The 242,565-nt window shown below is 39.5% G+C and overlaps 3 protein-coding genes, 2 long non-coding RNA genes and 1 other non-coding gene across 18 annotated transcripts in view; 3 read left to right on the plus strand and 3 right to left on the minus strand.

The window, feature by feature from the left end:
- CISD2 (CDGSH iron sulfur domain 2) overlaps nucleotides 1-12,834 on the minus strand; it is a 13,246-nt gene extending 412 nt beyond the window's left edge. Inside the window, exons 1-3 of the mRNA XM_019962368.2 lie at nucleotides 12,648-12,834; nucleotides 2,157-2,371; nucleotides 1-682 (exon numbers count right to left, since the gene is read on the minus strand). The exon at nucleotides 1-682 is cut by the window's left edge and continues 412 nt beyond it. Of these exons, the coding sequence (XP_019817927.1) occupies nucleotides 593-682; nucleotides 2,157-2,371; nucleotides 12,648-12,750 (408 nt within the window). The 5' untranslated portion in view covers nucleotides 12,751-12,834 and the 3' untranslated portion in view covers nucleotides 1-592. The remainder of the gene's footprint in view (nucleotides 683-2,156; nucleotides 2,372-12,647) is intronic.
- Nucleotides 12,835-20,316: 7,482 nt separating this feature from the next.
- Nucleotides 20,317-51,462, minus strand: LOC139183515 (uncharacterized). Its single transcript, XR_011567011.1, has 2 exons — nucleotides 23,095-51,462; nucleotides 20,317-22,960 (listed from the first exon to the last, which is right to left on the minus strand). It is a non-coding gene; the product is annotated as an uncharacterized lncRNA (long non-coding RNA).
- A 141-nt stretch (nucleotides 51,463-51,603) lies between these two features.
- On the plus strand, nucleotides 51,604-79,541 carry UBE2D3 (ubiquitin conjugating enzyme E2 D3). 12 transcript variants are annotated; one of them, XM_070790836.1, is made up of 10 exons: nucleotides 51,604-51,733; nucleotides 53,022-53,176; nucleotides 62,706-62,749; nucleotides 67,236-67,299; nucleotides 67,390-67,421; nucleotides 73,188-73,265; nucleotides 74,232-74,337; nucleotides 76,592-76,685; nucleotides 77,114-77,163; nucleotides 78,670-79,541. In XM_070790836.1, coding segments are annotated over exons 4-9 (360 nt in total). In that variant the 5' UTR covers nucleotides 51,604-51,733; nucleotides 53,022-53,176; nucleotides 62,706-62,749; nucleotides 67,236-67,298; the 3' UTR covers nucleotide 77,163; nucleotides 78,670-79,541. The 12 variants fall into 12 exon arrangements, with proteins under 12 accessions (XP_070646937.1, XP_070646940.1, XP_070646939.1 ...); XM_070790839.1 differs by lacking the exon at nucleotides 67,390-67,421; XM_070790831.1 differs by lacking the exons at nucleotides 51,604-51,733; nucleotides 62,706-62,749 and adding an exon at nucleotides 51,801-51,944 and having other exon boundaries at nucleotides 67,372-67,421.
- TRNAG-UCC (transfer RNA glycine (anticodon UCC)) lies at nucleotides 76,191-76,263 on the plus strand. Its single transcript has one exon. It is a non-coding gene; the product is annotated as a tRNA-Gly (tRNA).
- LOC139183516 (uncharacterized) lies at nucleotides 78,818-99,374 on the minus strand. Its single transcript, XR_011567012.1, has 2 exons — nucleotides 98,731-99,374; nucleotides 78,818-90,354 (listed from the first exon to the last, which is right to left on the minus strand). It is a non-coding gene; the product is annotated as an uncharacterized lncRNA (long non-coding RNA).
- On the plus strand, nucleotides 99,237-226,902 carry MANBA (mannosidase beta). 2 transcript variants are annotated; one of them, XM_019962379.2, is made up of 17 exons: nucleotides 99,237-99,551; nucleotides 110,412-110,506; nucleotides 113,072-113,177; nucleotides 115,161-115,331; nucleotides 120,106-120,229; nucleotides 131,008-131,183; nucleotides 132,246-132,356; nucleotides 153,613-153,764; nucleotides 156,620-156,737; nucleotides 158,571-158,657; nucleotides 162,592-162,759; nucleotides 184,398-184,616; nucleotides 190,687-190,851; nucleotides 208,568-208,712; nucleotides 220,436-220,578; nucleotides 221,436-221,693; nucleotides 225,548-226,902. In XM_019962379.2, the coding sequence occupies exons 1-17, from the start codon at nucleotides 99,324-99,326 to the stop codon at nucleotides 225,770-225,772; spliced, it is 2,691 nt and encodes an 896-aa protein (XP_019817938.2). In that variant the 5' UTR covers nucleotides 99,237-99,323; the 3' UTR covers nucleotides 225,773-226,902. The 2 variants fall into 2 exon arrangements, with proteins under 2 accessions (XP_019817938.2, XP_019817940.2); XM_019962381.2 differs by having other exon boundaries at nucleotides 99,237-99,500.
- Nucleotides 226,903-242,565: the final 15,663 nt, after the last annotated feature.

Here is a 242,565-nt window from a genome sequence, read left to right on the forward strand (position 1 = left end):
CCTGGTTGAAACTTTATACCCAGTTCCTGTTTTTTCTGAAATTCGGGTATTCACATTTATAGAGAACAATATTTTAAAAGCAAAGAGTTTTTCTCTTTGAAAACTCAAGCAATTCTGACAGCAATATTTTTCTTACTGACCTAAAAAGAATGAAATATGGAAGGGGAAAAAAATCACTGCAAATGATCAAAACAGAAGGGTACTAACTATATACATATTTAATAGTGGAGGCAGACATTTATAAAGTATAGATTCCGTTGAAAATATTGATGTTCAAACAGCTATGCACTCATTGCCAAAACCTTCTCAATTAAAATTAAATATGTTGATTTTTTTTGTAGGAAGATACATTAATTCTTTGAAGTCAGAATGAAAGAACTGTCATTTAATTTCTATATAAAGACTGCTTGAATATACAAAGTATCAAATATAAACAGTAGTGTAAAAAGAAAATAAATTGGCAGAAATAATTATTCAACCAGTAGCAATAATTAAGACCACCATTTGAAAGATCTTCTATAAACAAAGAATGCAAAAATATTGTTCTAACTTTTTACAGCACAGAATTGAATTCCATCCTAATTCATTACTATTACACTTCTTTCTTCTTCAGTATTAGTGGACCCACATTATCTCCTGTCAATTCATTGTGTTTATTATGTGAACCATCACAGGCAGGAAACTAGAAAGGAAAAAATTGCAGATGTTATTTTTCAAATGAGTCAGTAAGTAGAAATATTTTTGACATGCTCTTATAAAGAAAGTCCATTACTTTGGGAGAAAAAAAAACAGATAGCTTTTCTGAGCAACAGATATATTCTATAGCTAACTACCTTCCAATACTATGGCAAACCTAACATTTAAGTATTTCATTATTTGGCAGATTTTAAAAGCTTTGGAAGATTCCATACAAGTCAATATGATAGTCTTAAAGGGATATCAAAATAAGCTCCTATTTTTTATACAGCTCTAACTCTGAGCTCACCTTTTCAATTATTTTAAATTTTTAAAGGATGTAATTTAAATTCAAATTAAGTTCTTTCATGTTTTCTCACTATAAAACTTATGCACACTATAATACTTTAAAAAACATTATAAAATATATTTTTAAAAACTTACTCATAAGTAATAATTAACAATTTGGTATCTTTTTTCCTCTATTTACTATGTGCACTCTTGTATTATACCATACTGTAATCATTCCTCTATTATCAGATATCTAGATTGTTTCTAAGATTTTGTTATTATAAATGATGCTATGATGAACATTATTGTTCTTAAAGTCTCAAATAGCCTATGACCAAAGTAGCAGAAGAAAACAGATCTCATCAACTACTTACAATGTATCATTCCAAACTCCTCCTCCTTGTCTATTTATTTGTTCTTAATTGAAATATAATTGATTTACAAATTGTCGAAAATACTGCTGTATAGCAAAGTGATTCAGTTATACACATATATACACTCTTTTTTTAAAAAATATTATTTTCCATTACGGTTTATCATAGGATACTGAATAGTTTTCTATGCTGTACAGTAGGACCTTGTTGTTTACCCATTCTATATATAAAATCTTTATCTGCTAACCCTCACCTCGAACTCCACCCTTCCCCACCCCCCACCCCCTTGGCAATCACCAGTCTGTTCTCTGCCTTGATTCTCTGTTTCATAAGTAGGTTCATCTGTGTCTTATTTTAGATTCCATATATGATATTATATGGTATTTTTCTGTCTGACTTAATTCACATCATATGATAATCTAGTTGCATCTACCAAATTCCTTTTTAATTTCCATATTCAAAATCATCCATAATTACAGCTGCCATTCACTAGCTCATACTACATAGAAGGCACTGTACTATACATACATCATCTCACTAAATCCTCAAACATTTCTGTGATATTATCAGATTAAAAAAAACTGACAGAGATTAAGGATTAAGTAACTTGCTCAATTAAGTTTCCGTGGTGCTCTAACTTTCCTAATGTAGGAAGTATATTGATCAGAAGAGGCAAACTTTAATTTATAACAGATTTTCAGTGCTGAATACTATGGAAAATTCTCTCATCTCACAGAACCTCAAAACCGGGGATTTAAGAAGCAAAACCATGTTAACTGCACAAAATTTTAGTGTACGTGTAAATGGACATCTTACCGTCTTAGAACGCCAACACCTACAATAAGCTGCTTTAGTAAGGCACAAATCTTCGATGTTTATTTCATTCACCACTTTGGGATTTTCCTTTTGTATTTTAAGATTAATCAAGCTATCCTTCTGTTGCTTTTTCTTCGGGAGGAATGGACGAACTGCAAGGTAGCCAAGTAGTGCGAGTACGCCAAGGAAAGGCAACAACCGAAGCCATTCTGAAACTAAAATTACAGATTTGTTAAGAGTCTGAAAAAGGACTCAAATAGGGATGGACTGGGAGTTTGGGGCTGACATGTACAGACTGCTATGCTGTGACCAACAAAGAGCTACTGTAGTCTAGTTAAAAATGAAACATAAATATTTTAAAATTAAATAATACATGTAAATTACCTAGGTCAATACCTGTTGCATATAAGTACCAAATAACTGCTTATTCCAATTGCTAATGATAAATTAATAAACTTTCATTGATTCCCCCCCAAAAAAGGACCTATTGTAAATAAATTTTTTTTCCAGTTTTTAAAAAAATTTTTTTTATTTTTTATTTTTTTTGTGAATTTTTAAAAAATTTTTATTTAACTTTACAATATTGTATTGGTTTTGCCATATATCAAAATGAATCTGTCACAGGTATATATGTGTTCCCCATCCTGAACCCTCCTCCCTCCTCCCTCCCCATACCATCCTTCTGGGTCGTCCCAGCGCACCAGCCCCAAGCATCCAGTATCGTGCATTGAACCTGGACTGGCAACTCGTTTCATATATGATATTATACATATTTCAATGCCATTCTCCCAAATCATCCCACCCTCTCCCTCTCCCACAGAGTCCAAAAGACTGTTCTATACATCAGTGTCTCTTCTGCTGTCTCGTATACAGGGTTATTGTTACCATCTTTCTAAATTCCATATATATGCGTTAGTATACTGTATTGGTGTTTTTCTTTCTGGCTTACTTCACTCTGTATAATAGGCTCCAGTTTCATCCACCTCATTAGAACTAAAAAAAAATTTTTAAAGAACTTAAATAGCATGTCTCACCCTTCAGCTAATTCTTTACTTCTCACTCTAATTTCTTACCTTATTTGTAAAACTGTGAATAAATATCAAGGAACCAGTACCTAGGACCACTTCATTTTATTTGTGGACTGCCTTGAGACTTTTGAAACTGGAAAACAAAGTTTTCAGAAATAAACCCTCTATCCAATACCCTATCTCATTATCCTAAGTATATTTGTGTTTAGTTTTATTTCAGGAATTACAATCACCATAATTATAAATAAAACTCAATTTTATATGTTTAGAAAACATTTCCACCATGTCTAAAATCACACAACAGAATTTCCTGTAAACTATTTACCACTGATTTATAATTTCAGACAGAATATGTCTTCAGTGCTTTAATTTACATTTTTTTGTAAGGCATAGTGTGATTCCTATAGAAAAACCTAAATGTTGTGTTGTGTAAAAGCTATTTTAAAGAGCTAGGTGAAATTTTCACATACTAAATAATCTCATTATTAGATACATCTTACTTCATAAGTATTCATTAAAGCCTCTTGTACTCAGCACTGTTTTGGGGGATAGGAAATATAAGTGACATAAATGAAATGTTCTCTATGTCTGCAGAGAGAAACACACCAAGGAGGCAAAATATTTATATTTCAGCATGCATTTATCAAATGTTGGCTAGTACACTGCCTCTGCTGGGTTCCATAGGGAATCCCTTCTGACCTTAAGAGTTATCACTTGTCATCATTCACTGAGTGCTAACCTGACACCTTGCTAATAAGCACTGTAGCTTAATGGAGAAAAAGAAAAATTGAAGGTCATATGCTAAGGCATGCTAATAACTGTTAATAATAAATGAACAGATCATGCTAAGAGTGCAACTATAATACCTCAGTTAACATTGTGTTAACTGAATTTAGTAGGCACCATTATTATTCCCATTTTTCATGTGGGTAAACTGGAGCTTAACCCAGGAGAGTAAGTACAAAGCCTATTCTCAGTCACTATGAATGAAATTCAACAGAGCCAAAATTTTATCTGTTCTTCTCTCAGTAAAACTACTCTCCAGAGATAACTGTTCTTACTATTCAACTATTAAAAGGCTGGCTTAATACTAACTCTTCCAAAACAAAGCTATTTTTGATATAACACCATGCCAAAGGTTTGTTATGAGCTCTAGATGAAACAACCTATTTACATATGTGCAGCACCTATAAGAGTGCCTGGCACAGAGAAGGTAAAAGTGAATGGTAGTTTTTATTAAGATTATGAAAAAACATTTTGCCGACTCAACCTGACAATACTACATGGCAGAAATCTTTGGGGATATAATCTTTCAGTCACCAGAATGAAATTCTGTAAGGGTAAGATCTTGCCAGTCAGGCTGATCTGTTCTAGTCTCTTAACAAAAGTGCAGACACTCCACAGAAACACTCTGAGTGAATTAACATTCTGAAAATGACAAAGAACTGCTTCCTGGGGTGAAGGGTCTATTTATAGATCTTTGCTATCCAAGACCGTAACCACTAGCCACACTGTTTTGTTTGCACCCAGGATTTTGTTATAATCAGATATGGTAAGACAACAGATATGGAGACAACTGCCTTGAAAGAAAAGTTTACTTACAATTCACAAGAGGAGGGAGCACAACAGGCCACCCATGACCATATAGGTAAGTATGAGGCTTGGTCAGGAGCAAGGTGAGAGAAAAGGGCACAAGCCTTTATTGTGGTTTACAGAAAAGGCAAGGTAAAGCACAGTGAACAGTTTAGTATTGGCCTGAATAATTTCAGTGGGCTTTGGGCTAGAGAGGTAGTCCCTAACTGTCTCATATCTGGCCTTGGGTGATTTAGGGCAGGGTGAATACTGCTTGGTAAGTGAGAGTTAGATAAAGGTGTTTGGAGTGTAGGCTTTGGATTGGTTGGTTTGCATATCAAAAATATGCTCACAAGCAAGTAGTTTACTATTTTTTGGCATCAGCTAGTCCGGGGAGTGGGCAAACCTCCCTGGCCAGCAAGGTCCCCAAGATGTCCAATTATCATAAAAAATAGAACATAAAAAACATGATTAATACATGTGGCTATTTAAATAAAATTAAGTAGAATTCATAATTTAGTTTCTGAGACACACTAGTCACATTTTAATAGCGCCAGAGCTATTATGTGTGGCTATGCTATGCTATGCTAAGTCACTTCAGTCGTGTCCGACTCTGTGCAACCCCATAGACGGCAGCCTTCCAGGCTCCCCCATCCCTGGGATTTTCCAGGCAAGAGAACTGGAGTGGGGTGCCATTGCCTTCTCCATATGTGTGGCTAGTGGCTACTATGTTTGATAGCACGGAAAACATTTCCATCATCACCAAAAGGCTTTTGGATGGTGCTGCTGTAGACCAAGTTTCCACAAAGTACCATGTCTATGACATGGGAAGGCTACTTTGACAGTGTCAACACCCACAAATATCCCATCCCTCTTGTACTTAGAGCCAGCCAAAGCTACTGATTACCTAGTGGCAGGTTTCTTGTGTCCTTTGCATGAGGGATTCCTTCTGTCTGCCGTGCCTTTCTACTTGTGGTCTACCTGACTCATTTATGTGGACCCTTTAAAACTAGGGTCAAATACTGCTTCCTCCAGAAAATTAAAGTGAAGTTGCTCAGTCCTGTCTGACTCTTCGGGACCCCATGGACTGTAGCCTATGAGGCTCCTCCATCCATGGGATTTTCCAGGCAATAGTACTGGAGTGGATTGCTATTTGCTTTTCCAGGGGATCTTCCCAACCCAGGGATGGAACCCAGGTCTCCTGCATTGTAGACAGACGCTTTACCATCTGAGCCACCAGGGAAATCTTTCTCAATTTCACAAAGCAAATCAATCGCTCCTTCCTCTGCTTTCAAGCCCCTTTTCTTCATTTTCTTTTATCATACAAAGTTTACAAAGTTGATTCCTCCATAATCCTACAGGAAAAGGAGCTCCACTTCCTGGCACCAAGTAGAACCTCATAAATGTTTTATGAGTGACTTAACGAATGAATGAATTTAAGTGACTTAATGAACGAATAAATGACATCTAGAGTGTAAATGTCAGTCCCTTTCTCACTCACATTGTACTGTAATTATTTATTTACACTTATCTTACAGATCAGGCAATAAATGTCTTAGACTGTTATTGGCCCCAACATCCAGTACAATATTTTGAACCAGTACTTATTCAATAAATGTTTTTGAATGTAGTATAACATTAAGTATTATTATGTATACTACGAAATTTAAAAGTCTCAAGAGGTTGAGTAAATCAAAGTCAAAAAGTTAAGAGAATGAACATGTAAAGATGATAACCTCAACTTAGATTCTTAAGTTTAACATTCCCTATCTTAACCTACAAATCTCAGGGAATAAATAGAATGCTGTTTTAAAATTTACTTCAGAAAATTTTCTTCTTTCAACACTTAATTCCTCGGTAAAACATCATAGGAATACAGTGATGAAAGGTACTATTATTTCCTACAACAAAATAATTTATACAACAGTCTTATGTGGGAAAATTTACTTTTAAAGATGACAAACTTCAATTTAAGTACAGGAAAAATTATACAGGAAAATAATACAGCCTATAAAGCTCAATTAAATCATTTAAATTATATGTTAGAGCTGATTTTTGGTAAATATGAAATACAGAATAAACAAGAAATTTTTTTAAAAAATTTAAGATTGGCTATTTCTTATGAACCTGTTTAATATATATTGAGCTACGGCAGATATATTAGGTCTGTAAAGGGAAATCTACTACCCACTAATTGTTAGGTTTAATGTGTATTTTGTACAGTACATTCTAAAAATGTTTAAGGATTACCAGAAATAGCATTTAATTTATAAAATCTGAAAATTTTTAAAAAGTATAAAAAATAAAATAACTTGTAATCCCACCAGTCAAGAATTGGTAACACTGTTCATTTCTATTTTGCTCTGTTTTTTCTTACTTTTCAAAAGGTTGCATATAATGATCCCATAAAAATAACACTGGTAACTTGATTGCTGATAATTTCATAAATATTTTCTAATGTTTTCTAATGTATCAACATGGGTAAAACATAGAAATGACTTCACTTCTGAACTATAGAAAGATGAAAATAAAATATTTTTAATGGATGGCTTTACTATTACCACGTAAAGACTACTTAGGACCAAAGGGCCAATAAAATGAAATTAATAATCAATTTTTCCACTCACTGCTATAAACAGAACAGTGTCCCAGTATCTAGAACATTGCCTGTCCCACAGTAAGTGCTCAACAAATACTTGATGACACGAGGAATTCTAAATTGCAGAGTGGTTACATGGAAGAAAATGTTTTAAATGACATCAAAATTGTTCTTCATAAAAGCTTTTTAATTACACTGACTTTTAAATTTAGTTGGTCTACCTCGGAAGAGGGGAAAAAACTTTTTTTTTCTTTAAAAAGGGGAAAAAACTTTTACAACTTACAGTATGTAAATATTTTCCCAAAGTCTCAAAAATAAGTTTTCTGAAATAAAATTCTTTAATCTTTTAAAAATAAACTTTATTATTTACATGTTAATAAATGCAACTCTTTAGCTTGAACTTAATCATTTATTACACTTTCCTGTTAAGAAAATTCATCTTTTGTTCCATTTCTTAAAAAAAAAAAAAAGGTAAATTTACATACAATAAAACAAACAGATCTCAGGTGTTCAGCTCTGAGCTGTGACAACTAAAGACACTGTTTAGCCTCCACTGAGGGGCTTCCAAAGTGGCGCTAGTGGTAAAGAACCCTCCTGCCAATGCAGGAGACATAAGCATTTGATCCCAACTAGTTGCTTCAGTCATGTCCAACTCTTTGGGACCTTATGGACTGTAGCTTGCCAGGCTCCTCTGTTCATGGGATTCTCCAAGCAAGAATACTGGAGTGGGTCTAGGCTTCTGGGGTAGCTCAGCTGGAAACCCCAGTTCAATTTCTGGGTTGGGAAGTTCCCCTGGAGAAGGAGTGAGTAGGCTACCCACTCTACTCAAGTTTTCTTGGGCTTCCCTTGTGGCTCAGACAGTAAAGAATTCACCCACCATGCGGGAGACCTGGGTTTGATCCCTGGGTTGGGAAGATCCCCTGGAAGAGGAAATGGCAACCCACTCCAGTATTCTTGCCTGGAGAATCCCCATGGACAGAGGAGCCTGGCAGGCTACAGTCCATGGGGTCACAAAGGGTCAGACACAACTGAGCAACTAAGCACAGCACACAGCCACCTTCAGTCTATTTCCTCGACACTGATTCCTACAGACAAAGGCTTTCTATAAAATTTTTGAGATTCATGCAGTAGATCAGTAAATCATTCTTTTTTATTACTAATCAGTACTCCATTCCATGAATACACCATAATTTGTGTATCCACTCTCCTGATGGTGGGTACCTGGGCTGCTTCCAACTTGGGATTATTATGAATAAGGCTGCTATGAACATGCTTGTATAAGTCTTTCTGTGGATATATGTTTTCAATTCTGTTCCACTTCTTTAATTCTTTGCTCAAAACTGGTACTTTCTAGAGTTAATCCTCTTGAAAGTGTCAGCTCTGACATATTTGTGTTACTCTGGGAAAAATATTACAGTCCAAGGATTCATAGCTGTAAGAGTAAAACCATTACATTTCAAAGAAACTAGCTTTTTAAGTGGGGAAGAACTACTATATTCAGTTTCACAACTAGCTTTTCAATCTAGAAGTAAACTTTTTTGACTTTTGAATGGGAAGCTTTTTGTTATTCTATTTTAAAAGGTTGTATGACAGGGAAAGCTTTTTTAAAGGTTAATATATTTGAATACAATATACTTTCAAAGGGGGAATTATACTAATTTACCTTAAAAGCCTCACTGTTAACAATGTAACCCAAACAAAGACAGGTTTTTGACAAAGTTGTCTTGACAGGTAAGGGCTGTCTATAAATACTGTACAGTAATGAAGGATCTCCAAGTGTTTACTAAGAATGCAGAGTCATCATGAGAGAGTCAATTGCTTTAAAACACCACTGGATCCAAATAGGGAAGGAAAAACAGGCAACAATAATGTGAACTGTAACTTTTTTTTTGCTCTAATTATCATAGAGAAGAAATGAAAATATTTTTGATCTGGTAGACATTTTAAACAATTTATTTTGAAAAGTTATCTTCCAGGTTTTTATTTCAACCAAAAAAAGGTCTAAGATGGATTCTAAAAGTAGTTCATTCAAGACATCCAAATGTCATTAGCTAATACAATCTAATCAAGAGACGCAGCTCAGAGAGGAAATTGGTCTTTGAAGTTTTTCTTCCATAGTGCTCCACAATAGATTCTGCAACTGTCATATTATCATTGTCCAGTGCAAAGCAGACTGTCTCATTTTTTGTAATTATTACAAACATCATTTCCTAAACAAATGGACATTACAATGAGAACTAAAATGTAGACACACTGTAATGCAACAGGTTAAATACGCACTATAAAGATATTTATCAGAATTGTCATTATTTCTGAGAATCATTCTTCACATTAAGTATTTAAGAGCGTCAAAGAAGAAACTACTATATATTATTTATTCAAGAGGGAAAAGGTTTAGGTTGAGTTTCCTTAATGCCTTAATAGGAATTAAATATTCGTTGACAGAATTTCTTGAGAGGGAAAAAAAAAGTTTGAAAGTCTTCTAGTCATTAAGTCAAATATCATACCTTCCAGTCTCCTTCATCTACACTCTATTTATGGAAAACTTTAATATAAAACCAGCCACATTCAGAATCAACACACATAATTAAGGTTAAACTGGGTTCACCCTGGTGGCTCAGGGTAAAGAATCCACCTGCAGTGCAGGAGCTGCAGGAGACCTGGGTTTGATCCCTGGGTTGGAAAGATCCCCTGGAGAAGGAAATGGCAACCCACTCTTGCCTGGAGAATCCCACGGACAGAGAAGCCTGGCAGGCTACAGTCCATAGGGTGGCAAAGAGTTGACTTAGCATGCACAGGTTGGCATGGGAGTAAGGGGATTTTTTTTCTTTCTTGACTGCTAAAAACTCATCAGTTAATTTACACAAATTATTAAGAAAGTAAGTTGGCAACTGGGAACAAATGTCACAAAATGATTGTATCTTTTTGATGTATTATTACCATTTAATGAATACATTTAAAGGTGTAATTTAAAGAGGGAAAAAATAATTGGTATAGGGCTACTTACCCACTGAACATTAAGAATAAAATATATATATTAAAAACATTCAAAACTTCCAGCTGCAGGGAAATGGTTAGGCCTGCTGCTGCTGCTAAGTCGCTTCAGTCGTGTCCAACTCTGCGCGACCCCAGAGACGGCAACCCACCAGGCTCCCCTGTCCCTGGGATTCTCCAGGCAAGAACACTGGAGTGGGTTGCCATTTCCTTCTCCAATGCATGAAAGTGAAAAGTGAAAGTGAAGTCGCTCAGTCGTGTCGGACTCTTAGCGACCCCATGGACTGCAGCCTACCAGGCTCCTCGGTCCATGGGATTTTCCAGGCAAGAGTACTGGAGTGGGGTGCCATTGCCTTCTCCGATGGTTAGGCCTACTGTGATGTTAAAAAAAGGGGAGAAAAAGTCAAAATTTTACATAATTGCTGTAATCCATCAGAATAAAATAGTAAAATCAAAAGAGGACTAAGATGTTTACAAACTCTTGATCTGCAAGCATTTTCATCTTATGTTACTTTTATGTTTCTCCTTATGTATAGATTTTTTTTAGTGTTTATTACTTAGTTACCTGGTGGTTCAGACAGTAAAGCGTCTGCCCTCAATGCGGGAGACCTGGGTTCAATCCCTGGGTCGGGAAGATCCCTTGGAGAAGGAAATGGCACCCCACTCCAGTACTCTTGCCTGGAAAATCCCATGGACGGAGGAGCCTGGTAGGCTGCAGTCCATGGGGTTGCAAAGAGTCGGACACAACAGAGCGACTTCACTTTCACTTTCACTCAGTTACCACTCTTTCTATTCAATTACATGCTTTCTGTCAAACCTTTTAACACCTAAAAATGTTAAATTTTCACAATCCATTTGTCAACAAACCAAATGTCTGTGATTATTATTTAAAGAATCTCTAGATTTAGACTAGATTTAGACCTAGTTTACCACATCTTACCTATCCACCACCAGACACCGCCTTTTGTTTTTTTTAAATCTCTGAGAGGGGATAGCTCTCACAGCACCCTATTAAGGTAAAGTATTCTCTAATTAAAAAAAAAAAAAAAAAATTCCTTTAACATGCAACTAAAACCCATGTTCAAATAACAATCACTAACTTGGCCCTAGTTGTCTTCTGGTCTACACAAAATACATCTTAGTTTTCTTCTACCTGTCAGCCTTCCAAATACTGCGTTTTAAGTCAGCTACCATAGATGTCTAAACTGTTCCAGAAGCAGCCCTATTTACCTCAAAATTATCTTAATTCATGCTTACATTCCCTGGTAATCAGTCAGAACATATGAGTTCAATGTTTGCTTTATCAATAACCGGCTTCCCCTTCCTCCTCCCCCACCATCATCCTAATCAGTCCCTGAGTCTGGTTTACCCATATGTCACTTGCATTGTAAAACTCAGAACCCAACAATATCTTCCAAGTTTTGGCAGCATTCGGGAAATGTTCATCTTTTAGATATGAAATCCCGCGCTGTGGGTTGTATTTTGTAAAGGAGGGAACTTAAGTGCAAATGTTACATGTCATCAGTAAATTTCACTTTCTAATTTTTGGTCTGTCATGCCAGCAAAAGTATCTTTCCTCCAACTCAAGTAAACTAAATTGCTTCCAGGCCCATAGTTACGATGATGACCTCAAATGACCCCATGACAGGTTGACACTCCCCCATGGAACTGGAATTGTCTAATTTTGTTAGTAAATAAAGCCACCAAATACATGTGTATGTGTGTTTCTCTCTCACACAGACACACCCACACTATGTGGGTCAAACTCAGCCAAGAGCTGGGACGGCCTGATACACAGAGCCTTTGAGCCTTGGATAACGACTTTTCCTACTTTAAAATAAACCAGCAACCTTGCAGGGAGCGACGGAGATGAAAAAAATGGGCCTGTTCCCAACTCAGCACCTTCTCTGCAAAAACCTGGTCTCTCAACACGGAAGGACACTGCAGACAGACACGAAGATAAGCTCAGGGGGCCGCCAAGTCCCAGGATGTGGCCTCACACGCACTCTGAGGATGCAGTGCCGACGCGTGCCCACCTACTCCGCGACTGCAGTGAGAGTGGCAGTGGGGGTGCTGTGCTCAGTCCTGTCCGACTCCTTGCGAAACCACGGATTGTAGCTCACCAGTCTCCTCTGTCCACGGGATTATCCAGGCGAGAATACTGGAGTGGGATCCCAGGTCACGCGCCACCCGCCAGGCTCCGCCCCGCCCCTCGGCCGAAGGACTTTCAGATGCCCGCCCCCACCCTCCGCGTGGAGAAGCCTGCAAGGATGGGGACTGGCTGAAGGCCAGGATTACCTGTGAGTCGGGCGAACCCTGTAATACTCTCGGGCACTGGAAGCCGCTTCAGATACGCGGGGAGCTGCACCTTTACGATGCGGGCCACGCTCTCCAGCACCATCCTGGCCAGCGGCGTCCGCTCCTCGCCCGACTCCCGCGGCTCTCCGGCGGAGCTGCTGCGCCTGCGCCCAGAGCGGAAGCGGCCTACCGGCGCTCTCTGCCGGGGCCAGGCCGGGGCGGGGCTGGGCGCCTGCACTGAGAGGTGAGCTGCCGGGCGCCGATTGGCAGCGGGCGGGTGACGTGCGCGCCCCGCGGAGGCCGAAGGGGCGCGGGCGGCGGTCGGGCAGCGAGGCCCGCTTCTGAGTCTTGAGGGGAAGAGGGCCTTCACGGTGGGCCTTTCACGTCCGGAGGTCCAAGAAAGGATACTGTGTCCAAGGAAGTAAAGCACGTGAGAGCACTGTGTAACCGGAAGGTGCCTTTCAAAAGTGAGTTTCTCCTGGCGTCGCTTTTTACCTCGGGCCCTCTTGTCCCAGCCACGACCCCAGAATTGAAAATTCTCCTTAGAGCAGCCTTTCCCTCGAACCCCCGCAGTGCCTAATTTCGCTGTCTCCCCTCTACAAATCTTTTTTTTTTTTTTTTAAAGAAAGAAGATACCTAAACTAGGCACTGCTCACAGCCTTGCTCTTTGGCTATTTAGTGCCATCTTGCTCCGAGGCCTTGACTCAGACCAGACCCGTTAGAGTCCTTACTTAGATATCTGTTTTCAGTAGATAATTCTTCTTTCCTACTGTAGATCAATTTTTTTTTTTCGGTTAACTAAAACTGGGAACGTGGTAAAAGAATATGAAGATTTAGGGTTTCCTTTATTTCATGTTGTAGGGCTTCTGCTACAAACTAAAGTATCCTTGGAGAGCTTTAATTTTTATTTAGGTTTATTAACACCGAAAAAACAGAGAAAGGAGATAGCTTCAGTCCCTTGAAGCACCTTCCTTGACATGACTGTTTCATGTTTTTAAAGTAAAGTATCCGAAGTAATGCACTTGCTGATTGCATGCTGTGTATTTGTATCTTAATAACCCAGCCTCATTTCCTTTCTGAACCCTGCTTGACCAATAACATAGAACAATGAACTGCAGAAGGGCCAGTATTTCACCTTGTATGATTTAAAATGTAACAACCAATTGTTAACATGTAAGTTTAAAAAATTTTTTCTCTTGGTATTTCATCTTAAAGTGAAAAGGAATTTTTTTTAAGCAACTTTTCATTCTCTGGACTGTTTAAATTTAATATTTGTTATCGTCCTTCACTAAAAAAATAATCATCAGTAAGATAATTAATTGGAATCTAGATAAATCGGTTTTCTGTCATTTTACCCTGGTCAAAATTGTCAAAGTAAAATTATAATGGAAATTTCTTCCAAGATGTTTAGAACAGATTCATATTCATGAGCTAGGGTAGTATAGAAGATGATAGACTACGTGATGATTGAAAGGTTGGTGTTTACATTCAGATTACTTTCAGTTTACTCCTGGGAGCTTACTTTTGATTTAGTGAAAGAAGGACCCTGGAGCTTGTTTATCCTGAAAATGATGATCTCAACGGCCTTGTCCTTAAGACTGTTCTGTTGGGAGGTGGTTGAGGCAGGGTGGTTTGAGGGAGTGGGGCCATTAGGGGAAGAAAGCTTAGAGAGGCCACTAAATATTCGTTTCTTATTTAGAGGCTTTGTTGTCCTGACAGGAGCAAAGCAAGCTGTGTTGAGTGAGATCCCTAAGGCCTCTAAGAAGTTTTTCTTTAAAGGATTAAGAGATACATACCTCAGTTAAAAGGTATGTAATAAAATGCTCAGGTGCCAAATGACCAATTCAATGTAACCAGCAGCCAGATCCACATACACAGAATACACCAAACACACCATAGAGTCTCTCTATGTCCCTACTAATCACATCCCCTTACCACCACCACCACTGTTCTTCCTCTACATGTTCTTACATCATATAAAAGAAATTATCCTCTGTGTAGTTAAATTATCCTCTATGTAGTTCTTTTGTGACTGACTGCTTTGAGCAGTAGATAGCTGTTTTACTATTTCCAAGTATAAGAAATGCAGTGAATAGAAGTCTATATGGATGAAGCATTTTTCTTTTTTTGTCTTAAAATTTCAAGATGTGTAGACATATATTCGGAGAAGGCGATGGCACCCCACTCCAATACTCTTGCCAGAAAAATCCCATGGACGGAGGAGCCTGGTAGGCTGCAGTCCATGGGGTCTCGAAAAGTCGGACACGACTGAGTGACTTCACTTTCACTTTTCACCTTCATGCATTGGAGAAGGAAATGGCAGCCCACTCCAGTGTTGTTGCCTGGAGAATCCCAGGGACGGAGGACCCTGGTGGGCTGCCATCTGTGGGGTCGCACAGAGGTGGACACAACTGAAGCAACTTAGCAGCAGCAGCAGCAGCAGACATATATTAGCTATTTCTGATGCATTAAATAATTACATATATGTATATATATAACGTATAAGAGGAGATAGTTCCTAACCCCACCAATTAAAAAAAAAACCCTTATTGTGCATTTTAGGGAACATTTTCTTACATTCTCTTTGCTTTAAATTTTAAGTCCTGTTTGGCTTTATTTTTTAATTTGCATTTCATTTCCACCACCCCACCTTCTTGGCAGAACATAAAGTAGAGGAGCTGAAGGTAATTGTTACAAACAGGAGTGGCAGGTTTATCTGACCACCTTCTGATGTTGTTGTTAAGTTTCTAAGTCACCTCCAACTCTGTGACCCCATGGATTGCAACACACCAGGCTTTCCTGTCCTTCACTATCTCCTGGAGTTTGCTCAAACTCATCTCCATTGAGTCGGTGATGCCATCCAACCATCTCATCCTCTGTCGCCCCGTTCTCCTCCTGCTCTTAATCTTCCCCAGTATCATCTTCTGATGTAATACCCAACAAAATGTGGGGTTCTAAAAATTAATTAATTTGGCCATGTCACATGGTGTGAGGGATCCCCAACCAGAGATGAGACCCACACACCCTAAAGAAACTTGGAGGCTTAACCACTGGACCACCAGGGACATCCCCAAATCAGGTTTTATTATAAGTGTTTATTTCTTATATTTAGATCTCATCTTTTTGCCTGGAAAATCCCATGGATGGAGGAGCCTGGTAGGCTGCAGTCCATGGGATCGCTAAGAGTCAGACACGACTGAGCGACTTCATTTTTACTTTTCACTTTCATGCATTGGAGAAGGATATGGCAACCCACTCCAGTGTTCTTGCCTGGAGAATCCCAGGGACAGAGGAGCCTGGTAGGAGGCCGTCTATGGGATCGCACACAGTTGGACATGACTGAAGCGACTTAGCAGCAGCAGCATCTGTAAAAGACTTAGTTATGATCAGAAAAAGCCAGAGAAAATAGTATGTCGATAAGGTTAAAGCAGTTATTAGTATTAAGAATTTGAGTGAGCAGACTTCCCTGATGGTCCAGTGGCTGAGACTCTGTGCTTCCACTGCAGGGGGCATGGGTTCCATCTCTGGTTGGGGAACTGGGATCCCTCATGCTGTACAGCCCCAGGTTGGATAGGGGAACAGTGAGGATTGGTAATCCTTTGCTTGCTTTATGTCCTAGCTAGGCCCAAATTTCTATTTGCCTTACATGCTGTCCTGGAAACTCATCTAGTTCTGTGAATTCATATATAAGTAAGTTGATACAGCCCAAATCTCTATTTCCAGCCCAGATTCTCTAGTACTAATCCCAAATGCCTCCTGGGCATCTTTGGGCATCTTTGTCCATTTTTTCTATTGCTTTGCTCATCTTTTTCATTGATATATGTTTTCTGGATAATAATACATTGTAGGTTGTATTAGTTGCATGTCATCCTCCAGTCCATGCCTTTTCTCTGGCGTTTGTTATGGTGTCTTTCTTTACACTGAAATTTAGTTTGAATTAATCAGATTTGTCCATCTTTTCCTGTATATTTTTTGCTTTGGGTGTCTGATTTAAGAAATCCTCTCCTAAAGAAAAGAAGTCATTTCCTATCTCCGAATCACAAAGATATTCATCTTTTTGCTAAAAATTGTAAACTTTTATTCTTCGTATTTTATTCTTTTTTAACTCAAACTACTATTTTTGTGCATAAGGTAGAGATCTAATTTATTTATTTCATATATAAACAACTAATTTTTCTAGCAGCAACTATTAAATAGTGTGACTTTTCTTAAGTTTGTAATGTCATTGATTTCAAATCAGGTTTCCACACATCCATGGATTGTTTTTTCTTTACCATTGGTCAATGTGTATGACCTCTACTATATTACCACACTATCATAATTGCTGCAGCCTTATTATAAGTGTTAATACCCAGCAAGATATTAACAATGGTTAATATTCACGTATTTCCTTGGAAATGCCAGATTCTTTCCTACTGTATATGAATTTCAGAATCATTTTATTAAGTTTTATGAAAAACTTTAATTTTACTGAAAATTTCACTAGGGCCTCAGTTTCTCTTCTGTAATATGCTGATAGTAATGGTTGTTATGACTGAATTAATTTTTTTTAGTGTGTGTGCTTAATAAATGGTTATTATCACCAGTATCATCATCAATGAATGAGCATTATTCTGGCTGTGAGATCTTAAATTCAGAAATCCTAGCTTCTAACCACAACTTGCTGTATTTGTTTATACATTGTCCACTCTGTTACTCCCTCTAACCTTATTCTTTGACTTCTTCAATATATTTAGTGTTGAAACCATTTCTGTTTTTCTAGCTGTCAGTTCATTCCTGGCTTTATTTATTTTTTTTCCCATTCCGCACAAAAGTTGCTCCAAATCTTCACCGTTCTTTTATTTTATTTTTTTTTACCGTTCTTTATTAATTACTTATTAAGCCTTCTAAGTTGATGCTACCAGTCTTATTTTGTGCTTAGATGACCTTGATTTTGAGTTACTGGAGATTTTTTCCTCACCATCATCTCTGAATGTAGCTATAATTCCTCCTGCACTTAGCATCTTCCCAGTCCTTCAGGTCTACCAGCTCCCTATGTTCTAGAACTGATCCTCTAAGATCTTGTTCCATCAGTTATCTTGCCTCAAATGTTCATTTTCTTTCTCTCTACTGGTCCTATAAATCGGTGATTTCCAGGTTTTCACATTTCACCAGCCAATACATTTTTAAATTATGGAAATAAACATGGGTTTGCCAACTTTTTATTTTGTCAAGAAAAGATATTTTAAAATAGTATAGTAAACAGCAAAAACTGACTAGCATCTACTACTGGAAAGTAGTATAGCATAATAGTTAAGATCCCAAGATTCTGGAGCTAGACTGTTTGGACTAGAATTCTGGCTGTGCCAGGGCAGATTATGTAACCTATAAAATGAAGATAATACTTACCTCTTAAGGTTGTATGCTATATACTAATTCAGTGAGTTAATATGTACGAGGCAATTGAAACAGTACCCGGCACATAGACGTGTACGATACTGTTAGCATTTATTTTCATCATAATTATTATTTTTACATCACCATCAACACATCTTTTTCTCTTGCAGCTGCATCTTGTTTTGTTTTTTACGGTGGTTGCTCTAGGGTTGCACAGTGTGTGTGATAGTACAGTGTGCCGGTGCTAATCACATGTGGCTCTTGTGGCGGGGGTGGGTAATTAAGATTGCTCTAAGTATAAAATGCTGAAGGGGACCCCATGCTGATTTCTGGAGCTTTTTTCCTGTGTATCTCCCGCCTTTCTCTTCTCTGTAAAGATAACAAGTAGAGAGACAAAGAGTAGATTGTTCAAGTTTATAGAGAGAAAAAACAGATTTCATATGATTCGTACAGAGATGAATGTGTTAGACTTCTCAGTAACAATTCTGGAAGCAAAAGGGTAATGGAGCAATGCTCCAAAATTCTGAAGGAAAATTACTTATAATTTAGAGTTCTGTACAGGCCATGCTAAAATAAATTATTTTCAATCCTAAAAGGTCTCAGATATGCAGTTCACACATCCTTTCTAAAGAAACTAATGAAGGATGTGTACCACTTACATGACAAACCAAGAAGAAGTAGGACATGTGATCAAGGGAATAAGCCCAAAGTAAAAGAAAAGTAAAAGGAATTGCAGATTGACAGACTGGAACAGTAAGATGAAATTAATGGGATACTTAATATGCTTGAATAGATTGAGAGGAGACTTACCCTCCTGGGCTCAAATGGATGATTATTACATGAACAACTAACCAAATCTTTTTTAAAAAATAATTTAAACCTGTCAGTTTATGTGTTAAAAAAATTTTAAGAGATAAACAAAACTTTTTTTAAAAGAGGATTTTGATTTTGGTGTTTGGCATTTTTATACTTCCCCTTTCTTTTGAGGAACCACGTTTTAACTGCCCTCCCTTACCCACAGCGTTAAGAGGAAGAGGAAATGCAGCAAACTGGAAATAAAAGCAAAACTAGAGAAACAAAACTGGTATTTTAAAATTAATAACAACTGGTAAAACTTTAAAAATCATTTTCCGAAATACTTGTGGTGCTTAAAACAAACAATATACACAAGCACCTAATAGAAAATTCCTAGAGACATGGTAGAGTGAACTTGGAAAAAAGGCTTTTTATCCTGTAATAGAATCTATGAGTGTGTATTGAGATGCCACTTTTTCAGTCATTAACTAGGAAAAGATTATAATTTAAAAGTAAATACTGGAGAAGGAAATGGCAAACCACTCCAGTATTCTTGCCTGGAGAATTCCATGGACAGAGGAGCCTGGCTGGCTACAGTCCATGGGCTCGCAAAGAGTTGGACACAGCTACAATACACACACACATAGAGATCAAAATAACAGTGGCTTAAATAAAGTACATTACTTTGTTTAAAAACATACAAAATCTATGTATGCAGATATAATAAAGAGTTTTATTCTATATAGATCTTTGAAGTTTTTTTTAGAAGCCACCTTTTCGCCTTAGAAACTCCATGCTTACTGTAATCTTACTTATTTGGCAGCATCGTGTCTTAGCTGTGGCACGCGCTTGGGCTTCCCTAGTTGTGGTACGAAGGCATTTCTCTAGTTGTGGCATGCTCCCTGCACTGGAAGCTTGAAGTCTTAACCACTGAACTGTCAAGGAAGTCCCAAGAAATCCACTTGAAATATAAAGACACAGACAGGTTAAAGTAAAAGAATGGAGAAAGATCTACTATGCTAATACTAATCAAAAGAAAACTGTAGTTGCTGTATTCAGACAAAACAGACTTCAAAACAAGGAAAATTATCAGCGATAGGAAAGGGCATTACATAAAGAGGTCAGTGCTTCCAAAAGATATACCGGCCTTTAATGTGTGTATGTCTGACAACAGAGCATTAAAGCAGCTAAGGCAAAACCTGATAGAACTGCAAGGGGAAACAGACAAATGCACTATTATACCTTGAGAATTCATCACCCCTCTTTTAATAAATAATAGATCTAGCAGGCAGAAAATCAGTGAGGATATATTCATTAGTTGAACTGTGTAGTACCATCAGTCAATTGGATCTAATTGACAGCTATAGAGTATTTTACACAGCAGCAGCAGAACACACGTTCTTCTTTAGAAAGATAGACATTTGTCAGTATAAAAGACAACTTGTATGCAAAAGATATAAACATAGTTAAAATTAATAGACATAGACTAAAAAAAATATGAGGTTTAACATCTTTAATATTAAAAGAGCTCTTTAAAATTCACATCAAGGGAACAAGCAATTCTGTAGAAAATGGCTGGGCAAAGAATATGAATTCAGCAAAGAATAAATCCAAATATGAAAAGTCACTCAAAATCAGAAGAAATCACGATAACGCAAGTAAAAGTAATAAGACGCCAAATTCAGGCCTATGTAACAGATTGGCAAGCCATTCATTAACTAGTCTTTATTAAGTGCCTGTTGTGTGACGGGCTCTTGGCTAAGCACAGACCTACTGTAGTGCTCACCAGATCATTGTGAAGCAGATCTTATCCCTGTTTTACAGTTGAAGAAAGAGGATCAGATAGGTGAATCGACTAGACAGAAATCACATAAAGGAATCTGGGGAAATACTAGAACTATTTTTCTTTTTCTTTTTGAGGAGTAATTCATTCAAATGGTAATGTGTGTGTATGTGTGTGTATCTAGATAGATAGGTATTTATGTTTTGAGTTGAAGCTTCCCCCCACTTATCTGTCATACACCCATTTCCTGTGCCAATACTACCTGTCTCACAACCACTTTATTAGTTTCTCATGTAGTTCTCATAGCTTTTTTTATATGAGTTTATTCTCCTTTTTATTTAAAAAAAAAAAAACAAAGGTTATAATAATGTGCTATATTTGATAACTCAGTTATTTAAGTAGCTCATAATGAGAGTCCTCATCCTTTTAACAGCTGCATAGTATTCGACTATGAATAAATTCCACTACAGGAATGCCAGAATTTATTTTACCAAGCCTTTACGATGGATGTTTGCTTTGATTTCAGTCTTTTGCCTTTGAAAACAACGTGGTAATGGATAATACTGTGTACACTTTTGCCTCACATGTTCAACATTTCACAGAAATAAGATTGTTCCATCAGAGGGTTTGTATATATGTGTGATTTTGCTAGATACTGCCAGATTTCCCTGTGTTATATAAACAAGTAACTGCACCCACAGCATTTTCATTACAGTATGTTATTGAACTTTTGGTTGTGGGACTGATAAGTGAAAGTGTTTAATCTTGCTGTAGTTTTACTGGGCATTTCTTCTATTATGAAATTAAGTGAGAATCTTTTCAGACTGGGCAAACGTTAAATGACCAATAGCACCTGTTGCCAGTTGGATCCAAGTGAAAAGTTTTGTTATACGGTGCTGGTATAAATGGGCTTCCCAGGTGGCGCTAGTGGTAAAGAACCCTCCTGCCAATGCAGGGGACATAAGGATGCGAGTTTGATCCCTGTATTGGGAAGATCCCCTGGAGGAGGGCACGACAACCAACTCCAGTATTCTTGCCTGGAGAATCCCCATGGACAGAGGAGCCTGGCGGGCCACAGTCCATAGGGTCGCAAAGAGAAGGACATGACTGAAGTGACTTAGCATGCATGCACGCTGGTATAAATGTGAACTTTTTCAACCTGTTTGCAAAACGGTCTGGCAACCTGTGTTAAATGTTTTAAACTGGAAATATCTTTTGTCCTAGCTATTTCTTTCTTGGGAATCTGTCCAATAGGTATAAAATATGTAAGTGAAAGTCGCTCAGTTGTGTCCTACTCTTTGTGACTGCATGGATATATAGTCCATGGAATTCTCTAGGCCAGAATACTGGAGTGGGTAGCCATTCCCTTCTCTAGGGGATCTTCTCAAGCCAGGGATCGAACCCAAGTCTCCCGAATTGTGGGTGGATTCTTTGCCAGCTGAGCCACCAGAATACTGAAGTGGGTAGCCTATCCCTTCTGCAGCAGATCTTCCCGACCCAAGAATCAAACCAGGGTCTCCTGCATTGCAGGTGGATTCTTTACCAGCTGAGCTACAAGGGAAGCCCTTAAAATATGTAAGGATCTAACTATAAGAATATTCACTGTAGCATCATCCATAGTATCTAAAAACAAGTAGCAAAGTGAAAGCTCATTATTAAGAAAATGGTTGAGTGAATTACAGTTTTTGTATCCAACAAAAGGAATAAATTAAAGCAGTATTAGTTGAATTGTGATTTCCACAAGATACTACTACTAAATGAGAAAAAGCAAGATGAAGAAAAGTGTGTATAATGTGATCCCAGTCTATAAGTCAGCAGCAGCAGCACACATAAATGTTTACATATTTGTGTGTGTGTATGTTTACACTCAAAATATTTATATTTGTAGATATACATATATACATGTGTATTTGTATATAACTATATGGGGGAAATAATGGAAAATACATATTACTTGGGATATAGGTTTGGTTGCTTAAAGGCCAACATAATAACTTAAGATGAAAGTTTATTTTTTTTCTCTTGTAACATTTCAGAGATAATCAGTTCACGATTGATACAGCAGCATTAGGTGTTAGAGATCCACCCTCATTCTAGCTTGTTAATCTGCTATACTCAATATGTGGCTTCTATTTCATGGCCTAAGATGGTGGTTTCACCTCCTGCCAAGATATATCTGAGAATGGGAAATGGAAAAACAGTATACCTCTTCTTTTTAAGGGCATGTCACAGAAGTTGCAGCCATCATTTCCTCTTTTGGCCAAAATGTAGTCGCACGGCCAGACTTCCAAGGGAGGCTAGGAAATACAGTCCTTGCCTGTGTGGCAAAGTCCTAAGTCAAAACTTGGGAGTTGTAATACTAAAGGAAGAAAAGAAGAAGGGACATTGAGAGACAAGATCAGTCTCTGCCACAGCAGACTAGATTATCTTCCTGCGCTATGAGTCAATCACAAACTTAATGGCTAAAGTCAATAATGATTTATTATTTCTCACCATTCTTTGTTTTGACTAGAAAGTTTTTCTGTTGTTTCTTCAGGGCTCATTCACGTGGCTCTCTTCACATGGTCTTTCATTCCAGACTTACAACATAGAGGCCCAGGGCAGTGTTCTAGAAGGTGACAAAGGAAGCTGTAGAGCCTCTCTAGGCCTCATCCACAGAAGTTGCACTAAGTCACAGCTACTGCATTCGGCGGTCAAAATAAGTCACAAGGAAGGCTAGCCTAGACTCAAGAAGTGGGGAAATAAAGTACCTTTTGATAGTTAAAGTGGCAAAGGCACATTGCAAAGAGGCACAAACAAAAGAGGCATGATACACTGGGAACAAATATTGTAACAATCAAACATATGACATTTTTATACTTACATGTATATGTAAATTTTTGTTTGTCCACATAGTCAAAGAAATATAAATAAGTATAATTAGTTAAGCAAATTCATGGTGTGCAGATATGACAAACAGGACCACATCACTCCCTTATTATTGCTTTACAGATTAAAGCCCAAGCCCCTTGGCCTGTACCATTTCTCCTATATTACAGTATCTCCCATGAGATGTAATGAAAACCAAGCAGAAAGATAAGTCATTTCTAGCTGAAGTGGTTGGACTTCAAGTTAGTTGTGGAATCTGAACCAGGCCTTGAAAGAAGTGTCTGAATTGATGGCGAGGGGCAAGTAGGCATAACTGGTAGTTCCCAGTCTTATTAGCACTAGCCTTTTAAAAAACTGAAATACAGCATACTGCAGAAATAAATGCAGTATCTATCAGAGGTAAAAATATCCCTCTATCCACCACCCAAGAAATAGAATATTACAAGTTACATAGAAACCTTTTATGTGACATCCCAATAATTACACTGCCCAACCTCTTCCCCAGATGTTACCACTCATACTAACTTATAACCATAGATCTGTTTTGAATCATACATGAATGAAATTATATGTGTATTTCAACCATTATATTTGTAAGGTTTATCTAAGTTGCTTGTAGAAGTAGTTTGTTCATGTTCATTGTTATATTCCGCTTGTGGACAAGCTGCTCTGTCCATTCTGTTGTAGCTATTTGAGTTGTTTCTACTTTGGGGCTGTGTGTGCATGCGTGTGTGCTAAGTTGCTTCAGTTATGACCGACTGTGCGATACTATGGACAGTGGGCAGATAAAGTAGATTTGTAGTACCAATTAAATGCTCAGTTCTTCCAGTTTTCTTACACTAAGGTTAGGATTGATGAGAAAGGAGTGGGACCCTGAGACATTGAATGGGGACAGTTGGGCAGACAAGAATGAAGCTTTGGGGCAGCTCTGTCTCGTAAGTTGATTCCTACTGTCCTCAGAATTTACCCTCGCCACCTCCCAGTTCCTCCAGGCAAATCCCGACATAGCATCCCCATCAGAGGAGTACACAGCTTGCTCTGGCAAGTGATAACCTACAGAAGAATTAAAGATCTTGCTGTTTTGACCAGTGAGAACCTGAGGAATTAAATTTGAAGCATCTCATCCAAGTCACAGACTTGGTACTTCTTGATGGGGAGAGATTTGGCTCCTTCAAGGAAGAATCCTGCAATGCAGCCACAGCAGTATAATCATTGATCTTCTCTAGACCCAGTGGTCTCCAAACTTGTCTGGACATAAGAACACCTTAGAATTCTAAAGCCAAGGATACACCCCAGGCCAGTTAACTCATCATTTCTGGGGGTAAGACAGGCCTTTCTTTGTATTTTTTAAGCTCCCCCAGTAATTCCAGTGAGCAAGTTAGGCAATCATTGTCCTAATCCTTCTCCAGTGGCTATTTATTGGTTAGAATAGGGGCCCCCAAGAAAGTCGAGTGACAGATGGAGTCCAGGCCTGAGTCTGGCTAACAGCCCAGAGAGACCCATACTGGTTACTTCTCCAACCCCAGATGTGTGGTAAGAATGAATACATTTTAATAACTGACACAATCTTCATTTTCATTTCCTGACCAATGGAATGAGTGTTGTTATGGTAGGTAGGACTAGATAGAAGTTCAGAACTGATCGATACCACTCCCTCTCAAGACAGTAAAAGAAAAGCAGTACAGAAGTTAGTGCCCCTGTGCTGGCATGACAACTGATAGCATATTCCCATTTAAATTCCGTGTGTGATCACCAGGTGGATCATGGAGATGACAGTGTAAAAACCAGATGGGTAGTGAAAGATGACAATGGATTATTGCAGAGCTTAATCAGGTGTGGGTGGAGGTGGGGGGCAACTGCAGTTGTTCTAGCTGTGGTATCTTCATTGGAAGAAATTAATATAGACTTTGACATGATACATAGGTATTGATCTGGAAATGTGCCCTGCCCCCACTCCCACCTCCTTTCTAATCAGTAAAGAAAATCAAAAGCATATTGCACTTAAATGACAGCGACAACGGTAAACCCTAACTGTCTTGTCTCAGGGCTATGTCAACATTCCTGTTGTTTCTGTGGTGTAAAGGGACCTTGATCATATCACTATGCCACAGAATATCATACTAGTCTATTATAGCAATGAAATTATGTTAAATGAACCTAATGAGAACGGAGTAGCAAGCATTCTGCATGATTTGATAAGACATATACCTGCCAGAAGATGCGGCAATAAACCCAGGACTGCACCAAGTTTCTAGGGTTGCAGTGGCCGGAGACATGTTTGAGTATCTGTTCAAATAATTAATGGGTAGTTGTGTTTCCTACCACTACAACAAAGAGAAAGGAAAAAAGGTGTAGCAGACTTCTGGGGGTTCTGTAGGCAACAAAATAAAGCACATTTGGGTGACCTGCTCTAACCTGTTTTCTGGGTAACCGTAAGATTGCAAGTTTTGATGGGGGGTGGCCTTGTGATTAGGCAGGTCGATTGGTACTGGAAGTTCACGTGGTAAGAAATATTAAATGAAGACTTCGGTAAGTTCCCATAGGGGAATTACAACACAGACCCTTCGGTTTGGAAATAAGGACATATCTTCCTCAGCCAACAACATTTTCTTTTGTTTCTTTGAAAGGCTGCTCCAGATTTGCTCCTGCTACCTAGTAGGATGGAACACCTGACCATGGGACATCAAGTGACTGCGTGAATAATCAAACCACCTGTCGTGAACTGATGTTATCTGATTCACCAAACCATACAGCTGGATGAGCACAGAAGCAGTCCACTCCCTGTTAGACTGGGAACTGGCTACAGCTAAACTAAATGAGCAGGTGACTCAGACTCCTGTAGTCCCTGACCCTGCTCCTTCAGCATTTCTCCCCCAACCCATATAAATTGGCTTCAGGAGGAGTTCCTTCTGACCAATTAATGGAAGAGAAAAAAAGTGTGGGTCCTATTCATTCTTGAAAGAATCTGCAGTGAGCTGGCCACAGCTGGATGTGAATGGTCAGTAAAACCACCACTCATCAGTGGCCCCAACACATAACAGTAAAGGGAATCTTTCCATAGGGAATAACTTTAGGAGACATGGCCTGAGGTAAGGGTATATACTTGTCACTGGCTTATGAGTTGACAGACTAGACGAGAACTCAGAACAAATCAGAGAACTGGCCAGTTATGATACAATAACCTGCAAATTAGGGATGCTGGCCTAAACAATGAAGTATATGCTTAGAATCCATAATCAATATATGGTGCTACCTTCCCCAGAAGGTGTATAGAGTGGGGATGAGAGTAGTCCCTCTATTTTTCAGTATGATTAATTTTGTAAAAAAAAAAAAAATAAAAAATCAGGTGGCATGTTTTCCAAATTTGGTGAAAAGCATAGAACTATAAATCCACAAAGCTCAGTAAATAGCAAACAGAAAAGTTACAATGAAAGTCACACCTATGCATGTTATAGTCAAACTGATAAAATACAGAAAAACAAAAGCATCCAGAGAAATTATACATTATATGCAAGATGACAGTTGTATTTTTTTTAAATAAGCTTTTTAATGGAAGCATAACATATGTATAGAAAACCACAAATATAGTTGTTTAGCATGACATCACAAAATGAAGGTAACTATAGTCACCACCCACATCAATAACTATGTCCATTCTTAGTCATTACTCTTCATCCTTCCCAAGGGTAATCACCATCCTGAATTCTAACACCAAAGATTAGGTTTGATAGTGGTTAACCTTTATATAAATTGAATGCATAATGTATCTTTAGTTTTTGGCTTCTTTTATCTAACATTGTAAGATTTATCCATGTTGTTACCTGGAGCAGGTAACATTCATTCATTCATTTTCATTGCTATTCAGTATTCTACTTTATATCACATTTATTTATCCATTCTATTCCTGATAGATATTAGAGATGTTTCTAGTCTTTGGCTATTAGGAGAGCTTCTATGAACATTGTTGTGTATGTCTTTTGGTGTACACACATACGCATTTGTGCTGCATTCTCTTATTATGCCTAGTAAACCACTAGAGGAATTTTTTGGTCCGTGAAGCATCAGTCTTAGTGGCTTTGGAGGCTTTAGTACTCAAGGGAGGAATGATTCCTAGGAAACATGGTTTCAGTGAATTAGAAGTGGACATGGCTTGCTGGCAGGACTTTTTCCTATCATTAACCAACGAGGGGGTGGGGGTGGGGTGCAGGGGGAACACTACTGACAGAAGGGAAAGAGTCCTTTTAAAAGGGGGAGCTTCGATTGCTGTTGCTTAGTGGAGTGAGTAGGACTTTATATGGAATGTCTGATGTTCACCAGTATTCTCTTGGCCAACAGTCAGTGAAAACACTAGGGTAACCCAAAAAGGACCTCCACTTGGTTTCATCTTCTAAGAATGAATGTTTGGATCACCCTACCTGGCTCAGACGGTAAAGCGTCTGCCTGCAATGCGGGAGACCCGGATTTGATCCCTGGGTCGGGAAGATCCCCTGGAGAAGGAAATGGCAACCCACTCCAGTACTCTTGCCTGGAAAATTCCATGGATGGAGGAGCCTGGTGGGCTACAGTCCATGGGGTCGCAAAGAGTCGGACACAACTGAGCGACTTCTTTTACCTGATAAAGAATTCCATTAAGCTTAGGTGCAAGCAAGGAGTGAGAGAAACCTAGATGGGTGGTGATAGAAAGCAGCTATGCTCACAAACCTAGTCTTCATGACCAGCTAAAACACTGTTTTATGAAACTATAAATTACGTTTTGTTACTTATTTCTTTTCTCCCTTACCATATATGAAGAAGTCTGGGGTGGATGTTTTTGGCTTCAGATGAGAGTGTGACTGAATTGATACCACCCCATGATCAGCTATCACCCGTAGCTGATAGAAGGAGTGTATGGTGGAAAAGAGTTGAGATAAGTGCTTATATTCCCCCTGGCTCCCTCCATTAGAGGTTGCTCTGAACTGAATGTGTACCGTGACCAAAGAGCTTTGCCTCTCTCACCTTGAACTCTTGACAGTTCTCTCTCCCTCAAGACTTTGGTTAATTTCTTCTGTCTCTTGGAGCTTAAGAGAGGTACAGTTCCCCTGTTGTTAGCCCTGGATTACAGAACTACCCTTGTAATTCTCTTATACCCCATACACACATTTGTAATTAGTCCCTCTGTTTAAAACAAACAATCCTGATTGTGTTACTTGTTTCCTGTTAGGGCTCTTGACACGTGAGCTTTATATCTCCTGTATTGTGTCTTGGATATTAGCATAGCCAGTCTTTCTTTTAGTTTTTGCATATCTCTTCACTTTAAACTTTTCTGTATTCTAATATTTACCTCTTGAAAACAGCTTAAAGGTGTATCTTTATAAATCCAAGGCAACAGTCTTATCTTTTAATTGGGATAGTCAATTTAATGTTATTACTGATATATGAGGCTTTAAAGCTGCTATCCTACTGTTTCTTGTCTCCCGTGCTCTTCACTCTTTTTTCTCTGCTTTCTTCATCCTTTGTGATGCGTCAGATTTATTTATTCCCCTTTTCCTTATAGTTATGTATTTTTGTTGTTGTTTAGTCGCTAAGTCATGTCTGACTCTTTTGTAGCCCCACGGACTACAATCCACCAGGCTCTTCTGTCCATGGGATTTCCCAAGCAAGAATACTGGAGTGGGTTGCCATTTCCTTCCAGGGGATCTTCCTGACCCAGGTGTCAAACCTGCGTCTCCTGCACTGGCAGACAGATTCTTTACCGCTGAGCCGCCAAGGAGGCCTGCATGTCTTTTTACTATAGTTTAATTGCTCTAGAAATTAGACTGTGCATCCTTGACATCTAAAAGTCTAGTATAGGCACTTCTCTGGTAGTCCAGTGGTACAGACTTCAGTGCTGTGCAGGATCAATGATAACAGCACTTATCAATGCTGATCCTGGTACAGGATCAATGCTGGGGACCCAGGTTTGATCCCTGGTCAGGGAACTAGATCCCACTTGCAAAACTAGAAGTTTGCATGCTGATATAGAGTTCACATGGCGCAACGAAGACCCATCGCAGCCAAATAAATTAAAAATAAGAATAAAAAAATAAAAGTCTAGTATACTTTAGTACTTTATCCACTTCCTGGACAACGTGAATACCCTTGACCACTTTATCCCCTCTTCTCAATTTATGTGTTGTTAATGTTAAAATCTGTATGTTTTAAATACCACAATAAGTCAGCATTGTTTTATAAAAGTAATTATTTGTTGACATTTACCCATATATTTTCTTTACTGTTCTTCATCCCTTTCAAAATCTAAGAACTTCCATCTGAGAACATTTCTCTCTACGCAAAGGTTACTCTTTCCTCCAAGGCAGAGGTGAAAAAAGTGAAAGTGAAAGTCTGGCAGTTGTGTCCGATTCTTTTCGACCCCATACATGGAATTCTCCAGGCCAGAATACTGGAGTGGGTAGCTGTTCCCTTCTCCAGGCGATCTTCCCAACCCAGGGATTGAACCCAGGTCTCCTGCAATGTAGATTCTTTACCAGCTGAGCCACCAGAGAAGCCCAATTTTCAGTTTCTGTTTGTTTGAAAATAGCTTTATAGTGTCTTAACTTTTGAAAGTTATATCATCTGAATATGAATTCTGTTTTCTTTTAGTACTCTAAAGATAGCATCATTTGGTTCCAAAGGAGCTGTCTTATTGTCATTCATTTGATAGCATAATTTTCTTATCTACGGATGCTCAACATTTCCCCCTCTTTGAATATCAGCAGTTAGCATCTTTCACTTTTAGCATAGTTAACATAGTTCACTTTTAACATGAAGTGCTTAGGTGTTATTTTCTTTGCCTTTTCCTTAAAGGTTTATAATGCTTCTTGAATCTAAAGCATGATGCTTTTTGTTTATTTGAGACAGCTCTTTCAGTATTGCTTTGTTACAGTCCCTCATGCTTCTCCTTCTGGGTTCTAATTATATACCTATGTGGGACTTTTTTTTTTTTTTTTTACTCTGTATCTCCTACCTTTTAAATTTTTTCCATTTTTCATCTTTTAGTCTTTTTGTTAATCTGTCTGCAGATTCTTCTGAATTTTCTTCCAGTTCCCTAATTTTGTCTTCAACTCTGTATAATTGGCTATTAAATCCATTCACTGGGTTTTTGTTGTATCTTTCAATAATAGAATTCCATTTGGTTGTGTTTCCATTCTCCACATACTTACTCATATTTTAAGTTCCTGAACAGATTAATCATAGTATTTTGGGGAATTTGGGGGAGGGCTGTGCCACATATCTTGTGGGGTCTTAGTTCTCCCCAGCCAGGGATTGAACCTGGGCCACCTCAGTAAAAGCCCTGAGTCCTATCCAGTGGACCACCAGGGAACTCCCTAATTACACTGTTTTAAAGTCTTCATTTCATAATCCCTGTGAGTCCTGTTTCTATGGTTGCTTCTCTGTCTTGTCATGTCATCTCATATACCTGATTATTGTTTTATGTGTGCTGGATATTGTATATAAACAATTGTAAAGATATTTTGAGGCTTGGGATAGCATGAGTTTCTTTTAGAGAGGATTTTTTTACTTCTTTAGGTAGCGAGGGCCATTAGCATCCTCAGATCACTGCAATCCAGTTGAGAATGGAGATGATTCAGTTCCAATCTATTTTTGGTTCACTCTGACTTGTAGGGTGCAGCACGTTAGAATCTCAACAGAAAGACTGAGGTGCTTGTCTCTTGGTGAGCCCAACTCTAGTTTTTCTCCTCTTCTACCCTCATCTAGGTCTGTGAGCTTGCAAAAGGCTTTGTTCTTAGTTGCTTCTGGAAGAGACAGAGGCCTCCATCAGAGAGGCTGTAAGCGCCTCTCCAACCTGTCTGCCTCTGCTAGGTCTTAGCCGCGAAATCCTCACAGTTTTGAGAGCTTTCCAATGCCTTCAGACAGATATATTTCTTTGTTTTGTCTCAGCTTTCCTAGTTGTTCTCAGCAGAAACGTGATCAAAACCACATAGTCCTTCATTACCAGAAGTGGAACGGCAGCGGTCTCATTTTTTTTTTTTAATTACGGTATAGCTGATGCACAATATTGTACTAGTTTCAGATATACAACACAATGATTCACAATTTTTAAAGGTTATAGTCAGTTTATAGTTATAAATAAAATAACCATATTCCCTGTGCTGTACATCCTTGGAGCTGATTTATTTTATGCCTAGTTGTTTGTATCTCTTGATCCTCTACTCCTATTTTGCCCCTTCCCCAGTCCCTGTCCCCTTTGGTAACCACTAGTTTGTTCTTTGTACCTGTGAGTCTGTTTCTTTTTTGTTATATTCACTAATTTATTTTTTATATTCAACATATATATGAGATCATACAGTATTTGTCCCTGACCTATTTTACTGAGCGTAATACCCTCCAAGTCCCACTGTGTTGTTTGCAAATGGTAAGATTTCATTCTTTTTAATGAAATAGTATTCCAGTGTGTGTGTGTGTGTGTGTGTGTGTGTGTGTGTGTGTGTGTGTGTGTGTGTATATATATATATCTATATATCTCACATCTTCTTTAACCATTCATGCACTGATGGACATTTCTGTTGCGAAGACTTTTTTTTTAATGTCAAAAATTTTACCGCTGCTTCCTGCCCCCTCTCCATCAAAACACACAAGGTAGTAGTTATACATATACATGGTCTATAAACTATATATAAATAATGCATATATATATAATAAATGTTGAGGTCCCTGAAATAATTGTTACTCAGGGATATGTAACTCAGAGAAGGGAAACACTGCTAAAAGCAAAGGCAGTCTCAGGAAAGTTAAAAGTTATGTTCAAAGAAACAAGAGAAGCCCGGTATGATTAGAGATTTCACATATGAAACAGAGATAAGATTCTGATCTTTACTGTCTGCATAATAGGAAACCATTGGCAGCTTCTTTATTGAGATATCTTTCAGTAAAAGCTGTGTTTAATCTGATACTGATACGCAAGATAGAGGTAAGAGTAAAGGCAGAGAAAATCACTACAAATCTAGAGTAATGGACCAAATATGAGTTGATGAGAGGCACCATAGTGTAATGAAAAGAATGGTGACATTAAGATCACAGGACTTGTAATTACTGGTCCTGTCAACTTAGGCAAGTAATTTAACTTCTTACTCTGCTTCCTGTTTACATGCCAGTCACCTTGTAGGCCCTTCAACAGGATGATGAACTGTTTATAACTTCTGCGTTACTCACAGAAGTATACAAATACAATGATGAAAATATTTTAAAATGTATATTAAAATGTATGCATTTGAAGGCCCAACACAGAGACTGATAAAAGAAAGATAAAAGAAAAAAAAATTAACTCCAATATTGAATCTTGAAGACTAGAAAATACATTCATCTAAATATGTCAGTTAGAAGAGGAGCTGATTTTGGAAATCAGGAAAAGGGTTTGTGAAAAAATAGTGATTTACTTAATTTTAATTGTGGAAATGTTCAGCAGGTAGTTGTTAGTTACATTTACTAGTTTCATGTATTATTAGGTATTTTTCATGTGAGGTCATTTCATTCAGTCTCCTTCATAAATTTTTAAGTTCTTAGAGAAAGAAATTATTTCCTTGGGAATTTGTATTCCTCTTCATTTTTAACTTCAAAAAAAGTTTGTACCTACCAACTAATTTGATAAAGTTTGATTAATTTTGTCCAATTCATTGGTAAAGTGATTATATAGGGCATTGACTGGTTTAAAGATTGTTTGGTCCTCTCAGTTGAATACCAAACTGTAACTCTTTATGTACCTCACTCTACAAAGTTGTCATGCTAGTACCTTACCATAATCCAGGCAAACAGTTTCTTTAACCTGTATTTGAATTCCATGTGAGACATAAAAATGTCTTATAGAAAGTCATATGTATATGTTTCTTTTATATTTTAAATGTATATGCTTTTCATTTGGATCCTGAAATTTAAGATGGTTTCTATTCCTCCTGAAATCCTTCGTTTCTCTTAATACTTTTAAGTTGAGGTACAGTTGATTTATAATGTTGTGTCAGTTTCATTTGTACAGCAAAGTGAGTCAGTTGTACACATACATATATTCACTGTTTTTTAGATTCTTTTCCCGTATAGAGGCCATTACACAGCACTGAGTTCCCTGGCCCATACAGTAGGTCCCTATCAGTTATCTGTTTTATACACCCATGTTGTATGCATGCGTGCTAAGTTGTTTCACTCACGTGTAACTCTGTGCAACCCTATGGACTGTGGCCCGCCAGGCTCCTCTGTCCATGGCATTCTCCAGGCAGGAATAGTGGAACGGGTTGCCACACCCTCCTCCAAGGCATCTTCCTAACCCAGGGACTGAACCTGCATCTGTCTCCTGCATTGGCAGGCGTGTTCTTTACCTGTGGCACCACCTGGGAAGCCCTATTTTATACATAGTATAATGTGTGTATGTCAATCAATTTTTCCCTCTAGAACTTTAAAAAAATAAATTGTAATGAACACTCAACTGTATCAGTCACTTACTATCTTTTGTGCTTTAAGAATTTGCCTCTCCTGCCCAGTTTGGCATCTCTAGACTGCTGTACTGTGTCACCAAATCTGTAACTTTAAATTTCTGATGGCATCCGGAATCTTGGTTAAGTTTGGACTTCCTCTCGTATCATGGTTTGCTCCTTCTCATTGTAGTCTAGTTTCCTCTATTCCTACATGAATAGAAATTTGGTAATATAGAGCTGTTTACCTTTCCTATTTTTTGCCCATTATAATTTTCTGAGTTTAACATCCTTTGTAGTAATTCTTCTACAAAAAATATTTTATGTATTTTTTTATTTCAGATCACGAAAATAATACATTAGCACCCTTCCTTACCCATTACTCAAACTTTGGCATTCTCAACCTTAGGAAACTTGGAAGTAAGAAAAAAACTGAGCAGCAAGGAAAATAGGTGTTGTAAGCTTTGTTCTGTAACAAAAATATTGATCTGTTCTTGAGGAATTGTTTCACAAAGGTGAATTCTCCATGTAACTGAAGCTTCATTATCCATCATGGACAGTAAGTTAGTGTAGTTTGAAGGGTCTTTACCAGTATGCTGTAAGTTTAACAACTAGCCTCTCCAGGGTTAAAAAAAAAGTTCTGATGTGATGTTTGCTAATTCCAGTGGGGTTAAATACTCCCACTGTGACTCTCACTTCAAGCTAACACAGGACATCATTGAACACAGAGTTGGAAAGAGGGGTGGACTATCAGATTATAAGATTTCCCTCATGTGCACACAACAGACATAATCATAAAAACATGGATAATAATGAAATAGTAAACTAAAAATGAGTTTTGAGTATTTATTATTCAGTAATATTGGATTTTACTATATTGACTCATTGGAAAAGACTCTGATGCTGGGAGGGATTGGGGGCAAGAGGAGAAGGGGACAACAGAGGATGAGATGACTGGATGGCATCAGTGACTCGATGGACGTGAATCTGAACTCTGGGAGTTGGTGATGGACAGGGAGGCCTGGCGTGCTGCGATTCATGGGGTCGCAAAGAGTCGGACATGACTGAGCGACTGATCTGATCTGATCTGATCAGTTTATATAATTTCTGATAATGGCTGTGTTTAAATTCTGCAGAATTCTTAAACTTTTTTTTATTTCATTTATTTTTAAACTGAAGGATAATTGCTTTATAGTATTGTGTTGGTGTCTACCAAACATCAGCATGAGTCAGCCATAGGTTTAACCCTTCTGAATCAGCACTACTGAGGCAGCGTGAGCCAGCCCTAGCACACTGCTGTCGATGCTCTTAGCTGTGAAGTGACAAGGACTGACCAGTATGAGTTGAAGTGGTTCTGCTAGCTAAAGCTAAACCAGATTTAATACTCAGATTTATATAGTGAACCCTGAAATTCCACTGTCACACAAAGTAAAGTCCTTGATAAAAATAAAGTCTTCATATTCTTCGATGTATATGCTACCTTGTTGTGTGACTTGGTTACTTCTTAAAATCTTGGCTGCTGTAAATGTTTAATCTGTGTTGCCTGTAAATAAATACTGACTAAAGGAACCCAACAAGCAGTGGGCGAAAAAATGGACATAGACATTTCTTCAAAGAAGGTATATGAATGGCAGAGCAGCACATGAAAGGATGCTGAACATTGTCAGTCACCAGAGAAATGCAAATTAAAAGGACAATGAGATACTACTACATACCTATTAGAATGACTAAGATTGAAGACAAATCATAAGAAGGCAGGAGGAATTGGAATCCTCATACACAGCAGGAAGGAATGTAAAAATGTATAGTCACCTGAGAAAGTGTAGCAGATACTTAACGAGTTAAACACATGCCTACCATATGATCCAGCGATTCCACTTCTAGCTATTTACTCAAGACAAATGAAAGCACATGTCCATATGAACAATCATACAAGAATGTTCATAGCAGTTGTATTTGTAACAGACAAAAACTGGAAACAACCCAAATGTCCACAGGTGAATGGATAAAATAATTGTGGCATATCCATAAAATGGAATACTACTCAGCAACTTTAAAAAAAATGAACTATTAAGAGACACAACATAGATAAATCTCAAAACAATTATGCCAAGTGTAAAAAGCCAGAGAAGAGAATAGGACATACTCTTATGACTCTATTTAAATAAAATTCTAGAAAGTACTAATCAGAAAACAGACCAGTGGTTTCCTGTGTATGAGGGATAGGACGAATGAGGGGGAGAGAGTTCACACAGGAGTACAAGGACACTTGTAGTGTCATTTTGATTTTGGTGATAATTTCACAGGTGTATACATATGTCAACTCATCAAACTGCATACTTTATATGCAGCTTAGTTTATTGTCAATTATATTTCAATAAAGCTATTAAAAAACACAGTCTACTCTCATATGACCAGGAGACATGAGCAAAAAAGGAAATTGCTTTGTTGTGCATAACTTAGTTGCATCTTTCATGGTAAAAATGTATAGGTCCTTTGGGCAGCCCTAGGCATATCGCTGTTGTCTTTATCACATGCTGTTAGGCCAGATTCTCTTCATCTGAGTGCCTGTCTTCACATTTATCTCTAATTAAACTTCATATTGTTTTTGTTGTTTAGTCGGTAAGTCGTGTCTGACTCTTTTGTGACCCATGGACTGTGTAACCTGCCAGGCCCCTCTGTTCATGGGACTTCCCAGGCAAGAATACTGGAATGGGTTGACATTTCCTTATCCAGGGGATCTTCCCGATCTGGGGATCGAACCCACATCTCCTGCATTATTTGTTTTACATGTGACTGTTACAGTGAGGCTTCAGTATTAATATTCATTAGATCTTTGGTTTTTCAGACCGTGTTTAATGAACACTAGGGATACCCACAGAACCATCTGAGGTATCCTGAGTGGAAATGGGGAGTGAAGATGGAAGGAAAGTGATGATCTGAATGGACAAGGCTTCAGATGTCAACCCAGGCACATTCTTTGTTTTACAGACTTAAGGACTACTGGGGAGAAAAATAAAATATGAAAACAATGTAAATTTTACAAGCCAAGCTCAGAGCTTGATACTTGGTAGATGTTCAGTAAATATCCACTAAGTGAATTTTGATTAAATGTAAACTGCCTCTCCTTTCTACACACCCTCTTTCTCAATTTGGCATAAAAAGTTTTATTCTGTCATTTGAGTTTCTTGAGATGGGAACAAACATTTATTTTTGAGAAGAACTGTTGATTTTATACTTTAAAAACAATTATACAACAACATGGAAAACTTTGCTAACAAATTCATGATCTTCTACGTTACGCCCTTAAGGAGGCCTTTTTTTTCCTTTCTTCAGTTCTTCAGTTTCCCTCTTCAGTAGTCCCACACTTACCTCCTTTTCTCATGCCCAATTCAGTCATCACATAGCTCTCCTTCCTATTTTACCAAGAAAGCTGAGAACGTTGATCATTAATGGCCAACCTCCTGCCTCCTCACACCTAAAATTTATCTTCATTTTTATGAAGATAAAATTTATAGAAAATTTTATCTTCATTCTAATCTTCTTGACTGTAGTCCCTGATAGGTTGCAGTGCTAAGTCTTGTCCAACTCTTTGCAACCCCATAGACTATAACCCACCAGATACCTCTGTCCATGGGATTTTTCAGGCCAGAATACTGGAGTCATTGCCATTCCCTTTTCCAGAGGATCTTCCTGACCCAGGGATCAAACCTGCATCTCTTGCATATGCTGCTTTGGTAGGTGGATTCTTTACCACTAGCACTGTCTGAGCAGCCCAGATACATTTATCCCTTTTATAGAATCAAATACTGTTTGACCTCCTGTCATGTCTTCTGAAGAAACTAATTAATTAATCTTGCCATTCTGTTCTGTCTCATTGGAAAAGACCCTGATGCTGGGAAAGATTGAGGGGAGGAAGAGATGGAGGCAACAGAGGATGAGATGGTTGGATGCATCACCAATTCAATTGACAAGAATTTGAGCAAATTCCAGGAGCTAACGAAGGACAGGGAAGTCTAGCTGCAGCCCATGGGGTTACAAAGAGTCAGACATGACTTAGTGACTAAATAACAACAAAAACCACCTTTGATCCTGAGTTCCTCTTACCTAATACATGGGAGAAATATCAATAGCCTCAGATATGCAGATGACACCACCCTTATGGCAGAAAGTGAAGAGGAACTAAAGAGCCTCTTGATGAAAGTGAAAATGCAGAGTGAAAAAGTTGGCTTAAAGCTCAACATTCAGAAAACGAAGATCATGGCATCCGGTCCCATCACTTCATGGGAAATAGATGGGGAAACAGTGGAAACAGTGTCAGACTTTATTTTTTGGGGCTCCAAAATCACTGCAGATGGTGACTGCAGCCATGAAATTAAAAGACGCTTACTCCTTGGAAGGAAAGTTTTGACCAACCTAGATAGCATATTCAAAAGCAGAGACATTACTTTGCCAACAAAGGTCTGTCTAGTCAAGGCTATGGTTTTTCCTGTGGTCATGTATGGATGTGAGAGTTGGACTGTGAAGAAGGCTGAGCGCCGAAGGATTGATGCTTTTGAACTGTGGTGTTGGAGAAGACTCTTGAGAGTCCCTTGGACTGCAAGGAGATCCAACCAGTCCATTCTGAAGGAGATCAGCCCTGGGATTTCTTTGGAAGGAATGATGCTAAAGCTGAAACTCCAGTACTTTGGCCACCTCATGCGAAGAGTTGACTCATTGGAAAAGACTCCGATGCTGGGAGGGACTGGGGGCAGGAGGAGAAGGGGACGACAGAGGATGAGATGGCTGGATGGCATCAGTGACTCGATGGACGTGAGTCTGAGTGAACTCCGGGAGTTGGTGATGGACAGGGAGGCCTGGCGTGATTCGATTCATGGGGTCGCAAAGAGTTGGACACGACTGAGTGAGTGAACTGAACTGAACTGCAATATCCTATTTCTAATTCCCTGTTGTGGCCAAGCTCTCCGTTTTTTCTCTTTCCATTCAGTTCCCAACACCTCCCTAGTATATATGTAACTTCTATACCATGTGACACTTGATATTTGGAGTAGGTGGTCAAATACTTTTTAGTTGAATAAACTGGAATCTGTGGAGGAAAAAGTCACAAGGTGAGACCCGAAAAATCCAACATTAGGTATGTGACAAAAGGATTTTTATAACCTCTATATAAAAGTTTCTCAAACTAGAATATTTGAATTCTTTACCAGATACTTTTCCTCATGTTGCGATTTATTTCATTAATCTACAGAAAGAAATATAAATATTGTCCAGATCACCTGGATCCCACTTACAACTTAGTACTACCGTGTGATTCCAGAGCCTGTGTCATGTTTAGGATTATGATCTTGTTAGTACCATGTAACAGTACTTTGTCTTAGGCAAACGAGAACAGACATAGATAACAGTTGCTTATTTCTGGCCATCAGTGGAATGACATCAGTGAAAGAATGAACAAGGTCTCCTAAAGTGTCTAGTAGAGAAAGCTGGTCACTATATATAGAACACAGCAGTTAGTTATGCCAAATATAAAAGAACCTAAATTGTAGCAGTCAGCTCTATATTTGTTTCTAGAGGTGATTTAATTTGTAAAGAATAAAAAATCAAGTAGCACATAAATATTAATTTTATTAGTTTACATTTTCCCACATTTAATATATAAACTTAAGAGCATAAAGTTTATATCAAGTATTTTATTTTTATTATAGTATTATATGTTATTGTCATCTTAGATATGTGTGTGTGCGTATATATATATATATATATATATATATGATTTTATTACATTCTAATAAATAACTGGAGGGGAAACCTCAAAAATTTTTTTTTCTTAACGTCAGCTCTACCCATTAAATACCCTGTACTATGTGTCTTTACTGCAGTTTAGTTCAGTTAAGTCGCTCAGTCACGTCTGACTCTTTGAGATACCATGGCCTGCCGCACTCCAGGCTTCCCTGTCCATCACCAACTCCCAGAGCTTGCTCAAACTCAGTGTCCATTGAGTTGGTGATGCCATCCAACCATCTCATCCTCTGTCGTCCCCTTCTCCTGCCTTCAGTCTTTCCCAGCATCAGGGTCTTTTCCCAGTGAGTCAGTTCTTTGCATCAGGTGGCCAAATATTAGTTTCAGCTTCAGCATCAGTCCTTCCAATGAATATTCTGGACTGATTTCCTTTAGGATGGACTGGTTGGATCTCCTTGCAATCCATGGGACTCTCAAGACTCTTCTCCAGCACCAGAGTTCAAAAGCATCAATTCTTCATCACTCAGCTTTCTTTATAGTCCAACTGTCACATCCATACATGACTGCTGGAAAAACCATAGCTTTGACTATATGGACCTTTGTCAGCAAAGTTATGTTTCTGCTTTTTAATATGCTGTCTAGTTTGGTCATAGCTTTTCTGTCAAGGAGTAAGTGTCTTTTTTAATTTCATGGCTGCAGTCACCATCTGCAGTGATTTTGGAGCCCAAGAAAATAAAGAATCTCACTGTTTCCATTGTTTCCCCATCTATTTCCCATGAAGTGATGGGACTAGATGCCATGATCTTAGTTTTTTGAATATTGAGTTTTAAGCCAACTTTTTCACTCTCCTCTTTCACTTTCATCAAGAGGCTCTTTAGTTCTTTGCTTTCTGCCATAAGGGTGGTGTTATCTGTGTATCTGAGGTTATTGATATTTCTCCTGGCAATCTTGATTCCCGCTTGTGCTTCATCTACCCTGGCATTTCACATGATAAGTTAAACAAGCAGGGTGACAGTATACAGCCCTGACGTACTCCTTTCCCAATTTGGAATCAGTCTGTTGTTCCATGTTCAGTTCTAACTGTTGCTTCTTGACCTGCATATGGATTTCTAAGGAGGCAGGTAAGGTGGTCTGGTATTCCCATCTCTTGAAGAATTTTCCAGTTTGTCGTGATCCACACAGTCAAAGGCTTAGGCATAGTCAATAAAGCAGATGTAGATGTTTTTCTGGAACTCCTGATTTTTCGATGATCTAACGAATGTTGGCAATTTTGATCTCTGGTTCCTCTGCCTTTCCTAAATCCAGCTTGAACATCTGGAAGTTCACAGTTCACATACTCTGGAAGCCTGGCTTGGAGAATTTTGAGCATTTCTTTGCTAGTGTGTGAGATGAGTGCAATTGTGCAGTAGTTTGAACATTGTATGGCATTGCTTTTCTTTGGGATTGGAATGAAAACTGACTTTTTCCAGTCCTGTGGCCACTGCTGAGTTTTCCCAATTTGCTGGCATATTGAGTGCAGCACTTTAACAGCAATTATTACAACTATTTTAGGTCTTTCTCACAATCACAACTCATCTAGATTATTTCAATACCACCTCAATTGGTCTCTTTAATCTCTATCCTAACACTTTTGCTAAATCTTTCACATTACTATCATAGTTATCTTCTCATGATTAAAATATGATCATGACTTTATGCTAAAAATTTAATTCCCTCGTCCCATACCCTTCACAATTAAATCTGAGCTCATTAACATGGCTTATAAGGCCCTCAAGATATCCAGGCTTGTCTTGGCCAAGTTTTGTCTCTTTTCATCTTTGCTCATTCATCTCTCCCACCCATACACACACCACCACTACTCCTCCTGTAGTCAAAGTACGTTCTAAACTACCAAAGTACCTTGGAAACTTACTTTCCAAAGTTTTGGAAACTTGTAATTCCCAAAACTTATCAGGCCAAGTTCTCTGATTGTTTTGCACGATGTTCCCTCTGCCTAGGAGCATTCCTTTTTTTTTTTTTTCCTGGCATGACCTTCTTTTTATTTGTTTAAATACAACTCCCTTCTGAAGATGGCCTCCCCATCTCCAGCTGGCTTGGGCATATCAGTATTACTCTATGATCCCAGGTGGCACAGTGGTAAAGAATCTCCCTGCCACTGCAGGAGACACAAGAGTCTCAGGTTTAATCCCTGTCAGGAAGATCCCCTGGAGAAGGAAATGGCAACCCACTTCAGTATTCTTGCCTGGGGAAATCCACAGACAGAGGAGCTTGGTGGGCTACAATCCATGGGGTCGAAAAGAGTCAGACATGCCTGCTGCTAAGTTGCTTCAGTTGTGTCCGACTCTGTGTGACCCCATAGACGGCAGCCCACCAGGCTCCCCCGTCCCTGGGATTCTCCGGGCAAGAACACTGGAGTGGGTTGCCATTTCCTTCTCCAATGCGTGAAAGTGAAAAGTGAAAGTGAAATCGCTCAGTTGTGTCCGACTCTTAGCGACCCCATGAAGTGCGGCCTACTGGGCTGCTCCATCCATGGGATTTTCCAGGCAAGAGTACTGGAGTGGGGTGCCATTGCCTTCTCCAGTCAGACATGACTAAGTGAGCACAATATTACTCTATATATGCACTTATAGCATTGTATACACCCTAATGGTGAGCTCATAATTAATGGGCTCCCTACATAAAAATTTTTCCTAAAGGTGACAGCTGGCTTTCGTCTGTGTATCTTCAACATCTAGCTCAGTGCCTAGTACATAACAGGCACTCTATTTTTTTTAAATGAACACTTAAGATGGGAGTGATTATCATCAACAAATCTCTGTTACATTAACATCCTTTGGCCTAAATCTGAAGATACCACCTAGCCTGCTGCTGCTAAGTCGCTTCAGTTGTGTCCCGACTCTGTACGACCCCATAGATGGCAGCCCACCTAGCCTACTTAGACCTAAATATCAGGGTTTTTTTTTTTTTTTGAAGAATGTTTTAAATTAGTTTTTGGCTGCGCTGGTTGGTTGTTGCTTTGTGTGGGCTTCCTCTAGTAGCCATGAGTGGGGCTACTCTTCACCGCAGTGTGCCGGCTTCTTATTGTGCCGGCTTCTCTAATGGCAGAGCACCGGCTGTAGTCTCGTGGGCTTCAGTAGTTGCAGCATGTGAGCTCAGCAATTGCAGTTCATGGGCTGTAGAGCACAGGCTCAGGAATTTTGGCACACAGGCTTCACTGCTCCGAGACATGTGGAATCTTCCCGAACCAGGGATCAAACCCGTGTCCCCTGCATTGGCAGGCAGATTCTTATCCAGTGCACCACCAGGGACGTCCTGAGTATCACTGACAACTCACCTCGAAAGCAGTCCCATTTTATAAATCCACATTTTAAAAACTGTAAATAAGGAATTTTGGGGGGAAGGCAAAACAATTATATATGAACATGTTACAGGGACCAGATTTTTAAGCTAGCAAGTATTAATACAAAAAAAAGGCAACTAAGTTATGTAAAACTGAACCACTGTAAATAATGGTGGTACCCTGAATTCTGTTCTTCCAGCTAGAGTAGGAGACCTTGTAGTGCTTGAGTAAAGAGGAAGAGGAAAAGGTTGCCTCTTCACTTCCAGTTCCCTCAAGGGAAGTCTACCTTTGACAGTTTCCTTCCTACTTCTTTCTGTAAATCTCTCCATCTAGTTTCCAGTGTCCTTAACCATCCCTTTTGTCCCTAATCATAGCCCTGTCCAAGCCAGGGGTACCCATTTAGCCCTACCCTGAAAATACTCCAGGGTAATCTTCCCCTTCTCTCCATTTGCACAGAATAGAAACAAGGAATGGCTAAATTTATATAAACCTTCAAATATCTAGTTATGTCTTAACTCTTGGCCTTTGTGTCTAAATTACTGTTGGAGAATTGATCAAGCATTGTAGCAACCATGTTCTTTCTTGTATAGGTCTTTTTGTAAGATGGGGAACCTGTATCATGGTATCATGCTGTTCTTACTGTATATGATAAAGTCCATTCACATTATTACTTAATCATTGAGATTTAATACATTTTGATGATGGGATATCTCTGAAATTGTCATACTTCAACATCAAATGAGCCAAATTCTTAAAAGTTTTTAGTTTTTAGATGTAGTAGAATGTTTCTTAATAAGTTTCAGTCTTTCTTACTGTGCCATGTGTTAAATCATTACTTCCCTGCAATGAAAAAAATCAACAGGTACTAGATAGTATTAATGGAGAAGGCAATGGTACCCCACTCCAGTACTCTTGCCTGGAAAATCCCATGGACAGAGGAGCCTGGTAGGCTGAAGTCCATGGGGTCGTTGAGAGTCAGACACGACTGAGCAGCTTCACTTTCACTTTCCACTTTCATGCATTGGAGAAGGAAATGGCAACCCACTCCAGTGTTCTTGCCTGGAGAATCCCAGGGCCGGGGGAGCCTGGTGGGCTGCCGTCTATGGGGTCACATAGGGTCGGACACGATTGAAGCAACGCAGCAGCAGATAGTATTAAAGACTAAAAGCCTCTCATATGTGGCTCCATTAAGCCACTCAGATACTATATAGATCGATTCTTTAGAACCACACAGTACAACATTCCCATAATCACACCTAATTTAAAATTCTCTAATGGAAGAATTTTACATTTATCATCACTGTCTTATACATTCTCACCTATATACTTAAATAGTCAAATTCAGTATGGGTTAAATGATAATTTTGGTCTAAATTACAACACATCTCTGTTTAGATTTTGTAGATTGTTATTGAAACAAGAAACACTGTCATTAATGTTGGGAAGTAATTCTAATTTGAATTCCTTACTTTTAGTTAAGTACGTTTAAAGTTAATTTGTATTTTGGAACCCAAAATTACGGCAGCCACCCCAGTGGCTTCAGCCCATGCCACAAACCTAAATGTCAGTCAGCTTGCACTTACATGAAACACCTAACTTAGAAACCTAACATATACCAATCACAAACTTCCAACTCAGCTTAAATAGCTCACCTGACCCTAGAAAACAGGACCTGCTGGCCTTACAAGAAAATCCCTGACCTCCGAGGCAACCGTGCTCTGTTTTGGTGTTGCTGCTTCTAATGATCTATAAAACTCTCTCTTGCCTAAAATCCCTGGAGAAGGGAAAGAGTGTTCCACTGCTTACACCCTCAATCTATGGATTGTTTTTCCTTGAATAAAGGACATCAAGGGACATCAAACTCATTACTAAGTTGTTTTAATTTTGTCATTTGATAGCACCTAATCCTCAAATTTCTTATCTAGATGATTTACCCCCAATTTTCAACTACTTGATTTTATTTGAAATTTTAAAGAAAGATTTCTATATTTAGAGTACACCAAAATCAGATGTATTCTATTTCTGATCATAATCAAGAACTTTAACTTTCAATAAAATATGCTATTTAAAATTAATGTTAATCACTATGTTTTATGCAAATACTGATAAAAATACCTCCAAACTTAAGACTGACAGCAAATGATTATTATGTTAAAACCAAATCTAAATTACATTGTTGTATGTATTGAAGGAAAAATCTCTTACTGGATATAAACATCAGGTTATCATCAATAACCTGAGAAGTATGAGATATTGAAAATATTCAGTAATAAGAATATTCTTATTTCAGACTGATCTCATGTTTTTGTTCTAATTCATTAGTTTTTAAAAATCTACATTGAGGTAATTCACATACCATAATACCCAGTCTTTTTAAAGTGCACAGTTTAGTGAATTTCAGAATATTCACAGAGTATTATGTAATCATCATCATTATCTAACTTTCATCACTTCCCCATAAAAGACCACATACTCCTAAGCTGCCACTCCCCATTCTCCCTGCCCCTAGTCATCTACTAGTCATTTCATATGAATGGAACCATACAGTATATGGCCTTTCATGTCTGCCTTTTTTCATTTAGCAGAATGTTTTCAAGCTTCTAGATACATGTTGTAGCAATATCAGTGTTTTGTTCTTTCTTATTAATTAAAAATATTCCATCATATAGAGACACCATATTTTATTTATCCATTTATTAGCTGATGGACATTTGAGCTGTTTCCACTTTTTGGCAGCTATGAATAATACTCTGAACATTCATGTATACAACTCTTTACATGGAAAGTGCTCAGATTTAATTTTTAGCTTTACATTTGGGCATGGTTCATTATGTGCCAAAAACCATCTTATTTTAAGGTCAAACGATGTTCTCAGCATGAAAATAAGTCTCCTAAACCACACTAACTTGTCTTGCTTACAAAATAAAATTGTGAACTGGAAAGATATAAAGACTAATTTGATTTTTATGCAAAAAATATCAAATAACATTTGAGTTGGGGTCCATATTACCTATTCCAAGTAGAATTTGGAAACATCCAGTTTACATATTTATAACTTTATATTAAATCTGGACCATAACATTTGTAATTTAATCAATAAAATGGCATAAATTGTGTTAGAGCCAGTGTCCTTAGCAAGCTATAAAACTATGACAACACAAGTCAGAATGGCCATCATTAAAAAATTTGCAAATAACAAATGCTGCAGAGGGTGTAGAGAAAAGGGAACCCTCCTGCACTGCTGGTGGGAATGCAAATTGATGCAGCCACTGGAAGACAGTATGGAGATTACTTAAAAAGCTAAAAATAGACGAGCCATATGATCCAGCAACCCCACTGCTGGGTATATATTCAGGGAAAACTAATTTGAAAAGATAAAACTCAGCGTTCATAGCAGCACTATTTACAATAGCCAAGACATGGAAGCAACCTAAATGTCCATCAACAGATGAATGGATAAAGATGGAATACTACTCAGTTGTAAAAAATGAATGCAATAATGCCATTCGCAGCAACATGGATGGGCCTAGAGATTATCATACTGAGTTAAAGACAAATACCTAACAAACCATGATGAAGAAGAGGATCTAAGTATACATATAACTGAATCACTTTACCGTGCACCATAAACTAACACTGTAAACCAAGTATACTTCAATTAAAAAAAAAATTCTGTAACAAAGATACAAAGATCTGAAAATACAGATGTAATATTAATAACGTAAGTATATGTACTAATCTGTGTTAACTACATTTTAACTAACCCCTGTACTCACATTATTACAATAATGTGGCTACACCGACGCATTCGTATAATATTAGGACTTCATAATTTGGATTCGTTATTCTGTTGCCCCTTTTAGAAGAATATAAAGAATGAAGAAAATTAGCATAAAAGTGGCAACAGAATAACGAATCCAAATTATGGAGTCCTAATATACGAATGCGTCGGTGTAGCCACATTATTGTAATAATGTGAGTACAGGGGTTAGTTAAAATGTAGTTAACACAGACTAGTTATTAATACTATTAATATTACGTCTATATTTTCAGATCTTTGTAACTCACAGAATTTTTTTTTTAATTGAAGTATACTTGATTTACAGTGTTAGTTTATGGTACACAGTAAAGTGATTCAGTTATACATATACTTAGATCGTCTTCTTCATCATGTTTATTAGGTATTTGTCTTTAACGTACTTAGTATGATAATATAAATGGCATTATTGCGTTCATTTTTTACAACTGAGTAGTATTCCATCATGTACATATACTACATCTTTATCCATTCATCTGTTGATGGACATTTAGGTTGCTTCCATGTCTTGGCTATTGTAAACAGTGCTGCTAAAGAATAGCAAGAAGAGATAAGAAAGCCTTCTTCAGCGATCAATGCAAAGATTCATGGGGTCGCAAAGAGTCGGACACGAATGAGCGACTGATCTGATCTGATCTGATTCATTAAGAAGGAAGACTGTGTCAGTTCTTCAGCATTTTTGTATGTTTTTAATTTCTGAATGTAACCATTTATTTCAATATATAAAACTGTAATCTTTTTTAGCACATTGCACACTACAATATAAAAAATGATTATTTTCTGTTTGTCAGATGGGGACATTTCTATCATTGTAACTCAAATAGGTTAAATGCAACTGTCAAGTGGGTTCTGTATATTACCAGATATGTGAATGGTGTTTTAAAATCTGAGCTACTCCTAAACTGCTTCCTAAAACATCAAAATACTTGTAGGCCATGGTCCTTTTCATTTTAACCTTAGCAAAACTGAGTAGAAATACGTTTGTTAGTGTAAATACAAACAGAAAGCATAATCAGCCAATAAATCTACTCTAATGACAAATAAAAATGAATTTGGGATGACATAATCAGTTCTCTCCATTAAGCATGGATAATCTAGAACTTCATATATTAGGATTTATTTACATGCAGTAATTTCTTGGATACAACCCTGATAGTAATCAATATAAAAAATACAGTAGCACTATTATAATACAGAGGTTTAATTTCAGATATGAAAGCATGTTTCTAGGGCGTGGAAAGACATGAGTGGATTTCTTCATCTTCTAAGCAAAATTCCATTACAAAAATTTCTGTAAAACAAACCCTCTTCTAGCCTCAACCGATAGCCCACTTATTTTAAAGGTGATGTTGGATATAAGCAATATAACAGCAAAGGGAGAATTTAGAAAATTCCTTTTATAACACAACATTGTAAATCAGCTATATACCAGTGAAAGCATTTTGAGGCAGTGAATATGTATTTGTTACACTAGTGGGCAAATTAAAGTTGGCTAATAGTCAAAGGGTAAAAAAATAAACACCTTAGTAGTTGAGAGAGCGAGCTTTTCAACTATATTTCAAGTTAAAAAAAAAAAAAAGAGCTTGGAGATCAGACTGCCTAGGTTTAAATCCTGGCTTTATTAGTAACTGTAAGACCTTGAATGTTTCCTCTGTGCAATGGGGGTTTGATGAGATAAAGAATTCAAGCGCCCAGCACATAGTACTTCAAATAATTGTTAACACCTATTATTAAGAATTTTAAATATATATTACTTTTAATATATTTCATCTTTGCTTATTATTTTCATTTTGCAGTTCTTCCACCATGACTTATGTGTAAAGGCGTGTAATAATTAAGAGTGATACAGTAAAACCTAAATTATCTGGAATGCTTGAGAAACCCAAAGAATATATTTATAGGTATCAAAAAATAAAACAAATGGGATAAATTTATTTCCTATCCTATAACATGCTTCCATGTCTTCTAAACAGGAGTATACCAGTGGTAAACTTTTTATTAATAAATCACTATTATTATGGATATCAATTATATTTCTATGTTAAAATTTCATAATCTCTTAAAAGATTACCAACAGGAATATGCCTGTTTGATTCCACCCAAGGATTTTTTAACATTAAGTCAATGAATACAATTCAGGGAGTGTGTGAAATTGAATTTAAAAAATTACATCTTTATATTCACTAAATCTCCCAAGTGAAAATTAGTATTTCCTTCAATTATGAATGAAAGCAGCAAACAGCTGTACCTACATATGTATCTCCAACAGGAATCACAGATCCTTTGTATCACATTACAACTGTTGCAAACTCTGGAAATTTTATGTTTATTATTATTTCAAAAATTTGATATTAGAGCCGCCAGTAGATCTTACTGTATTAATAATAAAGGACATATATTCCCATATCAAAAGTTTATTTTTCTTGGGACTTCCCTGAAGGTCCAGTGGCTAAGGCTCTGCTCCCAGTACAGGTGCCCCAGTTTGATCCCTGATCAGGTAGCTGGATCCCACATACTGTAATTAGGAGTTTGTGTAATGCAAGTAAAAATTCTGCATGCCACAAATAAGACCCGGCACACATAAATAAATAAAAGTTTGTTTTACTTTAATATTCTGAGATTCTGTTTCAAGTTGTTTTATTTTGTAATGCTATGAATTCTGTTTTATACATTTAAAGGCATAAATGTAAGAAGAGTCCATGGTTTCACCAGACCGCTAAAGTAGTTTGTGGCTCAAAAAAGTTAAGAAAGCTGACTTCAAATTCGTCCCAGTCTGCTGTGCTCTGTTAATTTAGAACACTAACATGGTCCATTATATTTTCATACCAAAGTTTGTTTAGATTAGGGTAGTACAAATTAGCTTCTCTGGGACTTTTCTTCATGGACCCCTTGGATATCATGCGTTCCCACTGAGTAGGTAGGAATATTTCCTGCCTTGTACCTTGGCTTCAAAGAGCAAAACAAGAGGGAGAAATAAGTTAAATAAAAGTAGCTTGAGATACACTGAAAGTAGAAATATAAAACATTCTACTCTTCCACTTTCTAAATTAAGAGATAATAAATACTCTATTCAATAATTTACTCTGGCATTAACTGCATGGGTTCAAATTCTACATCTATTTATCAGCTGTGTGACCTTGGGACAGTAACTTAATCTCTCTGTGCATCAGTCTCTCTATTTGTACAAGGAGGTTAATAAGCACTGTACCTGGTACATTATAAATGTTCCATAATGTTATAGATTTGTTTCACTCTATGGCCAGTTAATGTTTGAGCAATTAATAACATTTATACAGCACTGTAGTCTACAGTGCCCTTTCACATGCATTATGACATCTGAAGCACATAATAACCCTGTGAGAAAGGACAGCTATTATTACACCTACTTTAGTGTTGAAGGAACTAAGACAAGTAACCTTACCAATATCACACAAATAGGAAGCAAAGGAACAAGAACTCAAACCTGGATTTCTTCTCTCACTCCAATTGCCAAATCCTTTGTATCTACCACATTAGACTGGTTACAAGAGAGAACAAAAGAAAGCTTTATTCAGGGAAGAGGGAGGGGGCAGAGGTGTCAGCAGGCCATGAGGTAAGCACTTCTGTGCTCTGGAACTCACAGGGTGGTCCTCTGAGTAATCTATATCACCTAGGACAGTGTTAGAATTATAGAATCTCAGGCTCCACCCTGGCCTACTAAATCAAAATCAGCATTTTTGAACAAGTCTCTAGTGACTGAAGATACTAGTTTGAAAAGCAGTTTCACTAATTGTTCTAGTTATGCTATTATGATCACTTGAATAATATACATTTATCACATACCTAAGAAGTGTTTATTAGGTAATACTCTAGCTTACTGCTTTCCTTTTTTAAAACAGGAATTTTTTGAAAACAAATTTTTATATCCATTTAATTCTTAAAGACCTTCACACTGTGAGACCATTAAGGAGCGTTAGAAAACTTTAAGCAGGTCAGTGTTTTATCTTTCAATTCCTTTTAAAAATTAGCGTCTTGCTACCCTTTGCCTGAGGTATGATATACCGGAAAGCAAAACCACCTGTCCTTTGTTTTCACCGGCAGAATAAAACCGTACGTTTCTCCCCCTGGATATTTCAGATACTTTCAGTAAGTATTCAGTTTCTCGGACTCCAAACTCTGATTTCTTTAATGAGTTTTGTAACTTTCTGGCTCTAGGGACTGAAACAGAGCAACAGGAAGAAAAAGGTATTAGGCCTACTCCCATACCTAAACTTTGGCGATGGTGACCATTGATTATAAAGGCAAGTAAACAGCCTGCCCCAATCCCTATTCCCCATCCTAATCATTCACAGTTGAGCTTAATTTCTAGGCTGCTCTAATTCCGGGGATTGGTCAATCGGCACTCTCTTCTCAGCGTTGATCCTCGAGGCCCTGGGTCAGAACAGCACTGACTTTCCGCACGTGGGAGCGCTGATCAGTGACCTGCCAGGTTCTATTTAAAATAACTGTTCCCATTTTGAGGGGCGACTCCTCCCAGAGGTTAATCAGTCCTGGCCAACAGGCGAGCCAATGTCCCTCACCTGCTCCACCAGAAATTTCAAACGCAGACTCAATCTAGACTAAAGGTATCCAGTAATTAACGCATAGTTCCTCCCACCGCAACATTCCTGATTGGGCGCGTGAGAGAGGGATGTGTCGGCTCGCGCTCTTACCAGTCCGGGGAATTCCATTTCCTCTCCCTCCCACCAACATAAGCATTCAGGGGCGGTGCTTCCCGGTCGACGGCCCGCCCCAGCTCGAGCCTGTGGCCCATCGGCATCTCGCGAGAATTTGTGGATTTGGGGGCGGGCCCCTACCAGGAAGAGTGCACAAAACTGCCCTTAAGTCATTGCAGCGCTACAGCTCCTGTTACCAGCCTCGAGGTTCTCGCGAGATCCGCCTCCTCAATACCAAGTGAGGAAACTGGGGGACACTTTCGGGAGGGGCGTGGGGCGCGATCGCGCAGCTGCCGCTTCCATTACCTTCCTGCCATGGTCTCCTTCCGGTTCTCGATGCTTCTCTGAGTCTGAGGGTTTCCGCCGGTCGTCTACCCTTCCCCCCCAGCCCATGACCCGCCTCCGGCCCCCGCCCTCCAAGTCCAACCTCCGATCTGTTTAATAAGAAGGTGCTGTTCCGAAAAGGAGAAAGGGGTTGGCACAGATACGCTCGGCCCCTGACGTGGGGAGCAAACCGTCCGCCTTCAGCCTTAGATTCGTCCTGTGCTCGCGACGGCGGCGTTGGCGGACTGATACGCGGCGGTGAAGAGGCAGGAGGAGGGGGGAGGGGCGGAGCGTGGCAGCTGGCAGTAGTTCCGTCAGAGCGGACATCTTGTGGCTGTGTCGTGCGCGTGAGCCCCGTAGGGCCGGGGAGGCACCAGCTGCCGCGCGGGGAGGAGGCCGAGGCCGCAGCGTGAGGGAGGCCCCGGCCCCTCTGTACGCGTGGGTGTGGACGGCTAGGGGAAGGGAAGGGAGGCTGGCCCACTGGCTGGCCGGGTAAGGGGAAATGCAGGCCTTCGGTGGCTTCAGGGACCAGCCTGTTGGGTGGGGTAGGGTGGGAAGGCTAGAGAAGCCGGGGCCTCTTCTGCTTAAGAGGGAGGGGGAATGGGCGCGTCCTCGCGCCTAAGCCGGAGCTTCAGGGGCAGCTCGGGCGCGTGGGGGCTGGCGGTGGCTGGGCGGGCGCGCGCGGGAGCGCGCTGGAAGGCGGAGTGTACGGTGGCGTCAGGGGCGACACAGAATAGCTCTAGCTGCGGGGACAGCAGCACACTTCAAGCCTGTTTCCTTCCCCTCCCCGGCCGCATCTTTGAGCAGAAACCGAAAGGAGCCGGGCGTCTGTCCGGAGTCTCCTGTTTCCCCCTCCCCCCTTGCCTTTCTTTGCCCTACTGACGCCGGCATAGCGCCGACTAGGCCCCGGCTCCTCCTCTGCTGCGCCCCGGACCCTGCCCCGCACCCACCCCTTTCTCCTCCGCCTCTTCCTTTCCCACCCGGGTCTCTTCCTTTCTAGAGGCCGGGAAGTCAAACTTGTAGCCACCCCTCCGCTCTTCCCGTCACCCTGGCCCCCTCTTCGGGCCGGAGCACGACATAGAGGCTGGCGGTGGCTCTGCCACCCCACCCACCCCGGATCGCGACCGTTTTTGAGGGACTTGGATTCGTCCGGGTCTCTGCGGGGCCTGTGCGAGTGCTGATTTGCTCCGTTTTTGCAAAAGGCGCCTGTGTCTGGCAGAGCCGGTGTGAGACGAAGAGACAATCCTTCCCAGCCGCCAGGATAATCAAGAGTTTTGGCCGGACCTTCGAGCACACACCGAGATAGTGAGGAGCCAGACGAAAAGCACAGACTATGGCGCTGAAACGGATTAATAAGGTAACCCTGGGGTTGAGGGGAATGGGGTCGTGCGATGAAAGGGAGGCTCAGCCTGGAGGAAAGCCTTGAGGAGGGGCAGTATAATATGGAAATATCCCTCCTTGGGTCACTTCCATTGGGGGATGGGGAATGCGGATATACTTTATGAAGAACGCGATTTGGAAAGAACGGAACACTTCTGGCGAGTGAGGAGTGTTGTCTTGAGTGTGTTTCAATGGAATCGGTGCAAATTCGGGATGGAGAGTGATTTCAGGCGCCTCGGTTCTTCTGTAAGAAGTGTTAGTCTCCTCTGGGAGTCAGACTTGGCCAGAGACGCTCCCGCAGATGTCATGGCGTTCCTATTCTCATTGCTTGAAAACTTTGTTGTTATGTGAAGGCTCTGTGCCTTCTGGAGTAAGAAACATGGGAAACTCAGAGGAGAGAAAATCCAAGAAATCGGCAGGTCCCAAACTTGATAAAGGGGTCAGCGTAGAAGTCTTGGCAGCTGAAGAGTAGTGAGTGAGTCTTCATCAGAAAGTGATCGTCGATTCTGGGCAGGTTACACAAGCATAAGTTGGGTTGGGAGAAGATGGGCTGACAACAGTGTTGCCACTTCCTATGTTTTGTAGTTGGGCTTTTCACCCGAAGCTATTTATCAGAGGCACACCGGGAACTGATGTAAAACCCTTCTGGAAGCTCCGTTTTTCTTTGGCATGGGAAGAGGGGGAGGGTAAAGAGTGAGATGGCAGCAGGAGAAGGCTAGTACCTATTTTTGCCTCTGTCCATTTAATAACATTCTCTGGGGAAATTGCTTCGCCATATACAACGAGGTTTGATGCTCAACTGTGGCTCCAAGTTGAAAAAAATAGGGTTTTTTGAGGTTTTGGGGGTGAACGGAACCTCTACCTCCGGTAGTTTAGTCTCATTTTCTTGCTCTAACTTCTGTCCCGCATTTTAAGATGGCGGCTGCTTTAACTGGTTCAGGCTCTTTCCGGCATCTCTTCTTGTAATATGAAATAATAATCTTTGTTTAATGTTATCTTTTATATCAGACTGTACACTGCTCTAAGACCTCCTACTTAAGACTTAGCTATATTCAAACTCTCAGACTGTATTTTCCTTTTTTGTAACGTGTGTGTGTGAGAGATGTTTGGTTCTTGCACAATCAAGGAGGGTGGAGTATTTCCAGCTTATTTGAAAAAAATGCTGTGGAGTAAATTCAGTCTTAATAAAACTAGGAAACAGAGAAGGTTGTGGGTTGCAAACTTTGGTCTTGATAGGTTACTTCTTTTAAGAGTTTACATGGAAGGAATGGCTAGGACTTGGCTTTACTAAAAATAGACCTGATTCTGCTTAATTTTACCTTTAATGTGTGACTTTGGAATATATTTGGCAAACTGCTGTTTTATGAAAGATAAAAGTTTAGATCTTCAATGTATTGATGTTGAAATGGTGAATTTTATTTCAGGGCATCATTGTCATTGTGGGTCTTTGTGAAATATAAATTTTTTATTTTTGAGACAGTGGGAAAGGAGTTTAGGAGTTAAGGCTTTTTAAAGTAAAAAGGATTATCAGACCTCTTTCTGTGACCACTTTGAAGGCCAGCAACACATTGGCGAAGCATGGTTATGTTTTGCAGTATAGTTAATACAAAGAACGTAGCATTCATTGCAGGTCAACACCTTTTTTCTATAGGAATTCATCCAGGCCACTAAGATGTGGAATGATTTCAGAACCATAGATTTTTATGCATGTGAAACAGAATACTTTAAAGGAAGGTCTCATTGGTTTTTTTTCTTTTACAGGTGATACCCAGCTGCTGTGACACCACTTTAATCATTTAAAAGCTCTAGAGAGGCAATATAATGGTTAAGGGTGTGAACTTTGGAGCAATAAAATGCTCCAGTTAGAATTTTAAGACTGGGAAAGTTTGTATTTGTGTGCCTCTGTGTTATGTATGAGCTGTGAATAATTGAGTGTTGAGTATGTACCAGGCACTATTCTAGATCGTACTAAGGATGCATCAGTGAGCAAAACGAATAGAGTCCCCAGGATTTTTTTTTTTTTTGGAATTAAATCAGTTCATGTGTGGCTTTAAACAGACTCCCAGCACCTGGTACTCATACTATTACTGCAACTTTAATATTACTGTTTTTAATTTGCAAGAGCTTTTATTAAAGAACTTTTCTAGTCTAGTACTCTTCATCAATACCAGACTCTTCTTTTATAAATACTTAGAAGGTCTGTATAATACAGAAACTGGACGTACGTGGGACATTATTGATTCAGTCTGTAGAAAAGTTGTGTTATTTTTGGTTTTTAGCTATTTAGTGTCAGAATCACATGGTCAAACTTAAAAAACCAAAAACTCAAAATTTTAGCAAATGGACAGCTCTGATGGGAGATACTCTTTATTTTAGGCACTTTTTTTATTTTTGAATTTTTTCTTTCCTGCAGCTGCCCAGATTCTAAATAGATAGATCTAAATGATAGATCTGTATCCTTTGTTGATATTTTATTGAAATGCTTATTTTGGGTATATTTTTAATCAATAGTTCATTTGATTAAGTTTTTGAATTTCTTTCCTGAAGCTTATGTTACAATTTTGTTTATTTCTTGGACCAAGCAACCTTATCAATCAACTCTGTTATTTTTCCTCTTGTCTTCTTTGTTTGGACACACTGTGATCTTACAAGGCTGTTAAACAAGAATCAAAAAATGGGAACTCCCACAATGGTTGGTGCTGTTTTGGGGGCCATAGGCAATTTTACTACTCTTATTAAACAAAATAACCACTGTCCATGTATTTTGAGGAAGTATAAAGAGAACTTTACATAAAATATAATATGAACCAAACCTGAAAAGCTCAGGCTTTGAGTGTTTGCAATGTGTCAGAACTGTTTGAAGCACTTGTATTAACTCATTTAATTTTAAGACAGTCCAAGGAAGTAGGTATAATTGTTACCTCCATTTTTGAGATTAGTAAACCTGAGGCACAGAGAGATTTTAAAAATCTACCTAGGGTCATAGCATGGGAAAGTTAAGATTAGAACCTAGGCTGTTGGACTCCAAAGTGTGTGCTCTTAACCACTACATTTTCATGTTATCTTTTTAGGGGGTTGGTATTCAAAAAGGTTTCTTTTGCATGTATCTTTCTGCTAATAGCTAGGTTTTAGCATCTACTGTGTATTGAACACTGTTTCTAAGCCCTTTATGAGTATCTACTCATTTTATCCTCACAACAACCATATGAGATGGATGCTCTTACCATTCCATTTTACACATCAGGAAATGGGCATGGAGTAAGTTACTTGTCTTATGCTCAGATGGCTAGGAAGGGACTGAGATTCAAACTAGTCTGCTGCAAGAATTCAGACTCCTAAACTCATTGTGAACTGCTACTTTGAACAATTTCAATTCCTAAATTAAATTTTGCTTCCTGAAATAACCTCTCCTCTTACTGAACATTTAGATAATTGGGATTTAACTTTATCCTTAGGTTATAGCTAATTCTTGAGTTTAGATCTGAACTGATACAAGTTTTGGAAGTAGAAGTGAATTTCTTTTTTGGTTAGTATCTTCAAGGACTAAGGGAACTACTGTGCTGATTTTGCTGACTAATCACTAGGGGGATCATAAACTGGTTGCCAGTGAATGTACAGGCTGTATACGCCATGTGTCAAGGCTTGTCTATAACCAGCTAAGTTTGCAGGGCATTCGTTGAGAAATGCTGATCATAAAATTACCTGTTTTTATTTTATTTATTTGAATAAGGTTAACTGATACTTGCTTTGGTTTCATCATGATCCTCTGCATTGTTAATTCTGATAGTTAAACAAAAGGGAAGTTGAATACTCTTGCTTTAACTCTGGGGAAAAGCATCACTGGCTTATCTCTATCATATTGTATGTTAACTCGTGGGTTCAGGTGTCCTTTGATACCTCAATTTTTGAGGATTTTCCAAAGCATTTCACTATAATCTCTTTATTAAAGATGACAGACACCAAGTTCCTAGAACTGAGATTGTGTTAATTAAATCCTAAATTAGGTTTTGCATTCTATTACATACTATGTATGTGGATTTTGACAGGGGTTACATTTATGTATTAGAATGTTAAAAACAGTTTTTAGAGAGTATAAGTACATGAGGTCTTAGCAGACTTACTGAATCATAAATCATTTCTCTGGGATCAGGCATAATTTTGAAATGTCCCCTAGGTGATTCCGAAGCCTCCTCTGGTTAAGAACCTCAGACATAAGCAGGGGGATGTGTGTGTTTTCGGTCATGTCTGAGTCTTTGTGACCCCATGGACGATAGCCCACCAGGTGGCTCTGTCTGGATTTTCCAGGCAAGAATACTGGAGTGGATTGCCATTTCCTTTTCCAGAGGATCTTCCCGACCCAAGGATCAAACCCATGGCCCTGGTGTCTCCTGCATTGGCAGGCAGATTCTTTACCACTGCACCACCTGGGAAGCCCTAAGACATAAGGAATAATCATTGAATCTTACTGAGGTCTTAATGTTTGGCACAGTAGTCTAGTCCCAGGGGACAAAATACAGGGAAACCTGTTATTACCTGTGGGACTCTGTTTTGAGTGAAGGAAGCAAGCATATAAATACATAAATTGATATTTGTCACCCTGTATAACTTTTCAAAGTTACTATAAATCAACAAACATTTATTTAAGATAAAGGGAATTGTTATTTAAATATCAGATTTATCCATTATTAAAACTAGATTTGTCTAAATATCTTTCTCCACTATATTTTGTTATTGTTGAGTATGTTTTTTCATTTATAACTACTTTAGCCCCCCCTTCCAGAGACAAGCTAGTATTGACAAAATTAATTTTATTTCACTGGAAATTTTGTGCTCTTGATCTAGTTTTGCTATCCAGTTATATAGTGTAACTAAGAATGGATGCGTTTAGTGAGTTTATTATTTGCCAATCTATGTTAGATGAGGTTTGGTCTCAAAATGGTACCCTTGGCCCTGTTATGTGGGGAGGGTAAAAGTTCAAAGAAGTATTTTATACTTGCTCAAACATCTGATTTTTATCTCCAACTATACTGTGAACATGATATATCATTTAGAGACCTCGAACCAGCTTTGTTTAAATTTGTTGTTTTTAACTTTTAGATCTCCTTGTGTTTTACCACTCCTTGGTTACTTGTTCATGCAATACTTCACATTAATTCTAGTCTTGTTATAATTTCATGGCTAATGTATAACTGGATGTTTTCAACTAGTGGGCTGATGTTAATTTTGTCTTCCCTGTCTTTGAAATGCCTTATTTGCTTTCGTAGTTCAAAGCGTAGAAACTAGATTTGGTTCTGTGTCTTTACCCCCATTTAGAGATAATGCTTACAAAAGAATAGCTTTGAGTAATCTTAAGTGAGCTACTTTAATGGTGATTGAAAGAAAGAAAATTATAGTATTATTCACTCAAGCCATTCTTTGTACTTTGTCTGAATGAATAAGCATACTTGTCTCATAATTATAACTAAACAGGAAGTTAATTTCTTGTCAGTGATGTAATGAGACATGGTATGCAGCACTTATCTCTTAATCCTTAAAGTAAAAGAAACTTTTCAGAATTTCTCAGAAGTTACAAATCCCAAGCTAAATTGACTTTTAAAAGGGCTACTCCTTCCATATATGAAATTGTTCAGACCTGAAAATCTTTTTGCCAAACTCCCTTCTTTTGAAATCACTTCCAGTAGCCATGCATTTCTGAAATATTTGTTTTTCTTCCTTACTGTTTGTTTCTATGTACAGTATTTAAATTTCACAACATTGAAGTTTAAAAATTTTTTGTTTACTTCATAGCAGACTTGATGTTTATAAGAATTAGAGCAATTATTGTCTTACTAGTTGGGCAATTAATACTTCATGTTGACCTTTATCATTGGTCTGAGGATATACCTTTATATTTGCTAGATTGTAAAGCCTCTTTGAGGGTGATTCTTATCTCAAAATTTCTTAAGGCACTTATTCTCTTTGCTTCCTACATCATGCCCTCATCTTATCCATCTCCTAGGGTAATATTTTATGTTGGTCAGTATAGGTTTAAGAGGCAAGATCTGTCTTTATCGTGTGGATTTCCATGGTCATACAAATCTTCAAGTGAAAGTGTTGAAAGAAATTGGCTCTTAAATAAAATACAAGAAATAGCTTATACTAAGGGAATGAACTTTGTTTTCCCCAAATTGATGATACAAAATGTGTCTGTGCTACTTGAGTCATTATGACTTTGATGCAAAATGGATGGCAGAGATTGGAATAACATGATTGTGGAATGTGGTGGTAATTATTATACTTAGTATCATAATTATTGTACTTGACCTTACCACAGTAGTCATCTGAGTTAAGTTTTGCCAAGTCCTTGAGAGAATGATGGAACTAGACAAACTAGAAAAGGTTATTTAGAAAGTTACACCTCAACAGCAGAATTGATTAAATAGGAACTTTGTTTTTGTAAATGTTGGCTTTGGTTATGTTGCTCTAATGAGTAAGTAGTGGTGGTCATTAAAAGAATGTTTAGTGGAATGCATAAATAATAGTTACTGGAGGTTTTGAATCTTACTAATAACTCATCCACCCATATGTCTGGTCTATAATTTGGTTATTCATAATCTTATTTTTTCAATTTATAAGCTAGAGAAACAAAAGCAAATATTTAGCATTATGTTTAGACTTCTGCTCTTAGCCAGTATCTCTCATCCTTCTCATGTTTTACCTCTAATAGTCAATTGTCAAAAATACTGTGTCCCATGATGATAGAAGCAAAGATCTTCCTCAAAATAAACTGTAGGCTTTTGAGTCCCACATAAACAATGGTCAGACTCATTACTGTTTAATCATGTACCTCCAGATGAAAACACTCACTGGCTTAAGCTATACCTGTTGGTTGGCTGTTAGAGAAAAGTCATTGACTTATTTTTCTGTGGGTCTATTTAGGCTTTTAAGGGAAAGGAGAAGCATATTTCCCAGTGGGAGAAGGCCTGGATTCTCACACTGCCAGGTGTTCAGGAGGTCTCAGGAGAAGCAATTCAAAGGGAAGTGATCCTCAAAGGAGATTTCCCCACAAGAGCACATCATGGTGAAAAAGTGTCTTTTTTTTTTTAATGGACAATACAGTTTTCAGCATTGTGCCCTAGTTATATTAGGGGCTTCCCAGGTGGCATAGTGGTAAAGAATCTGCCTGCCGATGCACGAGATGCGAGTTCGATTCCTGGGTTGGGAAGATCCCCTGGAGTAGGAGATGGCAACCCACTCCAGTTTTCTTGCCTGGAAAATTCCACAGACAGGAGCCTGACAGGCTGCGGTCTATGGGGTCGCGAAGAGTCAGAAGCAGCTGAGTACACACACGTAAGCATACGTAGTTAATATGTTGTTGATCCATCTTAGTGCCCTTTCAAGGTGAGTGAAGCCTTTAGCTAATGTGTGCCAAACTCCCTGCCCCCTATTTTCTATTTCAGTGATCTTGATAGTTGGTAAAGAACCCACCTAAGTAGTGCTTTTCTCTATGGTCTGGAGGTATGGTCAAAGTACGAAGACTTCGTTGGTTATATATATGAGCTGTTCTTTCTGATTCTTGCCGCTGTTCCTCTTAAACTACTAAGAAGCAAAAAGCTGACAATTGAAGTTTTTCGTATAATTTTATAAGTTGTTTTTGTCTCTAAAGCCTTTGAAACCTTTAGGTTCTAAAGTCATTTTGTAAGGTGAACAGCAAAGACAAAATAGCTTTTGAAAATTCTTTGAATAGATGCTACATTGGAAACTGATCTCAAATCCAATAAATACAGTTCTTGCAGTGCCACAAATAATTGTTTTCTTACTTGACTTTAAAGTCCACATAACTTGAAAAATGGGTAACCTAGGCTCAATCTGAGTATAGTGAGATACAAACCAACGGTGAAGAAGGAGAAACAAGAAAACACCAATTTTCTGTGTCTTGTTTAATTTGTGGCATTTATTCCTTGAGTAAAATGAAGAGTTGGGTTGGTGGGATTGAAATTTTTGTCTCCAGTTTGCAAAATACCGTGTCAAAGTAGTCATTAACTTTAAATACATCTTTGGAGCAAGGACACTTGAGAAGGTAGCCTTAAATGTATCTCTAGACCTATCTTTTAGGTTGTCTAGTAGATAACACTGCTTTGCTCTCCAACCAGTCCTGAAGCTCAGCGTGTCTTACATTTGGTTTGATTCAGTCTTTGCTTTCCCCTCTTAAGGGGGCACTAATGTAAAATGGATAGAAGACCTATTTCCATAAGATTGTAAGGGTAAAGTGATCAGTGTGTTAAGATAATTTTCATCCTTGGTGACTTAAGTTTATGTTCCTAATGTAGTTATCTATTCATCTATCCTTTGTAGCAGGAGTTCCTACAATATGTGGGTGAGGATGGTCTTTGATATCCCGTAAGTTAAGTAAAAGTTATTGTGTGGGCATCTGTATTAGGGATAGAGGGTCAGCAGTTCATCAGATTATTAGAATTCCTAGTCTTTGTCACAAATAATGCCATGTACATGGCTAGGAGTGTATGAAAATGTGAAGAAACTACAGAAACCAAATTTAGGATGGTCAAAAAAATTTAGGATAGTCTTGTTAACTTGTCAGGGAAAGGGATGGGTATGTGGGGAGTACATGAAACATCTGCAACACTTAAAATCTGAAGATCTAGAAAGTCAGTCATTTCTAGTATACTATTGCTGCTGCTGCTGCTAAGTCACTTCAGTCGTGTCGGACTCTGTGCGACCCCATAGACGGCAGCCCACCAGGCTCCCCTGTCCCTGGGATTCTCCAGGCAAGAACACTGGAGTGGGTTGCCATTTCCTTCTCTAGTGCAGGAGAGTAGAAAGTGAAAGTGAAGTCGCTCAGTTGTGTCTGACTCTTAGCGACCCCATGGACTGCAGCCCACGAGACTCCTCGGTCCATGGGATTTTCCAGGCAAGGGTACTGGTGTGGGGTGCCATTGCCTTCTCCAATACTATTGCTGGTACATCAAAAAATTCAACCATTTGTCTTGCTCAGAAAGCGATCAATGGCTTCGCATTGCCTGTGGAATAGGCTTTGCCATAGTATTCAAGACTCGAAAGATCCAGCCCTGATTAACCTTTCTAGCCATATCTGCTACTCTCTTAACCTGTACCCCACTGTGTGTCTGGTATACCAAACTACAAGCAAGTTTTTTAACATCCTGTTTTCTTTCACTCCCCTGGATTTTAATTTCTCTATCTTGAATGCTTATCCCTCTATCAAGACCGAGCTCAAATATCACTGGTTTAAACTCAGGCAAGGTTAATGATAACCGTTTCAAAATTCACAAAGCAGTTGAATGCCTTTTAAGTATTCAGGTTGTTTGAAACGTAATTTTTTAATTTTTTTATATTATGTCTGCTTTCTATTAGTCTATTGGGGAAGGCATTCATGGTCTATCTTGTTATTTTCAGATGTAATATGCTTGACACCAAAAAGGCAATCTCCATATAAATGAATAAATGCTTTGGTGAAATGTGCTAATATTACGCTTTTTATTTAAAAATAGATTTTACTTAAGCTTCTGTCACTGAAAGTTTAGCTCTTTACCAGGTAAGACACATGATTTCTTTCTGGTTCTCTAGTTTGATTTTTCAACTTGGCTTCATTTATGTTTCTTACACATGTTACAGCCAGATTAAAGCAGTACATTGTATTTTCATGGGATAAATGTGTATAATAGTAATAGAACCCAGGTAACACTCTGCTTAAGATGGTTATCTCTATTTTTTTGTCCCCCTACTTATTGGATTTGTTAGGAGAAAACTGGAATAGTTAACAATCAAAGCAGTAACTGTAGGAATTAGAGCAGGCTACAGCCTTAGGAACTGAAATTGCGTATCTGTATGCCAAGTATGTCTTTTTTAATCTCTGCTGCCCAATGTGGCCTCTTTTTCTTTGGATTCATCATGTAATTTCAGGGCTTGTGCCTGCCAATAGCTCTGGGTCACATCCCTGCAGCTCCTGATTAGAGAAGGAAGGAAATGACCTTTCCAGTTTTTAGCTTCAATTTGAAAAATCTCCGGTAGGGATAGAGGGACAGACTGATACAATCAGGTTCTAGCTTGCGTTATTTCCAGCTCTGAGCTAACCACTGAAGCTGAAGGTATGAAATTCTATGATTATCCTTTCTGAATAGTTGGTTAATGGTAACTAACAATCACCCAACACTACAGTCATACGTTGAGAGTAAGAGAAAAACATTTCCAGAAAGGGAAGGTGGTTTGAGCACACTTCAAAATGCTGCATAGAAGAGCACCTGAGATGACTTCTTAAGCTTTTCTCATGTTTTTTCACTGCTCAGATATTTTTATGTTTTGGTGTCATGAGAATTATTTGGTATCTTTGAAGTAAGTCTTTGTATTTATATAAAAGGTATTTTGATCCTCAAAGTTCAGATGTTAAAGTGGATTTTGGTACATAAGTTAATTGGCCAAATAATAGATCTTTGAGTATTAAGAGATGTCTTAGTTATGGAGAACTTGGAACATAAAGCATTTACAAATTATCTGAGGGGAAGAAGATCCTGAAATTATGGGAGTGAAGAGCTGAAATTCAGTGCTAACTTTTCCTGAAATTGTTCATTAACTCTAAAGGAGTGAATACTAACACATAAAGGCTTGGTGATTCAAAGATGTCCCTGTGCAGGAAAACTGTTTCAAAATATCTAATTAGTCTTTTTTCATAAAATGTGCAACTTTTAACAGGATATAGATATATTCCAGGTCAACTGTAGATTCCTGAATTTTATTATGAAGGGGTTTCAGCATCACTTCTGTAATGTGTTTAAGTACATAAAAGTACATGATTTGGGGTAGATCTGTGTAAGAAACTAATGTTAGTAATATTTGAATGCAAATGCTTACTAGACATTTTTAGATAGAACTGCATGAAATTGCAGTTTCTGTAGTTCAGAAAAGGTCAAGTATTAACAATTTTGTGTGATTCAACCTGGGCTTCCAGGTGGCACTAGTAGTAAAGAATCTGCCTGCCAGTGTAAGAGGCATAAGAAACTGGGGGTTCGATCCTCTGGGTTGAGAAGATCCCCTGGAGAAGGAAATGGCAGCTCACTCCAGTATTCTTTCCTGGAGAATCCCCATGGACAGTGGAGCCTGGCAGGCTACAGTTCATGGGGTCACAAAGAATCAGACACGACTGAAGTGACTTAGCACACACGCACGCAGTCTGGTAAAATGGTTTCTTTAAAACCACATCCACAAATAGTCCCTGAATTGCTGACCTGTTATTACTAATGTATATTGTAGCATGAGCCAGACAGTTGCTAGATGATTATGTTATAGACAACTAAGCATAATCACACAGGCAAAAGATTTAAATGAGCTAAGGCTATAATAATGTAGCCTATTTATAAAGCAGATTGATTTTGTTTAATAAATGAGCCACCTATCCAAGAAATCTTGCCTTCCAGATGGGTAGTCTGCTTGCTAAGTACCTAATACATTAAATACCAGATAGTGTGCTAGCATACTTTTACCTCATTCATCCCTTCAAAACTTCTGTAAAATAGGCATTTCTATTTTAGAGTGAGGAAATAACGCTAGGACATAGTGGGTCTAAATTGGATTAAAAGTGAGACTCCACTATGATCATGTTGAGGGAGGAACATATTCATCGTCCTTATTTCATGTTGCTGTGTTTGAGCATTTGAGTTGTATGCACAAGTTTGTATTTGGTTTTAGTAGCATTTTTGTGTTAATTTATTGTCGTATAGGAAAGCAGTGAGGGTGGTTCAGAATAGGTACATTTTTAACCTTAAAATAGACTTTTTTGGACCCTTATGATCTTTAAGAGGAAATCAGACTGCCTAGGTTTCTGATTTATCTTTTTTTCATTGAACCAGTTAAACAAAAGAACTTGTTAAAGAAGTTTGAGACATGGAAAAAAATTCTCTTTGTATCAGTTAGACTGTACTGGATTCTTAACTACAGTGCTTTATGGGAGTTAATCTGGCCTATGACAGAGTCATCTGGATAGTTGATTAGTTCAAGTTGCCAGCATTATTTAATTTTCTCAAAAAAAAAAAAACTGTGGTTCAGTTCTAAGCTAAAGGGGTGTGTGTGCGCGTGTACTCGGTTGTGTCTGACTCTTCAACCAGTTGACTGTATAGCCCACTAGGCTCCTCTTTCTGTGCTTAGTTTCACTTGTGGGGTTTTTTGTTTTGTCTTGCTTTAGCTATTTGCTTAACTCTGGGATAAGGGCTTCTGTGGTTCCTACCCTTCAGAATCAAAGTGTTTAGAATTAATTTTCTCTAATATGTTGAACATATGAAATAAATTTACATAGGCAACTGTAAAGGTCTGATCTGAACTTCTCATCCATCTTCTTAAAGTTGGCTCCTGGCATTCCCTGGCTGTCTTGATAAACTTAAAAGTAGTTTAAGTTTCAGAAGCAAATTGGCAAAGTGTCTATCAAGGCACTTTTCTGTATAACTTAATACATGTACAGCACAATAATTCTGCATGTATAGTGCAAAATGATTACTCTTAAGGACAATTCTTTATTGACACTTTTTTTTAAACTGGAATGAATCTAAACTCACATTTCTAAACAGTTGACTGTTTTCTGAAGTGCATTATTTTGACCGCGTAGTAAAGGCACATACTTCTCGTTATCTTCCTAAAGTGTATTCCCTGCCTTTTCTTTGAAGTCCATTATTGTCCATGTGTGCTCAGTCACTAAGTCGTGTCCCACTCTTTGTGACTCCATGGACTGTAGCTTGCCAGGCTTCTCTGTCCATGGAATTTTTCAGGCAGGAATACTGGAGTGAGTTGCCATTTCCTCCTCCAGGGGATCTTAACAGGGTCTATAAATTGCTATGCTGTAGAAATTTACATACTGGTATTTAGAGATAAGGCTGTATCATAAATTTTTTAAAAACTTGTAAAAAAGCAGCTTTGTTTTCTTACAAGATTATCCCTATGGGTTATACACAAGTCATGGAAGGGTTAGATACACTTTGGGAATTAAGGTCAAATGGAATTGTGGAAGCTCTGTATTTTGCTATGTGCAAACCACTTTTCTACCTAGAAAGATGGATTGTTCCAGAGTTATACTCAATGTTGAGTGAAAGACAAGGTGTTGAGTATAGGGATAAGGAGATCAAACCAAAAAGGATACTTACCTGGCCCCATGAGAGATTTTTTAAGGAGAAAATGAGGTCACTGGGTAGTGTGCTTCAGAACAGTATTTAAGAAAGTAAGGGCCTGTGAGATGGTCTGAAAGTTCAGCAATAATATGAATGTTGAAAACTGCCCTAAGTTCTTAACCTAGGGAAGTATCAGATTACAACATTTTCATTTTGTAGGACAGCTTTTGTTCATGTACAGGCACACCTTGAAGATAATGAGGGTTTGGTTCCAGATGACTAAAATAAAGCGAATATCACAATAAAGCAAGTCACACGTATTTTTTATTTTTGGTTTCCCATTGCACATAAAAGTTATGTTTACTATAGTCTGTTAGGTGTATAGTAGCATTATGTCTTTAAAAATGTACATACGTTCATTTAAAAATACTGTATTACTAAAAAACACTAATCATCTGAACCTTGAGCAGGTTGTAATCTTTTTTCTTTAACTGACATAGGGTTTGAAATAGTGCAAGAAATTATCAAAATATGGTATAAAGACAGAAAATGAGCAAGTGCTTTTAGAAAGAGGGCCCTGATAGCCACAAACCTTCAATTTGTTTAAAAACAAAACACCCTCCCAACCCCCACACAGTATCCATGAAGCATACAACAAAACAAGGTATGCCTGTGATGGAAATTCATATCAGTGTGTGTGTATGCTTTCATGACCCTTAGCCAAGATGATTGTTCTGCTATGCGTCTATAAAATAACTATGCCTAGTGTGTCCCAGGAACTGGACTAGGGTTGGTTATGTTTTCATTTCTTATGAAATGTATTGTTGATGTAAATTGTGATTATATGTCCCTTAAAGAATGGTGTGAAAATAACAAAGCAGATGACTCTTTCTGTTACGGTCTTATGACCCAGCGTTTTCTATCTTGGTGTAGGAACTTAGTGATTTGGCCCGTGACCCTCCAGCACAATGTTCTGCAGGTCCAGTTGGGGATGATAGTAAGTAATTTTCAAGTTTGATTTTTTACCATTAGTTTCAAAAAAGCTTGTATATTTTTAGACAATAACAAGAGTATTTTCTTTTTCTAGTGTTTCATTGGCAAGCCACAATTATGGGACCTGTAAGTACTGATAATGAAAAGCAAAGATTTAATTAAAAACGCAGCATTAATCTAGTTTGTAGTTTTTAACTAACTCTTTATAGCTTTATTTCATTACATTGTAATTCTATTTGGGATATGCCATAATTGTATTGCTTTTGAAAGAAACTAGTCATTTGTTAAGTACAGTATTCCCTGGGTTCTATGTTTAGCATTTCTGTGACCTGTCAAATATCTCTTCTAATTTTCCCTCATAGCAGTGTAAAGTATTGTCACAGAACTTGCTGATTTACAGAGCCAATTAGTTTTCTGACCATATCATGGTGTTACTCAGAGACTCTGAATGTGTAACTGCCTAAAATCTAGCTTAATTGTATTATTTTGATATTTTGAGTTTTTCTAGAACTTTAGTTTCATATAAAATTTGAATATTTTTAGGTAGAAAGTGATATTTTGAATACAGCAAAATTCCTTTCTATCCTGGGTAGATAAGAAACTGTATTGCTGGATAATTGAATATTCAGAATTATGGATACCATCTAAGAATTTCACAGAATTAGAGCGCAGTAAAACATCTTGGGGTAAGACTGTATCTTGCACAATACTTAACATTTTTTTTTTAACTTGGAAGGCACGTGAGGATTTCTGTTCTGAGTTGTGTGTTTGTTACTGAATTTTCTGCTTTCTTACCCCTTTTGTATTTTAATTTCAATATAAATGGCAATAATGTACTAGGTGAGATAATAAGTAGTTCATAATTATAAAAGAGGAAATACCCTTGAAAAGTTAGCCAGAGGGTGGGTTGGATTAGCACATGTTTATTTAACAGTTCTGATTATAAATAAGATGGAAGGGGATATTTTTAATAGTTCAAAGTATGTCTGGATTATCCTAATGAAAACTACAGAGTCAGGATTGTTTCCAGTTACCTCCAGGTATATTTTTACTGTTTTAAGTGCTTGCTTTTGTCTAATTGGTAACAAAACTGTGATCTGCCACTGCTTTATGCTTCCCACCCCCTTTAAATATACATATTTATGTGACTCATGGCTGACCCAGTTTGGCAGTGTTTTATTTTTTCTCTGCACTGCATGACTTGGGGGATTTTATGATTTCCCCAGCTAGGGATTGAACCCGTGCCTCACTTCAGTGGAAGTACTGTGTCTTACCACTGAACCACCAGAGAATTCCTGACCCACACAGTGTTTTAAAAGTTGACAGTCTTCGCATAAAAACCTTCTGACTAGGCTTAGGATGGAATAGCAAGTGCTTCCTTTTTTTCAGATGAGATGTGTGTATCTGCCACAGTCTACCAAGTCCACTTAGGCACTTAAATTTGCAACTTGTAGAATTTTCCCATTATAGATCACCAGTTTTCAAAGCACAGAATTCAGTACAATGCCTTGCCATATCTGAACCAAATAAAACTCATCTTTGATTCGGAGGTGCTTTAAGATACTCTCATGAAAATGAGTTGTCAGTACTAATAAAGCATGAAAGAGTTGGTAGTCAAGACTTGTGATTGGATGGTGTGTGTAATAAACCAGTTATTTTAAAACAGTGTTATGTTTTTCTGCTTGATTTTTGAAACTGCTTTTTTTATTTATTCCCTTCCAAAAGTTCACCTTTAGTAAATCAAAGTGAAGCATAATTGAGGAGCTCATTAGTAGTCTTCCATAGAATAGGAAATTGCTTATCTGAAAAAATTTTGGGGTGTTTGATTTGCTTTTATTTTCAGGAAACATTTTTCATTTATTTCATATATATATTTCAGATTATGGTTATTTTTTGCTAATTTTTTTTCCAGCAACCTGTTAATATAAAGGATAGCAATTTTCTTCTTTCAAAAACAAATATTTTATTTTCAGAACTCTACCCCTGATTAACAAGAGCAAAAATTATGTTTATACCATAATAACATAGTTCTGCTTTCGTAACATTAGCCTCTGAAATTTACTGGTTTTCTACGGAAGTTAATTCTCATTTTTTGACAATATCAGGAATGAGTCAAAAGTTATAAAAACTCACCCAAAATGCAGATCTTAATCGCGTTTCATAAGTAAGCACCTAAGTTTCGATGTCAGCTTGTACATGGTTAACAGTTACCCTTACTATTAAGTATATCAATGAAACAAACCATGTTACTTTGACTTTTGACTGCATCTTTGTGACAAAACATCACAGTTTGATTAGATAATTTTATTTTGTTAGTAGAGTTACTGTTGGATTTTGGTGGAGTATAGTAAGGAAGTGCTCTTGATGATGGAGCAAAAACACATGATTCTTAAAACCTGTGTGCTACCTTATTCTTTCTGAAGACAAGATACTTTGGATCACACATGCTGATAAAGCTTTGAAAGAATTGGCAGACCATTGCGAGTTACGTGGTGTTTAAATTTTGTTGGTTATTTTGTACTAAGGGAAATTTCTGTAACAAATTGATGCAGTGAGAAGCTGCTTAATTTCCTTACCTGTTTCTGATATTTCTGTGCTTACTTTTTAAAATTGGAAATGGAGCTGTTAGAAGGAATTTTGAAATTATTTTGAGAACCACAATAACTTCATTCCACCTAATCTAAGATAAATAGTCATTCACATATTGTGTGTGTGAATAATGTAATTGTTGGCAGCCTGAGCAGAATCAGCTACAAAAACTATCTGAAGTAAAATATTTGGTCCATATGAAATGTTTTATTGTTACACAGGGGTGAATTTTTCAGTTTATGTTGACTATTACGTTTTCCCTGCAAAGGCTAATAATACATGAAAACTCATCTTTAGTACACTTACTCTTTAAGGAGCTGTATAGTGTAAGAGGAAAATTAAATGTTAAATTTTTGTTGAATAATAGTAACTATACAGAGCAAGATATTTTAAAAGGGCAGCCAGCAGTTTGGACTCAGGGAGGACTGTATTATTTACCTTTTAAAAAACATTTAAGCATCAGATGGACCCTACAATATAGGTAGAATCCTGTGGGTAAGGAAGAATATTCCAAGTGTAGGGGAAAGAAATATGAGAAAAATGTGAAGCATTATTTACTGTGAAGTAAGAAACGTATTCTGGAGAGGAGGTGAAAGATGAGACTAGATTGTTGGAAACCAGATCATTAAAGCACAGGAATTTGAACTTCAGTCTTGGCAAGCTGTGCTTGATTTCAAGCTGGAGTTAACTTTTATCTTGAAAAGACCACTTCAGCATTAGGGTGAGGCATAAATTGGAGGGGAAAACCAGAGTGAAGGCAGGAATACCAGTAGTAAACCATTGCCATAATGTAGACAAAAGTTAGTAAGATTTTGAGCTAAAGCAGTGGATACAAAGGAGAGGACTCCAGTTCAGAAGACTATTACGGATTTTTGAGATTTGGTATCTACTATGAGAAGATGGGAAAGAATCAATGATGAGATCCTAGTTTGTGGCTTGACTATTGTGGTTTCAGTTTGAGACATCCGAGTAGAACATACTCAATAGGCATTTGAATATATGTCCTAGAAGGAATAACTATACTAAAGATAGATCCTAGAATTACCAAAATAAGTGTGGGACAGGAGATAGAAGCAGAATATCAGTATATCATTGTTGCCTTAGGGGAAGAGTACAGACAGACACTGAGGGAGGAGCAGTTTGGACTAATTGTAGCAAAACCAGGGTAGAAGGTTTCTTAAGAAGAGATCCGTTATGTATTATTCTTCATTTCTAAGATTGGCTCAGTTTGTTTATCAAAGTATTCCTTTTTGTTTTTCTTGGTATATTTGTTTGATTTATGGTAAATTCAAATGTAGAGCCTTAGTTTTTAGGTGACATGTTTTGGTTATCTTTAGATCGTGTATTGTTTTTACCAGTTTTTCCTCTTTGCTGGAGTTTTGGTGTTAATTTATAACATTGAAATATTTTCATTCTATAAGTTTTTTTTTTTTCTTGAACAAGTGAGATGAAATTTGATTTTGACTAAATCTATTGTTAGACTACCTTTAAGAAGCAGTCAGATATAATGCTTGATTGTATGAAACTTGGAATGAAAGCTTAAACAGAATTTTTGAAATTAAGCTTAACGAAAACATGTTTTCATTAAAACAGTTTACCCTTAAATTGTTAACTGTACTCAGTAAAAATGTATCTTCCATATGAGCCTATTTTATAAAAGTGTTTGCTATTTGAAGCATCTATTTCCAATGAATAGTCATTATTCAACAATGATATGTTAATCTAATAAATTTGGATCACATTCTTGTGTCTTTGATTTTTCTGTACTTCTCAGATGCTATTTTGCAGTCTTAATTTTCTTGAATTAGAGTTTTGTAGGCATTATGAAGCAGAGGGACATGGAAGTAGGAAAGACATTCAAATAGTAGCTCTCCCATTAAGTAGTATGTATCTTTTAACTTGATGGTCAGTAAACTGACCATGCTCCTTTAAACGCCAGGTATATACCCTTGTTCATTTCTTCATAATAGCTTATAAAATTTCACTATATATCTCTACCAGACTGTAGACTTACCAAGATGAGAAATTATTCTGTGTCCCTTTCACTTACCTAGTAAGTAGAATGGAGTTAGTAATTCAACTAATGTTTATTAATTTTACAGAGGGGTGGGATTAAATGAGCTGTACTACAGTGTCAGCCCTGCCAAGGTTATTTGCCTCGCATAAGGAGTGGGCATAATACAATAAAAGGTTCATGATAGCACTGTATACATCCTCACTCAAATGGAGAGGAATAGGTATTGAGATTTTCAAACACATTTGCAGGTTGACTCTGCATATCCAGAGGCAATTATGCAATTCCATTAAAAAAAAAAAAAAACTCTTTGACCTTAAAATCCTTGACCATATCACTTTCTTTTTATTCTTTGATATGTTGGTTTTCAGAATACCTGGGTTTGAATCCTGGTTTTATCTTGAACAAATTGTATAGTTCACTAAGTTACTTTAAGTCCTATTTTATTTACTCATGAAATGGCAACAGTGATATCTTTTTCTTGGTATTGGTTAAATTAAATGTGGAATACTAGTAAGTTTCTCCCAAATGTTACTTCATACTAATGTTATATGATGTTTATTTACTGAGGAGTTTTTCATACTCAAATTACAATGAGCAAAACATTTAAGGAGAAAAAGTACTGCTGTAGCTTGAAATTTTATATCTTCTGTTTCAAGTGTGCAAAGCAAACATCCCAAGTCTTCCAAATCTAGTAATTTTATGTATTGACTTACTATAAAGAATTTAGTGGTGTGATTTTGAAGAAAAGACTATCATGGTTTTATTAAATGAGAATTTTGAGGGGCCAATTGGGAACGAAACTTCTTAGAAACTTCCTTTATTTCTATTCTACTTCCCTTACTGAGGGGAGTTTTTCTGGTTTGGCAGTGACCAGAATAGCCTGTTAAGGTACAAAGTTGTTTGTGTATATGTGACTGTCATTAGAAGAAATACTCAACAAATACATGTACACTGTATTTTCAGATTATAATTTGATACATTATTATGTAGACTTCATTGTTAACTGTACTTTATGAGAACTAGGATCTAGAACCTTGTGTTTCTGAATAGTTTTTCTAAAATTCTTAGACTTCATGTAAAACAGGATCTAAATTACAATTCCTTATTCTATAGTAAATATTGTGATTTTTCACTAATAAGAACTTTATCATGGAATAATTTAGACTATTTTCGTGTAAATAGGTAATTTTGCTTCATATTAGAGAAATGCTTAGAAAATAAATGTTAACATGAATTATTTAGCATCATTTTAAATAGCAGAGTTAAGCATATTTTTCTTTTCACAGAATGACAGCCCATATCAAGGCGGTGTATTCTTTTTGACAATTCATTTTCCTACAGACTACCCCTTCAAACCACCTAAGGCAAGTATTTCCCCCCCACTCCGAAGTCTGTAAGTAAAGATTTGTATTTTATTCCAGAGGAATAGAACATTCCTAGACATTAGGGTTCTGATTAAGTTAAGGCTAAACTAGTGTGAGTGTATAATGAATAAGAATAATTGGGGCTTGAATGCATATACTGAATTAAATCACTGATGTTGAATGCTATTAGCCTTAGTTAAAAGAAGAGCTAAACCTGGATTTGAACTTTGTAACTGAAGTTAAGAATTGCCTTATCCTTTATGTTGCAAGGCTCAAATACACCATGTGGAAGCATTTTTCCCACTTTATTGTGCTTACACAGATTTGGATCAGTAACTCTAGTGTCTTAAATACTAGCCTTCCAAATACTCACCTTCATTGTGCGTTTTCACATGTTGCTAAAAAGTATACCATATTTGTGTTGGGATTTAAGACTACAATATATTTTGGGCTTTGAGTTTGCACACATAAACTATCTTCACAATTCTGTTACAGGTACAATATGACAGTTACTTTAAATGAAGATACTTTTGTGATATTCAAATGTGTGTTTTATGTACAGTTGGAAATGGAGGTTCTAATACATGCCTTTGTACCTTGATGCCTTAAATGAGCTAGTCTGTATGCTTCGGTCTACATCGGAAAGTTTCTAATTTGTTAGTGAATCCTGAATTCCCTTCAAGTTGCTCCTTTGATACTCATGCTATGGTAGGGCCAAAGTTAACCTTCGAAAAAACCCACCATACCACTGATAATAAAATTTTTGCCACATGGTTATATTTTCCATTTTAATTAAAAAGAAGCCCCTGAAGGATCTTGGTCAGAATATAGGTGCTTTTATGTGTATAACTTTTAGCTATTATATTTTTAAAATTTTTAACTATTTTAAGTGTAGCTACAGTTTTTTGTCAAAGTTTACAATGCTTGTTTTTATTTGGGAAAAATAAAGTTGTTTTTTTATTTTAGGTTGCATTTACAACAAGAATTTATCATCCAAATATTAACAGTAATGGCAGCATTTGTCTCGATATTCTAAGATCACAGTGGTCTCCTGCTTTAACTATTTCTAAAGGTAAAATACTAGCGGCTTTGATTTTTCTAATAGTTAAAGGAGTTTCATTTTTGAGCTGACTTACCTAAGTATTTTTATAATGCCAGCTTTTTTATAAAGATGGAGAAAAGAACAAGAAGTACATGCTTTTTGCTTTTAGCAGTATTGATTAAAGATTTTGTGGGAAGAAGTTAACATTCAGATGGAGGGGGCCATTATTTGCAAATAACAATAGCAGCATTTAATAGCTTTCTTAGTATATTTTTCAATCCCAAGCCACTTGTACATCTCACTCACTTGTTGCCATTTAGCAAAAGTGGTATACCTAAAGTTAACAGAGCTTTTGAACTTGAGGTTTCTTATGGGAAAATTCTGATTTCATTTTCCTGTGTTTCTTATTTTTTAGATAAAAAACCTTTTTAAGAAACCTTTAGTTAAGTTTTCATGTATCATGGTAGGTTGTTTCCTACCTAATAATAGTCTAAAATGCATAGTCTTGGGAAAGGTCTCTAGATATCTGCTCTTCTACTATAATAGGGATCTGTTGTGTGGCATCTTTAATAGGTTGTCTGGTTTCCACATTGGTGTTCCAGATGGAGATGGAATATCTCTCCATCTCTTTCAAACAACTCTGGTGGCTTTTATGTCACTTTTACCCTACAAATAAAAATCACCTACCACAAAGCTACTTAATGAGAAGGAAGTCTGCCTTTTAGTGATTTTCAGTTTTTGATGCTGGCTTATTAGGATTCCTTAGTACACAAAATGAGTTTTTAATGTTGCTAATTATGACTGTATTTCAGAAATTTGAGGATAGCAGCTAACTCTAAGCATTCTTATTTTTTGGCTGAATACTTAATGTAGCATTCCCCAGATTATTTCTTGAAATAGTTAATAGTGTTTTACAAAAAGTTTTATTTTTAGAAGTATGGTAAATGCCAAGTGAAACAGGTTTTGTTTGTTTATTCATTTGTTAAGTCAGGACATCAAGCCTTTTGTGTCCTTGTACAGTGCATTTGAATCTCTTTGAAGGGACTGTCTAGCATTCCCAAAATTTTGTTTGATTAATCAGAAACACTTGTGTGAGGAGTGGGGACAATTTGGGTAAATGCTGCTGTCGTTCTTTTAGGTGCAGCATTATTTTAGGCCCATTTTTCACCCCCCTGGATACATTCAAGTTTCTTTTCAGGTCTTTTCTTTTCTCTTAACACCAGGCACCTGGTATGAAGAAGACTTTAATACTATTTTCCAGGTTTGTTTGGTTTTACCATCATTGGGAATGCACTGTAATACTGAACACTGTTTCTGTAAGTGCAGATTTAGTTTTATTTCTGATCCTGCACTTGAGTGTAAAGTTCTATTTTCTGTAATTATTTTTTTTCATGGTATTGCTATTATCTTCAAGGATTGTCGTAACCACATTAAGCTTTTATATCATAAACTTTTTATAAAACTTTGCACAGTGGCACATAATTTGTATTCACAATGAATTAGATACATATTCCTAATGATGCTTTACATCTTTTAAGTTAATGTTTTGAATAGGTCAGAGTGAGAGCTATAGCTGAAGAGCTACTCAGTAGTAGATCTTGGTGTTTTTTTTGTTTGTTTTTTAATTTAACCAAAATTCTTGGATATGGTCTCTACCTTATAAATTCTGGGAGATAAAACCTGTAGTCATTGGGGCAGTTGGGTGTTTTTGTGAAACTCCTCCGAGAGTAGGACAGAAAATGGATTATTTTATCAAGCTAAACAGCTAAGCATGTATTGCATAGCTGTACTCTAATTCAGAGTCCCCACCACCACCCCCCACCTCCCTCCAGCCATTACCAAGAAACTCCACTTCACTATTTGAGAAGGTTCATATAGAGAAGTCCCTGGTGGTCCAGTGGTTAGGACTCTACACTTCCACTGTAGAGGATACAGGTTCCGTCCCTGGTCAGGGAACTAAGATCCCGCATTCAACGTGGCGTAGCAAAAGAAAAGGTAATATAAATTAATACGGCATCATTTCACGATCTCAGAACTTCTGAATTTGGCAGATTTTTGTATCTAGTCAGTAAACTAGCTAACAAATATCTATTTTTAGGATCTCTCAACTACCAGGAACTTGTCTTGTATGAATCAAAATCTCTATAAAGCTTTGTCTTATGGAAATTAAGATAGAAACTAATCCTCTTTTGAGGATTGAGGTTTATATTATAATACTTGTTTTTAAATACTTTTATTCAACCAAATTCCCAGTGGTGGGTAACAGACATTTGTTTTCTTCCAGTTCTTTTATCCATTTGTTCACTGCTATGTGATCCAAACCCAGATGACCCCCTAGTGCCAGAGATTGCACGGATCTATAAAACAGACAGAGATAAGTAAGTATGTAGTAATTTGAGAAAACAATATAAAAAGTGGCTTTTCTTAATGAGTTAGTATTATATACTTTGCTGTAAGTTGTGGCATGATGCCAAGGAGACTTGACGCTTATTTCTGGTAAGATGGTAGTTGAAATGTGCAGAAGCTAGTTATTGAAATGTAATTGGTTTTTTGTTGGTTTTTTTTTTTTTTTTTTAATTTCCTAGGTTATGTTTTCTTTTTCTAACATGTTCAGCAGTTTATCACGTTTAAGTTTGAGGAAGAAAGGTGTTTTTTCTTCACCCCAATCACATTTAAAATGAGAAAAATATTGGTACTATTGTAAAAATTTAGTCTAAATATTTTATATATTGAATTCTTTATGTACAACTTTACCATTATAATTTCCGTATGTTATAATTAATGCTCAGTATACTTGTTCAATTAGGTACAATAGGTTAGCAAGAGAGTGGACAGAGAAATACGCTATGTTGTAGGGTAAGAGGATCTGCACAATATGGTGCGCTTATTCATGGTACTGCCAGCACATGAGTGCTGCATGCGTTAAGGCACTATATTAACTAACCAAAGGTAACTGATGTGGCAGTTTCTGAAAACTGTACACTTAACTGCTTGTTTAGCGTGAAAGTATACCCAGCAGTCATTATTGCTTGAGAGTATTTTTGCATGGCAAAGCAGAGTTTATATAGCACCAGTAAGAAATGAAAATTTTAGTATCTTTTTCAAACTACTATAGTATTTAAATTTTAACTTTTAAAGTTGGTATATTTTAAACTTCAATACTATATGGAATGTGGTAACTTAGTTAAAATTTTGCCAAGAGATAATAATGTAAGGGATAAACACTTTTTAAAGCCTCACTATCTATACTAAATGTTCATTACTGACAAGCATGCATTAGTGATAGCTATACTTTGTGGCTACCTGTATGCTAAGTGAAACCTTTGCTTTAAAGTGCTGGCTTTACGAGAGGTATCCTTAAGTGAGGTAACCACGAATTGGTAGAGAAAGAACTTAAAGTTAGAAAAATGGTTGAACTATGTTTAGTTCTCGGTTTGAAACGAAGTTAGTACTTTTATAGAGGTCAAACTGTAAATATAAATCAGTTCTATGTCCTTTTAGATATTCCTTTCTTAAGGTTATCACTATAATTTTTGTTCTGTGGCATGGTAGTAATAGGGAGAAATTGATAGCATTTTATCAATATTTGTGATCTTCCTCAGCAGGAAATATCCTTGCTTGTGTATGAATTACTGTTGATCATGTTAAACAAAGATGCCCCTACTTGTACTCCTCCTAGTTTCATCCATCAGGTCTCAGGTGGGGTTTGTTCATTGCCAGCCGCCACCCTTTAAAAGTAACAGATGATTTTGATTAGCACATATAACTCACAGCCCACCTCCTCTTAAACATTACTGCTTTTTTATCATCTTCCCTAGTGTCTTAATCTTCTACCTATGCTGAAGTCTCAAAGGCATTTTCTCTTTTAGGTAATATCCAGGGTGAAGTAAATTATCATGAAGTCCAGGATTCAGATAAAAATGTTTATTAGTTCATTGCCCAGTCTGGCTTTCATGGGAGTTTCTATAGATCTACAGATAAGTGCACTATTCTGATAATAGGTCCATGGCAAATTGTGAGAAAAAGTTAACATTTGTTGGAATGTATACTAATTGTAAAATTTCTAATAGACCAGTAGCTCAGTAGTAGGAGAGAAAAAAGGTCTTTGATTTTTGCTAGCCTATCTGTATGTTTATTATAATATTACTTTGAGTGATTAGGACACTCACCATATTGAAGCATAAGGGTCTTGTTTCCTACAGTGCTTTGAGTACCAGTGTTTTTTCTTCCTTCTTGGCTTTATCCTAATCGTAGCCATTAAAGATGACTCCATGATAAGTCTAGAAATAAAATACTCTTTCCTTACCTTTTAAGTGTTAAGAATTATTTTAAATTTTTAAATAACATCTTTTTTATTTACAGGTACAACAGAATATCTCGGGAATGGACTCAGAAGTATGCCATGTGATGCTACCTTAAAGTCAGAATAACCTGCATTATAGCTGGAATAAACTTTAAATTACTGTTCCTTTTTTGATTTTCTTATCCGGCTGCTCCCCTATCAGACCTCATCTTTTTTAATTTTATTTTTTGTTTACCTCCCTCCATTCATTCACATGCTCATCTGAGAAGACTTAAGTTCTTCCAGCTTTGGACAATAACTGCTTTTAGAAACTGTAAAGTAGTTACAAGAGAACAGTTGCCCAAGATTCAGAATTTTTAAAAAAAAATGGAGCATGTGTATTATGTGGCCAATGTCTTCACTCTAACTTGGTTATGAGACTAAAACCATTCCTCACTGCTCTAACATGCTGAAGAATCATCTGAGAGGGAGGGAGATGGATGCTGAGTTGTCACATCAAAGGAAGCAGCATTATTCTAGCAGCATCCATTCTTGTTTAAGCCTTCCACTGTTAGAGATTTGAGGTTACATGATATACTTTATGCTCATAACTGATATGGCTGGAGAATTGGTATTGAATTTATAGCATCAGCAGAACAGAAAATGTGATGTATTTTATGCATGTCAATAAAGGAATGACCTGTTCTTGTTCTACAGAGAATGGAAATTGGAAGTCAAACACCCTTTGTATTCCAAAATAGGGTCTCAAAACATTTTGTAATTTTCATTTAAATTGTTAGGAGGCTTGGAGCTATTAGTTAATCTATCTTCCAATACACTGTTTAATATAGCACTGAATAAATGATGCAAGTTGTCAATGGATGAGTGATCAACTAATAGCTCTGCTAGTAATTGATTTATTTTTCTTCAATAAAGTTGCATAAACCAATGAGTTAGCTGCCTGGATTAATCAGTATGGGAAACAATCTTTTGTAAACGCAAAGCTGTTTTTTGTATATACTGTTGGGATTTGCCTCATTGTTTGACATCAAAGATGATGTAAAGTTCAAGAGAGTGAATATTTTGCCATGTTCAGTTAAAAATGCGCAGTCTGTTACAGGTTGACACATTGGTTGACCTGATTTATGCAGAATTAATAAGCTATTCAGATAGTGTAGCTTTAGTATGCTGCACATGATACTGGCAGCCTGGGAGTTCATAGATGGACTTGGGACCCAGCAGATTTGAAACATGTATATGGAGTTTAAGAAATTTATTTTCCAGGTGCAACCCCCATCTAACTAAATTTTTTCTTCACCTTGTACGCTTGACAGCTGAAAAGACCATAACATGGGAGTAATAATGGGTCAAAATTTACAAAATAAAGTACTGTTTTGGTGTGGGAGTTGTCATGAGGCTATGTTGAAGTGACTTTAACCATGTGGGATATTGAGTTTTTTTAATGGATTGAATATCCATTAAAATGGATTTGTTCAGCCATTTACATTAATGAGCATTTAAATGCAACAGATACCATTTCAGGTGACTTAACGTGAATGAATAAAAGTCAATGCTATTGGATTATTTTTTGTTTGACAAGTGCAATCTGTGCCACTTAATGTAACTTCTGTAGTAACAAGGGCATTATCATTCTTCACCCTTTCTAATTCTGACCCTATAGTTTTATTACTTTTTCCTAGTTTCTTTGATTTGTCCATTGCTTTCTTATGGTCCTGTATTCAATTTCTAGCACATCTGTGATTTTTCTCCACTTACACATATTTGCACTGCTTACACTTATGTGCAATCTTACTCCTTGTCTGCACACAGATGTGGAAAGCTAGATATAAAATAAATGTTAAAGCTTGATTTTTATAAACATTTTAATATGTAGTTTGGACATGATTTATTGAATTAAGGTTCTTTAAACTGAAAGTGAAATGCATGCCTTCCGAAAATGTTTTGGCTTTGTTAATTCTGTAATAAGCATTTCATTGAGAAATATCAATCCAGTTATACCATTTTCCAACGAGTGAATTTTTCATTCTATCTTTGCTTTAAAAATAACTCAAGGGTACATATTATACTGTTAAAACTGTGTTGGATTCAAAGTACAAATAAGTAAGATACCTCCACAAGGTAAGAAACTTTTTGGCTCTATTTTTAGGATAATTACGAGATTCCCTCAAAATAATAGCTTTTATAGTAGGCATATCATTTCTTGAAAACCAGCAATGAATAAAATATTTGTCAGAGCTGGATTCTACTTGGCTTTCAAATTGACCTTTTTAGCTATAGATAACCCTTAAGTTTTTATAGAGATGACTTCCTAAAGCTATTGTCATAATGATTAATAGATGTGTCCAGTTCTCTGTATCTTTGACTTGATGCTTTCTATTTTTCCTATGTCACTTCTAAGGGAACAAGCCATAAAGGCTTCTCCAGGTTTAACAGAACAGTAAAAGTACCTGGAAAACCAACATTTTTGAATGTATGAACACTGGACTTGAGATCATCTGCAGTGAAACCTTCTAAAGAATCCAAGAATTTGTCCTTTCCCCCATATATACTAATAGTGCCATGTATAGCACTGAAATGATGATTAACATTAAAAATTGATTTTGGTTCTTCCTGTTTCTTACATCTTTTAATGCATAATTAAGTTTTAAATTATGTTGTTTATCTTAACCTGTGAGGATTATAGTCCAGTTGACGTAATGGTAAATTACATTTTAAGTGACTCATTCCTGGGCAAGTTTGCAATGTGATAATCAGATTTAAAAGAAACTACTTGGCTTTCTTGTGTGGGTGTACTCACAATTTTTTAAAAGTATGAACCACAGTTAACTGGTGGTCTCAGGGGTAGTGAAACACTCACTTTTTTTTTTTAATGGTTTAGTTGACATACTTCAGATATTGACCATCCTGTGTTAGTGATTTTCGAAGTGACTCAGATTAGCCATGGTTTGTGTTGGCGTAACAAAACTGTTAAATGATTGTTGATTATAGTTTTAAGTGAATTTGTCTCTATTTTATGAGGAACCCAGTGCAAGTCACTAAATATTGTCTAATAGTGACGGCATAACACTTGTAATAGCTAAGGTTAATTGAGCTTCAAGAATTGTTACCATTAAAGTCTGTGTTTAAAGACACTCTGGTCTTACTTGGTAATTCCAGCTAACATGAAATTCACACTTAATGTCCTGTGTGAGTTCTGTTTTGAACTTAAAGTTGTAACAAAAACTGGTCTATAAAGAATTTAGGATTCTGAAAGTGTGACCCCAAGACCAGCAATATCACTATCATTTGAGAAGTTCTTTAAAATGGAAATGATCAAATCCCAACTCCAGGCCTACTGATTCAGAAACTATGGAATGACACAGTGGCCTCTTTGAAGAAGCCATTAAAGTGGTCTTGGAAGTCTGTTCTTCGCTCTCCCTTGTATAGACTACAGCAGTAGTACTTTGACCCTCTGATTATTTTACTCTTCTTTCATGGCTGTAGGAACACATATGCTCAAGTGTTAAATTTCTAACATACTTCATACTACTTTGAATTATGCCATAGGTTGATTGACATGTTTACTTAATGTATTATTAACATCCCACAAGGAACTAATTTAAGTAGCAGTCTTAACAGATAGAACTTTATTCTGGGAAATGTGATTCAACTAATAGCCAAGTAGTGTTTAAAAAGAGTAACCAGGTGCTAGAGTTTTCTGCTAAGGATTGGCTAGATAGCTAGCTGAACATGGATTTGAGCCCTGGTCATACTCTCTGGCTGAAGCAACTTTTGGGAGAATGAGAGGGTTGAAAGGTAAGATTTCATGGTAAGGGTGTTTGGAGTCTGAATTGAACAGATTCTAAACATACCATAAGGTAACTTAAAACTTTTTGTACTCCCCTGGTGCAATGGAAAAATAAAAGGTAGAGATATTTGGACCAGAATTTTGAAAGGTGACAGCCTCTCCCACTCCCGAAGTGTTCTATGTTAAAAGATGAAAAAGTTCACAAAAGGCTAGGAAGCTTGCAGTTGGCTGTCCCCACCCCCTGCCTCCAGGTTCCCAGTAAACCACTATTTCACATGCTTTCCTGCTACCCTGCTAACTACTCATTCCTTTCTTGGCCTCATTTTGAAAAAAAAAATTCTGATACAGTGTTCCTCATAGTTGCTTTTTTACATGGAATATGTTATTTAACATTCCATTGTTAATTCTCTCTTGCCAGGTTGTGCACGTTCTGGATGAAATAATGTGTTTTTTAAGAGTCCTCTTAATTTTTTTCTGTATTGTAGAAAATGGTTTTATGAAATAACTACTTTTCATTCTTATATACTAGTGTCTGAGCCTCTGTGTAAACTTGGTTTCTTGTTTACCCTGTCAAATTTGAAAATTATCAAGTAAGGCCAAACAGTGAAATACTTTGATATCCCTAGTTGCTTAAGAACAGTTGAACACTACCGTATGATTACCAGCCATCACTCCTGGACACTTGTGTAGCTTCCTATTCATCCACCTCACTTTCTAAAGAATGATCGGCTTGACTGCTATACACAGACACATATTTCTACCTCTTGGCCTCCGTAAGTGTAAACATTTCAGTTGCACTTGCCCCAAACCTAGGCATCGTTTCTCAAACTTAAAAATTAAACGTCTCTGTCAGTTCTACCTAAAACTTTTCTCAGAATCTACCTGTTTACCACATTTCACTGCTGCCATGATGGTCTGTCTATGTGGTCTAAATCTATATTGTTTCTTCGGTTATTGTAAAAGCCTAAGTGGTCTCCCTTCTTTTCATTTCATAGCAATTTATCATCCATGCAACACCAGGCATATTCCTTTTAAACCATATTGGATCATGTCATCACTTTGCTCCAAACCTAATGGTTTCTCATCTCATTCAGAATAAAGGCCAAATCCTAAAAGCAGTTTACAGGCTGGAAGTGACTTCCCACCACTTCATCCCTAATAACTTCCCCACCAGCTTTCTCAGCTCAGTCACACAGGCCTCTGCTGAGGCTTGAACACAGTGGGCTTTTTCTTACCTCAAGATGTTTGCCATCATTCTTTACCTGGGATTATCAAAGATAAAATACGGCTCGCTCTTTCTTAATTGTTAGGTTTCAAATGTCAATCTATCAGTGATTTTTCTCAACTATTCTACATAAAATACCAACAGCACTGCCACAGTAGAGTGCACCATGGTATGTTAAGTAATAACCACCTTAACATGGGGGCTCCCCCAATGTTAAGGGGCTTCATCTGGCTCAGCAGATGAAGAGTCCACCTTGCAATGCAGAAGACGTGGGTTCGATCCCTGGGTTGAGAGGATCCCCTGGATAAGGAAACTAGCCCAACTAATATTGCCTGAAAAATTTCATGGACGGAGGAGCCTGACAGGCTACAATTGATGGATGCTTCTTGACTCAAGTATCTCAGTGAGTGGATGGACGTTTCCGTTTCTGTCAGTATAGATGATTACACTGACCAACTCTTAGGTGAAAAAGCAACGAAACGCTGGGGGGAAAGCACTTTTTTTAAAAAAACATAAATGTTACTAATCTCTCAAGCCCAAACCAAATTGAAACCAGGAATCCAAAAGAAGCAGGCTATAATCAGAAACTAGCTAGCATCTTAAGAAGACCTGAAGAATCAAATGAAGACTCGTATATTTTCATTTTCATGACCCTGGCAAAGCCCAGAATACATCCAAAGAGTGGTGTCAATTAGGATAAACCCATCCCAAATACAGACAGATGAGTTTGCGTGTCTTGAATCTTTATTCTTTGTGGCAGGAGAATGTTCTCTCAGAATATGTAATAATGGTTTGACTTTGTGAAAATTTGCAGCTCTAAATCTTACTACGTGGATAGTCTGAAAACTCAAGCAGAACATTTTAAAAAGTTGTTCCAAATCAGCAACCTGGTACTGGTGGAAGTAAACAAATACTCTGTAGGGACGCAATAACAGCTCACAGTTAAAAACCAGAAAATAAAGAACAACAGAACTTAGTACTGTACCATGAGTAGGAACTGATGTGCAAAAGTTTCAGACATTAAAAACATCAGGTCATACAAACTAAAATTTTCTTCCTTTCCAGATGACAGAAAAATCAATATAAATTATTGGAGCTAATAATTGAATTTAGCAAAATTACAGGATACAAAATCACAAATTAGTTGTACTTTTTTTTTTTTTTTTTGGCTGAGGTGTGCAGCTTGCATGATCTCAGTTTCCCAACCAAGGGCTGAACCTGGGCCTTGGCAGCGAAAACCTGAAATCCTAACCATTAAGCTGACAGGGAACCCAGTTGTATTTCTACTATAAGTAGCAATGAAGAATTACAAAATGAAATTAATAAAATAATTCCATTTATAACAACATCAAAAATAATAAAATACTTAGGAATAAATTTGATCAAGGAAGCAGCAAAACTTGTATACTGAAAACTACAAAATATTTCTAAAAAAATTAAAGTCCTAGATAAATGGAAAGACATCCAGTGTTCATGTATACAGGTCAAGAAGCAACAATTAGAACCAGACATGGAACAACTTACTGATTCAAACTTGGGAAAGGAGTACGTAGGACAAGGCTGTATATTCTCACCCTGCATATTTAACTTATATGCAGAGCACATCATGCGAAATGCTGAGCTAGATGAAGCACAAGCTGGAATCAAGATCACCGAGAGAAATACCAACAACCTTCACAGGTATGATAGGTATGCAGATGATAACACTAATGACAGAAAGTGAAGATGAACTAAAGAGCCTCTTGAGGGTGTAAGAAGAGAGTGAAAAGCTGTTTAAAACTCAGCTGTTTAAAACGAAGATCATAGTATCTGGTCCCATCACTTCATGGCAAATGGAAGGGGGGAAAGTGGAAGCAGTGACAAATTTTATTTTCTTGGGCTCCAAAACCACTGCAGATAGTTGACTGCAGCCATGAAATTAAAAGACACTTGCTCCTTGGAAGAAAAGCTATGACCAACCTAGAGAGCATATTAAAAAGCAGAGACATTACTTTGCCGACAAAGGTCAGTCTAGTCAAAGCTATGGTTTTTCCAGTACTCATGTATGGATGTAAGAGTTGGAGCATAAAGAAGGCTTAGTGCAGAAGAATTGATACTTTTGAATTGTGCTGGAGAAGACTCTTGAGAGTCTCTTGGGCATCAAGATCAAACCAGTAAATCCTATAGGAAATCAACCCTGAATATTCACTGGAAGGACTGATGCTGAAGCTCCAAAACTTTGGTCACCTGATGAGAAGAACAGACACATTGGAAAAGACACTGATGCTGTGAAAGATTAAAGTCAAAAGGAGAAGGCAGAGGATGAAATGGTTTGATAGCGTCACCAACTCAATGGACATGAATTTGAGCAAACCCTGGGAGACAGTGAAAGACAGGGAAGCCTGGCATGCTGCAATCCAGCGGGTCGCAAAGAGTCAGACATGATTTAGCAACTAAACAACAACAACAACATCTGTGTTCATGGATTAGATTTGTTATTGTTAAGATGGCAATGATCCCCAAAGCAGTCTACAGATTCAATACAATCCCTATCAAAATCCCAGTGATTGTTTTTACAGAAATGGAAGATACAAAAAAATTCATACAGAATTACAAAGGAGTACAAAAAAACAAACGTGAAAAAAAAGGGGACTCCCTAATTTCAAAATTTATTACAAAGCTACAGAAATCAAAGCAGTATGATACTGGCATGAAGATGAACTTATAGGACAATGGAATATAACTGAGAATTCAGAAATAAACTCATATACATCTTGTGGTCAACAGGATGCCAGGACCACTCATGGTGAATAGTCTCATGAGAAATGAATAGTCTCTTCAACAAATGGTGCTGAGACAACTGAATATTAACATGCAAAAAAACAAATTTGGGCCCCTACCTTACATTATATCCAAAAATTAACAAAATAGATCAAACTCCTTAGTGAAAGACCTAAAACTATATAAAACTCTTGGAACAAAAAAGGAATACACTTTTGTTAGTTTGGATTCAGCAATAAATTCTTAGAAATGATACCAAAAGCACAAGCAATGAAAAAAATAGATAAATTGGACTTGCTCAAATTTTTAAACTTCTGTGTATCAAAGTATACTATGAAAAAGACAACTTAAAGGATAGGAGAAAGTATTTGCAAATGACATATCTGGTTAGTGTCTAATATCCAGAATACATAAAGAATCCTTAAAACTCAAACAAAAGGTAAGTAATCCAATTTAAAAATGGGCAAAAGATTTGAATAGAAGAGTTCTCCAAACAAAAGTGGCCAGCAAATGTGTAAAAGATGCTCAACATCATTGGTTATTAGAGAAATGCAAATCAAAATCATAATCAGGTACCACTTCACACTGGGATAGCTATAACTTCTTAAAAATGGAAAATTAGTGTTGGGGATTTGGAGACTCTGGAGCCATTTGTACATTGCTGGTGGGAATGTAAGAAGATAGAGCTTTTATGGAAAGTAGTTTGCTAATTTCTAAAAAAATTAAACAGAATAACCATATGACCTAGCAATTCTACTCCAAAATATATCCCCAAAAGAATTAAAAACAGATATTCAAATAAATATTTATACATGAATGTTCACAGCATTATTCATAATAGTCAAAGATGGAAACAATGGGTGAATGAATAAACAAATTGTGATATACCCATACAATGACATTCGGTTCAGTTCAGTTCAGTTGCTCAGTCGTGTCTGACTCTTTGCAACCCCATGAATCGCAGCACGCCAGGCCTCCCTGTCCATCACCAACTCCCGGAGTTCACTCAGACTCAACGTCCATTGAGTCGGTGATGCCATCCAGCCATCTCATCCTCTGTCATCCCCTTCTCCTCCTGCCCCCAATCCCTCCCAGCATCAGAGTCTTTTCCAATGAGTCAACTCTTCACATGAGGTGGCCAAAGTACTGGACTTTCAGCTTTAGCATCAGTCCATCCAATGAACACCCAGGACTGATCTCCTTTAGAATGGACTGGTTGGGTCTCCTTGCAGTCCAAGGGATTCTCAAGAGTCTTCTCCAACACAGTTCAAAAGCATCAATTCTTCGGCACTCAGCCTTTTTCACAGTCCAAATCTCACATCCATACATGACCACTGGAAAAACCATAGCCTTGACTAGACGGACCTTTGTTGGCAAAGTAATGTCTCTGCTTTTGAATATGCTATCTAGGTTGGTCATAACTTTCCTTCCAAGGAGTAAGCGTCTTTTAATTTCATGGCTGCAATCACTATCTATTCAGCCATAAAAAGGAATGTTGGGCTGATACATGTTACAACATAGGTGAATCTTGGAAACATGACACTAAATGAAAGGAGCCAGACATAAAAGGAAATATATTGTATGATTATATTGGTATGAATATCTAGAATACTTAAGTTTATTAATAAATCAGATTAGTAAATCTGACAAAAGTCAGATTTATGTGTGCCACGGATGGGGGTGGGTGTCATGGAAAGGAATGAGGATTGACTGCTTAATGGGTATGAGGTCTCCCCTGTGAATGATAAAAGTACCTTGGAACTTAGAGGTGATGATTGTACAACATTGTGAACACACTAAATGCCACTGAATTGTACATTTTTAAATAGTTAATCTCATGCTATATGAATTTCCTGTCAAAATAATCAGCCACAAAAAGCAGAAGCCAACACTCATGTAATACTTTTTCGGTGCCAAGAATTGTTCTAAATTCTTAACTCCTAATTCTCATTACAAGCGTATACTTATTACTTACACGTTTATTATCAACAAACGTATATACTCATTAACAAACATATTCTTACATGATTATCTCTGCTTTACAGATGAGGAAACTGAGGAACAAAGAGGATAAATGACTTACCCAAGGTTAATGGCAGAAGTTAGGATTTAAATCCAGGTAATGAAATTCCAGTCTTTCCTCTTAACCATTATTCCAGAAATAAAAGTTTCAAACATGAATAAAGAGCAAGAGACTATAAAAAATGACAAGTCATATTTGAAAAATAACCAAAATCAGTACTTCCAGAAATTTTTAAAAATAAAATACCTTAAATTTCATCTGTGACCTTGCAGCCTTGGCCAGGTGATAAACTTTTTGCAGTCCCCTTGACATGGAAATCAAAGCTCCTACATGATTTGCTTTTTGTGGCCTGGAGGGTTACACACCTGAACAGCTTGGAGGGCTGTGTATAGCCCACCTACAGTCCAGGGGTCCACACAGAGCTGCCATTTCCTCTGCAAATAAAGTGTGTGTGTGCACATGCGCGCACACACACACACACACATCAACAGGTAGATTGACTGAAGAGCAAAAATGGAAGATTTGTCAACAACGGAAACAGAAGATAGTGTAATATTAACTTCAATATGCTGAGAAGAAATACTTACCACCCTAGAATTCTATACCAAGGAAAATATCCTGCAAGAATAAGGGTGAGTAACATGGGTAAGTCTGAAAAACAGTGTTGAACAAAAGGAATTTTTAAAAAAGAAAAACGTAGTATGTGAGTCTATCTGCATGACATCCAAAAAGACACAAAATTAAATGATGGCTCTAGAAGTGGAGCAGCCATCACCTGGAACGGGAGGAATTTGGAGAGAAGCACAAGAGAACTTTCTAGAACGAAATGTTCTGTACCTAATCAGGGTGTGATTACACACGTATGTATGTTTGCCAAAACTCACTGAACTGTGCACTGTGATGGTTAGTTTTATGTGGAACTTGACTGGGCCATAGGATGCCCAGGTAACTGATTAGACATTATATCTGGGTGATTTGATGAAGGTCTTTGCAAAAGCAACCAGCATTTGAATCTGTAGACTCAGTAAATCAGACTGTCCTCCCTGAACTGAACTGACATCATCCAATTCATTGAGGGCCTAAGCAGAACAAAAAGATAGAAAAAGAAATAATTTGCTCTCTGACTAACTACACAAGTTAGAACATGGGTGTTCTTCCAGAGCTGTTTGATATACAAACATCCTTTATGAAAAGATTGTCTGGGACAAAAAAAATCCAGTGCCTCTACTCATAAGATGTTCAGAAATATCAGAGAATTATCATCCAATATTCCAAAACAAATTTGGTATGTGAATTTTTTCACTGCAAAATTTGTGAAATTGAATATAGATCAAAGCTGAGATGGGTGAGGAACTTCCCTGATGGTCCAGTGGCTAAGACGCCATACTCCCAATGCAGGGGGCTCAGATTCAGTCCCTGGCTGGGGAACCAGATCTTGTGTGCTGCACGCTACTAAGGCCTGGCACAGTCAAATAAATAAACAAAATAAATATTTTTTACAAAGTGAGATATGCTGTAAGTATAAAATTTACGATAGATTTTGAAGTCTGAGTGTGAAAAAAGAATGCAAAATACTCAATAATCACAGCATATTGAATACATGTTAAAATATTATTTTAATATATTAGTTTAAATAAGATAATTAAAATGTCACCTGTTTCCTCTTTACTTTTTAAAAATATTTATTTACATTTATTTTTGACTGCACTGGGTCTTTGTTGCTGTGCATGGGCTTTAGCTGTGGCGAGCAGGGGCCACTCTCTAGTTGCAGTGCGTGGGCTTCTCCTTGCAGTGGCTTCTTCTGTTGCAAAGCACAGGCTTTAGGCACATGAGCTTTGGTAGCTGTGGCTCTTGCACTCCAGAGTCCAGGCTCAGTAGTTGTGGCACAGGAGCTTAGTTGCCTCGTGGCATGTAGGATCTTCCCAGACCAGGGATCAAACCAGTGTCCCCTGCGTTGCAAGGCAGATTCTTAACCACTAGACCACCAGGAAAACTCTCGTTTTACTTTTTAAAATGTGACTACTAGATATTTTTTAGTTACTTTGGATTATTACACAATATTTATATCAGACTGCTCTGGATGTCTAACTTTTATTGGATAGCCCTAAAATGATTGAGTAGCCTGCTGCTGCCGCTGCTAAGTCGCTTCAGTCGTGTCTGACTCTGTGCAACCCCATAGACGGCAGCCCACCAGGCTCCCCCGTCCCTGGGATTCTCCAGGCAAGAACACTGGAGTGGGTTGCCATTTCTTTCTCCAGTGCATAAAAGTGAGAAGTGAAAGTGAAGTCGCTCAGTCGTGTCTGACTCTTAGCAACCCCATGGACTGCAGCCTACCAGGCTCCTCTGTCCATGGGATTTTCCAGGCAAGAGTACTGGAGTAGGGTGCCATTGCCTTCTCCTGAGTAGCCTAATGAATATAAATTGAGAGAGAATACTGTTTTTGCCTGAGTACCCTAGCAATCAGTAACTGAGGCATACCTTAATTACGCATCTTTTAAAATGTATATATTTATTTTCGTGAGGTACAGTCCCAGAATAGAGTGTAGGCAAAAGGAATTAAGACAGAGGAAGAAGGAAAAACCCCTTTGGGTAATTGCTGGGGAAGCCTGCTCCCATGTTCTGTGGCTTCGTGCCCCACTGGAGATTACAAATGATGACAGAAGCCAGGATCCCCAAGGGACTGATTGGTTTAGGCCTTGGATCCTAGGGCGACTGAGGATCTTGTCATGGTGGGCTGTCTTTGTTGGGTCATGGTACCTGTAATTTCCCATTGATAGTTAACAGTGGGCATGGAAGTAGTAAGAGATGTTCCAGTGACTGTCCTAGGTCCTGTTCTCACTGGATTGTAGCAACTCTAGCTTCATCTGATAATCAGTTCATTACCCCAGTCAGTACATTAGCTCATTCCTTACCTGCTTGTCCACTAGAACAAGAAACCCCAAATGACTCCACAGTATTAGTCACAACTTCCAAATGGGTGGAACCCTGCACCCTTCTCCAACCCTGCATTGAAGACTTCTGACCTAACAGAGTCAACAGTTTCAGGAACAGGAAAAATTCCATTAGTGAGTCACTGACAGTGATGATGAGAGTGCCTACGTCTGCTTTTCCATCCTGGTTTTTATACCTGTGGATTCTAGTTCTGGGGACACATAGCACCATATATTGACCATTTTGTCGGCCATTTTGTCGTTGTTCAGTCGCTAAGTCATGTCCGACTCTTTTGCGACCCCATGGACTGTAGCCCACCAGGCTCCTCTGTCCATGGGATTCTCCAGGCAAGAATGCTGGAGTGGGTTGCCATTTCCTTCTCCAGGGGATCTTTCCAATGCAGGGGTCGAATCCGTGTCTCCTGCATCGGCAGGCGGGTTCTTTACCACTGAGCCAGCAGGGAAGCATACTGACCATAGTTCCGTGCATATACCACATCCTGAAGGAAAGTGCTACAACCTCATGAGGTCTGTCCTCAGGCTGAAACTGCCACAGGCCATTCCACTGTTTTTTGTTTGTTTTTGAGAGGAAGTCGTCTGCTCCTGTGATAGGGTACTTGGGAAAATAAGTGATTCTCAAGGTCATGAGTTCACCTGCCCATCTTCACATCTCCTTTTACTCAGGTGTGTCTGTTTTCTAAGGCAATGTGGCGGGGATATCATTTTAAGAGGTAAAGAATTCTGTAAAGTCTCAGGTGGTATTAGTGGAAATACTGCAGTCAGTTAAGGCAGAAAATATACAGAATCCGTGTTAATTCCAGTTGATGCCCCAATCAAGGAGGTCCAATGTAATTAATGTACCAACAGGTGGCTGCCTAGTCCTCCTAAGTAATGGTACCCTTATCTAGGGCTCAGAATTAGTCTCTGCTGCCGGGTGGTTGGGCAATCAGAAGAGGCAGTAAGATATCCTTGGTGAGAGAAAGCCCGTATTGTTAGGTTCATGCATAGCCTTCATCTCTGGCCAGTCTCTTCATGAGCCCAGTATCAAGTACTGAAACAGTGAATAGAGAGGCCAGCTAAAATTCACAGGACTGTCTTTCTGTGTACCTAGCTGTCAGGAGCCCCCTCTGCACATGTTCTCTGGCGAATGTCAGTGTCCATGCACATATTATCTACCCAGACCTCCACATCCTCTGTATTCTAGTTTTATTTTTTCAAGGCCGTGATGAACCAAACAAGACTTTTGGCTATGCCCAAATGTCAGTATATAACTATGCCTCAAGCCACCTCTCCTTCCACATGAAGTGAAAAATAAACATAGAGTTCACAAGTCTGTGCACTGGGCAGATTCTCCTTCACCAATGTCATTCAGAGCCACTCCTAAGTAGGACTGTGAGTGGCAGCAGTCCTTTTATGGCCAGCTCTAACACATATTGCATCAGCCCAGGTAGGTATCAGGCCTATCCGTCAGGCATAAGGAACCACCCATGAGGTCATTAGTGTCATCATCAGTGCAAGTCATGTAATTTCTGTTTTGAGTCTGGATGTATCACTTCTACACACAGTGGAACACTGCAGCCCTACCCAGCTTTATGGCTTGGTTGATTTATTGACTACGCCAAAGCCTTTGACAGTGTGGATCACAATAAACTGTGGAAAATTCTGAAAGAGATAAGAATACCAGACCACCCGACCTGCCTCTTGAGAAACCTGTATGCAGGTCAGGAAGCAACAGTTAGAACTGGACATGGAACAAGAGACTGGTTCCAAATAGGAAAAGGAGTACATCAAGGCTGTATATTGTCACCCTGCTGATTTAACTCATATGCAGAGTACATCATGAGAAACACTGGGCTGGAGGAAGCACAAGCTGGAATCAAGATTGCCGGGAGAAATATCAATAACCTCAGATATGCAGATGACACCACCCTTATGGCAGAAAGTGAAGAACTAAAGAGCCTCTTGATGAAAGTGAAAGAGGAAAGTGAACAAGTTGGCTTAAAGCTCAACATTCAGAAAACTAAGATCATGGCATCCAGTCCCATCACTTCAAGGCAAATAGATGGGGAAACAGTGGAAACAGTGTCAGACTTTATTTTTATGGGTTCCAAAATCACTGCAAATGGTGAGTGCAGCCATGAAATTAAAAGACACTTACTCCTTGGAAGGAAAGTTATGACCAATTTAGACAGCATATTAAAAACTAGAGACATTACTTTGCCAACAAAGGTCCGTCTAGTCAAGGCTATGGTTTTTCCAGTGGTCATGTATGGATGTGAGAGTTGGACTGTAAGAAAGCTGAATGCCGAAGAAGTGATGCTTTTGAACTGTGGTGTTGGAGAAGACTCTTGAGAGTCCCTTGGACTGCAAGGAAATCCAACCAGTCCATCTTAAAGGAGATCAGTCCTGGGTGTTCATTGGAAGGACTGATGCTGAAGCTGAAACTCCAATACTTTGGCCACCTGATGCGAAGAGCTGACTCATTTGAAAAGCCCCTGATGCTGGGAAAGATTGAGGTCAGGAGGAGAAGGGGATGACATGGCATCACCAACTCAATGGACATGGGTTTGGGTGGACTCCGGGAGATGGTGATGGACAGGGAAGCCTGGCGTGCTGCAGTTCATGGGGTCACAAAGAGTCGGACACAACTGAGTGACTGAACTGAACTGATCTGCAAATCCTCAGTTCAGGCTGCAGAGTCACTTGGTGTACTATGGTCAGATATTTGGTCTCTATTAAGACCCAGCAGTACAGTTGGACCTATTTTTTCCAACCAGCTCAGTTCTTTATGGTGAAGTACACAGCCTTGTTCCAGAATATAAGTGTCTACACTGTGACTCTTCTACTAGAGCTTGTCCCAAACTCAATATATCCTCCATGGATATCTCTACCACACTCAGACCTAATGGACCACAAGATAAATGTATGATTTTCAGGCTTGCCCACAGGCAATTACAAAGACTTTACTTGATGGATTTCATGAGGGAAAGGTGTCCTCCCCAACTAGACTTGGTATACAGTCACAGTGAGGACCTATTATTGCCCCTCTGACTGTTTATGCTTCTCATATTTACAGTCCTAGTTTCAGTGACTTCCTTCCTAGTTCTCTTTATCTGAGGCCTTAACCAGAGGTCTTGTGCAGGTGAATGTGCTAATATCTCCTTACTGGGGAGGAGAAGTGGGAAACCTTGAAGGTATTTATTCCTACTCGAACTCAGTACCCAGCAACTTTCCACTCTTAGCCCTTCACCCTCACTCTCCTCCCCTATTTAGGGCCTGTAAAACATCCAGTGCCTTTTGTTCAGGGCTCCCTCTATGTGAGACAACCACCACATCTGTGCTGATCCACCTGACCCTCGACTGGTATGCCATGTTATGGGGGAATGAGGCAGGAGGGAGTTGGCATCTTCTCCAGTTTTAGCCCCTTGCATACACTACCACTCTCAGTGATTAACAGCTTCACTGTTACTTTCAGTCAGGCCCCTTGCTTTAATTAGCTGTTGTGATGCCTAAAGTCTCAGTTCTCTCTTCTAGTTCAGCTGAGTCCCTCATAGGGTAGCGGTAATCCTCCAACTTTGTTCTTCTTCAATACAGTGTGGGTTATTCTGGGTCTTTCGTCTCTCTTATAAACTTTAGAATCAGTCTGTCAAAATCATAAAGATAACTGGCTGGGATTTTGATCGGGATCACATTGACTATAGATCACGTTGGGAAGAACTGACATCTTGACAATATTGAGTCTTCCTATTCATGAACATGGAGCATCTCTCCATTTATTTAGTTCCTCTTTGATTACTTTCACCAGAGTTTTGTAGTTTTCCTCATATAGATTTTACACATTTTTGTTATATTTATACTTAAGTGTTTCTTAATTTTTGAGGAATTTGTTTTTTTATAATATTTATTTTTATTTGTTTGGTTGCACTGGGTCATAGTTGCAGCATATGGGATCTGTAGTTGTGGCAAAGAAACTCTTCAGCGAGTTCATGCACACTCTTAGTTGCAACATGTGGGATCTAGTTCCCTGACCAGGGATTGAACCAAGACCTCCTGCTTTGGAGCAAGGAGTCTTCACCACTGGACCCCCAGGGAGGTCCCATACTTAAGTATTTTATTTTGAGGGGTGCTAATGTAAATAGTGTTACATTTTTTATTTCAAATTCCAATTGTTGCTTGTTGGTACCTAGGAAAATGATAGACTTTTGCATATTATATCCTGTAACCTTGATATTGTATCCAATATCCTTGTATATTGTATCCTGTAAACTTGCTATACATTGCTTATTTATTATTTCCAGTTTTCTTTGTTATTGTTATTGATTTTCTACATAGGCAATCATGTCATCCACCAAGACAGTTTTATATCTTCCTAAACTGTATACTATTTATTTCCTTTTCTTTTCTGATTACATTAGTTATGACTTCCAATATGAAGTTGGAAAGGAGTGACAAGAAGAGTCATTCTTGCCTCATTCCTAGTCTAAGCAGAAAAACTTCTAGTTTCTCATGATTTAATATAATGATAGTTCTTTGTGAATGTTATTTATCAAGGTGAATAAGTTCCCTTTATTCCTAATGTGTGTAGAGTTTTTATCATGAATGGTATTGGATTTTGTCAAGTTATTTTTTTTTCATCTATTGATAAGATTCTGTGATTTTTATTTTTTAACCTATTGCTGTAATGAATTACATTAATTGATTGAATGTTGACCCAGCCATGCATACCCAGAGTAAATCCTGCTTGTTCATGGTATATATATATATATATATATATATATATATATACACACTTTAAAAATATATTGTTAGGTTCAGTTTGCTAATGTTTTGTTAGGGATTTTTTCATTTATGTTCATCAGAGATATTGGTCTGTAGTTCTCTTTTACTGTAAGGTCTTTGTCTGGTGTTGGTATTAGGCCAATGCTGGCCTAATATTTTAAATTCTTGTCCTGATAACTGAACATCCCTGCTATACATGAGTCTGGTTCAAGGGCTTGCTCTGTTTTTGCCTTGTAATTTTTTGTTGAAAGCCATACATGATGTATGGGATGAAAGGAACAGTGGCAAAGAGGCCTTCAGTGATTTAGTGGGAGGGCATGAGGAGAGAGGAAACTTATAGTCATAGAGGAAGCTTTTTATAGTCCTGTGATTAGGCCTTAGTCTTTTGGTGAACTTGAACACTGTGAATTTCCTAAGTGTCTCTCGTGTTTTTTACAGCCCCTTAGCTAGGGCAAGAAGGCTAGGGGGTATTTCCCTTCTTCTACGTTAGGCTCTGATAAAACTCCATCAGGTAAGGCTCTGATAAAATAATTTCTCTTGAGGTAGTCCTTCAGAATGCTTCAAGTATTTCAGAATAGTTCCTTTCCCCTGTCCCCCTGCTGGAAGTTTGAGGGAAATAACCTGAGAATCTTCAATGTGACAGATAGATTCGGAAACAAAACACAAAATCCTAGGAGACCCACAAAGGCTGAGTTCCTGTGAAGTTTTTAAACTCTCAGATTTGTCCACACTGAGCCTCCAGCAACTCAGCAATTAGAGTTTAGATTTTCTTTCCCTAGTACTGGTTTTCACAGAGTTTTCTACACTTGATCTTAGCCAAAAGGCCGAGAAGCGATTCACAGAGTTTTCTACTCATGGGTTTCTGCTTTGGTAAGTTGTGATTCTCTGTATATACACCTGTCTTTTTCTCCAATTTCGGGGGCAGCAGTTTGCCCTTTCGCCTGAATTCTCTGACAGATCTAACAAAAGCTGGTGATTTTCAGTCTGTTCAGCTTTTTACTTGTTTTTAAGGATACAGTGATGACTTTTAAGCTCCTGACATGATAAAACAGTAATTGAAAGTCTTTCATGTCTTTGATCCATGGATATATATGTATGTGTGTGTGTATATATATATATATATATATATATGGAGCAATTTTATATTAACATCAAAACTAAATAGAAAATACAGACATTCCATACATGCCCTGCCCCCACACATGCACAGTCTACCCCATTATCAACACCCCCCACTAGAATGGTACATTTGTTATCATCCATGAACCGAGCTTGACTCATTATTATCACCCACAGTCTAAAGCTTACATTACAGTTTTACAGTTCACTCATGGTGGTGTACATTATATGAATTTGGATCAATGTGTTTTCAAAGTGAAGTAATCCTAATGATGTCATATTTGTGTCTTGGGCTGAAAGGAGGAATGCTAAGTCTCTATTCTTGTTTTTTTAAATAGATGCCCTAAAATGTTTGTAATAGAATAACAGAATATATCCAAACATATTCACAGGGGTGAGATGAATTTTCCTTTGACTTGGCTTAATGGGCTGTCTGGGATTTACAAACAGAAACAAACACCCCTTTGCCACCCTTGCTGCTGTAAGTCTTGTTATCAGTTCTGAACAGACGGGCTAGCCGTTTAATGCCATGAGTCAGGGAATATAATTTGAGTTTAGAGCTCCGTTCCTATTAGAAGTAAAAATGCTTCTGGAGTGAAGAAGCCTTTGAACCAGCCAGAGCCTTTCCCCCTTAACATCAATGGGCCCCACGGCAAGGAGATGAGAGCCAGGAAAGGCATCCTTTCTGATCGTCTTACAGGTGGTCACCTGACTTCTTTGGACCTTGTTCCCTCAGCTGTAAAGCCAGAGCCTTGGGCTGGATAATCCAAATGTCCCTAAAAGCCAAGATGCTAGGCTTTTGAAAACGCTGACTGTAAAAAAATAAAATACCATTCTGTGTCTACAGAATCAGGCAACTCCAAGGCCATCATAAGGCAAAACAAAGGTTGGATTTGATGAGGGGAGAACTTCTTTTCAAAGACTTCTGCTTAAATATAGGAATAAGGCAGATAATATCAACACAGTCATATGTCAGTCTATTTTATGCAATGTGAAATTCCTTCTTAACTTCCCAGATCACAGTTACATCCAATTGCAAAATTGGGACTCAGGTAAACTGTGCTGCCATGAGACTTGACATAAACCTGTGGTGTTTTGGGGGTACCTTGGCATTCCTAGGACAGCCAAATATGTTAACTCATTGTGTGCTGATCACAACCCGGAAAAAAGAGTACTGTCTCCATTTTCGAGTTCAAGGAACAGGGGTATTAGAAATTTCGTGGCTTGCCTAAGTCCCACAGCTACTGAGCGACAGAGGATTTTAAATTTGCCTGTGCATTTTAGTTCAGGTTTCCCGAACGTCAGGAACCTCCTCTGCGTGACTTTACAAAACAGAAGGTTGTAGTCCACGAACATCAGGCCAACGTGCTTTGTTTTCTCTGGCTGGGCCCTATGTTGCACGCTGTACACGAATTTTCTCAGCTCTCACAACCACCCTACGAATAGGTACTTTAGTATTTATACTTGTTTACTGCGCAGACTGTTCTTGAGACCAACCTGTAGAGCAGCAAAAGATGCGCGTTACCCGTGCCGGGGAGACGCCTGCAGCACGGACGAGGGTCTGGGGAAACTGGGGGAAACTGAAGTGATGGGGTGTCTTGGTTTTCTGTTCTTTGGAGCGTCTCTGGCTGTATTCTCCTCACACTACTGTCTGTCCCTGAGCTCCCCGAGGCTGTGCGCCACTTTGCGCCCAGAGATTTGTGTGTCCCAATTACCGTGCATGGCTCTCGCCTTCCGTTCACACGCCGAAGCAGTTGGAATAAGCCCAGAGGAGGACGCAGACCGCGGCAGTCCGAGCCCAGAGCGATCCGAGCCCGGAGCGAAGCACAGGTGCAGCGGCTCCAGCACTCACGACCGCAGGCTTCCGCCAAACCGAGCGATCTCTGCGCTGCCAGCCCGCCCGCGGAGCTGGGGAATCCGTCGAGGTGCCTTTAGCTCAGCTGACCTGGGGGCGTGGCCGCGAATCGGGGGCGTGGGCGGGACCGGGGGCGGGCCCCGGGGCGGGGACAGCCAGAGCTCAGGCCGAGCGTGGCTTCCGCTGCCCACCGCATCCCTCGGGTTCTTGCCCTGTGCGGGTACCGGGCAACACCATGCTCCTCCGCCTGCTCCTGCTGCTTGCGCCGTGCGGTGCGGGCTTCGCTACCAAGGTGGTCAGCATCAGTTTGCGGGGAAACTGGAAGATCCACAGCGGGAACGGTTCGCTGCAGCTGCCCGCGGCGGTTCCCGGTTGCGTGCACAGCGCCTTGTTCAACAAGAGGATCATCAAGGTATTGTGTGCGGCCGCCCCGCCAGGAATCTGCGCCCAGGTCCCTCGCACGGTGAGAAGGGCCCAGGAACAGCCTGGCCGCCCCCGAGCCCGGCGGTGTTCTCCTGGGTTTGGCACTAACTTCCGCTTTGCTTCTTGTGGTCTCCAGGGCGTTGGACGTGGCGGGGAGGGTGGCGAGGCAATGTATCTGCTCTTGGCGAATAGCAGCACCGCTGGGGTCCGGGCTAGATGGAGACTGAGCCACCCTCACACTGGGGCCGCAGTAACTCAGGAAAGTGGAGCTTCAGGCAGTTATACTGGCAGTGTTATTGCCATGGTTCTCCGCTGAAGCGTGGATTAGAAAGGACATGTCACTGACAGAGCCTAAGGCGGGGGATGAGTGTTTCAACTACCTGAACACTGCAGGGGACGATAGTGTTTTCCCAAGTAAATGTTAACTATATTCAATAATGCCTTAGTTTTTCATTTTCGCTTTATGGTCAGATTTGGAATTGATACAGCAGCACAAAGGCTGAGGAGAAGAGACGCGCAGGTGTAAGGTTAGGATTGTCAGTGCTAGTGTGAAGGCTAAATAATCGTTAAGGCTGGGATATGAAGAAAGATGCTGTTTCCTTGCACTGCATGTGATGTGGTGTGTGTGTCCCAATAGAGGCTTCAGTTTATAGACTTGTTATGGAGGACGTTTTCCTATTTGGCTGCCTGTGGGTAGAGGTTTGCAAACAGACTGCCACTTCCCACTGTTTTTTCCTTCCATCTGCTGCATATCTTTAATGGCTTTGCTTGGGACAAGATGTACTTGATAAGTGATTGGCACACATTGTTCGGATCCTCCTAAAAACTCCAGGGTAAGTGTCACACAGTATAGGAGGCTGTGAAGTCGGGCTAGGCTGGTTTAGAATTCCGTTTCTGCCACTCTAAAGAATAAGTCTTCTTATATGCGTTTTATTGATGATACGAATTATGGAGCCCAGAGAAGTTAGAGAATGTACCCAAGATCACACAGCAATTTAGAGTGACAGAAATGGAATTCTAAATCAGCCTGGCCTGACTTCATGGCCTTCTGTATTGTATGACACTTCCCCTGGTGGTTTGAAAAATCATGTATTTTTAAAGCACTGGAGTTAACTGTCAGGAATATAGTTCAAAGTTTACTTAAATGACAGGACAATTGACAGGTTATGTAGATTTCTGATCTGGTATCATTAGCTCTTTTTCAAAGAAACAAATGTAAATGACACTGACCATGGTCCTGTTTATTTTTTTTTAAGTAAGTCATTCTCAAACTTAAGTATTTAAACTATTTTTAGTTAACACACTGCTTATGACATGGACCCTAAGGCTTCACTAACCCATACTGTGAGGATGCTTTTGTTTATATTGCAGTGTCTCTCCTGCCTCATTTTCCTGATTAAGGCAATGGGAAATCACTAGTGGCTGTAGTAAATCAGAATACTGTTCCATGTTACAGGGCTGCGAACCAAGAAACATTTTGTTACTCGTTAAAGTGAATGATGTGCTCATCGACTGAAACAACTGACTTTTCCTCATGGGAACAATTTACAATGTCTGTTAGATCTGTTAATAAATTCTTAGGAAAACTTTAAGTTTCAATAAGGTAGATGTGGGCTTCCCTGAAGGCTCAGTGGTAAAGAATCCATCCACAGTGCAGGAGACATTGGGTTGGAAAGGTCCCCTGGAGAAGGAAGTGGCTACCCACTGCAGTTTTCTTCCCTGGAGGATCCCATGGACAGAGGAGCCTGGTGAGCAGCAATCCTTGGGGTGGCAAAGGAGTTAGACACAACTTAGTGACTAAACAACAACAAGGTAAATGTAGGTATTAAATGATAGATAAGAGATGGGGAGCTTTTGGCGACTGGGGAACTCCAGGACTATTGATAATAACCTACATCAAGTATCATGTTGAGTAATATGATGTTGTTATTCCACCTGCTTTATTATAACATCCATTCTTGGTGTTGACCTCAGGAAATATTCTATAGCTTAGAGCAGATGCTGGTCTAAATATGGTGTTTACATGAGAACTTGAAACATATCTTCTTGAAGTCATTCATCTAATTATCTCATAAATATTTATTTGGTACCTCCAAGCATTATTCTAGGTGCTTGGAATTGATAGCTTATGGTGAACCATGGATTCATGATCTCTGAAGAAGATTTAGCTTCGGAACCAGGGACCAGGCTTGATCACTCAAGAGCTTTTGTGTAGCAGAGTTTTATTAACGTGAAAAAGGGACAGAGAAAACCTCTGACATAAACATCAGAAGGGGACTGAGAGTGCCCCACTGGCTAGTCTTAGGGAGGTAAAAAAATATACTTTTTTCACTTGGTCATTACAGTAAATCAAAAGAATGTCTTAAGGTTGTAGACCCACTCCTACAATATACATTTTAAGATAACAGATTAGAACTAACAATAGAAAGATCTTACCAGACCCACTCCCATAATACACATTTTTAAGATGACAGGATTAGTCAGAAAGTTCTCAAGAAGGAGAAACAGTCCTCAAGCAGGATACATTGTTGTCATATAATCATTGGTACAGAGTTTAAGGGAAAACATATCCTTGAGCAAGATGAATTGTTTTGTTGTTCAGTCATCAGCTCTGGGCTTAAAGAAAAAAAATGTCCTTTTCTCCTTCTTGAGAACCAGACCCCTATCTTCTAGAGAGCCTCAGACCACCCACTCCCACAATATGTATCTTAAATTAACAAGATTAGAACTAACAATAGAAAGGTCTTACCAGACCCACTCCCACAAAGTCTTGAGATAACAAGGTTAGTCAGAAAACCTTGTTAAGGAGAAGCATGTCCTTGAGCATGTTACACTGACTAAAACAAAGCAATGTAGAAAATAAGTTTGTCTTTTTCTCCTTGAGAGCCCCAGGCCCTTTTCTCCTTCTCCAGGACTCTGGACCCCTTTCTCCTCCTGGAGCACCCTGGACTTCTTATCAACCTACCCAGGAGTTGGCTCTCAGAATCAAGTGGTGAAGAAAACAGTTTTTGTCCCAATAGACATTCTAGTGGAGGAGATAAATAATAAACAGATATTAATAGATAATATAGTGACAGCTGGTATACTGAAAAAAAAAAATAAAGCAGGTTAAAAGAAGAGAGAATGAAGGCTGATTGGAAAAGATTCTATTTTTTAAAAAGTGGTTAAAGATAGCCATTTTGATAAAGATCTTCTGAGGAGATCAGTTTTAAGCCAAAATGCATTTCCAGCAAAAAAAGGAAGAAAAGATGGCAGTGGGGAGAGGAGAAGCCTTGAGGCAGGAACATGCTTGGTGAGCTCCAGAAATAGCCAAAAGGCAAGTGTGGCTGTAACCCTATGACCCAGAGGGCAGGTGGGTAAGTTAAAAGTAGGCCTCTAGGGTAGATCATGCAGGAAGGCCATTGAGAAAAACTTTGGATTTTATTCTGCAATGATGGGGAAATTTTTTAGCTAAATTTTAGTTAGTATACATTCTTATTTTCTTAGACAAATTTTTAGAAGTGTAATTGCTGATTCAAAAGAATATACATTTTTTTCTTTTACTATATACATCTAAATTGTTCTCCATAAAAATTGTACCAGTTTTACACTCCTGTCGTGACTTTATTAGAGTGCTTATTTTAAGTGCTAGATTTGAATATTATTAAAAAAATCAAAAATAGAAACAATTTACTTTGTAGTGAGGTTAACCATTTTTATATGTTTATGTTATTTGTGATTCGGGATTACTTATTCCTATTTTTAATCTATTTTTGACTATTTTTAATCTATTTTGACTATTTTTAATCTATTATTGACTGTCTTTTAAAATATAGGTTTGTATGATCTCTTTTTATATATTTTCAAAATTTTCCATGTGTTAATGATATAGTTTATTATATAGATGTTTTAAAGTTTTATTTGTTGAAATCTTATAAACTTTTTTCTTTTATGATTGTTTCTGTCTTGGTATTATGCTTTGTAAGTAATTTTCTCTCTCCTAATTAAATAAATATTTACCTGTAGTTTCTCCTTCTAGTATTTTTATGTTTCCTCTTTTGTATGTTTGTATTTAAAATTTTGATCCATTTGAGTTTTTTCAAATAATTAAGCAATTTTTTGTATCCCATGATTTGACAGTTTCTCTTTTGTCCAATAATAAAACATTACTTTTATCATGCACAGAGTTGATGATTGATACAATTGATATATTGATACAATTTTCTTATTCTCTACTTTAAAATTCTTTTTAAAAGAATAATAAATGTTCAGTACTTATTGTACAAAAATGATTCAGAGAAATATAAAATATGAAGTCAATCCCTGAGATGGTTTTGTAAGCTACTTCATTTAAAATATATGATGAACATCTGTTTGTATCTATTCAGTTCAGTTCAGTTCAGTCGCTCAGTCGTGTCCGACTCTTTGCGACCCCATGAATCACAGCACGCCAGGCCTCCCTGTCCATCACCAACTCCCGGAGTTCACTCAGACTCACGTCCATCGAGTCAATGATGCCATCCAGCCATCTCATCCTCTGTCGTCCCCTTCTCCTCCTGCCCCCAATCCCTCCCAGCATCAGAGTCTTTTCCAATGAGTCAACTCTTCGCACGAGATGGCCAAAGTACTGGAGTTTCAGCTTTCGCATCATTCCTTCCAAAGAAATCCCAGGGCTGATCTCCTTCAGAATGGACTGGTTGGATCTCCTTGCAGTCCAAGGGACTCTCAAAAGTCTTCTCCAACACCACAGTTCAAAAGCATCAATTCTTCGGCCTTCAGCCTTCTTCACAGTCCAACTCTCACATCCATACATGACCACAGGAAAAACCATAGCCTTGACTAGACGGACCTTTGTTGGCAAAGTAATGTCTCTGCTTTTGAATATGCTGTCTAGGTTGGTCATAACTATAAATATAGATCTTCAAAAATTTTTAATTACTGCATGGACTCCATTATAAAGATTTTCCTACTCAAATCTACACTTAAAAATATAAGAAACTATATTGATTGTGAAGAGTTGTACACGACCGAGCAACTGAACACAAGCACATATTGAAAATATATTGTAAATACACATACACTACCAAAAACAGTAGGCACCAGATACAATGACTGGTACCAGATGGTATAAAAGTGTAGGTAAATGGGAATGAAGCCTGTAGTTCAGTTGAAAAAATGCAGACTTTGGTGTTGGCCTAAGTTTATTTCATCCCTGGATGTACTTCTGCTTTGTCATGGGACCTCAGGAAAGACACTTCACCCTTTGGAGCTTTAGTTTTGTCCACTATAAAATGGTATTTACTGCACATCTTTGTTATAAGGATTAGAGTAACTGAGTGACTATCTTGGAGGCTAATATAAAGTAAATGGTCAACAAGTGATACTCTTACTGTCTTTAGGGTTCATGGCTTTGTTTTAACAACTCATTACTTATGTGGGTCCTTACTCATCAGAGGTAATGCTGAGCTGCTGTTTGCTTCAAACAAGACTCACAGTTTTAATATGAGCAGAGGAGATCAGACCACTCCGGAACAAAATTAAGTTGGTTGCTTAGCATATGCAGTATCTATTATAAATGTAATGTGAGCCTCCACAACTTTTATTTTAGAGAGAGTAAGGTATTTGCCTTTAGAGTAGTTTTTTCATAGGTTTTATTTATTTTTTTGGCGGGGGGAGCAATTTTAGGTTCTCTGCAAAATTAAATGGAAAATACAGACAGTTCCCATATGTCCCCCATACATGAACAGCTGCCCTACTACCAACACCTCCTGTCAGAGTGGTACATTTGTACCATCAATGGACCTTACTGTGACACATTTTTATTCCTGGAAGTCTATAGTTTATATTATTATTCATTCTATGGATTTTGACAAATATATAATGATGTGTGCCCACCATCATAGTATCATTCAGAATAGTTTCACTGCCCTAGAGATCCTCTGTTCTCTACCTATTCATCCTTCTCTCCTTCTTTATCTCTAGTAGCCACTGATGCTTTTAGTGTCTCCATAGCGTTGCCTTTCCAGAACATCATATAATTGTCATCATATAGTCTGTAGCCAGAGTGCCTGATGAACTATAGAGAGATGTTCATGACATTGTACAGGAGACAGGAATCAAGACTATCTCCAAGAAAAAGAAATGCAAAAAAGCAAAATGGCTGTCTGAGGAGGCCTTACAAATAGCTGTGAAAAAAAGGGAAGTGAAAAGCAAAGGAGAAAAAAAAAAAGATATACCCATTTCAATGCAGAGTTCCAAAGAATGGCAAGGAGAGATAAGAAAGCCTTCCTCAGCGATCAATGCAAAGAAATAGAGGAAAACAATAGAATGGGAAAGACTAGAGAACTCTTCAAGAAAATCAGAGATACCAAGGGAACATTTCATGCAAAGATGGGCACAATAAAGGACAGAAGTGGTAGGGACCTAACAGAAGCAGAAGATATTAAGAAGAGGTGGCAAGAATACACAGAAGAACTGTACAAAAAAGATCGTCATGACCAAGATAATCTCTATGGTGTGATCACTCACCTAGAGCCAGACATTCTGGAATGTGAAGTCAAGTGGGCCTTAGGAAGCATCACTATGAGCAAAGCTAGTGGACGTGATGGAATTGCAGTTGAGCTATTTCAAATCCTGAAAGATGATGCTATGAAAGTGCCGCACTGAATATGCCACCAATTTTGGAAACCTCATCAGTGGCCACAGGACTGGAAAAGGTCAATTTTCATTCTAATCCCAAAGAAAGACAATGCCAAAGAATGCTCAAACTACCTCACAATTGCACTCATCTCACACGTTAATAAAATAATGCTCAAAATTCTCCAAGCCAGGCTTCAGCAATATGTGAACCGTGAACTTCCAGATGTTCAAGCTGGTTTTAGAAAAGGCAGAGGAAACAGAGATCAAATTGCCAACATCTGCTGGATCATGGAAAAAGCAAGAGAGTTCCAGAAAAACATCTATTTCTGCTTTATATGACAAAGCCTTTGACTGTATGGATCACAATAAACTGTGGGAAATTCTGAAAGAGATGGGAATACCAGACCACCTGACCTGCCTCTTGAGAAACCTATATGCAGGTCAAGAAGCAACAGTTAGAACTGGACATGGAAAAACAAACTGGTTCCAAATAGGAAAAGGAGTACGTTAAGGCTGTATATTGTCACCCTGCTTATTTAACTTATATGCAGAGTACAACATCAGAAATGCTGGGCTGGAGGAAGCACAAGCTGGAGTCAAGATTGCCGGGAGAAATATCAATAACCTCAGATATGCAGATGACACCACCCTTATGGCAGAAAGTGAAGAGGAACTAAAGAGCCTCTTGATGAAAGTGAAAGTGGAGAGTGAAAAAGTTGGCTTAAAGCTCAACATTCAGAAAACGAAGATCATGGCATCCGGTCCCATCACTTCATGGGAAATAGATGGGGAAACAGTGTCAGACTTTATTTTTCTGGATTCCAAAATCACTGCAGATGGTGATTGCAAAGCCATGAAATTAAAAGACACTTACTCCTTGGAAGGAAAGTTATGACCAACCTAGATAGCATATTCAAAAGTAGAGACATTACTTTGCCAACAAAGGTTCGTGTAGTCAAGGCTGTGGTTTTTCCAGTGGTCATGTATGGATGTGAGAGTTGGACTGTAAAGAAAGCTGAGCACTGAAGAAGTGATGCTTTTGAACTGTGGTGTTGGAGAAGACTCTTGAGAATCCCTTGGACTGCAAGGAGATCCAACCAGTCCATCCTAAAGGAGACCAGTCCTGGGTGTTCATTGGAAGGACTGATGTTGAAGCTGAGACTCCAATACTTTGGCCACCTGATGCAAAGAGCTGACTCATTTGAAAAGACCCTGATGCTGGGAAGGATTGCGGGCAGGAGGAGAAGGGGACGACAGAGGATGACATGGCTGGATGGCATCACCGACTTAATGGACATCGGTTTGGGTGGACTCTGGGAGATGGTGATGGACAGGGAGGCCTGGCGTGCTGCGGTTCATGGGGTCGCAAAGAGTCGGACACACCTGAGCAACTGAACTGAACTGAACTGAGTCTGTAGCCTTTCCAGATTTGCTTCTTTCAAGAAATAGGAAATATTTAACATCTGAATTCTCCTTTTCTAGAAAAAATGTATCTTAGATGATTACCCCCTGGAGCTCAACATGCTGATTCTTTCAAGGATCTGGGAGATAGGAAGCAGTCTTGTGCCTCGTCAGCCATCCCTGAGGTTGTTAGCGGGTTGAACTTTAGCAGGTTGAAGTGTTGCAACTACATTAGCCTTCACACCTTCTTTCTCCTGATATTTTTAACTATATTGGATTGAGTCCATAGTGTAGAGTTATAAATAGGGCAGGGTAGAGACACATGGGCAGGCTTATATTTAGGTGCCTCTTCAAACCTGTATCCTTAACTATTTACTTCACATTAGTTCAGTGGAAAGTGCTGGGCGCCGTGTGTGGGGGAAGAGAAGAAAACGAAGCAAGTGGGCTGGGCCTGACACCCCCCATTTAGCAGAATAAAAAGCTCACAGGTTAACCAGACCTTAAAAGTCAGTTTGGTGATTATTGGTTGTTGTTAAATCTGGTTAACTGCTGATCGCCCCTGTGATATCAAAATGTTTCTTCCAGTCAGGAGTAGTTTCTGGTTGACACGTTTTCTTTCCATCTTGATACACACCCAGTGATGTTATAGTCCCTCTTACATTTTGTGCCCTGGGCAGGTGCCCAGCTGGCTGTTGTCCACGGAACGTAGATAAAGCTGGCTTTTCCCTCTCAACTTGGAGTTCCTGAGGAAATCACCCTTAGCCCTGGCCCAGTCAGAGGCAAGAAGCCCTCTGAGCCTGCCCGGTGTCCCCCTGTGTAGCTGTGGTGTTGTTCACAGACAGGTGAACTTAAAAGCTTCTTGTACCATTCTGCCTCCTGCCTGGGAGCCCTCATCAGGAAGGTAAAGGGAAGAAAATGAGAAGGGGAAGAAAGACGTAAGTATTATGGACGAGGAATTGGGGCTGGACCCTCAGATAGAATAGCATCTGTGAACAGCCAGCAGGCCAGTCATCTAAGGCAGAGGCTCATGAAGGGCCAGATATTATTAATACTGTTTTAGGTATCATGGGTCATTTGGTCTCTGTCATGTCTACTCAGCTCTGCTATTATAGCGTGAAAACTGCTGTATATAATTTACAAAGGAATGGACCTGTCTGTGCTCCTGTAAAACTTTACTGATACATGTCCATTCTTAGTTCACTGGCCACCCAAAAACAGATAGGAAGCTGCATTAGGCCTGTGGGTTGTAGTTTGCAGACCTGGTCTAGGCTAGTACAGGAAACATGAAGTCTGTAAGTTTGACAGTATCTATGCTCTGTTCTCTGGAGAAATACTTTTTGTGCTCACTTAGGAGAAAGAAATGGCAACCCACTCCAGTGTTCTTGCCTGGAGAATCCCAGGGACAGGGGAGCCTGGTGGACTGTTGTCTTTGGGGTTGCACAGAGTTGGACACGACTGAAGCGACTTAGCAGCAGCAGCAGCAGTAAAGCTGAGGGCTTCCCTGATGGCTTGGATGGTAAAGAATCCGTCTGCAATGCAGGAGACCCTAATTTGATTCCTGGGTCGGGAAGTTCCCCTGGAGAAGGGATACGTGACCCACTCCAGTGTTCTTGGGCTTTCCTGGTGGCTCAGATGGTAAAGAATCCACCTGCAGTGTGGAAGACCTGGGTTTGACCCCTGGGTTGGGAAGATCCGCTGGAGGAGGGCATGGCCACCCACACCAGTATTCTTGCCTGGGGAATCCCCATAGACAGAGGAGCCTGATGGGCTACAGTCCATAGGGTCACAAAAAGTCGGATATGACTGACTGACTAAGCATAGCGTAGTAAAGCTGAGGGCTCCCCAGATGGTGCTAGTGGTGAAGAACCCACCTGCCAATGCAGAAGACATAAGAGGTAAGAGACAAGGGTTCGATCTCTGGGTCAGGAAGATCCCCTGGAGGAGGGCATGACAGCCCACTCCAGTATTCTTGCCTGGAGAATCCCATGGACAGAGGAGCCTAGTGGGGTACAGTGCATAGGGTTGCAAAGACTTGGATATGGCTGAAGCGACCTGGCGTGCACACACTTACAGTAAAGCTGAGTGAAAAATAACTTTGTAAATGCAGAGTAAATACAAGGAGCTGGGAGTTTGGCTGATCTTTGGGCAACAGAGAGGAAGCATCCCCCCAGGGAAGCCAGCTGGGATAGTAGCAGCAAAATGCAAAGTGAGAACCAGAGAGCAGTGAGTGCCTGATGGCGTCACACCATTGCAAGTTCATTCTCTGCTGTGATCTTGCAGGGTCTGTGTTTGGTTTTAATAGGGGAACCCAATCTTCATTTCCACATCTCCACGTATTTCTTTGATAATGAAACTATGTGTGTCCTAGTCGCTTAGTCATGTCCGACTCTTTGCAACCCCATGGACTGTAGCCCACCAGGCTCCTCTGTCCGTGGGATTCTTCAGGTAAGAATACTGGAGTGGGTTGCCATGCCCTCCTCCAAGGGATCTTCCTGACCCAGGGATTGAATTCAGGTCTCTGGCACTGCAGGCAGATTCTTTGCCATCTGAGCCAACAGGGAAGCCCTAATGAAACTGTAATAGTTATAGCTCATCGTGCTTTCATTTCAGGTATTTTGTTAGACTTTTACATTTAAAAATATTTTTAGTATTTTTAGGATGCTAATGCCATGGCAACTTTGTTTGAAAGGTAATGGTCTCTTAAATAGATGGAGCTTTAGCCTTGAGGATGGGATGGGCCAGCGTATGAAATGCTTGCAATCCTAGGCCAAGAGTTAATTGATTTTTAGATAATAAATAAATATCATTACTAGTTTATTTCATGTTTATTTAATTAATTATTTTTGCATATTTAATCACCTACTGTATTTTTTATCACCAGGATCCTTACTACAGATTTAATAACCTTGACTATAGATGGATAGCCTTGGATAACTGGACCTATATCAAGAAATTTAAACTCCACTCTGATATGAGGTACATATGTGTATATATCTATATTTATATCTATGTCTGTTTATTCATTTATTATTATTATTATTTGAACTTTTCTTCTTTTTCTGTTTGCAGTAATCTTTTGTTTGTTTAGGTTACATTGTCATACTAAAGCCTGAACTATAAAAGTGAAAATATGATTTATGTTTTGATTTGTGTATGAGGATTGTGCTGCTGATCATCAGTCACAGAATTATCTCTTATTCAGTCATTTTTTTCCAGTGGTTATAATGGCATCACCTAGACTTAGTTCTTTTATCTGCCTTTTCTTTTCCCTGCTCTCCCAGTAATCCAAACGTGTATATATTTACAATATTGTCACATAGTCTTAGATATACATCATTTGTTTGATATAGTGTTAACCAGCCACAGAAACTATGGTATTGGCCTTATATCATGAGGACACGAGGAAAGATATGGTATAGTTTTCAGTAATGTCCTATGTAGCAGAATGTAACCCAATTATATGTGCATGTGCTGAGTTGCTCAGTCATGTCCGACTCTTTGCAATACCATGGACTGTAGCCTGCCAGGCTCCTCTGTCCATGGAATTTTTCAGGCGAGAATACTGGAGTGACTTGCTATTTCCTACTCCAGGGGATCTCCCTGACCTATAGACTGAACCTGCGTCTCCTGCACTGGCAGACAGATTCTTTACCACTGGGCCACGTTGGAAGCTTCAACCTAATTATATTAATATCTATCACCATTATTGTTAAATTAAAAAAAAACCCTCTGTCCTTTTAATATGACCTTTTTTGGGGGGTGGGGCGTAATTAATCACTAGCTTCTTAAAAGAGAAATAAAGCCAGAAAATAGTGCTCAATATCATGGAGTTACAGTGTTCCAGACTCTTATTTCCAGCTAATACTTAAAATATCTCCAATAGGGGGTGCTCTTTCATCCTGGACTCAACATTTAGTTAACCAATTGACTGTCCGACTTAAAGCTTGCATCAGATTCCAGCCATCTCATTGTTTCTCTGAGTATAATATCTTCCCAATCTCCCATGCCCAAGGAGTTTTGGGCTTATCATATCTTTTCTTCATCTTCCTGTATTTGGCCTGTTTCTGAGTCCTGTTAATTTTTGCCTATCATTTCTCTTGATTCAGCCCCTGCCTCCTCATTTCTAAGTTTCCATCTTTGCCTAGGCCTTTATACCTGGCCTTTATACCTTTGCCTAGGCCTTAATACCTGGCGTTAGGCCTGTGCTACCTACTAAGATTTCTTGCTTTGTCTTTGTATTCTCTAGTCTTCTTTATGTAGAAACATTAGATTCATCCCTTCCAAATTCTTATTTATTTTATTTTTTGGCTGCTTTGGGTCTCTACTGCTGTGCTCAGGCTTTCGTTATTGCTGTGGGAGTTACTCTCTAGTTGCGATGTGCAGGCTTCTCATTGCCATGGCTTCTTTTGTTGCATATCATGGGCTCTGGGCTTCAGCAGTTGTGGTACATGGGCTTAGTCGCCCCGAGGCATGTGGGATCTTCCTGGACCAGGGATTGAACCAGTTAGGTGAATTCTTAACCACTCAACCTCCAGGAAAGCCCCCAAATGTTTATTTTACCATGATATTCTCGCTTAAGAATGAGAGTGTCTTCCTTTTAATTGGCAGATCAAGTTGAACCTTCTCTGCTTGTCTATGAAAATGCTGCTTACTGTTGCAAATCCCATACCACTTCCTGCATCCTCATCCCCCTAGTCCTCTCCCAGACCTAGGCAACTGCTAATTTATTTTTTATCTCTATGCATTTTTCTCTTCTGGAAATCTGAAAGAAATGGATTTGTACAGTATATACCTCCTTTATGACTGGCTAATTTCACTTAGCATAATGATGTTTTCAAGTTCAAGTTCTGTGTTGTCATGTCCACCAGTACTTCATTTGTTTTTATTGCTGAATACTATTTTATTGTATGGATATACCACATTTTATTTATTTTGTTCTTTAAACTCTTGTTTCCTTCTGAAGTCCTTCCTTATAATAAACTCTGATATCACTTGTAGTCTGTTCATCAAGACTATATCACAAAGTAGAAGAGATTGAAAACTTTCTCTTTGTTTCCTGTGTTTTAGACTTGAATGCTAAACAGATTTCAGATTCCTTAAATTCAGAGACTGTTTTAGTTCTCTGTAAGGTTTAGCAGAGTACTGGGCACATAATATTTACTCATAGATACTTGCTAGTTGGTTAATATGTTCTCTTACTGTCAGTAAATGTAATAGTTTGTGAAAATGTTTTGTGTCTGTTATCAATATTGAACTTGATTCAAATAAGAACTTTGTGAAGCTCTAGGGGAAAAGTCAATGCATGGAAATTAGAAGTCATGGTCGTGATTTGATAATGATTGAAATATTATCAAGAAAGTTAAACTGGATGACTCAACATAAAAATGTATTAAAGCAGTATTTCTGAAAATTTTATTGAAAATTGCCTTCCAAGAATGTATATTTTCTCTGAAATACTTATTCCTTTCATTCTTAATAAAAAAAGACTAGTTATCTAAGTTAATGTTTTATTCATCTTGTTTTAAAAATCTCTTTTTTTAGCACATGGAGTAAAGTAAATTTGGTTTTTGAGGGTATCGATACAGTTGCAGTAGTCCTGCTCAACAGTGTTCCCATTGGCAAAACAGACAACATGTTCAGAAGATACGTAAGTACATAATGACATCAGGTTAAAAAGAACCACTGTTTGTATTTGTGTGCATTGTTATCACGAGCAGCGAGAACAAGTCCTTTGATGCAATGGGTAAGTTACTTTATCTCTCAGTTGCCGTATTTGTTGAATGATGAAGACACTCAAGCCCTATAAAATTATTGTGAGGATTTAATGAGTTAATTGTATGAAATGATTGGTTTAGTTTTTGGCACATAGGAAATGTTGGAAAATGCTGTTCCCTTCTCTGTTGTTTGGAATCCAGAGTTTCAAGGGAAATGACAGCTGACAAGCCATTTTTAAAAGGAAGTATTCCTTCCTTTCTGGAAGTGTTACCTGAAGAGATTGTATCCTGATCTCCCTTCCCTGTTAAGGGTAGACTTTTCAAAACAAAAATAACTTATGACTTAGAAACTACATGCTATGCATACCAGAGGGTCAGGTTATTATGAGGTATCTAGGAAATACTTGGCAATTCAAAGCCATATGTAAATAGCAAGAGCAGACTTTCCAGGACTAAACACAGTCTCTGTTTGCACTGTTGGCCTAGGACCATCATCTCTCAGTAAAAATAGCAGGAGAAAACCTAGAAATCTACGTTTGGGTAGGAGAATGTGATCAGTTATAACTAAAAGTTGGCAACTAAGTTATACAAGCTGGATTTAGAAAAGGCAGAGGAACCAGCAGTCAAATTGCCGACCTCAGCTGGATCATAGAAAAAGCAAGAGAGTTCCAGAGAAACATCTACTTCTGCTTTATTGACTACATCAAAGCCTTTGACTGTGTGGATCACAATAAACTGTGGAAAATTCTTCAAGAGATGGGAATACCAGACCACCTGACCTGCCTCCTGAAAGATCTGTGTGCAGGCCAAGAAGCAACAGTTAGAACTAGACATGGAACAACAGACTGGTTCCAAATTGGCAAAGGAGTATGTCAAGGCTGTATATTGTCACCCTGCTGATTTAGCTTATATGCAGATTACATCATGTGAAATGCCAGGCTGGATGCAGCACAAGGTGGAATCAAGATTGCTGGGAGAAATATCAGTAACCTCAGGTATGCAGATGACACCACCCTTATGGCAGAAAGTGGAGAGGAACTAAAGAGCCTCTTGATGAAAGTGAAAGTGGAGAGTGAAAAAGTTGGCTTAAAGCTCAACATTCAGAAAACGAAGATCATAGCATCCGGTCCCATCACTTCATGGCAAATAGATGGGGAAATAGTGGAAACAGTGTCAGACTTTATTTTCTTGGGCTCGAAAATCACTGCAGATGGTGATTGTAGCCATGAAATTAAAAGACACTTGCTCCTTGGCAGAAAAGCCATGACCAACATAGACAGTATATTAAAAAGCAGAGACATTACTTTGCCAACAAAGGTCCATCTAGTCAAGGCTATGGTTTTTCCAGTGGTCATGTATGGATGTGAGAGTTGGACTGTGAAGAAGGCTGAAGGCCGAAGAATTGATGCTTTTGAACTGTGGTGTTGGAGAAGACTCTTGAGAGTTCCTTGGACTGCAAGGAGATCCAACCAGTCCATTCTAAAGGATGGGTGTTCATTGGAAGGACTGATGCTGAAGCTGAAACTCCAGTACTTTGGCCACCTCATGCGAAGAGTTGACTCATTTGAAAAGACCCTGATGCTGGGAGGGATTGGGGGCAGGAGGAGAAGGGGACGACAGAGGATGAGATGGTTGGATGGCATCACCGACTTGACGGACATGAGTTTGAGTAAGCTCCGGGAGTTGGTGATGGACAGGGAGGCCTGGCATGCTGCAGTCCATGGGGTCACAAAGAGTCAGACATGACTGAGCAACTGAACTGAACGAAGTTATACTATCTTGGAGAAGTTCTTTCTTCAGCAAAAAGGCTAGACCTAAAGATTTCAATTACTTTATGCATCTTTCATACATTCTGCCTGTGTCTAAAATTTTATACATGAGGATGCTTTCATATTTGTTCTTTCTGTTTAATTTAGAGCTTTGATATTACACATACGGTCAAAGCAGTGAACATCATTGAGGTGCGTTTCCAGTCACCAGTGGTATATGCGAACCAGAGGAGCGAACGTCACACTGCCTACTGGGTGCCCCCCAACTGCCCTCCACCTGTGCAGGATGGCGAATGTCATGTCAACTTTATTCGCAAGGTAAGGCTCTCACAGTGGAGGGGCGTTAGCCTTAAGGATGGGATGATGGTATATGAAATGCTTGTTTGAAGACTCCAGTTGTATTTCAGAAGATGGGCATCTCTCTCCTGCCCTTAGTGGGATTTATAGTGAAAATTAGAAATAAGAACCAAACGTTATATGAATTTTTGAGGAGAACTTTTCTTTCTAGGTTCCCTTCTTTAGGAGTACCTAAGAACTTAGATAACATTGGACAAAGAAGAAAGATAGGTGACTGATAATGCACCTTTACAGTTTTTATTTTGGCTCTGCCACGAGGCTTGCAGGATCTTTGTGTCCTGACCAGCGATCAAACCCATGCCCCCTGCAGTGGAAGGCCAGAATCCTAACTACTGGACTGCCAGGGAATTCCTCGTTTCAATTTTTTTTAAAAGCACTTAAGCTTATCAAGCTTTACCTCAGACTGTAGGGTTCATATTTATGAGCAATAGTTGTTACTAGCCTTCTGCACCTGTTAATGCATTTGTTGATGTGCAATATTTTCCTGCGAGGTTCTCATAACATCTAACAAAAGATAACAAAGCCACAGGTGATTATTTCCTTTGAGTCTGTTCTCAATCTAGATGACTAATACAAGGATGAATTAGTATATTATGTCACACTTAGTTTTTAATTTTATTTTAAAAAAGTTTAATTGTGGTAAAATACACATAACACAAAATTTACCATCTTAATTCTTTTAGGTGTACATGCAGTAATATTAATTATATTCACATTGTGTGAAATCAGTCTCCAGAACTGTTTCATCTTGCAAAACAAACTCTGTACTCATTAAAAAAACAACTCCCCACTTTCCCCCAACTCTCAGCCCCTGGCAACCACCATCTTTCAAATTCTAGGAGTTTTAATCCTCTAGATACCTCATACCAGTAGAATCATACAATATTTGTCTATTTGTGACTGACTTAGTTCACTTAAACAATCTTTTATAACCTAATTTTGGACGTGCTCTCATCACTGCTCTATTCTGTGAGTTAAAAGTGATTCATTGGGTCATATCATACTCAGATATCAATATAATGTCTTCAAGTTTCATCTATGTTGTAGCGCATCCTAGAATTTCCTTCCTTTTTTAAGGCTGACTAATATTCCATTGTATATAGATCCACGGGAGCCTAAAGCTCATTGTGTCCAACACTGCACCTGGGATCTGAACCCTGCTCCCAGGGCTCTCTGTCTCACTGAATGGAGTACCATTTGCAGCAGTTGCTCAAGCCAGAAACCTCAGAGTTATTTTTGATACCTCCCTGTCTCTTTTTAAAAAGAGATTCAGAAGTCCTTTTGATGATGCGGATGTTACCTTTTTAGTAGTTACTGAGTCTGCTCATGCTTCATCTCTACTCCCACACTTGGGTTCCATCTGTTACCATTTCTTGCATCAAGTATTGCTCTGGTTGCACAACTGGTACCCAATGACCTCGTTTGCCTCACTCCAATTAATTTGCCCAAGGAACAACCAGAGTGTTCCTTTTAGATAAAAATCATTGCGGCACCACCCCTCCCCCACCCCCCTTGAAACTCTTCAACAGTTTATCATTGCTTTTAGGCTAAAGTCCAAAGTTCTTAGCTAAGTTTGGCCCATGCGCCCACTGTTCTGGTCTTCTGCTGGTCTCTTCGCGCTGTTTTCATTTCCTGGAACGCACCGTGTTCTCTAGCATCTTGAGGCCTTCATCCATGCTGTTCCTTCTGAAAGCATGCCTTCACTCCCTCTCCCCTAAACACCCTGGGCAAGTGGTACTCACCTTTCAAGTCTCTATTTAAAAGTCACTATTATTCGGGGGAACTTGTCTTGACACCATTATATGTTCCCTGGCTATTTCCTTTATGACTATTTGTTCAATTTGTTTCCTTTATTTTCCTTTGTGACTATTTGTTCAGTGCCTGAATCTCTTGCTATATACTGTGAGTGCTGCAAGCAGAAGGACGGTTTCTGTCTGGTATGTTAATATACTCCCAGGGCGAAACAGAGAGCACTGCACACATATTTTTGAATAAGTGAAAACTTTTATTTGGAGAGATTATATAAATTAGAGTGATTTGTAACCCTTGCTGGGGAAAATAATCTGCCTTATAAGATGTTGAATATTTTTGCCCTCCTCCTTCTCTCTATCCCTAATAAAATAATTACATATCTGAACTTAAAAACCCTGCAGTAACTATCCCCAAGATGGTCTTCATTCTGAACATGAAATCGTTAAGTCCTGATTTTATGCGGATACAGATGCTGTGAAGTGGTTTTAGTTCTTTGTTTTTCTCTGTAATGGAAACTGAATTTTCTCTGTTACAGATAAGTACAGAACTTAGGAAATAATATCAAATGCTTAAATGAGAACAATGTGGCCAGATCCTTAGGCTCTGTTCTGCAAGTGCACCCTTCAAGAAGATCTCAGTACTTCCTCTGGTGCTTGTTCTCTTTTAAAAGCTTAACTCAGCCTCACACATTTTAATTGACTGTGTTTTGGAAATTTTTTTCTTTTCTTTTATGAAGTGGAAGTTAGAAAAATTCTGCTCTGGTTACCTGTGTCAGGGTCTGAAGTCTTTTTTTTTTTTTTTAATGAAGTGATGAGACTGAATGCCATGATTTTAGTTTTTGAATGTTGAGGGCTTTTTTTTTTTTTTTTCATTTTTCTTGCTATTTTGTTTTTTTCTACTTTCAAAGATTTATTTATTTTTAATTGAAGGGTAATTGCAATAGGTGTGTAAATTCTGAACTTATTATTTCTGGGATGTAAGTTCATAACCTAGGACTTCTGAATTCATCCTGGAGGAAATAGGGGTTTGCAAGTCTAGCCAGAGTTTCTTGTCTGTTTATGTATATTTTTATCTTTCAGTATGTTTCCTCATTTTTTATAGTTAGAAGGAAAGTTATGACTAACCTAGACAGCATATCAAAAAGCAGAGACATTACTTTGCCAACAAAGGTCTGTCTAGTCAAGGCTATGGTTTTTCCAGTGGTCATGTATGGATGTGAAAGTTGGACTGTGAAGAAGGCTGAGCGCCGAAGAATTGATGCTTTTGAACTGTGGTGTTGGAGAAGACTCTTGAGAGTCCCTTGGACTGCAAGGAGATCCAGCCAGTCCATTCTGAAGGAGATCAGCCCTGGGTGTTCATTGGAAGGACTGATGTTGAAGCTGAGACTCCAATACTTTGGCCACCTGATGCAAAGAGCTGACTCATTTGAAAAGACCCTGATGCTGGGAGGGATTGGGGGCAGGAGGAGAAGGGGACGACAGAGGATGAGATGGTTGGATGGCATCACCGACTTGACGGACATGAGTTTGAGTAAGCTCCGGGAGTCGGTGATGGACAGGGAGACCTGGCATGCTGCAGTCCATGGGATCACAAAGAGTCAGACATGACTGAGTGACTGAACTGAACTGAATAGTAGGTTCAGAGATATTTTGAAGAAATTTGAAGAGTCTCTATTGTGTTGCTTCAGTGTAATATGCTTTTGAAGGATAAATGTAAATAATTAGATTTTATAGTCTTGGAAGTTTTCTACCAAATTTAACTATGTTGCCTAGGTTGATCGATTAGTTATTGTATTAAGTTATCTATTGCTATGTAACAATTATTCCAAAATTTATCAGCTTAAAACAAGATTTGTTATCACAGTTTCTGTCAGGAATGCAGGTGTGTCTTAGCTGGGTACTTCTGGCTCAAGGTCACTCATGAGGTTACTGACGAACTCTGGACCAGGGCTGCAGTCACTTTAAGCCTGGGTGAGGCCTGCCTAAGCTCCACCATGTGCTTACTGGTGGGCCTGAGATCGGCCTCCAGGCTCGCTCATGTGGGCCTTTTCCAGAACTGCCTCGCAGCATGGCAGCCAATTTCCCTCTTGGCCAAGAGAGAGCTGAGTGAGCACCTCAGACAGAAGGTACAGTCTTTTATAACCTACTTTTGGACATGCTCTCATCGCTGCTGTATTCTGCTGGTTAAAAGTGATTCATTAGGTCATGTCATACTCAAGGGAAGGGGTTACACGAGGGTGTGAATACCAGGAGCCGTGCATTGTGGGTCATTTTAGATGCCATGAATGGGATACACACACTATCATGGACTTAATTCTGTGCCCCTACCCCCAAATTTATATATTGAAGTGCTGACCCTCAATAAGTTCAAAATGTCTCCCTGTTTGGAAGTGAGAACTTTAAAGAGGTGATTAAGTTAAATGAGACCATTAGGATTAGTCCTAATCCAGTATCATTCCCTGAAGCTCAAACAGTAGAGAATCTGCCTGCCATGCAGGAGACCAGGGTTTGATCCCTGGGTTGGGAAGTTCCTCTAGAGAAGGGAATGGCAATCCACTCCAGAATTCTTGCCATGGACAGAGAAGCCTGGTGGGCTACAATCCGTGGGGTTGCAAAGAGTCGGACACAACTGAGCAACTAACACACACCATATCATTGATGTGCTTATCAGAAGAGGAAATTTGGACATTAAGGGTGTATGTGTGTGGTCACAGAGGAGGCTGCTAAGGGCACTGTGAGAAGGCAGCCGTCTGCAAGCCCAGGAAGCCAAACCTACCAGCACCTTGGTCTTGTACTTCCTCACCCCTAGAAATGTGCAAAACTTAATTTCTGTTGTTTAAGGCACCCAGTTTGTGGTATTTTGTTACGGCAGCCCTGGCAAACCAATATACACATACGTACTATTTTAAAGGAAAAGGTTTTTCATAATGTTTAAGTCTCATGGTAATTAGAGCCTATCTTCTTTTTTTCCCTTGAAATTACAGATGCAGTGTTCCTTTGGATGGGACTGGGGACCTTCTTTTCCTACCCAGGGCATCTGGAAAGATGTTAGAATTGAAGCCTATAATGTTTGTCATCTGAACTACTTCATGTTTACCCCCATCTACGGTAAGCTAAGAGCTGTGATTTTTTGTTTTTCTTTTCTGAGCCTCCTCTGTATTATAAACATTGGCTTTATAATTTGAAAATATGCAAATATACAGTTGACCTTGAATAACATGGGTTTGAACTGTGCAGGTCCACTCATATGTTTTAATGAGTTTGTTTTAATGAATATTACAGTCCTGCATGATCTAAGGTCTGTTGAACCCATGATTCAGAACTGCAGATATGGAGGGCTGACTTTGAGCATCAGTGGATTTTGGTACCTCCAGCAGGTCCTGGAACCAATCTGTTGTGGTTAATGAGGGACAAGAGTACTTTTCAGAGACTTACTTTTAAAAAATTTTTACGGCACATTAAGTTTAGAAAAGTGAAAAATAAGTACAAACTGATCTGTCATGAAAATTTATTTTCCATGGAAAAACCCAAACGAACTTTTTTGGCCAACCCAATATAAAGCAGGTAAGTAGGTGGGTGGGTAGCTACCTTTTAATATATTCTGAAAAATAAAAAATAAATGAGAGGAAGAAAGAAAGGAAGGAGAGAGGGAGGTGAGGAGGGAAGGAAAGAATGAAGGAAGGAACTCTGTTTTCCTAGCTATGTATTCTTTCTTAAAAGAGTGGGTCTGCTGGCTTGCACTCCTTTTTGCTGCCCCTGTAGTCACTTTCAGAACTCCATGGTGCTGAGTTCTTGGTTTGCTTAAATCACTGGGCTGACTTTCTATCACTGCACATTTTGTCCTCTGAAGGCCATGACATACCAGCCTCGTTAAGAGTTGAAAGTAAACTGGAAAGCAAACAAGGCATTAAAGAAACTCGGGTACAGTAAAGAACACTGCTTTTTGTTTTGGAAACAGCATTGAAAAAACCCTCAGAAATCTCACAGATGTCAACAAATTGGTTGAGTGCTGGTCAAATATTTGTTGAGCTCTTTGTTCAGCGCTGTGTATGTTTGGCTTAGAAAAGAACTGCAAGTTGGTTGTGGTGTGGAGGGGAGAGATAAGCAATTATCAAACCAAATTAGATTGTGTTGCAGTCTTCGGGATGGCAACCCCAGTAATTTGGAAATTCAGAGATCAGAAGATTTGAGAAGTTAGAGAAGTCAGGGTGAAGGTGGAGGCAAATGGGATTTTAAATGGTAGCTCATGATGCTCAGTCCAGTTCACTGCAGGCCTAACTAGACGTCGTTTATATGCAAGGATGTGATGCATCCATACAAGAATTCTGGTGTCTTTAGGGCCCGTTGACCCTAGATTGCTCCACATGGAGCCAAATCTGTGTTTTCTGAAGGCAGAAGATGAAAGCACATCAGAGATGGTTGATAATTGAGGAGGCTATTAGGTGCTGCTGGCATTTTTAAATGTTAAAAAGGCATTAAAGGCCCTGATGTAAATTGCACATATAAATGTGGCTATTTAGAGCTTTCTAGTTTAGTGTTTCTCAAACTGTTCTTCAGAGACTCAACCCAAACTGAGCCTTGCTATAAAATCAAATACATAATGGTTCATTCTCCCCAACCCCCATCCATAATTTTTCTCAGGTATATATAATAAAACTTACTGTAAGAGAGGGGCCTGATTTCCCCAAAAGTTATTTATTCAATAGCTTAAAGTTTAATCAGCGTTTGGGTGGTTAGAAAAAGTGCTCTGAGTTCCGGTATTCTGATATCTGAAAAAATTTGAGTAGCACTGCTCTGCTGCTGCCGCCGCTAAGTCACTTCAGTCGTGTCCGACTCTGTGTGACCCCATAGACGGCAGCCCACCAGGCTCCCCCATCCCTGGGATTCTCCAGGCAAGAATTCTGGAGTGGGTTGCCATTTTCTCCTCCAATGCATGAAAGTGAAAAGTGAAAGTGAAGTCACTCAGTCGTGTCCGACTTGTAGTGACCCCATGGACTGCAGCCCACCAGGCTCCTCCGTCCGTGGGATTTTCCAGGCAAGAGTACTGGAGTGGGGTACCATTGCCTTCTCCGAGCACTGCTCTAGTTTAATTTAAAAGCTTGAATATGAACCTAAATATTTCTTTCTGATTGTGAGTCATTAAGGTTCAGTTTATTAGCCATTAGTGACTAGGATGAATTTTACTTGAATTAAATCAATTTAAGTGATGCTTAAAATTTAATTTAGACTCACTGTAATTAATTAATTATCCACATCAAGTACATTTTTGATGTCTTATGACTACAATATATTTTGTACTTAAAAAAGAGAAAAATATGTTTCTAGTTCAGAAGATGTGTCCTATGCATATTAATCAGTAATTCTTATATTTTTGATAAATTTAATAGATTTCAATTTGGTTGCTTGATGTAATAGAGAAAATGGAAGCATAAACTTACAAAGCATTAGGAGAGAAACTTCCTTTAGGAGTTTTCCCAGAATTTTTTTTTTCAGTTTGTATTTGGAAGATAGCAATCATCACTGAAATAGGGTGGGAAGATTTGGGAGAATGGCAGAAAAAAAAAAAAAAGAAAATGAGAATAAACTAATATATTTTGGATACTTTTTCATTTATTTTGTACACACTTTAAAGCAGGGTTGTGAGAGTTACCAAACATTTTTTAACAGGAGTAATTCAGAATCTAAAGTAGATACACATTATTTTTATTTAAATCAAATACCATATTCATTTTTAAAATTGAAGTGTGAAATGAGGTTAATCAAAATTAATGCAAGCAGTGGCTAATCTCTGTATACTAATACTACAGTTAGTTTGCATTTAATTCTTATAAATGTATATATTGAGCTTATAATGATTGTCTCTATAATAAAGGAAGAAAGCAAATAAACTAATCTAATATCTAGTAATTTCAGTCAATTTATTATGAAAGGCTAAACTACTTTGACTTTGTGGCACTTTCTGCTTTCTGCCTGTTGCGGTTAGAAGAAAATAACTTTTTGCTTTTCCAAATATTCAATTTATTTCTTTATTTAAAATTAGTGTGCTTACCCCTAAAGATCAAATGACCAACCATAGTTCTCCAATTTAATTATATAAAGTATGACAGAAAAAAGCTATTAGACTTTAAAAATTAACTTGAAATTTTTATTAATTAATTTTCTTTACATATATATATATACACATATATATATTTGTCTCTTTCTACATTCTTAACTTTTTATCATAGTGCACTTTTCAATATCCTTTAGTCATTTGTTTGATTTCCCTCGGCTTCCTAAATGATTTTCAAGTATTCTTAATGTTTAAGGTAATAAAAACAAATTTGTATTTGAAAAAAACACTGAGGTCAAAGGGAAACAAGAGTTGCTCTCATTGTCTCTTAGACTCTTATTTAGGTTTTAAGAGATACTGATGTATTGATATGATTTTCTTTAAAAGTTTATTAGAAAATATTTATTTGAATGCATATATGTGTGTGTGAGAGAGACAGAGACATATATTCATATATTGATCATCTCATATTTGTAATCTGATGTAAATTGTTCATATTAGGCCCTAAAATTTATTAGGGAGGGATGGTTGTTTACTTTTATGAACTTTGCATAAGGTTACGTAGACATTTTAAGTCCAAATATATAATGTTCTCATGAAACACTTCATTGTTTAATCTTTTGTTACCACAGTTAGAAAAAAATAGTGCAGAGATGTTTTTTGCCACATGTAAATCTTCCTCTTGAGCTAAGGTGAGCTCTGGGTCTTTGACCTGTGCTTGGGCACTTCCATTCCTCAGAGACACTGTCTTCCTGACCCTATCCACATTTACTTGTTGCCTCAGCCTAACGCACCCCATCTCTTCATTCTTGAAGACCTAGCCTTTGCATTGGAGGAGTGGGCCCAGCTCCTAGCTAGGCTCTAGTCTGCCTAACAGAGGCCTGTATTGAAGGTCACTGCTGCCCTTTGCTTACAGCTTTCTACAGAGCATATAATATTACGGTGTAGCAAAGATTTGTCCATCTTGCTCTGCTGTCCTTTAGTCCATAAGTTGTGTCCCAGTCTTTGCCACCCCATGGGCTATATAGCCTGCCAAGCTCCCCTGTCCATGGGATTTCTCAGGCAATAATACTGGCGTGGGTTGCCATTTCCTTTTCCAGTGGATCTTTCTGACCCAGGGATCAAACCCACATCTCCTGAATTGGCAGGTGAATTCTTTACCACTGAGCAACCTGAGAAACCCATCAGTCTTGCTTAGTGCCTTGTTTATTGCATACATTTTCGAATGCAAGCATGCGTTTTCTTGCGTTCATTTTGAATCACTTTTCATTACCCATAAAATGACAGTATTCAGCCTTGAAAATACATTTATGGGTAGGTAGGTTGTTGAATAACCTCCTCTGATTATTGTTGTGTAAGTCAGCTTTTTTTCTTCTCTAGAACTTACCAGTTTATCCTGGTTTGGTGTTGGGGTGGGGGAAGATGCTGCTTTGTGCCTGTTTTGTCTTGATTTCATCTTTGAGGATTTTGTCCTGCTGAGTAGGCAAGGAGATCTTGCTGCTTGGCAAAGAAGGGGAAAACAACTATTGTAACTACGCAAGCCTGCTTTTTGGGTAATACAAGCTATACAGCTCTTTGAAAAGCAGCTACTGAAGTCTGTCCTGTAATTCCAGCAGAAGGATGGGAAAATATCCTATGTCTGAATTTAAACATTCTGAGGCTTGTTGTCATTGCTGTTCCTTCAGGTGCACAAGACTACCTGTTCCCTGCAGCTCTGCATCACCTGTGAAAGACGCAAGCTGCAGCTCACAGGTAGAGAGAGGAGCTCCACAGGGGGAGGAGCCAGCAGGGCTAATGAATGCAGCCATCTTTGAAGAGCTTCCCCCTCAGTGAGATTAAGCATGTTTTTCATTTTACATAAGCAATCTACCAACGTTGGCAGATCCATCCCATGCTAACCTGAGTGTGCTTCCATGTCCCTACTGGTTCTTAACCCTCCCAGATGCCATCCTGTATTCTTAACCCTGACCTTTTGGGTATATTTTGTTTCTTTGGGTAGACCCAACATTTTTGCTCTTTGTGTTTGTCGTATAATGTATAGTGCCTGTCAAGATTCACAGACAGTAATTATTCAAGAAGTATATTTCCACTGTTTGGCAGAAATGCCCACATAACCAGTGTCATGCCTTTGTCATGTAGTTTAGATTACAAAGATGGTATTCTGACAAATAGAGGATCTGGGCACCATGTAATTATGCATTTGGTGGAGGGTCAGACACATTCTTTATGTTTGTAGATTTCAGTGTTTTTTCTTTTTCTTTTTTTTTTTTTTTACAAAGACTCTCACATTAAGAGGCTAACATTCTATTGTACACCCTTGAAGTGCTTTTTTTCACATGTCACATATTTACTATTAGGACTTAGGACACAGAAGGGCAAAAAGCACATTTGCTTTTGTTCCTCCTCATTGTTCAGTTCCGTTCCGTGCGTGCGTGCTAGCGTGCTTCTCTTTGATAGGCACCTCTGTGGGAGAGGCATGCAAGATGGAGAGCGCTGGGGTCAGGAACCCTGGGCCCTCGTCCTGTCCACTGGCTGAGGGACTTTGAGCTAATTCTGCAGTCAAGGCCTCAGCTACCACGTCTACAAAGTGACTAGTAGATCACCACGTTTCCTCTGCCTCTAACATTTCACAGGTTTTTTCCCCATGTTTGTAAATTACAGCACTCATTATAACCTAGTGAGGGCATATGTGTGGAAGAACTCAGGTTTTTTGAAGCTAGATGCATGATTAAATGAAGATATTGATACTTGAGGCTTAATTACAATCAGTTAAAGCAAGGCTTAAGGTGTAGTTCTGAGAGTGTCTTTCTGGTAGTTATAGACGCATTTGTGTGTGTGTTCAGTTGCTCAGTCATGTCTGACTCTTTGCGACCCGTGGACTGTCACTAGATTCCTCTGTCTGTTTGAATTAAGGTAATTCAGCCATCTTCCTATTTTTCTACTTCCATGACTTGTTTTCATTTTCTCTTAGACAACGCAATAAAGCTTTTTTCCCCTGACCACATCTTGACAAAAAAGTGTACTACATGGGAGTGTAAAAGGAGCTGGCGCATTTTAGACTTTTAAGTATATATATATAGTTATATTTATTTGGCTGTATCGGGTCTTAGTTGCGACATGGGGGGTCTTTGTTGTGGACTCTCAAGTTGTGGCGCGTGGGCTCTGGAGCGCAGAGGTTCCGTAGTTGCAGTTCACAGGCTTAGTTGCTCTGTGGCATATGATATTTTATTTCCCTAACCAGGGATTGAACCCACATTCTCTGCATTGCAAGTTGGATTTTTAACCACTGGACCATCAAGGAAATCCCATAAACAGTTTCAAAGGCTAGTGTATTGGCCACAACTGCATGCATTGGAGTTGTCCTGAAGATTGCTTGTATGAAGCAATGGCACACATTAATCTGGGCTGTGTGGCTGGTTACCCTTTCTGCAAATTCCTGTTCAAGTCAGACTCATGCTGATTTGGTTGATTCATTGTTTTTAGAAACCTCATACAGAATCAGCCTTTGAAGAACTTGAGAATGATTCAATGGCCAGAACCGTGTTCTCTGCCGTGTCCTGGGTCGCCTGCCTGGTTGAGTTCGTGTGGAGCAAACTGTAAACTGCAGTGTCTTCTGCGGGGAACAGAACATCTGCTAGGACACTGCTGGGGCTGCGGGCCAGGGAATGCCTTGGTTGTAGAGAGCGGGCATGTTGGCTCCATCCTGCTCTGACGATGAGTTCCTGTCCTCTTTGGGCCTAGGGTTGATTAGTCAGGGTGAGGAAGATTGCAAAACTTGATGTAACTGAGAAGGAGACCTGGGAGGGGATTTTGAATCATGTACTAACCTTTCTTCTTTATTCCATCCAGTACTTTATCCAGTTTTGAAATGATCTTGCATTCAGATTCAGGAGAGCAGGGGGTGATAGGTATCCTTTAGGGAAGGATAATTTGTTAGTTACAAGAGGTATGCTAGGAAGCTGTGTTCTAGAAATGGGTCTTGATTTATAAGAGGGAGCATTCCTTAACTACATGTAAGATTACACATTATAAAATTAGCCAGTGAAAAGAAAAGACTGGGTAGTAACAGAAAATTATTGTTTAAGTGTGCTTTATGAACCTAAACTACTGAGATTTTCCATGACTTCTGGTGGGAAGGGTGGTACTCCATTTGGAAGATGAGAGGGCAAAATGCATTGGTGTAGGGTTTGGTAATGATGATAGGCTCGTAACTCCTCATGTTGGGTCTTTAATTTCTCAGCCTTAGTTTTTTCATTTCGTGGCATTCAAGGAAAATAATGGGATGAGCTCTAGAAGTGTGATGGTTTATTTTAGAACTTTCTGTGTTAGAAGCAGTGGACACTGGGCAATTTTACCAGTAACCTTTGGGAGTTACTGTTACAGATGGAGGCAGTTAAAAGCAGCAGATTCTCTGTTGAAGAAGTGATAGGAAACAGCTGAAGAGCCTGCTTGACCTTAGTGGTTATTGGTTGGTAGGAGAGGCCTAGAGGGCAGAACTGAAACCTGTAGGTTGAAGGAAAAGTGGATTTGGGATCAGTGTAGAGAATGACTCCCCTAGTCAGTCGGTCAGTTCATTCACTCAGTCGTGTCTGACTCTTTGTGACCCCATGGACTGCAGCACACCAGGCTTTCCTGTCCATCATCAACTCCCAGAGCTTACTCAACTCATGTCCATTGAGTCGGTGATGCCATCCAACCATCTCATCCTCTGTCGTCCCCTTCTCCTCCTGCCTTCAGTCTTTCCCAGCATCAGGATCTTTTCCAGTGGGTCAGTTTTTCGTATGGGGTGGCCAAAGTATTGGAGTTTCAGCTTCAACATCAGTCCTTCCAGTGAACTTTCAGGACTGATCTCCTTTAGGATGGACTGGTTGGATCTCCTTGCAGTCCAAGGGACTCTCAAGAGTCTTCTCCAACACCACAGTTCAAAAGCATCAGTTCTTCAGTATTCAGCCTTCTTTGTAGTCCAACTCTCGCATCCATATGTGACCACTGGAAAAACCATAGCTTTGACTCAGTGGACGTTTGTTGGCGAAGTAATGTCTCTGCTTTTTAATATGCTGTCTACATTGGTCATAGCTTTTCTTCCAAGGAGCAAGCAATCTTTTAATTTCATCGCTGCAGTCACCATCTGCAGTAATTTTGGAGCCCAAAAAAGTAATGTCTTTCACTGTTTCCATTGTTTCCCTATCTATTTGCCATGAAGTGATGGGATTAGATGCCATGATCTTAGTTTTTTAAATGTTGAGTTTCAAGCCAGCTTTTTCACTCTCCTCTTTCACTTTCATCAAGAGACCCTTTGGTTCCTCTTTGCTTTCTGCCATAAGGGTGGTGTCATCTGCATATCTGAGGTTATTGATATTTCTCCTGGCAATCTTGATTCCAAGATTCTTGTGCTTCCAGCTTGTGCTTCACTATGAGTCAAGGCCTGAAAAAAGGGAGGCGGGAGTTTTTGTCATTACACATGTTAAAGAAAGATTAGCACGGCATTTTGGGGGATATATTTTAGGATAGAGAGCAGCAAGCTTTTCTGTAAAGGGACAGGTAGGGAATATTTTAGTGTTTAGGTTCACGTGGGCTTTGTTGCATTTACTCAACTCTGCCTTTGTGGCACGAAGGCAACTGAGAGCAGTTTGTGAGCAGTGAGCATGGGTGCTGTCTGGGCTGCTGGAACAAAATACTGAAGACTGGGCAGCTTTAGCCACAGAAATTGATTTCTCATGGTTCTGGAAGCTGGAAAGTCCAAGATGAAGGTACTGGCCAATTTGGTTTGTGGTGAGAGCCTGCTCCCTGGCTTGTAGATGGTAAACTTCCTAGTTATGTTCTCATGTGGTGGTGGTGGGGGAGAGAAGTAGGGAGATGGAAGGAGAGACGGGGAGGAGAGGGAGATGGAGGGAGAGAGAGAGGGGGAGGCAGAGACATGGTGGGGGAGGGAGATGGAGAGAGTGGAGACAAAGAGGCATGGAGGGGGAGAGGGAGACACGGAGGGAAGGACATGGAGGGGGAGAGGGACATGGGAGAGAGAGACAGAAATAGGGAAGGGGTGAGAGATATGAAGCGGGGGAGGCAGGGAAGGGGAGGGAGGGAGGGAGAGGGAGAGAGAAATTGCTCTTTTTCTCCTCTTGTCAGGCTACCTTCCTATCAGAATGGAACCCCCACCCTTATGAACTCATTTAACGTAATTACCTCCTGAAAGACCCTGTCTCCAGATAGAATCACATTAGGGGTTAGAGCTTCAACACATGGAGTTTGGGTGGGAGAAGTGATACAATTCAACCCATAGCAGCTGTGTTCCAATGGAATTTTATCTGTAGAAACAGGAGGTGGTACAGGTTTGGCCCACAGACCGTAGTTTGGCAGCCTGTGGTCTAGAGAAACCAAACACATCAGAAAGTAGGCTAGGTGATCTGTCAGCACACTGCAACAGTTTTGCAGATATGTGCTGTTTTGGTCAAAGACTCAGCCAGAGGACATATTTGATGTCTGGCATAGCTTGCCATCATGTTCTCCTGTATAATAAAACCCTCTCCCCACCGTAAAAATCCTGAACACCACTAAGATATGGTTTGGGTGAAATTATTTGGGTGAGAGTGGCCACATTTAAAGGTTAAGTGTACAGTCTCTAGTTTTAGACTGTCTTGGTTCACATCCAAGTTGTGCTGCTTACTAGCTGTGGGACCTTGGGTAAGTTATTTAACTTCTCTGAATTGGGTTTCTCATTTATAACATGATAATAGTGGAATTTACCTTATAGTAATGGTGCGATGCGTAAATAAGTTAATGCATGTTGGGGGCATAATGCAATGCCTAGGTCATAGTATGTTCTTGGTAAATGTTGTCATTTCTTGAAATAAGAGATAGTAAAGGCTTCCCAGGTGGCACTAGTGGTAAAGAACATGCCTGCCACTGAAGGAGATGTAAGAGATGTGGGTTCAATCCCTGGGTTGGGAAGATCCCCTGGAGAAGGTCATGACAACCCACTCCACTATTCTTGTCTAGAGAATCCCATGGACAGAGGAGCCTGGCGGGCTACAGTCCATAGGGTTGCACAGAGTCAGACATGACTGATGTGACTTAGTACGCACACAAGGGAAGCCAGAGGCAATATGATTAGGAGCTAAAGGTGAGGCAGGTGTCAAAGATTTAGGGATATTTTAGAAGATAAATAGCTTTGGATCAGATTGCAGTGTGTGCTTCCATTTAAAAATGATTAAAATGCGGTAAAGGGAATATGAATGCTTTTCTGAATAACCTTTTAGTTCCCCTGTTCTGGTATCATCACACTTTTGTACTTATCCATAGCCCATTATTCTCTTAGCTCATAGGTGCAGGGGCCGTGTTTGTTTATCCTGGTCGCTACTTAAGTCCTATCACTCAGCAAAGTACATGGCATATAGATGGTTCTATTTTTTGGATTAATAATCTACATTTAAAACACATCTTTATTTTTTGCACATCTGATTAATTCTAATACAACTAAGTTTATAATTTATTATATGGCTTAAAAACCCTTAGTATTTTTACTTTATAAAAAGGAACAAGCAAGAGTTTATCAATCTTGAAAGACATATACTATCTATTCACTTATAATTTTCTATTTATGCCCTGTTTATAAAGTTTTTGTGATTTACAATTGTAATAGTTTTGAGTAGAAGTATATACAAAAAATATAACTTTGGTTATCCTTCTTTAAAATGAAGGATTAAACATTAAAACAGTTTTCACTGAACTCTTGATCATGATTGCATTTGTGGAGCACTTACAGTTTAAAAGCTGCTGTGGTCTTTTTTCAATGAATTCTACATAATATATATATTATTTTCTTTTTATACCGTAGATAACTATATGAAGACATGGAATCTTAAAATAGAGTCGTCTTTTGATGTTGTCAGTTCAAAGCTGGTTTCTGGTGAAGCAATTGTAGCCATCCCTGAACTAAACATACAGCAGACAAACAACATTGAACTTCAATATGGGGAAAGGACTGTTGAGCTCTTTGTGAAAATCGACAAGGTGAATGCCAGCACTTTCTGAGAGGCTACAAGATGGAAAGCCATATTGTTCAAAAGAAATGCTTAGAAAAAAGGAACTGAATATTAAGGAAAATGTGCCTTTTCCATTTTCTCCTTTACTTTTAACCTGTTATATATTTTTTGTGTGTGCTAGCTAAGGAATGATTTCTTCCAATTTTAAGATTAATAAAATGGAGGTTATGTGATTAATTTGGCATCCTCTCCTCTCAAGAAGTCAGGTGTGTTATACTTTAATTTTTCTGCAGTATTTGCAGTATCCTAAATCCAAAATGCATCCTAAGCATCATATTTGAATGCTGTGATTATTTTTGATACTGGTAAACTATTTTGAATATTGGTGCTTATTCTGAATACAGAATTCTAATTCTCAACTTATAATCTTTCATGAGTAGAAGTGGACGGGATTTTACTTTCTCTTTTTCCTTTTCTTTTCTTGCAATTGACAATTGTGAGCTGAAAAGGATGGAGCAAATCAGCATTCAGTAACTGTTCAGATAAAGTAAGAACTCAAAACACTTTTCTAGTTCTGGGCTTGAAAGAAGAGTTCACCTCAAAGTCCAATTCTAAATGTTAAGAATGTAGAATAAATGTCAATTGAGTGTTGGAATGAGGATGAGATGGTTGGATGGCATCACCGACTCAATGGACATGAGTTTGGGTGAACTCCGGGAGTTGGTGATGGACAGGGAGACCTGGCGTGCTGCAGTTCATGGGGTCGCAAAGAGTCAGACATGACTGAGCAACTGAACTGAACTGAGTGTTGGAATGGGAAGACTTGTTTTTCTGAATGTCCACATTATTTTGTTCTTTTTGTTCTTTCTTTTCCCTTTTGATATAAATTAATCCGTGCTAAACTCCTAGCATGTCGTGTTTTTTTAATATTATCTATGTATTGGTATAATTTGACATGAAACAGGGAGGGAGATTGATATTGCTCTGTGCTTGACTATGAGAAGTTGCTGTGATGCTTTGAATTACTGTATTATTTTGCTGAAAATTTGCCACAGATTACTTAGACGAAGTTAATATTATTTTTTAAAAGGCTATTATTGTAGAAACTTGGTGGCCTCATGGACATGGAAACCAGACTGGGTACAACATGAGCGTTATTTTTGAGCTGGATGGAGGCTTACGTTTTGAAAAATCAGCTAAGGTAAGCAAATACTTTAAGATATTTTGTGAACAAAGTATATTTTTTGTTAAAATAGCAATACAGATCTTTATAGAAATAGAAGAAAACAACAAAACTTCTGTAACCCCACCACTTGGAGATAGTTGCTAGTAATAGTCATATGCATTTAAAAGCTTCTAATATGTGTGTATTTATCTTTTTAATGGGCCAGATATTGCACATTATTTTATTTATATTCTACTATGCTTTAAATTGTGCTTTATGCCAGCATAATAGATATATGTAATTTTGTTGTTGTTATTTAGTCAGTGCAACCCCGTGGACTGTAGCCCACCAGGCTCCTCTGTCCATGATATTCTCCAGGCAAGAATGCTGGAGTGGGTTGCCATTTCTTTTTCCAGGGGATCTTCCTGACCCAGGGATCGAACCCATGTCTCCTGCATTGGCAGGTGGGTTCTTTATTGCTGAGTCACAGGGAAGGCATATATAATTTTACAGCTCAAATATTACTACAAGTTTCATATGAAAAAATAGAATCCCTTGTCCATCCAACCCTTTCTATTTCTGTTTTCTACTCCTCAGAATCAGTAATTTTTAACTTTTACTTGTATATTCTGCTGATTACTTTTATTTCCTCAAATAACCTGCTTCTACCAGTATTTCCTAATTTTTCAGGTTTGTATGTTATCTATGGACTTCAGACCTAGAGGATGAGGAACCTACATGATTCTCTCTGATGACCCCCCCTTGGCCCCCAATATATCCGTCTTGCCTCTCTCTCCCTCCCAGTGTAGTCATATGGCCATTTTTTGTTAGCTCAGTTTTCAGTGTTTATACTATTATGTTATGAAAATGCTCTTCAAACTTGAACCACATGGTGTCCTAAAATTTTATTTTCTTTCTTGTGCAATTTTCTGTTTTCCTTACAGTTAATAATTGCCTCATGTTTCCAGTTTTTTTTTTTTTTTTTTCCATTTTTTACTTCCTTTAAATCATATACAAACTCTCGAATATACCTTTTAAATTTAGTCACACTCACCTGGTAATCTATTTGTTGCTTATTATTGCATTTTTAAAAAAAATTTTTGTTATATTTTGAAACTCTGTCTCCTAGGGCCATTTTCTCGTCTCCCTGATCTTGCTTGTTTACTGTCTAGACCTTCTATTTAACTGCAACTTCCTTTTATTATCATTCTAGAAATTCCCTTAATCTGTCTTCTAGGAGTTCTGAGTATTTCCTTCATCTTTCTCTTGGATTGAAAATAGAATCCTGATTCTTTGGACCCATGTTTCTTTCTCTCTCTCTTTTTTTTTTGACTCTCCGCTTTTGTTAAAACACTTTCTTCAGTAGAGTCCTGAGAGTGTGTTGTAGCTAAAGTGTAATTACATTCTAATTTCTGTTTTCTTATATAGATCTGTTTGTGTTTACTTCTGGAAGCTTTTAGGATTTTGTTATCTTTCATCATCTAATATTTGAAAATTCGAAAATGAGAGGATTTTTGTTTTTGTTGTGCTGGTTGTCTTGTGGGCTCTTCTGATCCTGAAACTCAGTTTGGTTTTGTTTTATTTTTCTGGTACAGCTATTAATCAGAATGGACCTCCTAGAATGAGAAATATTCTTAGATAACCCCTTCTTTATCCCATCTTGTCTTAGTCTGTGTTCTGGGAAATTTACTTGATTTTATCTTAATTTTTTAAAACTTCTCATTTTATGTTGGAGTATAGCTGATTACCAGTGTTGTGATAATTTTAGGTAGACCGCAGACGGACTCAACCATACATATACATGTATTCACTCTCCCCCCAGCTCCCCTTCCATCCATGCTGCCACATAATGTTGAGCAGAGTTCCCTGTGCTATGCAGTAGGATTATCTTAAATTTTAAAATTACATATATTTTGTTATCACTTTAAAAATTTCTACAAAGTTTTGATATTTAAAAAATGCACCATATTTATATTTCATGGTTATAGTATCTTCTTATTTCTCTGAGAATTTTAATTATTAGTTTTGAAGTTCTCTTTGCATTTTTGTTTTCCACATTCCTTTATTTCTTTACTTGTTTTAGGCTCTTTTATATTAGAGACTTTTCTGGAGTGTCAGTTATTCTTGACATGGATTCATTCTGAAGATTAAATCACAAAAATGCAGACGAGAAGACCTGTGTGAGCCTCAGTGTTCAGTATTCAGGTGGAAATCAGCTTTATCATAAGGTGATGCCCATGCGTGTATAGCTATAGATCTTCCGTGTGTGTGTGTGTGTGTGTGTGTGTCTGTATCTGTGTGTTTAGCTTTGCCAGTGAGGACATTCTCCAGTCTTGTGTCTGGGGAATATAAAACTGGTTGTTATCATTCAAAGAGTCTAGTGGCAGGAGGAGATTAAACTTCTGACCGTCAAATGTAGTTTCATCAGTCCACCCCCCTCTCACGGTGTGCTTTGTATCCTCAGGCCTCTCTGAGCTTTTCAGTTGCTCAGTCATGTCTGACTGTTGGCAACCCCATGCCAGGATTCCCTGTCCTTCACCCTTTCCCAGACCTTGCTCAGACTCATGTCCATTGAGTCAGTGATGCCATCCAACCATCTCATCCTCTGTCATCCCCTTCTCCTCCTGCCTTCAATATTTCTCAGCATCGTGGTCTTTTCCAATGAGTCAGATCTTCACATCGGGTAGCCAGTGTATTGGAGCTTTAGCTTCAACATCAGTCTTTCCAATGAATGTTCAGAACTGATTTCCTTTAGGATTGACTGGGTTTGATCTCTTTGCAATCCAAGGGACTCTCAAGAGTCTTCTGCAACACCACAGTTCAAAAGCATCAATTCTTCGGTGTTCAGACTTCTTTATAGTCCAACTCTCACATCCATGCATGACCACTGGAAAAGCATAGTGTTGACCATATGGACCTTTGTCAGCAAAGTAAGGTCTCTGCCTTTTAATATGCTGTATAGATTTGTTATAGCTTTTCTTCCAAGAAGCAAGAGGCTTACAATTTCATGGCTGCAGTCACCATCTGCAGTGATTTTGGAGCCCAAAAAAGTAAAGTCTCTCACTGTTTCCATTGTTTCCCCATCTATTTGCCACGAAGTGATGGGACTGGATGCCATGATCTTAGTCTTTTGAATGTTGAGTTTTAAGCCAACTTTTTCACTCTCCTCTTTTATCCTCATCAAGAGGCTCTTTAGTTCCTCTATACTTTCTGCCATTAAGGTGGTGACATCTGCATATCTGAGGTTATTGATATTTCTCTCTGCAATCTTGATTCCAGCTTGTGCTTCATCCAGTCCAGCATTTCACATGACGTACTCTGCATATAAGTTAAATAAGCAGGGTGACAGTATAAAGCCTTGACCTCCTCCTCTCCCAATTTGGAACCAGTCTGTTGTTCCATGTCTGGTTCTAAGTGTTGCTTCTTGACCTGCATACAGGTTTCTCAGGAGTCAGGGTAAGGTGGTCTGGTATTGCATCTCTCTAAGAGTTTTCCACAGTTTGTTGTGATCCACACAGTCAAAGGCTTTAGTGTAGTCAATGAAGCAGAGTAGATTTTTTTCTGGAATTCTCTTGCTTTTTTGATGATCCAGTGGATGTTGGCAATTTGATCTCTGGTTCCTCTGCCTTTTCTAAACCCACCTTGAACATTTGGAAGTTCATGGTTCACCTACGGTTGAAGCCTCACTTGGAGAATTTTGAGCATTATTTTGCTAGCATGTGAAATGAGTGCAATTGTGTAGTAATTTGAACATTCTTTGGCATTGCTTTTCTTTGCAATTGAAATGAAAACTGACCTTTTCCAGTCTTGTGGCCACTGTTGAGTTTTCCAAATTTGCTGGCATATTGAGTGCAGCACTTGCACAGCATCATCTTTTAGGATTTGAAAGAGCTCAACTGGAATTCCATCACCTCCACTAGCTTTGTTCATAGTGATGCTTTCTAAGGCACATTTGATTTCACAGTCCAGGATGTCTGGCTCACGGTGAGTGATCACACCATTGTGGTTATCTGGGTCATTAATATCTGTTTTGTTTAGTTCTTCTTTGAATTCTTGCCACCTCTTCTTAATATCTTCTGCTTCCTGTAGGTCCTTACCATATCTGTCCTTTATTGTACCCATCTTTACATAAAATGTTCCCTTGGTAGCTCTAATTTTCTTGAAGAGGTCTCTAGTCTTTCCCCTTCTATTGTTTTCCCCTGTTTCTTTGCATTGATCACTGAAGAAGGCTTTCTTATCTCTCCTTGTTATTCTTTGGAACTCTGCATTCAAGTGGGTATATCTTTCCTTTTTACCTGGAATCAAGAAAGAAAGCTTCTCTTCTTTTCTCAGCTATTTTTAACGCTTACTCAGACAGCCATTTGCCTCTTTGCATTTCTTTTTCTTGGGGATGGTTTTGATCACTTCCTCTGGTACAATGTCACAAACCTCCATCCAGAGTTCTTCAGGCACTTTATCAATCAGATCTAATGCCTTGAATCTGTTTGTCACTTCCACTGTATAATCATAAGGGACTTGACCTAGGTCATACCTTAATGGCCTATTGGTTTTCCCTACTTTTTTCAATATAAGTTTGAATTTTGCAGTAAGGAGTTCATGATCCGAGCCACAGTCAACTCCTGGTCTTGTTTTTGCTGACTGTATAAAGCTTCTCCATCTTCGATTGCAAAGGAAAGCTCTCTGATGCTGACTGGCAAAGTGATAGGTGAACTTCAGGATCCCTCCTCCAAAACAACATGTTTCAGTTCTGCTTTGGAATTAAAACTTCTTAGTCATTAGGCATAAAACTGCGTATTTTTTCATGTTACTTTAAACATTCAAAAGTTGAGTCAAGATTGGGAGTGGAGCTATCTAGAGAAGACAGTGGGGAAAAACAGCCCTTGCACTTTAAAGTAATGCTGTCGAAGTACCTCTCGAGAAGGACCAATCCTCCCCTGCTCCATATATACCTGGGATGGGAATTTAAAGCAAAATGCACCTATGGCTAATTCATACTGACGTATGGCAGAGATCGAACCAATATTGTAAAGCAATTATCCTTCAATTAAAAATAAATAAATAAAAAATGCAATAAAAGTGTTTTCCTCTGAAGGTCTAACCATGTATTTTGCCTCTAAATCTTTAAATAAGTCATATAGTAACCTCAGATAGAGGATACTGAAGGACACAATTTGACTTTAGTCTAAAGAAATGACTAGGTCCTGCCAGGACTCAGGATTGCTTGGTATTTACTAGCTTCAGACTCCTTATTGTCCTTCAAATACCATTTCCATGCATGTATGCTGGGGACAGTAAAGATGAGGTAACTTCAGTGTGGCTTGGGATAGCGTATAGTAAGTAGTGTTAATTACTTCCATAGATTTCCTCTTTCCCCTGACGTCAGCCTTTGGCGTTTGCGCCTGTTACCGGCTGTGGTTGTCCTCTGGTGTCACTTCCCATTTGGTTTTACCTCTTCTGTGGGCCAGACACCAAGCTCAGTTCGGAGCTCTACCCTTGAGGAGCTCCTTTTCTGTTTTTGATTGTTTAGTTGTGCTCTGTGTTTTCTAAGGCACTGTATGCGTGTGTGTGTCCATAATATCTACCTAAAGAGCCAAGACTTTCCCCTCATTCTAACTGTCTTGACAGAAGACATGTGTACTCTCCCATGTTGAGTTTCTTGTGAGTTATCTTTATGAAAGGGTAGAAAAGAATGAGTCATTCCACCTTACCAAAGAAAAAGAAAAGGAACTTCTGACTTGTTGCGTGTGTTGGATATAAGTCTATTTCAATTCAGGCTAATAGGGTTGCATTATTGTTTATTGATATAAAGATGCCACTCTTTCAATTGATGAGCTACAGAAGTAAAGGAATACGTATTGCCTCACTCCTCTTGTTAATGCATGTTTGTGCAATGTGCCTGTTCACGGGGGCTGCTGTAGAGTATTTTTGAAGCTCATTCATTTACTCAATACTTAGGTATCATCTACTGTGTTCCTGCCACTTTGATAGACTCTGATGATAGAGCAGTGAATAAGACACCCTGTCCATTTCTTTCTGAGATTTTAGTAAAACTAATAATTCAGCTGGGAAATTAAATATTTAGACAAGCAATTGCAATAAAGTATGATAAGCACTCTAGAGAAATAGAGAGCACTCTGTGAGCACAGGGCAGGGCCACCCTGGGCAGATTTGCAAAGCAGGTGATCTGTGCCCTGAGGGATCAATAGAATTCAACCCTGCAGTACAGCAAAGAGGCAGAGGGCAAGAGTGTGTCAAAGCCAGGGTCTTGGAGGAATATTGTGTGTTTGCGGAGGTGAAAGGAATTTCCGTGTGGCTGTGTTTGAGTGTGAGGTAGAATAGGATGATATTATAAAGATAGGCTCGGGCAAGAGTCCATGGAGCCTAGTAAGCCATGTGAAGGAATTGAACTGTCCTGAGGACATTGGAGATTTTTGAAGGGTTTTAAGTGGTCTTTTGACACACTGTTTTTATAATTTGCATCATTGGCTAATTAGTTGATATTTAAAATTCTTTGACGATTTCTCTGTGGTTTCCTGCTTGATTTCTTGCCGAGTATTTGTAAAAGAACAGTTCTGTATGTTTTCCTTGCTGTTGGAGTTCTCTGACGGTGTGTCTGCTTTCATCATTGGTTTTGATTTCCTGTCTCATCCTGCTGTCTGCTTAGTCGTCATCAATCCAGACCCCAGCCTCCTACCCCCAACGCTGTAGTTTACCCATCCATCTCCCCTCCCCTGTCCCCCCACTTGCTCTGGTCACAGCACTGCTGTGGTCCACAGCGTGTGTCTCCTTAGTCAGGTTTGTGCTTTGTCTTCATGTCTCATTAAATGGTGTTTTTCCCCCATAGCAGTAAGTTTGAATTAGTGTATCACTATGCAGTTACAGGAGAAGGCAATGGCAACCCACTCCAGTACTCTTGCCTGGAAAATCCCATGGACGGAGGAACCTGGTAGGCTGCAGTCCATGGGATCGCACAGAGTCGGACACAACTGAAGCGACTTAGCAGTAGCAGCAGCAAGGGGAGAGCAGTGATCATACTTGTTTTATGTAGATTATGTAGATAAGATTGGAAGAATGACAGGATTAGGATTAGTCATTTATTAGGATTAGTCAGAAGATTATGGTGGTAACTCAGGCACAAGATGACAACTGCTGAGGAGTTAGATTTGAGAGAGATTTAGGAGGTAAAATTTGAGAGAAATTTAGGAGGCTTAAAGATGTATAGAGATAGGAGAGGATGATTTATGAATGATTCTTAATTTGCTGGTTTGTGCCACTGAATGTCAGGTAGCAATTCTGTGTCAAAGACTCAGAACGAAGAACACATTTGGAAGATGAGAAGGAATGAAAATTATTTCTGTGTTACAGGTGTTTTGTGTGGAGTGATTGAGAGATACCCCCAAAATAATATTTGATGAGCACTTCATTATGTGGGTCTAGAGTTTAAGAATTAGATCTAGGTTAAAGATACTGATGTGTAAGTCAACAGAATATAGATCATTGTAGCCATCGGCAGGGGATGAACTACTTAAGTTACTTAAGTAATGGGGGCCAAGCTAGATATTTGAGGAAAGTGAAGACTTGAGAAAAGGCTGGAGAGGGCTAAGGGACTGTGATAGGATTGTGAGGCAGCACTGGGGTTGAAAACTGTGCGTCTCTTTTCTGAGAGTCACAGTATCTTCACTTTGAAAGAATTATTGATTTCTTTTTTTAATTTTAGTTTTTTAACACCAAAAACATTTCATACTGAGATATAGCTGATTAACAATGTTGTGGTATTTTCAGGTGAACAGCAGAGGGACTCAGCCATACATATACATGTTTCCATCCCCCCCCAGACCCCCTTCCCATCCAGGCTGGCACATAACAATGAGCAGAGTCCCATGTGCTGTACCATAGGTCTTTATTGGTTATCTGTTTTGAATATAGCAGTGTGTACATGACCTTCCCAAAGTCCCGAACTGTCCCTTCCCCTGGCAACCCTAAGTTCATTTTCTAAGTCTGGGAGTCTTTTTCTGTTTCGTAGGTAAGTTCATTTGTATCATTTCTTTCTAGATCCCACATATAAGGGATGCTCTATGGTATTTCTCCTTCTCCATCTGACTTACTTCACTCAGTGTGACACTCTCTAGGTCCATCCATGTTGCTGCAAATGGCCTTATTTCATTCTTTTTTAATGGCTGAGTAATTCCATTGTTTATATGTACTGTATCTTTTTTTTTCTCTTGTAGAGAGAAATTTTGTTTTGCAATGTTTTCAGTATATTCACTTCACATGTCTTTCAGTTAGCTGGAGCCTCGTACACAGTTTGGTAGCTTGGAGTCAGCTCCAGTGACAATATATTCCCCTCTGCACCACACATCCCCTATACTTCTTAACTTTGGGAAGAATGAAGTGGCCCTAATGTTCATACAGCTGAAAACAAAGCCCTAATTGGCATTCTGACAACACAACCATTTGTTGATCCATAGGCCATTTGTAATTTTTGCCCTTTCCACTCAGTGTATCCTGAAACCCAGTGACTTGCCAGGGTACCCTGATGTCAGCTCCGGTCATTCCTCTACTCTCAGAACACTCAGCACGGTGAACACTTGTAACTACTGATTTACTGAATTACTCTGTTCTTCTCAGCAGAGTGTGAGCTCCACAAGCAGGATTCCTCTTTCACTACCGGTCTCCTCAGCACCAGGCATATTATGGTTGCCCAATAAATTATGTTGAATTGAAAAAAATGAAAGTTTACCTTAAAAAAAAAAAATCTGTCATTGATAGCACCCGGGTTAATTGTTACGTTTGGGGAAGAGAGATGGGCAGGGGCATGAAAAGGTTGCTCGCGTGTTCTGTTCCTTCACCTGCTTACCCGGGCACGTTCACCCCTTGATCATTTATGCAGCTGAACTTGTGATTGGTGCATTTCCTGAATGTGCTGTTGTTTAGTCACTTGGTTGTGTCTGACCCTTGTGACCCCATGGACTGTAGCTTGCCAGGCTCCTCTGTCTGTGGAATTTCCCAGGCAAGAATACTGGAGTGGGTTGCCATTTCCTTCTCCATATATGTACAGTATCTTCTTTGTCCATTCCTCTGTTGGTAGACATTTAGATTGCTTCTATGTCTTGGCTATTGTAAACAGTGCTGCAATGAATATTGGGGTGCATATATCTCTTTGGGCCATGTTTTTCTCCAGATAATGCCTGAGAGTGGGATTGCAGAGTCATATGGTAGCTCTATTTTTAGTTTTTTAAGGAACCTCTATATTGTTCACCATAGTGGCTGTATCAATTTGCATTCCCACCAACAGTGCAGGAGGGTTCCTTCTCTCCACACCCTCTCCAGCTTGTTGTTTGTGGATTTTTTGATGATAGCCATCTGACCCATGTGAATTGATATCTCATTTTGCATTTGCATTTAGCATTTAGTTTTGATTTGCATTTAGCACTGTTGAACATCTTCTCATGTGTCTATTGACTATCTGTATGTCCTCTTTCAAAGAAGGCAATGGCACCCCACTCCAGTACTCTTGCCTGGAAAATCCCATGGACGGAGGAGCCTGGTAGGCTACAGTCCATGGGGTCGCTAAGAGTCGGACACGACTGAGCGACTTCACTTTCACTTTTCAGTTTTATGCATTGGAGAAGGAAATGGCAACCCACTCCAGTGTTCTTGCCTGGAGAATCCCAGGGACGGCGGAGCCTGGTGGGCTGCCGTCTATAGGGTCGCACAGAGTCGGACACGACTGAAGCGACTTAGCAGCAGCAGCAGTATGTCCTCTTTGGAGAAAAGTCTATTCAGGTATTCTGCCCATTCTTTTTTTGAGTGGGTTGTTTGTTTTGATGCTATTAAGCATCATAAGCTGTTTGTAAATTTTGGAGACTAATCCCTTATTGGTCACAACATTTGCAAATATTTTCTCCCAATCTGGGTTGTCTTTTTATTTTGATTATTGTTTCCTATCATGTGCAAGAGCCTTTGAGTTTAAGTAGGTCTCATTTGTTTATTTTTGCCTTTATTTCCATTATTCTGGGAGATGGATCAAAAAAGATGTTGCGGTGATTTATGTCAGTGTTCTACCTATGTTTTCCTCTTGGAGTTTTATTGTGTCTGGTCTCACATTTAGGTTTTTAATCCATTTTGAGCTTATTTTTGTGTATGGAGTTAAGGAATGATCTAATTTCACTTTTTTACATGTGGCTGTTAAGTTTTCCCAGCACCGTTTATTAAAGAGACTGTCTTTCCAATATCGTTTAGTCTTTTTTCCTTTGTCATAGAATAATTGACCATAGGGTGCATGGGTGTATCTCTGGGTTTTCTATGCTAGAACCACCGATTTCTGATGGTGACATTTTAGGCTGGTTTGGTGGTGTTTTGCAAGCCATTATAGGTATGTGGTAGGTTTAAAATTGTTTTCTGAACCCTCTGCCTATCCTGATTTTATACATGCTAATTATATTTATCATATTTGAGCAATACTTTAAAGTTTAGGTGAGGCTTGAATTCAAAACTCAGTATGTTTCTCTTCTGTGGTTTTTGAAGTTATCTTCTTATTCTAAAATGTTAGGGGAATGATAATTCTGTATCACGTAGAAGTCAAGGTACTATTTTTTTTAGCTCATTAAAATCGTAACAATAACACTTGAATCAGTTTTGTAATTTTGCTCCTTAGGAGATTCAGAAGAGAGCTGTGAAGGTGATGAGAGGAAGAAAGGATAAAGGAAAGAGATAATGTAACTGGAAGGCGAGCTGGTTCTTTAATTTGTTATTTATGGTATTTTTAGGTCATACCTGAATGGTCCAGTGGTTTTCCCTACTTTCTTCAATTTAAGTCTGAATTTGGCAATAAGGAGCTCATGATCTGAGCCACAGTCTGTCCCCGGTCTTGAGAAATAGATTTAAGGGACTAGATCTGATAGATAGAGTGCCTGATGAACTATGGACTGAGATTCATGACATTGTACAAGAGACAGGGATCAAGACGATCCCCACAGAAAAGAAATGCAAAAAAGCAAAATGGCTGTCTGGGGAGGCCTTACAAATAGCTGTGAAAAGAAGAGAAGCGAAAAGCAAAGGAGAAAAGGAAAGATATAAGCATCTGAATGCAGAGTTCCAAAGATTAGCAAGAAGAGATAAGAAAGCCTTCCTCAGCGATTAGTGCAAAGAAACAGAGGAAAAACAACAGAATGGGAAAGACTAGAGATCTCTTCAAGAAAATTAGAGATACCAAGGGAACATTTCATGCAAAGATGGGCTTGATAAAGGACAGAAATGGTATGGACCTAACAGAAGCAGAAGATATTAAGAAGAGGTGGCAAGAATACACAGAAGAACTGTACAAAAAGATCTTCATGACCAAGATAATCACAATGGTACGATTACTCACCTAGAGCCAGACATCCTAGAATGTGAAGTCAAGTGGGCCTTAGAAAGCATCACTAAGAACAAAGCTAGTGGAGGTGATGGAATTCCAGTTGAGCTCTTTCAAATCCTGAAAGATGATGCTGTGAAAGTGCTGCACTCAATATGCCAGCAAATTTGGAAAACTCAGCAATTGCCATAGGACTGGAAAAGGTCAGTTTTCATTCCAATCCCAAAGAAAGACAATGCCAAAGAATGCTCAAACTACCGCACAGTTGCACTCATCTCACACGCTATTAAATACTCAAAATTCTCCAAGCCAAGCTTCAGCAATATGTGAACCGTGAACTTCCAGATGTTCAAGCTGGATTTAGAAAAGGCAGAGGAACCAGAGATCAAATTGCCAACATCCACTGGATCATGGAAAAAGCAAGAGAGTTCCAGAAAAACATCTATTTCTGCTTTATTGACTATGCCAAAGCCTTTGACTGTGTGGGTCACAATAAACTGTGGGAAATTCTGAAAGAGATGGGAATACCAGACCACCTGATCTGCCTCTTGAGAAACCTATATGCAGGTCAGGAAGCAACAGTTAGAGCTAGACATGGAACAACAGACTGGTTCCAAATATGAAAAGGAGTACATCAAGGCTGTATATTGTCACCCTGCTATTTAAATTATATGCAGAGTACATCATGAGAAACGCTGGGCTGGAAGAAACACAAGCTGGAATCAAGATTGCCGGGAGAAATATCAATAACCTCAGATATGCAGATGACACCACCATTATGGCAGAAAGTAAAGAACTAAAGAGCCTCTTTGATGAGAGTGAAAGAGGAGAGTGAAAAAGTTGGCTTAAAGCTCAACATTCAGAAAACAAAGATCATGGCATCTGGTCCCATCACTTCATGGGAAATAGATGGGGAAACAGTGGAAACAGTGTCAGACTTTATTTTGGGGGGCTCCGAAGTCACTGCAGATGGTGACTGCAGCCATGAAATTAAAAGATGCTTACTCCTTGGAAGGAAAGTTATGACCAACCTACATAGCATATTCAAAAGCAGAGACATTACTTTGCCAACAAAGGTCCATCTAGTCAAGGCTATAGTTTTTCCAGTGGTCATGTATGGATGTGAGAGTTGGACTGTGAAGAAGGCTGAGCGCCGAAGAATTGATGCTTTTGAACTGTGGTGTTGGAGAAGACTCTGGAGAGTCCCTTGGACTGCAAGGAGATCCAACCAGTCCATTCTGAAGGAGATCAGTCCTGGGTGTTCTTTGAAAGGACTGATGCTAAAGCTGAAAGTCCAGTACTTTGGCCACCTCATGTGAAGAGTTGACTCATTGGAAAAGACTTTGATGCTGGAAGGGATTGGGGGTAGGAGGAGAAGGGGACGACAGAGGATGAGATGGCTGGATGGCATCACTGGCTCGATGGACGTGAGCCTGAGTGAACTCCGGGAGTTTGTGATGGACAGAGAGGCCTGGCGTGCTGCGATTCATGGGGTCACAAAGAGTCGGACACGACTGAGTGACTGAACTGAACTGAACTGATGGTATTTTTTCATTCAGCTGTAGTAGGACCAACAAGAGAGAAGACGAGAGCTTGAAGTGGAGTGTTTGAGGTTGAGATTACTCCCAGGAGAGGCTGTACCAGAGTCAAGGTGTTTATGCTAGAATGGGTAACTAAAGAGCAACTCCAAACTCATTTGCAGGGAACTTTAAAGAGTTTTTATGTCCATTTGACTGGTAGAGGTTGAAGTGAATGATCTCTTATGCCTCCCTACACTTACATGATTGCTCACAAGAGGAAATCAGAATGATGTAAAAATTTGAGCTGTTTTGCAAATTTCAGAAATCAGTATTGGCATCTGAAATGTAGATTAAAAGTATAAATTATTTCCAAATTTGGTTAAGAGAGCTGATACCTAATTCACCTTTGTTTCCATCTGGAGTAGTTCTTCCAGGAAATTCAGTTTCTTGCCCGTCCCAAATTTCTTAATGTTTTTGAACTTGCCATTATTTAGCAAGTGAAGAGATGTGACTGCTACTTGCCATCATAATCTGTTTCCTGGCAGGAGTCTCTTAGTCTGAGTTCTTTCCAGCCTTTATTTGGTGGGAATGTGTCAGACTGGGATTTGTGTTTACTTATTGCAGAGTATAACACACAAGAGAAAAGAAACGGAACATAAGTAAAATGTTTAATGAGTGATCAGAAGTTGAACACTCATGTAGCTGTCATCCTGACTGAGTAACAAGAGAATTACTAGCACCTCAGAGGTTCCCGGCTCTTGCCAGCTTCCCTAATTACTACCCGCTTTCCTCTCTGCGGATCCACAACTGGCTTCTAACACTATAATTTATTTTTGCCTGGTTTTCAGTTTTGTTTCCATGGAACTACATCATTTGTATGACTGGCTACCTTGGCTCAACATTATATTTGTGACATTTAGATACATTGTGGTGTGTAACCCTAGTTTGTTTACTTACACTGTTTTGTAATATTTCATTGTGTTACACTTTCTGCTGTTGAGATTTGGTAGTTTCCATTTTTGGCTTTTCTGAATAATGTTGCTATGAACATTACTGTATGACCCTCGGAGCACGTATTCCCCCACCAGAATTTCTGCTGGCGGTGAGATTGCTGAATGCTAGGGTATGCATGGGTACAGCTTTTACAGAGAGTGCTAAACTGTTTTCCAAAGTGTTTGTATTTCGCCTTTACTCATGCTCACATGCTTGTTAACACTCAGTACTGTGTCAAAGAGGAATTTTTTCCCTCATCTCCGGCTCTTCGGCCCTCTCTTATCGGCTCTCTATTGTTCATGTTTCCTGATGGTTTCATTGTTATCCTGGGCTTGCTTTATGCAAAAATATTTTCATATTTTTAAAGTATCTCATTGAAATCCATATTGTTAGGCTTATGTCTTTCTTACTTGTCTTCCATCGACATTAGACATATGCATTTTAATTTTTATGTTTACTGGACAGGTCGCAAGCCAGCAACACAGTCTCAGACAGAATGCCTTGGGGAAGTTACAGATTTTGGTTGTAGCCCATGCAGCAGAGATGTACTGGGTCTTAAAAAGAATGCAGGCACTGTGGGGAAGGGAAAGTGCTGACTGTATTTCTTTTGGACAGGAAAGAATATCTTGTCTGAAATTTGTTTTTGTTAAAAGGAGTAACTTTGGAGAAATAGTTTTAGTATGACGGGAGATAATATGAGGCAAAATTAATGAGTACTTTAAGTAAATTACAAAAATGAAAGTAAGTGGTGGGGTATTATAAAGTCTGTCAAGCAAGTTATTTCAAGAGGAACCTTAGAATGTGAGTCATATTACTAAGTGAAAGAAGCTAATCTGAAATGATTCCAATTATGTGATATTCTGGAAAAGACAAAACTATGGAGACAGTTAAAAGATCAGTGGTATTGCTACAGGTTGGGAGGTGGAGGGAGAGATGAATAGGTAGAGCACAGAGGCTTTTTAATACAGTGAAACCACTCTAACACCAGAATAGTGATGGATACATGCATTATGCATTTGTCCAAACTCATAGAATGTACAACATTGTGAGTGAGCCCTCATGTAAACTATAGACTTTGGGTGATTATGAGGTATCAGTATGGGTTGATCAGTTGTAACAAATGTGCCACTGTGGATGTTGATAATGGGGGTAGATATTGATGTATGGGATCAGGGGATAAGCTTTGCAGCTTATTTGCTGTGAGTCTTAAACTGTTCTGAAAAACTTAAGTCTTTTCTTAAAAAAAACTTGAAATAGAGAAAAGTGTGAAATGTGATGTGTAATATATAATATTTTGCTTGGTAAGTGCATATTTGGGTTCATATATGAAATGTTGGCTTCCCAGGTGACTCGTTGGATAAAGAATCTGCCTGCAATGCAGGAGACAGAAGAGATGCGGGTTTGATCCCTGGGTCAGAAAGATCCCTTGGAGAAGGAATTGGCAACCCACTCCAGTTTTCTTGCCTTAAGAATCCCATGGACAGAGGAACAGGGTGGACTATAGTCCATAGGGTCCCAAAGGGTCGGACATGACTGAAGCGACTGAGTACATATGAGATGTTTTGCTAATTTTAGTATCTTTAGAATTGAAATTAATTTTTTTTTACTAGATAATTGTTTTAAAACTAAGGAATCAAAGTAAAATGTGACATCAGTGGTGGCAGTTATTAAAAAACCCCAAAGTAACTTGGGATTCTTTTTGGTAGCACTCCAGATGCTCCATACAGCGATCAAATGTGTGAGTTAATCAGATATTAGATTAGAGTCCATAGAGAAGGTGATAGAGTTGAAATAAAGAAGTAGTCTTCTATTTCTGGAAAGACTGCTGCTGTACTTACAGGTATCTTAAAACACCTGGATCCTTTTTTATAAATCTCTGTTGTGGTTAGCTCCATAAGAGTACTGCATATGTGGCCAGTATCAACCGTGGAGTTCATACAAAAATCAAGGCGATTAATCCCAAATTTTGCTTTGCTTCCTGAAAATCATTCTTTGAAACTTGCCGAATTCGCTCTTTTGGAAACATCTCTTTTTTAAAAAAAATATTAATTTTTGTCTGTGCTGGGTTTTCATTGCCGCATGGGCTTTTCTCAAGTTCTCGCAAACAGGGGCTGCTCTCTAGTCGCAGTGCACGGGCTTCTTACTGTGGTGGCTTCTCTTGCTGGGGAGCACGGGCTCTAGGGCACGCAGGCTTCCGTAGTTGTGGCTTGCGGGCTCTAGAGCACAGGGTCAGTACTTGTGGCTCACAGGCTTAGTTGCTTTGAGGCATGTGGGATCTTCCTGAACCAAAACCCATGTCTCCTGCATTGGTAGGTGGATTCTTTACCACTGAGCTATCAGCAAAGCCCAGAAATATCTCTTCATCTGTGAAGTTTTCTGGAAATTTGGAAAAATTTTATTCATTCTTTTTAATCTCAATTCATCATTGAAAAAAGCTGCAGAAAGTCTTTCCTAGACAAAAAGAATGCTCGTTATGAAGCTAGGGTACCAGAAGGCTGAATTCTGAAAAGATAATCTTGGCTTTAAAGTCCTGTGTGAGTCAAAGAAAATGTGGACATGTATGAATCAGCTCATTTGTGTCCTCTGCTAGTGTGGCTTTTTCCTTCTGAATTTTTCTGTCCTTAGTGTAGAATTTTAGATGAGGTTAATCAGATACAAATATATATGCTTTAAACAATGTACAGTGAAATTCCAAGCTTTTAAAACTCTTAAAAAATTTGAAGGCTATTTATTTTGCAAAAATAAACTGTGAAGAAGTGAACATTTACATAGGAAAAAACTCCCAAATTTGAAGAGGAGTGCCAGGAGAAGCAACAAGAAATGCTGATCTTACGTTACCTGAAGAAACCAAGGTTTCTTGGTTGACTGTCCCAACCATTTTCACCAAGAACTGGAGGCTTGTTTGAGCTGCATGGAGTACTGAGCAACATGGATGGACACGGAGATTAGCGTACTAAGTGAAGTCAGTCAGAAAGACAAATACCATACGATATCACTTGTATGTGGAATCTTAAATGTGATGCAAATGAACTCACTGCATCAGTGAGCAGCTTTTTCATCCAGTAGTATTCCATATTGTATATATACGGCATCCACTGTATCCATTTCTCTGTTGGACATTTAGGTTGTTTCTGTATCTTGGCTATTGTGAATAGTGCTGTTAGGAACACAAGAGTTGCATGTATCATTTTGAATTATAGTTTCATTTGGATGTATCACTAGGAATGGGATTGCTAGATCATATGGCAACTCTATACTGTTTTCCAAAGTGACTGCACCAACTTACTCTCCCACCAACAGTGTAGGAGAGTTCCCTTTCCCCATACCCTCTCCAGCATGTGTTATTTTTAGACTTTTTAACGATGACCGTTCTGACTGGCATGAGGTGATATCTCATTGTAGTTTTGATTTGCACTTCTCTAATAATTAGCAATGTTGAGCATCTTTTCCTGTGCCTGTTGGCCATCTGTATCTGTTCTTTGGAGAAATGCCTGTTTAGGTATTCTGGCTATCTTTTGATTGAGTTACTTGGTTTTTTTTATATTGAGCTGCATGAAGTACTAAGTGAAGTTGCTCAGTCCTGTCCGACTCTTTGCGACCCCATGGACTGTAGCCTACCAGGCTCCTCTGTCCATGGGATTTTCCAGGCAAGAGTACTGGAGTGGGGTGCCACTGCCTTCTCTAGGGGATCTTCCTAACCCAGGGATCAAACCCAGGTCTCCCACATTGCAGGCTGACGTTTTACTGTCTGAGCCACCAGGGAAGCCCTGGAAGCATGAGCTGTTTGTAAATTTTGGAGATTAATCCCTTGTCAGTCACATGATTTGCAAACATTTTTTTTCCCCCCAGTCCATAGGTTCTTTTTGTCTTGTTTATGGTTATGGTTTCCTTTGCTGTGCAAAAAGTTGTAAATTCGATTAGATCCCATTTGTTTATTTTAGCTTTTATTTCTATTACCTTGGGAGACCAGCCTAAGAGATTTGTGTCAAAGGATGCTTTGCCTGTGTTCTCTGCTAGGAGTTTTATGGTGTTAGGTCTTCTGTTTAGGTCTTTAAGCCATTTTGAGTTTATTTTTGTCTACTGTGTGAGGGTGTGTTCTAACTTCACTGGTTTATGTGCACTGATTTACAGCTTTCCCAGCACCACTTGCTGAAGAGACTTTTTCCCATTGTATATTCTTGCCTTCTTTGTCGAAAAGTAATTGACCATGGGCGCGTGAGTTTATTTCTGGGCTCGAGTTGTGATGGGTCTTTTATGCATGTATGATATTGTAATATAATGCATGGGTTATTTGAAAAATGTTGATTTCTGGAGATTTTTAAATGTTTCCAGATGTTAAACCATTTCAGTATATAAAAATCACATTCACATTTGTTAATATCACAGTCAATAACTTCTGAAATGTTTTTAAGTATTGGGAAGTTCTCAAGCTCCTGGTAGGGTGTACAAGTTTTTCTAAATTCTAATTTTTAACTGTAATTTGCCTTGAAATGACAAGGCTCAGTTAGTCATTTTCAAGAAAATGTCTAGCAAGTCACCAATCTGAATAAACGTAGTTTGTCCAGTGGTTCTTTCAAGTTAAAATAAAGCTTTGTGAACCAGATGGCTAATTCAGCTTACAACTCAAACTGCGGCCCAGATGCTTTTCCTCAACACATCCATCCTGCATGATGCTTTATTCACAGTTCCCACTTCATCATTTCATCACACAGACTACTACAATGACGTGTATTCAAGATTGGGATTTAATAGATTTAATGATTTTTTGTTGCTTTATCAAGGACGTCCTTAAGTGAAACTGGCTCCTCCCACCAATAAATGCACGAAGGTGAGGAATATAATGACTCCAGCACAAATTGGAGACACTGCCTTGATTTCTGCCAAGGCAGCAGCAATGTTACCCTCTGTAACACTCTCTTAGCTAGCACGTGTGCTTCTCTAGCAAATGCAGTGTGATAACCAACCCTGTGCTAGTGGGTTTTTTCATTTCTAGTTCAAAAAATATTATAATATGACATAAACAATGTACTACAGTGTAGTAAAGAATGTATTAGCCTTTAGAAGAGCTTATCACATCTAAGTTTAAAATATTCAACTTCTTTTTCTTTATACTTAGAATGATTGGTCTCAAAGTGATACTACAATGTAACTGGCACCATAAATATTATTATTATTTAAATGTTCCATTGCATAATGTGTGAGTGCTAAGTCACTTAAGTTGTGTCCAGCTCTTTGCAGCTCCATGGACTGTAGCCCACCAGGCTCTTCTGTCCATGGGATTCTCCAGGCAAGAGTACTGGAGTGGGTTGCCATTTCCTTCTCCAATTGCATAATGCACTGTAAGATAAATTATTACCATCTATAAAGTTGAAGGGAATATGGCTTTCATCACAATCTCATTTATTATTTTCCCCAGTTTCTTTGGAGTAGATTCCTCCCTTCCTTGAGTCAGAAGACTCTCTGATAAATCAGTTTTATTTTTTCCAGCACTTTTAAATGTAGACAGTGTGGTGGTAGGTGAGAATGTTAATCTTCTAGTCCCATTTTAAGACAATAATTTAAGATAAAAATTAGGAAAAACATTATAAATATGTTTACTTTTAGAATGAGATGAAATATCATTAAATGAGTCTCAAAAATAAAAATTTATTTTTATTTGACAACTTAAAAATTATTACTTGAACAAGTTCACCAAAGGTACCTCATCCTTTTGTGTTTCTGTATAAGTTGCAGGGAAAACTTTGGCTTTAAAAATAAGAATTTATTGAACAGTAATGAGGCTACAGAGATGATAGCAGGAATAACCACCAACAGCTGGTAAGAGCAGAGTAGTACTGAGAACACATTGAGCTAATCTCTGAAAACCCACCTCTTTATACACTCAACCTCTGTTATAGAACACACAAGAATATACAAACACGCATTCCATTAGCTGTCAGAATGATGTCATCACACATCTTGTAGCTTCTGGAAAATTCCACTGTCCCCTCAAAAGAGTAAGAGTGAAAAAGGCACATAATGTTTTAGCTTTACTGTGAAGATAGTTTTGAACTCAGAGATCCCCTTGAAAGGTCCCCAGGGATCCCGTATGGTCCCCTGCTGCTGCTGCTGCTGCTGCTGCTACTGCTAAGTCACTTCAGTCGTATCCGACTCTGTGTGACCCCAGAAACGGCAGCCCACCAGGCTCCCCTGTCCCTGGGATTCTCCAGGCAAGAACACTGGAGTGGGTCGCCAGTTCCTTAGTCACACTTAAATAACTGTTGTTCTAGATGTTTGAAACTACCATCAAGATGTTTTAAAGTTACCTCTGAAAATAACCATTTTTTAAAAGAACATCTTTGCATCCTAAAGCAGATGTGGTAATTCTCTGTCAAGATCATCCTCATCAAGGCCTTGTTCTGTGTCTCTTACAATTAACTCTGGTGTCTTTTGTTATGTCATATTAATTAGGGTAAGCGTCAGAAAGTGGAAGAACAGTGGGCACTTCTACTACATGAAATAAGTTGATCTATTAATTAGTTAGAGAAGAAATGCATAATCTTGTTTTCAAGATGAGGCTTTATTGGTATGCAACTATCTCCCTCATTCCTTGATCCAGTTTATGGCTGGAAAGAATGAAGATTTGGATAAGAATACAATCTTTTCTAGTTTGCTGCTCATGCTTAACTGTGGAGAAACCTGGCTGGACTGTCTCTGGGACAAAGATCTTAGCTTCTCATGCAGCAGTGATGACACTGGACTTTGTGCTTCCGTCCCTTCTTCCGGTGGAAACATCACTCGCATTTCCAGTCTCTCTACTTGTGCTCTCTCAGACATTGAGTTTGATGGATAATTAGTTAGGATTAAACTGCCCACTAAACAAAATGGTTTTTGTAATATTGAGGTCCTAAGATGGAAAATTGTTAAATAATGAAATACCTTGTGCTGTCTTTCTTTGATTCTAAGGTGCACATTTTGGCAGATTTTAGCAGCACTGAAAGGAGAATGTGTTTTTTAAAGGTGTATCTGCTTAACTGGTGAATTTTCTCCCCCACTTTTGTGAAGTAGTATCAATTTTTCTTTTAATTTTGAAATGTTATCTCAAATATATATTTTGTGTCATTATTGCAAATGCTACTTCATGGGAAAGACTACAATATATTTTCACTCTTTAATGGTTTCTGTGTTTTTCTTTTCAAAGCGAAATAACAGAATCTGGCAATAATTTACATATATATCTTCTTAAAAATGCTCTTTCTCATTAAGTGGTTCAAGTGGATAAAAAATTAACACTAAATTATCTGCATATAAACTGCTCAGAAGTTTGCTTTTTAAAAAATAAAAACTCGTATTTTTTTAAGGCTATAGTAAATAATATAGTTTGGTTTTGGCATATGCTTATGTTTTAAATTTTATATTCATTATTTAATTCTGTTAACAATAGGTTTATTTTAGGACAGTGGAACTTGTACAAGAGCCCATACAAAATTCTCCTGGTCTGAGTTTCTACTTCAAAATTAATGGACTTCCCATATTTCTGAAAGGCTCAAATTGGATCCCTGCAGATTCATTCCAGGATAGAGTAACCTCTGCCATGTAAGTTATCATCTTTTATTTCTTGTTCCTCTTATTATTATCAATCCCACAGAGCTTAAGAGCTACTCATTTTAAGTTTTTTTGTTGTTGTTGTTCTGGTGGAAGGAACCAAGAGGTAACATATAAATCTAGGATGATGAAAACTCTAGAATGGAAAAAATTTTTAAGTCATTTCATTCTCATGAGCTATAGGCCATCTGACAGCTAAACTATTTGAGGCTGCTGAAACTATCTAATTTTTATAAATTGTGTCTAGAGGAACAAGAAAATGGCTAATGTGCATCTTGGATAGTTAGCCCCTGTAAAAAAAGATGATTAAATCTGACTTTAAAATTCTTTTTTGAAGAATATTGTGGGTTTTTTTTGTTTATTTGTTTGGTATGATTTACCAAAAAAATGGTAAATGATAAATTTGGTAATGTAATGCTTTATCAAAACTATTTACTTCTTCATGCTAAGAATTTACACATTCTTCATGTTTATTATACTTTAATAAAAAGAACTAAAGAAATCTTCAGAGTGTCTTTCTGAAGCTCTGAAAATAGAAGTTAACAAGAAAATATTTCCTGATTATATTTATAAACTGCTATCTTTGTAACACTAAAAATAAGCTTTGTGAGGTGAAAATAAACACATTTCAGTTCACTTCAGTTTAGCTGCTCAGTCGTGTCCGACTCTGCGACCCCTGGACTGTAGCACGCCAGGCCTCCCTGTCCATCACCAACTCCCGGAGTCCACCCAAACTCATGTCCATTGAGTTGGTGAAGCCACCCAACCATCTCATCCTCCGACATTCCCTTCTCCTCCTGCCCTCAATCTTTCCCAGCATCAGGGTCTTTTCTAATGAGTCAGCTCTTCACATGAGGTGGCCGAAGTATTGGAGTTTCAGCTTCAACATCAGTCCTTCCAATGCACACCCAGGAATGATTTCCTTTAGGATGGACTGGTTGGATTTCCTTGCAGTCCAAGGGACTCTCAAGAGTCTTCTCCAACACCACAGTTCAAAAGCATCAATTCTTTGGTGCTCAGCTTTCTTCACAGTCCAACTCTCACATCCGTACATGACTACTAGAAAAACCATAGCCCTGACTAGCTGGACCTTTGTTGGCAAAGTAATGTCTCTGCTTTTTAATATGCTGTCTAGGTTGGTCATAACTTTCCTTCCAAGGAGTAAGTGTCTTTTAATTTCATGGCTGCAATCACCAGTTGCAGTGATATTAGAGCCCCCCAAAATAAAGTATTCCACTGTTTCCCCATCTATTTGCCATGAAGTGATGGACTTACTTACATTATACAAATATGCATTGAGGTATATTATGTTTAGAATGTAGATGTGGTTGGTATATGTAAACTCTAATTTTGCCTAAAGTTGTATCTATAGTAATATCCTTTTACTTTAAAATGTGTAATATTTTTGAATTTCATATGAAAATAAAATCATTCTCCAGACAGACCACAGAAAATTTGCTGTCTCCTCTTCACCCTAGTGGCTCAGATGCATTTACCTGCAATGCAAGAGGCCCAGGTTTGATCCCTGGGTTGGGAAGACCCCCTGGAGTGCACACATGCTAAGTCGCTTCAGTCATGTCCGACTCTTTGTGACCCCATGGACTGTAACGCACCAGGCTCCTCTATCCATGGAATTCTCCAGACAAGAATACTGGAATGGATTGCAATGCCCTTCTCCAGAGGATCTTTCTAACACAGGGATTGAACCCAGGGATTGTCTCTTTCGTCTCCTGCATTGGTAGAGGGTTCTTTACCACTAGCACAGCCTGGGAAGCCGTCCTGCAGTAGGAAATGGCAACCCACTTCAATATTCTTGCCTGGGAATCCCATGGAGAGAGGAGCCTGGTGGGCTACAGTCCATGGGGTTGCAAAGAGTCAAACACGACTGAACGACTAACACTTTCACTCTGCTCCTGGTAGGTTTTGGTGGCGACTGTACTGAGCAACTGGGTCAGTTAGTAAACCTGCCCATAGGCGTCTTTACTAGGAGCACAGCGCTCTGGGTCCATGGTCTTCCTGTTATTGGACTTTTTTCTTCCCTTCTGGGTGCTGTTCTGGAAATGGAAGGTTCATGCTGTCAAAGTGGATGCAAATTTCTAAACTTTCCTGAAGGTGATGTAAATAGGAATTAGAGCAAGAAGGAAATTTACTAGATAAGGGGGTCCTGGACTGGAGGAATTGTTTAAAAAAAAAAAAATGAGGGTGAGCTAGAAACTAATATTCAAACTCTGATTTTTGCTTTACAGTTTGAAATGGTTGTATAAAATGAACACATAGTTTCTAAGGTTTACAACAGGAATAACTTTAAGACAAAAATTTAATTTTAAAAATAGTGTAATAGCGTGACTGAAAATTTAGAAAGCAGAGAAAAGATATCACTCATAATTTTTCTACATTTATTTTTATGTGGTTACAGTTAGAAAGTGAAGTGAAAGTGTTATTCGATCAGTCGTGTCCAACTTTTTGCGACCCCATGGACTGTAGCCTGCAGGCTCCTCTGTCCATGGAATTCTCCAGAGAAGAATGCTGGAGTGGGTTGCCATTCCCTTCTCCAAGGGATCTTCCCAACCCAGGGATTAAACCTGGATGTCCTGTATTGTAAATGGATTCTCTACCGTCTGAGCTATGAGGGAAGTCAATTACAATTACAATTAATGTGTATATATATACTTTTGTCTCATTTTCTTCACTGTGCATTGTATCCAAACCATCATAATTAAAATGTGTTCTTCTAACAGTTATTTGAAATGTGTTTATCAACCACAGCATATTTCTTAAAATTTTGTTCATTTCTTATTGTTCCCAAGATTTTAAATTAGCATTTGTTTTAAAACTTTCTTCTGTAGGTTGCGGCTCCTCTTGCAGTCTGTTGTGGATGCTAACATGAATGCTCTGCGGGTCTGGGGAGGAGGAGTTTATGAGCAGGATGAATTCTACGAACTCTGTGATGAACTAGGCATAATGGTGCGTAGTTGACAGCTCACCATTTTGTAGATATGTCACCATATCCTCAGTTTGACCTCCAGTGTTCTGAGTGGGTGGCATTGCCCATTCCTTTTTGTTGTTGTTGATGTGGTGTAGTTTATTTACAATGCTGTGCTAGTTTCGGGTATACAACAAAGTGATGCAGTTATACATATGTATGTATATTCTTTTCCATTGTGGTGTATTACAGGATATTGGATAAAGTTCCCTAGGCTATGCAATAGGTCCTTGTTGTTTATCTATTTGATATCTAATAGTTTGTATTTGCCAATCCTAAAGTCCTAATTTATCCCTCCCCACCTCCTTCCCCTTTGATAACCATAAGTTTGTTTTCTATGTCTGTGTTTCTCTTTCATAAATTCATTTGGGTCATATTTTAGATCCCACATATAAGTGGCATCATAGCCCATTCCTTCTTTTCTCAGAGCCAAGAATGATGTTCCACTTTTTTTTTTTTTTTTGGGCAGAGAAATAAATGGCATCTAGCAAACCCAGAGCCATAATTGATAGTAAATATCATAATTATTTGATTATTTTAAAATACTAGACATTCTGCATATTGGTTATATCTAAGCATATATCTATATTTTCTTTGTAACTCTCTTTGTGATAGGTTAAGCATAAAAAGGAAAGTAAAATATTAAAAACATTTTAATTTTAAGGAGATCTAACAAGACCTAGAGAGAAGAAAAATGATTACATTTTAAAAGATGTGCTTAATACTGTCATTAAGTACCTCTGAACATAGTTTGCATTGGTGAGGGTTAAGCAAAGGAAATATATTCTTTTAATTCTAGTCTTACAGTTCTAAAATATAAAGCACTTCATAGAAGAGTAGTAATTTTAATAATATTGATAATGCTGATGGTCATGATGTGTCAATATTCTGGAATATTCTGGACATTGTTCTCAGTGCTCTGCATTTATTATTTTATTTCATCTTCATGCCCAGCATATGAGGGAGTTACTGTTGTTCTCTATCCCCGTTTTACTGGCATGTGGAGAGGTTAACTAACTTTCCCAAACTCACAGAGTGGGTATATGGTGGAACTGCAGTTCTGATTCAGGCCGACAGATACGGCACTGTGCTCTAAACCACGCTCCTTGTGGTCTCCCTGAAGGGTGCATCCTGAGTCGTGTCTGGCACTTTGCAACCTGTGGACTGTAGTCCACCAAGCTCCTCTGTCCATGGGATTCTCCAAGCAAGAATACTGGAGTATGTTGCAATTTCCTACTCCAGGGGATCCTCTCAACCCAGGGATCGAACCCATTTCTCTTAGCGTCTCCTGCATGAGCAGGTGAATTCTTTACCACTAGCGCCACCTGGGAAGCCCAGTTGCACTTACGTGGTTTCCTCTAAAATGTCCATAAAGGGATCCTTTTGGCCATGAAAAGTTAATTCTTCGATTTTTAAAAAAGTACATTTCTTAACAGTCTGGACCATTTCTCAAAACCAAATTCCTGGTGAAAATTAGAATGAATTAGAAATGAGGAGAGGTTGGGAGAAATGTTTACTGAATTTCACATTCTCCACAATACAAGCACTATTTCCTTATTTGCATTCCTCTTTTTTTTTTTTTCTTTTCTGCCCACCTAACATTTTCTCTTCTCAGGTTTCCCTACGGCTCTGGTGAGTTTGTAAAGTGCCTTTCCTAGTGCCCCATGCCTTGTGCTGCTAAAATGGTCACATACATCGGGCTGAGTTGATTTTCGTTTGCGTGAAAGATAATGCCCAAGGTTTAGGACAAAGACTTTCCTTCTGTGCAATGAAACCTATGGAAGTACTGTGTTGCCTCTTATTTGATTTGCCAGATATGGCAGGATTTCATGTTTGCCTGTGCGCTTTACCCAACCGATAAGGATTTCATGGATTCCGTGAGAGAAGAAGTCACTCACCAGGTATGTCATTACGTAACATTCCAAGAAGAAGTAAAGGCTTAAGTTTTAGTTTTGTGTTTTGTTAAACCTGTCCTTGTTTTTCTTGTTTTAAATTCCATTGAAGTACAGCTGATTTACAATGCTGTGTTTAATTTCTTCTCTTTGTTTCTTTTTGTTCTCTTTATTAAATCCCATGGGGAAAAAAAAATCAGCCAGGTGATTGACTCCTTGAGTGAGTCCATCCAGTCTCATGGTTCTCATTCCACTTATTGGTGGATGACTGTCAGATTTATTCCTGGCCCTGACTTCTCTGCTGAATTCCTGGTTCTTATTATCCAGCTCCCTGCTTGGTAGCCCTACCTGGAGGTGTAATAGGAATCTCAAATGTAACATGTCTAAACCAAACTTATATTACCTTCCCCAGACTTGCTTTTCTTGCTGTGTTCCCCACCTCAATAAATGGCAATACCGGTCTTTGAATTTCTCAGGCCAAAAATTTTGATTCTTAACTCCTTGATTTCTGTTGCATTCCACATATAAATACCTTGTATTTATAGATCTATAAATGCAAAGAAGTGATTATATCCTAGCTCTGTTCACTGAAAAGTCTTAAAAAGAGTAAACAGCCTAGTCAAATTGAGCATCCTTGTATTGAAATAGTCTTTCCCACTAAGAGAAGAGTTCTTAGAGAAATGGCTGGTTCCAGGTCTGGAACAGGAGATGATGCTGGAATATTTTGGCATACAAATAACAAGGAGGCTACCAAAGATATGTTAAAAGAATATTGATGAGATTGACCGACCAAAAGTGGGACAATTTGAAATTCAGTAAGGATAAGAATGTCAGTGGATTGAAATCCACTGAGTATGTTAAAATCTATAAGTATGTTAAAATCTATAAGTGGGACAATTTGAAATTCAGTAAGGATAAGAATGTCAGTGGATTGAAATCCACTGAGTATGTTAAAATCTATAAGTATGTTAAAATCTATAAGTGGGACAATTTGAAATTCAGTAAGGATAAGAATGTCAGTGGATCGAAATCTACCGAGTATGTTAAAATCTATAAGTTAAAATTGGTGTCTGTGAATGTATATTTGTGGGGAAAACCAAAAGAAATGAAAAAAATATTATGGCACTCAAGATACTGGTTACTTTTGGAAGGAAGGAAGGACTGTGATTAGGAAGGGGTACATGAGGGCTCCTGGGGTCTTGGTGAAGTTTTCTTAGTCTGGATGGTGTTGCAAGTGTGATTGCCTTATAATAATAATTCACTGGGTCACAGTTTGTTTTCTGTGTCCGTTTTTTCTTAAGTTTAGAAAGTGAGCATTGAATCATCCCTTACTCAGAGCCCTCTAGATACAGTTAAAGATCCTCCATGCGCTATCTTGTCTCTGCCTGTCTCCCCAGCCTCGTTAGATACCATATTCCCCGTACTTTCCCTGACCTGGAATGCCTTGCCCTATTACCCTCCTCTGTGGGTGATCTCAGTCGTTCTTTTTCTGACTCGTCTTACCTTGGGCATGACTCTCTGGGAAGAAACTTTCTATGTCTGCAAGTCTAGATTAGGTCATTTTCCCTTTGTGACATACATCACACTTGAAATTACTTGTTCAATGTTTTGTCACTCCATCAAGGTTGTAATCTCCCTGAGGCTTAGGGCAAGTTCCCCCATGACCCGGCTGTATTAGTCATCTGATGTATAAGTGGATGGATGAATGAATAACTTTTAAAATATTAATTGTAGTTATGTAGGTTGTAAACATTTCAGTCTTATTTTAAATTTTCCTTCACACAATTAAAATATATCTATGCGTTTTCAGTTCTTTTATGTATTATTAAAGAGAACTTTTTGTGCAGGGTTTATTAAAATTTTAAAGTAAAGCTCATCATAAAATTCTAGGTCAGTTTGAAGGGTGTGTGAGCATAGAGTCACTGAAGTTTTTTGTCTCTTCGGTATTTGTATTTTCGTCAGTACCAGAAGCAGGCCTGTCACAGTTGGTCATAGCCCTCTTTTACCTGTATATGAAAAGTGAAAGTGAAAATTGCTCAGTTGTGTCTGACTCTTTGTGACCCCATGGATTGAATAGTCCATGGCCAGAATTCTCCAGGCCAGAATATTGGGGTGGGTAGCCTTTCCCTTCTCCAGGGGATCTTCTCAACCCAGGGATCAAACACAGGTCTCCTGCATTTCATGTGGATTCTTTACCAGCTGAGCCACCAGGGAAGCCGAAGAATACTGGAGTGGGTAGCCCATCCCTTCTCCAGCAATCTTTCTGATCCAGGAATTGAACCGGGGTCTCCTGCATTGCAGGCAGATTCTTTTAACTGAGCTATCAGGGAAGCTACCTTAGAAACAGTATTTCCAGGGGCAAATAAGGAAATATTGTTTATAAGACTAGTTTAGAAAAAACACAAACTTTAATTTTTTAAATGACATACATCTCTTTAAGGTATTCTTGCTGCTGCTGCTAAGTTGCTTCAGTTGTGTCCAATTCTGTGTGACCCCATAGATGGCAGCCCACCAGGCTCCCCCGTCCCTGGGATTCTCCAGGCAAGAACACTGGAGTGGGTTGCCATTTCCTTCTCCAATGCGTGAAAGTGAAAAGTGAAAGTGAAGTCGCTCAGTCGTGTCCGACTAGTAGTGACCCCATGGACTGAAGCCTACCAAGGTCCTCCGTCCATGAGATTTTCTAGGCAAGAGTACTGGAGTGGCTTGCCATTGCCTTCTCTGAAGGTATTCTTAATACATCTCTATTTCACATGTGAATTACTTAGCATATTGAATGGAGACCACAGTGAGAACATCAGCTGAAACCCATCATGTAATCATCCATTCCAGTGCAAGAGAAGCTATGAATACCAATGAGGTTATATTGCTAAAACATGTTCCAAAAGAATTTCTCTTGACCATTGACTCACTCTGTTGTTCTCAAAGAGATTTAATTGCCCTCTTCTGCTGGGTTATCTTCCAGTGTGTCAGAAGAACTGAATCCTTTCCCGTCTATGAAGGGCTGGCCTACAATGAGCCCAGATCATGCAGGGTTTTCAGATTCCTCAATTTCTTTTTCTGTATTTAGATATATTCAATGACTTAACCTTAGTTGATTTCTTAAGACATTGCTGTTCATTCGATAAGTCATGTCCAACACTTTGCAACCCCATGGACTGCAGCATGCTAGACTTCCCTGAGTTTGCTCAAACTCATGTACGTTGAGTCAATGATACCATCCAACCATCTCATCCTCTATCATCCCCTTCTCCTCCTGCCCCCAACCCGTCCCAGCATCAGGGTCCTTTCTGATGAGTCAGCTCTTCCCATCAAGTGGCCAAAGTCTTAAGATATGACATAGTTATTTCAGAGGACAGACTCTTGATGTCTTAATCTTTTTTCCTCTAGAATGCTTCACGTCTTTGTAAATTCCAGAATCTCTTGTGGTATTCACTCGCTTTGTAAAGCTCTCTCTACCTGTCCTGGTGGTTTTCTGATCTTGCTGGAGACTGTGTGGGACTTCAGTCCCTCTCTCACAGTAGTGTTTGTTTTGTCTTATTTGTTTCTTCCTCAAAAACTCCAACTTGCTTTTGAGAAACTAACCGCTGTAATGTAATGTCTTCTGCCCTTTGTATTTCTTAGAACCTTTTTGTGGTGGGCCAGATAGTGATGAGTTGATTTGTTTTTCCCTTTTAGTAAAAGGGATTATATTTTCATCAGTTTTTATAAAACAGAAGAGGAACCATATTTTATCAATGTTTATAAAATGTAGATAAAAAGAATGTCAGAGGTTTCTTAAAATGTCTTCCCACATGTAACATTACTGCTCATTTTCTGATGAGTTTTCTGACATGTAAAAATACACATGCAGAAAGGCAGTGGTTATAATTTTATGAATAATTGCAACTCTGAGCCTTTTTATGTTGAGCATTTGAAAATTGTTTTATGTTTTCTTCAATTTTAGGTCCGGAGACTGAAATCTCATCCCTCCATCATCACATGGAGTGGGAATAATGAAAATGAAGCTGCACTAATGATGGGTTGGTATGATACAAAGCCCGGCTACTTGCAAACCTACATCAAAGACTATGTGACACTGTACGTGAAAAACATCCGAACGATCGTCTTAGAAGTAAGTTCGTGGACTCCCCTGATGGTCCAATCATTAAGATTCCACGCTTCCAGTGCAGGGGCTGTATGCTGGATCCCTAGCCGGGGAACTGAGATTCTATGTGCCTCTCAGTGTGACCAAAAAATTTTTTTAAAAAGCAGTGGAGTCCCTAAACTCAGCGTGCCTCAGTGTAACACAGCTTAGTACATGCGTAGCACTCAATGAATCCGTCTGTGTCATCCCAGTAGGAACTGGGATGTGGGGGAGAAAGAACCAGTACAATGCTGTGCTCATGCTTGCCGTGCCAGAAGTAATAAAATGATCTTAGCTAGATCTTCTAGATAACTTGCTGCAGCTTCTACATTGAGCACTTGTTGCCTCACTTTGCACTCTTATGTTATGGAAATGGCTCCTTTCCTTAAGTCTCATGAACCAACCTCTGCTGGCTTCAGGCTCTTCTTCTGCAGCTTCCTTACCTCTCTCACTCAGCCTTCATAGAATTGAAGAGAATTAGGGCCCAGCTCTGGAATAGGCTTTGGCTTAAGAGTGTATGTGGCTGTTTTGATCTATCCAGAACTTCTCCATATCAGCAATAAGACTGTTTCATTTTCTTATCATTCATGTTTTCACTGAAGTAGCACTTTTAATTTTCTTCAAGAAGTTTTCCTTTGCATTCACAACTTGGCTGGTGAATAGAAGTGAATAGACCTCAGGTGAAAGAGGCCTATCTTCTGGCCTATCTTGGATTTTGACATGCCTTCCTCACAAATTGAATCATTTCTAGCTTTTGATTTCAAGGAGAGGCATATTTTCTTGCTTTCACTTGAGCACTTACTTGGCCTAATTTCAATACTGTTGTGTCTCAGGGAACAGGAAGGCCTGAAGAGAATGGCTGGTCTCTTCAGTCCCTCACCGGGGAATGGCTTGCCAGTGGAGCAGTCAGAACACCCACGACACTTAAGGATTAAGTTTGCCATCTTATGTGGGTGGGGTTCGTGGTGTCCCAAAACAATTACAGTAATAACCTCAAAGATCACTGATTACAGATCACTATAACAAGCATAGTAATAGTTTAAAAGTTGGAGTTATTGTATAAATTACCAAAATGTGACACAGATACAAAATGAGCAGATGCTGTAGGAAAATGTCACTGATAGACTCGCTGGAGGCACAGTTGCCCCAAACCTTCAATTGTAGTCAAAATGCTGGGCCTGTCCTGCCTTTTTAAAAAATGTATACACTTAAATATCCCATTAGATTTGCTTTGCCATCAAATGACTACCACAACAATTAATAGATTGCTGCTGCTAAGTCGCTTCAGTCGTGTCCGACTCTGTGCGACCCCATAGACGGCAGCCCACCAGGCTTCTCCGTCCATGGGATTCTCCAGGCAAGAACACTGGAGTGGGTTGCCATTTCCTTCTCCAATGCATGAAAGTGAAAAGTGAAAGTGAAGTTGCTCAGTCATGTCTGACTCTTAGCGACCCCATGGACTGCAGCCCACCAGGCTCCTCCATCCATGGGATTTTCCGGGCAACAGTACTAGAGTGGGGTGCCATTGCCTTCTCCAATTAATAAGAGAATCCCAATATTTGGTGGGAATGACAATTATAACACTGGCAGGGATATTTCAAGACACTAAAAATCTGAAACATGGTTTTGGTTTTCTAAGATATAATTTCTGTAACCCTAAGGTCCGTGACTACTTACGTATAGTCTAAGAGGAAATCTTCCTGTGAGCTTTAAAAGGAAAAAAGTAAGACATAGAATGATCACATGTAACCTCATACAATTCACAAAACATCCATAATAATAATTAGGAAAATCTGAATGAAAGATGTGATAATAGAACTTTTTAATGGATAGGGTTTTTGAAAATAGAAGAAATGATGCATTTGAAAATCACTTTATGATAAAGAGATTTGGCAGATACATATACAATATATCTTCTATCACCCTGTGTAATTTTAAAATTGGATCATTGTTTAATTCACTTTAAATGTGATGTACTGATGCTTATACACTAGTATTAAAGGCATTATAATTCTTTGAGTGATTTTTAATTTTCAAAATAGCAAAAGAAATTTTTTGACATATAAGAATGCAATTATCCAACATTTAATCTTCCCTTTTTTGTTGTCTAAGATGATGACAAAGTAAAATCATAGAAAATAAAACTAAATGTTTATATTTCAGTATCTACTGTGTATTTTCAGGTTTTAAGGCCCTCACTGAGTTTCATGACACTTTCAAATAGTAATATTCGGTCACATATAGAGATTCATATCCAATCAAGTTCGCTTTGATACAGAGGCCTATAACCTGATGAATGTAGGATGATGGAATTTTGTCTAGAGATTCTGAGGGCATGGGTTTTCTGACTTAATTTGTAGGTAGATAGAGGAAATGTCTATTTATTGGCTATGTTATTAAAATAGGCTAATGTATTCTGTGATATTACAACAACCCCAAATTTCCATGGCTCAGAACAATGAAACTCATTTCTTCCGTATGCTCCATGTCAGTGGCAGGAAAGTTTTGCTTTCTATCGCATAACATGAACTCCACTGTAGTTTTTAGTATATTTTCAGTATTTGCAACTATCATCGCTATCTAAAATATATTGCGTCTGTTAACACTGATTCCCGATTTGTGTTCTGCCTTCTCCCAGGCAAATGTTAATCTGCTTTCTTTCTCTATGGAGGTGCCTAGTCTGGACATTTCATATAAGTAAAGTCACACAATAGGTAGTCTTTTGTGACTGGCTTCTTTCACTTAGCAAAATATTTTAGTTTCATCCATGTTGTAGCATGTATCAGTACTTCATTCCTTTTTATTGTCAAATAGTATTTTATTATACGGGTATCCCACATTTGTTTATCCATTAGTTGATGGGCATTTGTATTATTTCCACTTTTTGGATATTTTAAAAAGTTTTGTTGAAGTATAGTTGGTTTACAGTGTTGTGTTGATTTCTTCCATGTAGCAAGATAACTCAGTTATATCTATAATATATATGATTTTTCATATTCTTTTCCATATGGATTGTCATAGGGTCTTGAATACAGTTCCCTGTGTTATGCAGTAGGACATTATTGTTTATCCATCCTGTGTATAATTGTTTGCCTCTGCTAATCTCAAACTCCTGTTCCTTTCCTCTCCTACCTCCCCTCCCGCTTGGCAACCACAAGTCTATTCTCTATATCTGTGAGTCTGTTTTCTGTTTCATAGATATATCAATTTGTATTTTAGATTCCACATATTAGTGATATAATGATATTTGTCTCTCTCTGTCTGACTTCATTTAGTATGATAACCTCTAGGTTCCTAGGAAAAATGGTGTGCCTGTCATGCTTTTTTTTTTTAAAATTGTTTACTTATTATTGGCTGTGCTGGGTCTTTGCTGTGCAGGCTTTCTCTAGTTGTGGAAGTGGGGGCTACCCTTCCTTGGGGCGCACAGGTTTCTCAATGTGGCGGCCTCTTTTGCTGCTGAGCACACGATCTAGGGCGTGTCGCTCAGTAGCTGCAGCACACGGGCTCAGTATTTGCGACTCTCAGGCTCTAGACCACAGGCTTAGTAGTCGTGGTGCACGGGCTTAGTTGCTCCGAGGTAGGTAAGATCTTCCCAGATCAGGGATCAAACCCATGTCCCTCACACTGGCAGACAAGTGCTCCACCACTGAGCCATCAGGGAAGCCCCGCCATGCTTTTTAATGAGGTAGAATTTTAAGAATCTGTTTTGAAAATGCAACAGTTTGAATATTGATGTATATTTTTTTTAGTGCAGTCCAGTAATGCTGCAACATATGAAAGGATTCATGAATTGACTTCTTTGAGAATTAACCTGTCTGTGAAACTTAGCACATGTACACCAATATTGCACTTTGAATCACAGGTTGTCATGAACTCTTTGGAGGCTATCCATGGATCCCCAAAGGCTGAGAATGTCTGCATTAGATGCTTTATTGATACCCTGCTTCTTTCCCTCCCCCACCTTTTAGTTCTTTAAGATACTAATATAGTAACTGTGCATGTGCTAAGTTGCTCAGTCATGTCCAGCTCTTTGGGACCCTGTGGACTGTAGCCCGCCAAGCTCCTCTGTCCATGGGATTCTCTAGGCAAGAGTACTGGAGTGGATTGCCATGCCTTTCTCCAGGGAATCTTCCTGACCCAGGGATCAAAGCTGCATCTCTTATGTCTCCTGCATTAGCAGGCAGTTTCTTTACCAATAGTGCCACCTGGGAAGCCCCAGTATAGTGACCACTGTGAATTAATTTTCTAATGATAAGCTAGTCATAATTCAAGCTCTATTTAGTCATAATGCCTTGTTCTTTTGCCCTGCTGGATTTGATTTGCTAAGATTTTGGTAGGATTTTAAAATTTATATTCACAAGTGAAATTGGTCCCTGATAGCTCAGTAAGTAAAGAATCCTCCTTCAATGCAGGAGACATAAGAGATGCAGGTTCAATCCCTGGGTCGGAAAGATGCACTGGAGAAGGAAATGGCAACCCACTCCAGTATTCTTGCCTGGAAAACCTCATGGTCAGAGGAGCATGGAAGTTTGCAGTCCAAGGGGTCTCGAAGAGTCAGACACAACTGAGCAATTAAACCACCACCTGTTGCCCAGGAGTAGAATTGGGTGGCTGGTGACAGAGGTGATAAGATTAAGAATTGTAAACTCATTCCTAGAGGAACCAAATTTGTTTTTAAAAATTGAATCTAGTAGATGAGACTCACAAAGAAAGACGAGGGGACTCTAGTAATAGGAGAATGGATGTTGGGTCTCATAACATTTATATTCAGTATTAAAAATGTTACCTAAACATAATTATTCAGTTTGGTTCAGTCGTTTAGTCATGTCCAACTCTTTGCGACCCCATGAGCTGCAGCATGCCAAGCCTCCCTGTCCAACACCAACTCCCGGAGTCCACCCAAACTCATGTCCATTGAGTTGGTGATGCCATCCAACCATCTCATCCTCTGTCGTCCCCTTCTCCTCCCACCCTTAGTCTTTCCCAGCATCAGGGTCTTTTCCAATGAGTCAGCTCTTCGCATCAGGTGGCCAGACTGGAGTTTCAGCTTCAGCATCAGTCCTTCCAATGAACACCCAGCACTGATCTCCTTTAGGATGGACTGGTTGCATCTCCTTGCAAGAAATATTTGGGCCGTGGGACCCAGCTTGTAGTGTTTGGGGAGCATGTGCTAATACTCACCTCACAGAATGAGTTAGGGGCCTTTTCCATTTTAATGTCTAGGAACAATATAAATAAAATAGAGATTATTGGCTTTGCTGAGACAAATTCACCCATGTAACAGTCTGGACATGCCAGACTGGACATGTAACAATGACTTGGGGGGTGGGCAGAGGTTTTATTTTAGTTTGTTTTTTATTGAAGTACAGCTGATTTACAATGTTGCATTAATTACTGCTGTACAGCAAAGTGATTCAGGTATATATACACATATATATATATACACACACATACCCTTTTTAAAATATTCTTTTCCACTGTGGTTTATTATAAGATACTGAATATAGTTCCCTGTGCTATACAGTAGGACTTTGTTATTTATCCATTCTATGAATATATATATAAAAGCTTACATCTGTTAACCACAACCTCTCACTCTATCCCTCCCCCAACTCTCACTCCATTGGCAACCACCTGTCTGTTTATTATGTCCGTGATTCTGTTTCATAGGTTCATTTGAATTATATTTCATATTCCACATATAAACGATATCATATATTTATCTTTCTCACTTCACTTAGTATGATCATCTCTGGTTGCATCCATGTTGCTGCAAATAGCATTATTTCACTCTTTTTTATGACTGAGCAGTATTCCATTGTATATATGCGTTAAACCTTCTTTATCCATTCATCTGCTGATAGACATTTAGGTTGTTTCCATGTCATGGCTATAGAGTTGCATGTATCTTTTTGAATTATAGTTTTGTCTGAATATGTGCCTGGGAGTGGCTTTGCTGAATCATATGGTAATTCTGTTTTTAGTTTTCTGAGGAGCTTTCATACTGTTTTCCACAGGGACTGGGCCAATCTGCATCCTAGGGTGCATATTTTTTTTTTAACCCTCATGTATTTAATTTTTCCTGTAGTTAGTGTCCAATTTGGGTTTATAACTTCTCCTAAAGCTATAGATACTTAGGTTTTCTAGAAACATAGTATTGCATCTAGAATTTAGAAGTATCCATGTAAGTCGACATTCTTTATTTTAGAATATGTAAGCTGGGAGCATCTGTTCAGACTGAGAGATCTTTATGTGAAGAAACTTCAGTGAGGATTCATGAAAAACATAGGTTCAAAGTTTTTGCTTATCTGTTATGCTAAGTAGTCATGTGTCATGAAGAGTTTTTTAATTCACAAAATGTGATGGTATAAGCTTTAACATTATGTAGAACACTTTTCTGTTTACTCACAGTATTGGTATCATGTTTTTCGTACCTGACAGTTTTACAAAATGGATGTTAATATCAGAATTTTCATTTCGTAGCTTAGTGCTTAAGAGCACGTGACTCCAAGTCCTGGCTGGGCCACATACTGTCCATAGTAAACTTGGATAAATTACTTAATCTTCATTTTCCCATCTAAGAGTCAGCAACTCTTAAAAGATGTTGTGTAGATTAAGTGAGGTAGTGGATGGAAGGTGATTACACAGATTCTGGCACACAGCGGACTTTGACTTAATGCTTATCATCAGTATCATCTTCGTTGGTTTCCCTCAGCAATCTCTGGTTTTAACACTACACTGTTGAACTTAAAAAAAATTAGTCCGTGTGTACCACTTCTTATCCATCTTTTAAATGGAAGCTTGATGCTTTTCTCACAAGGGATCTTTGTTTTTATTTATTTAACTTTTTTACAAGCTGTTATTTTTTTAGAAACATAGTTATATTGCCATCTTGAACAGGAACCACTTCCTTCCTCCTTTCTTTCTTCCCACTCTCCCTCCCTCCCTTCCTTCTACAAACAGCTTGTGACATCTTAGTTTCCCAACCAGGGGCCTGGCCCATGGCAGGGAAAACACCAAGTCTTAACCACTGGATTACCAGGGAATTTCTCAAGGGAATCTGTGTTTTTGTTTTGTTTTGTTTTGTTTTGTTTTTTAATGATTTTGTGAGCAGTAAGTGATGTTTGCTAATTTATTTCAAGATGGACAGGATTAAGTGCTATATAGTCATAACTGTTGTCATTTGTATCAAAGTATAAAGTATTTAGGAGTCACGTACATTTGGGCTCCCCAGGTGGTGCAGTGGTAAAGAATCCGCCTACCAATGCAGGAGCCTCAGGAGACGTGGGTTCAATCCCTGGGTCTGGAAGATCCCCTGGAGTAAGAAAGGGGAAACTGCTCCAGCATTCTTGCCCAGAAAATTCCACGGACAGAGGAGGCTGGCAGGCTACAGTCGATGGGGTCGCAAGAGAGTTGGACACAACTGAGCACACAGACCCAGCACACAAAGCATTTAAGGAAAAGGACCGTAAATTGGTTCATCCACACACTTACAAAATGATCAGTCTTCTTTTGCAATTCATGCTTTTTAAAGAACAGTCATTCTCTAAACATTCTCTGTTCAAATGGTTATTTGAACCAAGGTATCTCTTGGTTCAAAGAACCATTTAAGGTCATGATCTAGAAAGAAATCATCTGTGAGATCTGAGACTAAAAATCAAACAAAAAGCAGCAATTATACAAAAATGGAAATAAATCGTAGTGCAGTATCACAGGTGGATATTTTTAGGCAGAGACTCTTTAGTAATTTTACTGACTGGCTTACCTTATCAAATTATTCAAGAATCTGGAATAATGGAGGGAAACCAATCAAGCTTGATTGTTAAGATCAGTTGATCAGCCTTTTCCAATTTTACTTTAAAGCCATTATAATAGAATATTGTTTAAAATTTTATTCCCTATAATCTTACCATGCTTTTTAATATTTTAAAATTCAACCAGAATTTGCTGGATATATATTTCTAGGAGCAAAGCCTCATTCTCAATGCTGTGGGGAACCTGTTATCCTCGTGGAGCTTATAGCTCTTGGGAGACATGAAAAGAAATACCAGCTTCACATGGCCAAGTGAAAGAAGTACTATGAAAAATGTAGTTCCAAAATGTTAGCAATTGTATGGAAGAACCAGTCATTTTAACTGGAAGGATCTAGAAAGGCTTTCAGTTATAAGGTGACATTCAAACCAAGCCTTAAAGGTAGGGTAGAATTTGAGGCAAAGTGGATCTTCTTTAGGTATTTTAGGCCATGTCGAGAAAGGTGAAAAGATGTGAAAACAGGGATGGATAGGAAGCAGCAAGCACTGCCCAGTGCTTGAAGCAAAGGACTTGTGGATTGGTGTGGAGAGTCAAAGACAGAAAAGGCAGTTTGGAAACAAATCTTCAAAGGACTTTGAATCACGTTAGGGAGTTGGGCTTCATTCAGTAGACAGTGGGAAGCTAGTAGACATTTGTGGGGAGGGGAGGAATTTTATATGATCCATGTCCTAGATGGTACTATTGTTGTTGTTCAGTCAGCCCATCATGTCTGACTTTTTGTGACCCCATGGCCTGCAGCTCACCAGGCCTCTCTGTCCCTCACCATCTCCCGAAGTTTGCCCAAGTTCATGTCCATTGCATTGGTGATGCCATCCAGCCATCTCATCCTCTGATGCCCTCTTCTCCTACTGCCCTCAATCTTTCCCAGCATCAGGGACTTTTCCAATGAGTCAGCTGTTTGCATCAGATGACCAAAATACTGGAGTTTCAGCATCAGTCCTTCCAATGAGTATTCAGGGTTGATTTCCCTTGATCTCCTCACTGTCCAAGGGACTCTCAGGAGTCTTCTCTAGCACCACAGTTCAAAGGCATCAGGTCTTCAGTCCTCCACCTTCTTTATGGTCCAGCTCTCACAGCCTTGACTCTACGGGCTTTTGTCGGCAGAGTACTGTCTCTGCTTTTTAACACACTGTTTAGGTTTCTCATGGCTTTCCTGCCAAGAAGCAAACATCTTCTGATTTCATGGCTGCAGTCACCATCTCCAGTGAATTTAAAGCCCAAAAAGAGGAAATCTGTCCCTAGTTGCACCTTTTTTCCCTTTTATTTTCCATGAAGTAATGTGGCCGGATGCCATGATTGTAGTTTTTTTAAATATCCAGTTTTAAACTGGCTCTTTCAGTCTCCATCTTCCCCCTCATCAAGACGCTCTTTGGTTCCTCTTCACTTGCACTTGCAGAGGAACTTGCAGTTCCTCTTCACCACTTCACATGCAGTGGTATCATCTGCATGTCTGAGGTTGTTGATGTTTCTCCTGCCTGTCTTGATTCCAGCTTGTAACTCATGAAGCCTAGCATTTCTTATGATGTGTTCAGCATATAGATTAAACAAACAGGGTGACAGCAGACAGCCCTGTCATACTCCTTTCTCAATCTTGAATCAGTCCGTTGTTCCATACAGGGTTCTAACTGTTGCTTCTTAACCTGCATACAGGTTTCTCAGGGAACAGGTCAGATGGTCTGGTATTCCCATCTCTTTAAGAACTTTCCACAGTTTATTATGATCCACACAGTCAAAGGCTTGAGCGTGGTCAATAAACAGAGGTAGATATATTTCTGGAATTCCCTAGCTTTCTCTATGATCCAGTGAATGTTGGCAATTTGATCTCTGGTTCCTCTTCCTTTTCTAAACACAGCTTGGACACCTGGAAGTTCTTGGTTCACATATGCTAAAGCCTAGCATGCAAGATTTTAAGCATGACCTTACTACCATGGGAGAGGAGTGCAATCGTCCAATGGTTAGCACATTCTTTAGTACGACCCTTCTTGGGAATTGGGATGAGGATTGACCTTTTCCAGTCCTGTGGCCACTGCGGAGTCTTCCAGATTTGCTGACATATTGGATGCAACACCTTGATGGCATCATTCTTTAGGGTTTTGAATAGCTCTACTGGAATTCCGTCACATCCACCAACTTTATTAACAGCAGTGCTTCCCTAAGGCACACTTGACTTTACACTCCAGAATGGCTGGCTCTGGCTGACCACACCATTGTAGTAATCCAGTTCATTAAGATCTTTTTTTACACACTTCTCCCTTGTCCTGTGCATTCTTCCCATCTATTCTTGATCTCTTCAGTGTCTACTACGTCTTTACCGTTTCTAATCTTTATTGTGCCCATCTTTGGGCAAAATGTTCCCTTGATATTTCCAATTTTCCTGAAGAAATCTCTAGTCTTTCCCCTTCTGTTGTTTTCTTCTAATTTTATACTCTGTTCATTGAAGAAGGCCTTCTTGTCTCTCTGTACTGTCTTTTGGAAATCTGCATTTAGTTGGGTATATCTTTCCCTTTCTGGTACTATTACTAACAAAGAACTAGTGAGGTGAGAGATTCTAGGTGAGAAAACGAGTTATAATAATTGAAAATTCCAAGTTATTGGGAATATTATATGCCAGGCATTGATAGATTATGCTTATTATATTAACATAGTAATGATAAAGGTGCTTTGTAGGATTTATTTAAGGACCCTGGAATGTAAGTAATGTAATCTTGATTTTAGAGATGAAGACACTGGAGGGTTAGAAAGATGAATTGTTCAAGGTCATATAAGTCATAGGTAGTGGGGCTGGAAATGAGGTGATGGGGGGGAAAAAAAAAAAATTGATCCCGAGCAAGTGAGTGTGAGATGTGAGAGAGAGGAATAAATGGAAGATGATTCCTACTTAAGCACTTTTTATGAAGGTAGGAGGCATAGGCAAGTAGGTTTGGGGTAAGTAAATAAGGTGTTCTACTTTGAAAGATTAGATTTGAGATGTTGGCAGGACAAGCCAGGTGGAATCTGGAGCCAGGTTATTGGAAACTGAAATGTGAGGGTGAAGTGATCTGGGAGCAATCAGAACATTGGTGAGAGGGCAGCCTTGGGAAAAGGTATAGAGCAGGAGAGGCTGAAGAGAGTGACGTCCATCCAAGAATGGAGAGGAGAGTTGGAGAAGGAATGATTGGAAAGGTTTGGGGAAACCGGAATGTGAAAGAGTAGTGAACAAGCAGTCAGGAGTGGGGAGAACACCAGAAAGTAGTAAGTAGGTCATTTATTGCATACCAGAGGGGGAAGAGTGTGGGGACTCTTGCTTCATTTGGGAAATAGAAGTTCATGGGTAGTTTATGAAAAATCCAAAAACAATTTCGGTGGATTGGAATGCTCAGGAATTGAGTGACAGGGGTTGAGAAAGGAATGGGTGGTAAAGAAATCTGATGGGCTGCAAGAGATTGGGGGATTTTTTTTTTTTAATTAGGATATGGAAAGTCCTTAAGCTGATGGAAAGGACAGTGGAGAGATTTTTTAAAAGAGCAGACGATAATTTACTGGTGTTAATTCCAAAATGAAATCAAAAGACGACCAGAGGACTATGGAGAAGCTGGCAAAGGGAAAGAATAAGGGTTTTCACCCAGTGACAAAAGAGAAATGAGAAAAGAAAAAAATGGGTGAATATACCAAGAAGAAGTGAGAATTCTAATGGAGAAAAGTTGAGAAAATTATTTTCTGAAAACCTATTTCTCAGGGAGGCCTTATTGGCCTTCTGCAATATGTTTTATATTTTGAAAGAGCCCTGCACTTCTCCTTTAAAACATTCATCACACTTATACTTGCTCAGCATTTGGTTTCACCACTAGATTTCAGTCTACTCTTTTTTATTTGTTTTAATTGGAGGCTAATTACAATATTTTGGTTTTTGCCATACATACACATGAATCAGCCATGGGTGTACATGTCTCCCCCATCCTGAACCCCCTCCCACCTCCCTCCCCATCCCATCCCTCAGGGTCATCCCAGTGCACCAGCCCTGAACACCCTGTCTCATGCATCAAACCTGGACTAGCGATCTATTTCACATATGATAATATACATATTTCAATGCCATTCTTTCAAATCATCCCACCCTTGCATTCTCCCACAGAGTCCTAAAAGTCTGTTCTTTATATCTGTGTCTCTTTTGCTTTCTCGCATATAGGGTCATGGTTACCATCTTTCTAAATTCTATGTATATGCGTTAATATATTGTATTGGTGTTTTTCTTTCTGACTTACTTCACTCTGTATAATAGGCTCCAGTTTCATCCACCTCATTAGAACTGATTCAAATGCATTCTTTTTAATTCTGAGTAATATTCTATTGTGTATATGTACCACAGCTTTCTTATCCATTCGTCTGCTGATGGACATCTAGGTTGCTTCCATGTCCTGGCTATTATAAACAGTGCTGTGATGAACATTGGGGTACATGTGTCTATTTCAATTCTGGTTTCCTCGATGTGTATGCCCAGCAGTGGGATTGCTTGGTCATATGGCAGTTCTATTTCCATTTTTTTGAGGAATCTCCATACTGTTCTCCATAGTGGCTGTACTAGATTGCATTCCCACCAACAGTGTAAGAGAGTTCCTTTTTCTTCACATCCTCTCCACCATTTATTGCTTGTAGACTTTTGGAAAGCAGCCATTCTGACCTGTGTGTGATGGTACTTCGTGGTGGTTTTGATTTGCATTTCTCTGATAATGAGTGATGTTGAGCATCTTTCCATGTGTTTGTTAGCCATCTGTATGTCTTCTTTGGAGAAATGTCTGTTTAGTTCTTTGGCCCATTTTTTGATTGGATTGCTTATTTTTCTGGAATGGAGCTGCAGGAGTTGCTTGTATATTTTTGAGATGAGTCCTTCATCAGTTGCTTCATTTGATATTATTTTCTCCCATTCTGAAGGCTGTCTTTTCACCTTGCTTATAGTTTCCTTCATTGTGCAAAGGCTTTTAAATTTAATTATGTCAGAGAGTGTTTTGCCTATGTTCTCCTCTAGGAGTTTTATAGTTTCTGGTTTAACTTTAGATCTTTAATCCATTTTGAGTTTATTTTTGTGTATGGTGTTAGAAAGTGTTCTGTTTTCATTCTTTTACAAGTGGTTGACCAGTTTTTGCAGCACCACTTGTTAAAGAGATTGTCTTTTCTCCATTGTATATTCTTGCCTCCTTTGTCAAAGACAAGGTGTCCATAGGTGCATGGATTTATCTCTGGGCTTTCTATTTTGTTGCATTGATCTATATTTCTGTCTTTGTGCCAGTACCATACTGTCTTGATGACTGTAGCTTTGTAGTATAGTCTGAAGTCAGGCAGATTGATTCCTCCAGTTCCATTCTTCTTTCTCAATATTGCTTTGGCTATTTGAGGTTTTTTGTATTTCCATACAAATTGTAAAATTATTTGTTCTAGTTCTCTGAAAAATATCATTGGTAGCTTGATAGGGATTGAACTGAATCTATAGATTGCTTTGGGTAGTATACTCATTTTGACTATATTGATTCTTTCGATCCATGAACATATTTCTCCATCTACTTGGGTCCTCTTTGATTTCTTTCACGAGTGTTTTATAGTTTTCTATATACGGGTTTTTTGTTTCTTTAGGTAGCTTTATTCCTAAGTATTTTATTCTTTTTGTTGCAATGGTGAATGGAATTGTTTCCTTAATTTCTCTGTTTTCTCATTGTTAGTGTATATGAATACAAGGGATTTCTCTGTGTTAATTTTATATCCTGCAACTTTACTGTATTCATTGATTAGCTCTAGTAATTTTCTGGTGGAGTCTTTAGGGTTTTCTATGTAGAGGATCATGTCATCTGCAAACAGTGAGAGTTTTACTTCTTCTTTTCCAATCTGGATTCCTTTTATTTCTTTCTCTTCTCTGATTGCTGTGGCTAAAACTTCCAAATCTATGTTGAATAGTAGTGGTGAGAGTGGGCATCCTTCTCTTGTTCCTGACTTTAGGGGAAATGCTTTCGATTTTTTCACCATTGAGGATAATGTTTGCTGTGGGTTTATCATATATAGCTTTTATTATGTTGAGGTATGTTCCTTCTATGCCTGCTTCCTGGAGGGTTTTTATCATAAATGGATCTTGAATTTTGTCAAAGGCTTTCTCTGCATCTATTGAGATAATCATATGGTTTTTATCTTTCAGTTTGTTAATGTGGTGTATCACATTGATTGATTTGCAAATATTGAAGAATCCTTGCATCCCTGGGACAAAGCCCACTTGGTCATGATGTATGATCTTTTTAATATGTTGTTGGATTCTGTTTGCTCAAATTTTGTTAAGGACTTTTTCATCTATGTTCATCAGTGATAATGGCCTATAGTTTTCTTTTTTTATGGCATCTTTGTCAGGTTATGGTATTAGGGTGATGGTGGCCTCATAGAATGAGTTTGGAAGTTTACCTTCCTCTGCAACTTTCTGAAAGATTTTGAGTAGGATGGGTGTTAGCTCTTCCCTAAATTTTTGGTTGAATTCAGCTGTGAAGCCATCTGGTTCTGGGCTTTTGTTTGTTGGAAGATTTCTGATTACAGTTTCAATTTCCGTACTTGTGATGTGTCTGTTAAGATTTTCCATTTCTTCCTGGTTCAGTTTTGGAAAGTTATACTTTTCTAAGAATTTGTCAATTTCTTCCAAGTTGTCCATTTTATTGGCATATAGTTACTAGTAGCAGTCTCTTAGGATCCTTTGTATTTCTGTGTTGTCTGTTGTGATTTCTCCATTTTCCTTTCTAATTTTGTTGATTTGATTCTTCTCCCTTTTTTTCTTGATGAGTCTGCCTAATGGTTTATCTATTTTATTTATCTTCTCAAAAAACAAGCTTTTAGCTTTTGATTTTTGCTGTGGTCTCCTTTGTTTCTTTTGTACTTATTTCTGCGGTAATTTTTATGATTTCTTTTCCTTCTACTAACCCTGGGGTTCTTCATTTCTTCTTTTTCTAGTTGCTTTAGGTGTAGAGTTAGGTTATTTATTTTATTTTTCTCCTGTTTCTTGAGGTAGGCTTGTACTGCTATGAACCTTCCGCTTAGCACTGCTTTTACTGAATCCCATAGGTTTTGGATTGTTGTATTTGCATTTTCATTTGTTTCTATGCATATTTTGATTTCTTCTGTGATTTGTTGGTTATTCAGAAGTGTGTTGTTTAGCCTCCATATGTTTGTATTTTTAGTGGTTTTTTTCCTTTCAGTTCAGTTCAGTTGCTCAGTCGTGTCCAACTTTTTGCAACCCCATGAACTGCAGCACTCCAGGCCTTCCTGTCCATCACCAACTGCTGGAGTCTACCCAAACCCATGTCCATTGAGTCGGTGATGCCAGTAGTTGACATCTAATCTTACTGCATTGTAATCAGAAAAGATGCTTGAGATGATTTCAAATTTTTGAATTTACCAAGGCTAGATTTACGGCCCAGGATGTGATCTATCCTGGAGAAGGTTCCATGTCCACTTGAGAAAAAGGTGAAATTAATTGTTTTGGGGTGAAATGTCCTATAGATATCATTAGGTCTAACTGGTCCATTGTATCATTTAAAGTTTGTGTTTCCTTGCTAATTTTCTGTTTAGTTGATCTATCCATAGTTGTGAGTGGGGTATTAAAGTCTCCCACAATTATTGTGTTACTGTTAATTTCCCCATTCATACTTGTTAGCATTTGCCTTACATATTGCAGTGCTCCTATGTTGGGTGCATATATATTTATAATTGTTACATCTTCTTCTTGGATTGATCCTTTGATCATTATGTAGTGTCCTTCTTTGTCTCTTTTCATGGCCTTTATTTCAAAGTCTATTTTATCTGATATGAGTATTGTTACTCCTGCTTTCTTTTGGTCTCCATTTGCATGAAATCTCTTTTTCCAGCCCTTCACTTTCAGTCTGTATTGTGTCACTTGTTTCGAGGTGGGTCTCTTGTAGACAGCATATATAGGGGTCTTGTTTTTGTATCCATTCAGCCAGTCTTTGTCTTTTGGTTGGGGCATTCAACTTATTATTACCAATAATTTAAGGTAATTATTGATTTAAGGTAATTATTGATAAGTATGATCCTGTTGCCATTTACTTTGTTGTTTTGGGTTCGAGTTTATAAACCTTTTCTGTGTGTCCTCTCTAGAGAAGATCCTTTAGCGTTTTTGAAGAGCTGATTTGGTGGTGCTGAATTCTCTCAGCTTTTGCTTGTCTGTAAAGTTTTTGATTTCTCCTTCATATTTGAATGAGATCCTTGCTGGGTACAGTAATCTGGGTTGTCGTATTTTAAGTATGTCCTGCCATTCCCTCCTGGCCTGAAGAGTTCCTATTGAAAGTTCAGCTGTTATCCTTACGGGAATCCCCTTGTGTGTTATTTGTTGTTTTTCCCTTGCTGCTTTTAATATTTGTTCTTTGTGTTTGATCTTTGTGAATTTGATTATTATGTATCTTAGGGTGTTTTGCCTTGGGTTTATCCTGTTTGGGACTCTCTGGGTTTCTTGGACTTGGGTGATTATTTCCTTCCCCATTTTAGGGAAGTTTTCAACTATTACCTCCTGAAGTATTTTCTCATTGTCTTTCTTTTTGTCTTCTTCTTCTGGGACTCCTATGATTCGAATGTTGGGGTGTTTAACATTGTCCCAGAGGTCTCTGAGGTAGTCCTCATTTCTTTTAATTCTTTTCTTCTTCTCTGCTTCATTTATTTCCACCATTCTATCTTCCACCTCACTTATCCTATCTTCTGCCTCAGTTATTCTACAATTGGTTCCCTCCAGAGTGCTTTTGATCTAGTTATTCCATTATTCATTATTGATTGAGTCTTTTTTATTTCTTCTAGGTCCTTGTTAAACTTTTCTTACATCTTCTCAATCCTTGTCTCCAGACTATTTATCTGTAACTCCATTTGCTTTCAAGACTTTGGGTCATTTTTACCATCATTATTCTGAATTCTTTTTCAGGTAGACACCCTATCTCCTCTTCTTTGGTTTGGTGGGCTTTTATCATGTTCCTTTACCTGCTGAATATTTCTCTGCCTTTTCATCTTGTTTTGATTGCTGTGTTTGGGGTGGCCTTTCTGTATGCTGGAAGTTTGTAGTTCCTTTTTATTGTGGAGTTTCCTCTCTGTGGATGGGGTTGGATGAGTGGCTTGTCAAGATTTCCTGGTTAGGGAAGCTTGTGTCGGTGTTCTGGTGGGTGGAGCTGGATCTGTTCTCTCTGGAGTGCAGTGAAGTGTCCAGTAGTGAGTTTTGAGGTGTCTGTGGGTTTGGTGTGACTTTTGGCCGCCTGTATTTTAGTGCTCAGGGTTGTGTTCCTGGGTTGTTGGAGAATTAGCTCGGTATGTCTTGCTCTGCAACTTGTTGGCTCTTGGGTGGAGCTTGTTTCAGTGTAGGTATGGAGGCTTTTGGATGAGCTCTTGTCGATTAGTGTTCCTTGGAGTCAGGAGTTTTCTAGTGTTCTCAAGTTTTGGATTTAAGCCTCCTGTCTCTGGCTTTCAGTCTTATTCTTACAGTAGCCTCAAGACTTCTCCATCAGCACCAATGATAAAACATCTAGGTTAATGGTGAAAAGATTCTCCACAGTGAGGGACACCCAGAGAGGTTCACAGAGTTACATGGAGAAGAGAAGAGGGAGGAGGGAGATAGAGGTGACCAGGAGGAGAAGAGGGGGATTCAAAAGGGGAGAGAGCAATCTAGTCAGTAATCAATTCCCTATTTGCTCTCCACAGTCTGGAACACTCAGAGAGGTTCACAGAGTTACATAGAGAAGAAGAGAGAGGAAGGAGATAGAGGTGACCAGGAGGAGAGGAGAAGGAGTCACAAGGATAGAGACCAGTCTAGCCAGTAATCAGTTTCCTAGGTGTTCTCCACATTCTGGAACACCCAAAGAGATTCAGAGTTAAGTAGAGAAGAGAATGGGGAGGGAGGAGATAGAGGTGACCTGGGGGAGAAAGAGGAGAGTCAAAAGGGGAGAGAGCAATCAAGCCAATAATCATGCTCCTAAGTAAAAATAGGTACTGAAGATTGGATTCTTAAAGGTTCAAAATTGATAACAAATACCAAAAAGCAAAAATTTAAAATCTAGAGTAGAGGTTAGACTCTAAAAAATACAATATTAAAAAAACAAAACAAAATTGCAAAAATTATAAAATATATATATGAAATTTGCTTTAAAAATAAGGTCTTTTTTTTTTACAAGGTAATAGGTTTTAAAAATGAAAATTAAAGGAGTGATAAAGAACTTAAAAATTAAAAAAATGATAATAGTAAGATATATCTAGAATTTACTCTGGAGCTGTTGAGGGGTCAGTTCAGTTTCAGATAGTTCCGTGTTCCAGCTTATACTTCTTCTGAAGGTGTATAGGCCCCTTCCAATATAGTCAATTCTAACTACAGGGTTTTAATCTCTTGCACCTGTCACTTCCAAAGCAGTTCCCTCTTCTTTGTTTATTTTGGCTTCCTCTGTTTGCAAGTCTCTTCAGTGTCTAATTTCTGCCCTAACACAAGGATGCGAAGGTGGTCATTTATTTAGGCTCATTTGTTCAATTGTGCTGCAGGGAGGGAGGAACACTGCAAACAAATATCACTGGCATGTGTGGGGAGTGCTTGCAGTGTCTGGGCCACACTGGGTTTGCCCCCACTCACGGCGTGTGTGCTTTTCTGGTTTACGCTGCTCAGGCTCCAGGTTGCTCTGCAGGGGAACGTTCTAAAGTGGGCCCTGGGTTGCGTGCACTTCCCAGGTCTAAGCCGCTCAGGTTCAGGTTCTCATGTACTCCACAAAGGCACAGACTCCGTTGGGTCTGCATTTTTTGCCCTTCCCAGGTCTGAGCAGCTCAGGAGATCAGGTGCTTGGTGAGCGCACAGTCCCCAGGTGGGCAGTGCATCTTATCACCTGCCTTGTCCCGGCCATTTGGGTTTCCTGGGTGCGCAGCAGGAGCACCATCTCAGTTGTGCTGTGTGTCTCCTCTGGGGAGCTGATCTATGGTTGCAACCCTTCTGGCAAATGTCAACCGTCCAGGATCCCAGGAAGACTTGGTTAGCAACTGGGAGCCTGCTCACAGTAGAGGATGCTGTCTCTGGGCCCGAGTTTGCCCCTTGCCTTCCGCTTCTGGCTGTCACCCGGCTGCCTCCTTGCCTCTGGTGGGGGATGGGCTGGTCCTCAGCTGGCTAGCTCTCCTCTGGTATTCGCTCAGTCCTTTGTTCTGTGAGCGGGCCAGCAGTGCCTTGCTGCTGCTGCTGCTAAGTCATTTCAGTCGTGTCCGATTCTGTGTGATCCCAGAGACGGCAGCCTACCAGGCTCCCCTGTCCCTGGGATTCTCCAGGCAAGAACACTGGAGTGGGCTGCCATTTCCTTCTCCAATGCATGAAAGTGAAAAGTGAAAGGGAAGTCGCTCAGTCGTGTCCTACTCTTCTCGACCCCATGGACTGCAGCCTACCAGGCTCCTCCGTCCATGGGACTTTCCAGGCAAGAGTACTGGAGTGGGATGCCATTGCCTTCTCTGGGCAGTGCCTTAGGTTAGAGCTTTTTACGGGAAAGTTCTCTCTCTCTCTTTGTCTTTTTTCTCTCTTTCTCTCTGGCTATCCCACAGTTTGGGTTGCTGTCTCATGTTAGCTCCCTCAGATTGTCCTCAGGGCATTCAGGCCCAGTCCTTAGGCTAAGCAATGCAGCCCGTGCCTCCCTGTTCAGCCCTCACTTGCTGGTGGCGGATGCGAGCGTCTGGGCTTCTCCACTGGGAGTTGTGGTTAGGTGCGGAATCTGTGGGTTTTATTTATTTGTTTTTTTCCTCCCGGTTATGTTGCCCTCTGAGGTTCTAAAACTCCCCACAAACCTACCGGTGAGAGGGTTCCCTGGTGTTTAGAAACTTTGTCCTATCTCCTTTTGAAGACAATGGGCTGCCTTTCTGGGTGCCTGGTGTCCTCCACCAGCATTCAGAAGTTGTTTTGTGGAATTTTCTCAGCATTCAAATGATCTTTCAAAGAATTTGTGGGGGAGAAAGTGGTCTCCCCGTCCTATTCCCCCACCGTCTTAGGACCGCCCCCCTCAGTCTACACTTTTAAGAGGGCAGTCAGCATGTCTGCCTTGTTCCTTGCTGAACCTCCAGTATATAGCAAAAACTGCATACCTGGTGCATGGTAAATGCTCAGCAGAGATTTGATGCATTAATACTTGACATTGCCATAGATTCTCTCTCTCGTTCTTGCTGAAAAATGCCTGACTCGCAGTAAACACTTGAGAGAGACTTGCTAAATGAATGATTCTTCTCAATGAAATAGGAAGTCAGTTCATTAAGTGAGATAATAATTAAAACATTTTGAGCGCTAGGTACTGGATTAAATAATTATATCCTGGCTGCTGTAACAAACTGCAGCGTTTTAGTGGTTTATGTAGTAAAAGTTTCTTTTTTACTGAGTAACACTACAGAATGGCTGTTTCTAATGGGCAGGCAGCTCTCCTGTTTTTCGAGACCCAGACTCCTCCCATCTCCACCATCTCCTAGGCCTTTGCCTGTGAACTGGGGAAGACAACGAGAATGTAGTCTCACAGACTTCGAATAGGTTAAGAAGCCACATCCTACAGGCAGCTCCAAATTACAGAAATGGAAATATGAATTTCAGTGGACCCTGAGCCATCTCTTCCACACATTTCCTTTTTTTTTTTTTTTACCATTTCACAATAGCCCAATGACAGAAGTACTATTTATTATCCCCATTTTACAGATAAGACAACTGAGGCTTAGACCTGTCCCAAAACAATATGATTCTAATTTGAGATTTAAACTCATGTTCCTCTGATTCCATATCCCATTCTACACTTAATTATAGCCAAAAGGCCAAGAAACGATCCATAGCCCATTCTAAACCATTAGACCTTTGTTTCTCAAGTGGAAGTGATTTTGTTCCCAAGATACAGGAGAACATTTGGCAATGTCTGTAGAATTTTTTGAGGGGAGTGGGGGTTAGGTATTACTGGTGTCTAGTAGGTAGAGGTCAGGTATGCTGCTCAACATCATAGAGTGTATTGATATAAAACCTCCCCCACTCACAGCATACATACACAAAACAAAAACTTATTAGGCTCAAAATGTCACTAGGCCAGAATTCTGTACCAGACTGTATACTACCCATGATGGGGGAAGGTCAAGTGTAGGTAAGACATGATTGGAAAAGATTAGGAACAGCTGCTGTGAGGTATAAGCTATGATTCATTATGAAACGGAGAAGGCAATGGCAACCCACTCCAGTATTCTTGCCTGGAAACTCCCATGGACGGAGGAGCCTGGTGGGCTGCAGTCCATGGGGTCGCTAAGAGTCGGACATGACTGAGCGACTTCACTTTCACTTTTCACTTTCCTGCATTGGAGAAGGAAATGGCAACCCACTCCAGTGTTCTTGCCTGGAAACTCCCATGGACGGAGGAGCCTGGTGGGCTGCAGTCCATGGGGTCGCACAGAGTCAGACACGACTGAAGCAAGCGACTTAGCAGCAGCAGCAGCATTATGAAAAGATATGAAGAGCGACTTCCTTGGTGGTCCAGTGGTTAAGCCGCTGAGCTTGAGGGAGGCCTGGATTCAATGCCTGATCAGAGAATTAGAGCCTGAATACCACAACTAAGACTCTGTGCAGCTAAATTAAAGTAAAAAAGAAATATGAAGGATTGGCAAACAGCAGAAATGTGCTGGTGGCTGTCAAATGTGAAGAATGTAGGTGGCTCTATCATTTTTCTATTAGCTACTTGACTAAATGACAACTTGGCATTTCTGGGACCTGATGATACTTTTAAAGAAGTAAGTGATCTGTACTTTACTGGGTGAAAATATTATCTCTTTAACCATTTTATTTCTGAATTCAGGGAGACCAGACTCGTCCTTTTATCACATCCAGTCCTACAAATGGGGCCAAAACCATTGCAGAAGGTTGGCTCTCTCCAAACCCCTATGACCTGAATTATGGGGACGTACATTTTTATGATTATGTGAGTGACTGCTGGAATTGGAGAACTTTCCCCAAAGCTCGATTTGTATCTGAGTATGGATATCAGTCCTGGCCTTCCTTCAGTACATTAGAAAAGGTAAGCCATCTTTGATTTCCCAGGGATTCAGAATTGTAGACTATGGGCATATGTCACTTCCTCACCGTGGTTCCGAAAGTCAAATGAAATCTATTTCTTGTTTAAACAGAAGTTTAGGAAGAAGATAATAGGGAAGAACTTTTTATCCTTAACTTTTGGGGCACTAAACTGTTATAGTCATCATTTTGTGGATTATAACTTTTCCATATTGCTTTTATTTACATTCTTTCAAGAGCATTTAAAAATTCAGTGGGAAGCCAGTGATTACTTAAACCTGATTTGTTATGTGAAATACATGAAAATTACTTTCACTTACTACTTTCTATATGTCCTACAACTGTTTTTATTATTTATGGATACTCAGAACTGGATAGTTTGCTACAGTAAGAGAAATGAGTAAATAAACCTTTGTCTGATGTTATTATGTTGTAGCATTCCTTTTTATTTTCCCAGCGACAGAATTTTTTTTATATTTAAAAACAAAAGCAATTGCCCCCCAAAGAACCCCCCAACAAACAAAAAATCAGATTAAATAAAAAAGTTACAGTGAATACACCCAGCAAACATCTGTATGTGCAACTCACTACTGTGTCTGTTACTGCGGCACAAACCTCAAACAATATACAGTGTTCTGGGGGTGTGGATGGAGGCCCAAGTTTAAACTCTGTGGGGTTTGGGGAGACAAGATGGGGTGAGAGGGGAAATCAATTTTTCTTAATTCTGTCCATATAAATATATTTATAAAGACCAAAAAAGAAAAGGGAGCTTGGAATGATAAGGGAAATAGGAGAATGGGGGAGTATGGGACCCTCCCAATTCTACCTGACCAAAAAATATGAATTAATTGCATGGTGAGAGAGGAGATAAAAAATGATAGAAGAGGATAGGAAAGAGAGGGAAGCAGACGTGGGCCAACCAGGGAAAAGGAGGGACCCTTGGCAGGGGAGTGAGAAAGAGTCCAGTGCCGGTGTGAGTGTCTGTTTCCATCTTCATCCCCACCGTCTTAGGCTCCAGTTCAGTGTCTGTCTGTGGACCTTATCTTACTCTCTGCCTCTGTCTGTGGTCTGACAGGGCCCCTCGATCCCCTCCACCTTGCCCCGACCCCTGCCATGCTGGTCCCTTCTCTTTTCCATTTATTGGGATCTGGCTTGCTCCAGGATCCTCAGGTCATAGTTCTTTTTGGCCACTCTAAGTTTGTTGAAGTGAAGGGAGGCATTCTGAGACGCCAGGGGGCTGGGGAACACAGCCACGATGCCTTACAAGGCAGTGAAGTCCGAGTGACAGCTGTTCTCAGCAGTCCCACCATTGTCCCCCCTCCCCCACCCCATGGTAATGTAAGTTTCCATGTTTTAAATAGTTGGAATTCCATCACCTCCACTAGCTTTGTTTGTAGTGATGCTTCCTAAGGCCCATTTGACTTCTCACTCCAAGATGTCTGTCTCTAGGTGAGTCATCACACCATTGTGGTTATCTGGGTCATTAAGATCTTTTTTATATACTTCTTATGTGTATTCTTGCCATCTCTTCTTAATATCGTCTGCTTCTGTTAGGTCCATACCATTTCTGTCCTTTATTGTGCCCATCTTTGCGTGAAAAAATTTGATTCTGTGAAAGTGCTGTACTCAATATGTCAGCAAATTTGAAAAACTCAGTAGTGGCCACAGGACTGGAAAAGGTCAGTTTTCATTATAATCTCAAAGAAGGGCAATGCCAAACAATGTTCAAACTACCACCCAATTGCACTCATCTCACACGCTAGCAAAATAATGCTCAAAATTCTCCAAGCCAGGCTTCCACAGTATGTGAACTGTGAATTTCCAGATGTTCAAGCTGGATTTAGAAAAGGCAGAGGAACCAGAGATCAAACTGCCAACATCCACTGAATCATCGAAAAAGCAAGAGTTCCAGAAAAACGTCTACTTCTGCTTTATTGACTACACCAAAGCCTCTGTGTAGATCACAATGGACTGTGAAAAATTCTGAAAGAGACGGGAATACCAGACCACCTTATCTGCCTCCTGAAAAACCTGTACGCAGGTCAAGAAGTAACAGTTAAAACTGGACATGAAACAACAGACTGGTTCCAAATTGGGAAAGGAGTACGTCAAGGCTGTATATTGTCATCCTGCTTATTTAGCTTATATGCAGAGTACATCATGTGAAGTGCCAGGCTGGATAAAGCACAAGATGGAATCAAGATTGCTGGGAGAAATATCAGTAACTTCAGATACGCAGATGACACCACCCTTATGGCAGAAAGTGAAGAAGAACTAAAGAGCCTCTTGATGAAAGTGAAAGAGGAAAGTGAAAAAGTTGGTTTAAAACTCAACATTCAGAAAACTAAGATCATGGCATCAAGTCTCATCAATTCATGGCAAATAGATGGGGAAACAATGGAAACAGTGAGAGACCTTATTTTGGGGGGCTCCAAAATCACTGCAGATGGTGATTGCAGCCATGAAATTAAAAGATGCTTGCTCCTTGGAAGAAAAGCTATGACCAACCTAGATAGCCTATTACAAAGCAGAGACATTACTCTGTCAACAAAGGTCCATCTAGTCAAAGCTATGGTTTTTCCAGTAGTCATGTATGCGTGTGAGAGTTGGACTATGAAGGAAGCTGAGCACTGAAGAATTGATGCTTTTGAACTGTCGTGTTGGAGAAGACTCTTGAGAATCCCTTGGACCGGAAGGAGATCAGATCAGTTCAGTCACTCAGTCGTGTCCAGTCTTTGCGACCCCATGGCCTGCAGCACACTGGGCTTCCCTGTCCATTACCAATTCCTGGAGCTTACTCAAACTCATGTCCATCGAGTTGATGATGCCATCCAACCATCTCATCCTCTGTCCTCAAATCAGTCCATCCTAAAGGAAATCAGTCCTGAATATTCATTGGAAGGACTGATGCTGAAGCTCCAATACTTTGGCCACCTGATGCGAAGAACTGACTCATTGGGAAAGACCCTGATGCTGGGAAAGATTGAATGCAGAAGGAGAAGGGGATGACAGAGGATGAGGTGGTTGGATGGCATCACTGACTCAATGGGCATGAGTCTGAGCAAGCTCCGGGAGTTGGTGATGGACAGGGAGGCCTGCTGTGCTGCAGTCCGTGGGTTTGCAAAGAGTTGGCCATGACTGAGCAACTGAACTGAACTTGCATGAAATGTTCCCTTGGTATCTCTAATTTTCTTGAAGAGATCTCTAGTCTTTTCTAGTCTATTTTTTCCTCTGTTTACATTGATCACTTAGGAAGGCTATCTTATCTCTCCTCACTGTTCTTTGGAACTCTGCATTCAGATGGAGGTATCTTTCCTTTTCGCCTTTGCCTTTCACTTCTCTTCTTTTCTCAGCTATTTGTAAGGCCTCCTCAGACAACCATTTTACCTTTTTGCATTTCTTTTTCTTGGGAATGGTTTTCATCATGGCCTCCTATACAGTGTTACAGACCTCCATCCATAGTTCTTCAGGCACTCTATCAGATCTAATCCTGGGTTTTGTAATAAACTGATCAGCATTTGTATATTAGAACTTCTATACACTCCAGTGTTCTTGCTTGGAGAATCCCAGGGACGGGGAAGCCTGGTGGGCTGCCGTCTCTGGGGTCGCACAGAGTTGGACACGACTGAAGCGACTTAGCAGCAGCAGCAGCAACACTAGCTATATTGCCTTGAACAGATCATTCATTCTTTTTGAATTTCAATGTTCTCATCTGTAAATTGGGGTTAATAGTAGTAGATACTTCAAGGAGCATTTGTTTTTTTGTGTGTGTTCACATTCAGATATGCATGTGTGCCATATGATTGTGTATAAACACTAAATTAATACATTGAAACACAGCAGAGTTCTTGATACATAGTGATGAGCTCTTAAAATGTAAGCTATTGTTACTATTCATATAGTCAATGCTGCGTCGTGTCCGACTCTGTGCGACCCCATAAGACACCAGCCCACCAGGCTCCCCTGTCCCTGAGATTCTCCAAGCAGGAACACTGGAGTGGGTTGCCATTTCCTTCTCCTGTGCATGAAAGTGAAAAGCGAAAGTGAAGTCACTCAGTCGTATCCGACTCTTAGCGACCCCATGGACTTCAGCCCACCAGGTCCTCTGCCCATGGGATTCTCCAGGCGAGAGTACTGGAGTGGGGTGCCATCGCCTTCTCCAAAGTCAACACTAGCTATATGGTTTAAAAGAAAGTTGGAGCTAGACTACACTAACTAGCTTTGGATTCTGGGCAAGTAACTTAATCTTTCTGTGCCTGGTTTCCTCATTCTGTAAAACAGGGTGATAATAGTACTTAGTCATAGGGTTGTTATGATGATTAAGTGAGTTAATATTTTGAAAGCAATCAGAGCCTTATCTGACACTTTTGCCCTAGATGCAGACCCTGAATATACAGTAGAATCACTCTCAGATGTTTTTCTCGCCTGGACTGTACCCCCCCAAACTTGGATTCACTTGTTCTAAGGTGTCGTGTGAGCTTTTCTTTCCTTATTTTAACTCTCCTAGGGTTCTGATGTGCATCTAGGATTGAGAACCGCTACTCTGGATATTCACTGAATAAGTAACTACTTATCTACCATGTGCTCAGAACTTTAGAATATCAGTCAGATAGATCAATCAGTCCTTCAGGCAGTATTCCCCACCTCCATCCCAGTGGAGCCTCGAGATGAAGGCAGCCTCTGGGAGAGGCAGAAGCACCGTGCTAAGCTGAGCCCGGATTCCTGACCCACAGAAACTGAGACAATAAAGGCTTGTTTTCTGGTTGTAGCATCATTACAGCTGACATTTACAAGAATTTCAAAGCATAGCTACCAGAAGGTAGAAAGCTTCCCACAAACAGATCAGATTTATGATTATGGAATATATTCAGATTATTAGCAGTCAGAGGGCTGAAAGGCCTGGAGAAATTTCCGACTTTGAAAAGAAGGAAATATAGAAAGAAGGAAAAGCTATTGCTGGTAAAGGCTTGTGCATCTCAAATGTGTACAGGATGACTGTAAATACTAATACCTCTGTCTCAAATAAGTAATAGTAATTAGTATTCTGTCTGGTGGTAACATTTTCCAAAAATTAATTCAATTTGGAAAGACACCCTTATTAAGTATGGCCAGTGTATATTGCATGTATTTTGGTATAAATAAATTCCTAAGGAATACCTTTTTCCTTTTTAAGTGGATTGGTCTATGCATTGCATGATCACTGGGAATTATAAGTCATTTTATAAACAGGGATTATTAAGTTTTCTAATTTTCAGGGTTTTTTCAGGGTGGAGCAGAACATGTTTTTTCAGTCTCTGTGTAGCTTGGATTAAAATTAAACTCTGATATTTTCAGATGTAGCCAGCAGTTGTCTTACATCTTTGTCACATGCTAACAGTTCATTAAATCACAGGCCTGGAAGCCAGAACTATTGCTTTTTTTTCTGTAAAAGGTACACTGGTGATATTTTATTATTGTTAAAGAATTGACAGTTTTAAAAGAATGTTATTTTCAGTTTATTATTCAGTTTTGACAGTTTCTATGCTTTCATGAGATGACATTTTAAAATGTGCATAATGAATATTCTAAAAAAAGCAAACATGTTTTGATGAGAGAAGCCTTTTGATAGAAATACCAAATAGAATAAGGCTGCTGCTGCTGCTGCTAAGTCGCTTCAGTCGTGTCCGACTCTGTGCGACCCCATAGACGGCAGCCCACCAGGCTCCGCCGTCTCTGGGATTCTCCAGGCAAGAATACTGGAGTGGGCTGCCATTTCCTTCTCCAATGCATGAAAGTGAAAAGTGAAAGTGAAGTCGCTCAGTCGTGTCCGACTCTTCGAGATCCCATGGACTGCAGTCCACCAGGCTCCGCCGTCCCTGGGATTCTCCAGGCAAGAACACTGGAGTGGGGTTCCATTGCCTTCTCCGAGAATAAGCCTAGTCTTGCACTAATAACAAATATGATGCCTAAATGTGAGGTTGGTCCCAGAGCTCTTTTCCAGTGTGTATCATTTTCCAAGTTTGCCAGGAATTCAGAAAAGGGTAGTTTCACTCCTCTAACTTCCCAGTTTGAATCTCTTATTCTTTACTCAAAAGGTTTCCTCTGAAGAGGACTGGTCTTACAGAAGCAGCTTTGCACTTCATCGGCAACATTTGATTAATGGTAACAATGAAATGCTTCACCAGATTGAACTTCACTTCAAGCTCCCAAACAGTACAGATCAACTACGCAGGTTCAAAGACACTCTTTATCTTACTCAGGTAAGCCGTTTTCATTCTGGGCTTCAACAGCTATCTGCAGTTAACGTAAGAGATCCTGTAGAGTTTGTAAGCCTTTTGTGGTGAAAAATATTCAGGGTTTCATCTTGCTGATTTAAAAAAAATTATCTTCTTCAAAATAGAGATATGATGACAGGTAAAACCTGAAATAGTAAAATGTGTGGCATTTGTCTTTCTTAAAAGAACAGCTCACAGAATTCTATAACAAATTGTGTATTCAAATATTCCCTAGTTCAAGATTACTATCAAGGTTCCATAATTAAGTCTAAAGTAGCATTTGCCAAGGATAAAATGAGAAAATGGAACACAGGAGAGACCAAAAACAGACTCATGTACGATACAGTCATCGACTAATGGTGCAATATGCCATTGCAATCTGTGGGAAAAGATAGTCTTATCAATAAACAGTACTGTATCAAGTGGGTATCTTTATGGGAAATAAATGAGCTATGATCCCCATATACAAAAATTAATTAATGATCACTCAACTGGGAAAGGTAGTACAATAAAGCTTCTAGGAGAGACTGTAGGAGATTATCTTCATGACCTTGGCATAGGCAAACAGTGTCTTAAACAGAACATAAAAAACAGTATGAAGGAAAATAATGATAAATTGAACTTCATTAAAATTATACACATCTGTGTATCAAAGCATCATCAGGAGAGAGAAGATGCAAGCCACAGATTAGAGAACAATGTTTGCAGTACATATATCTGATAAAGGATTTGTATTTAGAATAAAGCACTTCTGTAAAGCAATAAGAAAAAGATAACCTGTTAAAAATGGACACAGTTCTTTTTTTTTTTATTTTAGACAAAGAATTTAATATTCTTATATTTTTTCATGTTTTATTCCAGCTTCATATTTCCCAACTTTTGAAAGCATAATTTGAGTAATTAACACTAAATTATTTTATTCAACTATTGCTATAATTATTATTCTTTGTATTTTATACCTCATCTTTTTTTTTTTTTTAAGTTTTTTTTCCTAGTGGCATTAAGAAGTAATTCTTGATCAGGCACTTCATCAGAGAAGGTAGCCAGATGGTCAGAAAGTATATGCAAATGCGCTCAGTTTCATTCTTAATTAAGGAGATGCAAATTAGAGCCATGCCAGGATACTCCTACACACTGTGTACACAATGTAATTTTAGCACAATGGCTAAAGTTAGAAAGATTGACAATACCAATGTTGGTGAGGAGGTGGGACAGCTGGAACTTCTAGACATTGTTGGTAGGGCTGGACATTTGTCTAAACAGTTTGGGAAATTTTAAGGCAGTTTGTACCCAAGCTAAACATTTGCTTCCTCCTTGAATCAGCATTTCTGCTCTTAGTTGTGTGCCCACAAAAACAAGTGCATATGTCTGTCACAGACATCTAAAATAATGTTCATTACATGTTTATTCATAATACCCCCAAACTGGAAACAACCAAAATGTTCTTTAACAGAAGAACTTACAAATTGTGGAATATTTATACAGTGGAATGAAAGTGAAAGTCACTCAGTTGTGTCCAGACATCTAAAATAATGTTCATTACATGTTTATTCATAATACCCCCAAACTGGAAACAACCAAAATGTTCTTTAACAGAAGAACTTACAAATTGTGGAATATTTATACAGTGGAATGAAAGTGAAAGTCACTCAGTTGTGTCCGACTCTTTGTCACCCCATGGACTACACAGTCCATGGAATTCTTCAGGTCAGAATACTGGAGTGGGTAGCCTTTCCCTTCTCCAGGGGATCTTCCCAACCCAGGAATCGAATCAGGGTCTCCTGCATTGCAGGCGGATTCTTTACTAACTGAGGTATCAGGGAAGCCCAAGAGGGCTCCACAGCAATAAAAAAAGAATGAACTACTGATATCAGCTTCAACTCAGATAAATCTCACAGATGTTATGTTGAGCAAAAGAAACATTGAAATTTCACTGTGGACAAAATGAGTCAAGGTGATATACAGCAAATTAGTGGTAACCACTCTTGTGGAGGAAGTTGATGCCTTATGATTAGAAAAGGGTACAAGGAAACTTTCTGGAATGCTAAAAAAGTTTTGTGTCTTTCTCTGGGTGCTGGTTACATGGGTGTATACATATGTTAAAATTCACTGAGTTATACACTGAAGATCTGTTCATATTATATTATGCACCTCACTAGATTTTTTTTAATGGCTCTGTTGAGATATAAATTGACATACCATAAAGTTCACTTGTTTTAAGTGTACAGTTAAGTGATTTTTAGTATATTTGTTCAGTCATGTGACCATCACCATAATCCAATTTTAGAACATTTCTGACACTCCAGAAAAATCTATCTTACCCATTTGTGATCACTCTCCTTTCTCACTTCCAGTCTTCAGCAAACATTAATTTGCTTTCTGTCTTTGTAGATTTTATTTTCTCAACATTTCTTATAGCTGGAATCGTATAATACCCCTCTTTGGTATGTGGCTTCTTTCACTGAGCATAATGTTTTTGAAATTCTTCCACGTTATAGCATGTATCTGTACTTCATTTCTCTTTCTTGCTGAATAATAGCCTGTTGTATGGAGATCATGTTTTATTTGTCCATTCATCAGTTGATATACATTTGGGTTATTTTACATTTTTAACTATTATGAATAATACTAATATGAATATTTGCATACACATCTTTCTACCTATATTTTCATGTATCTTGAGTAGAAATATATGAGTAAACTTGCTGAGTTATGTGATAAACTTATGTTTGACTTTTTTTGGAGTATAATTGGTTTACACTGTTAGTCTCTGCTGTACAATGAAGTGAATCAGCTGTATGTATACATATATCCCCTCCCACGTGGACCTCCCTCCCCCTTCATCCTACCCCTCTAGGTCATCACAAAGCACCGAGCTGAGCTCCCTGTGCTATACAGCAGGTTCCCACTAGCTAGCTGTTTTACACGTGGTAGTGTATAAATGTCAAACCTAATCTCCTGGTTCGTCCCACCATTCCCTTCTTCCCACCCATGTCCACATGTCTGCTCTCTACATCCATGTTACGTTTAACTCCTAAAGAAAAGAACAACCTGGATTTTAGACAATATTTTCTCTTTTTATTAATATAAATTTATTTATTTTAATTGGAGGCTAATTACTTTACAAGGCTGTAATGGTTTTGCTATACATTGACATGAATCCGCCACGGGTGTACATAGACAATATTTTCATCTTAATATTTACATTTGCCTATTTTATTTCATGAACCTGTGAATGCACCATGTAAGACTATTTGAAAGCAACTGTTTATTTATCTTTTATTTCTGCTAAATTTGTTTCAAGTTCTCAGAGAGAAGGGCAGAACCTAATCTCAGTAGTATGAGTTGATATGAAGTAACATATTGCTGCTGCTGCTGCTGCTAAGTCGCTTCAGTTGTGTCCGACTGTGCGACCCCATAGAGGGCAGCCTACCAGGCTCCTCTGTCCATGGGATTTTCCAGGCAAGAGTACTGGAGTGGGGTGCTATTGCCTTCTCTGGAAGTAATGTATTAGACATTTTAATTTTTCCATGTCAGCAAATGTTCCAATTTTTATTCAAGCTTATTCTCATCAGTTTTCTCCTGTATAAAAACACAAAACCCTGGATGGAAGTTGAAACAGAAAACTGTCAGCCAAAAGAATACTCTTTTTTGGAACAAACTGATGAAGAGAATTTTAACTTTTCAACTATTATCAGTTCAAGAAGTTTTGTTCATGTGATATGTAATTTATAAACTTACTTCATAGAACACAAGTTTAAGGATTCTGTTGATATTTGTCCCTTTTTTGGTGATAATTTTTTTAATTGGAGGATAATTACAATGTTGTGTGTGTTTCTGCTGTTCAACAACATGAATCAGCTATAAGTATACATATATATCCTCTCCTTTTGTAAAAATTTTTAATTAGAGGATAATTGCTTTACAAAGGTGTGTTGGTCTCTGCCGTACATCACTGTGAATCAGCCGTTAAGTATACACATGTTCCCTGCCTTGCGGGCCTCACCCTCATCACTCTCCTCTGGACTGTCACAGAGCACTGGCTGAGCTTCCTGTGTTACACAGCAGCTCCCCATTAGCCGTCTGTGTGAAACATGGCAATGCATGTTTCAACACTGCTCTGTGAGTCAGCCCCACACTCTGCTCGCACTCTTTCCACAAGTCTGTTCTCTGTCTGCATCTCTATTCCGGCCCTCCAAATATGTTCATCAGGAACATTTTTTCTAGATTCCATGTATATGTGTTAATGTATGATATTTGTTTTTCTCTTTCTGACTTGCCCAGAAAAGCATAATTCAAAAAGACACATGTACCCCAGTGTTCATTGTAGCATTGTATACAATAGCTAGGACCTGGAAGCAGCCTAGGTGTCTATTGATAGATGAATGGATAAAGAAGTTGTGGTACAGATATTTGTCCCTTTTAAAGTATGTGCTGCTGCTAAGTCGCTTCAGTCGTGTTCGACTCTGTGCGACCCCATAGACAGCAGCCCACCAGGCCCCGCCGTCCCTGGGATTCTCTAGGCAAGAACACTGGAGTGGGTTGCCATTTCCTCCTCCAATGCATGAAAGTGAAAAGTGAAAGTGAAGTCGCTCAGTCGTGTCCGACTCTTAGCGACCCCATGGACTGCAGCCTACCAGGCTCCTCCGTCCATGGGATTTTCCAGGCAAGAGTACTGGAGTGGGCTGCCATTTTTCATGGCCAATATTCTATAAAAGCATCTCAGTTTTGATATATGAAATAGGATAGTCCCTATTCCTGTGCATATGTGTTATGTGTGAACCTTTTCAGCTGTTGTGTTTTCATGCTGGCTTCCCCCCTCCCAGCTGTTCATTTTATTGTGGTTACTTTATTCTGTTTCCTCAAAACACATTCAAAGAACTAACAGAAATAATTGTTATTTTCAAACTCATGAACATTGGAGATACACAGTTAGGAGCTGGGGTGTGAGTGTGTTTTCAGTCATTCAGTTGTGTCCGACTCTTTGTGGCCCCATGGATAGCCTGCCAGGCTCGTTTGTGCATGGAATTTGCCAGGCAAGAATACTTGAGTGTGTAGCCATTCCGTTCTTCAGAGGATCTTCTTGACGCAGGGATCAAACCCACGTCTCCTGTGTCTCCTGAATTGGCAGGTGGACCACTGAGCCACCTGGGAAACCCAGGGACTGGTGTACAGTGGAATTATGTATTGGTGGTTTTTCTTGGTGATGACTTTTGTCTGATCCTGTAAGTATGAGCTTCCTATCAGGCATTGGCTGGGAACTGGACTTGTTGGTTCTACCTTGAGACTTTCTGATGCTTGATGGATCTGAGATGAAAGAAATCAGAATTATGATTTTTTGTTTGTTTATCCTTAGTGTTGGACTTTCTTGACTGAGTATAGACAGGAAATGTTAACAAGTGTTTCTTTCCTTATTAGTTTCATATTAGAACAGTCATCTTTAGTGTACATACAAGAAGTAAATCTTGCATTGGCCTATTTTCTCTGTTCCCACTCCCACCTCTTGATCTTACTCTCATAATCCGTTATACTGTTCTGAAGAACCAGGGTACTTGCCTGTGTGCCAATTTTTAAGACATTCTATTAAGGAATTTAGAATAAATTCTAAATTTAAACCTCTGTGGTGGCTCAGAGGTTAAAACGTCTGCCTCCAATGTGGGAAACCCGGGTTCTATCCCGTAGTTGGGAAGATCCCCTGGAGAAGGAAATGGTAACCCACTCCAGTATTCTTGCCTGGAGAATCCCATGGATGGAGAAGTCTGGTAGGCTACAGTCCATGGGGTTGCAAAGAGTTGGACACGACTGAGCAACTTCACTTACTTGCTTACTTACTTATTAAGGAATCTATTTTGTATGCAACTTTCAGAAAACTCTTGGCTGAGAAAGCTGTGCAATAAGTTTCTTTACATTTAGATCCTTCCCTGGCTTCTCTTTATCTTGCAACCACAAAGGCATCCCTTAGGCTCTTACCTCTTTAATTCTTCTAATGTTCCAAAATAATCTTGCCCTACTTTTCATTGTCCTACTTTAACCTGTTGTATTCCAAATAACCTACATGCCTAGGCACACTCTCTTCAGCTATGTCACACAGACCTTGCTGCTTAGTTTGGGGACTGTCTACACTAACGAATCTGTTAGGTGACTTACTTGACCACCATGGTTTCTTGCTAGCCAGCTAGAGAGGAAGCTGGCCTGTGGACTGTCTTCACTAACCCATTAGCTTATAGCCCCCTCTAGTGCTTTCATTTATTCTTCGTGTATTTATTGAGCATGTAATGAGCGCTAGAAGTTTGGTGATGTACTTTGCTGGTGCTGCTGCTAAGTCACTTCAGTCATGTCTGACTCTGTGAGACCCCATAGACGGCAGCCCACCAGGCTCCCCCGTCCCTGGGATTCTCCAGGCAAGAACACTGGAGTGGGTTGCCATTTCCTTCTCCAATGCATGAAAGTGAAAAGTCAAAGTGAAGTCGCTCAGTCGTGTCTGACTCGCAGCGATCCCATGGACTGCAGCCTACCAGGCTCCTCCATCCATGGGATTTTCCAGGTGGGATCCATTTAATCTACTACATTGCAAGTGACTTGATCATAAGCAGCAAGGTGGGGGCAGGGGGTGGTGAAAAACAGACTATGCGGTAGGCCCAGGTGTTGATGATACCTGCTACTCTGAAACAGTTTCCTTTTTGGTAAGCAAATGTGGTGGGGATCCAGAACATGCTGAACTTTTAAATTTAGGGGTAGGGTGGGTAAAGAAAGGGAATGAAGGTATGCTTACTAACATCACATATTACACACTAGTATGTTGTATTCATATACATCATGTAATTTAACAATCAAGCAGAGATCAGCATTCTTTGCATGTCTACTGAAATACTTGGCCCTGAGGCATGAGGTGCTTCGTATACATTCTCATGTAATTTGAACAACATCTCCTGACATCTCTGTTACTGTTTTCCTTTTACACACGAGGAAACAGAGGCTCAGAACAGTTAAGTATTTTTCCCAAGTCCTCAGGGCAATGAATGAAGTAGGTTTCTGCTTTAAAATACACTATTAAATCTCTCTACAGCTGAGATAAGGGAAATTCTGTAACTACTGAGGTGTTTAGTTAAATTATAACATCAAATTTTCAGCAGTTAAGTAAAGCAGACATTAGAAATTTAGCACATTAAAAAAGTCCTTATTGGAACAATAGAGAAAATGAACAAAATCAAAAGTTAATTATTTGAAAAGATCAACAAAATTGAAAAACATTTAGCTAGCTTGGCCAAGAAGATGAGAGAGGAGACTCAATTTCTAAATCAGGAATGAAAGAGGGAACATTACTATTGACCTTACTGGATAAAAAAAAAAGAGTCATTATGGAATATTATAAACAGCTGTAGGGCAACAAGTCGTATATCCTAAATGAAATGGACAAATCCATAGAAACACACAAACTATGAAAACTTACTCAAGAAAAAACTGTGAGCAGACCTTTAACAACTAAAGAAGTTGAGTTAGTACTTAAAGGGCTTCCCTTAAAGATGGCTTCACAAGTGAATTCTAAAAAACACATAAGGAAAGATAAACAACCCTTCACAAAATATTCCACCAAAATAGAAGAGGCAAAGTCACTTCCTAAACTCTTTCTATGAAGACATTGTTCTCCTGATACCAAAACTGCACAAAGACATACCAAGAAAAGTGACTGCATGCCAGTGAGTACCCTTATGGGCTTCTCTGGTGGCTCAGATGGGGAAGAATCTGCTTGAAATGCAGGGATCGATCCCTGGGTCGGGAAGATCCCCTGGAGAAGGAAATGGCCACCCACTCCAGTATTCTTGCCTGGAGAATTCCATGGACGGAGGAGCCTGGCAGGCTACATAGAGTCCATGAGATTGCAAAGAGTCGTGACTGAGCGACTACACTAGACTAGAGATGAGTATAGACAGAAAAAAAAAAATCAACAAAATAGCGGCAATTCAAATCCAGCAACACAGAAAAAGGTTTATATATCAAAAGTAGGATTTATCTCAGGAATAGAAGACTTGTTCAACATATGAAAGTCAACCAATATAATATACTATGTTAATAGAATGAAGGAAAAGCAACTATATAATGATAATCTCAATAGATGAAGAAAAAGCACTAGACAAAATGTAACACCCTTTCATGATAAAAAATTCAACAAACTAGGAAGATAAAGGAGCTCCCTTGACCTGAAAGAGAGCCATCTATGAAGAACCCGTAACCAATATCAAATTTAATAGTGGAGGAAAGAATGCTTTCTCCCTAAAATGAGGAAGAAGACAAAGAAGCCTTCCCTTGTCCCTTCTGTTCAACATTGTACTGGAGATTCTGGTCAGCACAATTAAGCCAGAAAATGAAATAAAGGCATTCAAATTGGAAAGAAAGAAGTAAAAACTGTATTTGCAGATGCATGATCTTATATATATAGAAAACCATAAAAACTACCTAAAATCTATTAGAACCAGTAAATTAATTTAGCCACTTTGCAGGATATAGGATCAATATACAAATATCAATTGTATTTTAAGCAATAAGCAGTTTGAAAGTGAAGTTTACTAAACAGAACCATCTACAATAGTAGCAAAAAGAATAAAATACTTTGGAATATATTTAACTGAAGAGATATAAGACTTGCACACTGAAAACTACAAAACATTAGTGATGGAAATTAAGGAAATGGGAAGACATTTTGTGTTAATGGATTGGAAGACTTACTACTGTTAAGAACTCCACAAACTGATTTACAGATTCAGCATAACTCCTATCAAAATTATACTACCGTCTTTGGAAAAATGGGCAGAGTGATCCTAAGATTTATATAGAAATGCAAGGCACTCAGAACAGTCGAAACCATCTTGAAAAAGAACAAATTTGGAAGACACACTTCCTGCTTTTAAAACTTACTACAAAACCGTAGTAATCAAGGCACTGTGGTACTAACAAAGGACAGACACGGATTGATTGAATAGACTTGAGAGTCCAAAAATCAGCCCATCTATGGCCAACTGATTTTCTCCAAGGATGCTAAGATGACGAAATGGAGAAAGAATAGTGCTTTGAACAAATGGTGCTTGAATAACTGAATAACCACATGTCAAAGAATGAATTTAGACTTCCACCTCACACTATATACAAAAATGAACTTAAAATGGATTAAAGATCCAAATGTGTGAAACTCTTAGAAGAAAATATAGGTGTGAATCTTTGTGAATTTTGATTATGTAACAGTGTCTTAGATATGACATCAAAGCAGAAGCAACTGAAGAAAAAATTCAATTGGACTTCATCAAAATTAAAAACTTGTGTGTCAAGGACACTATTACAGAAGTGACAAGATAATCCATGAATTGGGAGAAAAAATGTACAAGTCATGTATCTAGTAAGGGTCTAATGTCCAGAACATATTAAGAACTCTTACAACACAGTAATGAAGAAGACAACCTAATATACAAATGAGTGAAATATTTGAATAGACATTTGTCCAGTGAACATGACCAGTAGGTACATGAGAAGATGCACAGTATGCCACTAGGAAAGTACAAATCAAAACCACATGAGATACCACTCATATCCATTAGGATATCTGGAATTTAAAAAAAAAAGAAAAAAGAGACAAATATTGGTTAAGTATATTGGTCAGTGTTTTCTAGAGAAACAGACCAAATATGATACATAGAGATAGATAGATAGATAGAGGCTTCCCAGGTGGCCCTAGTGGTAAAGAACCCACCTGCCAATGCAGGAGACATAAGAGACTTGAGTTTGATCCCTGGGTCAGGAGGATCCCCGGGAGGAGGGCATGGCAACCCACTACAGTATTCTTGCCTGGAGAATCCCATGGGCAGAGGAGCCTGGTGGGCTACAGTCCATATGGTTGCAAAGAGTTGGGCAGAACTGAAGCGACTTAGCACATAGATATATAAAACAGGAAATTTATGATAGGAATTGCCTTAAATGATTACGGAGGCCAAGACATCTTACAGTCTGCCGTCTGCATGAAGGAAAACCAGGAAAGACTATGGTATAATTCAGCTTGAGGTCTGAGAACTGAGGCGCCATTGCTGTAAGATCTGGAGTCCCAGGGTCCAGTGACCAGGAACTCCAGTGTTGGGAGTTAGAGAAGCTGTGCCTCAGCTCAAGAGAGAGAATGCACCCTTCCTCTACTCTTTTGTTCTATCCAGGCCATTCAGCCGCCTGTGATGACACTCACCCTCATTCATGAGGACCGACCTTCTTCATCTATGGAATCACCAATAACATCTTCACAGACACACCTAGAAATAGTGTTTACCAGCCATGTGTGTGTGTGTGTGAGCTCAGTCCGACCCCTTGTGACCTGAGGAGGCATCCCCTAACCCAGTCAGATTCACACATAAAGTTATAACCATCACGATAAGGATGTAGAGAAATTAGAACCTCAAATGGTTTGCTAGTGGGAATGTATTAATAAAATGGTACAGCTACTATGAAAAAGTTTGTCAGTGTCCCAAAAGTTAAAACAATTACCATAGGACACAGAAATTCTACTCTTAGGGATGTATCCAAGAAAATGGAAAACATATTCACCCAAAAAGCTCTGCCCCAAAGTTCATAATAGCTGAAAAGTTAAAACAATCTAAATGTGTATCAACCAATAAGTGGATACACAAAATGTGGCATATCCATGCAATGAAATAGTATCCAGCAGAATAAAAAGGTTTGAAGTACTGGTACATAGTCCAACATGGGTGAGCCTTGGAAACTTCAGGCTAACTGAAGGAAGTCAGTCACAAATTGTATTGTACGTATTGTGTTATACCACTTACATGAAACGTCCAGAATAGACAAATGTATGGAGACAGAAAGTGGATGAGTGGTTTCCAGAAGCAGAGGAGAGGGAAGAATGAGCAGTATAATACAGGAATAACACTGTATTAACCAGCACAGAGTTTTGTGGGGGAGGATAATGAAAATATTCTGAAATTATGTAGTGGTAAGATTTGCACAACATGTGACTATACTAAAAACCAATGAATTGTAAACTGTAAAAGAGTAAGTTGCGTGGCATGAGTTATATCCAGTTTAAAAGTGGCTTTATAGGAAGACTGTTATTGTCAAGATAATTTTAAGTAAATATATCAGGAGAACTTATCACATGGCTACTCCTAGTTCCAAAGGCAGAGGTGTGGTTCTGAGCGTATAACCCAGGTATAACCCTACCAATCTGAAGGAAGGGGAGATAGGGGTTTTATACACAGCAACCTGTATCACAGTGGCATAGCTGGAATTGGAACCTAGGTCTTGCTGTCCTGGTCCCATTTCTTTTTCCCATGCCGTGTTTCTCTGAGGAGACTGATTTCCTAAGTGTAATCAAGTGAGCTGCTGAAAATAGGCATATTTCTAAAACTAAAATAAGATTTGTCTGCTAACAGTGGGACTGAGTAACCTAGGAAATGACTAAGCATTTATCCTTCTTATGTATAAAGACTGTTTTCTTTAGGAGAAAAATGCATGAATGTATAAATATGGGTACAATTTTTGAAGGGAAAGAGACAGTTGTAGAGATTTTTTTCCAGGCAAGTAGGATTATACAGTTTCCCTTTAAGATGGACAGTGGGCAATGGTCTTCTGCATTTTTATGAACAAAGGTGTCATTCATTAGCCCTAACTGGCACCCGCTGGTATGGATAAACCCAGATGCGTGTTCCAGGCATGGCACCAGCTGTTTGTGGAGGGTGCTCCAGGGTGCACACGACAGAACCCGGGGCCCTGAAGAGCCTTGGTGGTCACTTTCACATCAAGTTCTGGTGTGATCGGCTATGAGGTAGGGCTTACCTAGTGCTCTTTTCTTTTCATTCCTAGCAAGGCTTAGGAGTCCTGCTTGCCTTAAAATTTTTTTCTAAGTATAAAAGAATCGCTAATGCTTACTTATTAAGCCAGACAAGGTAAATGACAGCTCAGAAATGGTTAAATATACAGAAGTAAATATATTTTGCAAGTGATTCTGAGAGTTGGAGTAGTTTAGGGACTGAAAACTCAATGTTTGTAGGAGCCCAGCAGGTAATTTAAATGGATGAGAGTGTAAATATTGGGGATTGTGGCAAAATGGAGTATACAGGCCTTGACTTAAGACACTAAACTATAATACCAACAACAATGAGAGACAAGAAGCACCTGCTTTGTGAGCCAATTAAAACCTGTGTGGGCTGAGCCCTGACTGCAGGCTACTAGCTTATGGCAATCTCTCAAGTGGAACATAATAGAGCAGCATGCAACCAGGACTTTAAAATGTGTCATATATTGACACATTATATTGAAATTGTATTATCGCATTATTTTGTCATATATTGACATGTTATACGACATTATATTGTCATATATTGACAAGAGAGACAACACAAGAAGCAAAGAGATTAATTTGAACATAAAATGTTCTTAATTCTTGTATTTAAAGAAAAAGCTGCAAACCATTCAAATGCCTAATAATCACTGGAGAATGATTCCTCAAGCTATAACTATATAACCCTTTAAAGCACAGAGATATATAGAAAATGCCAGTGCGTCTCATGGAAGTGTTCATAGGTGAAAATTAACTGAGTAGAATACAAAACTGTAAATGCATGAGTTACAATCAGTTCAGTTCAGTTGCTTAGTTGTGTCTGACTCTTTGCGACCCCATGAATTGCAGCACGCCAGGCCTCCCTGTCCATCACCAACTCCTGGAGTTCACTCAAACTCACATCCATCGAGTCAGTGATGCCATCCAGCCATCTCATCCTCTGTCATCCCCTTCTCCTCCTGCCCCCAATCCCTCCTAGCATCAGAGTCTTTTCCAATGAGTCAATTCTTCACATGAGGTGGCCAAAGTACTGGACTTTCAGCTTGAGCATCATTCCTTCCAAAGAAATCCCAGGGCTGATCTCCTTCAGAATGGACTGGTTGGATCTCCTTGCAGTCCAAGGGACTCTCAAGAGTCTTCTCCAACACCACAGTTCAAAAGCATCAATTCTTCGGCGCTCAGCCTTCTTCACAGTCCAACTCTCACATCCATACATGACCACTGGAAAAACCATAGCCTTCACTAGACGGACCTTTGTTGGCAAAGTAATGTCTCTGCTTTTGAATATGCTATCTAGGTTGGTCATAACTTTCCTTCCAAGGAGTAAGCATCTTTTAATTTCATGGCTGCAGTCACCATTTGCAGTGATTTTGGAGCCCAAAAAAATAAAGTCTGACACTGTTTCCACTGTTTCCCCATCTATTTCCCATGAAGCTTAGTCATGTCAGATTCTTTGAGACCCCATGGACTGCAGCATGCCAGGCTTCCCTGTCCATCACTAACTCCCAGAGCTTACTCAAACTTATGTCCTTTGAGTCAGTGATGCCATCCAACCATCTCATCCTCTATCGTCCCCTTCTCTTCCCACCTTCAATCTTCCCCAGCATCAGGGTCTTTTCCAATGAGTCAGTTCTTCACATCAGGTGGCCAAAGTATTACAATATATGTTACAATATAATAAGTTATAATACATGTTAACAAAGATCTGAAAGAATTTGGATTGTTAAAAAAAAAAAAGTGTTGCTCTTTGTATTCCCCCTCCCCCGCCAAAAAGAAGCTTAAATTCACCTTGAAGAAAATGCAGGTCACCTCTACCAAAGCCATCAGTAAATCATCTAATCGTCCTTTGGATCAGATCTAACTAAGCATGAGCGTGACTGTTTCAATGAGTATGGCTTTGTCTTCAAAGCTTGTATTTTTGCCTGAAAGAGATGACCTAATTTCCTACTCTAGTACACACTGATGTTTTGTTTCCCACCTCGAAATTCTGTTTTTCACTTCTCTCCTGTTCACCCTGTTTTCTAAACCTGGATGCAAGGAAAGAGATTCTAGTCCCACACTTCTTGAATGACACCCCTCCTTCCCTTCCGCTTATGAGTCTGTGCGGAATGAAGTCCCGTAGCAGAATATTGCAGGTTCTTTGGCTCCCTTGGTGTATCAGGAATGGCTCAAACTTTGAAGACACTTCAGGTCCTGGGAGTTCCAGAATTGTAGGCCAGCACCCAAAGCAAAGTGTCCGTGGTTGCCATTTGATGCTTGTGCTCAGCCTGTCGGGGCTAGGCCAGAACTTCGGACTGTCTGGTGAACGGACTGCCTCTCTCTATATGTTACTCTTTGGTGTGATGAAGCCTTCCTTATCTTTTCCCATGACCCCTTCACACACAGTGCATAAAGCCTCTGATGATTGCTCAGGAATCTCAGGAGGAGAACAAGAAACTTCTCTTTCAGAGCCTCAGGTGTGCATGCTACCGGGCAGGGACTGCCTTGATTTTGTGCCCAGGGGGACACTTTTCACTTGGTTGGTGGGGACATTATTTGGGGGTCCAGGTAAGATATTATCAAATTTTAAAAACAAATACCAAGATTGCTTTCCATACTGACATGATGATGTGAGGTCTGTAGTGGGCATGGATTGTAATTGGTGTTGCCCTGCTTCTACTGAGATTTCATTTGCCTGCTTTATTTTCACTGAACTTTCTAAAAATTTTTCTGCAACAATGATTTTGATAACTCAACAAACATGTGAACATTTAATGAAAGAACTTGATTTCTCTGTGCATAGCTTTCCAGGCCTAGATGTAGATAACTCTCTGTCTTCTTTAGTTTAGCTCAGATAAGATCCTTATGTTTTATAAGGAACTTGTATAGACATCCCGAGTCCAGCTGTTACTCACCTGGGTATGGACTCTTTCATCACTAGAAATTGATGAGGTTGGATGAGAATTCAGGCAAGGCTTTGCTGGGATTTGTGCTGCAGCATGAGGGAGGGAAAACAAGTAACAGATGCCCTTGATTGCCTGGCTCCGAAAACGTGGGTGAGGATGGAGGCCGATTGGTGAGTTGGGCAGGAGGCATCGTTTAGGTGGTCTGCCCAGCCCCGTGGTGGTGCTGTGTGCAGAGATCATGTGTGGTACCCTGCTTTTCCTCCCAGCATCTCAGAAATGATAGTTGGTTGGTGGCCTTTTTGTATCTTATTGTTCATAATTTGCCCCAACTGTGCATGTGTGAGTAGGTTTTAGTCTCTTATTGTTTCTTTGTATTCTGTTGCTTGAGAAGACATTTGTTCAGAAGCCAGTACTGCAGTAAAGGGTCCCAGGTCTCAGCCTAGCTCATAATTGCAGATTAATTTGACTGTCATAGATCATAGCCCTTCAGCCTATTTTTCTATTTCACTCCTTGACTTAGTGATAGACTGATATATTCAGGTAGTATCCTGTGGTCCTTTTGAGCTGGCACCCTCCCCCTTCTCTTTGTGAGATTCTTACTTTCTTTGGAGTGTTCTTTGCCTGTTATCATTGCTGTGGTCCCAATGGTCTGCTTCCTAAATGGGAAAGGCATTTCTTTATCTGCTCACAGCTAGTATCATCTCTTGCCTAGAAGCTGGTAATAGATTTCTAAATGATCTCCCTAAATCCACTCTAGTCTCTTGACTGCTTTTAGTGATCAGAGTCACCTGCTGGAAATGCAGGTCTGATCACTTCACCCTTTAGCTTAAAAGCTTTCTGTGACTTCCAGTTGCCTTTAGGATGCATTCCAAACCTTCCCTTGCTCCCAGCTTTCTGGGCTCAGGCTGCTTTGCCTTCTTGCAGTTCTCTGCTGTGCATCCTCCTTTCATCATGCGTGTCCCCTCTGGCTGCAGAATTCTGCCCCTTTTCTTTTCTTTTCTTTCTCCTTTGAGGCCAATTCCACTGCTCAGCTAGACCCATCTCGCCTCCTGTTCAGGCTCCTAACATCGTGTACCTCTCTTTCTTAGCCTTCATGACTGTTCAAAGTTTCCATATAGTTGTGTGATTCTTCGGGTAAGGCCTGTCTTCTATACTAGTCAGTAAGCTCCAGAAGGATGGGCTGTTTCTTTTTTGCTGGGTGAGTGGCTTACCCTTAACAGCATGTAATATGTAATGTAGGTACTTATTAAATATGTATTGAATGGCCATTGGGTTTCTCTTTGCTTTACCCTTCTGGAGTGTTACAGCTCTGCCTCATGTAAGTTCTAACTTCATCTGTGACTTCCTCCCCAGCCACCCCTCCTCTGTCTAAAGGTGTTACCCTCACTGGAGCTTTTCTCAGTTTTTAGGAAGGTCTCTGAGCTTAGTCTTCCAGTGGCCATATGTGCGTCCCTCTTTTTCCTCTTCTGTGAAATCCCAGGCCCTACTCTAAGATTGTCCTTGTCCTTGAAGCTCTGTCTCTCCAGGCTCTCCTTGGTGACCTCTCCTCTGAGCCTGCTGACCTTCTCTTTGTGAGCCTTGCCGAACTACAGCTCCAAGCTAAGAGATGTGATACTTGCAATGTCAGTAACAGCAGCAGTAAAGGAGACTGGGTTTTCAGTGATGATGACAGTAATTAAGGGTTCTATAGGAAGTCCTTTTGTGCCTCTTAAACAAGAACTAAATTTACTCGTCTCTTAGTTGCAGTGTTACCATCTGTTCTGCTATGACGAAGGAACTGCACTCATAAGTTTTACGTTATCAAAGTCATGATATAAAAACAATTGCTTGACTAGAAAAAAAGGGGTTAGGAATTTGACAATATCAGTCATAATAAAGTTTTTTTTTCCTACAGATTTTTTTTAATAAAGTATTTTCTTAATAGTCACAAAGTGAAAGTGAAAGTCGCTCAGTTGTGTCCGACTCTGTGACTCCATGGACTATACAGTCCATGGAATTCTCCAGGCCAGAGTACTGGAGTGGCTAGCCTTTCCTAGTAGCCACAAACATGTTAGTAAAACTGCTCACTGCCTGAAACTTAGTATCTGACTCCATAAAGCATTGGCTCTGTTTCTGTTTTCTGGAGTCTTTGTTTTCTGTCATTGCCTCCACCATCAGTGGCAGAGAACTTTTACACCATCCTATTTCCATGATTACCCATTGTTATGATAAACCAAACACCATGCTTCCCCCCAAACCTAGCCATTATAAATAAGAGCTCATAGGGTTGGTCCCAGATCTAGTATAATAATGGTATATAGAATGCTAATTAAATTCCCCAATTTCTTCAAGCCTCTTATTTTTCTCGGATCTAGACAGCCTACCTCAAACAAAAACACCTGTGTAGGTTTTGTTTTTGTCTGGCAATGGATTAAGCTTCTCTTTTTTTGAAAAATCGAGTTCTAGTTGATTTACAATGTTGGGGGTATCTGGTGTATAGCAAAGTCATCCAGTTATACATGTACATGTTCTTTTTCATCGTTTCTGTTACGTTTACCACAGGATATTGAATATAGTTCCCTGTGCTAGTGTTGTTGTTGTGTTCATTGCTCAGTTGTGCCCGACTCTTTGTGACCCTATGGACTGTAGCCTGCCGGGCTCCTCTGTCCATGGAATTCTCCAGGCAAGAATACTGGAGTGGGTAGCTGTTCCCTTCTCTAGCAGATCTTCATGACCCAGGGATTGAACTTGGGTCCCCTGCATCACAAGCAGGTTCTTTACTGTCTGTGCAACCAGGGAAGCCCCCCCTGTGCTATACAGAAGGACTTTTTTGTTTTTAAATCCATTCTAAATGTAATAGTTTGCATCTACTAATGCCAAACTCCCAATTCAACCCCACCCCCACCCCTTGGCAGCCACAGGTCGGTTCTCTGTATCTGTGAGTCTGCTTCTGTTTCATAGATAAGTTCGTTTGGAAACACCTGTGTTTTACCGTTTTCCCCTGAATCAGGTGATGCAGGCCCAGTGTGTCAAAACAGAAACTGAATTCTACCGTCGCAGTCGCAGCGAGATAGTGAATGGAAAAGGGCACACCATGGGGGCGCTTTATTGGCAGCTCAATGACATCTGGCAAGCTCCTTCCTGGTCTTCTCTAGGTGAGTGTTTTAGCATTCTTTGTGTGTGAGAGAAAAAGCCAAACCTGTGGGGAGAGGCGCTGAGGCAGCATAGAGCTGGAGGCGGCCAGTGAACCCAAACAGGACTCCAGGGAGGGGAGGCTGTTCAGCTGCCAGTCTCTGACCTCCGGCCACCTCTCCCACCTTCACAACCTTTGGGGAGCCCGAGAGGCAGACTCACTGTGAGTTCTGTTCTGTGCGGTCACAAAAGCAGGCAAATGAGGGGATAGATTCGTGCGTGAATATCTCAGCCACGTGTGTGCGTGCTCAGCTGCTTCAGTCGTGTCTGACTCTGTATGGCGCTATAGATTGTAGCCCGCCAGGTTCCTCTGTCCATGGGATTCTCCAGACAAGAATCCTGGAGTGGGTTGCCATGCCCTCCTCCAGGGTATCTTCCCTACCCAGGGATCGAACCCATGTCTCATACATCTCCTGCATGGACAGGTGGGTTCTTTACCATTAGGGCCACCTGGGAAGCCCCGCTCTCAGCTTCTTCTCATTGTTGCTTAGAATTTTGAATTTATTTAAGAGGACTTCCCAGGACAAAAGGAAATTTACATAAGCACCTCTTCTGTTCAGGAGAATTCAACTGTGGGAAAGTCTAACCCAGCTAAGCGTTAAAAATGTCCCTTTACTACTGATTCCCCTCTAAGTTCACCCGATCATCTTTATTTTGCCCTGTTTGTTTCTTGAGGGGAAAGGGAGTCAAGTCAGAAGTACAAGTAGGAAGGGTTGTCAGTTGGACCTGTTCAGTTGAGCAACAGGTGAGATGGCTGACATGGTACTTGCAGTTTGAATTATTTTGTTTATTTTGGTGCATTAAAAAAATTAAGGTGTAGTAATGAATCGCTAGAGGTGATTTGAAGCCAAGTTCAGTTAATGATATGAACAAAAGTTTTGGGTCAAAAATGAGGCAAAGTCATAAAATAAAAGGGTGGTTTTGCTGGGTGAGGCTCTTGAGCCGTGAATGCAGATCATGGGGTTTTTTCCCCACGTGTTTCGATGAATGCTCATCTCCTGTGGGGAACTGCAATCTTGGACAGGTTTCCCTGATCAGCCTCTTTATCAATATCAACCAGAGAAAGGGTATTGAATGAGAATCGGGGTAGATCGGAGAAGGCAATGGCACTCCACTCCAGTACTCTCGCTTGGAAAATCCCACAACAGAGGAGCCTGGTAGGCTGCAGTCCATGAGGTCTCGAAGAGTCAGACACAACTAAGCGACTTCACTTTCACGCCTTGGAGAAGGAAATGGCAACCCACTCCAGTGTTCTTGCCTGGAGAATCCCAGGGACGGGGGAGCCTGGTGGGCTGCCATCTATGGGGTCGCACAGAGTCGGACACAACTGAAGTGACTTAGCAGCAACAGCAGCATCAGCAGCAGCAGGGGTAGATGCTAGCAAAATAGCCTCTCTGGGATGCTTAAACTGGACAGAGAGATATTGTTCAGAGACACTAGGAGCCCGACCCTGCTTCCTGTCTATGAATGAGGTGGTGTCTTCTGAAGTTGAGTTCAGTTCAGGAAATGGGAGAGCTCAGGCTTATAACTCTTCCCTTAAATGACTCTGTGTTTTTCAGAAAGGATATAAGAGTATGATGTTAGAGTAAGAATTTTCCTGCTTTCTAAACTTTGGCAGGTCAGTGCTTTCGAGGAGAGGGTCACCATCTCTCGGAGGTGTCACTGTTTAGTAACGGAAGTGTGTATCACTGACTTTTTGCTTCAATTGCTGTTCTGATTGTCGTTTGTTTTTGGCCTCCATGGCTGGAATCTCATGTTTGAAGTCTTTTCCGTGTAATGGATGTCCTAATGAGAGTGTGTAAGTTATCTCAGGTTTGAGTCATTTTCCATTTATGGGAAAACGTTCTAGAGCTTTCTATGTTCTAGTTCATTTCATAGTTCTAATTTGATAGGCCTCCGTCCCTTTCCCCCTTGTTATTTTTAAGGGGAAATACTAAGAGTTGGAATTGAAGTACTGGAGAGTCAAAATTTTGCAAAACCTAAAGAAATTAGTTCTAGCTGAACCTCAAGACTGTGTTCCTCCGTTTCAACAGCTTGCACTGGTGAATTCTGAAAGTGACACCCATTCTCTCCCCCTCTCCCACTGTATACCTCTCTCTGAAGTTGTTCGATGCAGCGTTTCATGAATAAGAAGAGGTTTCCCTGATCAGCCTCTTTATCAATATTAACCAGAGAAAGGGTATTGAATGAGAATCGGGGTAGATCGGAGAAGGCAATGGCACTCCACTCCAGTACTCTCGCTTGGAAAATCCCACGACAGAGGAGCCTGGTAGGCTGCAGTCCATGAGGTCTCGAAGAGTCAGACACAACTAAGCGACTTCACTTTCACTTTTCACTTTCATGCCTTGGAGAAGGAAATGGCAACCCACTCCAGTGTTCTTGCCTGGAGAATCCCAGGGACGGGGGAGCCTGGTGGGCTGCCGTCTATGGGGTCGCACAGAGTCGGACACAACTGAAGTGACTTAGCAGCAACAGCAGCAGCTATATCATCATCACTAGAGCCAGAAGTCCCCTGTATTCTTTTCATGTCAACTCACAATTTTTAAATATGCAGTGTGTTTCTGTCTCTCACTGTATACCTCTCTCTGAAGTTGTTCGATGCAGCGTTTCATGAATAAGAAGAGGCGTGTTGAAAGAGTTTAGTTTGTGGGTTTAGCGTACTGCACATGCCAACAAGGCACAAGATTCTGAAGGTTCTTGACGGCTTCTAACTGTACTTTAGGAACTGCCATTAATTGTCATGAGTTTGGGTGTTCCCCCGTCAGTCTGACCCTACCAGACGTATTTGTGATTGCTGTTGTTTTGTTTCACTCAGAGGATTTGTGCCTATGGAAAAAAGAGACTTTGAGTTTTAAGTAACTTTATTTTTTTTAATTAACTTTATTATTTATCTATTAATAAAAATAGGTAAAAAGAGGTATAGTTGGTCTACAATTAATTTCTGGTATACAATATAGTGATTCTAAATTTTATAGATTATACTCCCTTGAAAGTTCTAAGGTACTGTCTGTATTCCCTGTGCTCTACAGTATAGCCTTGTAGCTGATTTATTTTATACATAGTCGTTTGTACTTCTTAAACTCCTATGCCAATCTTGCATTTGCCTCCTTCCCTCTCCCCACCTATAACCAATAGTTCGTTCTCTATATCTGTGAGTCTGTTTCTGTTCTGTTATATTCATCCATTTGTTTTATTTTCTAGACTACACGTATAAGTGATAACATGGATTATTTGTCTTTCTCTTTGTGATGTATTTCATTAAGCATAATACCCCTCCCCCCCCCAGGCCCATTCATGTTGTTGCAAATGGCAAAATTTCATACTTTTTAATGGGCATCTAATACTCCATTGCATATGTATGTATATCTACATCTGTCTATACGTATACCACGTCTTTTTTAAAAATTTATTTTTAACTGAAGGATAATTCCTTTACAATATTGCATTGGTTTCTGCCATACATCAATATGATTTAGTCATAGCTGTACATATGTCCCCTCCCTCTGAAACTCTCCCACCCCTCTAGGTTATTACAGAGCCTTGGTTTGAATCCCCTGGGTCACACAGAAAATCCCCATTGGCTATCTATTTTACATATGGTAGTATATACGCTTCCACACTACTCCATTCGTCCCACCCTCTCCTCCTTCCCCCTGCACACACGTCCATTCATCTGTTCTCTGTGTCTGCATCTCCATTTCTGCCCTGAAAGCAGGTTCATCAGTACCGTCTTTCTAGACTCCACATGTATGCATTAATAGACGATATTGGGCTTCCCCGGTGGCTCAGATAGTAAAGAATCTGCCTGCAATGCAGAGATACGGATTCGATCCCTGGGTTGAGAAAATTCCTGGAGAATGGAATGGTAACCTGCTCCAGTATTCTTGCCTTGAGAATTCCATGGACAGAGGAGCCCAGTGGGCTACAGGAGTTGCAGAGTCAGACACAACTGAGCGACTAACACTTTCACTTTCTTTTCAGACAAGACATTTCTCTTTCTGACTTACTTCAGCCTGTATGATAGGTTCTAGGTTCGCCCATTTCATTAGAACTGACTCAAATGAGTTCCTTTTTATGGCTTGGTAATATTCCATTGTGTTTATGTACCACAGTTTCTTTATCGAGTCATCTGTCAATGGACATCTAGATTGCTTCCATGCCCTAGCTATTGTAAATAGTGCTTGGGGATACATGTGTCTTTTTCAGTTTTGGTTTCCGCAGGGTATAGGCCTTTTAGTGGGATTGCTGGGTTGATGGTAGTTTTAGCCCTTGTTTTTTTTAAGGGGTCTCCATACCATCTTCCATAGTGGCTGTATCAATTTACATTCCCATCAGCAGGGCAAGAGGGTTCCTTTTTGTCCATACCCTCTCCAGCACCTGTTGTTTGTGGATTTTTTGATGATGGCCATTCTGACCATCATATTTCATTGTAAGGTGATTTCTCATTGTAGTTTTAATTTGCATTTCTCTGATAATGAGTGATGTTGAACATCTTTTCATGTGTTTATTAGTCATCTACATCTTTAGAGAAAAATCTGTTTAGGTCTGCCCACTTTTTGGCTGGGTTGTTTGTTTTTCTCGTATTGAGTTGTATGAGCTGCATCTATATTTTGGAAATTAATCCTTTGTCAGTTGTTTCACTTGACGTATTTTTCTCCCATTCTGAGGGTTGTCTTTTCATCTTGTTTATAGTTTCCTCTGCTGTTCAGAAGCCACCACATCTTCTTTATTCATTCATCTATTGATTGACACTTGGATTACTTACACAACTTTGTTGCTGTAAACAATGCTGCAGTGAACAATGGGGTACATGTATCTTTTGAATTAGTGTTTTTGTTTTCTTTGAATATATACCTAGAAGTGGAATTGACAGATTTTATGATAGTTCTATTTTTAGTTTTTCTGAGTCACTTCCAAGTTGATTTTCATAATGGACACATCAATTTACATTCCCACCAACAGTGTAGGAGGGTTCCCTTTTGTTCCACATTCTTGCCACTGTTTACTTGTGATTGTTTTGATGATAGCCATTCTGACAGGTGTGAGGTGATACTTCATTGTGGTATTGATTGGTATCCCTTATGATCAATGATGTTGAGCATCTTTTCATATGCATGTTGGCCATCCGTATTTCTTCTTTTGAAAAAACTCTATTCAGGTCTCCTCCCAATTTTTTTGATTGAGTTATTTGTTTTGTTTTGTTTTTTTCTATATTGAGCTGTATGGGCTGTTTATATATTTTGTATGCTGCTACTGCTGCTGCTGCTAAGTCGCTTCAGTCGTGTCCGACTCTGTGCGACCCCATAGACAGCAGCCCACCAGGCTCTGCTGTCCCTGGGATTCCCAGGCAAGAAAACTGGAGTGGGTTGCCATTTCCTTCTGCAAGGCATGAAAGTGAAAAGTGAAGTCGCTCAGTTGTGTCCAACTCTTAGTGACCCCATGGACTGCAGCCCACCAGGCTCCTCCATCCATGGGATTTTCCAGGCAAGAGTACTGGAGTGAGGTGCCATCGCCTTCTCCAATAGTTTGTATATTAACCCCTTAATGGTCACATCATTTGCAAATACTTTCTCCCAATCAATACACTGTCTTTTCATTTGGTTTATGGTTTCCCTTGCTGTGTGAATGTTTTTAAGTTTAATTAGGTCTGTTTGCTTATTTTGGCTTGTGTTTCTTTTGCCTTAGGAGGCAGTTCCAAAAATATATTGCTACGATTTGTGTCAGAGTATTCTGCCTGTGTTTTCCTCTAGGAGTTCTATGGTTTCTGATCTTACATTTAGGCTCTTAATCCAGTTTGAATTTATTTTTGTAAATGATGTGAGAAAATGTTCTAATTTCATTTTTAATTTCTTCTTAAGATTGTTTTCACTACTTGGGGTCTTTTGTGTTTCCATACAAATTTTAGGAATATTTGTTGTAGTTTTGTGAAATATGCCAGTAGTATTTTGATACAGATTGCATTGAATCTGTGATTGCCTTGAGTAGTATGGTCATTCTAACAATATGAGACCTATCCATGAGCAAAGTATCTCTACATTGGTTTGTGTTGTCTGCAGTTGGTTTCATCAGTGTCTTATGTTTTCTGGGTACAGGTCTTTTCCCTCCTTAGATTTATTCCTGGGTCCTTTATTCTTTTTGATGTGGCTTCCCTGATAGCTCAGATGGTAAAGAATCTGCCTGCAATGCAGGACACCCAGGTTCAATCCCTGGGTCGGGAAGATTCCCTGGAAAAGGGAATGGCAACGCACTCCAGTATTCTTTTCTGGAGAATTCCATGCCCAGAGTATGGGGTCACAAAGAGTCAGACACGACTGGGCGACTAACTCTTTCACTTTCGTTTTATTCTTTTTGATGTGAAGGTAGATGGGATTGCAACCTTAATTTCTCTCTTATAGTTTGTTGTTAGTATATAGAAATTCAACAAATTTCTGTAGGTTAATTTTGTATTCTGCATCTTTACCAAGGTCATTGATGAGCTCTACTAGATTTTGATGCTGTCTTTAGGATTTTCTTGGTATCATGTCATCTGCAAACAGTCACAGTTTTCCTTCCTTTCCAGTTTGAATTCTTTTTCTTTTTGTCTGCTGTGGCTAGAGCTTTCAGTGCTGTGTTGAATAAAACTGGGCATCCTTGTCTTGTTGATCTTAGAGGAAGTACTTTCAGTTTTTCACTGTTGAGTATGGTGTTAGCTGTCTGCTTATATATAGCCTTTGTTGAAGCATGTTCCCTCTACATCCACTTTGTGAAGTTTTTTTTTTTTTTTTTTTATCATAAGTGGATGTTGAACTATTTCAGAAACTTTTCTGGATACATGGAGATGATCATAAGGTTTTCCCCCTGGTTTTTGGAATCGCGTTGATGCTGGCCCCATGGATGAGTTCAGAAGCATTCCTTCCTCTTCCATTTTCTGGAAGAGTTTGAGAAGGATTGGTATTAATTTTTCTTTGAATGTTTGGTAGAATTCACCAGTGAAGCCATGTGGTCCTGGACTTTTGTTTTTTGGAGGTTTTTGGTTACTGATTCAGTCTCCTTAGAAGTAATTGATCTGTTCAGATTTTTTAAAAAAAATCTTCTCATGATTCAGTCTTGGAAGTTTATATGTTTCCAGGAATTTATCCATTTCTTCTAGCTTGTCCAATTTGTTGGTGTATAGTTGTTCATACTAATCTCTTATGCTTTGTACTTCTTTAGTTTTAGTTGTAGTGTCTCTTTCATTTCTGACTTTATTGATTAGACCTCTTTTTTTGATGATAAGTCTGGCTGTAATTTTATCAATTTTGTTTATCTTTTCAAAGAACCAGATCTTGGTTTCATTGATCGTTTCTATTTTTTAAAGTCTCTATTTTGCTTATTTCTGCTCTGATCTTTATTATATTTTTCCTTCTACTAAGTTTGGGTTTTGTTTGCTTCTCTTTTTCTAAGTTCCTTTAGGTGTAGGGTCAGGTTGTTTATTTGTAATTTTCCTTGTTTTCTGAGCTAAGTTTGTATCACTAAAATTTCCCTCTTAAAACTGCTTTTGCTGCATCCAATAGATTTTGGGTCATTGTGTTTTTGTTCTCATTTGTTTCCAAGTGTTTTGCTGATCCTTTGAGTTTCTTTGGTGACCCATTGGTTGTTTAGTAACATGTTGCGTAGCTTCCATGTTAGTGTTTTTTGCAGTTTTTTTTTTTCTTTCCTTGTGGTTGAGTTCTGAGTCTCGTAGGCTTGTGGTTGAAAAACATGCTTGATATGGTTTCAGTTTTCTTAAATTTATTGAATATTGTTTTGTGGTACATCATGTGGTTCATCCTAGAAAATATTCCTTGTACATTTGGATCAAATGTGTATTCTGCTGATTTGGATGGAATATTCTGTATCCGTCCATTTGATCTAATGTGTTTCCTGACTGATTTTCTATCTGGATGATCTGTCCACTGATATGAGTGGGGTGTTAAATTCCCCTACTCTTATTATGTTACTGTCAATTTCTCCCTTTATGTCTATTAATATTTGCTTTATGTATATAGCATTCTTTTATATATAGGTGCATATCCATTTACAGTTATTACATATTCTTAGATTGATCCCTTGATCATTATATCACATCCTTCTTTGTCACTTATCACATCTTTGTTTTAATGTCTATTCTGTCTGATATATTAATAAATATTGGCATCTGGCTTTTTCTGATTTATATTTGCATGGAATACTTTTTTTCAATCCCCTCACTTTCAGTTCTGTGTATGTGTTTAGATCTGAAGTGTGTCTCCTATAGGTAGCATATATATATGGGTTTTGTTTTTGTGTCCATTCAGCCACTCTGCATCTTTTGATTGGAGCATTTAGTCCATTAGTATTTAATTACTGATAGGTACGTACTTCTGTTTTGTTCATTGTTTGGGGGTTATTTTTGTAGTTCTTTTTAGTTCCTGTCCTTTTCCCTTCCCTGTTGATTTGATGACTATCTTTAGTTATGTTTGGATTCCCTTATTTTTGATGTTTATCAATTGTAGATTTCTGGTTTGTGATTACCATGCAGCTTATATATAGCAATCTATATATAGTGTAATGCAATTTATGGGATTATTTTAAGCTGATGATCTCTTAATTTCAAACATTTTTAACAACCCTGCATTTTTACTCCCCCACCCTTGTCATGATTATTGTTTTTAGTTTCATATTTTACATCTGTTTGTGTATCTCTTAACTAATTATTATGGATATAGATGATTTTTACTGCTTTTCTCTTTTAACTTTCCTGATAGGTTTGAAAATGGTTGATTTACTACCTAATATTTGCCTTTATTAATGAGATTTTTCCTTTCATAATTTTCATGTTTCTACTTGTAGCCTTTTCTTTTTCACTTAGAGAAATCCCTTTACCATTTCTTATGAAGCTGGTTTGCTGGTGCTCAGCTCCTTTTTAGCTTTTGCTTCTCTGCAAACCTGGGGGCTTCTTTATCAAATCTGAATGAAAGCCTTGCTGAGTAGAGTGTTCTTGTTTGTAGGTTTTCCCCTTTCATCACTTAAAATTTATTGTGCGCTCCCATCTGGCCTGCAGAGCTGCTGGAAGGCAGTTGATGGCCTCACTGGAGTTCCTTTGTATATAACTTATTGCTTTTCCCTTGTTTTTTAATATTGCTTCTTTAACTTTAATTTTTGCCATTTTAATTACAGTGTATCTTGGTGTGGACCTCTATGAGTTGATCCTATCTATGTTCCAGGACCTAGATGTCTATATCTCTTCCCAAGTTAAGGAAATTTTCAACTATTGGGTCTTCAAATATGTTCTCTGTCCCTTTCTCTCTTCTTCTGGGACCATATAGTGTGAATATTAGTTCCCTTGATGTTGTACCAGAGATCTCTTAAACTCTATTTTCTTTTTACTCTTTTTTTTTTCTGTTCGGCTTCAGCGATTTCCTCTGCTCTGTCTTCCTTCTCCCTGATCCATTCCTCTGTATCATTTAATCTACTGTTGATTTCTTCTAGTGTATTTTTCATTTCACTTGTATTTTTTGTCTCTGCTTAGTTCTTCATATCTTCTAACTCTATGTTAAACTTCTCACCGTGTTCATCCATTCTTCTCCCATGTTCTTTGATCATTGTTGTGATCATTACCTTGAACTCTTTCTCAAGTAGTTTGCCTATCTGCACTTCAGTTGGTTCTTCTTCTGGGGTTTTATCTCCTTCCTTTGTTTGAAACATGTTCCTCTGTCACCTCATTTTGCCTAATTGGTTCTTTTTATTTCTCTGCATCTGGTAGGTTGGTTACATTTCCTGACCTTGGAGAGGTGGCCTTTTGTAGGAGATATGCTGTGTGTCCCAGCAGCTCACTCCTCTCTGGTCACCCCTATGTGGGGTGTATGGGTCCTTTTGTGTGGTGGACCAACTACTGTCATGGTCTGATAGACATGGCTGGCTCTTGGCCCAGTTGGTTGCCAGGCCCTGCCTTGTGCAGAGCCTGCTGGGTAACTTGTTGGTGGGGCCAGGTCATGAGGCTGCTGGCTGCAGAACCCTGGAGGATCCTGCACTACTGCTTGCTCACGAATGGTCAGAGCTGGGTCTCAGGTGAGTAGTTACAGGGCTGGGGCTCATGGATCTAGTCTTAGCCTACTGATAGCTGGAGCCAGTTCCTAATATGGCTGGCACAGGTTCTAGGGTATCCCAAATGGGCCAGCACCAGCTGACCCACTGGCTAACTGGGCTGGATCCCAGGGCAGCTGGCTGAGGACTCTAAGGTTTCTCAGAGCTGGTTTTGGTCTGCTCTTGGGTTGGTGCCAATCTGCTGTGTTGATTATGTCCTAACAAGGTAGGCTTCAGGGCTGTAGTGGTCCTGGGGCTGGTGTCTACCCCTTGCTGGGTGAAGTTGGGGCCAGTAGGTGAAGCCAAGGCCCAGAATATTTTGAGGCTGGTTCTGGCTGGCTTGTGGCTGGAACGTGGGTCTCCAGATTTCTGGCTGCATGTCCCTGGGGGGCTAGTGCTTGTACACTGCTGTGTACAAGCTTGTACACTGCTCTGGTGAACAGGAGTATGACCTTAGGAGCCTTGGGCCCAGGAGGTCTAAGGCAGCCTGTCTGCTACAGGGTGAGGCTGTGTCCTTGTCTAGCCAGTTGCTTGGCCTGAGGTGTCCCAGCACTGGTGCAGACAGGTGGTGGATGGGGCTGGATCCTGGTGCTAATTCTCTAGAAGAAGGATTCCAAAATGGCACCTGCCAGTGCCTTTGCTTCCAAGGTAAGCTCCAGTTGCTTCTTGCCTCTTCAGGAGACCCTCCAAGGTCAGCAAATGAGTCTGACCTGGGCTCTTTTCAAATGACTGCTTCTGTCCTGGGTCCCAGAGGATGTGAAATTTTGTGTGTGCCCTTTAAGAGTGGTGTCTCTGTTTCCCCCAACTCTCTGTGACTCCTGAAATTAATCCCTGCAGGCCTTCAAAGCCAAGGTTTCCAGGTACTTGTCTTCCCCGGGCAGAATCCATGGGCTGGGGAGCCCTATGTGGGACTCAGACTCCTTGAGTAGCAATTGTCATTATTCTGATATTTGTGGTTCACCCACCCCTGAGGTGTGGGTCTTGACTACGTAACTTATGCCCCTCCTGCCCATCTTATGGTTCCTTCTTAATGTCTTTAGCTGTCGATGCTCTTTTCTGCTAGATTTTGTCTTTCTCATAAAGAGTTGCTCTCTAAATAGCTGTGATTGTAGTGTGCTCGCGGGAGGAGGTGAGCACAGGGTCTTCCTACTCCACCGTCTTGTCCAGCCTCTCCAATAGTACTTCCTCTAAGTAATTCTTATAAAAGAAGAGTTGTAACAGATGTTCACTGCCAATGCTCCTGATTCCCTTTTTCATGTGTAAGTAAGGGAAAAGGAACATTGGCGCAGTGATCTCCTGGAAGCAGAACTGCAAATGAGCAAGTGCCAGCCAGGAATCATGTCCAGGCTCAAAATACTTCATGTAGCATGTGTGACTTAACTGCTTGCGCTTCCATTTCCTCATTTGAAGGGTGGGATGGTAATGGCTGCCTCCTCCAGGTTTGAGGCTGACATGAGGTGATGTCCAAAATGCTCCCTGCGTTCCACAAAACGGGTTCTCTCCGCTGTCAGCTGTCTTCCACGCTCAGTGCCCAGAATGTGCCAGGTCACACGCCTGGGCCATGTGGACAGTGACTCTCACTGCTTGACCCTGCCCGTCTCCTAACCCACCTGATTCTTTTTAGAGTATGGAGGAAAGTGGAAAATGCTTCATTACTTTGCTCGGCATTTCTTCGCCCCCCTGTTACCGGTGGGTTTTGAGGATAAAGATATGCTTTTCATCTATGGTGCGTCAGATCTTCACTCAGACCAGCAGATGATGCTCACTGTAAGTTGCTTGGACATTTTTTTCTTTCTGTGGTAGAGGGAGAATTTTAGATTTTTTTCATTATTTGGTTCTGTTATTTTTGGAAAAAAGAAAAGAGAAATTTGTATCAAAGTGTTTCTAGTGTCTGTAGCAGAAAATGGGCTATTCTTAAAATCTGAAAATCTATATTCAGGACAAAATCCTGCTGTTTATTCCATGACCTTAATGTCTTGGTTCAGTTTTCTCATCTGTAAAATGACACCAAGGTGCCTTTTTAGAGGATTTCTGTGGATAGTGAATACAATAATTAGATGAGTGTGAATTGTAAACTGTAAAATGACACTTAAAGATTATTTATAATCATGAGAAGCTGGAAAAAGCCTAAACTTATAAAAAGAAATCATTTTAAACAGTATATTAAAGTGGAAATCAGTAAAATTATACAAAATGTATATGTGGGAAAGTGAAGTTGTATTTAAAACAAAGTTAGGTAAAAAAAAAAAGAGGATAGAAACTTGAAGTCTTAGGTGGTTGCCATTGGGAGGACATTGAGAATAGGTCAGGTTGTGGAATAATTACAATGCCTGAGATCCTATGCCTTCCACAGATTATTTAATTCTCACAACCGCCTATGAAGTTACTGCTTTTTATTATTTGTTGTTCTCACTTTATGTATAAAGAAATGGATACTTTGGGAAGTTGAATTCACATCTTAGTTACATAACTAGTACTTGGTGGAGCTGAGGTTAAACTCAGGTTTCACAGTCTCTTAATCAGTTCTGCTATTGTGACTTCCATCTATTATTACTACTCTTATTCTCTAAAAAAAAATTAGGAACTAAGAATGTTTGGTTTCCTTCTGTCTTGTTTCTCCCCAGGTGAGAGTCCACACTTGGAGTTCCCTGGAGCTCGTATGCTCTGAGTCAACTAACCCTTTCGTGATAAAAGCTGGGGAGTCTGTTCTCCTCTATACTAAGCCAGTGCCTGAGTTGTTAAAAGGATGTCCCGGATGTACACGACAAAGCTGTGTGGTTTCCTTTTACCTGTCAACTGACGGGGAACTCTTGAGCCCAATCAACTATCACTTCCTGTCCTCACTGAAGAATGCCAAGGGGCTCCACAAGGCAAATATCACTGTAAGCACCAGTGGTCTGGAGTTGCTGGGGCTTTGAGGGCTGTTCTGCTGTTTTGCAAAATTTCCCCTTGGTACTGAGTTTATTTGGGACCTGGGAAAGATTGATTCCCCTTCCCACTGGAAGCAAAGAGCAAATAATTTTTTTTCTGATTCAGCATTTGTCAAAGTTTACGATGCCTGCTATGCCGGTGGTCCCATCACCTCTCTTTGTCAGGCTGGCGCAGCGGAGGGCGAGGCAGCAGGGTCCTCCCCGCTGACTGCTCCTCTGCTGGGTTCCAGGCTCTGACCTGGGGGCTTTACTGCACCAGCCCTGAAGTATTACCACCTGCACTTGTAAGTGAGAAAGTCTCACTTACTCACTTTCGCAAGTGCCTCAGTGGTAAAGAATCTGCCTGCCGAGGCAGGAGATACAAGAGACGTGAGTTTGATGCCTGAGTTAGGAATATCCCCTGGAGAAGGAAATGGCAACCCACCCCAGTATTCTTGCCTGAAGAATCCCATGAACAGAGGAGCCTGGTAGGCTACACTCCGTGGGGTCACAGAGAGTTGAACATGACTCAGCACACACACACCAGCCTGTTTGGTGGGGCGAGTAACTGTTCAGTTTGTAGCCAGGAAGTGTCAGAGCCCAGTAAAAGCACTCTTTTGTTTTTAATTTAACAAATGATTTCTTCTCTCTTTTTTTTTTTAACTCTCTATTTTATATTGGAGTATAGTTGATTAACAATGTTGTGATAGCTTTGACATTTAATAATTTTTTAATTTTAGCTGTTTATTTATTCATTGTTTGGCTGTGCTGGGTCTTTGTTTCTGCATGGGCTTTTCTGTAGTTGTAGCAAGTGGGGTCTGGTCACTGCAGTGAGATGCTCTCGCATTGCAACTAGAGAGCAGCCCCTGCTCATAATTTACATTAGGGTACACTCATTCTGTTGTGTGTTCTATGGGTTTTGACAAATGTACAGTGACCTGTGGGCTTCCCTGGTGCCTCAGTGGTAAAGAATCCATCTGCCAAGCCGGAGACATGGGTTTGATCCCTGGGTCAGGAGGATTCCCTGGAGAGGGAAATGGCAACCCACTCTTCCTCACAACTGAGTGGCTAAGTGACAGTGACATGTAACATCTGTTACAGTATCATATAGCGTACTTTCACTGCTCTACATCCATTGCTTTCTGCCTCCTTTATCTTTGCTTGTGCCTGGTCACTCGGTCGTGTCTGACTCTTTGCAACCCCACCAGGCCTCCTCTGTCCATGGGATTCTCCAGGCAAGAATACTGAAGTGTGTTGCCATTCCCTTCTTCAGGGGATCTTCCCGACCCAGGGATCCAACCCATGTCTCCTGCATTGGCATGCAGGTTCTTCACTGCTGAGCCACCTGGAAAGCCCTCCTTTATCTTTCCCTCCCCTCAATCCCTAGGAAATGCTGATCTTTTGGCAATTTACATATTTTTATTTTTTCCAGAATGTAGTTCTTTCAGATTGGCTGTTTTTTACTTAACAACATGCATTTAAATCTTCTCCGTGTCTTTTTTTTAAACTTTTGAATTTTGTATTGGAGTATACCCGATTAACAATGTTGTGGTGGTTTCAGGTGGACAGCAAAGGGACTCAGCCATACTATAAAAGCACCCTTAATTTTGCATTTTTAAGGAGAGTCTATTAATGTAAAAAACTTTCACTCTCCACTATGATTTATTACTTTCAAGTTGCTTAATCACCAGATCTCTTTGTCATTATCAAGAAAAAAATGGGATGATCAGGATAGGCTGTGTTGTAAAAATCGTGTAGCTGGAAAATATGGAATCTATCTAGTTGATTGAAAACCTTTCCTTCCTTCCCCCACCTCCACATGGTGATTGAAAGTATGTTTCTAGAAAGTTTCATTCTCTATTTTTAACCAATTATAAGTTTATTTTAGACTTCATTGAAAAGACTTGAGAGGATTTTTTTACATTTGGTTTAGAAATATCAAAACTCAGTCCTTGGAATGAAAACATAGCTTCCTTCCTAGTTAATAGTAAAATGTTCCCTTAAGGAAATCTAACTTATTTGTAACATCCGATGTAGAGCAGATATGAAGGAAATGACATACGTTTACATGGCTTCTTTCCAGAAAAAAGTACAAAACTATTACTGGACAAATTTGTAGTCTGTACACAAGATTTTGAAATCTTTCTTCTTTTCTCATCTAGGTCTCTATTACCTTGAGACAGCTGGGAGTGGGAAAGGAGCAGGCCTTCTTTCTCTGTCCTATCTCAGTTGTATTTCAGTGATACTTCCCATCCTAAAGGGATCCTTATTACATCCTGAAGAGATGTAATAACAGTAGCAACAATAATAGTAATGATAGTTAACATTGTCAGGCTTAACATAGCCAGGCATTAATTCTATCCCCTGGGGCATCCCCAGGGGCCTTGAGCCAGAGTACAAGCTTGAGCTCCCTGCTCTGCTGTCAGATAATGCAGAAGTGAGATTTCCAATTAGAAGAAGGCGCCAACAAGAGTGAGTGGGCGCCAGTGTCCCTTCTGGCCTTGGCCTTGGAACAGAGTAGCTGTTCCTGCAGAGTAGGAGAGTAGCTGCCTTCCTGCAGCCTTGGTAGTGGCCAGGGCCAGCCACGTGAACTGTGTGCCTGTGACTGCTTTAGGGTCTTCACTGGAATGAGTGGGCAGCATGATTTGGGAATTTGACACCATCACTACTTTGGTAGAAGCAAGAAAAGAAATTTAAAGTGTACTAGGTAGCTCTCTTTAAATTTCTATTCTTGTTTCTACCAAAGTAGTGATGGTGGTGGTGGTAGAGTCATTAAGTCACATCTGACTCTTTGCCACCCCATGGACTATAGCCTTCCAGGCTCCTCTGTCCATGGGGATTCTCCAGGCAAGAATACTGGAGTCGGTTGCCATTTTCTTCTCCAGGGGATCTTCCCGACCCAGGGATGGAACCCAGGTCTCCTGCATTGCAGACAGATTCTTTACCAGCTAAGCCACTAGGGAAGCCCTACCAATGTGGGATTTCTTGTTGACAATGCAGAACCCTGCATGATGTAGCAGGCTAAGTTATATATAGTAAAATTTGCCCTTGGATATTCTTTATGTCACACATAGCCTATAATGTCAAACCTATGGCATGGCATGTATGCATGTTGAAGGACTCTGTTTTGTGACAAATGCATGGCTTGATTACCAGGTCCCACTCAGCTGTGTACTCACAGTGAGAGAGGCTCACAAACCCCACCTTCCAGGGAGCAGCTGTCCTCACTCTCAGCCTGTGCCAAGAGGCTGACGGGTGACCAGACTTACACCACACTCGCTTTTGCTGTATTGTGTGGGATTCACACACGTTTGAGGTGCTCGTAAAGTGACTTTACCCATGATGCATTAAAAGCACCAGCTGTAGTGGGATAGCTTCTGGAGATGCCTGGCTGGCTGCTGTCTGGACCGCAGGGTCTCCTCATAAGACCAAAAGGTGGGTGCCATGGCTGTGCTCCACAATCAGCTCCAGACAGATCCTGAGCAAGTCATTAAAATCACCAGTCTTGCTGCAGAAATGTGCCTCTCTTGATGAGACCCTGAGGAAAAGATACACAGCTACAAAGCTCTGAGCTTCCTGTGAAATATTCTCCTGAATCTTTGGAGACCACATATTTCTACCCCTGATGTGAGATTACAATTTGGTAATTCTCCACAGCCTTCAGTAAATTTCCATGTATTTTTTTTTTTTTAGCATCTGACACAGTGCATGGAATATATTACTTTAGCAGTAATGGAACCAAGGTTGTAGGCAGTGCATTCTGTGTTAGCTATGTAGAACAGAAAGTTCTGCTCTCCACCTTCACTTCATTTATCTTTTTCTTTCAGGCCACCATCTCGCAGCAAGGGGACACATTTGTTTTTGATCTGAAAACCTCAGCTGTCGCTCCCTTTGTTTGGTTGGATGTAGGAAGCATCCCAGGGAGATTCAGTGACAATGGTTTCCTCATGACTGAGAAGACACGGACTGTATTCTTTTACCCTTGGAAACCCACCAGCAAGAGTGAATTGGAGCAATCTTTTCATGTGACTTCACTGGCTGATACTTACTGAGGGAATCAGGTTGTATTTTAGAGAGCTGAAGGCAACTAGAAACAAGTTGAAGAAGCCAGGAAATGCATCTGCTTGCTGTCAGGTGTCTGGTTAGCCACTTGGTTCTCCCAGGGAAGGCTGTGTATATTCAGGTGATGTTCTCAACAAAGCGGTGCCTGGGTGCTGTTCCGTCTGCACCAGGGCTGTGTCTTTAGCTCTTCCTTTTGCACCTTTTGCACCACGTGAATCAGTTCTAACCCAACTGTCTCTCCTACCCCCAAAGGAGGTCCTGTCCACACGCAGTCCTTTAAGGGAATCACAGGAACATGACCAAGTAGCCCTTTAAGAGAATTACAGGCACACTCCCAGGTAGCCCTTAAGGGAATCACAGTAATGACCATTGTGGTATCTGTGGAATCAAATGTGGAAGATTGTGAGGGCATGTAGGCCCCTCAGGATAGCTTTGAGAAATACCAAACGATTGAAATGAAACTGCTTTGTCATTATTTCCAGAGGAAATAGAGATTCAGATGTTGCAACAGAAAGAGATGTCTGGGTGGTAGCCATATTGGTTGTTGATGCTGGAAAGTTTGGTGGGATTGATTATTGCCATTCGATTACTTTTTGAGTAGGAGTCTTTTTTCATTTGTGAGGGTTTTTTTTTTTAATAAAATATTTGTTTTAACAATAATAATTTATTTTTTCAAAGGCAATTAGTGATTCTTCTTTGGGAAAAAAAAAACTCACATTGGAATGGACATCACCTTGATCATGTTGGAAACTTTTGGGTGTCCTGACATAAGTGGTCACCTGTATTAAGTATGGGCTTCAGATTTGGTTAAGTCCAATGAACTTTCCAGTTCAAGGCTATGGTTTGATTTGCATGTGATGAGCCTGGCAGCAAAGTGGTATTGCCTTTAACTTGAGATTGAACCATTTTAAAAAACACTGATTAATTATAATTGCTATGAAATCATTTTGTTCTCATCATCCTGTTTATAAAATTACATTGATAGTGAAGCAAGGGGCAAAATGTTAATAAGTAGTCAATTTGAGTAAAGGTGTATAGGAATATTTTTGTTCTGCTTTTGCAACTTTTCTGTAAGTTTGAAATATATAAAAATTTAAGATTATATAAATTGCATTGACAATTTGGTGTTCCGTCTGTGACTTATTTCCCCATTCCATGAACACTCATTTGTGCCCAGTATCATGCAAAGCATTAATTTCCATTTAGCTCTGGCCAGGTTTTTAGTCCACTTGATAAACTGGGAGAGTTTGAAGAATCTAGACCAGGATATTTGAAGGGTCTTCTAGAAGAAGAATCAAGTAATTGGTTATGGAATTTACTGGAGGTGAGAGTTTGGCTTTAGAATCAAGACTAAATAGGTAATATTTTGGTTTTAAAGCTAAGAAACTTTTGGCCATGGTTCAGAGACTAAGAAGAAAATAAATGCAGACAACCCACTCCTCTCCTTCAGTATTTAAGAGTTCCCTCATTTTATGTGTTATTTCAAAATATATATTTATATACAGCTTTTCATATATATATATGAAATATATATTTCATACAGCTTTTAAGCTGTATGAAAGACTGGGACTTAGGACTGTAACCCAGAAGATTCTTACTTGATAAATATTATATCACTTTCTTGTCACTGTTGCTGGGTGGGCAGGGGGCACCCTCCTCTCCATTAACTAGAGCATTTTTCTATTCCAGGTGCCCTCTGAGTTGGGCTTTGAGGTTGATGGGCAGAATTTACATTGCAATTCTGCCCTTTCTAGCTCTGTAGCCTTAATCAAGTAATTTAACCTCTATGTTCAGTCTTCTTCTGGTGAAATGGGAATAATTACCCCCACCTTGTGTGTTTTGAAGAATAAATTAAAAATGTGGCTCAAGGGCTTGGCCCAGTACTGACACTTAGTGACCACTCTGTGAATGGAGGCACCGTCTTGGGTGCGACCCTGTTGTCTAAAGAGGGCAGGGCTTCCAGCCACACTGACTTGAGTTGGAATCCAGGTTCTGAGGCTTATTGGCTCTGTGACCTTGGGTAGCCACTTGGCCTTCTAGATTTTAGTTTTCTCATCTGTTAAGTGGAGATGATTATCTCTGACCTTCAAAGGTAGTTGTAAAGATTAAACAGATAGGGTCTGGAACAAAATAAATGCTAAGTGGTGGTTGTACTTTTCAAACATCGTTATCACCCAATTAGTACATGAAGCAAGGGTAAAAATGAAGCAAATAAAGGCAGATTCTTTTTTTCTTTTTTTACTCTGACGTATAGTTAATACAATATTGCATTAGTTTTAGGTGTACTGCAAAGTGATTCACACACACATATATATACTCAATTATTTTCTGCTATAGAGTATTATAAGATATTGAATATAATTCCTTGTGCTATACAGTAAATCCTTGTTGCTTGTCTGTTTTATATATAACAGTGTGTATCTGTTAATCCCACATCCTGTTTTGTCCTTCCCTCTCCTTCTCCCCTTTGCTAACCATAAGTTTGTTTTCTATGTCTGTGAGTCTGTTCCTGTTTTGTACATAGATTCGATTGCATTTTTTTTTAAGATGCCAGAAGAAGTTATAGGATATAATATTTGTCTTTCTCTGGCTTGCTTCACTAAGTGTGATAATCTCTGGGTCCATTCATGTTGCTTCAAATGGCATTATTTCATTCTTTTTTATGATCAAGTAATATTTAATTGTATCTGATTAGCCAAGTTCATTTGGGTTTTTCTGTAAGATGTTGTAGGAAAACCTGAATGAACATTGGCCAACCCAGTATAAACATTACCACATCTTTGTCTGTGCACCTGTCAATAGGCATTTAGGTTGCTTCCATGTCTTAGCTATTGTAAATAGTAAACTTACACTATGTAATAGTATTTAATAGTAAATAGCACTATTGTAAATCCCATGGACGGAAGAGCCTGGTGGGCTGCAGTCCATGGGGTCTCTAGAGTCGGACACGACTGAGCGACTTCACTTTCACTTTTCACTTTCATGCATTGGAGAAGGCAATGGCAACCCGCTCCAGTGTTCTTGCCTGGAGAATCCCAGGGACGGGGGAGCCTGGTGGGCTGCTGTCTATGGGGTCTCACAGAATCAGACACGACTGAAGCGACTTAGCAGTAGCAGCGCTATTTACAATTGGGGTGAGTGCATCTTTTCAGTTAAGAGTTTTTGCCAGATATATGCCCAGAAGTAGAATTTGTTGGATCGTATGGCAACTCTATTTTTAGTTTTTAAAATAAATCTCCATATTGTTTTTCATAGTGTTTGGGCCAATTTACGTTTCCACCAAAAATGTAAGAGGGTTCCCTCTTCTCCACATCCTCTCCAGCATTTATTATTTGTAGACTTTTTAATGATGGCCATTCTGACCTGTGTGAAATGATAATCTCATTGTAGTTTTGATTTGCCTTTCTCTAATAATTAGTGATGTGGAGCATTGTGTGTGTGTATGGTTTTTGGCGTCTGTATGTCTTCTTTGGAGAAATGTCTGTTTAGGTCTTGATTTTGGTTGGACTGTTATTTGATATTGAGTTGTGTGGGCTGTTTATACATTTTGTATATTAGCCAGTTATTGGTCATATTACTTGCAAATATTTTCTCCCGTGAAGTGGGTTATCTTTTCATTTTGTTCATTTCCTTTGCTGTGCAAAGTCTTTTAAGTTTCACTAGGTTCCATTTGTTCATTTTTGCTTTTATTTCTTTTGCCTTGCTTAGGGGACCAATCTTAGTTCTTTTCTATGCGTTTTATGGTGTCATGTCTTATATTTAGATCTTTAAACGATTTTATTTTTGTATATGGTGTGAGGGTGTGTTCTAATTTTAATTGATTTATATGTAGCTTTCCAGCGCCACTTTTTGAAGACATTCTTTCCTCCATTTTATATTATTACTCCTTTTGTGTTAATAGATTAGTTGACTATAGGTGCATAGATTTATTTCTGGGCTGTCTATTCTACTCCATTGATCTGTATGTCTGTTGGGTAAATCCATGCTGTTTTGTAGCTTTGTAATATAGTATGAGGTGTGGAAGGGTTATGCCTTCAGCTTTTTTTCCCTTCAGGTTTGCTTTGACAATTTAGGATCTTTTGTGGCTCCATATAAATTTTAGGATTTCTTATTCTACTACTGTGAAAAATATCATGGGTATTTTGATAGAGATTGCATTAAATTTGCAGATTGCTTTGGGTAGTATTGCCATTTTAACAGTATTAATCCCTCCAATCCAAGATCATGGATTATCTTTCCATTTATTTGAATCACCATCGGTTTTCATTATCAATATTTTATAATTTTCAGTGTATAGGTTTTTTACATTCTCAATTAAGTTTATTCCTAGGTATTTTGATATTTTTTATATTATGACAGGATATTAAATGGTTTTTTTTTTTTTTTTACTTTCTAATATTTCGTTATTAGTGTGAAGAAATGCAACAGATTTCTGTATGTTAATCTTGTATCCTGCTACCTTGCTGAATTCATTTAATAGTCTTTGTGAGAAGAATTTAGGGTTCTCTACATAAGAGTATGGCATCACTGACTCAATGGACATGAGTTTGAGCAAGCTCTGGGAGATGGTGAAGGGCAGGGAAGCCTGGGGTCCTGCAGTCCATGGGGTTGCAGGGAGTTGGGCACGACTGAGCAGCTGAACAACAACGTAGAGTATTATGTGACCTACAAATAGTGACAGTTTTACCTCTTCCCTTCCAGTTTTGATGCCTCTTTTTTTTTTTTCCTTGTCTGATTGCTGTAGCTTACATTACTATGCTAAATAGTACTGATGAGAGTAGGCATCCTTGTCTTGTCCCTGAACTTAGTGGGAAGGCTCTCAGGTTTTCACCGTTAAATATTATGTTGGCTCTGGGATTGTTGTAAATGGCCTTTATTATGTTGAAATTTCTCCTCTCCTACTTTGGTGAAAGTTTTTTTTTTTTATCAGGGATGGATGTTGAATTTTGTCAAATCCAACTTGATCGTGGTTTATGATCCTTTGTATTGTTGGATTTGGTTTGCTAATATTTTGTGGAGGATTTTTGTGTCTGTATTCCTCAAAGATATTGGCTGTAGTTTTCTTTTTTTTTATGTCTTTGGTTTTGGTGTCATGGTGATGGTAGCTTCATAGAATGAATTTGGGAGTGTTCTAAACAGTGACACTTTATTTTCTTGGGCTCCAAAATCACTGCGGATGGTGACTGCAGCCATAAAATTAAAAGACACTTGCTCCTTGGAAGAAAAGCTGTGACAAGCCTAGACAGCATTTTAAAAAGCAGATACATCACTTTGCCAACAAAAGTCTGTATAGTCAAAGCTGTGGTTTTTCCAGTAGTCATGTATGGATGTAAGAGTTGGACCATAAAGAAGGTTGAGCACTGAAGAACTGATGTTTTTGAACTGTAGTGCTAGAGAAGACTCTTGAGAGTCCCTTGGACTGCAAGGAGATCCAACCAGTCAATCCTAAAGGAAATCAGTCCTGAATATTCTTTGGAAAGACTGATACTGAAGCTGAAGCTCCTATACTTTGGTCACCTGATGCAAAGAACTGACTCATTGGAAAAGACCCTGATGCTGGGAAAGATAGAAGGCAGGAGGAGAAGGGGATGAGATGATGAGATGGTTGGACAGCATCAGTGATTCAATGGACATGAGTTTGAGGAACCTCTAGGAGATAGTAAAGGACAGGGAAGCCTGGCATAGTGGAGTCCATGGGGTTGCAAAGGGTTGGACACGGCTGAGCAATTGAACAAGAACCCTCCTCTTTAGATTTTTGGAACAGTTTGAGTAGGATAGGTATAAGTTTTTCTTTGTTTATTTGGTAGAATACCTCAGTAAAGCTGTCCAGTGCTGGACTTTTGTTTGGAGGGATGGTTTTTTTTTTTTTAATTACAAATTGTTTCACTTCTAGTTATCAGTGTGTTCAAATTATTTCTTTTTGACTCAGTTTTGGTAGGATGTAAGTTTCTAGAAATGTGTCCATTTCTTCTAGGTTGTTCAGTTTATTGGCATATAATGATTGTTGGAATCAAAGCCCTGAGGGCTGGTTCCCTGTGTGTGCCCTGCCCTAAAGATGCCGCTGAAGCGAGGCCTGTGTGCTCACAGGGGACCCACGTGCCACCTGTGTAGGCATCCACGATTCTGCTTAAAAGCAACCCAAGGTCACATCTCCTTCTCTGTTGTGTTTGTCCCAGGTCTAGCGCTAGGCTGTGGTGAGGAGTAGACTGGGGCTGGGAGTTGGGGGGGTTCCGTCTACAGGAATGGAATTGAGGTGACTGTGTTTTACCTGAGGGCTGCCCCGTGTGGCAGACTTCTCCCTGGACCTAGTGCTAAGCCACGGTGTGAAGTGGGTGGAACCAGGGTGCTCTCTCTGGGAAATGACTCCTGCGTGCTCCTCGGGCTCCTTAGCTCCTTGGGAGCTAAGCTCCCAAGATTTGGAGCTTAGCTGCTGCTCTGTCGTGGCTGCACCCGTCACCCCGGAGTGCAGGCTGACGGTGGTCTCGGTGATTCTACCTGGCTCACACTGCAGGCTCCCTAGCCTGTCTCTGTGTATCTAGACTCAACCTTTGCCCAGATCGCACGCCAGGCTGTGGTATGGAGTGGGCAGGTCGTCTGACCCTTCATACTGGGACGTGTGGTGAGGTGGCAGCCTCCAGGCCAAGGCTCTCTCTGCCCTGATTGTAAGCAGGTCTGCCCGTGTGTACATTCCTCACGAGTAAAGTCTAGGCTGCTCCAGCCCTTCTGTCTGTCTCAGCACATTTCCCGATGGGCGAGAGAGCTTGTCTCCTCCGTTCAAGAGCCCAGGACTTGGATGCCCAGGTAATGACCCAACCCGCTCACTCCTCGGGGCAATGGTCCAGCCACGTGCGCCTTCTCCTCCTGACAGATCTCTCCCAGGACCACACGTCCTGGCCTGATGCTCTTTTCTGTCCTGCCCAGTTATATGGAGATTTTTCTAGCAGCTTTGGTAGTAAAGGATTTCTTCGGCCTGTTCCCAGTTTTCTGTGAGTTCCACGTGAAGATGTATTTTTGATGTGTTCGTTGGAGGAGGTAAGCTCCAGGTCCCCCCACTTCACCATCTTAATCCCCTTCCTCAAGGCACTATTATACAGAGTGAAGTAAGCCAGAAGGAAAAACATAAATACAGTATACTAACGCATATATATGGAATTTAGAAAGATGGTAACAATAACCCGGTGTATGAGACAGCAAAAGAGACACTGATGTATAGAACAGTCTTATGGACTCTGTGGGAGAGGGAGAGGGTGGGAAGATTTGGGAGAATGGCAATGAAACATGTAAAATATCATGTAGGAAACGAGTTGCCAGTCCAGGTTCGATGCACGATGCTGAATGCTTGGGGCTGGTGCACTGGGACGGCCCAGAGGGATGGTATGGGGAGGGAGGAGGGAGGAGGGTTCGGGATGGGAAACACATGTATACCTGTGGCGGATTCATTTTGATATTTGGCAAAACTAATACAATTATGTAAAGTTTAAAAATAAAATAAAATTAGGAAAAAAAAAAGGAAAAAAATAAATAAATAAAAGATAGGGGGAAGATATCAGAAATGAATGAATTTATAAAGGAAGAATAAATGAATGAATAGACATAAATATTTGCTGACAGTGGTTTATAAGAGGAGAGAACTGTGCTGGAATGTGTATACACACCGTTTCTGTAAGGGAATAGCCACGTCCAAAATGTTCTTCCACAGTTCATGTGAGCACTGAGGTTAGTCGTTTCTACCATTTTAGTAGATTTGTTTTGCCACATTTGCTGAAATAGAATTGGAGGTACTTACTCTGGGCTTTGGATCTCTGAGAAGCCTCTTCTGTTGGTGGTTTTGCAAATGTTAATGGAATGGGAAGACCAGGCTCAGATCCTTCTGCTGTGTGGTTACAGACCACATTCCAGGGAGCAAGATGGAGAAAGGTCAGCTCATGGGGTTCCATCTTCCGATTTTAAAGTGAAGAAAACAATAAAAATGATAATTTTCTTAATCACACTCGCTGTAACTCTTCTCGGTTTTTTTTTTTTTTTTTTCCTCTTTTGGCTTTGGAAAAGAAATAGGAAGAGTTTGTTCTCTATTGGAATGAAAGTGTACTAGACTTCAGGAGAAATAGATATATTTCCCAAGCATTCCTAAAGTGACAGTGACTTGAGACAGAACATTCTCTGAGACTATCTCTGGTTCTCAGATTTGAAACTTATCCTCCAACTTGGTAAGATTTAGGGAGAGAAACAAGGCAGCATTGTTTGTGTGGGAAATTCAGTGCATTTCAAAATATTCCCGAGTCTGCCTTGACTGTTCACACAGTCTTATCAGTTCAGTAAGAGCATAAATTTAAAAGTGTTAGGCAGAAACGGCATTTTGTAACATTTTCAAGTGAAGAGAAGATGGCCTGTTTTCTAATTGACTTATTGGAAGGTACCAGAGTGATATGGTACAAAACTGTTAAAGTCACAGACCAGACCACCGTTAAGACATTTATATTCTGACTGTAAAGACTGTTTAACTTAAGAATGTATCCACCCACCAGGCTCCTCTGTCCTTGGGGATTCTCCAGGCAAGAATACTGGAGTGGGTTGCCGTGCCCTCCTTCAGTTGATTCATTTACCAAGCCCTTATTAAGAAACACTGAGCAGGCATTGACCTCGTCCTCAGGGATATTGCAATGAAAAAAGAGGAAAGTCTGTGCTGTCATGGACTGCCCTTGTAGGGGGAGACAGACAAGAAGCAAGTAAACAGATAAGGTTATTTCAGCTGGTGACACTTCATTTAAAGCTAACATGACCCTGATGAGGGAGCATGTTGGATAAGGCCATCTTGTTCAACACTTAAAGGAAAGTTTTTTGAAAGTTTGTGATAATAGCATTGAAACTTATATATTACCGTATATAAAACAGATAGCCTGTGGGATTTTGATGTATGACGTAGGGCACCCAAAGCCCATGATCTGTGACAACCTGAAAGGGTGGGGTGGGGAGAGAGGAAGGGGGTTCAGGAGGGAGGAGACACGTCTGCCTACGGCCGATTCATATTGACGTGTGGCACAAACCATCAGAATATTATAAAATAATTATCCTCCAATTAAATAAAAATTTTTTAAAAAGAAAATTTAAAAGTGAAAAAATGTCAGTTGAGAAAGGAGTCTTACAAGATTGTCACTGTAATTAATGCACAAGGAAGAAAAAAGCACAGGACTGGGTGGTCCGTTAGGTGGATCTCTTAAGTTTGTGATCAGTAAGCTGAAAGGAGCTTGGCTGCCATGACATCTCTCAGCCCTTGAATAGGGGCCAAACAGGGAACAGGCTTTGAAGAAATAAGGGTATCACATCACTGTATTATCATGTTTTATAACTGTCTCTCCTCTTTTTCTTTAGATGTGGGTTACTGAATCCTACCATGGGAAAAAAAAGTTTGCAACAGCGATGCAAACTGAATCCCTTAGGTCAGGCTTTAGTATTTGCACAGGATTATTGAGTACCAGCTCGTGCCATGTATGCAATGAGTGAGTACAAAGGATGACAACACCACCAAAGTGGCCTAGAAATCTGGGGAAATGGGATGTCGGGATCATGGAAATGCTGGTTGAAAGCTACTACTCATTCCTGTCTCATAATGTATGTGAGAACAACCCTCTTGTTCTTACTCTGGTATGATTACTTTTTATGGCTTTTGTAAAATTTACTGGATCCTGGGAGACAGTTTACATGTTTCCTGTAGTTGGAGCAGACATTATTGGCAGGGCATTCTACAGCTACATCTTCTCTACTAATAGAGGTGGCTACATGTCCAGCCCCAGGGACTGAGTCATAATTGGTTATACTAATCCTATTCTCCTTTGCCAGTGATTCACCTAGGGTTAGGCATGTGACTTAATTCTGAAAATAAATGTGTTTCAGAATGAAACATAAAGTGATACTTAATGTGGGGCTTGGGAGGGTTGGGGCAGGCAAGGTTTCCTAAATGCAAAAAAGCAAAATGGCTGTTTGGGGAGGCCTGACAAGTAGCTGTGAAAAGAAGAAAAGCGAAAAGCAAAGGAGAAAAGGAAAGATACAAACATCTGAATGCAGAGTTCCAAAGAATAGCAAGAAGAGATAAGAAAGCTTTCCTCAGTGATCAATGCAAAGAAATAGAGGAAAACAACAGAATGGGAAAGACTAGAGATCTCTTCAAGAAAATCTGAGATACCAAGGGAACATTTCATGCAAAGATGGCTCGATAAAGGACAAAAATGGTATGGACCTAACAGAAGCAGAAGATATCAAGAAGGGGTGGCAAGAATACACAGAAGAACTGTACAAAAAAGATCTTCACGACCCAGATAATCATGATGGTGTGTCACTGACCTAGAGCCAGACATCCTGGAATGTGAAGTCAAGTGGGCCTTAGAAAGTATCACTATGAACAAAGCTAGTGGAGGTGATGGAATTCCACTTGAGCTCTTTCAAATCCTAAAAGATGATGCTGTGAAAGTGCTGCACTCAATATGCCAGCAAATTTGGAAAACTCAGCAGTGGCCACAGGACTGGAAAAGGTCAGTTTTCATTCCAATCCCAAAGAAAGGCAATGCCAAAGAATGCTCAAACTACCACACAATTGCACTCATCTCACACGCTAGTAAAGTAATGCTCAAAATTCTCCAAGCAATATGTGAACCGTGAACTTCCAGATGTTCAAGCTGGTTTTAGAAAAGGCAGAGGAACCAGAGAAGTCTGTATGCAGGTCAGGAAGCAACAGTTAGAACTGGACATGGAACAACAGACTGGTTCCAAATAGGAAAAGGAGTACGTCAAGGCTGTATATTGTCACCCTGCTTATTTAACTTATATGCAGAGGACATCACGAGAAACGCTGGACTGGAAGAAACACAAGCAATCAAGATTGCCGGGAGAAATATCAATCACCTCAGATATGCAGATGACACCACCCTTATGGCAGAAAGTGAAGACGAACTAAAAAGCCTCTTGATGAAAGTGAAAGTGGAGAGTGAAAAAGTTGGCTTAAAGCTCAACATTCAGAAAACGAAGATCATGGCATCCGGTCCCATCACTTAATGGGAAATAGATGGGGAAACAGTGGAAACAGTGTCAGACTTTATTTTTTTGGGCTCCAAAATCACTGCAGATGGTGACTGCAACCATGAAATTAAAAGACGCTTACTCCTTGGAAGGAAAGTTATGACCAACCTAGATAGCATATTCAAAAGCAGAGACACTACTTTGCCAACAAAGGTCCGTCTAGTCAAGGCTATGGTTTTTCCTGTGGTCATGTATGGATGTGAGAGTTGGACTGTGAAGAAGACTGAGTGCCGAAGAATTGAGGCTTTTGAACTGTGGTGTTGGAGAAGACTCTTGAGAGTCCCTTGGACTGCAAGGAGATCCAACCAGTCCATTCTGAAGGAGATCAGCCCTGGGATTTCTTTGGAAGGAATGATGCTCAAGCTGAAAGTCCAGTACTTTGGCCACCTCATGAGAAGAGTTGACTCATTGGAAAAGACTGATGCTGGGAGGGATTGGGGGCAGAAGGAGAAGGGGACGACAGAGGATGAGATGGCTGGATGGCATCACCGACTCAATGGACGTGAGTCTGAGTGAACTCCAGGAGTTGGTGATGGACAGGGAGGCCTGGCGTGCTGTGATTCATGGGGTCGCAAAGAGTCGGACACGACTGAGTGACTGAACTGAACTGAACTGATGGGAGTTTGGCTCTAATGTGTACTGAACTTGGACAGACCACTTAACTTCTAAACCTCGGTTTCCTTACCTTTAAGACGAGGTTAGCAGTAATTACTGTTTTATAGAGTTGTGATGATTACAAAAAATAAAGCATGTACAATGCCTAGGATGGGTAAGTGACTCATAAATGCTGGCTTAAAACAGTTATTCCTCAAAGAACAGGATTGGCTGTGGCTGGAATGATCAGGCCTAGGGGACGAAAGAAAAAGAACAGCTTAAGTCTTTTCTACCAAGGGAAAGTAATCATCAGACTTCTGTTTCCCGAGCTGGAGGAGAAATACTCAGGCAGTAAGCTGAAGAAGTTTCTAAATTTCCTTCTTTTGGTAAGCCTTTTTCCAGTTTTATTGACGCAAAAAAAGTTGAGCAGCAGGAGGCGTACCAGCTGTTGGGTGATCATGCAAAGTTCTTTTTCTTCCAGCAGAGGCCTCTTGTGCACAGGAAATGAGGCTGGTGGCGGCTGGAGGGGGACCATGGGTCAGGACGCTGGTTTCCTGGAGGCTTCCCCAGAGGAAGGCAGGGAGGGGAGACTAAGGAAGGGCTTGCGGCCCTCTGCCCTCACCCCGACCCCTGTCCAGCCTTCACAGAACTGGCTACCAGTGCCCTGGAGTGCTGGAGGCTTTGCTGAGAGAGAGAGGAGGGAGGGAGAGAGACGGAAAGAAGAATGGAGAGAGAAAGCAGGGAGGAAGGGGGCGGGGGGGTTGTGGAAGAAAGAACAGAGCAGCTTTGTTGAAGCTCCTCTGGCTCCAGGGCTCAGAGGTAGGGGGTCCAAGAGGCTGATCTCCAGGGTCAGACCTGCAGGGTGACCCTTTCTGCTGTTTTTCAATCCATTTCATTTCCCTTCATTGTTGCTACCTTGGCAAACGGGTGGCATCTCAATGATTTTTCGTCGTAATTGAATTGCTATGGATCTATGGAAACTTGGCACAAAGCCGCCAGAGTAGCTGATTGCCGGGGGCGAAGTCAGACAAGCTCTTAAACGGCACAGTAGCAGAGTCATGCGGACCGAAACTGTACGTCACAGCATGACTTGAAGAAAGGGGCAACCTTCTGGTGGTGGAGGCAGCAAGGGCGGGTCTTCCCTGGTGCAGCACAGCTGCTTCTGTTGAAGGGGGGTGGACGTGTGGGTGCGTGCGACTTACTGCCCACGCTTCCTTTCTTTGTTAATTTTTATTGGAGTATAGTTGATTTACAGTGTTGTTGTATTAGTTTCAGATGTACCACGCATTCTTCCTTGAAAGTTTAAACCTGGAGTCTCTTGCCTTTCATAACCACAGTGGCCGCCAGCGCATTTGCTGTGTGCCTGGGTGGATCATCATTCAAGATGTGCTTTTGGCAAGGCAGGAAAGCAGTCAGGGCCAAGTGGTGGCTCTGACCTTCCCAGAGCAAAACTGGGAAGGAGAAGACAGCCAAGGGCCGCGCTGGCATTGTGCTGACTTGCCCAGTGGTCCGTAAGCATATGAGTGTGTACATCCCCGCCAGTGGGAACGGTAACCTGCCCGCTGGTGCTAGGGCCCAGGTGGTGATGGGGGGGATGCAGGGGCTGGGGCTTAGGAAGCAGATGGGGATGTTTCTTTTGGGTTAAGGTGAGCCCTTCCTCAGTATCTCCCCCAACCCCTGTGCTAACGGGTGAACCTAGAAAACCAATGATAGGGAACGTGTAGCCTTGGGAATTGGTGTTGGAATACGGCAGCAGCCATATTGAGGATTATAGGAAGGAGGTGCTATCACATCGTAGGGATTTTAAAAAGATGGCAATTTGGATAATTTACTTAGGTGATCTTCAAGATATTGTCTAGCCTTGAGAAAATGAAAGAATTTTAATTACATCTTCTTTTGACTCCATGCCTCCCTAAATCCATTACCTGGGGAAGCACAGTTTAGAAAGAAAGTTCCCCAAAAACTCACAAAATGAGGGGAAAGATATGCAACCCAGGGACCTCCCATCAATGAATAATTCATATTTAAGCAGTTTAGTCTATTATTATGGGGAGAATCAAATCATGTGAACTTTTAATCAACATCTCTTTTTAGGGGTACTCTGGGTTCATTTTACATGTTGGCTTGGGTATGACATGATTCCATTGTTTTTATACATATTTGTAAGTATTTTTTCCTTTCTTTTTTAAATATAGAACTTCAAAGGACTTCGGACTCAGACATGGCTAAAGAATAACCTGTGGAATCAGATATACCTGGATTTGAATTTGGGGTGAGTAGTTACTATTCAGATTATCTGTTTCTTCATTGTAAAATTGGGGTTAAATATGAACCCATAGGGATGTCTTGAGAATTATGACTAGAATTCATTACAGCAAAGGGGTTGACGCGTCACAGATGCTCAAATCTGCCTGTCTCCTTTGCCTCTTTATTCCGGCTAAGATGCAGAGGGTGGGTTTGTGGGGGCTGTGCTCCATGGTGGTGCCAAGAATAGCTTCACCACATCCAACTACCACAGGGGACTCTGGCGGGTGAACGGGCAGCAGCCTGGCTTCCTGCTGCCAAAAGACAAAGACTGCAGATCCTGAAAAAATCTGGGTTGTACTTGCAGAGTGCAGAAGGCTGAGAAGATGACGAAGCCTCTAAGGAAGCTATTTTTGAATGGCTTCCTGCTGAGAGACGGGCTTTGGGAAGCTTTATTTCAGGCCCATTGTAGTCCCCACCTGTCTGCTGCATTCCTTCTGCTGTCTCCCCCCATCTGCTGGGCCAGAATGGAAGACGCTCCTTCCTCAGAGGCACAGGCGGCACTGGCGGCCTTTTGTCCGAGCACGCACACTCAGGATACCACTGTGATTTGGGAGGAGAGAAGGGAACCGAAGAGAAATAGGGCTTCTTGTTAAAGAAGGGAAGTGCTGTTTTCACTTCCAGCGTGTGTTTCTTCGTGGTTCCTCCTGGAGTCAGCTTCTCTTTAACGTGACCTCCTGGTATGGGAATTGTTGGGACAGTAACGAGCACCTCACACCTAAGGCTTGAAACATCAGCTTGTTGCTTCATTTACTAGTAAATCTGCCACTGAGGCTGGACTCTTCCAGAGCAGCATCGCCTGAGGCAGCGTGAAGGCTCCATAGGTGTGACTCTGGCTGCTGCTGCTCAGTCCTTGAGTCAACAAAGTTTGACTCTTTGTGACCCCATGGACTACAGCACGCCAGGCCTCCCTGTCCATCACCAACTCTCGGAGTTTACCCAAACTCATGTCCATTGAGTCGGTGATGGCATCCAACCGTCTCATCCTCTGTCACCCTCTTCTCCTCCTGCCCTCAATCTTTCCCAGTGTCAGGGTCTTTTCCAATGAGTTGTCAGCTCTTCGCATTAGGTGGCCCAAGTATTGGAACTTCAGCTTCAGCATCAGTCCTTCCAGTGAATATTCAGGGTTGATTGATGGCTGGGATGCTCTCAAAGCTTCACTCCTCCACGTCTGCCCTTTCTGTTGGCGGTTCCTCCGCATGGCCACTTGGCTCCCTCAGAGCATGTATGCTAACTGGCTTCCAACAGGACAAGACCAGACCCGAGGGACGGGGCAGAAGTTGTATTGCATTTTCTCACCTAATCTCAGGAGTCACTTACCATCACTTCTGCTCTTGTCACAGGCCTGGCTAGACATGCAGGGAAACAACGTTGGGCTCAGAACATAGGCCTCGCCTCTCAGGAGTGTCAGCATGATACCGCAAAACTTGTGATCTTGTCATGGCCACCTGGAAAAGAACTATTTGTCACAGGGGCATGGAACTGGGGGAGGAATGGAGGCATATGCTTGGTGTTGGAGAGTTAAGGAGACTCAGAGCTATTTTCATTTTAGAAAAATAACTTTCAAAAAGTGGGATATAGGCATACCTCATTTGATTATACTTTTCTTTATTGTGCTTTGCTTACATTGCATTTCTTTTCTATTTTTACAAACTGAAGGTTTGTGGCAGCCCTGTGTTGAGCAAGTCTATCAAGAGCCATTTTTACAACAGTATTTGTTCACTTCATGTCTCTGTCACAATTTGGTAATTCTTGAAATATTGTGAACTTTTCCATTATTATAATATTTGGTATGGTAATCAGTGATCTTTGATGTTACTATTGTAATTGTCTTGAAGTGTCACAAACCACATCCTTACAAGTCGGTGGTAGTGCTGCTGGTTAGTCGCTCAGTCGTGTCTGACTCCGATCCCATGCACTACAGCCAATGGGAAGAATACTGGAGTGGGTTGCCATTCCCTTCTCCAGGGGATCTTCCCTACCCAGGGATCGAACCTGGGTCTCCTGCTTTGCATGCGATCCATACAAGTTGGTAAACTTTGATAAATGGTGTGTGTGCGCTGACTGCTCCGCTGAACAGCCGTTCCCCATCGCTCTCCCTCTTCTAGGGCTTCTCTATTCCCTGGGACACAACAATATTGAAATCAGGCCAATTAAGAACCCTTTAGTGGCCTGTAGGTATTTAAGTGAAAAGTTACGCCTGTCCCTCCAAGTCAAAAGGTAGAAATGATCAAACTTAGGAAGGCACATCAAAAGCCAAGGTAGACTGAAAGCTAGGCCTTTTGCACCAGCTAGCCAAATTGTGAATGCAAAGGGAAGGGTCTTGAAGGAAATGAAAAATGCTGCTCCAGCGAACACCCAAATGATAAGAGTGAAAAGAACGTTATTAAGGATGTGGAGAAAGTTGTAGTGGTCTGGATAGACGAACAAACCAGCCACAATATTTCCTTAAGCCAGAGTCTGTTCCAGAGCGAGGCCCTAACTCTCTTCAATTCTATAAAGATGAGAGAGGTGAGGCAAGCTGCAGAAAAGAAGTCTGAAGCCAGCAGAGGTTGGTTCACGAAGTTGAAGAAAAGAAGCATTTCCATGGCATAAAAGTGCACGGTGAGACAGCAAGGGCTACAGAAGCTGCAGCTGGTTGTCCAGTAGATCTGAGATCCAGAAGATATAAGGTAAATTCGTGCTGGAAGGCTTCCTGTCGCAGAACCTCTGTTGTGCTAATGTCTCAGTACTTCATCACAAGAGGCATGGGGAACACACAGAGGCCTGAAGAACGGTGCTTGATGTGGAGGAAGATGAGGTGATATGGCCTACA

Source organism: Bos indicus, chromosome 6 (assembly GCF_029378745.1).
Source record: "Bos indicus isolate NIAB-ARS_2022 breed Sahiwal x Tharparkar chromosome 6, NIAB-ARS_B.indTharparkar_mat_pri_1.0, whole genome shotgun sequence".
Classification (NCBI taxonomy): Eukaryota; Metazoa; Chordata; class Mammalia; order Artiodactyla; family Bovidae; genus Bos; species Bos indicus.

Coding starts and splice junctions, on each gene's coding strand:
- UBE2D3 (XM_070790831.1), top strand. CDS start 53,153: ATGGCGCTGAAACGGATTAATAAG. Junction 53,177..67,235: donor CGCTGAAACGGATTAATAAG/GTAACCCTGGGG, acceptor ATCTTGGTGTAG/GAACTTAGTGATTTGGCCCG. Junction 76,686..77,113: donor TATAAAACAGACAGAGATAA/GTAAGTATGTAG, acceptor TTGTTCAATTAG/GTACAATAGGTTAGCAAGAG.
- MANBA (XM_019962379.2), top strand. CDS start 99,324: ATGCTCCTCCGCCTGCTCCTGCTGCTTGCGCCGTGCGGTGCGGGCTTC. Junction 99,552..110,411: donor GCGCCCAGGTCCCTCGCACG/GTGAGAAGGGCC, acceptor TTTTATCACCAG/GATCCTTACTACAGATTTAA. Junction 132,357..153,612: donor GTTTTGAAAAATCAGCTAAG/GTAAGCAAATAC, acceptor TGTTAACAATAG/GTTTATTTTAGGACAGTGGA.